Below are 288,358 nucleotides of genomic sequence, written 5' to 3' on the forward strand. Positions count from 1 at the left end.
GTTGCCACTGTATCACCAAGAACAAAGCCTTTGAAGTCATCCCCCCCTCCCCTCCATAAAAACACCTATTGTCCTCTTGCCCCTGGCATTCAAACCCTATAGCTTGTTTCAAAGCTTATACACCTTGGCTTTAATCTACCTTTTGTGTCATGGATTCTGCTTTACTTTCACATTCTCCATATACATTCCAGATTCCGGTAGCCTGCTACGATCATATGTCTTTCATGTAATCTTGTACTTTCATGAGTCTGTATACATTTTTTTTTTTAAATTTACAAACTGTATGGCCATTTGTTCAAGCTTATTACTGACTAGCTCTTACACTTAAATTAACCCATAATTCTTATTTATGTTTAGCCACATGGCTTGGTACCTTTTCCTAGTTCTGCCTTCACATCTTGCTTCTCATGGCGGCAGCAGCTGGCAGCGTCTCCTCACTCAGCCTTCCACTTCCCAGCATTCTCCTTTCTCTTTGTCCCGCCTATACTTCCTGTCTGGCTACTGGCCAATCAGCACTTGTTTATTAACCAATCAGAGCAACACATTCACAGCATACAGATATCCACAGCAACATTCCAGTGATATCTACAAAATATTTCCTTAAATTGTGCCTTTAATTCCAGTCATTTGCAAGGCTGGAGCCGGCAGACCACAAGTTTAAGTAACTTGGAACTTATCTCTAAAATATTTAAATGTGGGGCTGGAGATAGCTCAGAAGTTAAAAGTGTGCACTGCTTTCCTGAGGACTTGGGTTCATTTCCCCAGGCCTACTCCAGCAGACCTGATGCCACTGGCCTCGTTGGACATCTGTACTGACATGCATATGCTCCCACACATTGTTCGGGGCTGTGGTAGTTGTTGTTCTTAGGGCTTCACCATGGAGCACATGCTAGTCTCAATATCACAAACCTCCTAGCACTGCCTCCTGCATGGTGTGACTTTAGATAGTCTCACTGCAGTTTTGTGTGGTCTGCTCTCATATCAAAACAATAAGATGGGAAGTTTAGCACACACATGAACAGAGTGTCTCATGTTTATGTGTTCTCAGAACTTTGCAATGAGTCGGATGCTGTGGTCTGTGTCCTGTGTTAGTTATAAATGGTTTACAGCCAATAAATGCATAAGCTAAAGTGTTTATTCTGAGTAGCTGCATATGAGGAGTGGAGGGGAAAGATCTAAAAAATCTAAAGCATTCAATTTTATTTTATTTTTGATCTATATATATTTTTAAAAAGCCATTTCATTCTCTTTTCTCCATCTTCATTTTCTGGAATTCCCACATTTACTCAAACCAAGTTTAAGCACCATCTCCTCCATGAAGCCTTGCTGTATTTTTCCCAGGCTATGAGGCATTCAATTCCTTTTGTTCCATGTTTTATAGCTGCTACAGCTTTTACAGTATACTTATGTTTTATTCATATGTTTGTATTGAACAGTAGACAGTAAGCATTTGGTTACTCTTGGGACAAACCAAGAAATATTGGTAAATGAGTACAATGTTGTTTTCCTCCCCAAATGCTTTGTTTCACTCTCTTCCTGTCTTCCTACTACAACCTTAAAGTACAATCCATTCTAACTCCATGGCTTCTAGATTGATTATCCAGAACAATACTTTTCAATAAGGTAGCCATTATTCATCTGTGATTGTTGAGCATTTGAAGTTTGGTTATAGGAATGAGCTGCCAATATAAAAAATACATAATACATGTTGTATTATTGATGACAATGTGAAAACAAGGATTAAAACATCTCTATAATTTTCTGTAGTTCTTACATGTTGAAATGATATTTTGGATACATTGATGTTAGAATGTGCTGTTAAAATGAATACCTGAATATCAGGGTTAATTTTTTCCTTCTATTTTTAGATGTAGCTACAGAAACATTTAACACCGTGTATGCAGTATGAATTTTATATCCATCGGCCCCTTCAGTCCATCCTATGGTGCTGCTCTCTAAACTGTAGATTCAATTGCCAACTGTGTTGACATAGGATTGTTTGCCTGACTGCCCAAGTCTTCCATAATCTTACTGAACTTGACTTATCCAACCTTGTCTCCCGCTCCACCCTTCATGGTGCCCCTGTGCTCCTCTGTGTTTCCCAAGCTACTGGAGTTTTTGTGTATGCATCTCTTCTTCAATGCTTCCCTCCCTAGGAACCGGAGTCACTTTTCATTCTGTTTATTGGAACACTCTGAGGCCCATCTTGTTATTTTTTTCAGAACTGTGCAGCTTAAGATTTGATTTGCTTAAATGCTGAGCATCTTTGTTACAGGTCGTTAAGATCTGGGAAGGATCTTTCCAGGTTCTTGGCCTCTTATTCAAGAATTGAGTAAAAGCCTACAGAAAAATTGTAAAAGTAGCAATGAAATTTAAAAGCCGAACAACAGAAAAGACCAAATACAGAACAAGAGAGCAGCAGGCTGTGTGAGTGAGTGAGGATACTCTAATTAGTATTTGGGACTTTCTTTTATGGGGTTTGAGAAGAGGATGAGTTTGGTTACTAGGAATGTAGTTTATGTAGCCATTTATTAACTGCATGTGTCCCTACCCATAATGCATCTAATTTTAATAATATGTATGCCCAATTATGCACAGGCATAAGATGATAAATAAGAGGGTCTTCCTAAAAGTTCACTTGGGGACACATTTTGCCTTATTACACATGCACACAAAATTTGTTCAGCCTGGATGGCCCCCTGCCCATACCCAGACATAAATGGGAAATTACTTGAACAGAAACTGTCCAAATCTGATGGTTGTCTGGGGAGGAGCAACTTCTCCTTTGATCAGTGTGGGGTGTGTTCTCAGCTTGATGCAGGTGGGCAGGGTCCCTAGGTTGCTCATAGGTTATTGAGTTCACTGTTCAGAGAGGGATGAGTGCATATTATGTTGAGGTAAGACTCCTAGGCTGCCTTTTAGAAGAGGGACATACATAAATAGGACATTCACATCACACTCTCTCTCTGAAAGGCTCAAGAACTATTATGAAAGGTTGTGAAAGGACTGTAAGAGGCAGAAATAGGAGAGGACCAGAGCAAAACACTGGGCATGATGGGACCTGTAGTGGGTAGCTATTCCAGCTTTGATCTGGAAGTTCCAACCCCCATTGAGGCTTCGGTAACTGTCACGCCTACAAGGCGGGGCCAAGAGAGGACACTGAAGATGCCAGATCCGGATGTGCTACCTCTCTTGGTTCCTGGACCCTGGACGCTGGAGGTAGACTGAGGAGAGTTCTCCAGAGAACACCGCTGGACTGCGCTACGTCTTTCCCAGACCCTGCAACCTACCTATCCCTTCATTTGTAAGTTACGCCACTAAATAAACCTCCCTTTTAACTATGTGGAGTGACCTAAATAATTTCACCAATAGGGACCAATACACCCACAAACTCAGAGCAGCTGTGGTTGCCTGCAAAAAGCCAGCCAATAGTCCAGCATGGTGGGTGGGAGGGGCTTGTGGACCCTGCCCCTACCTGATTAGCTACTGACAGTTGATAGCTGCTGAAGAATGGAGAATTAGTTTTCATTAAGGATGTGGTCCCTGGTAGGTCCACCATGCTCTAGTGGATAGCTCCACAGCCATGAGTATACGGGAAGTATGAAAAAAAAAAAAGATTTTGGTGAGTTTTACAAAAACAAAACAAAACACACACACACACACACACACACACACACACACACACCCCACACACACCCAAAAAACCAGAGGGCAGTGAGTTAGAGGTTGATCTGAGAGGAGTTAGAAGAGGAGTAGGGGCAAATATGATAAAAATACGTTGTCTATATGAAATTCTTAAAAATTATTAACTTTTTTTTTTTTTTTTTTAAAGAGGATATACATATAGCCTGAGTCACGTGGAGTCCCAGACTGCTGAACTACATTCCCTGTGTTGCCTGGCTCATCTTGTTGCCAGATTGTGGTGGCTTGAATGAGAATGTCTCCCACAGGCTCAGATGTCTAAATAATTGGTCCCCAGTTAGTGACACTGTTTGGGTAAATTTAGGAGGCGTGGCCTTGCTCAAGGAAGTATGTCCCTTGGGCTAGGTTTTGAGTTTTAAAAGCGTCTATAAGTTCCCAGTGTGCTCTTCTGCTTCCTGGTTGCACTCCCAAGATGTGAGCCCTCGGCTTCTGCTCCACATGTCAAGTCTGCTGCCTGCTGCCACAATTGACTCCTATCCCTCTGGAATCTTAAGCCCAAGAGGGTTAGGGAGAGTGTAACACCGAGAATCCTGCTTATTGCCAGTTTTAGCATCTCTCCTACCCCAGGCCAAGGCTATGTTTTATTCTGCTTACATAAGTCCAATATAGTATTGCTAATATTAATCCACAGCAAGCCAAATCATTCCAACTGTTTCACTGAGTTCAAACCCAGTGAACCCGATGGCTTGTAATCAGACTATCTTCTCTTTCAGCGGTCTTTTCTTTTCTTTTTTCTTTTTGTTTTTTCTGTGGCAGGGTTTCTCCGTGCAGTTTTGCAGCCTCTCCTGAAACTCTCTCTGTAGACCAAGCTGGCCTCGAACTCACAAAGACTCATCTGGCTCTGCCTCCCGAGTGCTGGGATTAAAAAGGCGAAGAATGCCACCACCGCCCAGCTCAGCTCCTGTTGACTCTTTATCATAGTAGGAGGGGAAAGGGAGGGCTCTGGGATCCTTATCAGAATATTCAACCACCCCTCAATCATTTATATGCGATTCTGCCCTACTTGCAGCTGGTCTTGGGGAGGGCCTAGAGGATATAGGTATGGGGAAATGAAAGGAGGCAGTTCCATGCTAGGCTGCCGTGGAGAATCCATCATCCGTGCTGGGTGAAGATCTCCCTGTGTGGCTACTCTGAGGTCAACTATGCTCCCATAGCCCTTACATTACTCTGTAAGTTTAAGTCTAACAAGCTCACTGGTTCCCCTGGGTGAACTTTGGTGGCATTTGTACCCGAGTTTGTCTTTGGGACCTTAGGAGAAGAAATAGACTTGACATAAGTTTCGCCCAGGGAAGGAATCCTAACAGCACACAGTTTCTTGCTGAAGTGACAGCCCTTTAATATTTCGCCTCTTGATCACTTTTCCTCTTCCTAGATGGGTTTATTGCCTGGTTTTAACTCTCCCATTGGTAGCATATCCACGTGACTTGACTCTTTTGTCTCATCTATCTGTATATGACGCTATCAATACCACTGAATGTGTTCGGGGTTAAATGAGCGAATAGTTAATGCCAGAGTAACCATCCAGCCCCAGCATGTCACTTACTAGGTTACTACTTTTCCCTGAAAGGTAAGACGCCCCATTTCATTCCAAGCGTATCTCTGGGTTCTAGAACACCGTTTCCAAACCTGCCGATGCACAAACATGGGATCCATCTATGCATATACCCAACAGTACTTTAATTTGAGCATTTCCGGTGTTGTGTAGGCAAAAGCAAAGGCCGGGAAACAAATGATTAAGTCGCCTCCTGGCAGAAAGGCTTCCATTTCCAGGTTTTCCAGCGACAATCACGCCTCAAGAGTGAGGAGGAACCTCGCCCAGGCTAGCGCCAGACGGCTTCTGGAAATCACCTTGGGACAGAGGCCGCTCCGCCCCACCCCACGCCCAACCCCCGCCGCACGCAGGCAGCTCCGCGCATGCGCAGCGCCCGCCGCTCCGTCCTCCCGGAAGTCGCGGCTCTTTCCGCCCCGCCCCTTGCCGGCTGGGGCGGAGCGTGCGGCGGGCCGGGCGAGGAGGCGGGACACGTCGGCGCTGCCACGGCCGCCGCCGCCCCTCCTCCGGTTCCAGCCGCCGCCGCCGCCGCCGCCACCACCGCTTCCTGGGCCGAGTCCGTCCCGCGGCCCCAGCGGCGCCAGGTGCCTTCGCCCGCCCGGGCTCCGCCAGCGCCGTCTCCGCCCGCGTCCCGGCCCGGCCCGGCCGCCGCGCCGCCGCCGCCGACATGGCGACCCGCTCCTGCCGGGAGAAGGCTCAGAAGCTGAACGAGCAGCACCAGCTCATCCTGTCCAAACTGCTGCGGGAGGAGGACAACAAGTACTGCGCCGACTGCGAGGCCAAAGGTAGCGCGCGGCTTGGTGGCCGCTCGGCCCCGGGGGCCTCCCGCGGCCGTGACCTTCCCACCCTCCGCGGCGGCGGCGCCTCCTTCTCCTCCTCCGCGCCGGCCCTGACCGGAGGGCGAGCGGCCGCTTTTTCGAGCCTCCGGCTCGGACGGAGGTCGCGCCGGCGGCGGCCTCAGCCAGCCTCCGGCTTCCCGAGCCGGCGGCGTCGCCGCGATGCTTGCCACCGCCTCGGGGCGCCGGCTGGGTGGTGGTGCTGCTGCTGCTGAGGGCTGGGGGAGCCCTCCTGCCTCAGCCTCAGCTGCTCCGTGGGGTGGAGCCGCCCTGAGGTCCCTGTCCCCTTCGCGACCCTCCCGCGTGACTACGGCCTTCCTTTCTCCCAGGTGGAGCCCTACCTGCCTGCCCACCTGACAGCTTTTGCACAGGGCGTTTGCTTCTTCTTTTTTTTTGGGGGGGGGGCGGAGAGAAAAAAAAGGACGGTGTCTGGAAATTTCACTGTCCAACCTAATCGGGAAAGGCTCTCCATTATCTGTATGTATTATGTGTAACATAGACACACATCTGTTTACTCTGGATGTTACAGTGAAGAGGAGTTGGATTGCTTGTGTCGCGTGGAAAGTGGGCTGTGTTCATGAAGAGAGTTGAGTCGTTAGATCCTCCCAGACGACCCATTGGAGACTATGTGGACGCTGGTCTGTCTGCTTTGTAAACGGGGAAGGTGCATTTTAACGATACAGAGATGAGGAAAAAACAACAAAACAAAAACCACCACCAACACTAATTTTAGTTCAGTTGGAGGGCTTCTGCTCGAGCCTTTGAAATAGATACACTATTTTTAGCGGATATGTTTTGTTTGGAGATGTGATTTATTTTTAATGTCTTGTAAGTAATATCGTGGAGAGGCATGTTGCAGATTAAAAAAGCTAAGCCTCATATGTAGTTAGGAAACTATTATAAGTACATTTATTTGATTATTCTCTGTGAAATAGGTAGTTGCTCGAAGCAGAGATTGTCTTTGGGAATGCTGCTTAAGATTTCTGCATTATTCAACATACTTTTCTTGAGGTTTTACAGTTTTCTCTCAACACTGCAAGAGAGTCCATTGTAGGCTGGGTGGCGGTTGAGTAAATTGAGTCTCATAGCGTCAACATTATCTCTCTGTCATAAAAGCTACTGGCTTACTGGAAGAGAATCACTTATACCTACTTTAATTAGAAATTTTATGAAGCACTTTTCAATATTATAGTAACTTGACTGAGTCAGCTGTATAGTTATCCTATGTAATCGTTAGGCAAGACATTTAAAAGAAAAGGCATGCCTGATTTTTGTGGTAACATTGCTTGCTTGATGATACTTGGTTCTGAATATGATTATTTGGAAACACTGTTCTGTATTGAAGCTCAGTTACTTACTTGTCTTTTTACTCCTAAAACACTCAAAAGTGGGTTTTCAGAAACTAAAAAAAAGAAAAAAAGAAAGGGGCTAGAGTTAGTGTACATTTTATCATCTTGAGTCAGAGCATAGTTAAGATGCTGGTAAACGTGAAAGCTGTTCTTAAAGTAAGTGATTCAGGGCTGGAGAGAGGGCTGTTAGTTAAGAACACTGGCTGCTCTTCCAGAGGACCTGGGTTGGATTCCCATTGCCCACATGGCAGCTCACTCTGTAACTCCAGTTACAGGGGATCCTGTGCCCTCTTCTGGTCCCTGTAGCCAGCAGGCATGCAGGTGGTGCACAGACACATGAAGACCCATACTCATTTTTAAAAAAATTAACTAAGTCAGTAATTTCCTTTTGTATATAGGAGTAATTTCAAAATTTCTAAGTTCTTTCTTCAAAACAGTATTGCAGAAAATCAGATTTTCACTAAATGTTTTTCATTTACTGTTTTTGCGAGGTGGAAGGAAAACAGTCATATTCTTTAATTAGGTTAAGAAGTTTTGCTTCTGAAGAGTAGGCAACATTTGTTTTTATCATTGTTGAGTAACTACTGAAGTCAATCCATATATGTTAAATGAACAGCTTTATATTTTGGTCTTGTTTCATTACACACACACACACACACACACACACACACACACACGCACACTCTTTTTTCGTGAGAAGTGGAGAAAGTGGGATAGACTTGTATCAAGAGCTCAAGGGTGCAACTTGAAGGTCATGAAATCTGTTGTCATGATTTAGAAAGATTATTATTTTTTTCTACTAAATCTAGAATAATGCCAAAACATTTTCGTAAATTATTTCATTGTTTTATCTTGATAGTTCAGGAAATATTCATAGGTACAGCCATTTCTTATCTTAATTAGGCTCGATATTATAGGTGTGTGTGTGTGTGTGTGTGTGTGTGTGCATGTGCGTGCGCGCGCTGATGGGTGCACTGTAGGATCAGACACCAGTGATTTCTACATGGTAGGCAAGTATTTTACCACTGCTACATCTCTGGCTCCCCCCCTCCCCTTTTTGTAATGGGTTATATGTAGTCCTGGTTGACCTGAGTCTCATGATTTTCCTGTCTGCCTCCTGAGAATGCATTGCTACACACCATGTAACTTTAAATATATTTTTGTAAAGTTTTTGTGCCTTTGTTATGGGTGAGTTAATTATGGCATATTCTTATAGTAGAATTCTTGGCTTTTTGTATGATTTTTGAATCTGTTGTTATATATGCCAATAACTATAATAAATGTAGGTTGTTAAGTTCTGATTAAGTGTACTCATGAAAGACATGAGGATCTTATAGATCAGTTAGGTTCCATTCTGTATATCTGTATTTTGTATCGATGTTCCCCTCACTGAATAGTAATTGCATTGAACTTTTACTCTGTCTTAAAACTATTTCCTAGTTAATTCTGCTTTCTTATTTTTAAAGACCTTTCCCCATTATTCTTTGAGAACATGTACCTAAACTAAAGCTTAGGGTTAATGGTTGCCCTGTTCTGTTGCCTCCTGATAATTAGCAGAGGCATTTGGATTTTGACATTTTGTTAGTCACTAGCTTGTATTTCCTGTACTGACAGTATTGGTAAGGCAGGAGAACATGATGGCGCAGGTGCTGGCCTGCCCTTCGTTCCTGCTCTTGACTGTTCTTCAATGCATTGTACAACTGGCGAGTAAGAACTGCCAGGTGGAGCTGCACATTTCTGGCTGTCTTTGTGACTCTGTAGGAGTTTAAAAGCTGTTCTCCTGGTTAGTAATTGATGGCAGTATGGGGCAGTGGGGATCTGAAGTTCCCTTTGTCATCTTAAATTTAGTTTCAGAATTTAAAACTTCATCCATAAGTAATACTGGTTTTTGATTTTTTTAAAATACATTAAAATTGGAATGAAAGTTATTCTCTTGCTCAGTAGAAAGTTAGAGGGCAGTCAAGAGGCTCAGGCTTTTGAACCCTGTAGTTTTGTTCAGACTTTGTAGTATCCAGAGGGTAAACTACTTGTGTAGATCAAACACTTCTTTATCTCACATGTCTTAAGGACAGGTAAGCACTGGAGGTTTGGGGGCAGAAACATTTGTAAGACTGAAAAGAGTGTGTTTAATGGAGACTGCATATTCAAAAATGAATAATTCTGAAAGTGTGCTAAGTGTAAGACTAGCAGCTTAGAAATAACTGTTTTCTTTTCTAGCTCTTTCCCTGGGCCTTGACGTTTGCACATTGGCTCTTCATGACTCCTAGAGTGTTGCCTTCATGCCTTTGCACATACTAGTCCTGGTCCTGGCCCTGATCCACCTCTGAGCCTTCTGCCTTTTTTTTTTCTTTCCCTTGCTCAGCTTCTACTCATCTTTACATTTTGCTTAAATGTCCTTTCCAGGGAAACAGTTCCCCTTCATCCTCCCAGACTGAGTTATGCTTTCATTTATACATTTGAGACGTTGCTCTGAATCTTCCTTACCACAATTATAATTAGAACAATTCTGAAGTAATGATCGGGCACTCCATATTTCTGTTGAATTATAGCTTTGAAGGAGAAGAGATCTTGTTTGTCTTGCTCAGAGTAGTTTCTTCAGCCCTAAGCGCAGTGAATGACATTTGGTAGGTAAATGGTACTTGGCAAATACCTTTTGGTTGTATGAATGAATAGAAGAATGAACATGGAGTCAGTGGCAGGAAACTGGGTGTCTGAATGAGAGTACATCTGTAAAAGGGAGTGGCATTTGTGGTAACCCTGCTAATCACAGGAATCTTGTGAGTTAAGGTACAGCGTGCTTTCACTAGGTAGAGCAGGACTTAGAGGACACATCTATGTGTATACGAAGGGTACGGTATATGAAAGGTTGAAGTGGTTCCTGTATGTCATTTTATTTTGGTGAGCTGTCTTTAAATATGACCATATTTGATAGTGGCAAATCAGGAAGAATCAGGATGATAGAAACGGTCGGGGTGATGTTTACTGAGTGGTGATGTTTACTAATAGGCAAAGGACGAGGGTAAGGGCAGTTCATGTAATGCCAGTGGAGGAGCCAGGGTGTGGAGCAGGAAACAGAGCCACTGTATCTACTTTTTGTCAGGGCCTTAAGAAATCATTGGAAAAACTGCAGGAAGTCAAACTCAGGAGTCATTTCTGGACTTTCACTTGCAAGACCACACATCTGCCAGTGTTGCTGTTGCCTGGTTGCCGGGGCTGCTTTTCCCTGTCACAGCTGGTGATAGGCGGGAGGACTGAGACACTGTCTGTTAGACATTTGTCAGTTGTCTCTGATGTGGGGTATGGCTGTGCTGCACTGGTGCTTTTCATGTGCATGGACTTGGCAGAATCTAATCTGTACCGACACCTTGCCTTTTGGGGAGTCTTTTCTCTTTCTAATCTCTTCAGAAAGTAGAAACAGCTGAGCTTGTTTGCTTCCAAGAGCCAGTCCCAAGAGTTAATGGAGGGGGGTGCAGTTAGAGAACATGTTTTTGTGTATTTGTTATTTTATACTTATTGGAGAAAACTCTTCTAGAGGAATTTTACTGAAAAGTAAAATTTACCCTGAGGAGCTGATGTTTATGCTTACAGAATTAGTTTATATACACAGAGGTGTGTGATTATAATTCACTTAAAAAAGTTGTCAACCTGAAAGTGTCCTCTTAGTTGATCTGTTGTCCTTAGTGTTCTGCTGATCCTGAGGCTCTCTCCGATGATCATGTGCAGATCCCTCCCTCATCCCAGAGCTGGAGTGGAAACCACTGTTCTCTCTCTGACATATTATTTTAAAATTTGAACTGTATTTTTTGTCTCTTAAAATTTATTTACAATATTCTTTTTTTAAAATTTTTTAATTTTTTTTTGATTTTTCGAGACAGGGTTTCTTTGTGTAGCTTTGCACCTTTCCTGGAACTCATTTGGTAGCCCAGGCTGGCCTCGAACTCACAGAAATCCACCTGGCTCTGCCTCCCGAGTGCCGGGATTAAAGGTGTGCGCCACCACCACCCGGCTTGCAATATTCTTTATTGTTAGACTTCATCAATGGAGAATTACATTCTGGTAGTTCTGTAAAACGCACACATATATACTATCATAAATATTTATTTACATACACATTCTCTCACAAAGACACTCTAACATTCTTACATACACACTTTCTCACACACACTCACACATTCTCGCATTCTTAAACAATACTTCTCTCACATACACACTTACACGAATTCTCTCATTTACATACAGTCTTACAGAATCACATTCTCTCTCTCCCCTGGAGGATTTGAGCCCTTCACAAACACCAGTATAATTCAGTCCGGTTCAAAGAATTGGAGCCCTAGTTGTCCCTAAGGCTGTAGCATTTGGTGTTCTAATTATGTAAGTCACACACTCAGGCTTGCTCCCCTTTCTGTGAATGGTACCTCTACTAGTGATATTTTGCTGAATAGAATCCAGCCATTTTTTTTCTTAGTTTTCAGTTTTCCCAGTGATGACCAAAGTAATTTAGAGGGTGTTTTATTTAAGTGGTAATTATCAGAAAAGTTGACTACAGGGCAGTAAAAGTAATCACTGTAAAGAGTTTATTTAACAGATACAAGTTTGCTGGTAGGTCAGGTAAGTGTTTTCTGAGCTATATTACTATATTCTGCTGCAGTCACCAAATATTTGAGGTTTGATACTTTAAAGAAAAGAGTACATAGCTTGAGAGGCTGTGGGGAGGGCCCCCTTATCTGTATCAAGTGTGTATGAGATATGTAGGGCGAGATCACCTAGACAGGAAGCCAGAGAGTGGGAGGATTTAGGTTTGCTTTTATTATAACAACTCAGGCTTACAGGAACTAATAAGAGCTGGTGAGAACTGCCTTTGAAGTGGAGTACTCCGAGTGAACTAATCACCTACTATAAGGGTTCATTTCTCTTGTGTGTGTGCATGAGTATGGGGCAGCCAGAGGTCAACCTCGGGTGTCATTCTTCAGGAGCCATCTGCTTTGTTTTTTTGAGACTGAGATCTGGGGCTTGCAGATTTGGATAGGCAAAGTGAGCTGTAGGGATTCACCTGTCTGCACCTCCTTGGTGCTAAATAAGCACACACCACTATACTAGCTTTTACATGTGTGCTTGAGATTAAATTCAGGTTATTGTGTTTGTGTGGGTGAGCTACCTCCACAGCTCAGAGGGTTCATGTCTTAAAGGGTTCACCATCTCTCACATCATTACACTGAGGACTAAGCTTTCAGAACGAATTCTTGATGGTCCTACTACATCCAAACTGTAGCACGCCATTATGGAGATTAAGCACCATACTAAATACTGCTGTTCCTGCAAAAAAATTTTTTTAAGTGTGGTCCATAAGCTAGTTAAAGATGTTAGTAGTCATGAAACTCTTATGTCAACTATGATAGACAGGCAGATTCATGAAATGTTTAGAGGTGAGTTAGTTCCAGTGTAAAGTTTAAAAAATTGCATATATATTGTACTAATTGGAGATACTGTATATATTTTAGTTATATTACTTAATTCTCAAATCTGCCTTTTGAGGTGCTCCTTTCATCCTATTTACTGATGAGGAAATAGTCTAGATCCTAAATAGCTTTACCAATACTGTATAGCCAAGAAGTGGCAGAGCCAGGGAAGGGACTTTTTGTTGTTGTTATTAAAAAAGGTTTAGGTGACTACTATATTTCATATCCTTTTTTACAATCTGGGAATCAAAGTAGGGAGTAGGTGCATGGAGCTCTAAAGGATCTACTAATCTGCTGGTATGCAGAAAAGTTGCCTGATTGCAAAACCTGGATTTGGGGATGGTCTCACTATGTGAAGTAGAGTCTTGCATTGCTCCCAAAATGTTTGCATAAAAACATGACTTTTGCTGAGTGCCCCCTCCCCCCCCGTAGTTTTTTATTTGCATATGTAAAGAGAGTGTCTCCTTGGCTAGATCTGGTGATGTCTAGTGAGTAAGTCTGATAGGCAGTAGTTCTCACGTGTTTTTAGAACCCACGGTTACAAACAATAATTGTGTCCAGAGTAATCCCAGTGGAAGAAAACTCCTTGTTTCTGATTGCCTGTGTAGTTTTTCCTTAAATGCCCTTTGCTGATTGTGCTAGCCATCCTTTTTCTGTAATAAATCATAGCAGCATCAAATAGAACTCAGTGTTGAACTCTAGCAAATTGCCAAATCTGAGGGTGATCTTAGAGACCTCTCAACATAATTGGTAATGTATGCGTTCCAGTATATATCATACAAGACGTGTTGAAATCTTGGCATATCGTGTCTGGCTCTAGAGACAGGTTTGTTAGGAAGAGTACAGTCCGAAGGCTCAGGATAGTAGAAATGTGAACAACAGTCAGGATTTAGACCCAGGAGACAGGCCCTCATGTCTGTGCTCTTAACCTTGTAAGTGATGGAATGATGGATAAACCACACTTTTGTTGTTGAAAATTTGTAGGAGATGTAAGAGATTATTGAAATGACTGTCATCATCAGAAATTATTTCTCCGATTATTGCCAAAGTAGAAAATGTCTTCATTTTCATGTTTATCTTCCTACTTAGTAGTAGAACTGCCATAACTTTAAAATAGAAGTTTAGCCAACTTGGCCTTTTGTTTGATCGTGGTCTTTACTTTATAAATTGTTTTAACTGGTAGACAAATGCCTGTCTCCTTTTTTGTTGTCCTTATGACTTGTTTTTGCAGTTATGTTTTTCAGTTAAGTACTTGTCATGTCCCTGGACTTTGTATCCTTACAGTGTGATAGAGTTGAAAGAGCACTTGTCTAAGTTAAATTGGCAAAGCTAGATTTGAATTCAGACTTTGCCTTTGTCTTCGTAGTGACCACTTGTCCTGTCCTCTTTTATCCTCATGGAGAATACTTACTTCTGCTCCTCTGTGGTCTCCGTTCTTCCCTGAAACTACACCTTGTGTAATTAAAACATTCTTGAAGGCTTACATTAATTAAAGTTGAAGCCATGACCAAACTTTTGTACTTAAAAAAAAGACAGGGTCTCATGTTGCCCAGATTAGAGCTAACTTAGTCTGTGTCTTTATACTGTGTGAGTGTGGGGGTGTGTGAGTGTGCATGTGGGTGCGGCCGTGTATGCATGTGTGTACACGCACTTGAGAGTGAGAGACAGGGAGGATGGGGGGTGGAGGGTGATGAGGCCAGACAGAGGTGGATATCTTCTGTCTTCTTTAATAGCTTTTCATCTAGTTTTTGGGGCAGGGTATCTCTGAATCTGGGGCTTGCCAGGTGGTTAGACTAGCTGGCTGGCTCAAGCCACAGAGACACTCTAGTCTACCTCCCCAGCACTGGAATCTCAGGCAGCTCTGCCCTGGCTTCTACCTCCCCAGGACTGGAATCTCAGGCAGCTCTGCCCTGGCTTTTTATGTGGCTGTTGGGGATCTGAACTCATCATTCGAGCATGGCAAGCACTTTCTCTGACTGAGCCACCTCTCTAGCCCTATGTGTAAAACTTAATTTTCACTGAAAATTTGGGTTTTGCTGAGTAAACTTACCTTGTATTAAATCATTTAAAGCTGTATCATAAAACTTGCAGGGATATTATAAATTGAAGAGTTTCACCGCCCCCACCCTGCGCCCCCCCTTTTGAAACCATTTTACTATAATGCTTTCTTGGAGTGGTTAGGGTTCAACAGTCTCCACTTCTTTCAATTGTCTAATAAATCCAACCCCTTTCCTTTAAAATTTTTTAATTAAAAAAATTTTTTTTCCTTGGTTTTTCGAAATAGGGTTTCTCCTGTGAAACAGCTCTGACTGTCCCGGAACTCACGTTGTAGACCAGGCTGGCCTTGAACTCACAGAGATCTGCCTGCCTCTGCTTCCCAAGTGCTAGGACTAAAGGCATGCGTCACCATGCCTGGCTAAACAAAAATGTTTTAAGTGATTGTTTTTACTTTTTGTATATGAATTCTTTGCCTACATGTAAGTGCACCACATGCACACAGTGTTTATAGAGGTCAGAAGAGGAGGTCAGCTCTGCTGAACTTGGAGTTATAGACAGTTGTGAGCTATATGGGTGCTAGGAACTGAACCCAGTCTTCTGCAGGAGTACCAAGTGTATTTGAGCCATCTCTCTAGTTCCTTAATTATTATTTTAATGGCACAAACTTAGTCTGAAGGTATACATTTAGATGAAAAGGTAACTATTTTTGTTTCTTTATGTAGGTGTGTGTGGTGTATGTATGTTAAATGTGCAGGTATCTGCATCTGTGTGGACACAGAAGCCACTTGAGACAGGGTTTCTCACTGAACTGGAGGCTTGCTATTTATATTTAGGCTGGGCTGGTTGGCCAGCAGGGTTCCGGGATCTGTTTGTTTGTCCTGAAGTTTCAAGCATACAGCTATGCCCAGCTTTTTATGTGGGTGCTGGGCTTTTGAGCTCAGGTCCCCTTGTTTGCCAAGCAAGAATCCTTACTGAGCCATCTTCCTAGGCTCCTGAAAAACACCCCCTTTAAAATTAGTATTGTGTTGTGTGTGTATGTACCTGTGTACGCATGTGCTGTGGCAGTGTGTTGTGCGGAGGTCAGAGGATGTTGTTTCTCCTTCCACTGCCTGTGTCTTGAAATTGAACTCAGGTCATTGACTTTGGTGGCTAGTGCCTTTGTTCTCTGAGTCATCTTTCTGGCCTTGCAAGACCTCTTTTTACTCTTCAATTTAAAGAAAGCATCTATAGGTTAATGTGTATTTATCAATATCAATATTTTCTTCTTGAAATATTCGAGCTCTGTTTAACTATCATAGCATTTAGCTGCAATATTAGAGAATTTATTTAGAATTTAATTTCATTTACGCTTTAAAATATTATTTCACATAAACTTTAAAAAAGCTGTTTGAATCTTGTGCTAGCATTATGTTCACATATGTTGAATGGTAAATGTGAGGATTTTGAGAGCTGCAAGGGAAGAGAATTACAAACTTTGTAGCAAACTTCCATAGTCTGTTCTTTCTACCCACTCATCTAATTTTTAGTCTCCATTTTACAAGAGATCCAGGTGGTTGCTTTAGGGGTGATTGATGACAGAACTTCAGAGGTCTGATCTTGATCTTCTGCAGAGTGCATAATTCAAAGACCAGTGATGAGCTCAGATCCCAGATTAAAAAGAAACAAGGATTCTGTGGGAAATCATACTCAGGATAATTTTTTCTTCTGATACAGGAAAATCCATAAAAATTAGAGTTTAGTTTTGATGTGTTTAGTTCATATATTTGTGCTCCTGAAAATTACTTGTGGTTGTATCAGAAAACTAGCAGAGCACGTTTATTGATATAAAGTGGTCACTGATATACCCATTTCCTATTAGTTATAGAAAATATTTCTACAAATTATGGGGCTTGAAGCAATGTAGTGTATCCTGTTATAGTTCTGAAGGTCAAGTCTAAATTAAAAGCAAGTGTTGGTGGCCCTTTGTTCTATCTGGAAGATTTAGGAGAAATTCTAAAAATTAATTTCCTTTTTCTTGCTTTTTTGGCACATGGCCTCTCCCACCTTCAAAGACATCAGCAGCCATCTTCAATCCCCTCCTTCATTTTCTTACATCGTTACACCTTTTAGAACCCTTATGATTATATTTGGCTTATGTAGATAATCCAGGATAATACTGTCATCACAGTGTCCTTAAGTCATTAACAGGGATGATAGAGATTAGTACATGGGCATCTTTGCAGGTCATTATTTTGGCCCAAACAAATGGATTAATGGTAAAAAAAAAAAAAAAAATGTATACTGAACTTAATTTTTTAAATTTACTTTTTGATCTGGGGATTTTGTTCTGTTGCCAAGGTTGGATTTGAATTTGTGGTCATTCTTCCTTCAGGTCTTCCAATTATTGTATTACAGGCATATACCATGGCACCTGCTTTTGGACTTAGATTTTATAAAGGTTCTCCTTTAAATGTATGTAAAATGGCACAGGACAGTGATGAATAAAGTTAAAACCAATCATTCTTACCACAATCACTTAAAAAGTATATGCATTGAGAAAGTTATTTCACACTATCTTTGCAGTGTGCATATTTATGTAGAAACCCCAAAGAATTTATCAAAAAAAGAACCATTAGAACCAAGAATTGAGTTTATTCAAGTTGTAAGAATCAAAATGAATAGAGAGAAATTAATTGTATATACTAGCAACACATATTTTGAAGTTGAAAAATTTCTGTTGATGGTGATATAAAGGATAAAAATCTCAGGATGTATTTAATACAATATGTTCAAGGCTTGTACTCTGAAAATGTAAGGGGTTGTTGAGGAAGAATAAACAGATACACACCATGTACATGGGTTAGAAAACTTGTGTTTTGAGAATGACAGTTCTAATCTCTAGAGCCAACATGATCATCCTACTCAAAAAATCATAGTCTTTTTTTCCCTTTGTTTTAGGATTTAACAAATTAATTCTAAAAACATTTAATGAAATATAAATAACCCTCCTCATAAATACCAAAAAATATTTTGGAAGTAAAAAACTCTTGGAGGTCTGACCTCCTAGGTGTTATCAAGATGAGATATTGGTGTCAGGCTAGACATAGGTAAGTGATAATCTGGAAGTATACTTACTGTGCTCTGTTAACAGAAATGACAAGGTAACTCAGTGGGGAAAAAGATAATCTTTTCACATACTAGCAACAGAATGTACTTTGACCTTTATAACATAATAAAATTTAAAATGGATCATAAAACAAAATTTGAGACCCAAAACTACAAAACTTTTAGAAGTGAATATAAGAGAAAATCTTTGGGACCTTAATATAAGCAAAGATACTTTGAATAGGATACAAACATATGTTCTATAAAGACAAAAGTGTGAAAATGGATTTCATTAAAATTAAAAACTTGCCAGGCGGTGGTGGCGCACGCCTTTAATCCCAGCATTTGGGAGGCAGAGGCAGGTGGATCTCTGTGAGTTTGAGGCCAGCCTGGGCTACAGAATGAGTTCCAGGAAAGGTGCAAAGCTATACAGAGAAACCCTGTATTAACCCTCTCCCCCCCAAAAAAAATTAAAAACTTTTTCAAAAGAAAAAAAGGCAAGGCAGACCTGGAGAAAACATAGTATCTGATAAGAATTTTTGCTTTGAATATGTAAAGAAATACTGCAACTTATTAAGAAGAAGTAAAAATTTGAAAAATTTATAGAAGTTTTATCATAATAGCGAACCACTAGAAGTAATTCAGATGTCCATTATTTGTTGAATGGATAAAGAAAACACCATGGGGCCAGGCATAGGCATGGCTTTGGTTCTAGTACCAGGAGGCAGAGACAGGTAGATCTTTGTGAGTTTGAGGTCAGCCTGGTAACATAGTGAGATTCAGTCGCAAAACAAAACAAAACCCCACAACTACCACCACACCACCACTAGCACCAGCAACCATCAGGAAACCTGAGAAAAACACACAAACAAAAAAGAAAATGCTGTATCCATAAAATGGAATAGTACTTTGCACTACAAAGAAATGACCAGTCATCCAACCAGTCCTAAAACCATTATGCTTAGTGAAGGAATCCTTAAACAAAGAACTTCAAAATAATGTATGGTTTCAATTCTGTAGCACTCTAAAATTTTAGAACACACACAAAGTAGATCAATGGAGGCCAGGCATTTTAAAAACTAAAATACATGTATATATACATTTTTTTCCATTTGGTGATGTTAGTAGTTATTAAAGATTTTACAGCAATTTCTTAAGTACTTTGTGAATTTGTAATCTATATTATACTCCTAAAATGGTTTTGTTTGTTCATGTAAATGAATCTGATGAGTAAAGATTTTGCAAATTGTTCTTGTTCCTGTTTTTTCTTATTGTTAAAATTTTGCATGTATGGGTGTTTTTTGCCTGCATGTATGTTTGTGCACCACATGTGTGCAGTACCTGCAAAAGCCAGAGGAGGGCATTGGATCCCCTGGAACTGGAGTTACCTGTACTGTGGTGTACTGGGAATCTAACCAGTGCTCTTTCTTAACTGCTGAGCCATCTCTTCAGCACCTAACCTGGAAAAGTCCTTGATTGGTCCCCCCCATCAATTAAAATATTAATGAGTATTAAACAAGCAAACCAAAAACACATGGAAAGCAGTGGTTTAACTTTTTTTTTGCTTTTAGGCAGGGTCTCTTGTAGCCCAGGTTGCCCTTGAGCTTTCCACAGAGTTGAGGATGCCTTTGAGCTCTTTATTCTCCTGCTTCAGCTTCCCAAGTGTCGTGGGATTAAAGGTGTGTGTATATCACTGTGTCTGACTTGTTTTTCTTGGAGGGTTGTGTTATTCACCACATACAGCTCTTAATTTGATTATAGCATCTTTGTGTAATATGATTTTTTTTTGTGTGCTCTAGTTGTGTTTTGTTAGGCGGTATGATGATATATGTGACGGCAAAAGTACAGCCTATAGGTAAGATTGTCCTTATTAATGAAAAGACACTATTTACATACTGTCAACTCCAAGGGGCCATGGATCTGTACAACTTTTTGATTCTGTGTTACTAGAATTTTTGGTGTGAGTTGAAGGCTGACTTCCCAGGACTTAGAAATCACTATTTTCCAGAAATTCGAAACATGAGAAGTCAACCTGGTACTTTAGTGTAGAGTCCTGCATCTTTGAGCTTCTCTTCTGGATTAGTATGCTGCTTGAAGACAGGACTATTCTTATTTTTATCCTTGACTGTTCTGGAAAGCAGATCATGTGTTTCATAACCATGTACTTTCTATAGCCTGTTTAATATACCAGTGTCTTAGGGAGTTTGAAAAACAAAATTAGTTCGTAATGTGTTGTATATGCAAAGAATCCTTCTATTGTAGATTTGTAAAGATTCCTTTATTTTCATGGCTATTTTGCCAAAGTGAATTATTGCTTTGTTAATAGGCAACTGGGCATTGGATCAAAGGCTTTCCCTTTGATTTGTGACTATCTTAACTCTAATGTGGCTGAGTAATAAGGCTGTTTTTGAAAACCAGCTGTGTTTAAACCCTTCAGAGGAATGAGATCTTGGGGCAAATTGTTTTGCTCCTGACTTGGTTAGAGGAGGATGATACAGAGACTCATAGTTCACTGGGGTAGATATATCTCAGAGCAGCAACTAGCTGTAAAAGAACTAAATAGTAAATAACTAAGTGTGTGTGTGTGTGTGTGTGTGTGTGTATGTATATATATACATATATGTGTGTGTATATTAATATTATGATATAAAATACTTGTTTTGAATCATTCTCACCTAGCTGAGCTTTAGTTTTTTTGTAGATCATGAATATTCACATTCAGACTATATTTATAATTCATACCAAATAAGGATCATGAGATGCACAGCATATCAGTGGCATTTTTATAAATATGTGCCCCCTGAGAGTATTTTAAAGGCAGATTGTAATTATTCTTTATATTAAACCCAGATAATTGGAATTAAAACTTCTCAAGGGACCCGTTCATAGAAGGTGGCTTTCAAATTTTGTGAGGTTTACCTCTCCCTCCGTATCCGCCTCTCACTCTTGTAGTGTCACCACCCTCTCAAAGCTAAAAAAGAATACAAATAAGATAAAAAATAAACAAAAGGGGGAAAAAACCCCCTCAAGTTTGCTCTTCCGTCTTTCCTGCCTCTCCATTGCCTCTTCATCTTAGTGGCATTGGGAACTGCTGTGTATCATGCAGTAGACCCTTTCGTCCAAACAGCTTTACTTGCAAATGTTCATTGTGTTATTAGTTGTTGATCAGGTTCAAGGCCTCTGTGTTGCTGTGCCATCAATACTGCACCCCCACTGATATTCCTCTCTGATATCCTGCTGTTGCCCTGTTGTCATGGAGATCCTGTGGCTATGGTTCCTCAGGATCAGTGCCTTCACACACTCCAGCAGGTCATAGATTGGGTAGATGTTGGGGGAGTGCTATCTCCACTACCTGGATGTGTGCTTGAGTGGTAGCTGATTGGTCTGGGTCTCTGGGACCACTCCTCTCAGGTGAGGGGCAGAGTCAGTTCTCTCAGGCTCATGGTGAGGAGTGGGGCGAACTTTACCCAGCACTCCTATTAGGGGCAGGGCCAGCGTTCTCGTGCGGTCCGGGTGGGACCCCAGGCATCTGTATTCCTGCGGTGGGGCTCAGTCAAATTCTTAAAGGAATGCAGGAGAAACTTCTCATGCCTCCTGCAGAAGCCGGGGAAAAGGAACCATTCTGAAGTTATGTACTCCAGAACACTCAGTTCTTGATGTTTGTTTTTAGGAGAAACTTTTAACCGAACCTAAATTAATTGTACTGAGGAAAAAAAAAATTCCAACTCCACCCTTGTAACCATACCGGTCTCACCACTGATGGGGTGTGGAAACCCCGCAGAGTACTTGTGAAGTACACAGTGGAGAGACAGACAGACAGACAGCTTGAAGGACTGAGACAGTCATAAGACTGGAGTTCCCTCTTCCCCCACACCACATTACCAAAGACCTATTTTCAGCAATTCTTTGTACCAGTCATTAAAAAAAGTGAAATGAGAAAAGAAGTTGAGGTACTTGGAAAATGTAGTAATATTACAGGTGTTTGTGAATATAATATTTATACAATATTTCAAGCGAATATGCTTAAAACACATGTATAACTTAACACACAAAGGACTGAATTATAGTGGTCAAGTGGAATAAACTTATCCAATATGTACTAAATTCTTTTACTTTAAAAAGGTCTTACAGAAGAGGATATCAGTCCCAGTTAATACCATAACCAAGTGTGTCTTGGTTTTATTTTTGACATGCTGGAGAATGAACCTAGGACTTTTGCTCATGGTAAGCGGGGGCACTGAGCTATACTCCGAGCTCAGGAACTGAATTTTTAAGGTCACTCCCATTTAGTTGAAGGTTAATTTTTGGTGGCCCTTGACTGTCATATTAAGGATATTTTTCTAATTTAATTTAACTATATATATATTTTGGATAAAGGATCTCACTATGCAATCTTGGCTGGTCTAGAACTTCCTATGTAGACCAGGCTGTCCTTGAAGTCTTAGATATCACCTACCCTTACCCCCTGGACCCTGGGATCAAAGGCATATGCCAACACACCCAGCAGGCTGCTTTTAGAGTGACTACTTCATTTGATTAGTGACATAAATGTGCATGCCCTCTGAAAATATTTAAGGGAGGTTTTAATTGCTCTTTTTTAAGCCTAGGGTTAGGATTGCTTTATCAAGTCAAATGATATGAAAAAAGTTGAGAGGTTGTACTCGTCAACATTCAGAAAGATGTAGAGACACACCAGGTACATGAGATACACTTTTGAGGATAGAGTGTGTGTGTGTGTGTGTGTGTGTGTGTGTGTGTGTGTGTGTGTGTGTGTTTAAACAAAGCACAATTAGGGGAAATAGAATATGTGCTGAGTGTTAGATTACACTGAAATGTTTTGTTATGTGTGTTCTCTTGGTTTGCCTTAACTGTTGACTTGACTGTGGTGGTTGGTCTTTGTCAACTTGGCACAAATCTAGACATATCTAGGAAGAGCGCATTTTAACTGAGAAAACACCTCCATCAGATAGCCTGTAGGCAAGTCTATAGGGTATTTTCCTGATTAATGTTTGAGGTGGGAAGGTCCAACTCACTGGGGGTGGTGCCACCCCTGGGCATATGGTCCTAGGTTGTATAAGAAAGCTGAATGGGGAGCAAGCCAGTAAGCAGTGTTCCTCCAAAGCTTCTGCTTAATTGGTGCTTTGAGTGCCTATCCTGACTTCCTTCAGTGACAGACTGTGAAGTGCAAGTGTAAGATGAAATAGATGCTATTTTCCCCCAAGTTGCTCTTGATCATGGTGTTTTATCATAGCAATAGAAACCCTAATTCAGACATTGACACAGCTTACAGTAATTGAAATAAATCTTCAATTGAGAAATTAGCTTTATCAGATTGGTCTGTAGACATGTCTGTGTGGGATTATCTTGATTGCCTTAATTAATATAAAAGGGTTCAGCCCACCTTGGGTGGTGCCATTTCCTGGGTGGTACCAGGTGGTCCTGGGCTCGATAAGAAATGTAGCTAAACCTGAGGCTGTGATCGAGCCAGCAAGCAGCATTTCTCCGTGGTTTCTGCTTGAAGTCTTGACTTGATTTCCCTCAGTGATGTACTGTGATCTGGAAATGTTAAGCCAAATAAATCTTCCCCTTCCCTAAGATGTTTTTAGTCAGCGTGTTTTATCATAGCACCAGAAAGAAAACTACAACAGGTAGTAGTGACATTTTGGTCTCTTTTTAGAGATTTATAAAATGCAAGGGATTCTTGATATCTGAGATTAAGATATTTCATATGAGATGAAGAAAATGTAAGAAAATTATTGTTGAGCCAAGGCAGTAGATATGTGGGTGTTCAACTATACTGTATATGTAATATATGAACTTTTATATGTCTTGTGCTGAATCACTTTGTAAATATAGATCAACCATTCTGAACATATTGAGAGTGTAAACATGAAACTCAAAATTTTAAGATACCATTAATTGATTGATAAGAATATGCCTAAGGAGTAATTAATGTTTGCTTTTTGACTCTGTTAAGCCCTAATCATTTTAGGATGCGGTGTTAGGAAAAGTATTATTAGGAAGTACTCTGGTGTTTGTCAGAACACTTTAAATTGTAGTAATTGGTGTTCTTCTAATTTTATTTTGCCATCATCCTCTTTTCAAAGAAGATAACAAAGAGTGTATCATGAAAGTAAACCAGAGCCTCTGTGGCTTATCGCTACTGTGGATTTTGTTCAGGGTTACTTAGAGAAGAACAGCTTTACTTCCTTACCTGTAGATTTTGCATCCATGGGTCTAACCAACTGCAGATAAGATATTTTTTTTAAATGATATGCTAAACATGTATAGACTTTAATTTTCATTATTAGTCTGTAAGCAATGCAGTACAATAAATAACTCTGTGGATGACTTTGTATGTTATGGTGTGTAAGTAATTTAGAAATAATTTGAAGGATACAGGAGACTATGAGAACTGTGTGCAAATACTATGCCATTGCCATTCATAGATTGTAACATCTACTGTGGGGAAGAAGGGAAGTTTAGGATCAGACCCAGGTGGATACATTTCACAGATACTTTCTGAACACTTACTATTAATTATGTAGGGTAGGAGGACTGATGGCTGTGCGAATTGAAGTTGTGTAAGTTAGGTGAATTCTGAGTTCATGACTGTATTTAGAGCTTTACAATAGGCATTTGCTTGCACTCTTTACCACCCCCCCCCACTCCCTCTCCTCTTTCACACTCCTCCTCCTCTTCTTTTTTGGACAGTCTCTTTACATAAACCAGGCTGGGGCTTGAAACTTTCACTGTCCCTGCCTCTGTCTCTCAAGTGATGGTATTACATGAGTGTGTCACCATGCATTTTTTTTCTTTTTTTAATTAGAAGGCGAGAGTCTTGGCCCACTTGATTTCAGTATTTGAACATCTTTTTTCTGTATGCATTCTCTCCCATCTCAATCTCATCTAGTGTCTTGGTTTTGGCTGTCATGCTTGCCTTCAGCCTGTGACTCCCAGGAATGCACCTGTAGGCAACAAGACCCCTCCAGAAACTCTGAGTTGCTGCCTACTGGCTTCCTCCCCATGACTTTCTCAGCCTGCTTTCTTGTAGCGCCTAGGATTACCACCACCCAGGGGTGACAACACTCACAATGGGCTGAGCGCTCCTACATCAGTCACTAATTAAGGAAATATCTTACATGCTTGTCTGCAGCCTGACCTTTTGGGGGCATTTTCTCAGTTGAGGTTCCCTCTTCTCAGATGACTCTAGCTTTTGCCAAGTTGACATAAAAATAACTAGTACAGAGTTCTTAACTATGGAGGAACCAAATGGAGTTTTTAGGTTTCTCTCCGTCTTCCAGATACAGAACGCACATCAGCAGTAGAATGCAGTAGAGACTCAAGCAGACCAGCAGTATTGTTCATGGCATTTGCCTTAGTAGTTGCATCACAATGAGTGGAACACTCACAGCTTGGCCTGGAAAGAACATTCCTTAGAGAGCTGTTTAAAAATGAAGCCTCCTCTGTTATCAGATGAAAAAGATGAATCAGTTTGTGAGGAATCCGACTGTTCTGAAATATGAGGGAACAATTAGGAGATGATGTCATTAGCTGAGAAAAAGGCATACTGTAGGAAATTTAAGGTTATTCTCTGCACTGAATATTTGCTATTGGTAAGTATTTTCAAATACTCTAAAGGTTTTTTAGGTAATCTGTCCCTGACTTCTGGGTGTTTCCTTTTTAACTTTTATGCTTATAAACATCCATGATATCAAAAGCTTTATGTGTATGCCTAAGTATTTTTAGAGAATAAAATCTAAAGTGTATGTTAATGTGTAACACATTTAAAACTTTGATCTGTATTGGCTTGAGTGATGGGACCAGCTAATATTCCCATCACTAGTATGTCAGCTGGCCTGCACCCAGTCTATTACAAGGTTTTCATATTTTTAATAAGATTCTTTGATTTGATTGTGGAAATGATTATTTTGCTAATATTTTCATCATAGTTTTATGATTGAAAATTTTAGTATGCTTACTGGTCATTTCTGTTCTGTTATGATCTGTCCTTCAGTTTGGTAGGGAGAGGGCTTCATAACTCTGTTCATAATTTTGTCTTGGTTATTCAGTCAAACCAAGAGAATATAAAACTCTAGACAGCATTTGTTTCTCTGGGCATGGTAGACTAACCATCCAGCCCTGCATTCTACCCGTTTTAGGCTATGAGTGGGAAGCAGTGGTGTATTGGAAACGTGTTTGGTGACTGATCTCTATTATAGTTATGGAATTGGATGACGTTTAGAGTTAGAGGAACCTGTGGCGGTATCTAGTCCGGTGTCTTCATCTTAGATAGATGAAGAGATTTACTTTTGCTGGCTTGCTCCAAACTGTGGAGTAGTGAGGCTACATGGGAGCTAACTCAAACATCAGGTGAGCTTTTGTTAGGTCACAGATTAACATGCTCCATGTAGCCCTTGTAGAAAAGTTAAATCAGCTTGAAGAGGTTTTTCATTTTCTTTAGATCTATTTAGGTTCTTCAGTGTTCATTGAACACAGTGAGAAAGGGGGTAAATTTTAAGTTGATATCCCAATCAAACTACATTTAAATAATGGCAGCATTTGAAAATGGCAGTCATTTTGTTAAAATATGAATCTGACAATAATGGAAAATCTTTCAAAATTTGATTCCTGTTTGCTGATGGCTGCACTGTCAACAAAGCAGATAGTTAGCTCATGAAATAAACTTGTAAATAGTGGAGAACATAAAAGAATTTAGGAGTGGGCATTTAGCTCAGTGATAGAGCACTATTTGCCTAGCATGCACAAAGACCTGGGCTCAATCCTCAGAAATAAACAAACCCCCAAAACAACAGAAAAGGAAACGTATTCATAAACTCTGTATGATCAAGAGAGAAATTTTACAAAAAGTGGTAGAACACTGTGAAGGGGTAAAGAAAAAAAAAAGACTGCAATGTACTTGCTTTCACACTTGAAGTTTTTCAAATTGTTTTTTTTAAGTTAACATATGAAGTAATAGATTTCATTATGACCTTTCCACACACTTAAGTCATTACACCTTTTCCCCGCCTCATTAATTCCTTTCCCATATCTTCATCACACCTGCCCTCTTAATAGGTCCCTTTCTCTTCCTGAATCACATGAATTCTATTATCCCCAAAACCTTCCATCACTCATTGAGGGTTTCCTTTTGTTTTTCAAGACCTACATGTAGACAGACAGGCACATATACATACATACACATGTAGACACACACTCACATACTTAGTATATGGTAGAAAGCATGCATTTGTGTTTCTGAGCCTGAATTACTTTGCTTAACATAATCTCTGGTTCTATTCATTTTCCTACAAGTCATGATTTCATTTTTGTTATGGCAAAAACATTTACATTGTGTCTCTGTAAAACATTTTCTTTATCCATTCATTGCTGGTGAGCATCTAGACTTTTTGCAGTTCTTATGTGAATAGTGCAGCATTAAGTATGGATGTACACACATTTCTGAGGTATACTGACCTAGAGTCTTTGAGTATGTACACAGGACTATAACTGGGTCATATGGTACTTCAATTTGACTTCAATAGTGGCTATGCCAGTTTATGTTTTCTCTATGTTCTAGACCACTTTGAGGAATATTGGTATTAGCTCTTCCTTAATGGTTTGGTAGAATTAGGCAATGAATTCATCTAGTTTGGAGTCTTTGTAGGGAGATATTTAAAATTACTCCTTCAAACTTATTGCTTGTTAAGAATCTGTCTTTTATTTAATAAATATTCTGTTTATTAATATGTATGTGTTATTTCACATGTATGTGTATGTATTATGTGTTTAAGTCAGAGGATAACTGTAGGGATCAGGTCTCTTCTTCTACCATATGGATTTTAGGAACTGTACTCAGGTAGCCATGAGCAAACAGACACCTTTACCTGCCAAGCCATTCTGCCAGTCCTTGATTTAATTTTGATTTTAAATCTAGGTCTTATGTCTAGAAATGTATATTCTGTATTTTTGGGTTTTTGGAATTTAGGTCTTCTTCATTTTTTTTTATGAGACAGGGTTTCATAGTATAATCCTGGCTCTCTTGGAACTCTATATGTAGACCAGACTGGCTTTGAACTCATGGAGTGTTCTACCTTGGCTTCCTAAGTATTGGGACTAACCAGAATGTAAGTTTAAAAGTATTTCATAATGGTCATATTGATTTAATTGGAATCTTTTTGATATCTCTATTTTTTGATTCTAATTTTATTAGTTCGCATCTTTTCGTTAATTTGGCAAGGGGCTTAACTTTATTAATTTTTTCAAAGGAGTAATTTTGATTAGTGTGTATTCTTTTAGCTCTCCATTAAATTATTTTCTGTCTTGATCATTATTATTTCTTGTTATCTACTGTTTTTGACAGTAGATATGAAATGAAAAACATTTTCTCGGTTTTTCTAAGACCTTGAAGAGCATCACTAGGTTAGTTATTTGAGTTTTTTTCTCTTTTTTTAAAAATGTAAGCTGTCAGAGCTATCACCTTTCCTCTTACAACTGTATTAGCTGTAGCTTAGGTTCTGGTAAGTTGTGACTTCATTTTCATTCCACATTGTCCTGGCTTTGGGGGTTGCTGATGAGAAAAATCTGATGAATTATTTTTGTAGGTGAGCTGGTGTTTTTCTTTCAGTCATATGTGTGTTTATTTTAAAAGGCAAGGTCTCATGTAGTCTCGGGCTGTCCTGGAAATCACTGTATAGACTAGGCTAGTTTCTGCTTCTTTCTCTGCCTCCCTGAATGTTGGGATTAAAGGTGGGTACCATCACACCTGGCTCTTAACAGTTTTGCAGTATTGTTTTCTTTATATTTTTGACATGTTGACTATAATATGCTTTTCGGAAACTCTTGAGCGCTGCCTAACACTGAACAAAAACAAATTATAGGTTTGATAAGGTTTAAATTTTAAGATAGTCAGGTGAAACAGTTATTTCCTTTTTTAAAACTAGGGCTAGTCTTGCGAACTAAGCTTAATTTCATTTTTCTCTTATACCAACACAGTGATGGCAAAATTCCTTAAATTCTCACTGTAGCTTAACTTCCTTGTAACTGAAAATTTTCCTGTGTTCCACCTGGAACAGATCTCTCTCACCTGCCAGTTCCGCAGCCACTCGGACCCAAATAAACACACACAGGCTTATATTATTTTTAAACTATGGCCATGGCAGGCTTCTTGCCAGCTAGTTCTTATATCTTAAATTAACCTATTTCTATAAACCTATAAGTTGCCATGTAGTCGTGGCTTACTGGTCTGCTGGCATGTTGTTCCTTTGGTGGCGGCTGGCATCTCTCCCTGCCTTCTTCCTATGTCTGTTTTGGATTTCCTGCCTGCTTCTAAGCTGACTTGCCATAGGCCAAGTGGCTTTATTTATCAGCAAATCAGAGCAACACATATTCACAGCATACAGAAAGACATCACTTATCACTTCTTTGCTAAAGCAAACTAACTTAATTAGCTGTAGGAGAATTTGGTATTTGTAGATTCCATTAGTTCACAAAGAACCTTTCACTTAATTTTTCCAATTTTTAAAAATATTTTGAACTTTTATGCATTTATTCCTTCAAAAATTTAAGGAATAGCTATAAAAATCATAGTTCTGAAGTCATCTTTCTATCTACAGTGTTCTTCAGTTGACTGTGGATTGATAGTCCAGGCTCTGTTACCGTTGAGAGGCAGGTTCATTTAATGGTGAAAACTCTAGGTTCAAAGTCTCGGCTCTCCTGCTTTTGGCTCTGATTGTTTTTTCTGCCTTCATATTCTTTTTCTTTTCTGTTCTCCCTTCATTTTCCTATTTCTCCCTTCTTTGGCATATGTTTAAACTCTGAGCTTTAATGACATTTTATCTGTAATGAGTCCTGTATTACAGGGTTTGGAGGAGCTTCTGAAGTAATGTCTGCAAAGAGTTTTGATAGAAGAGTGTTTGGCAAATATAAAAGTAATAAAATGGCCACACACACACACACACACACACACACACACACACACACACACACACACGGTCATTTTATTACTTTATAGGAAGCATTTATGAATTATGTTTGGTTTGGTAAATAATACAGTGGGACAGATTCTAGGGTTAGGCCAGTGCAAGAATACTTTATGGAAGTCTCAAAAAAGGGTACTTAATCATTTTACAAAGTAAAAAGTATCTTTCTGTTCTTGAGAGTAGATATTGTTGGTAAGAGATAATACAGCAGAAGCCTTGCTGTGGTGGTGTGAATGAGAATCTTCCCCCACCCCACTCCCATAGGCTCATATGTTTGAATACTTGGTCTCCAGTTGGTGGAAATGTTTGGGAAGGACTAGGAGGGATATCGGCGTGAGCTGTGAGGTTTCAAAAGCCTACACCATTCCCAGTTAGCACTCTATCTCCCTGCCTGGTTGTTGCCTCAAGATGTACACTTTCAACTACTGCTCCAGCACCTTATTAAAGAAACAGGCAGGCAGGGCATAAATAGAGTGTAGTCTGGCTACATGTGGGGAAAGTGTTGTACAAGCATGACATGTTACAGAAGTACAGAGAAAGTAAAAATCACCAAGATTAGATGTTGGGAGAGGGCTTTTAATTGAAAAGGTGTTTTTTACTTTATTTTTTGAAGAGAGAGAGAATCAGACTTGAATGATAATGGGGCAGAATTATTGCAGGAAGGGAAAGCTCTGGAAAAGATGCATGTTCTTCCAGAGGCAGGTCTGGGTCCCTGGTAGAAATTCACGGGAGAGGATTGACAGAGACTTGTTGCTTCTGGAGAATTATTAGCATAGATGAATTTGCCAAAGCCATAATGACTCGATTAAGCATCTAACTTAATGCTTAATAAATGCTTGTCTAACTTAGAGGCTGAATGGCCAGGATTTAGCAAGGAGGAAATAGAATCATGGAAGGACCTTAAGGAAGCATCAGGAAGAGAGGAATCTAAAACAGAAGGCTCAAGAAAAAGGGAATCTAAAGTGGAGATCTTGTCAGGAAAACCAAATAGATGAGGTAAAGGGGACCATGGTGGTGCATATCCAAGCCAGAAGCTGGTGGTATGCTAGCAGTGTTTCAAATTGTTAAATACACTTTTCCATTTTTTAGCACCTTTTGAAAATTTCATTTTATTTTGGAATTCAGATAATATATGCTCTATGTGGAAAATGATTTGTAATTTATTTTTAAGCTGAGGAAATATTGTTAATATATATGTAAGTAGCCCTTGAAATATGAATTGACATTTGTTAGTTGTTTTGTTTAAGGGATGATAGTTAACTAGAATAAATGCATAAAGTGAACAAAACCAGGTTTCTAGGGAGATCTAACAATTGTCAATACATTTTAAACAAAATGTACATTCCTTTTCAGCACAAAGTACAATCCCTTTTGTGTAAGGGAATATATTGATGACTTTGATTTCCTACACTAGAACTTCTTAAACATTTAAATTCAGTATGTTGTGGTGTTATATCTGCCCTCTGCTGGTTAAAATATATTATTGCTGTTAAACAAAATCACTAGTAATTTCTTTGAATGAAATAATACTTTGTAACTTAAGAGTGCTATAAAATAGAGTTTTGGAAAAATGTCCTTATTTAAAAGGAATATATTCTTTTTGCTATAGTCCTATACAGTAAATTGTTCTGTTTAAAATGTCAGTAGTGCCCTGGTTGAGAAGTACGTATTACACTAATGATTGATACTGCATTGTGGCTGTGTGTGTGTGTGTGTGTGTGTGTAGTTGTATTGTTGATTGAATTTTTCTGTGAATTCTAGATCTGCTGTATTCACTGTGGAAGCTCCTAGTTATGTGTGTCTATTTAACTGAATTTAAACATTCAGTTTGTTTCATTAGCTACATTTCAAGGTTTAATAGTCATGTTTAGCCAAGAGCTGTGGTATTGGACAGTGCAGACTGTATAACCTGTTTTTAATATCACAGAAATCTCAATTAATAAGTATGTTAACATTTAAAAAATTTATAGTTTACTAAGGCAAGGTCTCATGGAGGCATGGCTGGCCATAATGAACTCATCATGTAGCTGAATCTGGCCTTGAACTTCTGATCCATTTTTCTACCTCCTTACTATTGCTTTTATTATGCCTCCAGTGTTTCCCAGCTTTCACAGTTGAAATAAGGGTTATAATTTTCATGAAATAACCACTGTTCTTAAATTTGTAATACATTTGTTTTTTTTTTTTTTTTTTTTTTTTTTTTTTTGCCATGTATCCTTTTTACATAGAACACTTTCTCCGTGAATAATTAACTGAAGGATATTTTTGGTAGGATAGAAGATGGTTAGGATTTTATTGTACTATGTAATTTACTTCAGCTCCCATATATTTACTGCCAAATGATTAGTTTTCTCAGTGTAGGGTATTGAGTATTTCTGGCATTTTCATTCTTGGTTATGAGTATTTGAGTTAGAAAGTAACTAAAGATCACAGTTGAGGTAAAAGCTACTTTTCCTTGTTGGTGGGTTTGGAGTGGAAAGAAACGTGAGTCAGTACATAGAGATTCTAAGCCTTTTGACAGTGTGAGTGATCGTATTGTCCGTGTTAGTTGGTTACGAGATTTAGACAGGTGATCCAGTTTCTGGTAATGGTAACATTTTATAAAACTGTAGACTATCACAACCAGGATATGGACATTGATATAATTCACCAATGGTTGGTTTTACTTACTACACTTAAGTGTGTGTGTGTGTGTGTGTGTGTAAATAAATAAATAGATATATTTATATAGCTGTATGCATCTTTCCACATGTGTAGATTCAAAAATGTGCATCTCAAATCAAGATATGGGAGAGTTACATCACCGTAAAGACCTCTTAATTGCCCTCTCATAAATGTACACACCTGTTTTTGCTTTCACATGCCTAATTTTGGGAGCCTTGGATTTCTTTTCCACTTTCCTTCCTTCCTTCCTTCCTTCCTTCCTTCCTTCCTTCCTTCCTTCCTTCCTTCCTTCCTTCCTTCCTTCCTTCCTTCCTTCCTTCCCTCTCCTTCCCTCCCTCCCTCCCTCCTTCTTTCTCTCTCTCTCCCCTCCCTCCCTCCCTCCCTCCCTCCTCCCTCCCTCCCTTCCTTCTTTCTTTCTTTTTTGTACTTTTGAGACAAGATCTTGTTATGTAGCGTGGCTTGGCCTGAGTTTATCTTTGTGCCATAGCCTAGATAGTTTTCCTAGAAGTAAACTGAGTTTATTGTAGGGCACTTACCTAGTTTTATTTGCCATTTCTTGATAACTAATTTCTTTAGGAATGCTCTTTTATGTATTTTGTTTGCCTTTTAAGTTGTTTTAGTCATTATATTTACATATTTGGCTAGAAGTGGAGTTCAGTGTGCTGTTTTAGTAGTGACAGACATGGAAAGAAAATTACTTTTAAATGTTTTTCAATTGAAATTTGCGTGTCTCCCAAGTTTGTTGAAGATGATAGTTATATTCAGGTTTATTTAGAGCATGTGTCCTCATGCAGCTCTTAATAACTCGGAGAAAATGACAGAATCATTGATGTTGCTGCTACTCCTATGTTCCAGTGAAAGACTGTCATTGCTGACCAAATGATGCAGATGATTTGCATTAATCTTGTACTCTCTGAAGACTGAATCACCACGTAGAGGAACTTTCTTCAGACAGGATCTTCATTTTTAAGTTTTATTTTACTTTGCTCTACACTGATAGCACATACTATTCAAGCCAAATGGAAACATTTGGTGTTATTCTGTACCATGTTATTAAAACTGCTTTGTGTATCATCTCACTCACTTTTATACTTTTGAAAACATCTGTTTGCATAATTATAGTTTGCTATTCTTAATGTAAAAATTGGTCTTCATTTTTGTATTCCTTGTGCTAAAAATAAAAGCAAAGCCAATTTACTCTATAGTTGTGTTTGTTAAATTTTTGATTCATCAGTGTTATTATATGTTATTTCAAAGCCATTAAATGGTATTAGTCAACCATCTATTATTTGTGAACTTGGTAAAAGAGTAGTTAGACTTTACAGTTAATTCAGAGTGTTGTTTTATCGAATATTTCTGCTTTTCCTTATATGAACCTTTTTTTAAACATCAGTTCTTTCAGTTCTTATACAGAGAGACATTAATTATCAAAATTATTTTCTTCATGACAGGACCTTTATGGGTCTGCACCAGATCCTCTGTGTATATATTATAGCTTTCAGTTTAGTATTTTATGGAACTCCTAAGTGTGTGAATGAGTGGGTCTCTGAGTCTTGTGACTTCTCTTGGGGCCTTTTCCTTCTGTTGGTTTGCCTTCTCCAACTTTGATGTGATGGTTGTGGTTTTAGCTTATTATATTTTATTTTGCTATGTTTTGTTGTTATCTCTTAGAAGCCTGTTCTTTTTTTAATGAAAGACTGAAAGAGAGTGGATCCAGTGGGAGGGGAGGTGGGGAAGAATTGGGAGGAGTAGAGGGAGGGGAAACTGTAATCAGGATATAGTGTACCAGAAAAGAATATGTCTTTAATAAAACGGGGCGGGGAACCTTAGACAAATGGGAAGGAGAATGGATTTGGCTAAGAATTCATGCTGCTGTGAGAAGATGATCAGTGGTGGATAGTAACAAAATGAAGAGACTGTCCCACAACAGCTGTACCTAAGAAATGAGGCTGTCAGGTTCACTGAAGTTTGGACAAACAAGCGCCTAATGACCATCTCAGAGGCACACACCCCCTTTTTCTTGTTACAAGAAAATGGTTAGCATTCTGGCCTTCCCCCGTGTCCACTCTCTCCTCTCTTTTAAAAGTTTCAGTCACCATATTGCTGGTGTTGAAGTTAAATGGAAATTGAGCATGGGGTATTTTTAATTTTATGAGAAGTAAAAGCTAGTAATTTAAAACTACAGTAAGTTTTCAGAAATCCATTTTCCTTGACTGAAGTGTTCTTTCTTCTTTGTCAGTCACTTCTTCCTCCCACCCCAAATCCCATCCCAGTCTGTGGCAGGACTAGTCCGTACATGCTCCTGTGAAAAAATAAGTATTCAGAGAAGGGAAAAAAGAAACAGTGACACTTACATACAGTGGGGTGCTACAGAGTCCAACAGTGTCCACTCCTCCTTTCGGCTCCAGGCCCCCATCTGTGCAGACCCATGCAGGCAGGCCCTGGGCGTGCTGCCCCAGTCTCGGTGAGTTCATATTGTATTGGTCCTGCTGTTTCCAAGGTCTTGTTTCTTTGGTATCCTCTGTCCCCTCTGGCTCTTAGACTCTTTCTGACTGCTCTTCCATAGGATTCCCCTGAGCCCTGAGGGGGAAGGATTTGATGGAGATGCCCCTTTTTAGTGTTTTGAAGTCTCTCACTCTCTGCATGTTGTCTGGCTGTGAGTCTCTGTATTTGTTTCCATCTGCTGGATGAGGAAGCTTCTCTGATGATGGCTGAGCAAATCCCTAATCTAAGAGCAAATCAGAATGTCTGTAGGGGTCATTTTACTGCTATGTTCCTTTTGGAGAACAGTAATTTTTGGTTTTCCCTTAGGTGGCTGGTCTCAGGTTCTTGATAACCCAAGCAGTATTGGGTATGGGTTCCATCTCATGGAGTGGGCCTTAAAGCAGATCAGAATATCACTCTTTCTTTCCTGCTGATGGACTGACACTCAAGTTGGTTCCATGTCTTGACTGGTATATGGTGGCTGTGACTAAAAGAGACTTTGTTGTGGCTTGAATGGTGTCCCTCATAGTTGTGTTGTCAGTACTTGGAAGGAAGTCTCTTGGAGGGCTCTGCTCTTGGGAAGTCTCCCATGTGTTGGTAGCTGGACTGAGGAAAGTATTCCTACAGCCATAGCATTTCTCTGTACAGCTCCAGAAATCTCCAAGAACATGGCTGGCTGATTGGAAGCTCCCCCAGTTTTGCAGAATGGCGTGGCTGAAGTTGTGGTTGCTGCCAACGGGGTACACCTTCAGGCATGGTAGCAGTATCATGCAGAGTCCCACTGTACTTAGGATCCACAGAGACAACAGAGGTGGCTCATTTCTGGTTCCCATCTGTGCCCTATCTGGTATAGTTACTTGGTTTTGTTCCCCACAGCTTCGAAAGGGACAGGGAAAGGATTTGGCAGGTTTGAGTCAACCAGCTCAACAATTCATGCCTTAGTAACTTTAGTTAGTAACTTAGTCATTTCAATAGGAAAACCAATAAGAGCTGCTTACCCTATAGATTTAACATGAAATCAACATTCTTCAGTGAGCTTTATCTAACAATGCTGAACCCTTTGCCAAATACCTGTTTAGAAGGTTGGGTCCTCCAGATCTATCTAAATAAATAAATATGTGTAAGAAATATGTATGTAGTAGTCAGTATAAGGCTTTGTGTCTGTCTTAGAACACATTTCTTGTGGCTTGGCAGAATTGTATGCAATTATTGTGTACTGAATGTTTGAATTGAAGACTCAAGAATAATCTATAGAGTTTTGCTTTTCAAAAATGTGGTCAGTGGATGGCAGATTGGGCATTTTGGGAACTCACTAGAAAGACAGAATTCTTGGTGTCAGTCCAGGAACTCCAGAATTAGAGCTGGTGTTGTCACAATATCCCAGGTGAAATGGACAGTAAGCTGAGATGCCAGCATTTCTTTAACCTTTTGTGGTTTGAGACTTGTAAATTTATTAAACTACTTACTTATCTACTTTAACCTATTTTAGATTTCTGTGTAAGTTTCAAACTGTGATGTATTGTTATGTAATAAATTGTGAGAAATGGTTAGGGGTAGCTGAAGGAGGCAACTGTGTCTGGATTTGTTGTGGAAGTCCAAAATGTGTCTCGGTTTGTAGATGCCAGTTCCTAGACCTATAGTGGAATATTCAGATGTAGAGGGGCGTGTGTGTGTGTGTGTGTGTGTGTGTGTGTGTGTGTGTGTGTGTGTTTGTTTTCTCTTCCTTGGGGAGGAGGGATCTGTAGGTGTGTGTTTAATTTTTACTATTTTGTAATAACTGGCTTCAATGTGGTTTTGTAGAATAACCGTCACCTATAGATGAAAGTATACACTTAAAAGAGCTTGCAGTTTTTAAAAAGCTTAATACCTATTTATGACTCTTATGTAGCTAATTCTTCATGATCAGATAATTTTTAGAAATCCAGAAATGTTTTCCAGAAGCTTTCTAGAAACTTAATTTTTTCCACTTAAAAATTCTACAAGCAATATGTGAAAATAATCCTGAGAAAACTTAAAATAATGCACAGAAAGAAGGTATTTAAAGTATGAAGAGTAACAGAGTCAGGGCTTGTGTTTTTATATTCATGTTAGTGTCTGCAGTGTTCTCCGGAATTTCTTGACCATGACTGAAATAAATGCCATTTAGAGAACGTCAGTTTTTATATGCGTATGAAGTTAGTAAGACAAACACTTGTCTTCTTACCACCTGTCTTCAGAAGCAGAGTAACCAGTGCCCTCTAGGCCTGCTGCCTGCATACCATTCCCAGACATTTTTCTCTGACCACATTCTCATTTCTCAGTACCAGACCCTGCCTCAGTTCCATGACAGATGTGGAAGCTTTTAGTGGATATGTGTTAATATTCATGTTTTCAACTTTATACGTGGCTTATTCCTTTTAAAACATTGTTAAAATCTGATACTTTTGAGATTTATCATTGGATATGTGGCTTTTTGAGGCAGTCTTGTTTTCCTTATTGCAGATATCCTTTTCCACTGTATTAGAGCACAGTTGAGGCCTTTGTAGTTTAAAGAACATTTTGAGAGTATACATGTTTTCATGTTTCTTGGACAAACAATTTTTTCTTTCAAGTACCCACTTGTTTTTATCTGCTCATTTTTTTCGGTTTACCCTTTCTTATTGATACCCCCCCCCCATTTTTTTAGATATACTCTTGCTATTTACCATAGACTGACCCTGAACTCATAACCCTCCTGCCTGAGCCTCCAAAGTTTTGGGATTATAGGCCTGCATACCATTCACAGAAATATTTACTTTTTTTGTTTGTTTTTTTTTTTTTTTTTGTATTTTGTTTTTTGTTTTTTGAGACAGGGTTTCTCTGTGTAGCTTTGCGCCTTTCCTGGAACTCACTTGGTAGCCCAGGCAGGGATCATTTCTATAGTTCGTTACTTTTTTTTTGTTTTTTAATGAGCCTTCTGCACTTGGAATCTTAGCTACTCAAGATGCTGCAGGACAGTCACAAGTTTGAGGCCAGCCAGGGCTGTTTAATGAGACCCTGTCTTACAAATAAAATTCTTAGCCGGGCTGCAGTGACTCATCCAGCACTCAGGGGGAAGAGCCAGGCAAATCTCTGAGTTCTAGGCCAGCCTAGGTTACAGAGTAAGATCCAGGACAGGCACCAAAACTACATAGAGAAACCCTGTCTCAAAAAACAAAAACTTCTTTATTTGGTTTATTATTAACATTTTAATTATTATCTTATTTACTTAATAAAGAACTTTTCGTTGAGGTATATATTGCTGCTGTTCAAATATGCATAGTGAAAACTGTTGGAATTAATTAGTTTTAAAGTCTTGAAGTTAGGGAAACATTGCCAGGAAAGCAAGACCAGTAGAATGACTAAGGTTCTTTTCTCTCTGTGTGTGTGATGTATGCAATAAACACGAGTGTGCAGGCTCTTGTGTGCTTATGTGGCGGCCAGAGCAGGATGTTGTCTGGTATTTTTTCTATGGATCCCTGTTTGCCATGTTGTCTTGACAGGATTTCTCACTGAACCTGAAGCTCACAGTCTTGGCTAGGGTGCTGGCTGTCCAGGGATCTTCCAGCTCGGCCCTCCAATGCTGGGGTTATAGGCATGCATTGGTGTGCTTGGATTTTTACATGGATGCTGGGGATTTGAACTCAGATCCACGTGCATGGATAGCAAATGCTCTTACTCACTGATCCATCTTCCCAGTCCTGACTAAGGTTCTTAAAGATTGATTTATAACCTTTCAGTGCATGTATGGCATGGCATTCTCTGAAACTATTGCCAGTACCATTTGAAAAAAACTTGAGCATGTGATTTCTGTAAGCTTCTATCAACAATTAAGAGTTAGAATACAACTAGTATATAGTCAGGATGTTCTAGTTTCTAATACTTGCCTTCCCTTGTTTCTTTCCTTCATTAGGTCCCCGATGGGCTTCCTGGAATATTGGTGTGTTTATTTGCATCAGATGTGCTGGAATTCATAGAAATCTTGGGGTTCATATATCCAGGGTCAAGTCAGTCAATCTAGACCAATGGACACCAGAACAGATACAGGTAAACATCACTGAACAAGAAATTATTAAAAATGTATTTTAAATAACTTTAAAATACTTAGTCTATCTTGTATCTAAGGATTAATATTAAAATACATGCTGAAATGGCATATGCCAATTTGAATGTTATTTCATTTATTAATTCACTTATACTAAATTCTTGTTGAGTCTGTGGTAGCCAGTTTTAAATCTATTTTTCTTTCGTCTAAAATGTTGATTCCACAGTACTTAAAAATGTTTTATTTGGTTGGTGAAATTTGCCACTATTAGTTCCAGAGTTTAATATTCCTACCAGTAGAGGGAGTCTGGGTAAAGATAAAGGGAAAAAAAATCATCTCTTGGCCTGAAAACTGACTTGAAGGCTTTCTCTTCTGTATAGAGAAGTGTTCTTGGCGTTCGGAGAGAGGCTAGCAGTGGATGATAGTCCAGTGAGAAAATGTTGTTTTGTCCAGTTTGGGTTTGTGTAGAGTAGTTAGCTTTGTCACAGATGACTTTATAATTGTAAGGGTTTGCTGTTTTCCAGGGTGACAGTTTTAAATGTTTAAAATCTTACTTATTAATCCTTCAGGTGAGCTGCCTATGTAAAAACAATTACGTTTATTGGTCTTACTGTGTAATTCACAGTAAAATCACACTGATTTTATTATGCCTTTTGAAATTGCCATTAAAAATTCTAAATATATTAGCATATAGCTATCTTTGGTGTCACAAAAGATTACTTCCAGGATGACTGCTAGATACCCAAACCCATTGATGCTCAGGTGCTTCTAACAGATGGAATCACATTTGCATGTATCTATTCATACTCATTTTTGCACATGCCTTACATCATTCCTAGTTACTTACAGTACTGGATACCATTTAGATGCCATGCAAGTAGCTTTTAGACTATTTTGTTTAAGAATAACGACAAGAAAATAATGTAGAAAGACATACGCACGCGCGCGCACACACACACACACACACACACGTGCAGTAATATATATATATATATATATATATATATATATATATATATATTCAGTACAGATGTGAGTTTTTCCCTCCTGTTTTCAGTCTGGAGTTGTTAAGAGGCTATAGATGCAGAGCTCAGAGATACAGAGGGCAACAGTATGTGGTTGAACTTCAGTGATACACACAGACATACCTCAGAATCAGAAAAAATACACCTACATGGTTGTGGTAAGTTAACAGAATTAGTAAAGATCTTCAGACTATAAAGTCAAGTATAGTTGATTTAGTTCTATCTTAAAATTAGCTTCTGAGATTATTGCTGGTTAAGGCCATACAAGGAAATATTATCTTTTGAGTATTTTCAAAATTCCGGAGGAGAAACCATACAGATTAGATCAGTAAAGGAGAACTTTTGAACACTTTATATGAGATAGTGTTCCTATTACCATCTCTGTAGCAGATGTGGTAACTAAATGACATCTTTCTCAGGAAAAGATGATGAGTAGATTAAAATATTTAAGTTGTATTTGTAAAGTCTTACAGAGGATAAAATATTGAAGACAAAAGGGGGTGTACTTTTTAATGACTCATTCTAAACCAAGGACAAGACACAGACTTATTAGACATTCTAGATCCTTGGAAATACTTTAAAAAGACCATTGAGAGAATTTGAATAACAGATTATTTGAGGCAGGTAGCTGTACAGTTTAGAGTATAATTTTCCCATCAGAATTGTAGTTAACTGATTTTTGTGAAATAGATAATAGGTATGTGGCAAGGTACTGACTTTAAGAAACCAGGGATTTTAAAAACAAATAATGTACAATATTTGAAACATATTTGAACATAAATTTGGTGTTACCTGTCGACTTCGTGAAGTAAGAATTATTATGGAATGTAAGACTTTATAATTGTTTGTCACCAGTGATACTCTGCCTGGGCCATAGCCCACAGAGCTCTTCTTCCCACTGTGCCATGATGAGAAGTAAGGCTAGAATGTCCTCAAGAATCCAGTGATAATCATTTGTTTTACTTTAAAACATAAAAACATAAACTGCAGATAGGTGGGCCATCTAGCATTTTGTGGTGGGCCCTGTGAGTACTTGTAAGCCATGCAAATTAGTTACTATTGTTTTTAAAAAGATGTTCTGAGATGACCAATTAAAACAAGTAAGTGTTTGTTGATAATGCTGAGTTTTCCAGGCTATGTTTTGTTCAATCTATATTTTGGCTTAGAACATTTCAAGGCAAGTGATTCCAGTAAGGCAGTAGAACAAAGTCATCAAGACAGACTGCCAAAATTAGACTAATTAGACTTGTATGATTTCCCAGGGTATTTGGTCTTAGGAGGCATTCATGTTTTATTTTGATGTCTTTTATTTTGATGTTTTACTTGCAGAATAAGAAGGGAGAATCATATAAGTTAGAATGGGTGAAACATGAGCTAGTCTAGTATCTGACACATTTTAAACAATAAATGCTAATATGTTAATTAATAGTATTGGTTCATTTCTCCATTATATAAAACCCTCAGGATTGTTGCCCTGAAATATCTTAAAATAAGCAATTTAGCTTCTTTCTGGTAATCTGTTGTGATGAATTAGTTTCTAAATTTACTGCTGAGGGTCAGTTGTTCTGTATTATTGAATATTACGAATTTCTTTTTGAGAGCACTAGCCAAAAATAGTAATTTCATCTATAATGGTTAATCTTGATTGTCAGCTTTACTAGGATTTAAAATTACCGTGGTAACACAACTCTGGGCATGTCTTTGAGGGATTATCTAGATTAGGTTAATTGAGGTAGAAAGGCTCACCCTAAATGTGGGTCGCATCATTCCATGGATTGGGGTCTCTTTCTGAATAAACAGGAGAAAGTGAGCTGAGCACACCTTTAAGTCAAGAATCTCTTGACTCTTGACTGGCTGTAGGGTGACCAACTGCCCCCTGTTCTTGCTACCATGCCTTCCCTGAATATATCCCCTAGAACCATAAACCAGGATAATCCTGCCTTTCCTTAAGTTGTTTTTGCCCAACATTTTGTCACAGCAAGGAGACATGTACTGATACAGATGGCAAGGCATTTTGATATGCCAGGCATGAGCAACCATGGTTGACAACTTCCCTTTCCTTTTTAGGTAGCCTTGTTCTTTTATTTTATACACCTCTCTCCTCAGTGAACTTCATGTAATATTTAAAAACAAGATTCTGTGCTTTCTGAGACTTTCTTGTCCTGCCTCTCTCACTTTGACTTCCCCCCTGTATATCTGTTATTCCTGCCTTGCAGAATTTTGAGCCATTTCCTAGGAATACCCTCTCCAGTCCTGTGGAACCCTGTCCTGGAAGAGCAAAGGTGGTTGTGTGAAGGAGTTTATTCAGTGGCTGGACTCTTTTCTCTTAGTCTAAACTTAAGGACCCCTTTGCACTTTTTACTGGCTGGCTTATTACTGAAACTCCTTTTCAATAATAAGTGCTTTTTTCTACTATTTCAGTGTGGTTTACAGGTCATAGTTTTCCCTGTTTTGTTTTGATTTAACATCTATTAGTTGTAGGCATCAAGCAGATCTAGTGGTTGTTAGGGGTTTGTCCCTACTGGATTGAGTTTGAGTTTTATGGAGATAAACAATTACCTAATTTTGCCGTAAATATTACCCATAGACTTTTCAGATTTATGTTTTGTATTGGGGTGTCTGTGTCTTTGTAGTTGTGCCTATGTGTTTAGAGACCAAAGGAAAACTCTGGATGTCCTTCAGCTCCAAGACAGGCAACCCATTCCTAGCGCTGACCTTTTTATTTGTTAGCCCATGGTATCTAGTTAGGGGCATTGCCAGCCCATTATGTAAATTTAAACTCTTTTTATGTGTGTGTGTGTGTGTGTGTGTGTGTGTGTGTGTGTGTGTATTTTAGGAAGCTTGAACAGGAGTAGAGTTTTTGAGGGTCTTTAGTGTTAGTTATCTGTCTTTACCAGGCTACCCACGACCCAATTTAACCCTTTGTGTTCCATTATTCTCCTTTGTTCCTTTAGTCTACTGTGTTCTATCTCTCTTCTCTTAAAAAATCCCCTCTCCACACCGTGGCTCTTTACTGATTTTATGACCTCTATGAAATACACATATGGAGATGAGTTAACATCCCAAAGTGAATGAAAGCATGTGATATTTGTTGTTCTGGGTCAAGGTTACCTCACTCAGGATGATTGTTTGTAGCTTTATCCATTTACCTGTGTATTTCATTTTTCATAACAGCTGAATAATATCCCATTGTGTGCCATATATTTGTCATCCATTCATCAGGTGATAGACATCTAGGCCACTCCTGTTTCCTGGCTATTGTGACTAGAGCAGTAATGCAATGGATGGGCAGGTGTCTCTGGTAGGATATAGGGTCCTTTGAGTGTACGTGCAGGAGTGGTATGGTGGTACATGTGGTGGATCTGTATCTGGTTTTTGAGAAACCAACAACCCTGATTTCCATGCTGGCTACACCATTTGTACTCCTACCAGCAGTGACTAAATGTCACCCTGCACACTTCCAAACATAGGTTATTGTTGATGTTCTCCAGAACTTGATGCTGAAGATACCACATAGAACATTGAGAAATCCTGGAAGCTTCATCCTGCTGTCTAGCTTTCATAGTGCTAGAAGGTAGTCTGTGTGCTCCTGGAGGAGAAAAATAGTCATCAGCTTTATCCACCTGTGAATCCTGAGAGCTACAAGAACAACCAGCCTCTCAAGACATGCTCACCAGTGCCTGGGAGAAATCTAACTTTCTGGTTGGATTTAAAGCCTGCTTCACAAGATGAAACTGAAATCTGACATCATGAGTTAAAGAACCTGTAGCTAGGCCTTAAGGGGAAACCAACTGTGGGAGACCAGCTCCCACATTTATTTACCCCAGGGACTCTTGAGGAGAGAGCGATAAGAGATTTAGATAGAAGTGTAGAGAGGGGAGAAAAACAATAGAAACACAGGATAGCCTTGGGAAGGCCTGGATCCTTATCCACTGGTCCTTACTGTCTCTTCTAAAGGGCTATTTGTAGGAATGCCAAGGAGTGGAGCAAAGACCTTCCCCTAGCACAGCCAAGTGCAGACCCTTCTAATCACCTAGAGACCACGCACATGGTCAAGCAATCCTCTGATGCAGCCCTTCTGGATGAAGCAAACTCAGATCTCACTAGGAACCTTTGTGGGCCTCCACAACCTACTACTGTTATTCTGCTAAGTGGATATAATATTAAAACAGATCTTAATGACATTGTTATACACATAGATTAGTGTACCTCTTGGCTCTCTTCAGAGATGCTTCTTTTTGCAGTGGACAGTGATTAATAAAGAGATCAGTAAGTGGCCGATGTGCAGAGAATAAGAGACTTTTGAATGTTTTGCCCTAAAATGGGACATCTCTATCACATGCTTGCCTTTCAAGACTTGGGTTGTGGAAGGGGGGAGGGGAGGAAAGAGTGTAAGAGCCGGGGTGGTGGATGATTACAGTGAAACTGCAGGGCAGTTGTATATGTGAACAGTGGTTGTGACAGATTGTGTGAGACCTGCAAGAGTTCAAGCCATACCAAGTCCCAGAAAGAAGGACGTGCGGTAGTAGGTGGGCTGTAGACATGAAGTTCCACCTCTAGCTGAAGAGTTATTGGCCGTTGATAGTTGATGGGAAGGGGAAAGTCACCCTTTCTTTAAGGGTGTGGCAGCCACACTCCAGTGGAGGCCATACAGACAAGAGTGTATGAGCAACACAAATTGCAATTGTTGGGTTAGAAAAAAAAAGAAGACAAGAAAAAAAAAAGAAGACACAAAGTTTGGGTATATAAGGTGTAGGAAGTATGGATTTGACAGGAGTTAGGGGAGGGAGTTGAATCAAATATAATTATTATACAGAATTCTCAAAGATTACTCATAGTCAAACCCTTAGTTACTGTTCTTCAGGAAGCTGTTAATCTTGTTTGAGTCAGAGTCTCTCACTGTGACCTATGGTTTGTCAAGTAGGCTAGGCTGGCTGGCCAGGGAGTCTCAGGGATCTGGTCTCTACCTCTCCAGTGCTAGGGGAAGAAGCTTGCAGCATCAAACCTGGCGTTTTACATGGGTGCTGGTGATTGAACTCTGAGGCTCTCATGCATGCATAGCCATCTCCCCAGTCCAGCTGTCTACCTTCTCTTCACACCTTCACACCTCTCCTGAGAAGATTCTAGAAACGTCAAAAACTGTTTCTGCCGTTACATAATTCCTGTGACAGTTAACACTTAATAGAGCAAAATTATAGGCTTTTTGAAGTAAATTTGGAGAGCTCCATGATTAAGCAATATTTTACCTATGTGTGTTAGCACATTAATTTCTTAAGCTTTTGCTCCTTAGATAAACATTCACAGTGTCTTATAGAACTAGGAACATAATAAACTGTCAGCGCACAATTCTATACATTTATTCAAGAAAATCTGAGATAAAAACAGGTTGTTTTTTATGGGAACATTGCTCATTATAACCCCATCAAGCTGGAAAAAAAAAATGTCTGAATTATGGCCTCATGTGAATGCTTTTTAAGTTGATTGGTAGTCTGTTCATGCTGAATTCTTACCAGGCTCTTTAAATGGATTTCCAAAGATTAGCAGAGAATGGGAATAGCGTACAGCATTGAGTTTATTATGTACATGTGAAGAGATGTAAGACATTACATAAAATACTGTTTTATAATAAAGCTATAAGAGACCTTTTAAAGCAAATCCATTTGGGGAAAAGTCACATAAATTTTGAATTTGAATGTGCAGGATTGTGCCCTCAACTTTCGTTTTCCTTTTGATTATATATATATACATGTGTGTGTGTGTGTGTGTGTGTGTGTGTGTGTATATATATATATTCCCTCTTGGTATATATATATATATATATACATATATATATATATATACACATATATATATATAACATAGGTATACAGTCATATTTTTAAGTTAAAATTTTAATGGGAACAGTAGTAATTTTTTTTAATGTATATATTTTAGAATTCTCCATGCCTAATGATGGCTGTGGTTCTTGGCTCAGAGTAGTGAACAAAATTGCAAGATGGTTCTTAAAAGAAATTCTTAATTCTGTTAAACTCACAGTGCCTAACCCAGGTAGACTTGAGATAGCATAACCAAAGCCACACCAAGTTTTTTAAAGATAAGAACTTAAGTCCCCACATAGAGTACTATATTTGGTAGCAGATTGTTAGACTTATTGAATGTATACCTGTGTGAGGGGATAGTCTCTAAGTAGTTCTTACGAGTTTCATTGCACATCACATTTAGACTAACATTCTTTCTTTGCTGTATGTGTGGACATAATAATGATAGAGGGCAGGAGAACTATAGACCTAGATTCTTGTTCTAGCTCTGTTAACTACATGATGAGTGCTCTTCAGCATACCACTAACTTAGCAGTGGCTCTTTTTTTCCCTCCATATATTAGTCATTGTTAAGTTTTAGCATTAAATCTCATTCTTTTCATAGTAAGCTTTGCTTATGAAATGCTTAAAGCAGAGAATGGGCAGAGAAGATTGTGGCAGAACAATGGAAAATACATTGTGTTTGAAAAAGTAAGGTGTGTTTTATATGTGCCACAGGTGATGAAGATGAATGTTATAGCTAGGATTGGTTTGATGTAGATCTTGTGACTCTTAGGGGTTGGAGGCAGGAACACAATAAGAAGCTCTTAAAATATCCCAAGTCGAAAAGTAACATGTTGTGTTTAAGGAAATTAGTCTGATGGACATGTTCCTGTAAAAGCTCAGGAACTTAGTGGCTAGATGTTGAGCTATGGTAATGACAATGGGTATGATACATGGGAGAAGCCTTCAAGAAATATAGAGAAGACAGAGTCTAGGATAACTCCTGAGTATGGCCTTAAGCATGTAGGATGAAAGTAATTGCTTACTTTTGAATTTGAAATGGTGTAAATTTCATAGTATAGATGACATGAGTTTTGTTATAACAATATTTAATTTAGTTGCCCTTTCTTTTAAAAAAGAATACATACTCTCAGTATATTATATATTATTATATTAATTAATAAATGCTGCAGCAGATAAATCAGGGTTTCAGAATATTGTGAAATTGTAAAAAGGTCTCCTCTAATCCTATACCATCAGTAAAAGATTGTATATTTTAGGGGCTGGAGAGATGGCTCAGTGGTTAAGAGCACTGGCTGTTCTTCCAGAAGACATGGGTTCAATTCCCAGTACCCACATGGCAGCTCACAACTCTCTATAAGTCCAGTTCTAGGGAATCCGGCATCCTCACACAGACATACATGCAGGAAAAATTCCAATGCACATAAAATAAAAATTAACTATTTAAAAAAAAAGATTATGTATTTTATGTTTTTAAACACTAATTAAAAGACATCAGCCTCTTTCCCTCAAACAGTTTCATGAAGCTGAAGGAATGGATTCTGTATTTAAACATTTCAAAGAGTTCCCGAGACGAAAAATGGTGGGCCTTTCTTTCCAGTGGCTGGATTGCAGAAGCTCTTGAAACCATCCAGAAAGGCTTGCTCATATGTCAGGAATCCTGATGCTGTTGAGAAGGAAATGGACAATTGTTGTGGAAAATTTCAAGTAATAGTAGAGATGAGTCTCTTGACATGAAGACTTTCTTTAGGAACTACAAGAATTCATTTCTCTTTTAATAATAATTTATTCTTAAAACAATCATATACATTAGTTTAGGTCATTGAAAATCTTCCTCTGTATCTTTAAGGATCTTTGATGATAGGGAATAATAGAGCAAGCTGCTTCCCTTTCCTATAAAATACATTAAACTTTTAAGATCCTCAGCAGCCATAGTGTTTCTTTTAAGATGATCTTATTGAGGAAAGATGATAAATGCCATGAATATGCTTTGAACCCATTTTTGAGTGTAAGATCTACTTGGATGAGATTCTTTTGAAATTTATATCATTAGTTGGTTCATAACCTTTTGATCCATTAAAAGACTTTATTCTTAGTTGAAGGATCAAGTCTTCCACTATGGTTCAGGGCCTTTTGTACATTAGCTAAGTTCCCTCGAGATCCTGGCTTCTTAAGCTAAGATTTATTTTTATGTGTGTTTCTGTACACACTCACACACGTGTGCACATTCTTAGGTGGTCAGAAAAGGGCATCAGATCCTTTGTAGCTGGAGTTACAGGTAGTTGTGAGCCTTTGGATGCATGTACTGGAACTGAACTTGGGTCCTCTGCAAGAATAGCAAGTGTTCTTTACTGCTGAGTCCTCTCTCTAGCCCCCTTCTAAAGCTTTTTTCTACTTGTGACCTGTTTGTGTGTGAAATATTTACATAAATTGGGTTTATAGGTATATAAAATGGCATACAAACCAGACATTTATTGATAATAAATAAGAATATTTATTTTAAAGGAATTCTTTAGCATATATTTGAACATACTGTTTATGATGTTAAAGATGAAAGGAAATTTGCATACAAGTGAGATGGATGTCCTTGTTGATGGTTACATAAAGAGTTTAATCTTAGCTGAATATTTGATATTACAGGTTAGAGAGTATCTTCAGCAGAGTTGTTTGGTATTTTGATTTTATAAACATCAATGCTAAGAGTGCCGCTTTGTATAAATAAATAGCACAAAATGGTATAAGTATGATTAAGGTCATTGCAGAAATTTTTGGAAAATTGGTTCTAATCCTAAGCCAGAATTTATTTTATGCTTTATATGGAATTCATATCAGCAACTTAAATAACAGTTCTTCAAACCAAACCTTGTAACACAGTAAAGGAATGATGGTAGGAACATATTAGAAGTCTTTGTTTTTTGTGATTCTACCATTATGTCCACTCAAGGAAAGGACACTTTGTATGTGCAGTAAAAACACTGATTTATAACATACTGTATTCATCTTGAGTCCTAGGCTAGGTGTTTCAGACAGTATTCATTGGCACTAAATGGTGTGGGAGCATTCACAGTTCAAAATGTACACGTTATGTGTTCAAAGTCTAGGCTGCAGTGAAGTCCTGAGAATCCCAGAAGCAGATTGGACTACTATACATTTGACTTTGAATACATTTTCAATCTTTACATGTTGAGAAACCTTTTTATTCGTGCCACATTTTTTATGCCTCTCCCCATTCAGTTCCATGCTAGTAGTAGTAGTAGTAGCAGCAGCAGCAGCTGTTGTATTTTAGGGAAAATGTAGAATTAATATCCCTTCTCAATTTTATTCAGTTTGGGGGAATAGGAAATATATGGGCAGTGAGCAGACCTCTAAGATTAAGCATTGTGAAATGAAGACTCTTAATTCTCCCATCAGACATCTAGTTTTCATACAAACAGCATGTTCATAAGTTTCTTGTGTGTCATTCCTGAAGTGCTTTATGTGTAAATACACAAACATTTAGATGGTATATGTTTTTATATCATTATACAAGAATGTTTTGACCCGGCCATCAGATTCTTCTTTCTTGCAATCTATTCCTCAGAAAATTAGGTAGAAGTTTTAAATAGTGTGTGCTTCTTTGGAGGCTAGAGGTTGATGTTGGGTGTCTTCCTTAGTCACCTCCGCCCCCTTTTTGAGAGGCATGGTCTCACTGTGTAGACATAACTAATCTGGAACTTCTTGCTATGTGATACCCATCTTCCTCTGCCTCTGCCTCCCAAATGTTGGGACTAAAGAAATGTGACACACGTTCTGGTTTTTTTTTTTTTTTTTTTTTTTTTGAGACATGCTTTTTCACTGAACCTTATGTTTACTGACTGGTTTGGCTGGTTGGTCAGTGAGCTTCAGGAATCGGTATGTATGTGTTGTACCATGCCTAGCTCTTTACGTGAGTGCTGGGGATCCCAGCTCAAGTCCTCCTGCTCTTCAGCAAGTGTCTACAGACTGAGACATTTCTCCAGCCCTAGTTTAAATAGTTCTGCTTTTCTTCTAGATTTATCAGAGATATGCTGCATCCTTCTATAAACGTTCTTCTGTAAACACTAATGTCTACTTAAGATTTTATTATTATCTCACATTTGTACCATTGGGGACTTAGAGGGCATTATTATATTCCAGTCATTCACAATAGCTGCTTTCTGTTATTTTTCAACTCATTGTATCTCATTTTTAAAAAGCAAGCAGAGGAGTGTTGAGATGGCCCAGCGAGTGCTTACAGCATATGTGTGAGCTGGGTTTAGATGTCCTGGCATTGCAGAGTGGAGGAGATGGGCAGATCTGAGTGCTCATTAGTCAGTATAGCAGTATAGCCTAAGCAGCAAGCTCCCGTTCAGTGAGACTGCCTCAAAGGGTGCAGGACTGAGGAAGCCTTCCCATATGCATGTACAAATGAGTGTACCTCTGCACACATACATATAACTCTCTCCCCATATGCTCTCCCTGAATAAAAGCCACCAGTAAACCTCAAAAGACAAGTAGAAAAAAATTAGTGAAGACTATGCAAGTGACTTCCTGATATAACACATTAATACAAAACTTAGTTTTACTCTTAATGTCTGTTGAGCAGGTTCATCTTAGCATCTCAGTGATGAAATGTCAGGAACATCCTACGGATAGACAGGAGGAGCATACTCAGGAAAAGGGAAGATGGGGCAAGGAACCCAGAGCCACCTTACACAGAGCTGCTGAACCTGAAAGAACTACCTTTCCAGTTTACTCTGTAGGGTAGGCAAATAGACATTTTCCTCTCAACTCCGCTGTTCAGGAGTTTGGAATGTTAACACAAAGAAAAAAGTCAACAGGTTTCATTCTCAGGAAAAGGATCATTAACTTGGGGTTTCAGTTGTGGTTTTGATTGGTCTTGCCTTTTTTTTTAAGCTTCTTTCCTGAGACTGACAGTGACTTAAGCTTGGACACCTGTGTTTCTGTCTGGCTTTAGCACCCTCCCTCCCCCCTCCCTCCCTCCCTCCCTCCCTCCTCCTCCCTCCCTCTCTCTTCTCTCTCTGTATATATACACAAGTGCATTTGTTTGTAGAGACCACAGAGCAATCTTGGATAGTGCTTCTCAAGTGCTACTTTAAAAGACAGTCTCTTACTGGCTTAGTGGCCTGGAATTAGTTGGCCAGTGAACCTCAGGAATCTTCCCTTCTCTGCCTCAAGTACATGCCACAATGCTTGGCTTATTTATTTCTATTATTTTTATGTGTGTGTGTGTGTGTGTGTGTGTATGCCAGGAGAGGGCATCAGGTCCCCTGGAGCTGGAGTGCCAGGAGGATGTAAGGTACCTGTTATGGTGATGGGAACTCCGTCCCCTGGAAGGACAGTAAGCATTCTTACCATGGAGCCATCTCTCCATGGCTTTTGTACACAGGTTCTAGGGTACAACACTCGGGTCTTCGTGCTTACATAGCAAAGCACTTTTTATAGTTGAGCTATCTCCCCCGTTAGCTTTTATCTTTACACATTTAGTTTTGTTTTAGGTGAAATGTTTTATGTGCTGCTTCATTATTATTAGATCATTAAATGTTCCATTGACCTGAAACTGATTTTTAAAACCAAATACAGCACTCCTATGTAAGTTAAATAAAATTCCCTTTTACTTTGCCCCTTTATCCTGCTTGTTTTCTTCTATCTATTCCTACTCTTAAATTTTTTGAAATTATAACTTCATGCTCTCATTCCCTTCCTGCCCTTCAAATTCTCCCATGTAATCCACCCTTTCTCTCTTAAATTTGTGGACTGTTGTGTTTTTCTTTTGGTGGTTGTAATGTGCATGCATGCACGCGTGTTAACTATCTAGGTACTACCTGCTCGGCCTGCATGCTCCTTGTAAGTGTTGTATGTTTTCAGGGTTGATCTTTGGGATTGGATAGCCGTTTGCTGTGCTCTTCCTGGGGAAGAAGACGTTTCTCCCACTCTCAGCCGTCCATAGTTGTCCGCAGTCTGCGTGTAAGGTCGAAGTCTCTTGAGCTTTCCCCTTAGCGTGGCCAGTGGTGTAGTCCTTGTTGAGCCTGCGTTTTTTCTTAGTTTGCTAATTTTGCTTATTTTTGTTTTAGCTAATTAGATAGACAAATTTGGTAACAAATGCAGATCCAAACTTTAAATTGACAACCTCCATTCTTTTCAGGCTCTAAAACTTTCAAAACAGAATTATTGAATATGGGTTTTGTTTTTCATGCTAAATTAAGATGAAGTGTTTTGTACTTAGGGAGCTTCAGAAATAGAAGAGCTTTATCTATATTACATTGTAACAGCGGTATGTGAGCATAGATGCTTTTTGGGTATTTAGCTAAGACAGTATATTTTGAAGTTGATACTCAGTTATGGTTGTATTTTTTTGAAATTGAATCTGAAGTAATATCTGGATTTCTGCTGGTGGTGTTGTATGTACTAAGTTATGGGTTACGCTGCAAAACTAAAACTAAATTATGGACTAAAAACGGTAAAAAAACCTTTTAGTAGCAGGTTATGGGATTCTTAAGTGTTGTTTATTATACTATAAATGGGTACAGTGTGAATTTAAGATGGTAGTAGGATTTGAACCTAGAGCCCAACAAGCTTGGCTAGTGTTTCTCATTGAGTTTATATCCCTAAGAACAGATTGAATCTAATGGCAAAAGTAAATAGTGTTAACTTTAAATTATGTTCTCTCTAGCTGGCATATCACAACTATGAAATACATAGTTCCTTTAGAACCTCAATATACTGTTATGTTATTGTAAGTATAAATGGCTTTGTATTCTCTGTGATCTTGTAGTCTTTTGTTAACATTCTTTAGAATCAGTACATTTTCTATTTACCAAATGCTTGATTTTTGTGTGTTTTTAAAGTCTTAATTTTGAAATGAACTTGTTTCTTAAGTTAATGTCTTAAAAATATTTTTAAGAGTCTTAATAGAAATATTGACTTATAATCCATACATCTCTGTTCTTCACATTTGAAGTCTGGGTGAAATAGAAAAAGGTATTGACAGGTAGTGATATAACCTTACTAAAACAAGATAATATTAAAAATTCTTAATATATTTGAATTTTTGATGGCTTGAGTACAAGCATTTCTCCTCCTAGAGAAGTGGAAAATAGGTTTTAAAAGTGTGTTTTTCAGGGGCATGGGGAAAATGTGTTTTTCAGAATGATGTCTAGTACTTATGGTCTGGCTTGATTCCCAGAAACTAGATGATAAAAGTGAAGAAAGCTCATTTATAAGTCCAGCTTACATTTCTTCCTGGTTACAAATAATTAAAGGTATAATGCTTACTTTTTCTTTTAAAAGATTTTTTTCTATTTATTTGTTGGGGGTAGAATGGGCACAAGGTACCACAACGTGTGTGTGGAGGTGGGAGGACAAATTTGCAGGAGTTGGTTTTCTCCTTCCACCATCGGGGTTTGGGGATGTATCTCAAGTTACTTAGACTTAGTGTCCTTTAGATTGAAAGGACCAAATGATAAAGATCTTTAATTCTTCATCTGTTTATCATTCCTTTTACACTGTTGCCACATGCATCCCTTCACTTTGTCATCATCTCAAGAGAAATAGAAATCTTGTTTACCTGAGGGCCAGGTGGGATAGTTACTCAGATTTGAGAGTGAACCTCAGACACCAGCAAGCCTTCAGTTGTGAGACTTTATGGCTATTTTTACTTAAAGGGAAATACTTGTGTCTTCTTTAGAGCTTCAAGATTAATATCAAGATATTTCTTAAACCTAGATTGTTGCCGGGTGGTAGTGGCACACACCTTTAATCCCAGCACTTGGGAGGCAGAGGCAGGCGGATCTCTGTGAGTTCAAGGCTAGCCTGGGCTACAGAGTGAGTTCTAGGACAGGCTCCAAAGCTACACAGAGAAACCCTGCCTCTAAAAACCAAAACCAAAAAAAAAAACCTAGATTGTTTTCTCAGGAGTGTAGGGTCTGTTTGTGGGAAATCAGGACAAAGAAACTACATCATAAAAACTGAATCTTTTTGCTAATTAAAATAGTTAAGGAATGTAAGTTGTCTGTAAATTATATATTAAAATGTTTTGTCAGTAATTTTATATTTAGCCTGTAATGTAGTAAAATATCAAGGAAATAGCTATTTGCCTAGTTACCACTTGTAACTTTAAAAAATCTTAAGGTTATACAATTATTTTACATTTTCTGAATTCTTAGATTTTAGGGAAGAGGGGTGTTACTAGTTTTGTGTATAAAAGCATTATTTAGCTTTCACTTCGGAAGGTTCCAGTCCAAGATTGGGCCTTACTGCTTTTGGCTATTTTGAAGCCACTGGATGGCAATGGTGGGGGTGCATGGTGAAGTCAGCTGTCATATCATGAGCCAGGAGAGGCCCTCATGACCTCCCACTGGGATCCACTTATAGGTCCCACTGTCTCCCAATGGTGCCACTTTGGGGAGTGGACCGAGAACAAGTAGGCCTTTGGGGGAGCACTCCTTTAAACTACAGCAGCATTCTGTGCACTGCTGAACTTGAGTGTAAAATTGAGCCATTAGGACACAAAGGTGGTTTTGCCGTGTTTGAGGAAAGCCTTCAGTCGACTCTGAGTGGTTCATTCCACAGCAGCGAATCTACTTTGTGGAAGCTTAGGTCAGCACTCCCTCTTTACCAGGCTTCGCTTGTAATCTTCTTGGCTGTAAATTAGGAAAATCCTAGGGTAAACTCTGTAGTAAATTTGATCTTAAGTTGTTAGTCCTGGAAATGGCAATACTGTTTAAATGTTTCATTTTTGTAAATATTAGAACCACCCACAAAATGCCAGGAATTTCAGTTTTAGGAAGTAGTGAGTACAAAGAAAGTTAGGGTTGCTTTCAGAGAAAAAGACATTTGAGAAATCGTGGAGTCACATGTGTGTATAAGATAAAGGATTGAATATGATGCCTCTGTTTGGAACTTGAAAAATTAACCTTATAGTTAGGATTTTAAATTGTTATCTTAAGGAGAAGAATATATGTCAGAAATAGTAACTGTTATGTTGGATTCATATATATGTGTGTACCAGAATTACTTTTGTTCATGTGAATAATGAAAAGACCTGACACCTTTTTTTTTTTAATTACAGTGCATGCAAGATATGGGAAATACTAAAGCAAGACTACTTTATGAAGCCAATCTTCCAGAGAACTTTCGAAGACCACAGACAGATCAGTATCCTTTAAATTTTGTATATTTAAAAAGAGTTAGCATACTTTTATCATTAACCTTTTACATTGGTATTTAGGAAGATGTGAAGTATATTATAGTAGCATTAATTAAAGATGGAAATTACCTGCGTGGTGGTAATTATTCCCACCAATGCTTAGGAGGTAGAGCTATAAGGTCCTAAAAGTTATATGCCAACTTGTAGGTTTGCTACATAGTGAGAACCTGTTTCATGAAAACCAGGAGTGGGGAATGTAGCCCATGTAGATTGGTTTGCTTAGTGTGTATAAGGTCCTGGGTTTGATCTCCAACTCCTAAAAGGAAAAAAAAAAAAAAGAAAGAAAGATGAAAATTGATTTGCCCTAACTGCTTTGATATGTAAAGATAATATTTATGGTTTGAAAATGAAGTGTAGTTTCTTACCAGTTTGTATGGTAAAATAGTTTGTGTGACCATTGTGGAAAAATTATCTTTGTTCACACAAGAATACAAGTTATATGTTTATTTTCATATTTAGACCGAAGCCTTTTAAGTTACAGTTGAAAAGTTAGTAATTGGCCGTAGTTGAAGTTTTTCTGTGTCCCACCTGGCATGCGGTCGGGACAAACCTCTTAACACACAGTCCCTGCAGCCTTTTATACAATAATCACACAGAGGCTTAATATTATTTATAACTGCTTGGCCATTAGATCAGGCCTACCATTGACTAACTCTTGCATTTAAACTCAGCCCCTTTCTATTAATCTATATGTCACCATGTGTTCCGTGGCTTTACCTGTGTGCCATTACATGCTGTTCCCTGGACAGCGGGCTGGCGTCTACTGACTCAGCCTTCTTCTCCCAGAATTCTCCTCTCTGTTTATCCTGCCTATACTTCCTGCCTGGCTACTGGCCAATCAGCATTTTATTTATCAACCAATCAGAGCAACACATTCATAGCATACAGAGCAACACCACCCATCAATTGGCATTTAGCCTTTAATGTCTCTGTTCTCCCACGCTCTTCTGATAAATCTAGCAGTCCGAGAGGCAATGCCACTTTTGTCATAGAAGGGTCCTCAGTTAACTGGGTGACACCTTTCTCCTGTAAAGGCTGTGAGAGCAAAGTGGCCAGGTGTGAGGAACGTGTGCCCCATTAAGCTTGTAAAATGACAAAATTTCAGTTTGTGGGACAGATGGCAGCAGGGGCTTTGAAAGGGCATGGGTTCATATTAAAGGAATTGAGTATCATGTTTGTACTTCCTTTGGTTGTCCCAAGAGATTGAAGATTTGAAAAACCCGTGGAGGCGCGCGAAGCAGGAGAAATAGTAGAGCTACAGTAACTTGTACTACAAGGAGAAAGGAGGGAGGAGACCCTGGAGGCAGAGGCCATGGAAAACACCAGAACAATAGCATTGAGAGTGGGCGGGAGGGAACTTGAGAGTGCCTGAACAGTTGGACTGATGGAGACTGGCTTGGATTCTGGAGAAGGCACTGCAGTGATGCCTACATTTCTATCTTTGATGAGTTTAAACTTTTTTTTGGAAAGAAGAAATTTATTTACAGATGGAGGTTTAAGGTTGAAAATGAAAGAAAATGAACTGTAGTCCATTATTTGGGAAGAATCAGATGCTGGTTAGATATGTACATGGCATTACCTTTTTATACCTGGAAATTCTAGTCTGGACTCAAGAAGACAAAGGAGATGCAGGTGGAGAGTCAGTGATACACACTCTACGGGGTTGTGTCATTTGTGTTGAGACTCTGGGGTGTTCTTTCCTTCTTGAAAGGAAAGGCCTACGCAAACCCTGAAGAATAGCACATATTAGAAGAAGAAATGTAGTCAGGTAAACACACGAGAATCTGACATAGCTGTAGCCAGAGATACTCAGTGATATTTCAGAGTCAATACCACTTTGCCAAAGCATTTACTGAATTGGATCATATTAATAGGAGGTATTGATCTTTTACTGTTTACAAAAATATAGTCTAATAGTTGTTGGAAAGTGTTTAGAGAGGGACATTGTCTAAGCGTATGTGAGAGATGATTACTGAAGTTTCAAATATAAGATGACAGTCCATGAGCTTAGCTACCATGTGGCTTTATAGCCTAAAGAGAAAGGCCAGGTACTGTAGTTACAGTGACTCAGGAGGCTGCAATGTGGGATTAACTTGAGCCTGAACTACATAAGGAGATCTATCTCAGAAACATTTGTCATCATGTCATCATCTATCTCTGAAACACTGATTTAGAGCAGTGGTTCCCAACCTTCCCAATGCTGCGACCCTTTAATACAGTTCCTCATGTTGTGGGAACCCCAACATAAAATCATTTTCATTGCTACTGTATAACTGTAATTGTAATGTCAGTATCTGTGTTTTCTGATGGTCTTAGGCCACCCCGTGAAAGAGTCATTTAACCCCCAAAAGGGGTGGCAACCTTCAGGTTGAGAACCACCAATTTAGAGAGATTAATAAGAAAATCAGTTTTGCCTTTCTTCTGTCTAAAGCTTAAGTGTCTTTGAAAAACTTAACATCAGGATGGGAATTACAGCTCAGAAAGTGTTTATCTGGTAGCATGCCTAAGGCCCTGGATTGGAGTCCCAGGGAAAGAAAAAGAAAAGAGAAAAGAAAAGAAGGGAAAGGGAAAAAGGGAAAGGGGGAGGGAGGGAGGGAGGGAGGGAGGGAGAGAGAAGAGAAGAGAAGAGAAGAGAAAAAGAAAAGAAAAAAGAGAGAGAGAGAGAGCCAGGCTAGAGAGATGACTCAGCAGTTAAGTGGACCTGGTTCAGTCCCCAGCACCCACATGGCAGTTTACAACTATCTATCTCTAACTCCTTTGAAAAGCACAGAAGAGAACTGCTGATGAGTTCTGGTGTACAACAGAGCTCATGAAACCAAAGTAATTGAAATATTTAAATAAGACAAAATATCCTAACAATGTAAAGCTTTATCTTTTGCCATACACTAGTACATGCAGCCTACAATTAACCACATCTCACATGAGAAATGGCAGTTATGGAATCATTTGTACAACCTTTGTAAATTGTAAAACTTTGAAAAAGCAACAAATCTTGTTAAGAATGTAATGAGGCCCCTGTTATATGAATTTAACTCAGCTTGGTTCCATTTGCCTAGGGTTATATATAACTCCATCCCCTGATGGTATCAGGGGATCTGATACCATCTCCTGGACTCCATGGATACAAGGCAGGCAAGTAGTGCACAGACATGCAGGCAGGCAGAATACCCCTACATTAAAAAAGAAGAAGCCAAGAAAAGTAGCCCCAGAAGACCAGACCAGCAGCAGCTCACTGTGTCAAGGCTCTGATAATGCTTGACATACCCAAGGCTGACTTTGGTTATTAAAAAGCCTCACATTTCTTTACCTTTATAGATGTAAATAGAATTTTATAAGAGAAGTAAGAAAAAAAATCAGTCTTTCTTCCTTCCCAGCCGTCCGTCCACCTGTCTGTCCGTCTGTCCATCCATCCATCCATCCATCCATCCATCCATCCATCCATCCATCCTCCATTTTTCCACTTATCTTTGTAAAGCTCATGGCTCTTTGAACAAAGTCTAATATCTCTGCACTTTTGTAGATGTAAATATATAACCCTAGGCAAATGGAACCAAGCTGAGTTAAATTCTTATAACAGGGGCCTCATTACATTCTTAACAAGATTTGTTGCTTTTTCAAAGTTTTACAATTTACAAAGGTTGTACAAATGATTCCATAACTGCCATTTCTCATGTGAGATGTGGTTAATTATAGGCTGCATGTACTAGTGTATGGCAAAAGATAAAGCTTTACATTGTTAGGATATTTTGTCTTATTTAAATATTTCAATTACTTTGGTTTCATGAGCTCTGTTGTACACCAGAACTCATCAGCAGTTCTCTTTTGTGCTTTTCAAAGTTTTACAGCTGTTAGTAGTGTGTGGAACTGGAAGATCTTGTTCTTGCAAACAGATATGAATTTAATTTTTCTTTCAAATGATATTTTTAAAGAAGGGGGATCTAAGAATACATATTTATCTTTATTTTTTTATTTACTAAATTGCAAACAGCTACTTAAACTTGACTTGTAAGTAACATATTCTTTACTTTGGTTCTCTGAAAATACTGTTGTTGTATTTCCATTGTCGTTCATTTACATCAGTGTGCCTAGGGCCTCATGTCTCAGTATCAAGAGACAGAAAAAGGAGTAATGTTTCCTGATCTCCAAATTTATTGGCTTTGTGGCCATTTCTCATTTGTTTAAACTTGATTATTAGCCAACACTTTTACAGTAGTTGCTATTTCCTCCTCTACTGTAGATTCTGTCTTTTAAAAACATTCCCTATCACAATATTTTTCTACTAGTTTCGAACTAAATTTTAAAATGGCACTGTTCGTTCTTACTTTGTACTTCACAGAGACTGACATTTAATTCCTAAAATAATTCAATAAATATTATTTACATTTTAAAGCTGATGAAACTGAGGGACAGAATTACATAAAAATGAAAACTAACTTTATTTATTGATTGTTTAAATATTTATATGTATTCTCAAAACTCTGAACAACCTATGATGCCAGCATTCTCATCTCTTTTTAAAAAATACTAAGTATTTATTTAATAATTAGCTAGCTTGAAAGTTTAGGAAATTGCCAGTTAAGTACTACAAATGTGGTTTTATATTGGAAACTATTTTTGGGAGTTAGCCATTAGCATCAGTAGACGTTTCATGGAAATTTCTTTTGCAAATGCCGAGAATGACAGTTTCTGGACAGTTCCTTCTTTAAACATGTTACAATGCTTTATTTATTCATTGAGTATCTGTGTCCACGTGTGCAGTAGGTGCAGGTGAAGGTCAGAGCACAGCCTGCTGGGATTGCTCTTTCCTTCTACAACCTGGGTTCCTGGCAGTGAACTCAGGTTGTTGGGTTAGTGGCAAGCATTCTTACCTGCCAAGTCATGTTGCCAGCCCTTTACATCCATCTGGGTTGTACTTTGTTCAGATCATTACAATAGAATTCACGAGTGACTATAAACCTTTGAACCAAGGATCTGTTTCTACATAGGAACTTCAGTTAGAATCCAGCCATACCTACTAGTTACAATTTTCTGTGACTACATGGAAGCTTTTAGATGTAGTGTTGAGTAGTTAATACCTGCTCCTTAAAATGTACATATCCCTTGAGTTATTTACTTTAGGTAAATATTATTTACTTTAGGTAGAATTAATAATGAAAAATTGGCTTGCATACATATATTATCTATCTATCTTTCTCTCTCTCTCCCTCCCCTCCCCCTTCTCCCCCTCTCCTTCCTTCCTTCCTCCCTCCCTCCCTCCCTCCGTCCCTCCCTCCCTCCCTCCCTCCCTTTTTCCTCTTTCTCTCTCTCTCTCTTTTTTTTTTGGTTTTTCGAGACAGGGTTTCTCTGTGTAGTTTTGATGCCTATCCAGGTTCTTGCTCTGTAGACCAGGCTGGCCTCCAACTCATAGAGATCCTCCTGACTCTGCCTCCTGAGTGCTGGGATTAAAGGTGTGCAGGCCCCCCCCCCAGTTCTTTCTCTCTTTCTGAGTGTTTTTGCTTTAAGGGTTCATAGGCACTGAAAGCTGGCAAAGCTGGCATAGCCCTTCTTTAAGTGATTTCCTTGGAATTGAAAAATATTTTTTTCTGAATAGTTTTCTGTTGATAAATAAGAAGGTCTTAATAATTTCACCAGTCTTAGTCCTTTATTTTGATAAAATAGTATGTAATTTTTTTTTATTCCTTACTACTTAAATAATTTCTGAAAAGCTTTCTTGTTATAAGTGGAAACCTTAGTTTTAGCTACTAAACTTCTTCATTCCTCACCTTTGAAAGGAAAAAAATGGCCACTATTTTAATAAATAGGAAATTCTAAGTTTCACCCATTCATGATATAGCTGGTAAGGTAGGAAAAATAATCATGTTGGAATCAGCTACTTAACCTTTCTGGGTTACTAATTGTTCGTTTGTGTTGTGAAAATAGCCATAAGTCCATTAGCTGGGTTTTGGGAGGAATGAAAAGAATCATTGTACAGCATGCAGCATGCACTGTTAGGTATATTCTGAGTACTGCATGGATGCTAGTTTATTGCGAGATGAACCTAAGCTAAATTGAGAGCTGGGTGGTAGAAGTGGCGGTGGAGTTGGAATTAAGAGTTATACATCTTTACTGTTGTTTCTCGTTTCAAGTTGGGATGCTTTGTTTGTTTGCTGTTTTTGAATGAGTTTACCTGAATGAAATGCACTTTCAGTGAGGGGAAAGGAAAAGTATGGTATAGACCATGTACCGAGTGGGGTGAGAAAATGGAGATTGGGGAATAGAAAAATTAGTGTGGGCCATTTGGAGAGGAATGAATAAAGGGAAATGTACATGTGACTGAACTCACTTTTTTCCTTAAGTTATCTGTTTTCAGAGCAGTAGAATTTTTCATCAGAGATAAATACGAAAAGAAGAAATACTATGATAAAAATGCTATAGCTATTACAAATGTAAGTAAAACCTTCATCTTTTACCAATTGATATTTTTAAGTAGATTTCATATGTTTAACATACAGCTCATTTTGTTTATTGTAAAACATATTAGTTGCATATGCTTGGCTATTTAAATATTGGGATTTTTTTAATTGCATAATGTTGAGAACTTGTAAAGTAGAGTGGGTTCAGCTTATTTGACCTTTCATTGAAGCAATTAATTCTGTAATTAAAAAGAAGACAAAGCCACCAGTTGAAGAAAAAAAGAGGAGGACATAAAAATTACCTTGCAAATTCTAGAAATGAATGCTAAAGAAAACTTGTAGTCTGTTTCCTGCTAGAATTTTGTTGGGTCTGTTGAAACATGAAGAGTATCCCAATAGTATATGAATGCTGGGCACTCCCTCTGATTATTAACAAGCATATTTAGTTGTTACTTTACTATCGCAATAAAATATAATCAACTGCTTCTATCTAGTTTTTATTTCAGATTAAAATGTTCCTTCTCAGTTAATTATGGAAGGCTAGTTGCCTTTATAGTTGAAATCAATTTTTGGCCTTTGATTTCTTATTTAATAAGCAAGCATTAAAGCGGTTAATCTTGTGAAGTCATTTATCAGGCAGTTTGGAGACAGCAGTTTCCATCTCATTTTGCATGTAAACCAGCCTTTTCTTTTGGTTCTGTTCAGTTACTTCTCTTTAAAGTGGTTAATCTTGTGAAGTCATTTATCAGGCAGTTCGTATGTGATGACTATTAATGTTTATATTAATATAAACATTATAGGCACTGATACTATATTTTTCTTATTTTTTTTGTAGGCTTGGAATTAAAATATTTTAAAGTAAAAGATTATATACTCCCGAGTTTGTATTACTATTGAAGTGAAAATCCAGAAACGTTTATGAAGGTTATTTACACGTAACCCATGCTCAAAGTCAACTAGAATACTCAGACGAGGTTATACCAGATTTTAAACATCTGAGACAAAATATGAGTGCCTTCTATCTAAGTTATTTCTGAAGGAAGTGGGACCATTTGGACACTAGTTATATTAGTTGTGCTCTGATCAAGAGCTATCTTGGTGACTGTTGAGTTTTATGTGGCTGTAATTCCTGTGTTAAATAGCTCTAATTTGTTTTAATGTCTTATTTTTATAATTTTATCTGTCTCCTGTTTCAGATGTTATTTCAAGTGTTGTCAGGGTGTGCTGCTGCTTTTGATTTGTTTCTTATTTTAAGAGTGATCCTGTTTCCCCATGTAAGGCAGTTTCAAAATGAAGTACCGATTTACTCTTGACTTTCTGGAACGTATTTCCAAATATGACAGAGACAAAGCAGTGAAATGCAGTGAAACAGTAGTAGTGAGCTTCGTTGTTTTCTAAAGCAGGCTCAGTGTACCTGTGCACATCATTATAGTGAGACTGAGAGAAGCTAGCGTGGAGTCGGCTTCATTGCAGGGATGCTTAATTTTCAGTTGTAAGGAATGCCTTCAATAGGCTGCCTTGGTGGTGCTGACTGACCTATAATCTTAGTCTAAAGCAGTGGTTCTCAACCTTCCTAAATCTGTGACCCTTTAACAGTTCCTCACGACCTCTGTGAAAGGGCTGTTCAAGCCCCAAGGGGTCACAACCCACAGGTTAAGAACAGCTGGTCTAGAGGCTGAGGCAGAAGGATCCCAAGGTCAAGGCTTGCCTGGGCTACAGAGTGAGTTCAAGGCCAACCTGGGCCATATATAAAACCCAGTCAATAAGAATCAATGAATACTTGGATTCCTAGAAAAAACCATGTCAGATCAAAAGGAAAGAACTAATAAAAGTGTGGGCATTTCACCTTGTGGGACTAAGAAGAGCAAAGGCTCCTAAAGTCAGTAGAGGTGACTAGAGACCTGAGACTGGGAGGAGTTGAGGTGACTAGACAGCAGAGTGTAGGCAGAGCCGGGAAGGAAAGGCAGTAGGATGGGGGATCCAGCCAGGGGATTTGGACTTTGTCCCTGTGTAATCTGTAAATCAGCCCAGACCAGATTTGCATGTGAGAATAACTTAGTGTAGAGAAAGGATTTGGGGAAGTGGGGACTATCCCAGGAGACCGTGGCACTCTCTTACTGTAGGGTAGTTAGTGAGCTATGAGAAATAGATGGCTTTGAGAGATGTACAACTTTAAAGAGTACCCAGTTTGTTTCTTTTGTCCCTTCTTACACCTCCTGAAGAGGAAAACAACCACTTTTATAGTAAATTGTCTTTTTGTTTCTTGATGTTCTAAGTACCACTCTCACCTTTTATATTTCTGTGTTCTGCTTTTTATTCAAGTTTGTACAAAGAAGTTTTGTGATACAAGTTACTTTATTAAGTGGTGTTATGTTTTATCCCATTTTACATGAAAGTTTCAATAACTATCTCCAGGAACAACCAGCTTTAAGTGGGGCTCTTAGGTACAGTTTGACCAGATTCTCTCTCTCTTTTTTAGACAAGGTCTCCTTAGGTAGCTCTGTCTGGACTGGAATTCACAAAAATCGAGCTGCCTTAGGTCCTGAGTGCTGGGTATGCCATCACTCCTGGCTAGCTTGACATTTTCTTAATGGAAAATCTACCTTTGCATGTGCTGTGCATTGTCTTGTATGGGAGGCTTGCTTTAATGTTAAGTAAATGTTTAGTTTACGTAGTTACAGCAGAAACACTGTACAAGGGCAAACAAGCGTCCCAAGTGACTCAAGAACACAGTCATGGTTAGCCAGCAGGTTGAAGGAGTTCTTTTGACACTGCAGCAGCCCATCTAGAAGAGCAACTCGAAATCCCCATGGGCACCACCAGTAAGACAGGGAAACAGAGATGCCAGCTTTGTGGCTCCAAAGATCTGGCATACATTTTATAAATACTCAGTCACGTTTTTTGTGGTAAAGAGAGCAGCAGTAAGACAATGCTTTGTTGAAGTGATCATCCATGCATGCATGCATGTAGAAACTGGATAGGAAGATGTGTGTAAAGCTTTCCGGTGAATTTCATTTTTGTGTGTAAATGGCCACCGTGTGTGTGTGTTTGTGTGTGTGTGTGTGTGTATGTTATATATATATATATATTTAAGTATGCCAGTGCTTTGGGGTAGCCCAGCAAGTGCAGCCCTGGGACCTGTGTTTGCATGCCCATCCTCATGGAGGACATGCATAAATTACTTTGTAATAGCTCTGTGACTACGCAGCTCTTCCATTAACCCAGCCTTTTTCTTAGTCTTTGTTTCTGCTTTCTTAAACAGCAAGTTAAAAATTGAATTAACTTTTACCATTTCCTCTGCTTTATTTTCCATCTTAAAGTTATTATCAGCAAAAACAAATTTTTTATTCTTCTACTTCCATAAAACTTTTTCTTGCTCCAGTGTACTTGAGTTTCAGTGGTAACCCTGACTAAAAATGAATTATCAGAGAAAATTACAATTCAGATAGTTTTGCTATGTCGTTTCTAAATAGAGTTTAAATTTTATACACTATTAAAATCTATTTTTTATACATACATATATATTATTCTTTACTGTGTTTTTTAAGTATTTCACATAGACATTGTTTTTAAAACATACTTATTCTTGATGGCAGTATTTTACTTTGTTAAAAGTCTTTAAACTACTTTTATCAGAAGTACGTGACTGTTTTCTTTCTGGTGTTTGTCGGTTTTGATTACCACCTTCTCTTCTTTTTTCCCTCCTAACTTCGTGTCTGCACATCTAGATTTCCTCCTCTGACGCCCCTCTTCAGCCTTTGGTAGCCTCTCCTTCTCTGCAAGCTGCTGTCGATAAAAACAAATTAGAGGTATAGTAATGTTTTCCACATGTGCATTTGTAGTGTTCATTGATAGGTGGGTTCTCACAAGGTTGTGATTTAGGAAGACCGGGAGAAAACATGTTTTGAATGATATGCAGAATGAAAAAATGTCGAATATTTTAATTTACTAAATCTTGTCCTATGCTGTTGGCACGAGTAAAGAGTTTCATTATTTATTGAATTTCAGAGTGACTGATTTTGGAGCTATTACTATATGTAGCCATTAAGCAAATTTTTGTTGTCATATTTATTATTATCTCATAGGAACTAGCTTTAAGCTAGATGAAATTTAAAGATACATTGTTATTGAATTCTCTGATCTCTAGGTCTTTGGTCAAAAATCTTTTCTGACTGTGATGCTGTTATTATAAGCACTTGAAAACTGATGTCAAATTTTTTTTGAAGTAATATCAACTGTCATAGAAGAAAATGTGTATTTTATGGGATTGCGAATTTAGAACTGTCAGTGATGATTTTTAGAGTATATTCTGAGTAGAGGTAGTAAGATAAGTATTCTTTTTGTTTGTCTGTTTGTTTTCGAGACGAGGTTTCTCTGTGTAGCTTTGGAGCCTGTCCTGGAACTCGCTCTATAGACCAGGCTGGCCTTGAACTCAGAGATCCGTCTGCCTCTGCTTCCCGAGTGCTGGGATTAAAGGTGTGCACCATCAACCACCCGGCAAGATAAGTATTCTTATGTCTTGTATTATGTATTCTTCAAGTCTTGTGTGCACATATTTGAGAGTTTTAATTTTCTTTGAATTCTACCTTTTCTTGTGTCTACTTCTTGATAACTGGCATGCTAGACTTATGGGACACAAAGACAAATAAGATACACCTGTGCCCTTGTGGACTTTATGATCTAAAGGGGGGAAATAGGTAACTATACAGTTATTTATAATGCGGTCTGTTTATGCTGTGACTGAGATAGCTTTGCTACTACTAATATAGATGGTTTTATACTCTTGGGTTTTTGTTTTTTTTTTTTTTTTTTTTCTGAGACAGGGTTTTTCTGTGTAGCTTTGTGCCTTTGCTGGGCCTCGATCTGTAGACCAGGCTGGCCTTGAACTCACAAAGATCCGCCCTGGTTTTATACTCTTGAATAGGCATTAGCTATAAGGATCAGGAGGTATTCCAGGTAGAGAAAGCAGCTTGTGAAAAAAGTATGGTTGGAGTACTATGTTTAAGGACTGACAGGTTGAATGGTGGGAGGAAATAGGAAAGAGGAGGGGAGAAGTGTGGGGGGAGGCCTTAAGAATCCACTGAAGGAGATTGGTCTGTCTTCTGAAGGCTGTGTTACTTTAGTGATGAGTTTTAAGGGAAAGAGGAAAGGATCAGATTTTCATTTTTTAACACTGTTCTGGCTCCTGGGGAAGTGAATTTTGTGGTAATGAGTGGAGAAAAAGGCATAAGAACCAGGCTTAATCCAGGAATAAAATGACAGAGACATCTGCTAAAGTGGGACAGAGAAAAGAAGAGTGTAGTTTTGGAGATTGTAAGGTAGACTCTCTGGTGTTTAATAACTGGTGAGATGTGGGGGTGCTTTGGAAGCCTCTTCCTTCCATTTCCGACTTCATCACCTCCATGTAGATAAGGATCTGATTTGAAGAGAAACATGGAAAAGGAGCTGAGTTCAAAGTTGGGCATGTTAAGTATGAGGCTACAGATGCCTAGTAGATATTTGTCTTGGAGATTTACAGCTCCGAGATACAGAGGTAGGAGAGGTGGACTCTCAGATCTGAATAGTGTGCTGAACCACCAGAGAAAGCCATTTCCATGAGAATAGCTGAGAGTTTTCAGCACTAGAGGAGTTCATGATGAGACTGAGGTAATTGTAGAGCACACAGTGCAGGGTTAAAAATGAACAGGCTCTGGTGAGTCAGTGTTCAATTTAAGTTCGGGAGGGCCTCTGTTCTTTTCTCTGTTTTCCCTCCTTTTTTCCACCTTCCTTTCCCTTTTTTGACACAGGGTTTCAGTGTAGTTCATGGTGACTTTGAACTCCTGATCCTCTTGGAGTTTTGGGATTACAGGTGTGTGACACCATGCTTGACTCTTGTCTGTGGGTAAGAGTCACCTCTGGGTCAGACTCTGGGATCCTAGTTCAGAGCCCACGCCGTTAATGTTGCTTCCAGTCCTGGGTCATTGTGCCCTAACTGGAGTCAGCTGTATTTCATTGGCTGAAATTCTCATAGTAAAGGGAGTCAAGTCATACTGCTTTCCCCTATTAAATGTAACTAAGTACATTTGTTTTGGGTGATTTCATATGTGCCCACCAATCATAGTGATTGAATTATGAGCCTTTTTCATTAGTGATGTTTTCCTTGAAAAGTAACTTTGTTTCTGTAGGCTGCTGTATCAAAATATCATGTGTTGTGTAGCTTATGAACAACAGTAATCTATTTCTCACAGTTCTGGAGGCTGTAAAGTTCAAGACCAAGGCCTGTGCCTTGTGTGGGCCCACTTGCTTATTCATAGGATGACACCTTGCTGTGATCTCACTTGGTGGAAATGGGTAAGACTCACTCAGGGGCCTGTTTTACAGGAACACTAATCCCAGTCATAGGGGTTCCACTCTTGTGACTTCATCACCTCCCAAAGGCCCTCAACTCTTAATACTGGCTCTCAGTGTTGGGGTTTTAGTCTCTACACATGGATTTGGAAGTGGCCACAATCATTCCAACCATAGCAATAACTAGCAGCTCTAAGAAGTTAAGGAGCAACTTACTTAGCTTATTAACATGAGTCAGCTTTTCTCACTAAACCTTACTAATTATATCTAGAAGATATTTTATAATTTATAAAGGATTTTTGCTCATTTTATTTTTCTTATAAAGTAGAGATAATTACTCACTTCATAAAGTTGTGAGGATGAAATGAGTTCAGAACAGTGTCTACATAGCATGTAAAGGTTCAGTAAATATCTGCTATAACCTAAGGAATAATAACAGGTAAAGCTCTGCTTGTACTTCAGTGAGCAGTAAGACTTGAATGCTTGGGGTCTGCGGTCCATCAGCACAAAGGGATACCGAGTAGTTGTTGGATTTTGAGTATTACTTTCCTAGGTTTTTGTTTCTTCATTTGCAAGAAAATAGTCATGACTGTAGTTGCTTTGGACAGTTTTTGCAAAGATTAAATTAGACACTAAGGAAGAAGTATGTATTTTAGAAGTGAATGTTTGGTTTGGGTTATGGTTGAGTCAGATATAGATGATGCTTCTAGTTGACCCCCAAGAGCTTAAATTTTACTTCTAATCTGAAGTTCTAAGTAGTTGGGCAGATATAAAAGCATTCTGAGAAATAACCTACTTCCTAGATGGTCTTCTGTTTTCTAGACCATTTTGATATATGCTCATTTGGTAATTAAAATCAATTGCTCTTTTTGCTTTTGCACTATAGGTATTCAGAAAGTACAACTTTATGTTACATTTACTTTGTTCTTGAAAAGCATGATGGAAACAAATGGTTTGAGAGAATTGTTGTCCTAAGAAGCCTTAAATATAAATTTTCTATCTAGATTGTTCTAATTTGCTTTTCCATTGCTATTATAAATAACCATGACCAAGAGCAACCTAGGGAGGAAAGGATTGATTTTAGTTTACACTTCTAGGTAACAGTTCACTATCGAGGGAAGTTGGAGCAGGAACTGAAGTAGGAACTCCAAGCAGAACCCCTAGAGGATGCTGCTTGCTTTCTAGGTTGCTGACTATCTGTGCTTTCTCCTGTAACCTGGCCCACCTGTAGGGATGGTACCCTCACAGTGGGCTAAGCCCTCCCACATTAGTCAAGACAATCTCTCATAGACATGGCCACAGACCAACTTACTGTTACTCTCACCGTTTGCCAGTAAAAGGAAATGTTAGCAGAAGTGCTTTAGAATTTTGCTGCCATTCTTAAGCTTATAATTGAAGGCCCTGCTGTTTATGCCATAAAGATATTTGCTATGTTTTTTTTTTTTTTTTAAATTTGGGACCAATGCTGAGTGTTTCTTTTTCCTCTTTTATATTTTGCTGCAAGTGCTGAAATTGAAAATAAATTTCTCATATTGGTGTCCTGCTTTATACTTTACAGTAGTCTGAGGTTTTTAATATCTTTTAAAAATAAATGTACATTAAATTTATGTTGACTGAATACTTATAAGCAACCACTGTGTATATATGTATATGTGTCATCTATCACTATGTAAACTGAGTGTTAATTGTCACTTCAAAAGCTCCCATCTTACTCTCTTTTAATCACTTCATTCTTTCTGTTTAGAGGTAATTAGCATCCTGATTTTCTACTTATCATCATCAATTTTGTGTTTTTGTACATGTATGTGCTTTAAATTATTTTTATAATTTTATACTCGTATTCATACCTTCAAACAATATATTTTTTGTCTTTTGAACTTCATATGAATGAATAAGCCCATTGAAGTTCTTAGTTCACACTACAGCCTAGGAATTACCACTGTTCTCTTTACTGATTTATATGTGGCAGCTACAGATTTGGTCTTTAGGTATTTTGACAAAGTTTAATATATACATCCTTTTATCTTCCTGTCTGTCTCTCTCTCTAGCTCTCTTACATCTCTCTCTCTTTTTCTTCCCCCTTCCCCCTTCCCTCCCTCACCTCATCTCTCCCCTCCCTCCCCCTTCCCTCCCCCCTTCTCTCCTTTTGTGACCTTTAAGATTTGTTGTTACTGTTTTTAATTCTCCTTGGAGTACAAGTGATGAACACCATAACACCATTATTATAATTTACCCCAACTACTTACACCAGTCATTTGGCTCAGGCCCCATGTACTGTCCTTAGTCCCATCCTGTCCCGTCCCGTCCCTTGTGTCCTCCCCCCCCCCCCACTGGAGCTGAGGACCGAACCCAGGGCCTTGTACTTGCTAGGCAAGCGCTCTGCCACTGAGCTAAATCCCCAACCCCTGTCCTTAGTATTTTTAATGAGAAAATCTTTATACTTGTTTTTAAATAAATAAAACTATGATAGTGGCCTGAAAATATTTTGTGGTTACTTTTGAAATTAAGATGATTTTAACTCTTGTGTTTTTCTGATATGGTGTTACGATAAATATCACAAAGTCAGTCCTGCTGGGTGTGTGTTGAACACCTTTAATCCCAGCACTTGAGAGGCAGAGGCAGGCAGATCTCTTGAGTAACAAGGCAGCCTGGTCTATACGTTGAGTTCTAGTATCCAGGGCTACATAGTAAGACACTGTCTCAAAAAGAAAATAGAAATCCACTTTTGAGGTTTTGAATAATCCTCTGTATTGTCTTTAGCATGTAACCTCAATGAAAAAATGAAATTGCTTTTGACTTTCAGATTTCAGTAGCATATGGTAATGCAAGCACTTGATACTTCTGTCGTTCTCAAGTGGTGATTTAAACTAAAAAAATGTACCAAAAGTTTCTGTTTTAAAAAGTAAACTTATGAAAACTTTGGACTATGTTTTAGAAAGAAAAGGAAAAAAAAAAGGAAGAGAAAAAGAGAGAAAAGGAGCCAGAAAAGCCTGCCAAACCACTAACAACTGAAAAGGTAAAATTTCTTTTTAAAAAATAATCTAAGATTGCCATCTTTTTATATGGCTATATTAAAGACTTTCTGGATATTATGAAATGCCAGTTATTAGCTTTTCAGCGAGTAATTTATGCAGTTAATCCTCCATACTGAGCATAACCTTTTGAACTCTTTTACATGATTTCTAGTCAGTTATAAATGTGGGTTTACATCATTTGAGATCCTCGTGAAACAACTATTCTCTGCCTGACCCTGAGAAGGGTGATTTTAGCTGCCATGTAGAGTGAGACTGGAGTAAGTTACAAAATGAAGAGGTCACACGTGATAGTTTAGAGAGGATTCCATTGCTTCATAACATATGAGCTAGATCTTGACCCATGAGCAGTTTTAATGTGGAAGGAAAGATGTTAGACTAAAAAGGCAGCCTCAAGGTGGTCTTGGAAACCATAAATAAACTGTGAGTTTGGACAAATTTGTGTGTGTATATGAGGAGTAGTGAAAAGTAAGGCCAGAACGGTCGTTTGAATTCACATCATAGGTATTTACATATTCTTCTGGTTGAGGAGTGGCTCTGGAATACACTTTGTTGTTGATTTCTCTCTTTCCCTGTCCCTCCCTTCTATATCTCAGATCAGCTCAAGGTCCTTTCTTAAGTTTTGAATTACATTTGAGTTGATGTGTTATGTGTGTGCGCTCTAGCAAGTGTACGTGTTTGCACCGGGGTGTGTGGAGGTCAGCAGACAACTGCTGAGGTTGGTTCCCTGCTTCCACCATGTGGGTTCTGGGGATCGAACTCAGGTCAAACGGACTGGGAAACAGACAACAATGGACATTTTTACTGTGTTAATTCTATCTATCCAAGAGCATGGGAGATCTTTCCATTTTCTGATATCTTCTTCACTTTCTTTCTTCAATGAGTTAAAGTTCTTGTTATACAGGACTTTCACTTGTTTGGTTAGATTTACCCCAAGATATTTTGTTATTTATGGCTATTATAAAGGGTGTTGTTTCTCTGATTTCTTTCTCAGCCCATTTATCATTTGTATATAGGAGGGCTACTGAGTTTTTTGAGTTAATTTTGTATTCCTCCACATCACTGAAGGAGTTTATCAGCTGTAGGAATTCCCTGGTATAATTTTTGGGGTCACTTGTGTCTACTATCATATCATCTGCAAATAGTGAAAGTTTGACTTCTTCCTTTCCAATTTATATCCCCTTGATCTCCTTTTGTTGTCTTAATGCTCTAGTTAGAGCTTCAAGTACTAGATTGAATAAATATGGGGAGAGTGGACAGCCTTGTCTTGTTCCTGATTTTAGTGGAATCACTTTCAGTTTCTCTCCATTTAATTTGATGTTGGCTGTTGGCTTGATGTATATTGCTTTTATTATGTTTAGGTATGTTCCTTGTATCCCTGATCTCTCTAAGATCTTTACCATGAAGGGGTGTTGGATTTTGTTAAAAGCTTTTTCAGCATCTAATGAGATGATCATGTGGGTTTTTTTTTCCTATCAGTTTGTTTATATGGTGGATTACATTGACAGATTTTTCATATCTTGAACCATCCTTGCATTTCTGGGATGAAGCCTACTTGATCATGGTGGATGATTTTTTTTTTAATGTATTCTTAGATTCAGTTTGCCAGTATTTTATTATTTTTGCATCAATGTTTGTGAGGGAGATTGGTCTGTAATTCTCTTTCTTTGTTGCATCTTTGTGTGGTTTGGGTATCAGGGTGACTGTAGCCTCATAAAAAGAGTTTGGCAATGTTTCTTCTGTTTCTATTGTGTGGAACAATTTGAGGAGTATTGGTAATAGTTCTATGAAATTCAAATAGAATTCTGTAGAGAAACCATCTGTTCCTAGGTTTTTTGGTTGGGAGACTTTTGATGGCTGTTTCTATTTCTTTAGGAGTTATTGGTCTATTTAAATTGTTTATCTGATCTTGATTTAACTTTGGTATGTGGTACCTATCCAGAAAACTGTCCATTTCTTTTAGATTTTCCAATTTTGTGGAGTACAGGTTTTTGAAGTATGACCTGATGATTCTCTGGATTTCCTCATTGTCAGTTGTTTTGTCTCTCTTCTTACTTCTGATTTTGCTAATTTGGATGCTGTCTCTCTGTCTTTTGGTTAGTTTGGATAAGGGCTTGTCTATCTTATTGATTATCTCAAAGAACCAACTCTTTGTTTCGTTGGTTCTTTGTATTGTTCTCTCTATTTCTATATTATTGATTTCAGCTCTCAATTTGATTTTTTCCTGGCATCTAATCCTTCTGGGTGACTTTGCTTCTTCTTGTTCTAGAGCTTTCAGGTGTACTGTTAAGTAACTACTATGAGATTTCTTCAACTTCTTTTTTTTTTTTTTTTTTTTCTTTTTGGTTTTTCGAGACAGGGTTTCTCTGTGTAGCTTTGCGCCTTTCCTGGAGCTCACTTGGTAGCCCAGGCTGGCCTCGAACTCACAGAGATCCGCCTGGCTCTGCCTCCCGAGTGCTGGGATTAAAGGCGTGCGCCACCACCGCCCGGCTCTTCAACTTCTTTATATGGGCATTTAGTGCTATGAATTTTCCTCTTAGCACTGCTTCCATAGTGTCCCATGAGTTTGGATGTGTTGTGCATTCATTATCATTGAATTCTAGGAAGTCTTTAATTTCTTTATTTCTTTCTTGACCCAGTGGTGATTCAGTTGAGCATTGTTCAGTTTCCATGAGTTTGTAGGCTTTCTGTAATTTGTGTTGTTGTTGAATTCTAACTTAAACCATGGTGATCCGATAAGATATAGGGGGTTATTCCAACTTTTTTGTATCTGTTGAGATTTGCTTTGTGACCGAGTATGTGGTCAAATTTAGAGGTTTCCTGAGGTGTTGAGAAGACGGTATATTATTTTGTGTTTGGATGAAATGTTGTGTAGGTATCTGTTAAGTCCATTTGAGTCAAAACATCTGTTAGTTCCCTTATTTCTCTGTTAAGTTTGTGTCTGGCAGACCTGTCCATTGTTAAGAATGGGGAGTTGTAGTCTTCCACTATTAATGTGTGGAGTTTGATGTGTGAATTAAGCTTTAGTAATGTTTCTTTTACGTATGTGGGTGCCCTTGTATTTGGGGCATAAATGTTCAGAATTGAGACTTCATCTTGATAGATTTTTCCTGTGATGAATATTAAATGTCCTTCTCTGTCTCATTTAGTTAATTTTAGTTTGGAGTCTATTTTGTTAAATAAGAGGATAGCTACACCAGCTTGCTTCTTAGGTTCATTTGATTGGAAAATCTTTTCCCAACCCTTTACTCTGAGGTAATGTCTGTCTTTGAAGCTGAGGTATGTTTCTTATATACAGCAGAAGGATGGATCCTATTTTCCTATCAATCCTGTTAGCCTGTGTCTTTTTATAGGTGAATTGAATCCATTGATATTAAGAGATATTAATGACCAGTGACTCTTAATTTCTATTTTTTTTTTTTTTGGTTTCTTTGTTGTTGTTGGTAGTGTGTGTGTGTTTCCCTTCTTTGTGATTTGCAGGTGTGAGATTATCTATTGCCTATGTCTTCATGCTTGCAGCTAGCTTCCTTGGGTTGGAGTTTTCCTTGTAGTACTTTCCATAGGGGTAGATTTGTCGATAGGTATTGTTAAATCTGGTTTTGTCCTGGAATATCTTGTTTTCTCTGTCCTATGGTGATTGAAAGTTTTGCTGGGTATAGTAGTCTAGGCTGACATCCGTGGTTTCTTAGTATCTGTAAAACGTCTGTCCAGGACCTTCTGGCTTTCAGAGTTGAATGTAATTCTGATAAGGCCTGCCTTTATATATTACTTGGCCTTTTACCTTTGCAGCCCTTAATATTTTTTCTTTATTTCTGTATGTTTAGTGTTTTGATTATTATGTGGCAAGGGAACTTTTTCTTGTGGTCCACCACACTTGGTGTACTGTAAGCTTCTTGTATCTTCATACCCATTTCCTTCTTTAGGTTGTCCTTTGAGCTGAAATCCAACTCCTCCTATCTGATCTTTTCTTTTTTTTCTTTTTCTTTTTTTTTTTTTTTTGGTATTTTTCAAGACAGGGTTTCTCTGTGTAGCTTTGTGCCTTTCCTGGAACTCACTTGGTAGCCCAGGCTGGCCTCGAACTCACAGAGATCTGCCTGCCTCTGCCTCCCAAGTGCTGGGATTAAAGGCGTGCGCCACCACCGCCCGGGTTATCTGATCTTTTCATGGTGTCCCAGATTTCCTAGATGTTTTGTGTTAAGAATTTGTTGGATTTAGCTGAGCGGTGGTGGTGCACACCTTTAATCCTAGCACTCAGGAGGCAGAGCCAGGTGGATCTTTGTGAGTTGGAGGCCAGCCTGGTCTACAGAGTGAGATCCAGGAAAGGCACAAAGCTACTCAGAGAAACCCTGTCTCGAACCCCCCCCCCCAAAAAAAAAAGAAAGAAAGAATTTGTTGGATTTAACATTTTTTTTGACCAGTGAATCTATTTCCTCTATTGTATCTTCACCACCCGAGTCTCACTTTCATCTCTTGTATTCTGTTGGTTATGTTTGCCTCTGTAGTTCCTGTTCATTTATCCAGATTTTCTAGTTTAGAATTCCATTGGTTTGTTTTCTTTATTGCCTCTATTTCAATTTTCAGGTCTTTAACTGTTTCCTTCACCTGTTTTATTGTGTTGTTGTTGTTTAATTTTTTTTTTTTGCTTGTTTTTTGTTTTGGCTTGGCTTTCTTGGCTTTAAGGTATTTACTGATTTCAATTTTTGTCTTTTCCTTGATGTCTTTAAGGGAATTTTTCATTTCTTCTTTAAGGGCCTCTATTATTTTCATGAAGTTATTTTTAAGGTCATTTTCTTCTGCTTGATCTGTGTTGGGATGTTCAGGTCTTGCTGTTGTAGAACCACTAGGTTCTGGTAGTGCCATAGTATTCTTTATGTTGTTGAATGTATTCTTACACTGCCATTTACCCATCTAGGTTTGGAATATTTATAGGTACAGGTGTTGATTCTTGGGATGTCTCTGTTGGGTTTGTCTTTTATTCCTTTATTGTTTGTTTCCTTTATTGTCTTTTGGCCTGAATGGCCAAGGGTTTTGGTGACTGGCTGGTTGTCAGGTCAAGTATGGTTGTCTCAGCTGAGGTTTGTGGGGGTCTGGGTATCTACGTCCAGCATATCATTCAGTTCTTCTGGCTGGTGTGTGCTTTACTTGTGCCTATGGGGTCTGTTATTCCAACTGATGTGGGTTGTGTCTGTGCTTGTTCTTCCAATTGGTGTGGGTAGCGCTTGTGCCTATAGGGTCTGCTGGTGTTGCTGGAGAAGGCTGTTGATGGAGAGGATGCTGGGTAGATGGGGTTGGGCATCAGAATGAGTCTGTTCTTCCAACTGGTGTAGGTGGTGCTTGTACCTATAGGGGCTGCTGTTCTTCTAACTGCTGTAGGTGGAGCTTGTGCCTCTAGAGGCTGTTGATGTTAAGGGGGATGGTTGGTCAGGGGGAGGATGATGGGTTTGGTGGGTTTGGGTGGCAGAGTGGGTCTTGTAGGTTATATTGTCCAACGAATGGCATTGGTGGTGCCGGCAGGACTCTTAGCTCCTGACAGGCTGCTGGGACTGAGATGGGAGGGGAAGCTGCACAGGATGTGCCCTGGGGCTTAGGACCTAGAGACTGGGGCGGTTTAGTTGGGAGACCAGTCACTCACTTCTTCTAGGTGGTGTAGGTGGTGCTCGTTCCTCTAGGCGGTGTTGTTTGTTTGTTTTTTTTACTCTTTTTGGGGGAGACCTGCCAGCCAGCTCCCAAACAAATCATACATGGAGGCTTATTATTACTTATGAATGTCTGGCCTTAGCTTGGCTTGTTGCTAGCCAACTTTCCTTATCTTAAATTATCCCATCTACCTTTTGCCTCTGGGCTTTCCCTGTTCTCTAACTTCTGTAAATCTTACTCTTACTCCATGGCTTGCTGTGTAGCTGGGTGACTGGCCCCTAGAGTCCTCCTCCTTCTCTGGCTCCTAGATCTTAGCTCTCTTTTCCTAGAAATCCAGATTTCTCCTTCTATTTATACTTTCTGCCTGCCACCCCTGCCTATCTTTCTCCTGCCTTGCTATTGGCCAGTTCTTTATTAGACCAACAGGTGTTTTAGACAGGCACAGTAATACAGCTTCACAGAGTTAAACAAATGCAACACAAACAAAGTAATACACCGTAGAATATCCTACTACATTCCCCCTTTTTGTCTAAATAAAAATAAAGGTTTTAACTTTAACATAGTATAACTACATACAACCAAAACAGTTACCTAGTAAGAATTAATTTACAGTATTTAGTCCATTTGTAGTTAGCATATTTAAAGAAAATAATGCATTATCTATCCTATCTTAGTGAATCAATAAATTTACACCTAATTTACTATCTATCATAACTAAGGAAAACTGAAGCTGTAGCTGTTTAGTCTTCAACACCATCAAAGACCCAGAAGAATGTAATATTATCTAAAAACAAGATATTTGGCTGCCTGGCCAGTCACCCAAAGTTCCTCTGCAATATTGAGGTCCCCATCTTCAGCCTACAGGCCTAGAGTATCTGGCAGACATTTTTATGGAGTAAGAATTTTGAACTGTCCTGCCTTGTTTTGGCAAAGTTCATCAGTCATTTTCCTGTGTCCTGAAGAATGTCTGGCAAACCCTTAAGTGAAGTCGGAATTTTGAAGACTTGTCCTGCCTTGTTTTGGCAAAGTTCAACAGTTATTTTTCCTGTATGTCCTGTATGTCTAGTCTGCATAGCACATTGTTAGCAAAGGCAAGAACAGTTTCTTTGCCTAGTAGCTAACTTTGCCACAATGAAAGCAAACTCCACAAAGAGTTTCTTCAGTGCCCATCATTCTCTCTGAAGTAAATTGGTGCTGCAAGGAGCAGATGTGTCTCATTGTCATGAAAAGCCCTAAGTTAACGAAACATTTTAAATGCCATATTCTGTACATCTTTGAAAGGTTTGAAGACCATCCATCTATCTAAAATATATCTATTTAACCTAGAAAACATACATAACATATCTACAATTTTGATTGTTATAAATGACTAGCTAGTAACCTATGTTTCCTGATTATCCTATATTGTTTATAATAATAGCTTTCAAAAACTAGAACTTCATTCTACATTTCCAAATGAACTGCATAGGCACAATACTTTAAACTAAAATAGAAACATACATACAATATGTTGTAACAAAAATAACCTTAAATTTTTATCAATATACAAAAATCTTTAAACGAGTAGAAACATATATACAGTGTAACAAAAATAACTTTAAATTTGTATCAATATTCTATATCCCCCTAAATGATAACAAACATCCATAACCTACCAAATAACCAAAAACCAACCCACCCCCTAACTCTTGGGAATGTGGGCGTAGTTTTCTTCATACTGCTTCCTGCTGTCTGTGGGTCCCAGAGAGAAAATTTTGAGATAATTAACAAGGCCTGTGAAAGACCACTAGTAACTTTTGCTGGTAGATATCACTTGTCAAGTTTCAGGAGGTCTCACCTGATCAAACCTGACACATACTAACCCTGAAGGAATACACAGCCTCTCATCTCCTGTGTGAACAAAACTCCAAAGCATTTTTGATTTCCATTTGACAAATATATTTTTTGACTTTTTAAAAGGTAAGGCTTTCCTAAAGTATATAGACTGATTTATTTCAATAGTCCCTCTTTCAATTCCAGGTCTCTTTGCAGCTGTCTTTTGCTTTTCAACAATCAAAAAATTGTTGAACAATAACATACAGGATCCAGACTACCAATGTATTTCCCATCTTACGTGGCTTTGTTCTTTTACTCTGTCTTTAGAGACTTTATTTTATAAACTATTCTTTTTTTTTTTTATTTTTTTTTTAATGACTATACCCTTTTCCTTTTCTTAAGCCTGCGCACATTGTCTTGGTCCAATATTTGGGTTCTGAATGCCAGGCCAGATGTGAAACTCGAGGCCAGTTGGAGGTTTGTCTGACCAGGAACCACATTCAACCTTCCTAGAGCTCTATAATGCTGATGCTTAATTTTTTGTTCTTTTTTAATGTACTAACTGCTCAAGGACTTGCTGATTGGCAGAAGCAGTCCGGCTAAAAGTCTTAAAAGGAGCCGATTTTTTTTTTTTTTTTTTTTTTTAAAACTCTGCTTTCTTAAGACTTGCATGGAAATAAGGGCCCATGTTGGAAAGCCAAAATGTTGTTGGGGGTTTTTACCTTTTTACTCTTTCGGGGGACCGGACATCCACCTCCCATATAAATACACAGAGGCTTTTCCCCCCCCACTTATAAATGCCTGACCTTAGCTTGGCTTATTTTCTAGTCAGCTTTTCTTAACGTAAATTATCCTGTCTACCTTTTGTTTCTGGGCCTTTCCTATTCTCTGACTTCTGTAACTCTTACTCTTAACCCCTGGCTTGCTGTGTAGCTGGGTCCGGCCTATCCTTTCTCCTGCCTTGCTATTGGCCAGTTCTTTATTAGACCAGCTGGTGTTTTACACAGGCACAGTAACACAGCTTCACAGAGTTAAACAAATGCAACGTAAACAAAAGTAACACCTTAAAATATTCTACTACATCTAGGTGTAGGCGAATTTCTAAGTGGTCTTATTAAATAAAAACACAGAGGCAAATATAGGGTGAAAGCCTTAGAGGATCAGGGAAATAGTGAGAGCCACCAACCAACCTTACCTCACCAGCTCTGCAACTTCCAAAATGCCACCACTTCCTGTCTACCCAGGCTTTTATTGCCTTGCTGTTCTGCCCTCTCATTGGCTCCTAGCCCAGCAACCTCACTTCCTTGTCAACGCCTGTCTGTACAGACCTCCAGGTCTCTATGGTTGGTACTAGGATTAAAGGTGTGTGCCACCACGCTTGGCTCTGTTACCCAGTGTGGCTTGAACACACAGAGACCCTACCTGCCAAGTGATGGGATTAAGGGCGTGTACTAGCTATCACTGCCTGACTTTTGTGTTAACTTAAAACGGCTTGCTATTTCCTCTGATCTCCAGGCAAACTTTATTTATTAAGATACAAATGAAATATCACTACATCTAGGGGCTGCTTCATTGTTGGCTAGGGATGGTTGGCTGGGGGCGGGAAGTGAGGGGAGAATGGCGGGTTCAGTGGGTTTGGGCATCAGAGTGGGTCTTGTAGATTACAGAGTCCAGTGAGTGGGGGCTGAGATAGCATTTTCCTTTCCTCAAAGTTGTGCTAATGTTGCTATGCATTTGATTTTAGTATTTTTATCATGTATTATTCAATTCTATAACTAGATAGCAGATTCATAAATATTTTGTTTTCTAAAATCATGTATTGGGTAGGATTATACCTTAACATTTTTTTTTTTTTTGGTTTTTCGAGACAGGGTTTCTCTGTGTAGCTTTGTGCCTTTTCCTGGAACTCACTTGGTAGCCCAGGCTGGCCTTGAACTCACAGAGATCCGCCTGGCTCTGCCTCCCAAGTGCTGGGATTAAAGGCGTGCGCCACCACCACCCGGCTAATATTTTTTAATATATCTTTTTTGTGATGCATTGGGTAAATACATGTAAAATGATAGTTTTCATCTCAGAATTTCTGTTAGCATTGTGATTCCAAGGTTACTGAGAAAGATTGCTAAATAACTTACTCTGTGCTAAATCCTATGACTAGCCTGCTATGTGGAATTATTTTATTTTTTCAAAATGCTTTTAAATTTTCTTTGTTACTTTAAAATGTTATTTTAGTGACACTGCTAAATTATATCTTATAGATTAGATTTTCTTGCTAAAGATTTTAATACTTCCTTGAAGGAATAATTAAATTGGTGATTATAACCTGAAAACTAGTTTTAAGTCATTTCTTTCAATTTAATAAACATCAGTGAGAAGCTATGAATGAAATCTATTTTAATTTCTTATTTTGTTAAAAAGGAATTTTCAGCCGGGCGGTGGTGGCGCACGCCTTTAATCCCAGCACTCGGGAGGCAGAGTCAGGCGAATCTCTGTGAGTTCGAGGCCAGCCTGGGCTACCAAGTGACTTCCAGGAAAGGCGCAAAGCTACGTAGAGAAACCCTGTCTCGAAAAACAAAAAAAAACAAAAAAAAAAAAAAAAGGAATTTTCAGATCACTGCCAAGTTTTATGTTTTGTTTAAAAATATTGGAAATGTTGAGATGATTATATAATACCTTATTGTTGTGCTTACCAAGATGCAACCTTGATCATGTTTAAAAATATGTTTTCCCCCTTTAAAAAGATAACTCACGATTAATATGGAATACACATTTGTTAGTGACTCAATATTTTGTGGTCTTGCACACAAATCCATTCTGTTGTTTGCTGTTAAAATGAGAGACAGCAGTTACTTCTGAATGATGTCACTGTATAGGGATCCTGAGAGAACTTAGTGTGAATAGTGAGTAATCTACCTGTAGCAGGCTTTCTGGGACCTCTAGCCCCCAAATCATGACATAGAAAATTATTACCAGTTATCAGTGCTTAGCCTTAGTTTAGGCTTGTCCCACTAGCTCTTATAATTTATTTTTACCTATTTCTCTTCATCTACATTTTGCCTTGGGTCTTCTTACCTTTCTTTCATTCCTCATTTCCTACTTTCCTGCATCCTCTATGTCTGTCTGTCTGGCAGCTGCCTGGCTAGCTGACCCCTGGTGTCTCCCTTCCTTCTCCCTTTTTCTCTCCTTAACCTAAATTCCCTCTCCTACTTATTCTCTTTGTCCACCAGCCCCACCTATTCCTCTACTGCATATCTATTGGTCGTTCAGCTTTTTATTAGACCAATCAGGTACCTTAGACAGGCGAGGTAAAACAAATGCAACACATCTTTATAGCTAAACAATTATTCTGGAACAGAAACAGATGTAACACATCTTTACTTATTTAAACAAATATTCTATTCCACAACATCTACTGCTTCTATTTATTGCTCCCTTTCAACCTATATGTTTTATTACACTCACTTCAGATCTCATTATTGTTACTCAACCTGCAGAGGTTCAGGACTCCTGAGGCTGACAGTGAGGGCATTGCTGAGAGAAAAATTACACAAAAGGCAAAACTATGAGTTCCTATGATATAGCTGAAAAGATGATAAAAGCCTCAGTAGAGAAACTGGAAGTGTAGCAGGACAGGCCCATAGGGTCGAGGAAATTGGCTCAGACCAGTAGCCAAGGCATGCACATTATGTACTCCTTAAGAGCCAACCTGGAGTCTGCCTGAGGACCTAGCAACAATCGCTGTCAGAATTCCTGATCATGCCCAGCCAATGAGGGAAGACCACACAGACTGGGTGCTGGGAGGAGGGTATATAAGGCCTACCTTGTTTTAAATAAATGAGTTCGTTATTTGCTTTCAATGGACTCCCAGTGTCTGTGTCGTTGAGGCTGTGCCTTCTCATCCCTATCCCTGAGGGAGCTGTTAGGATCCAACATGGAAGAACTTAACACAATAGAAGAAGCTTTGCCTCACAAGTAGGCATTTTTTTCATCATATTCTCCCTGAGCTGGTATTTTCTATATGACAGTTAAGATCCACCGAGGAGAAATAGGTGTAATTGTAGTAAAGATAGTAACAGGAGTAGTCAAAATAACACCATCATTGTTTGTTCATTTTATTGACAAAATTCTCTATGCATAGAACTATGCCTGGGTTTTAACATACAGTGTATATATGCATGAAAACTTAAATTTATATGCAAAATTACCAACTATATACCATCACTGAAGGTAGGAAATAGAACAAGGCCAGTAACTCAAGAACTATATATCCACTACTCTTTCCAAAGAAAAATGTCTACTCCTCCAGAAGGTAACCATTTTGTTGTATCTTTTTGTTTTTCTTGTGATGGTGGTTATTGAACCTAGGGATATGTAAGTACTAAACATAGGCTGTATCACTGAGTTACATCCCCGACCTTAATTGCATCTTAAAAATACCTTTACCATGTCTTCATGAATCTGTGAATAGTATGGCTTAATGATTTCTGTTATGAATGAAATGACACTGTGAATATTCTTGTCTGTTTTGCTTGTCTGTAAGAGTCAGCCATGTGCAATTATAATTTATCTATGCTCACTATTTTATATTCCACTTTACCTACCACATATACACACACATACACAGAGAGACAGAAACAGAGAGAGTACACATCTAATTTCATGCTCTAGCCCATGCTGGCCTTGGACTCTGGCAGTCCTCTTCCCGCAGCCTCCTAAGTGCTCGCATTGCAGGTGTCTCCACCATGGCTGGGAAGAAGCATCAGACCTTTTGTAAATGTGTGTGTGACTGGGAAGGTGGCCCCATGAGTAAATCACTTGCTGAACAAGCGTGAAGACCATGTCAAAGCCAGGTCAGTGTGGCGGCCTGCCTGTAGGTCCAGAGCACAGGAGGCAGATTTCTAGGAGCAAGCCGGCTAGCCAGACTAACTGAAATGGGCAAGCTCTAGACTCAGTGAGAGACTCTGCCTCAGTATATAAGGGAGAGAATGACCAGGGAACATACCCAGTGCCAACTTTGGGCATCCACGTGTACACACAGATATGTGAGCATACATGCGCACTACACCCCAAAAAATTGTAATTGATATAAATATTTGTCTAAAAGTAACATTTTATAACTAGAGGTTTTATTTTACAAGTAAAAATAGAATTCAAAAATGCATTTTCACTGGTTTATGACATGTGACTCCTGCGTGAGCCTGGTGAAATCAATGTTCAGTCTCCACACTTGTACAAGCAGTGCACGGTCAGCACTCTGCTCTAGCTAGCGCTTCTTCTCTCTGTCCTTAGGCACTGTTCAGATCCTATCAATGCAGGTGAGCTTTGTCTTTCCAGTTGTGTGTGCAGTGGAACCAGACATGCTACTCTTACTGTGCGGAATTTCTTCTGCTTATTAGTCCTTGTCTTGGAGGCTCATTCCTCTTGCTACATCATCATTCCTTACTGCTGAGCGTTACTCTATAGCCCATATAAGCCATACTTTATTTTCCATTCTGCTTTAAGTAGTATCTGACTTAGGGCATTGATGGATAATAATAAATGTTGGTATGAACATTCCTGTAGTATTTAGTGAATACAAACACACACACACGTGCACACACACACACACACACACACACACACAGAGGGAGAGAGAGCAAGAGCGAGAGAGAGAGCGCTATATCTTCTAGTTATATGTCTTTTGGATATCTCCAATTTGAGCCTTTCTGCTAGAATTTTCCAGAATGACTGTACCACCTTATATTCTCTTGAATACTGGAAGACAGTAACAGCTGTTTTGAATGGTCATCAGACAGTATTGTCACACATACATACATTAAAAACAAACCACCATGCCCTGAACAACCATGCTATGTATAGAAATCAACACATTTGGCTGATACTAATAAGTACAGCTAAGATGGTCTGCTGTGCTTTTACTGTTTTAGATGGTTTAAACCAGAATCATTGAGTAGCGAAAATAAATTAGTCTTATGGAAAGCAATACAAGATATAGTAATAGTTAAATAACTGTATACTTAAATACCCTGAAGTCTAGCATGAGGAACCCACTAAAGTTGTAATAGCTTTTTAATACTTAGTTACTATTAAAATAACCGAAACAATAAAGAATATATATACATTATGGTAGAAAGTCATATTTTAGGTATGTTACAGGCTTTGTCGTAAATTTGAAACATTTTTCCCATGGAATTTCTGAAATGTTTTTAAAGTCTTTTAAAGTTTTATTGCAAGTGAAGCAATAAAGTAAAGAAGAAATCCAATTACTTTATGTGCAAAGCTTTCATTTTCTACTTAATGAAAGAAAGACTTTGGCTCAATAAGCATGCAAGCACACAATCCTTTTTTGTAAATTAGAAATTTTCTTAAATAGAAAGTAAGGAAATACCTTCTCAGTAAATGCTTTGAGAGAAAGTAGTTTTACTGAGTTAAAGCCTCCAGTTAAGTGCATCTTGCAAGGTATAAGGCTCAACAATGAAATTAGATGTGTTGTTGAAAAGAATGAAACCATCTAGACTTTACTGAGTGCCCAATGTAGTGCAGACATCATTTTGAAGCCTTTCAGTATATTATTTCATAGTCGTCATGGTGCCTTGAGTTTGGTATGATTGTTCTTTTCATTCATTGCATGAACCTGAAAGATAGAGCCTTGGCAGTTTATTCCTGGTCACACAGCTGTTAAGTAGTGGCTAAGCTGAGCATCCACTAAGCATCCCGCCTTCCCAGCATGTACTGTGAACAATAATATACTGTGTGCACTGTCAGTGTATTCTCTACCATCCAAAAGGGGATTAAGAAAGGAGGGGGACATTACTTATCTGGCATGTGGCATGTGGCTGCAAGGGATGGGAAAAGACCTCCCTGCATCCGCACCCATCAACGCCTGAGGTAGATGGGAGAGCTGGCCCCATTACTCCTCTGTCATGTGGCCGAATGGGCAGGGGAGAGACCCTCTTACCCCTACACCCCTCAGGTGGGAGAGCTGGCCCTAAGATCCTAAGAGCAGGAGAGCTGGTCCTTCCCCTCATCAGCTGTAGCACTCAGGAGAGTGGCCCCTGTGCAACACAGAGCTGGCCCTGAAGGTGTAGGTGTGGGAAAACCGACCCTGAGGATGTGAAAGCTGGAGAACTGACCCCACCCCTTGTTCATTTCTGCAAGGGGTGAACTAGAAAGGGCAATGCTGGAGAGCTCACCCTGGTGACAGGAGATAGCTGTCAGGCTGACCAACCCTGCAACAACTACCCAGGCTCAGAACCAGGGTTAAGTGTTGACCCACCCCAACATCCACCCCATCTGTGGTCTGTGAGCACAGGGTTGGGGGTGTGGGAGGGTGTGGGTGGGAGAGGTTCTGCAGATCCAGGGCTACAGGATCTCCACGACACAGAGCAGCAATGGGATGTCCAGAAGAGTCCCAGTGAGGACCCAGTGTTATAGTGCAGTAGAGACCAGGGATCTCAAACTAAACCAGTGATTCTTTGCAACGAACACCTGCTTGTAAAGATGTATGGGTAAAGGGGTTTACTGCGTGACTCACTGCAGCTTCCATGATGAGATATTCCCTTTCTCCCCTTTTCTTTTTTTCCTTTTTTATCTAAAATTTTATTTTGTTTTATGGGGGGGGGGTTGCAGGAGCAGAGAGCGGATGCAAGGGGATGGGAGATGGGTGGGATCAGAATACATGATGTGAAAGACACAAAAATAAAAGCTTTAAAGAAAGGAGAAGGAACAGGAGGCAAAGAATCAGCTCTTGTTTCTACTAAGTGTTGTTCACTGTGCTAATAAGCATTTTGTGTGTGCTACTTAGGGATGGCAGTAATCCTGGGAAGTTTCAGTACAGTTATTATGCAAATTTAATATGAATGAATGCAAAGGAGAAAGAAAATTCATAAGGAAAAGTTGGCTTAAGGTCACATATAATAATTGGTGGAGCTCATCTTTCTAGAGGGTGGTTTCTGGGAAGGAGCTTATTATTGCCTTACTGTATTTTAGTTACTGTTCTTGTTGCTGTGAACAAAAGAAGCTACTTAAGAAGGGCTTATTTTGGCAACATGATATAATAAAAGGAATATGGACTTTGGAGTCAGGAAGAACTCAGTGATTATGATTAAAGCTTAATTTTAACTGAGTGTGATAATATACATCTGTAATGCCAGCACCCAGAATGGGGAAGCAGGAATTTGAGGCCAGCCTGGGCTACATAGTGAGACACTGTCAAAAATAATCTATAACAAAACAGACAAAATAAACCTGTAAAATTTGTAAGTATTCTTATAGTAGTCTGCCTTATGCCTAAAACTGAAGACAGCTAATATGTAACACATACACACAGTGTGTGACAGAATGTAATAGGTTCTTGGAACATAGCAATGAAGAGTCCCTGCCCTGCCACACCCATCCTGAAATCCTCAGTTTTTAATCTCACATACATGTCCACCCTGGCTTGCAGCAGCAATGTTTCAGTTATAGTTGAAAATTTCCTCCCTGTTTTTGTTCCCATACATTGTACTTCTATGTGTCTGCCTATCTTCTGGTTTGGGAGCAATATAGCTTGCCTTAAGATCTCATTTCTCTAATGAATCCAAAAGATGTCTAGTTTTTATCCCCACCCTTTCTACTTGTGAAATTCAGCAGCTTACAGATTCCTTATGTGCTGCTATCTGCATTAACTAGCCAGCTAAGGAACAGTGTTATCTCATTCTTGAGGATCAGCTATTACACCTGTTACTTAAAGGAACAGGAAATGTCAAAATATGACAGCTGAAAAGTAAGCTTTTATTTAGTTTTAGTCTGTGGAGAGCATTGTAAATTACCCAAAGACTGGGCAGTGGGGCGTCTACTAATAAAACTGTAATAATTTGAATGGGACTTCTACTGATTGGGAATCTCCATAGAGTTTATAAAATTGCTTTATCTGAATAGACTTAATAATGTATGTGCTTGTTGAAAAATTTTGCTTAGTAAATTATAGGTCTACCACACATTATCCCTACATAGTTGACTCAGTTTTTCTAATAAGTGGTTCTCAACCTTCCTAATGCTGTGACCCTTTAACACAGTTCCTCATGTTGTGGTGACCCCCAACCATAACATTATTTTTGTTGCTACTTCATAACTGTAATTTTACTAATATCAAGAACAGTGATGAAAAATCTGTGTTTTCCTCATGGTCTTAGGGCAACCCCTGTGCAAGGCTTGTTTAACCCCCAGATTGACACCGCTGCCTTATTACAAGGCAGATTCTCTGTGTGATGTCTATAGAAGCTGAATAAGTTAAATTACAGCAACTCTACATGTACTGTTTTCCACTTCTGAGCTGAATGTAAACTGTCAGAAGGGTAATAGTGAAATGAAGATGTGGTTGTCAAAATATTTTGATATTTACCTGTGCTCAATTTCTTTTCCTCCAATCTCAGCTAGCAAGAGTTGATAGTAGCTAGGAAATAATATGTGACCCAATTCTTCAAAAGTGTAACTTGCTGGTGGGATGACTCACAGTAAAGACACTTGCTGCCAAGCCTGAACTGAATGTTATCCCTGGACTCACAGGGTAGAAGGAGAGAACTGACTCTTCAAAGAAGTTTCCCTCTGAACTCCCCGCGTGTCATGGTATGCACACACCCATACATAGTCACACAAAATGAACAAATCAATAAAAATACAAAGAATCTGTGTCTGGTGATGCAGTCCTGTGGTCTCTGCTACTTGGGAGGTTGAGGACTACAAGTTGAAGGCTTACCTGGGTAACTTAGTGAGACTTTGACTCAAAATAAAGAGTAAAGAAGGAGGAGTTAGGAAAGTAGCTCAGCGATACCATTTTTCTATCATGGATTAGGTGACAGATTCAATCCCCAGTCCTAAGGGGAAAAGGTGTAATTTCATTTAGAGTTAAATATCTGTGTTCACTATTCAGTGGGCTCATTGTGTAAGAATTACCATCGTAAGTTCAAAAACCATGTTTACCTGTTTTAAAAAAATAATAAATGCTCTCAGATTCCTTATACTAACTTCACGAAAATTATGCATAAGTGAAACTGAAGATTTGTTTGATTAATAAAATAACCACTTAATCTAATGATTTACTCCAAAGGTGCAGAAGAAAGAAGATCAACAGCTCGAGCCTAAGAAAAGCACCAGCCCGAAAAATGCTGCAGAGCCCACTGTTGATCTGTTAGGACTTGGTAAGTAATGGAGATGCAAAACAATTGAAAACCTACTCAAAATGAACATACCATCCATTGCTTCAGCATTATTTCAAAGATGTGGTTTGAAATGGTCTGATAAGTGTGCTGAGCTCTAACAGAAAAGGCACATTTTAATAAGAAAAGCCAGGGTCTGTCAGCTCTGTTCTTTTCTGAAATAAAAGTAATGAATTCCTTGGGGGAAAAGATATCAAAGTAACCTTCAAAAGCTTGGTAGATGTGGCATTTCAACATTTAAGTAAACAAAGAGTCATGCCCCTCTTCCTCCTAGCCCCACTCAATTAAAAAAGGGGGGGATTCCCACCTCCTTAGTAAAATAATTCTGGATAACCTTATTAGCAAATATATAGATTCAAATTTAAATTTAATTATAGCTTAAGCAATGCATTTAAAATTTTGTTTTGCATATATTGTGCATAATAATGGGTTTCATTGTGGCATTTTCATATACACAATGTATTCTGACCGTACTCACCTCTCCTTTACCCTCTCTTATCCCCTTCCACTGCTTCTCAGCCCCTTCTTTTTCTCAGTGAGTCCCCCTTCTACTTCCATGTCTTACCTGTTTATGGGGTGTTCTGGATGACCCAGTGAGTTTAATTGGGGTTAGTACAAGGAGTATGGATGAGGGATTCTTTATAAGATGTGAGCAACTCACCAGTGGCTTCACCACTGAAGAAAATGTCTATCCTCCCATAACAATCATTAAATGCCCATAACTCTTGAGAGAGGGGCAAGGTCTCATGAACCCCTCATGTTCCACGATGAAATATTGAGGCCCAATTTTGTGTAGGTAAACTACAGCTTCTGAGTGTTCAAGAGTGCATTGGATGTATCATTCCTGTAAGACAGCATTCCACAACATCCCATCCCTTTCCTTTGCCTCTTACATTCTTTCACCCCCTCTTCTGTGATATTCCATGAGCCCTGGAGTGGATGACATTGATACCTCATTTGTAACTGAGCATTCAGTAGTCACTCATCCTCAGACTTTGACCTATCAAGTTTTTACATTAATCACTACTCACTGCAAACTGAAGCCTCCCTGACCAGCAGCACAAATGTATGTGCATAAACAGAAATATTTAGAAGATAATTTCTTAGACACATCACATTGATTTTATAAACAAACATCCCAATAGTACCTTCCTTCCTTATTAGGGCTTCTGACTTTCCTAGCCATGAACTTTTGAACAAGTTTGCAGTATCACATATGAATTCTCTTCTGTGAACTGTTGTAAGCATTGGAGCTCAGATGGAAAGGTATCCTGGTGGTTGGGAGCCAAGGAACACAACAAAGTCACTGTAAGACTAGCAGCTTACAGCCCTGCTCCAAGAAACGTTTCCCTAATGCAAGTGTAACAGTTCTGCTCCCACACAACAAACCTCATTCAAGAGATTTATTGGGAGGGATGAATCCAGGAGGGTGGCTTCCTTTAGCATGAGAAGCAGCAACAAACTGAACAGAGTAGAGAGCTAATACAGGGTTTAGGGGCTGGGGTCAAGTCAGGGTCAGGTTGCTTTTCTTTGGCCCAGGTCTCGGGTCAAATCAGGGGCAGAGTGTTTGTTCTTTCCTTGGCCTTTTTTTGCCCTACATGGACTGAGCCTCAAATCCAGTCAGAAAGTTGTTGGTCACCTCTATAGTCATGTTACTGTTGTATCAGTATCATGTCTATTAATTTGGTAGTACAGTGTGCAGATTCAATGAGTCACAATTCTTTCCTAGAAGCTTCCATAGTGCTTTCTGGAACTAACCAGCAGAGAAGAAACTTCTACTTCAGTACTTGCTTGATTTCTGTAAGTTCTATAACCAAAGGATGTAGTGTGTTCAGCAGTGGAATCTTGTCTTATAATCCTGGTAGGAAATGGCATACATCATCATTGGGGCCTTCCTGGCCAACAGCTCGTATGGAATTAGAACACCCTTGGCACTCTTTCCTTGAATAACTTATGGCTTCTGAGCACAGCTTTATCCACCTTTGCAGGGCACCTCTGTTCAAAGTCTGTCTTACTCTTTTTTGTTGTTGTTTAGTTTTTAGTTATCAAGTATCGGGTGTCCTCGTGGCTTTTCCCATACACACTTAGTTTTGCTTGGCCTCTTGCCCCATACTACTTAAACCTTTTTTATCTCCACTATCTCCTCTTCTCCTTTCATATTATATATCTTCTACTCCCCCACCCTAACTTAAAGCCTCTTTCTCTCGTGGGACCTTTGGTTTTCTGACTGCTAGCTAGATTTGAGATAGGTTTGGTGGAATTTGTTGACTAATTAATTAAATGTGAGAAATATGAGAAAAGGGAGAACTAAAGGAGGCCCTAACTATGTTTTAGACTGGACAGTCAGAAGAATAGAGTTTTCTGTAGAGGTGGGAAAGTCTGCAGGAATCTGGATGGAAGAATAGGAGTTTTGTTTGACTATAGTTAATTGGAAATATTTATTGTACTAAAAAAATTATTTTAATAGAAGGAAGTCTTAATTAGGTAGCTAGATGACGTAGGAGTTTAAAGAGAGGTCTAGATGAGGAATACAAAATTATATGTTCCCTGCTTGTAATTATTCATAATTAGGAAATTAGACCGGATCATTAACAAAGTGAGAATAGAGAGGTTTAAGAGGAAAAGAGCTTTAAGTTCTGTGCCCTGTGGTACTCAGTTATTTAGAGGCCAGCAAGTAAAACAAAAGACCTAGAAGGTGACCATGGAGGGATGAGTATAACGTAGGACATTGTAACACCCCATGTAAAGTAATGAAGCAAGAATGGGATGAGTTACACCCTGGTGACAAATTTCCTCAGAGTACTGGTGGAACATAGGGACAAAAAGGTTTATTTCTCATGCATGTTATGTCCATCAGAAGCTAGCTGATACTCTGCTCTGCCTTCTCTTCTCTTCAGCACCCAGGATGACAGCAGCCTCCCTCCTTCTGTCTCAAACAAGAATTGGCCAAATGTCTATACAAACAAAATGTAAATATTTTAACTTTGTTGGCCATAAAAATCTCTTGTAATAACTACTTAGCCATAAATAAATGCCTGAATGAATAGACTATGTTCTATTAAAACTTTATTTGTAGAAAAGGCAGAGGACCAAATGTTGCTGGAGGGCTTCTCTCCAGGTTCCCCAAGCCCCACAGTCCCACAATCCACTTATAAAATAATCACTCAGACACTTATATCACTTATAAACTGTATGGCCGTGGCAGGCTTCTTGCTAACTGTTCTTTTATCTTAAATTAACCCAGTTTTTATAAATCTATACCTTGCCACATGGCTGGTGGCTTACCGGTGTCTTCACATGCTGCTTGTCCTGGCAGTGGCTGCAGTCTCTCCCTCCTCAGCCTTCCACTTCCCAGAATTCTCCTCTCTCCTTGTCCCACCTACTTCCTGCCTGGCAACCTGCTTCCTGCCTGGTCACTGGCCATCAGTGTTTTATTTATATAGAGCAATATCCACAGCAGACCAAATGTAGCCTACAAACCATGGGTCCCATTCACTGCTGTGAATTATGGCAAAGGGATAGGAATGTATAGCAGGTCACATGCAGTCTCCTGAAGGTTATGTCTTTGGATTATTACTTGAATTTCAGTGGCAACATGGCCATTCAAGTGCCATTAAATATGTAGATAAAGTAAGGAAGAGAGGAAAGAGTAAACAGTTGTCACGTGTTTCTGGCGAATGAAGCAGAATGAAGGCTGAGAAAGCAGTACATCCAACACAAGTAATTAGAGTAACTTCAAGATGGTGGGAATGTGAAGATGATCGGTGGAATCTAAAAGACTGGAAGGCAAAAAAGAAACACATATCTATGATCCTTTAGAGGCACTGTCCATAAAGGTCTGGGGGCAGGGGAATGGAGGATATGGACAGGAAGGAAACAGTTCTTTCATGGTGACATTACAAGATGTTTACTGTTAGAAGTAGACATACAGGCTAGCCAGATCTGATTCCAGGACAAGGACAAACTGCTGTAACAGTTTCTTCTAATAACCTGGGGAGATGAGATCTAGTAGAAAACTGAAATAACTGGCCTCTGAGACATTCAGTAAACTACTAGGCTGAAAACAGATCAAATGAGGTTGTAGCTGAGCTACCACAGTTGATCCACAGACCTGAACACAAAAGAGTAAGTGGTTGTTAGCTGGTGCAGTCATGGGGTTAGTTACTATGCAGCATTATTGCAGGAGTTGAGAATTTGGTTGATAGCTCTGCTGTTATCATTTGTACAATAGTTAACTACTGTCACCCATACAAACAACTATAGGATATCAAGTAGCTTCTACTAGCTAACCTTTCTTACACACTTGAGCCTGTAGGCTACAACCGCACTCTTTGAGACAGTGAAAGGGCTTTAGGAAACTTTTCAGGGGAGAACCAAGGGTTTTTGGGAGGTTGTAATAAGGGTAAGGAAATGTTTGAAGAGTAAAGGAATATGTAGTGGATTTTACTGGTGATGACATTGGGCAGCAGGTTTAGACCATGCTCTAGAGTTCCAAAGAATGGGAAGGATAAGAGAAGGGCAGAAAAAGAGCTTCTTGCTGATAGAGCTTTAGAATGGGGAGTGGGAAGATTCTTATTCTAATCACATTCACACTTTCGGGTTATTGGTATTCCTAGATTCATTTAAAAATACTAAAAATACTAAAAAACAACAACAACAAAAAACCTGTAAGGATTTAATGAGCTCACAAACGCTCATGAGACTACAGAGAATCCAAGAAGCCTTTTACAGGCGAAGAGATGAGGCTAAGCAGTTAATGTGCTACCACTCACTGCTCTTGCATAGACTCCATGTTCGGTTCCCAGCAGTCATATCAGGAGGCTCCCAAGCACCCATAACCCCCAGGCCTCATGCACATTACCCCCCTGCCCCAACACACAAACACACACACAGTCAAAAATAAATCTTCAATTCTTTAATTTAAAAAGACCCCACTTAGCCTAGAGAAAACAGTGATCCTACGTCTGGATCATATGGTGTTTGCCTTGGGCAACAGACAAATTTTCTGCATAGGAGCATGCTCTCCTCTCCAATAAGATTGCTCCCCTACTTTTTATGAGGAGGGGAGTTAGAAGGTATCCTTCCAGGTGAGGATGTGCTTTAGGTGAAAGGCTTGAGAAGAAGCCTAACTCATTGGTGTGAAACATTACCTTCCTGGTTTCAGTTCAGCCTTTTATAAACAGTTCCTACAGTGCTTTTGTTTTGTGGCCATGTGTATACTGCATGCACGCTGCAGAGCAACCTGGCCCCTTCACCCGAACATTGACCAGCAGTCCTGCTTGTTTGTGCTCTCTTGTGTTCCCCCTCCCCTGTGTGTGCGCGTCCGCGCACATGCGCACACCTTTGAATTGCTGAGGGTGTCTGAGAGCATCATGTGTCCTTTGTACCCAGAAACTATTTCATGAGAAATCAATTATTATTTAGCTTAGGAGAGTAGACAGTTTCTATCTTTAATAAAGTTTTTGTTTTTTTTTTTTTGCCTTAATCTTAGCATAATCTGGTAAATTTCTACCAAACCATTTCATGTTTGCAATACATGAACTATTTATCTTTGGTCTGTGGAGAACTTTTGGAAATTAATTTGTTTTATATGATTTGACTTCATATTGAAGGGATATCTTGTTTTTTTGAGGATATATATAAAATGGTACAGGTATATGTAGATACTAGCAATCAGTTCTACTAAGACATTGGGTAAGCCACATCTAAGCAGTCTCATATGACAGCTGTCAGTGTGTGTGCCTCCTGAAAGATTGTCAGGGCTTCCTTCTGCACAGCATTGTAGTATCTGTTCATGAGGGCATACCCAACTTAAAGCTGGCCAGGTTTTAGGACAGTACAGTGTCTTCCCCCCGGCATAGTAGACTGGCAGCTCGGCACAGGACAGGACAGACAGTGCAAGAGAGCAAAAATTACCTTTTAAGGGCACCTCAGTTTTTTTTGTTTGTTTGTTTGTTTGGGTTTTTTTGGCAAGTTAGCCGAAACACCATATATTTAGCAGTAATAAAGAGTAAAAAATAACTAGCTAGTACTAGTTAGCTTTCAGACACTTTTTAAACCAAATTAGGAAACAATTTAAAGCTTGGAGTTTTTAAGTGCTTCGGTGACTGGTGACTTGAATTTAAAAATTAATTCACATGGGGCTTATTTTACCCCATAAAGCAAGGAATATATTTTAATACAGAGGGATTCCAAAAAAATTTCTATTAAGAGAAAAAGTTTTAAATGACTTCTTGACTAAAGAACCAATATGAACATTTAGAAAGCTTCAAGAACTTTACTACTACAAAGAGTGTGTCTGCGACTCATGGAGGCAGCCTCCTTGACTTGATCAACACTGGCTCTACATCCAGCCCATCCATTCTGTGATTGGGCTTGCTGGCTCAGTAGGTAACTGAGGAATTGGACTTGGCAGCTTTCATTGTGATAGGGTATCCTAAAGGCTAAATGTTCATGCTCCTCTGTCAAAAATGGTAATGAAAAATACAACATCCATTTGCTTATCAACTTCTTACCTGCCTTATACTAGATTGGTGATGCATAAAAGTTCATGTTGCTCTTTGGCATCATTTCATCATGTGTGCAAATAGATTATGACCACCTAATGACTCTGACATTGAAGTCAAAGATGAATGCAGTTAGTATTTAATGAGTACCAGCAGAGTTTGTTGATCACTAGTAAATATCAGAAAAGGAATCTAGGGGTATTTACAGTTGTGCATATAGAAAATAGAGTTGCATTTTTAAAGAAAGAAAAATGTGGCTAAGGGAATTGCTTCTGGGGACTTAGTTTGAAATCTGGATTAATGCTAATGTTTAAATTTCAAGTTCCATTTTCTTTAATTTCATCAGTTAGTTTTCTTGCTGGTGTTGCTGCTAATTAAAGAAAACAGCTTGCACTGTGTATACTTAATTTCAGGTAAAATTTAATGGCTTATAACAGCCTCCTTGGCAGTGACAACTCAGTTAGAAGCAACTCTCCAGATCAAGACAGCTGTTAGTGCTGTCTCTGTCTCTGTCTCTGTCTCTCTCTCTGTCTCTGTCTCTGCCTCTCTCTCTCTCTCTCTCTCACACACACACACACATTCATCTTTTTAGAGCATTTTATGAACTATAATCTGTTTGCATTTCATTGAGCAGGCAGCTCTGGAGGGTCTATCAGGTGATGTGCTAGGACAATTGGAACTGTAGTTCTGTAGGAGAATGAGATGCATATCCGGCTAGCAGGGCAGTTGGTGTAGGCTTCTCTGTTCTTGAGTTGTTTTGTGTGATACTCTGAAAACAGTGATAGGTTGAACTATGGCAGTGATTTGGAAACATATTCCTGATTAGGAGAACTCCAGCCTCTTTCATAAGTGAACTGGAAAGGAAAAGCCCTGGTGTTAGGAAGCACTTGTAACACAAATGGATAGTAGTGTGCAAGTTTGTGAGCAAGGAGGACTTAGCCAAGGATGCTGGCAGCTGAGTGTCTCAGGTGCACCAGTTTGTTAACCTTTCTTGAAATCCTTCACTTATTATTATAAACCTTTGAGGTGATAAAAGAACTAGATGGAGATTAGAGAAATATTAGAATTCAAATATGTGTTATTAAAGTACAAAGTAGTCTTAGTCCTTATTAGCTTATAAATTCTCACTTAACGTAGGTGCTTGGATCACAGACGGGCACTAAGCAGTGTTTGTTTACCAGGGCTTCATTTGGATTATTGGAATCAGATGAGCCCTAGTATAGCCAAGGCTAATTAGAATTGACAAGCTCACTCATAGTAATCATGAATGTTTCTTGATGATAGAGGGTGGTGTTAAAGTCTGTCATATTTGAAATGTTACCTTCTTTCTAATCATCTCTCAACATTATAATGCTGGGCATGATTGTATTTCATGTGAACAGAAGTGTTTAACCTTTTGACATTGTGGCAATTGTAGAATATTATTTTAAGGTGAGTTACTTTTTTTTGTTGCATTTAACTCTGTGAAGCTGTATTACTGTGTCTGTTAAAACACCTGATAGTCTAATAAAGAATTGAATGGCCAACAGTGAGGCAAGAGAAAGAATAGGTAGGGCTGGCAGGCACAGAGTACAAATAGGAGAAATCTGGGAGGAAAGAAGTAGCCAGAGAAGGAGGAGGACTCCAGGGGCCAGCCACTCAGCTATACAGCAAGCATGGAGTAAGAGTAAGGTTTACAGAAGTAAGAGGATGGGAAAAGCCCAGGGGTGAAAGACAGATGGGCTAAGTTTAAGAAAACCTGGCTAGCAACAAGCCAAGCTAAGGCTGAGCATTTATAATTAAGTATAAGTCTCCATGTGTGATTTATTTGGGAGTTTGGTGGCGGGTCCCCCCCCCCCAAAAAAAAAAGAGCAAAATCAACAACTACAGACAATGATGTTAACAAACATGTTGGGCATGGTGCAGCATCATGGGCCACAGGTTGGACATCCCTGACACATGATGTCACACCAGTTTAACACTTTTTAGTTGAAAATATTTCAACCTTAGTTTTTTATTTTGGTCAATTTCTGTTATATGTGTAGTTAAAAAAATGTATCAATCAACTTAGTTCACAAAATACTAGCCTGAATTAAGATAATGTAGAAAGAAAATAGTTACCCACAAGTCACTAACTGTAGGTCTGGTTTTGCCTTTAAGATTGAAAGCCGTTCTTTATTTTACTACATTGTTCTAAATTCTTCTGTTTGTCCATTGCTTTTGCAAGGGTCCTCTGTGCTTCACTGTTCTCTTTTATGGTGTCCCCAGCTAAATTTTTTCCATTTGCTATAGGCTTTTCTTATTTTTGCATCTCCCATTATTGTTGTTATTCACCAACTACTGTTTCCACGTAATGATTAGAGGAGCTGCTGCCACCACCATTCTGTAGCTGAGCAAGGACTATACAGCAAGGTGCATGCATGTTTATGGTGAATTCTGATTACCTATGTGCACAGATATCCCCTTATCTTGTAGAAGGGGCTGGGCTGTGTGGTTAGAAGAGGAAGCTTCTAATTATCTAGATGTTTGCCTGTGCATATAAATGCACAAGCAATACACAACTTACCCTGATCTATGTATTGTTTTTAGTTAGGATGATTCACCATGTTTAATTTAATAACTAAATTTAAAAAATTGTTTTCAACATTTTGGTGTTCCTTTTTTAAAAAATTATTTATTTATTATGTATACAGTGTTCTATCTGCATGCATGCCTACACACCAGAAGAAGGCATGAGATCTCATTATAGATGGTTCTAAGCCACCATGTAGTTGCTGGGAATTGAACTCAGGACCTCTGGAAGAACAGGCAGTGCTTTTAACCTCTGAGCCCTCTCTTAGCCCCCCATTTTGGTGTTCTATGGGCTTTTATCCCATCAGTAAAGAACATGCTATAGTGATCCTTTGGTCAGGAGAATGTATTTAACACCTAGTACTTTGCAATACTGTTCATTAGTTGAGGGCTGATCATATCCCAGTTTCTTTGTTGATGACCACATCCATCTGTATTCCTCCCTTTAAACTACACACAGAACTGAACTTTGTACAAGGACAGTGGAATGGAAAGGTAATGAATCAGTATTTGATTTTGAAATGTTTTCTTCCTTTGTTTGAAACTTAGTGCAAATAATTATTAAGTATTTGAAGATTGGTTCTTAATTTTCAGAATTTTAAGTGATCCTTTGTAGTTAGGTGTATTTCTAATTATGTGGCTTCCTTTTTTTAGTATTATCAATTATATAAAATAATGGGTTTCAAGGTGACATTTTTTGTATGTTTTGGTCATATTTCCTGTTGTTACTATCCTTTCTTTTCCCATGACCCTATCTATCTATGGCTGTTGTAGAAGTGTGGATCTGTCTAAAGACAGGCCACTCACCTAGGGATCAGAAGACTCTGCTGTAGCATGAACCTTGGTACTTAACTGGATGGCTGCACCGTGGAAGCCCTGCAGTTTCTCTGCCTTAGTACCTGAGAGAGGGAAAGTATCCTCTTTCATGGGACAAATTGACAAGATGGGAAAATCCTTGAAAAACATCCAGGACAATGTGATGTTAATAATGGTGATAACAAATCCTTATCTGTCCTTTTTAAATACTGAAAATTAGAAACAGTGACCTTCAAAATGAATTGAAACAAAAATTTCAACGAATCATTCTGAAGGTAGTAAACAAAGACAGTATATTTTTAAACCCATTGGGAACTTGTGTTTATTATATATGTAGCTTTTGTAGTAATAAGGAATATTTATGGGAGTAATATCCAAAGCATATCATTTAAATATCATATAATAAGTCTGGGATAGAGAGAAAGTAGATCTGGTATGTTTATGTTTGTCTGTTGGAGGTAGGTAAAAATTATTAGTGATTAAATAAAAAGTCTCCTGTAGATGTAATTCTAAATGGTCTTATTAGAGAGCCAAATAAAGAGTTAAAAGCCCAGAGATCGAGCAGCAGCTAAGTGCTCAGACCACCTTATCTTACCACTCACTGTCGTTGCTTCCCCTGAGAGACCTTCTTCCTGTGTCCTGTCCTTTTATTGCCTTTCTGTTTTGTCTTCTCATTGGCTGTAAACCCAACCACATGACTTCCTCGTCACTGCCTGTCTATACAGACCTCCAGGTCTCTATGGTTGGTACTGAGATTAAAGGCATGTGTCTCCATGCTGCCCGTGTCCTTGAACACACAGAGATTCTGCCTGTGTGTGATTGGATTAAGGCATGTGCTACCACTACCAGACTTCTGCTTAATGGCCTGCTCTTAGCCCTGACCCCCAGGTAACTTCATTAACATACATATAAAATCACATTTCAGCACAAATAAAATATCACCATAGTCTCCAGAATATTGTGAGTAGTATGAGATCATTTGTTTAGAAGAGGTTGCAGTTATGCATGGAAACCAGTGGAAAGCTGTTTCTGGGAGAGCAAACAAAACTGAAGTGTTTTCTTTGGGATAGAGGGTAGGTTCTAGGGTAGAAAGGAACACAACAGTGTTTGGGGTGCAGGGTAGATACTAGGGTAGAAAGGAACACAACAGTGTTTGGGGTGCAGGGTAGATACTAGGGTAGAAAGAAACCACACAGTGTTTGGGGTGGAGGGTAGGTTCTAGGGTAGAAAGGAACACAGAGTTTTCTTCTAAATTGTTTTTATTAAAAAAAAAAAAAACATTATTATTTTTTTTTTAAATAGCACCCTGTTTCATGTAATTTAAGAGCTTCTATATTGACAAAAAGCTATATTTCTTTCAGATGGTCCTGCTGAGGCACCAGTGACCAATGGGAACACAACCACAGTGCCACCCCTGAATGATGATCTGGACATTTTTGGACCAATGATCTCTAATCCTTTACCTGCCACTGTCATGCCTCCAGCTCAGGTAGGCAGTGAACTGTGCTTCTATGTGACCACCACTTCGTTTTGAAAAGCTGCAGAAACTTAGCTTTGAAATCATTGTCCCTGAGCAGTCGCTGATTGAAAACCTGTTCTTTAGGCCAGGGCTTAGCAAACTAATCTTGCAGTTTTGTTTTGTTTAAACAGATAAAGTTTTATTCAAACACAGTCACTCGCGTTGATTTATGGTTTTCACCTACTTTGGTGCTAAGTAGCAGAGATAGAGACTGTTATGACACAGACAGAGATTTCACCATCCTTACAACAGTATTTAGAATGCCTTATGTGGGGTGGGCTGAGACAACCTCAACCTGACCTTAAATCACAAGCGGGTGTTACTAACATTGTCTTTACTTTTACATTTTGGCTTAAATCCTAGAAAATTAAATGTTTGTATTTCTCTGAAGGTAAATTAGTTTTAAGTTAGCCTTAAAATGAATCTTGCTATTTTTGAATGATTAAATAAAAATTGTAATAAGATTTTTAAAGTACTAATGATGAAGAAATTCTGATTTTTTTTTTATTTTTATTTTTATTTTTTTTTTTGGTTTTTTGAGACAAGGTTTCTCTGTGTAGCTTTGCACCTTTTCCTGGTACTCACTTGGTAGTCCAGGCTGGCCTCGAACTCACAGAGATCCGCCTAGCTCTGCCTCCCGAGTGCTGGGATCTGAATTTGTGTGTGTGTGTGTGTGTGTGTGTGTGTGTGTGTGTGTGTGTGTGTGTGACATTATATAGAATTTTTTTCAGGTGAAACATTAAGGCCACTTGCAAAGCCTTCATGCAAAACTATCATTCCCTCCTACATTGGAACACTACAAATAAACAGTAGGTTTTTTGAAAAGTACTTGAGATGCAATTCTCCTTTTCTGTAGGAATATGTAAAGGTTTTAATAACAAGTCTATGTCTCACGGAGACTAATAATGATTTATTATACATATTTTTGTTATGAAAGTTATTGTGTACTTGCCTTGAATTTAACAAGTAAATTTCTTGGAAGTTAATTAGCTAAAATGAGTCATTATCAACTTTGAGAATATAGCAGTAGTGCATGTCTTGGTGGCTTTGGCCCTTTCAGTCCCTACTGCAACCCGTGTCAAACAGAGTCTGAGGGCCTGGAAGATGGTTCATTCAGTCAAATGCTTGCCGTGCATGCGTGAGGTCATGACTTGAGATCCCCAGCACCCACATAGGAAGATGGGCACAGCAGCATGTGCCTGTAACCTCAGCACTAGGGGTGTTAGGGAGACAGGTGATTCCTGAAACCTGGTTGACTGGTCAGCTCCAAGTTCTAACCTTTATGCTTTGTGCATTCTGATGAGTATATCATGGATGGTAAAGGTTTTCTCTTTTTAAGATGTATCATCTGTTCTGAGTGTGTGTGTGTGTGTGTGCGTGCATGCGTGTGCGCGTGCGCGCGCGCACACACGAACTGAAGGAGGCTGATAGAGAACATTAGATTCTCCCAGAACTGGAGTTACAGGGGTTTGTGAGCCACCATGTAGGTTTTCCATAAGAGCAATAAATGCTCTTAACCGTTGACTTGCCTCTCCAGCCCTATATGGTTCGTTTTTAAAATCACATCTTAATTCTTTTCTTGAACACTGCTTATGAACCAAAATAATGCTAGTTGTATTGAGCCCTATAAAATATTTGATTAAAAGAATTGCCTTTTATCCAAACTGCATGATAAGATTAATTCCAAGTACATTTTCAAAATATTGCCTTTGCCAGTAAAATGTATCTTACATGTATGTGTTCATATGAAAGCTGAAACTATGAAGGCTGCTAATTCTGGTGGGCTTTTAGTATATGAAATTGAGCTGTAATTGGGCTTAAGTACCAAGATCATGAGTTACTCTGAACCCTTGGTGTTTTCTAAACATGTGTAAATTCTAATCAAAGATTGGCCCATACATAAATATGGAATAGCCTGGATTTGCCATCAACCTGGAAATAGCTGACGAGAGTGTACATGTATGGAGGGTGGGAAGAGATGGACACAGCACCCCTTTGCTGTCTACATACACACGGGACAGGGGAGACATACCATGAATATGAGAGATTGAATATGTAGACATGCACAAGTGCTGGATGCACAATCCTGCCCTGGATTTCCAAAAGGCGGAAAGCCTGAATTACAAACAACAGCAAACATGGTTTTCTTTCCCCCTGGTGCTGAAATGATGGCAAGTGCAGCCCCAGGAGATCAGCACCTTCAGGTGCTCGCCAGCGCTGCTGCTTAGAATGCCAGTCTTAGCCAGTGTCTGTGTTGTGGCAGATGTTCATATTTACTTACCTGGTATTTAGTCGTGAGATTGTTCATCAGACTGCTCTACTATGAGACCAGAATTAGTGTTTCCCCAACCGTTTGGGATTTTTTTCGTGATATCTCATTCATCAAGAAATGGAAGCCAAGGGGTTGAATAGATTCCTGTGTTGCACAGAGGTGAAGTGTGATGAAAGGATCATGTAGTGATGTCATTTTGTTATCAGTGTTAATAATAAATATTGAGTAGTTAACCCTTTCTTGTGCAAAGCCTTGTGGGTCCAAAGCCTGTCCTCATTTCATAGGAAAGAAGTCAAGTGACTCAGGGGGAGGGGTCCAGTCCATCCGGGAACCATTGTGCTGGCCTCTGGTCCTGTGCTTCTTCAGGAACCATTATGCCAGCCTCCATGGTCCTATGCTTTTTTGGGAACCATTCTGCCAGCCTCTGTGGTCCTAATGCTTCTTCATTGGTAACTAAGATATAGTCAGAGTAAAAGACACTATAGTTTTGGTATTCTATCGTGTCTAATTTTTTACACATTTTAGAGCTTTTGCAAAATAAGACAGCCTTTTCGATGTCTCTCATAAGTCTTGCTAAATTAGTCATAATAGATTCAAAATATGGTTCTGCTTAAATAAGTTTGAATAAAATGCTTTGACAGTAATTTACTGCATAATGTTCTATCCAGGACAGTAAATGTATGAATTTAACTTCTATTGCTACTCAGCTCAATCTGTAGTTTCAGAAGAATGTGAGCCAGCATTTACTAGTCTTCAGGGAATCTTTAATTTTTTTTCATACTTAAAACAAATCAGTAAGGAAGACTGTCAGTTGTGATTATGCAATCATATCTTTGTGTTAGTAGATAAAGGGGAAACTTGTATTAAATATCTAAATTACTTGTGTTGATTTGCTTCAAAATAGCATGCAGGCTGAATATTTTCACTTCTGGATTTGAAGCATTTTAGTGTTGTTAAAGTAGACCTAGAATAGGTGCATAAATGTTTTATGGTGTAGCATTTTGAAAAGTTAAAAGCATTTAATCTACCATTATAGAACCTTTTGCTTCTGCAAGTTATAACATCCTTTATTACAAGTGACACTAGTTCTTGAGAGAAGTGGTGGCAGTCTTCAGACTGTACCTGCATATTGTCAGACCCATTGTGTTCAAGATGTGATGAGCAAAACCTGCTTTGCTCCAGCTGCTAAATATGGCTAGGAAAGAGCTTCAGTCTCCTTGGTTTATGCTAACAGGTCACATTGTGAAACACTGCACCTTCATTCTAGATGCTCTTGGATGGGCTCAAAAATGATCTTTATAGATGTTACTATTTTACCCCTTATAATTTACTCCCAATTTTATATGAATTTTAAGTAATAAATAAGCTGTGCTAGCTAGAAATTAACAGTTTATGTTGACGTTTTACCTAGGGGACAACCTCTGTACCAGCAGCTGCTAGCCTGTCTACCGTAACATCTGGGGATCTGGATCTGTTCACTGAGCAAACTACAAAGTCAGAAGAGGTAGCAAAGAAACAACTCTCCAAAGACTCCATCTTATCTCTATATGGTACCGGAACACAGCAAAGCACTCCTGGTAATTAATGTTAACTCCGCTTCCAGTGAAGACCGTGGTATTATAGAGTACATCCTTTGAAATTGTAATATCAGTTGCATTTTCCTATGGTAGTAAGTAGTGGATGCTTCTCTGCAGTCTATATAACTGAAATGAATGAAGCATTAAACAGTGTAGGATTCACAAAACTTTATTCATTTGAGACTTGACAGGTTGTTCACAAATCACTTAATATTGTTCTACAAGTTTATAGGACATGAATTATCTTTGAAGAATTATTGGAATTTGATTTACATGAAGTTTGACTTTGTGTACACTTTATTTCCTCTTTAGGCAAACAAATAAACAAAAGCAGTCAGAATTATACATACATACATATATATGTGTGTGTGTATATTCATATATATATACACACACACATATATATAATTATATAAAATTATGGAAATGCCTTATCATTATAGTGAAATATAAGCATACAATTCATTCAGTTTTAATCCATCAGACCCTTTTCTCCAAAATAATTTCATCTCATATATAGACTGAAACTGTGTGGCCACTTACCTACTTCCTCATAAAAGCAAATAACCACCTCTCTTCCTGCCTGGTTGGTTTGTGAGAGAGCAGTGGTGTGAGTCAGCAGGAGCAGCATGCAGTCTCAGGCTGTGCATTTGGCTTTCACAATAGATGTCCAACTGTCTGCATTATGGAACTAACAGGCTCTGAAGGTTGAGGTGTGGGTTGTTTTATGACCCCTTTTCTGTATCTAGAGATGAGTGCAGCCATATACAAGAGCCTCTTCTTGATCGGTTTTGTTTTGTTTTTCGGTTTGTTGGTTTGTTTTAATTCATGGTTCTTACAATACAGGTGTGTTTATGGGACCCACAAATATACCATTTACCTCACAAGCAGCAACTGCATTTCAAGGTTTTCCTTCCATGGGCGTACCAGTGCCTGCGGCTCCCGGTCTTATAGGAAATATGATGGGACAGAATACAAGCATGATGGTGGGCATGCCCATGCCCAATGGGTTTATGGGAAATGCACAGACTGGAGTGATGCCACTTCCTCAGAATGTTGTTGGCCCTCAAGGAGGAATGGTGGGACAAATGGGTGCACCACAGAGTAAGTTTGGCCTGCCGCAAGCTCAGCAGCCTCAGTGGAACCTCTCACAGGTAGGGCTCATGAACTGTCTTTCATCTCAAAATCCAAGAAACTATGTGTATATCATGAGTAGTTTGTTTTGAAATCTAATGATGTAGCAAAAGAATTGAATAGAGATAAGTTTGATCAGATCCAAGTGTTTATAGATGTCAAATGAGGTTTTATCAGCTAGATAAATGACTTGTTACTCTCCTTATTTTAAGAGTATTCTGTAAATAAATGTTAGGATATTCCTTTTCCCATTTCAGCCTGTAATAAAGTTGTAATCGTGTACGTGCCTAATCTACCTGTACTAGCTAGAAGTTATCTTTCGCAGCATATGAGAGACATCACATCCTCTTCTGCTACCTGTAAGGCTTACTCAGCTCCTGGGTGGGGTCTTTTAGAAGTCCACTTAGACCAGTCTGTCTCCACTAGTAAGCTTGGATCTTTTTTGCTTAACTCTTACCAATGAGAAAGAAATCCAGCTTCATATTCTCAAAGCACAGTTTAATGAGGGATCAAGGCTGTCTCTGTCATATGGTTACTGCCTGTGATTTTATGAGGAGCATCCATTAGCTCAAGAGTCCCTATGTTATCATAGGGACTGCTTACCTCAGGTAGTCACTGATAAATTCCATGTCTATCTGGGTTAGTTTTAAGCCGAATAGTAACATTTCCATATTAAATGCTGTTCTGACTTTTGTAGCTCTACAGACAAAGGCTTTTGAATTAATGTCCGTGTTAGCATTCCCTTTCCTGAATCATAATGGTCTTGGTTTCTGTCAGACCAGTAGTTTTACCTTCATTGATTTCTAACAAACATTAGCAAAATCACCAAATAGCTTATAATTGTGGTTTATTGGAATACATGAACCACATGTGTATGCACTGGAAACCTCAGAAATTATAAGAGTCAGATGTTAGTAACAGCTTTTCTGTGGCAAAGATGCTGAAGCTCACTCAGCTCAGGTTAATTACAGATGAGCCAGTGAAGAACCACAGTGCTGTCAGCAAGGCCACGAGAGTATCTGTGAGCAAAAGGAAAGATGTGATCTGCCTGCCTTTAGACACATTGGAGTGCTGACATGGTTATTGTGTCGTACAAAAACCCTGCAAAAAGAACACCCTTAACACTGATCGTAGGCTTGGAACTATATTATGGTAAATCCTGCCTTTCCTGTTCCATCATCAACCTTGGTAGTAAGAGAACCACTGGGTTAGCTAAGAGGCTGATAAATATACTGGACTGTAGCCTGAAAGAAAAATACATTAATCTTTTATTTTATAGTGTATAATGAAATTTAATTTTAGCTGTTAAAACATATGCTATATGACCTTTTTAATGTTGTAAAAGTATACTACAGCCATTTAGGATGTTAGTAGAGAATTTCAGGTATTTTGTAAAATGTTAGGGTAATTTTAGGATGTTTTAAATTTTTAAAATTTCTCAGTACAAGAAATACCCTCATGTAGTTGAAAGAGTGATGGACTCATATGCTCACATACAAATTCAAAGATTACTGTGGTGTTTTTTCAATTGTGGTTAATCTTTGGGATAAAAATTTGAGTATAGAAAGTGAATTAAGTATGGGTTACTTCCTAAGTAGTGCTAAACACAGGGAAAAACAAGGAACAAAGCGATTTGATTCAATAGAGATACTTAGGCGTGGTCTACTCCCATCGCTGCTCTGACTCCTTTTCATATTAATGATGAAATGTCTGTCTATAGCTAAGAATCCAGAATGAAGAGTGAACAATCCTCGTAAACTAAGCCTTTTATGTGTTTCACAGATGAATCAGCAGATGGCTGGCATGAGTCTCAGTAGTGCAAACCCTACCCCAGGTTTTGGCCAGCCCCCCAGCACAACAGCAGGGTGGTCTGGAAGCTCGTCTGGGCAGACTCTGAGCACACAGCTGTGGAAGTGAAAAGCTGCAGCAGAGTTCCATCCAAAACCAACACCCGACATTCCTCACTACAACGGCATCTAGTTCCCGTTTCTTCATGTACATATGTGTTTTCTTTTCCCCCATTGTTCACATTAAGAATTACCTGATTGACCGTGTTGGTCTGTGCTGATTAAATTAGATGTGAAAGCAGGTTGAGAAACCATCTTCTGTGGAGGGCAGCTTTGCTCATATTTCCCATGATGTCATAAGCCACATTGAGAAGCTGCTCAGTTAACTTGCATAATCGGTTTTATTCTCAAAATTATAGCTCTAATGTTTGCATATAAGGGAAGTAGTTATCATGTTAGTAATACTTCTAACAGTATAAACCCCAACCCCAAATTAGCCAGTAATCCTGTAGGAAGGTACTGTATGATCCAATGTTTAATCATATAAATAGAATGTAAATGTATCACTGAGCACTGTTTTCTAGTGTATCAAATTCTTTTCTTCATCACTCACTTCACTGTGCTGTTGTTATGATGTGCTTAACAGGGAATGTGGTTAGTGAAAGGAAGATAAACCTGGATGTTACTGTCAAACTTAATGAATGTTTCAAGAATTCAAATTTTTGCTGCCTCTTGTAATTTGGACCTCTTCTCATGTACATAGTGCTATTACGAAGACCTTTTTTCTGCACTATATGCACACAGGGTAACTAAAACAAAGCCACTTTTAATCCTTGAAGGTATGTCCAGGTTTATGACAGTAATTGTGTTTACATTTTATGGTGCCTAGTATTGACAAAATGTTATTTCCCTATATTAAACAGATGAATCCACACACCTTTTTTATTTGTGGGTTTTATTTTCTACAGTGTACACTGCCACCACCTTTCCAAATATTTCATGTTGTGGAGCGAAGAACCGGGACTGTTTAGTTGACAAAGTGCTCATCATCAGGTTCTAAAGCCTATTCCATCACTTATGAGATGGCTGGAGGGAGGGAGCAGCAATACATGAGATACTCAGGTTTTTTTTTTTTTTTTTTCCGTGTCATATAGTTCATTGTACGAAAATCTTCCCAGTTACGTTTTTGAGAACACATGCAGAACAAATGAAGACAACACATTTTGTAGCATCCAGTTAGCTGTTTTAACAGATGTCCATCGGCTGCCAGGAAAGACTGAAGAAAAAGGAACAATACCTGAATGAGCTGCAGCCTAAACTCCAGACTTCCCCTTCTACACCTGCTGGTCTTGGCGGCTACACCTCAATGTTCACTGTGTCCAGGTGGGACTTGGGCTCGTTGGCTAGATTGACCTTCTCTGTCCGAGTGTGCCACACGAGAACCTACGGAGGAGGGCAATAGTTTAAGCAGCCGCACTGTCAACACTTAAGGTCCAGCAGCGTGAGGGAGATGAATAAATACCTACCTTGGTGCAGTTACTAGCTTTTGGTTCCAGTTCTTCAACTGTTGTTATCTGCTTTAGAAAGTCAGATTCTTGCATCCCTGGCTGGGATCCACGGCGCTTAAATACAGCTTTAGGATTGGACAAGATGACTTGCAGACTCACAGCAAAGCCTTTGTATGAAATAAAGAAAAAGAATTATTGGTGTACTTTTTCCCTTTGTAATTGTGGCCACATCATAAAGTACAAATAACTACTATGTGGTTAGATTTTGACATTCAAACATGAATAGGAGCATTGCCTGCATACAGTCTCAAAGAAAAATTAGTCACTGTGATTTTGTACTCTGAGGATATCTAACACAATATGAAGTCAAGTCTGTTGATAATAGAAGGTGAGTTTTAAAAGCTACTAGCTCAGAGAGGTCACCACAGCACCACATTTGATACTCTGAATTATTGCAGCTGAGGAGCGTCAGACGGGATGCCTTAACTATCCTTGTGGTATTGGAGTGCTAACCTAGCCTTCCTGACTGCTTTTGGCATCATTAATGTGTGCTTTATCATCAAGGTCAGCACTGTTCCAAATGACTTGACATTGAGAAGATTGTAGTAAAGGTACTGTGACCATATGAAAAATAAATATTACCTAGTTTAGAATCATTAATTTCACTCTTTAAGCATGAAGGAAAGGAACTTAGAAATCAGTGCAAGCAATATTAATTCATTTGATAAATTTGTTTTTTGTCTTGAGTGTTTAAAATACAAAGGATATCGCTTAGTGGTAGAGCACTGGCCTTGCATGTGTTGAGGCCCCGAGTTCAACCTTCAGCACTGCAAAGACAAGGAAGAATGAGCTCCCTCCAGTGATTTGTTTATATCACAGAACTGTCGCTGTTTAACCTGCTGAAATACATCCCTAATGCATTCCACAGCCAACTCCACATGTGACTGTTTTAGAAGTCTGAAGCCTGAGCCTTTGGTCCTGACAATATGACACTAAATTCAGGCCCTCCAGGGGCTGATGGGTTTAGAGCCAAGCCCCAGGAACTTCCCCATGTGTGTCCTCTGATTGGCAGTGGATTTCTGCTGCTTTTTGGAGAAATTTAACATCAGACAGTAATAGATGAGCTGTGAGAAGACCACATCATCACTCCCATCACCTCCAGATGCCAGACTGGTCAGTCATGTGCCCTGGACCTTGCTGCCTCTTGGAAAAAGTTAACAATTAGCTATGTTCAAAAGTGCTGAGTGAAGCAAAATTAAAAAACAGAACCCACAAAATGGCCTTCACACTCCAGTGTCCTCCACCAATGCTTTATGGAAGCCCACTGTGCATTCTAGTAAGCAACACTACATTTTATGACCAGCCTTTTGGTTTTGACTAGGGCCTTGCATTTGGACACTGGCCAAGTCATTTCACCTTTGTTAACTCTATAATGTCCCCATTTCTTAATCTGCAATGGAAGCAAGAAAACAACCCTGGTATTTAATGTAATTTAATCTAAAGATTCTTCTGAAGCAGAGCACTGTGCAGAAGACTGCAATATGCAAATAAAAATGCCACTGTGTAAACAGTACCAAGGGTTGAGTAGTACCAGCCACCATTCACAGCTGCAAAAATCCTAGTAGACAGGTAAAGGGCTTGTGAAAGTTCTTGGGGGCAGAGCCAGGCCACATGCATGTCACATGACTGATAAGATCTGATGTTTTCATCAGACACAGCTAGGTCAGCACAAGACTTCATTCAGCAGCATAACCAAAGCTTGACATTAATAAAGTGCCTTTTCTCATGAGAGCAAATCAGATTAATGTTAATGATTTCTTGCTTTCTTTCGTGTGTTTCATCCTTTATTTAAGTGGAAGTGTGTCCTCAGTCATACTGGCGCTTCTGGCATATTCTTAACTGGCTTCAAGGCACTGATTTTTATATCCCTATTTTCATATGCACACACAATGATCCAAATTATGCATAAGTAATTCTGAAAATATGAAACCTTCATTGTCCCCTAAGATGTTAAACTCATCATCTGCAGCCACTGAAGGATTCAAATTAGATGAATATTTTCTCCATCTCCCTGGTTCTGGAATATCTCATAGTAAGGTGGAGCTCTTTGGTAAAATGAAGCCCAGACCACAGCCAGTCCTGAAGCTACCATTGTTTTTGTTGGATGCCCTCCCCTCTTGTTCTCACTGGAGAAAGATAGGCACCTGAACATCAGTGCCCTCAAAGACCTCAGGGAGTGGCTTATTCTAGGAGCAAAGCAACCTACTTTCTAACAAAGGGACCAGGAGGAGGGAGGACATAATCCAGATGTTCCTCATTTACCTTAGCTAGCTCTGCCCATTCTCTGTTCAGGAAGCAGGTCAGCAGCCAGCAAGCAGGCATCATAAGGTAAGTAGGTCAAACTGGGTTGCTTTGGGGGAAATCCTCTGTCCTCATGAGATGCCAGGGAGAGCTAAAACAGTCTCTCTTGGAAGCAGGCAGAATTTTTAGCTCCTGACCATTGATTTCCAATCTGCTATGGGTGTCTTGGGTTTTCTTCAGTTTTACAAGTATCTGTGCCTCAAGCATTATATCTTCAGTGACTGATTTAGCTTTAAAGGTACTGCTGTGTCTTTTGAGGTATTAAGATCCTGACAAAAACCATAGGAGTAGGGTTTTCTGTCTGGGTAAGTTAGAGGGAAAATGTGCTATGCCAGTGAAAAGTGACTGTTTGATGTGAAGGCTGGGCTTCCTTAACATCTAACAACGGGGAGGGAGAACTTATTGTCTAATAGGCAGAGGGAAGGGCTTGCCTCAATATACTACATCCTTACTGAGTGCCGGCCAGAAACAAGGTGGGACAGAAGTATCCAACAATCCATTTAATTTCTGGACAAGATAAAACCCCAGGGGAATTGGAGGAGAAATGGTTCTTTGGCTAAGTTTGCTCTTTTAGAGGGCCCAAATTCAGTTGCCAGCACTCATGTGGTATCTCACAATTATCTATAAGTCCGTTCCAAGGCTTCCATCACCCTCTGATTACTGTGGGCACCAGGCATGCACGTGTGTACAAGCAGAGAAAATACTTAAAAAATAAAAGCCAAATGATTATATAAACAAAGCGGTGGTGGTGGTGGTGGTGGTGGTGGTGGTGGTGGTGGTGGTGGTGGTGGTGGTGGTGGTGGTGGTGGTGGTGGTGGTGGTGGTGCTGCTGCTGCTGCTGGTGCTGGTGGTGCTGGTGGTGGTGCTGGTGGTGGTGCTGGTGGTGCCGGCGGCGCAGACCTTTAATCCCAGCACTTGGGAGGCAGAGCCAGGAGGATCTCTATGAGTTTGAGGCCAGCCTGGTCTACAGAGCGAGATCCAGGACAGGCACCAAAACTACACAGAGAAACCCTGTCTCGAAAAACAAAAAACAAACAAAAAAAGTGTTCAGACTTTACAATAGAACTCTCCGAGAATAGATAAATGTCAGCCCTAAAGCTGTCAGAGCTTCTCTGAAGAGGCCACTCCATGGGCAAAGCCACCCCCCATACAAACTCTACAGTCTCTTTTAGTTGACAACTGATCTTGAGGAAGCCATAGCAAGAATCTGCAGAGCAAAAAGCTCTGCTGGTGGGTAGAAGGTCACAAGCCTTCAGTGTGATCAGCTGATGCCTTCAGAAGTCCCAGGGCCAAGTAGAGAACTAAAAAGGAGCAAGTGAATTAATTAGTTACATGACTCAGCTGGGGAGCATTCACATTCTCATCAGCAGGAACACAGCAACCTAATAGTAGCTGCAGGACCTGCATGGAACTTGGAATATGGCTGGCTAGTATAGGGTCAGATCAGCAAGCTTAGATGCTCCTGCCTAAATTTAAAAACAAGCCTTGAAAAGATAAAAGTGCCTCCAAATAACTTGGTTGTGTCCCAGTACAAAGCTCAAAAAAAATTACACATTTATAATGCAGCATATGTTATGTTTGTGTGTTCATATTACATATACATGCATATCAATCAGTACTCAACAGTTTAAAATTCTAAATGTCTCAACCAAAACTGTCTGGTATACAAAGAAGCAGGAAAATAAAATGGCATAACAAAGAAACAAATCCAGAAATGATGTAGATGACAGAATTGTAGAGTATAATGAATATACTCATTAGAGTGTAAATGTTTCATATTCAAGAATACTGAAGAGATGTGAGTGTGCTGTGAGATAAGAAAGCGGCAAAGTCATCTCAATGATAGAAATACAAGGAGATGTAAATTGTCCTGGGTAGAATTAACACGAGACATTAAAGAATAAAAAAGATCAGTAAAGATGAACAAGTGAAACTACTAACATGAAATAAAAACAAGACTAGTGCCAGAGAATTGGAATGAAGCATGAGAGGAAGAAAAAAATATGAAGAAGTCATGACAAAGTTTCCAGCCATCATTCAGTGACGATATATAAAGCCTGAGTAGCCCTGTCAGCCAGCATAACCTAAATGAAGATCACTCTAACCATAATAGCACCTTATCCAATCCTCACACATGATTGGAATGTTATCAGACAAACCGTAGTAGAAGTCATAAACCAATTCCTCCCAAAACTTAAAATAATTCAAATTCTACAAAATATGCTGCCTCTAATGTGGTAGAATTTAAAAGATTCAATAACAGATTAAAAAGTTTCAAATATTTGGGAACAGTAAATTACAGGTTAAATCAAGGGAAGTGAGAAAGTGGTTAGCTGAATACAAGTGAAAACGACATGAAAGTCAGTCTAATGTACTTGGAAAATTATTATTGCAGTATACATGTGTGTGTGCAAGTATTTGTGGGCGATATAACTGTGCACAGGGGTAGAATCCAGAGAAAAACGTGGGGTGTTCTTTCACTCTCCACCCTATTTGGGGCATGGTCACTGAATCTGGAGCCAATCAACTGGCTAAACTGGCCGGCTGCAAACCTATCAGATCCTCCGTCTTCAACCCCCACCCATGCTGGAGTTACAGGCATGTGCCACCACGCCCATCTGTCTACATGGGTGCCAAGGATCCGAACTTGAGCTCTCCTGCCTGAGTAGCAAGCACATAACTCATGGAGCCATCTCCCCAATTCCAAAAATCACTTTTTAAATGCGAGGTGTCTCTATGTTGTCCAGATGCTCCAGTAGACAGGCTTGAGACCTCCTGCCTTAACCTCCTAAGTAGCTGAGACTATATAAAGCAGTATACCAAACATGGCAAAAATAGTTTTCAAAAATATCTTTAAATGCTAAACTAGAAAGATGTCTCACTTTCATAAACTAGAAAACCAAACCCAAGTACTAAAGTACTATCAAACATAAGAGCAGAAATCACTGAATAGAAACAGGAAAGGGATAGAGAGTGTACAATAAAGTCTGTTTCTTTGGAAGAAGAAAATTGACTGAGGTAGTGTGAATGGGAAATGTCTCATGGGCTCAGATATTTGAACTCAGACCCCACTGGCACTGCTTGGGAAGGATTGGGAGGCGAGGCCTTGCTGGAGGAAATATGTCACTAGGGCAGGCTTTTTAGAGTGCACAGCCTTACCCTCCTTATGTAGTTTTCCTGACTTAGAAGATGTGAGCTCTCAGCTTCCTGCTTCTGCCGCCGATCCTGTTGCTTGCTCCTTACCACAGGGGACTCTTGCTCCTCTGGAACTGTAAGACTGAATACACTCTTCTCTAAGTTGCTTCTGGTCATGATGTTTTTTCTTTGTCACAGCAACAGAAAAGTAACTAATACACTAATAAACATCTTCCCATAACTTCTTGAGAAGTAGAATGCAAAAAACCACCAATACTGAAAGAATAAGCTCTAGTAACATGAATAACAAAAAATACTAACTTTATGACAGAGATTCAGACACCTGAGAATATAATAGACATATTGAGAGACAAACTACCAAAGCCACAGCGAACCTAGAATAGCCTAATAAATAAAGTTCACAGTTAAGCCACCTTGCGATACTACTTTATAGGACCAGACAGCCTCCCTGGTGAATCCCAGCAGTCATTTAAATAACAAATAATAGAGGTTCCATACTAATTTCTATTTTTAATGAAAAGGAAGGACTGCTTCTCAAATTATCCTGAAAGCCAGCCTTGCCCTGATACCCAATACTATGCAAACCATTACAAGAAAACTGCAAAGCTCATGAAGAAAGGCAGAAAACCTCCTCAAGCTTCTTCACGTCCACTCCAGCCTTTAAAAGGGCAATAAGCCATGACCATGTATGTTAATCTCAAGATCACAAGGTCATGTTCTGAGCTGTATAATTCACTATTAGAAAATACAAAAGGAAAAGCTGTGTTGATAGATGGTCAATACTCATTTGACAAAACCCAATATCTTCATAACTAAAGGGAGGGTGGTGGCTCTTATTGAACCAATAATGAAGGTGAGCTTTCTCAACTTGATGGGCATCCAAAGGAAAGAAAAAAAGGAGAGAGAAAGAAAAATGGAAGACATTTTACTTCCGGATGCAAAGACTGACTCAAACTCCTGTAGGGTGGAATGAGACACAGACAGTACTCCTTTTATTCAGCAATGCAGTGGAGATCCTTGCCATTGAAATAAGCACACACACACACACACACACACACACACACACACACACACACACACATTTGTTTTTTAACATAAAGTTTGCACAGATGGGTACAAAGTACATTCAATAAAAAGCAAGGCTTCGCTTTCTCACCCAGCAAGTAGCATCAACAGCAGTTGCCACTGTTTTCCTGCTGGACAGCCACCAACTTGGTCTCACCTCCATGTACCTGACCTGCTAACACACTTTGTTCTCTCTCTCTGTGTAGACAGGTCTTGTGTAGATTAAGTCCACTCCTGCTTCCTGCAGCATGGTTTCTGGCAGCAAGGCCTTTATAATCCGATCACAACATATTAATCATTGGCCAGTGGTAATAGACTATCACAACATATTAATCACTGGCCAGTGGTACTGGACTCGACATACATGCTTTTTTAAAATTTATTTTATGTGCATAAGTGTCTTGCTTGCATGTATATCTGTGCACCCCATGCATGCCTGGTGCTTGCAGAGGCCATAAGATGACACTGGATCCCCTGAAACTGGAGTTATAGATGATTGTGAGTCCTGTGGGTATTGGGAGTCGAACCTGGGTCTTTTGGAAGAATTTAACTTCTCTTAACCACAAAGCAATCTCTCTAGCCTCTAGACATGCTCTTTCAATGCTACTGATAGCAATTTCAAAAATCTCTCCATCCACTTAAAAAGAAAAATGATTATTTCAAGTCAAAAATCACACACGCACACGCACACATACACACACTCTAGTCATAGAACTTGTTGGGGAAAAGGAAGATACATGTGGTACTTCTGCCTCTCATAGCTCTTCCTATCAAAGCATACACTGCTCTTGGAATATTGCATATGTAAATTTCAATACTGCTCCTGGTTAAAAAATACACACACACACACACACACACACACACATATACACTATATGTGTACATATGTATGTATGAATCATACACCAGCACACACACACACACACACACACACACACACACACACACACACACACACATACGGCCATTAAAATCGTGTCTTAGTCACTGGGCGCCAATCTTTAAAAGAACTATTCTTTGCCATTGGCTTCTTCTAGACTCTGTAGCATAATCATTTGACCTATAAACATAAGAATTTATTTCTTGGTTGCCAATTATATTTCATTAATCTGTATACTTAACATATGCTAGTACATGTGTGTGTGTGTGTGTGTGTAGGTGCATGTATATATGTGAGTGCATATGTGTGCATGTGCCAGTGGAAGCCAGAGGTCACCATCTTGTTTTTTAAGGGAAAGTCTCACGGTTTAGGAGAACCTGGAGCTTGCTGGTTACACCAGACTGGGTCATCAGCAAGTACCAGAGATCCATCTGTCTCCATCTTCCCAGCCCTGAGGTTTCAAAATGAATGCCACCATGCTTACACAGTTGACATGGCACTGAGGGTCAACCTCAGATCCTGTGTTTGTGAGGCAAGTACTTTATGGACTGAGCCACCTCTCCAGGCCCTAGAATGGCAGAGCTTAACCTGTAGGTAGAAACCCCTTTGGGGTTTGAATGGCCCTTTCCCAGGCATCACATATCAGATATCCTATATATCAGATATTTATATTATAATTCATAACAGTAGCAAAATTACAGTCATGAAGTAGCAACAAAATAATTTTGTGGTTGGGGGTCAGCACAACATGAGGAACTGTATTAAAGGGTCACAGCATTGGGAAGGTTGAGAACCACTGTCCTACAGTGAGTGTCTTTATTACTAAAGACATAAATTACATTTTCAAGTTGGGATATATAACTCCTCTAGCTTTGCAACCTCCCCTGCCCTCAACCAAGATTGTTTTAGCCATTCTGAACTTCTTGCTTTTCTTTGTGAACTGATGGCTCTCTCAATTTCTACAAAACACACAACCACAATTTTGACCGATAATTCTGCAACTATGGATTAGTGTGAAGACTATCACAAACTTCTCTGTATTAGGCCTTTTTTCTTTTCTTTTTCTTTTTTTGAGACAGGGTTTCTTTGTGTAGTTCTGGTGCCTGTCCTGGATCTCGCTCTGTAGACTAGGCTGACCTTGAACTCACAGAGATCTGCCTGGCTCTGCCTTCTGAGTGCCACCCTGTATTAGGTCTTCTAATCCATTAACATGAAGTCATTCCATTCAACTCTTTAGTCTCATTGATTTTAGTTTCCATTGTACAGGGATCTCATACTTCATTTTTTACTATCTTATTATCCTTAACATAACTGAATGAAAAATAACAATGAAAATTTCGTATTTTTGTCTTCTGACTGTTGTATTTCATCTTCACTGTCAGTGTTTCTAAATATAACTGATGGCTTATTTGTTTTAATTTTTGAGATAGGGTCCTTGATAGCTTGCTATAAAGACCAGGCTAGCCTGAAATTCACAGAGATTTGCCTGCCTCTGGCTCCCAGATGTTTGGATTAAAGGTGGCTCCACATGCCCAGCTGATGTCCGTACTCTTGTGTCCCACAACATTGGTGAGCTCATTTGGTACCCCAGGATTTTCTCAAGCGAAACTCCATCACTGATAATTTTACTTCTCCCTTTCCTGTCTTCACCCAACTCGGTTGCTTTTCCCTTCCTTTTCCGTGCCTAATTGCTTTGGCAACATGGTGAAAACAGATGAGTAAGACTTTTATCCTTGATCCCCGAGGAAAAAACTTGGAGGCTTCGGCGGCTAAGAATGTTTTCTCTGAGTTCTTCATAGACGGACACCATCAAATAGAGGCAGTTTCCTTCTACTCCTAGTCTGTTTTTTTAGATTTATTTTTGTTTATGTGTCTGTGTTTAGATATATGAAACATGTATGCAGGTACCCACAGAGGCTGGAGTTACAGATGGTTGTGAGTCACCCAACATGGGTGCTGGGAGCCAAATTTGGATCCTCTGATGAGCTATCTCTCCAGCCCCCTGGCTAGTGTTTTTATCATAAAAAAATATTTAAATTTTGTCAACTGCTTTTTGAATTTTGCATCTATTAACATGATCATATGGCTTTCCCCCCTTATATTCACGTGACATATCAACATTGACCTTTGTATCTGAGCTTGCATTCCAGGGATAATCCTATATGGTCATGTCTGAATGGCCACGACAAGAAGTTTTTAGATTATATTAGTATCTATCTATCTATCTATCTATCTATCTATCTATCTATCTATCTATCTGTCTGTCTGTCTGTCTGTCTGTCTGTCTGTCTGTCTATCTACCCGTCTGTCTGTCTGCCTGCCTGCCTGCCTGTCTACCTACCTATCTAGGAATTTTGCATCTATATATAAAAGGAAGACAAGCTTATAATTATTTCCTTAAGTTACATTTTTGGTATCAGAGTGATACTGGTCTGCAAGATGACTCAAAAATATTTCCTCTCTATAATTTGGAAGTGTCTGTGAAGGATTATTAATTTTTCTTTAAATATTTAACAGAATTCACAAAGTCACCTGCACTGGACTTTGGCTGGCTACTGATTTACTCACTGTTTATTTACAGGTTGGCTCTGATTTTGTTTCTTCTTGAGTCAGTTTTAATAGTTTGATCATGAATTCATTTTCACCTAGGTTCCTTAATTTGAGATACAATTTTTCATAATTCTCTGAATTTTTACAAAGTTTCTCTAAGGTTGGTAGTAATGCTCATTTTATTCCTGAGTTTAGTAATGAGGCTTCTCCTTTTTCTGCTGGAAAGTCCATCAAAAAGTTTTGTGTGTGTGTGCATGTGCATGTGTATGCATGTATGTGTGTGCATGCGTGTGCTCAGAAGATGTTGGTGTCTTTCCCTTGCTTTCCACCTAGTTCCCTTGAAGCAGGGTCTCTCACTAAGCATGAGTCTGGACATTTTCGCCAGCAAGCTCCTGGGATCTCTCTGTCCCTGTCCCCCACACTGGTTACAGGAATTCACAAACATGCTCAAATTTTGCATGAGTTCTGGGCATTTGAACTCAGGTCCTCATGCTGCATAGCAAGTTCTCTTACCTCCCAAGCTGTCAGGGCACCTGCACCCACTTTTTCCCCCAGGGTACTCTTGAGTAAGGAGAAGCAAGAAATATTTAGATAGAAATATAGAGAGGAGAGAGACAGATAGAAACACAGGATAGCCTCCGGAGGGCCTGGATCATTATCCACAGGCCCCTTCTGTCTCTTCTAAAGGGCTGTTTATAGAAATGCCAAGGGGTGGAGCAAAGACCTTCCCCTAGCACAGCCAAGTGCAGACCCTTCCAAACACCTGGTAACCACATGCATGGTCAATTCATCACCTTATGCAGTCTTGCTGTGTAAAGCAAGCTCAGATCTCACTAGGAAACCTTTGTGGGCTCCCACACCAAGCCAGCTCCCTTTGTTTATATTTCAAAAGAATGGTTTGAGTTTCTAGCTTTTTTTTTTTTTTTTTTAGTTTTTCTAGTCTGCATATGGTTTATTCTATTTATTTGGTATTCAATCATTTCCAAATCACCTTGTGTTTAGTTTATCTTTTCCTAGTGTCTTATGGTATAAGGTTATAGTATTAACTTGAGTCCCCTGCCCCCCACAGGCATTTAAAGACCTTTAATCATTCTATTAGCTGCACCCATAGGTCTTAGTATGCTACAGTTCTATTTTCATTCATTTAAAAATACTTTCCAAGTGAATTCATCTTTCACTAACTGGTTACTTAGGAACCAGTTGTCTAATTTCTTATAGGCATGAATTTCACAAACTCCTTGTGGTGTGTGTGCTGATATTTAACTTCATTTCCTGCTTGGTTCCCTTTCTGTTGCTATAACAAAATAACTGGGACTGAATGACTTATAAACAAGTGAAGTTTATTTAGAATGGAGGGTCTAAGGACACAGTGGTGGCAAGGGCATGGTCACATGGCAGAAGGGCAAACAGCAAGCAGGCACACGTGGAAGATACAAACAAGGGATGGCCTTGCTTTGTGACAACCCACTCTGGTAGCAGCTAATCCAGTTTTGAGAGAGCAAGAACTTGTATGTTTTCTATGTCTCCGTAGTTCTAAACCTACCCATCCACATACCACTGCACGACAAAGACATACCATGATACAGGTTCCCCATGATCTGCCATGCCCGGCAAGCAAACAGAACTGCTACCATATTTCCTTCTCATCCACTTTAGAACCCTTTTCTTCTCCTGAAGAGGAATGAAGAGGCACAGTGAACCACAGTGTGGTTGTGGAGGTCCATTCCTCTGCTCTCGAATCCTGACTGGGACCTTATGCTTGCTTCAGGGCATCCCTGACCCTGTCTTTAATTACTGTCTACTTTCTTTCAACTTCTCAAAAACCACTTAGCGATCATTGTTCTCTGTGGGGGAAACCTACAGTACTTCCAAGAAGAACTTTTAAAACTCTAGTCTGAAGACAACAAAAGATGCAATCTTCTAAAGCAACTGTGGGGATGAACATGGATGGAAAACTCAGTCCTGAGTGCCCACTGTGAATTACAGAGCTTTAACTAACTGAATTCTGCAAATACCCATCCATGTTTTCTGAGCAGGAATGCCTTTGAAGTTTAGAGAGGAAGGGACTCCCCTGGTTCAGAAATCTGCGGACACAGAACCTGTGCCACCCTGTGAAGGGCAGAAGCATTGGGCGTGCATGTCAGCCCCACCATTTCATGCTTTCAGGCACTCTTGTTAGGTATTTCTAACTGGCAGTAAAAAAACAAACTGTACATTTAGTTGGGAGAAATCAGGGATTTACATTCTCCATCGCATTGTTAAAATGGCTCACACTAAACCACTCTAAGCCAATCCAGAAAAATAGAGCAGAAAAAAGACAAAGGAATCTGTGTCTAGTTCCAACCCCGGGGTAACGGCAATGAAATCATTCCTAATTTCTTGAGGGGTTCAGGGGCAAAGCATCATGTGTCGTTTTCTAGTGCTCAGTGGGAGCCTCACTGGCTCTGGATTTTAGACTGTAAGGAATTTCCTAATGACCTACTTTAACGATAATCACTTCGGGAGAACTTTTAATTCAATACTCTTGGGTTCAAATCTCACCCCTACCACTTATTATTATTATTATTATTATTATTATTATTATTATTATTATTTGGTTTTTCGAGACAGGGTTTTTCTGTGTAGCTTTGCGCCTTTCCTGGGACTCACTTGGTAGTCCAGACTGGCCTCGAACTCACAGAGATCCACCTGGCTTTACCTCCCGAGTGCTGGGATTAAAGGCGTGTGCCACCACTACCCGGCTTTCTACCACTTATTTAAAGTGACTTTTGGAAGTACTGTTAGTGTGCTGGGCCTCACTCTCTCCCAGTGTAAAATGGAGATGGTTATTTTTGCTCTTCAGTGAGTAGTTAAGCACACACATTGCTGAAGCCGAGGAATGACCAGAATAAAAGGCCTTTCTTTATCCCCTAAACCAGTTCTGAATTACTCATTGCCAAGATTATACTAAATAACATCTTTCAATTTTTAATTTCTTTGGGTCAATTCATTCATTCCAGAAAACCTTTCCAGGTATGGTGGCACATGCCTCTAATCTCAGCACTTGTGGTGGAGGCAGGAGGACCAGGAGGGCGAGGTTACCCTTGGCTACACAGCAAGTTCTAAACAAGGAGCCTTTATGAGTCCAGTGCTTGCTTGTCTCGGCACGGATGGTGGGTGACACTGTGGAGGACACAGTCTTAGCCCTCTGGTAACTCTTAGTTCCCTTAGGAAAACTGAGACGAACAGGGCCACGTCTTCACTGCGGCAGAAGAGGTCGCTGCAAATCCTGTGGACACAGAACAGGGAGATGCAAGGGTCTGGCTGCAGTGAGGGAGGTCTCGGAGAGGGAAATCTGAGGTGGCTCTTGGAGCAGTCTTCACCACCCACGCAGAAGAAGCAGGGAGGCTTGAGCCATGCACTAGCTTGGGCAACTGTGATGGGAGACAAGGCTTTGTCCACCTACGGCAGACCGCCAGTCCTAGGACCTTTCTTGCTCTACAGCAGGTGCTAGTGCCTTGGTGGCTGGTAATCTGTGGTGGTATTGTGTTCCCCGAAATAATGTGCACCCTAATAAACTTATCTGGGGTCAGAGAACAGAACAGCCACTAGACAGACATAGAGGCCAGAAAATGGTTACACTCACATCTTTAATCCTATCACTTGGGAGGCAGAGATCCACCTGGACCTCTGTGAGTTCAAAGCCACACTGGAAACAGCCAGGCATGGTGACTCATGCCTTTAATCCCAGGAAGTGATGGCAGAAAGCAGAAAGGTATATGAGACGAGAGGACCAGGAACTAGAAGCTTTTGGCTGGTTAAGCTTTAAGGCTTTTGAGTGGCAGATCAGCTGAGATTCATTCTGGATGAGGACTCAGAGGCTTCCAGTCTGAGGAAACAGGATCAGCTGGGGAACTGGCAAGAAGAGGTGGCTGTGGCTTGTTTTGCTTCTCTGATCTTCCAGCGTTCACCCCAATACCTGGCTCAGGTTTGTTTTTTATTAATAAGAACTTTTAAGATCCGTGCTACAATAATCAGTCAGCTTTAGAGAAATTCCTGTGGCCACAGCATAGAGACAGCATGCAGTGGAGAGCTCGGTGTGCGGCAGCTACACCAGGTGGTCTGGGGAAGAGGCAGATGGGAGCGAGCGCACTGGCTGGGGTGTTTAGCATAGGTATGGCATAGGCAGAATAAAGATATGGCTGTGGGGCTTGCGCACTGCGGGCAATGAGCACCTCAAACCATAGACCTGGAAGGCCTTTTAGACTCACTAGAAAAAAGCAGGATGGACAGAGCTGACCCCTACCCAGGCAGGTCTAGGGCTCCCCTTGGACATTTCCCACAGGCCTTCTTGTTACTTGTCTTGGGCATCTAAGTCAACTTGCATTTTGCTCTGTGAAAATGCTTTTCCCATCCTCCTCTTTAAGGTCTCTAACAGCCTCAGGGTTACTGTGTGCAAAATCCCACGGCTCAAATCCTTCTTTATCTTAACCTGGGAGAGCCTGAAGACTTGTAGCCAAAGGAGGTTTGGCATGGATGCCAGGAGCCTCCTCAAGGCATTTGTGCCCTAAGAATATCTCCATTTCTCTGTTTCTGCCTCAGCCCCAGCCAACCCCGTACACTGAGATATTCTGATTAATGTGGACTGAGTAGTGAGCCTCCCTCCCAGGACCGCAGGGGATACCTGCCAGGCAGCATGGGCAGACATTCTCCATCCTGCACTTCTACGAGCACCTGAGGTCTCTGTACCCCATGGTCTTCTCTGGACTAGCTGAGCTAGAGCTCAGGATGACAACTTAAGTCTCTCCAGCTCCGTCACCACTGACTCCTCACTCCCTCTTCACCAGGACGAACGCCTACCTTGTTATTTACTAGTTCCTAATATGCATTTTTGAACGTGTGCCAGCTTTCTCTGAGTGTGTCTGTGTGGTGTGTACACCCGGAGGTGAGGTACGTGTACCTCTGCACATATGGATGCCAGAAGAGACTGTTGGTACCCCACTCTGCTGCTCTCTGCCTTCCTTTGAGACAGGGTCTCTCACTATTCCCGGGCTAGACTGGTGGCCATCAATCCTCAGGGACCCTTTTCTAAGTGTGTCCTTTTAGAAGAACAACAGTTCTGGACCCAAGAGATGGCTCAGTACTTACGAGCAGGTACTACCTGTGCAGGGGACACACTTGGTTTCTAGCACCCCTTTCACCAGTAACTCCAGCTCCTGGGGGATCCAGTGCCTCTGGCCTCCTCAAGGCAGCTGCGCTCATGTGCACATACCCACACACGGACACGCAGACATACTCATCATTTAAAATAATCTTTGGAAAAACAATTTTGTTGCTGTGCTTGACCTTGGAGCAATTCGGCCTCTTCACACTTGCTCTGCGCATGTTTTATCTTAAAACGAATCTTATTATAAAACTTCCCCTTCTTATGACTTTGACTCCCTTGTCTTTTGTTCCTTCCTCGAATACAAAAACATATATGTCTTTTCATTGACTGTATTACATTATAAAATCCTTACTGTCTCTTTAAATGTTTAAGGCACAAAGAGTTGACATGTCTTTCTCATCCTGAATTTAATCATCTAATCTATAATCAGCTCTACACCCCCCTCTGAAGGAATGCACACATGTAGTGTTTACTGCCTTCTGCTCCCCCACAACAGGTGCTCTTACTTACACAGGCTCACATTTTAATCTAAAACTTCATTTTCACACCACTTCTCTTTCTAGATTCTAACTGTTAGCTTTTTGCAGCTTGGACAGAAATGCCCGAGAAAGACTACTTAATGAGGGGTTTTCCTGGGCTCCTGGCGGCGGAGGGCTCCGCCCATGGTTGCTCAGCCCTGCTGCTTTGAGCCTGAGGCCGAACATCATGGCAGGGGATGTGTGGTGGAGGTAAAAATGCTCTTCTCGGGGAGCCTGGCAAGGCAAGCCGACTTACCAATGTCTCCCTCTTAGAGGTGGCAGAGCTCAAATTCAAGCTGGTGATGAGGCACTTGTAGGGCACAAGTGTTAAAGGAAAAGGTGTTCTATTTCTCTCTCTCTCTCTCTTTTTTAAACTCACATCTATTTTATTTCCTGACCGTGAACTCTTACTGAACCTATTGGATTGGTACTAACCGGTTTCTCCCACAGCCTTCTCTGTCCTTTGGCCGCCATTCTGTGAACCCCCAGCAGGACCATTCCATGCACTCTCTATGTGGCGCCCCTCCCAGCAGCCCCAGGCCTGGAGCCGCTGTGCTATGGCTGCCTTCAGACTTAGTGCTGTTGACTTACAAAGTCCCTTGCCTTTGGCTGACCTGGAGAGGCCTTGGGTTGGGCACTCAGCACCCAGGGGCAGAGCATCCTTGCCTAGTCTCCAGGACTATTTCCTCATAGCTGCCAGCTCTTGTTGTCTGATTCCACAGTCTCAAGAATCCCAGTGAAGACACATGAGCAGAGAGCAGAGTGTGACTTTTAGAGCTGGAAGTGGAGGAGAGGAAGAGACAGGGAGAGGTTGGTTAACGGTCACAAAGTTTCTGTCAGGATGAGTGAGTCCAGCTGTTGTATATAGCACAGGAAGGTGGCTCTGGCTGACAGTACTGTAGTGTACATTCCCAACAGCTTCCAGGGAACTTCTGACTATCCCTCCATTGCTGTGATAAAACATGGTGACCAAGGCAGTCTGTAGAAGAAAGAGTTTATTTAGGCTTACGGTTCCAGAGGGTGAGTATCCATCATGGCAGGGAATTACAGCAGCAGGTGGTAGGCATGGCAACAGAACCAGAGCGCTCATATCTTGAACCACAAGTAGGAAGCACAGAGGCACACTGGGAATGGTACTCAGCTTTGAAACCTCCAAGCGTACTGCCAGTGACACACTTCCTGTAACTAAAGCCGCATCTCCTATTCCTCCCCAGATAGAGCCGTCAGCTGGAAACCAATTGTCCAAATGTCTGAGACCACGGGTGTCATCTCCTTCAGACCATCATAACCCCACCACAGATGATCATCCAAGGAACATGCTAAGGCTGTGACAAATTTGACATATATACCAACCATCCCATTTTACCCCACAGATACCCACAGCTCTGTGTCAATGAAAAATCATATATATTTCAAATAGACCCACCTGTATTGTCAGTGGAGGCAGGCAATCTCCACTTAGGCGGTTAGCTGTGCTTTTCAGTAATTAGGGTAAAAATTCTCTCCCTCTCTTGTGCCTCCGCTCTTCTTTTTCTTTTCCAACGAAGAGAAATTTATATAAATAACCCCATTGTGCACCCCAGGATTGGTAATGAGGCCATCCTGACTGAGACCTCCAGAAGTGACTCAGGGCAGGGCCTGGGCAGGGTCCCGGTGGGGCTGTGACCTGGGACAACTTGTGAACTAAGGAGAAGTACAGTTATAGCTTCTGGCCACCTACACAGCCCATTCTTATCCCTGGTGGCATCCCATAACTACACAAGACAATAAAACACAAACACCAGTCCCTGTGCCAGGACCAGGCCTGTCCTAGATGTTTGGTCTATCCAATCATATGCAGGTATCTTGGAATTTGATGTGTAGCCCAACGCGGACCCGAGTATCGGACTCTTCTGTGTGCTCTGCAGTCCAGCCCAGCATCTGTCCTGTTTAAATGTCCTTGTTAGGAAATAACGACAGTGTTGTCTCAGAACCAATAACAGGGCATTAACTTTTCATTTTGATGAAGTCCTTAGAGTGGAAGAGGGAGACGCGTTAAAATGAGTGAATTCAGCAAACACTTTCAGGGAGTGGAGACCAGAGCCCTCTCCTAATGGCATTCCCTGGCTGAGGTCTGGCGAACAGGGGCACGGGCGCCACCTTGTGGGCACATGAATAAGTGTGGGATTCCAGGGAGAACAGGTGAGGAGGAGGTCTTCCCCGGGTGGAGGATCAGGAACGATCTCCCAGAGAAAGCCATTACTTGTACAGGGACTAAAAACTGGCTGCCAAACACAGGGAGGCAGGGAGACACTATACACTCGGGCTGAAGGTAGCACATGCCACTCTGGATGAGGCAGCAGAGGGCAGTGATGCAGGTTGACTAGTAGTTGTTGGTGGTTACAGCATTTAGAGTGGATAACTAGAGTGTCAGCCAGAACTTGAGTGGTTCTGGCTGCTCCGGGAACCCAGAGAGAGAGCACTACCTAAGTTTAACTTCTGAAGCCAGTGCAGAGAGGTGTGGTAGCCACAGCAACCAATCCACAAGCCCAAGAAAAACTGGCATCCGTGCCAGCCAGCTAGCCGTTGGTTTAACCAGACAGAGCAAAGACCTTCTTTCGAGACAGGGTTTCTCTGTGTACCCGCACTGACTGGCTGTCCTGGAACTCACTCTGTAGACCAGGCTGGCCTTGAACTCACAGAGATCCGCCTGCCTCTGCCTCCCAAGTGCTGGGATTAAAGGTGTGTGCCACCACCACCTGGCCGGAACGAAGATCTTAATTCTAACCATTTCCATGAATAAATGCTATACCTCTTTAACGGATCTGAGACATAAGTTGTATCTGCAGATGTCCTCTGGATAATGAGGGTGCTGAGAAAGAATGACATGTCTCCCCATGACTCGAGGAAAAAAAGGGGGGATTCTTTGAACTCCTGAGTGCGCCCAACAACCAAATGCATGCCTGCATTGCATGGACCCCTGCATTCACGGGGGGGGGGGGGGGGGGCGGCCAGCATCAGACAAACAGATTTAAGTGTTATAAATGGCCTTTGCTTTTGCAAGCTTGCATGCCTTTTGTTTGTTTGGTTTTTCAGCTGGGAGATTATAAAAATGAGCACATACCTGCTTCTGAACAACTCTTTAATGATCTTTTTTATGGTTCTGTTCTCCTATTGATCACTCTCTTCTTGGGGGTATTTAATCTAAAGCCGGGGCCAACATTTATCTCAACATGCCAGCCTGCATACTGAGCCTCTCGCAGAATGATAATGAGCATAGAGCTCGCAGAGAAATGAAGTCCATGGGTCCAGAGTGGAGCTGGTGAGCTCTGAAGTTAGCAACTTTGGACTGAACTGAAGCAGGCAAATGCAGGCATAGAATCCGACACCAGCAGGCACATCTGTGTGTGTGTTCCCATCTGGATCCACCACCAGCCAGAGGGCAGGAGGTGCGACCCTCATCCATAGATCAGGAAACAGGTCATGTTCTGAGTTAGATCTCTACCATGTGCAGCCTCCTGATGCCCAAGTAGGTCCTGGGGGTCAGTGACCTGCCTACCCACAGCTCCCTGCATGGATCTGCCTGCTGAAATAATCAAAGGGCTAACCTGATTCATCTAAACAAATCAGTTGACCTCTGAGTCACCTTCATTGTGTTTCTCGGTGAAGACACATAACATTGACGGGGTATTTATGGTGTTCTGCTAGGTGCTTTTCTGCTACATCTTAAGAAGAATTTCATTTTCTCTGCAGAGAAAAAAAAATAGAGGCTCAGAGATCAAAGACGAGGGTCCATTGGCTGAAAGTGGAGATGTGGGATTTGAAGCAAAGTGGGAAGCCTGCCTCTGTACCCACAAGGACATAACCGATTCCCTGCTCTTAATCACTTAATCCCCATACAAGTTACCGATTGCGTCTAGTATTAGGTTTATATGTTGAAATGAGGAAGATGAAACTCGCAAAATGTTGAGTGAATTAAATGGGAAAGCACACAGAGCGCCTGAGAATGCCTGCTAAATGCTCAGCAAATAACATGTAATTATTGAGCTGGCTGGATTTCAAAGACATAAGGAAAATATAGGTTTCCCATATTCTTACTTCTGAATAAATGACTTATTGGATTGATACCCTCAAGGAATATTCTATTATATAAACAGAGCAGCTGGAGTTGAAGTGATATGTGCCCTGGAACCTGCCCCTCCACCTCCAGTCCCATGGATCCTCCCGCTTTACCACTGTCTTGCCCCGCCCCCTCACCAGCTGCACCAGAGTTAGTTCCCGGATTGTGAGCACCCAGATGTGCATAGCTGCTGGCCCATTTCCACTTCACACAGCCATGGCTGAGGTAATTTGTGAGCTGAGGTGCCCTGTGTGCATCTCTATAAAGCACCTTGCTCGGCAAATGGGTAACAAGTGAGCAGCAGGCTGCCATTTGACATACCACTTTGCCTGTAACACCGCCCTGCCCACAACAGCTGAAGTTCTCTCCTAGAGACACACACGTACCTCCAGTGACAGTCACATTACATCAACCCAAGACTGAAGCCCTAAGTTGGTTTCTCAACCCTGGGCTAGCAGACACCACGAGACACATGGATCCACTCTGAGAGCATTCCAGGACTTTCTACATCATACAGAGCTTGCATGCATGGAAAAGAGCCTGCTTGGATGACAGATGGCTCCAAAGGAGCAAGGAGGTCATTCTACTTTCTTATAACATTTCCACTCGGGAAGCAAGTAAATGTCTTGGTGTTGCCTGCTGCATTGGCTTTGGTGACCATTTGATTCAAGATGTCTCCCAGTTTTTTAGAGTGCTACCTACCAACAAAGGGTTTATCAAACCAATTAGCCCAAGAGGAATTCCTTACTGACAAGTAACAAGATGAAGCAGAGAGCCTACCCACAGGAGGAGAGCTCCAGGGAACTGCCCAGGGTCACCCCTTGGTCTCAGCTCTTACCATGTCCATGGCCATCATGTGCAAAAGCTTCCTAAAAGGCTCACCCAGCCGTGGGCAGGCAGGGGGCCCTCTGAGACAGGATAGCCCTCAGCCACTCTTATGTCAGGGACCAGGCGTTACAGTTTCTGTCCACATAGAGGCTGCCTTCCTGTCATGGGAAGGCAATGGAGGGAGTTTGAGTCACAGCAAGAAGTGTCCTCTGGCTGTGATGTGCAGGAACTTAGCAGTATGGCCAGTTATGCTGGAGACCAGGCTAGCTTAAGCTAGGGGGTTAATGAAGGTGTCTCTGCGAAGATGGCCTGCGTGCAGAGATCAGATGGATGGGGGGGGGGGGACAGGACACACAGCCTTTCCGATAGCAGCATTGGTGGGTCTGTGAGGTGAGGTCAGGCTGTGGTGGGGGGACTGAAGGAAATAGGACCCTGAGATCTAGCAGAGAGGGCAAGGCTAATAAAACAGGAAGTAGCAGGCAGGTGAGACCCTGCCAGTGGAGGCAAGAGTGGCCTCTGAATACCTGTGAGCAAAGGGTCACCAAGAATCCAGTTTTAAGGATCACTTCTGCTTCTGCTCTGGGGTAAAGGAGGGACCACGGAGGGCCAAAGCCTTCTGAGATGGGGCAGGAAGCCTGAGCAGGCGCTATGACTGACTTCTTCACTGCCAGTCACTCCAGACTCCACAGCCCTCCACCAGGACAGTGTCCCCACCATGCACCCACTCAGACCCGTCAGTCAGGTCACGGCATTCTCCCCTCCACTGTGCACACTCCCAAGCCTGCACAGCTGGTCTTCTGGCTAACGGGCAGCTCTAACTACCCACAGGGGACCTGTTTTCTAAATGTAAATTACAACGCAAAGGATAATACAAACTACATCAGTTAAAGCCAAACCAAACTTAGATTTAACACGTCGGTTAGCACATCACACAACAGAAAAGGCGTTACCATCTAAATGTCTGCTGACTTATGACCACAAAATGAAATGGCTCCTTCAAATGTTACGTCCCTGATGACTGTGGTATTTAAGGCCACCTCTCACCTCCTAACTTCCCACCCTGCTTCACCTCCCCAGATGGCCGCAGAGGCCCAGTCTCAGCTACCATTTACATTGTACCTGCAGACATACTTCTAATCACACTAGTCACCTATGTGAAATATGCCAGACTCTCCACAAACCACGGAGGATCGGACCCATCACCACTCAGTCCTGACAATGTGACCCCGGCCCTTCCCCTAAGGATGACTCATGTGCCATCTATTGTTCCCAAAATGTGCCCCATTGAGATTGATCCCTGTTTGCGCTGGGCTAGCGGAAGAAGGTGACTGTCAAGTGTCCCCTCTTCCTCTACACCTGTCCTGAGTCTGGCCCAACAGCCATTCTGTGTACTCTAAACTTAACTCCAAACATACTTGCTTTTCTTTGTTTTTTTTTTTCAGCCCTTGTAATTAAGTTGTCCATTCATTCATTCATTCATTCATTCACTCATTCACTTACTTATTTATTTACTTATTATTTTAACTAATGCCATCTTTCACCCAGAAGTAAGAGGTGATCCTGCCAGGAGAACTGGTCCATCGACTCCTAGTACGCTCACCCCAATTCCCTCGCCTTTAGACTTTCAAAACCTTCCCTTCCCTCCTCCTCTCACTCCTCCTGTACCCTCGCCCCCAGCCCCCAACCCCGCTGTTTGAGACAGTATCTCCTACAGTTCAGACTAGCCTCAAACTTGCTACATAGTCAAAGTTGGCCTTGAACTTCTGAGCCTCCTGACTCCATCTCCCAAGTGATGGGATTACATGCATGTTCTACCATGCCTAACTGAGAGAGAGAGAGAGAGCGTGCACAAGACACACACACACACACACACACACACACACACACACACACACACACACGGTGGGGGAGGAAGAGGGAAAGAAACGATATTTTCCTGCTCTCGAAACTGCCACCACCGTTCCAGCCCCACACCCATTCCCCACCCACTTCCCCTAAAGGTCTAGGATGGGCCTCAGAGTCCAGGAACTCTGTCACCTAGGAAGATAAGCCCAATGGTCAGAAAAAGTTAAGTGTCCATGGAAACTACAGTGCGAACAAACTCAATTCCTAAAACCAGAACTTGCCCTAAGTAACATGACCGGAGTTGAAAGGACCTCAGGGGTCATCCTATTCTTGTGTCTCCCAGTGACATCTCATCTAGACCTTCTTGGCTCCACACACCCACAACACCTGATACCCCTGTCCTGCCCAAACCTCTCCACTTCTTTCACAGACCAAACATTGCTGTCTGCTCTACTGGAAGCCAACTTTCCTCTACGCTGCTGACAGTTCATTCTTACCGAGTTTAGCCCCTTTATACTGTTTGTGTTCCTGGCTCTCAAGCTCAAAATTCATCATCAACCACAACATGAAGTGTTTAACTGCCAGAAGCACCATTTATTTCCCCGTCCTTTCTCTCAGCCACCACGTTCACGGGTGCACCCCAGGACCTTCATCTTCTCTGGTCCTGTCTCCCAGGATGCAATCCCAGGCAGCTGTCACTCTCCCTTAATGAACCTCTCCTTTCTAAGGATTTCCACATACCCATGGTCATTGGACTCCAGGGAATTCAGAGAACTTGCAGATATCTACGAAGCCATTCCTATAAGTCATGCGTGAGGAAACACTCCATGGTTACATCTCACTTGTGTCAGTCACGAAACATCTAAAACATCAGTAGTGAACCTGGGATATCACTTCATGGACCTCCGCTTTTGTGTACAAACACATTCATGCAGTAGACTCAGGAGCCACACTTGGCCTGGGAATCCCCAAAGTGTGGCTTGTGTCTGTCTCAAACCCTCAAACTTGTGGAATGTACACCAACTTCAGCTGATGAGCGCCAGAATTGTAGCACATGCTGGTGGGTTTTTACCAGAATAGTGTCCACTGCATCCCAGTCACTCACCTAGGAACTGTACCTGGCGTTATTAACTGAGCACAGTGCCCTGCTTGCAGCCTCTTAGAGTTATTGCTGTGGGATGGTCTGTATGTCAAATTACTCTGACTGGTCAATAAATAAAACACTGATTGGCCAGTGGCTAGGCAGGAAGTATAGGTGGGACTAACAGAGAAGAGAACTGAGAGAACAGGAAGGTGGAAGGAGACACTGCCAGCCACCGCCAGGACAAGCAGCATGTAAAGATACCGGTAAGCCACAAGCCACGTGGCAAGGTATAGATTTATAGAAATGGATCAATTTAAGATATAAGAACAGTTAACAAGAAGCCTGCCACGGCCATACAGTTTATAAGTAATATAAGTGTCTGAGTGATTATTTTATGCGTGGGTTGTGGGACTGCAGGGCTTGGTGGGACCTGGAGAGAAAACTCCAGCTACAAGTTATTGCTAAAGTACATGCAAACATTAAGAATTTAGCATAAATATGATAAAAATATATTTATGAAAAATTGTTAATATAAAAAGGACATGTAAACAAGTGTATGTAAAAAAATAATTCAGTGTAAGGCTCTCAGCATCAAGTTCTGACATTAAGCAAATCTGGACCCCTGGCTGGGCTTCAAATCACCTTCAGCTCAGCTCTTTCAGGCTATGTTTGTTGCTGACATTTCTGTGGAAGTGGCCAACATGAGACTGTCACTTGAAAGTAATTCCCTGCCCACAAAGCAGGGCTAAAAACGTGGCCTGGGCTGCCTCTCTTTGAGTCAGTTGTCAGATGCCAGAGTTATTCTGGGAATAGAAGCCGGAGGCACAGCCCAGTAGAAATACTCCAGGGTTGCCTGTGGGCTTGGCAGAGCACTGGACACCTGAAACCAACAGCAAGCCACAGCGGAGTTTCCTCCAGTGCCTTCCCTCCATCTCCTCGGGATGTTAACTTAAGGAGTGATGATTAGGAAGTTTTGGGAAATGCCCTCATGGATCAAATCCATTTTTTTTTTCCAGAGTTGAGGGCCAAACCCAGGGCCTTGCACTTGCTAGGCAAGTGCTCTACCACTGAGCTAAATCCCTCACCCTGCCAAATCCAATCCTTACATCTCTCATTAACATTGTGCACTCAATGATAACTTCAAAGCAGTGTCTCGTGTTATCTGACAGCAGCTTTTTAGCATCGGGAAAGTCCAGTATAACAATAAAAAGGGAGTCCAAATGCTGTATAAATGACACCAGGCAGAAGCACCGCTCTTTTGTGTCTGGAACTCACATGAACTTCAGTGATGGGCTTCACAGAAACACCAACAGGTTGGGTTCTGAGGACTGCTGCCTAGCATGTTCTAACCCCCAAAGCAAGACTGTACACAACTGTTACATGTTTTACGTTTTTTTGTTTTTGTTGTTTTTGGTTTTTCGAGACAGGGTTTCTCTGTGTAGCTTTGCTATTTTCCTGGAATTCACTTGGTAGCCCAGGCTGGCCTCAAACTCACAGAGATCTGCCTGGCTCTGCCTCCAGAGTGCTGGGATTAAAGGAGTGCACTACCGCCCACCCGGGGATTCACATTTTCTTAACTGGCTTTATAAATATTAGAGAGACCCAAACTCTCACATTCCACCATCACAGAGCCATTTGAACACAATGCGCTGCAGGATGTGCCCTTTGGCTTTCTTCTCTCACTCCAGATATTCTCATTCACACATATTTATTCACTCACTCGCATATCCATTCTCTCCTCTCCCTTCATTTCTGTCTCTCCCTCCCCTCCCCCACCACCTCTCTCCTCCCACCCCTTCACCCTTTCTCTCCATGCTAATGTAAAATCGAGGGGGGACGCACCACATGGATCCAAGGGCCTGAGAATTCTGCTCCCTGTACCCGTGGAGACTACATAATCAAACTCTAATCCAAGATGAGCATTTTGAAGTTTCAGAATGAGGGCAGACTTCTTCAGATCTAGATGCATTATCTTACCAACCAGATCACCTGCAGTTCTGGGCTTCCCAAAATACCAATCATGCACTGAAAACCAAGATGCAAAGCAAATGCAAATGGGGAGTGAAGCTTTTTTGAGGGTGACATGTTGTTGTTGGTTTTACTCTTTTGGGGGACCCACCACCCAGCTCCCAAATAAATCACCCACGGAGTCTTATTCTTACTTATGAATGCCCGGCCTTAGCTTGGCTTAGCTTCTAGACAGCTTTTCTTAAATTATTTCATTTACCTTTTGCCTCTGGGCTTTACCCTTTTCTTCTATTATCTTACTTTCACTCTTACTCCGAGCTGGCTGTGTAGCTGGGTGGCTGGCCCCTTGTGTCCTCCTCTTTCTCTCCCTCTTTCTCCTTTTTCTCCCAGATTTCTCCTTCTATTTATCCTCTCTGCCTACCAGCCCCACCTATCCTTTCTCCTGCCTAGCTATTGGCCGTTCAGTTCTTTATTAGACCAATCAGGCATTTTAGACAGGCACAGTAACACAGCTTCACAGAGTTAAACAAATGCAACATTAAAAAAAAAGTAACACACCTTAAAATAATATTCTACAACATTGACACTGCATTCCTATTTTAAAGTAAGACTACCAAGAAAACAACTAGATCATACTTTGTTATGATATGCATGTTTCATTGTGACTTGAAAATGTATTGAGATGTGCAGAAAAATCCAAATAATGACTATGTCATAGAGAAAAAAACAATCCCCATAGTATTCAGCAGTGAGAACATCTCTCAGGTCTTGCAATGAGAGCCCACTACGCACAAACCCATATGCCTTCCTTGAATTTCAGAAATATCAATTTGGAAACAAATGCTAGGAATTATCCAAGCTGCTCCTGCCTTGACACTGATCATACAAGACAATGTGTATCCTGAAAACTTTCTGGGGAGTGGCCCTGAAACAGGCTCCAGGGAAGTTCAGAGCCAAAGGTCTGTTAGCTGGCTTCTGTAGCAATCCTGGGTCCTCACTTGGGTGTCCAGCGCCGCCTCCTCTCCTTTTGTTTACCAAGGTGTGACACTGGGGGAAGGCAGGCAGTGGCCTTTCTCACCACAGGAGGACACTGCATCCCAAACAAGTAGAAGGACAAATGTTCTGCTCTAGCTTATATCATAGTCAACAAAGATGCTCAATTTCCAAACATGCATGATGTTTAGCCTTGTAGTTTCAGAGCCATGGATGGGACTGGATGGGAAAGGACTCTTCTATGAACCCTCAGGATCAAGTAACTGACTGTGGATGCCCAACCCCAAATGATATATCTGCAGTGCAACCCGACACCTAAGAGAAAATTGCAGAAGAAGGGGCAAAGAAAAGATAGCCAGAGCCAAAGGCCCGGATTGCCTGCTATTAGAGTTTTCCCTGGACATGGCGGGGAAAATGGACCTGTGAACTCTCAACAATATAGTTGCCTGAACAAGACCAACAATGATGATAACACCAGCTGACATGACAATGTAGATGGAAGAATTCCATGTGGCTCCACACCAAAGTTTCCTCATTGATTGTCCAAACCCTGATCCTCAGTCCAGGGCATATGTACATACAGGCAATGCTAAATGGACTTGGTATGTTGTATATTCATGTCTGCATATATGTGCATATGTATATACATGTAACGAAAATTAAAGAAGTGGTCATGAATTGGGGGCCACTGGAGGAGCTGGAGGGGACAAAGGAAGTTGGGGGCCACTGGAGGAGCTGGAGGGGACAAAGGAAGGGGAGGGAATGACATGGATGAAGTTCTCAAAAATTTTATGTCACACACAAAGGAAGGAAGAATCCTCAGGCTCACCCAAGTATGGCTCTCCTGCTTCCTAATTGCTCCAGGTAAATGCTTTAGCTGAAGTGCCAGCATAGTTTTGGGGCTTTAAGAACTAAACCCAAGGTTATGGAGAGATCAAGGCATGGAGAGTAGATCTGAGCCACGGGGCAGGAACAAGGGATCTAGACTAGCTGAGGGGTCAGAGACCACAGAAAATATCCTCAAATTTATGCTCTTTTGTAGCATGTAAAATACGGACCAAAAGTCATTTTCTTTTCCCATGATGCCTTGTGACAGATACACCATGCAGCCATCTGTGAGATCATCCTCAATTTCTAATACTCTTTACAATCTTATTCCCTCAAAAATTTTTAGTAGCAGAATAAAAGCAGCAAGTCCAGTTTAGAGCAGAGTATTTGTACCAACAGAAATTTTGAGCACAGAGGTTCTGACTGTGGGTGGGAAATACACACGAAAGAACTGGGAGAGCCCCGGCTGACCGACAGTGCTGGGAAAGGACGCGATCAATTCTGAATCTTTCCGACTTTCATCTGGTCAGTTGTAGATGGCAGTGACTGCCTTCCATCTAAGCCTCATGCTCCGAACCCCATCCCAGCATGAGTCCCTTCGTGATAAAGCAATATTTGAAAACTTATGGTTTACACAGCTCTAATTTGACTCGGTTGGTTGGCCAGCATATAAAACCTTTAAAATACAGTTCTATTCAACCAGCAATGCATATGTAGAAAACCAGAATCCAATTTTAGGTTTTAGCTATTTATTAATAAACCACTAAATTTGCCAATAAACTTTAAAATGACTTGTCAACTTTAATTCATTACTAAATTTATCAATAAACATGATATATTGTAACACATCAACCAGCCTTCTAGATAGAGGCACCAAAAGGTTTTAGCTGAGAGACTCGAGAGAGGTAGGAGCCATGACTCCATTATTCTAAATCCTTCATGCCCAACTCAATACTGATACAGGAACGTTTTTCAGATAAAAGGATAGAAAGGGATGACTATTTTCTAACCATGTCCAAAATCAATTTCAACTTAAACTGTCAAAGAGCCTAGTTTGAATATTCAAATATGTCCTCTGATGAATGAGGTACATTCCAGAGCTTTATGCAACTTGGTCCTTTAAAGCTTCCCTCTAGGAGCATCCTAAGTCTCACCCAACAGGATCAAACGCCCCATGCATACTGCTCACCTGCCATGTCAATGGCAAAAGGCCTGTCTTCTCTCCACCCGGTGTACCAGCCGACAACTTTGCCATTTTTCACCAATGGACGTTCATAGCGTCGCCCGCCAACTAGGCCCACAGGCCAGACGGAGACCTTGCGGGTGGTCCTCATCTGCAAAAGGGGAAAGAGATCTGCGTGAGTTTTGTTCATGTGTCATGACCTACGTTCGAGGAATGGAGCTACCATGGTTTCAGAACTTTAAGGTTTCCAAACAGAATCTCCTACCCTAGTTCACTGTCATTGGCCCAAGGCCTAAGGGAAAAGAACTCACTGGGTGTAGTGGAACATGCTTTTCATCCCAGTACTTGAGAGGCAGAGACTGGTGGACCTCTGTGAGTTCGAGACCAAGCAGAGCTACATAGACCCTGTCCCAAAAGAAAAAAAGAAACTATAAACTAGGTGCCAATGCCCAAATATCACATATTTGAAATCTACCTGGGATAATTAAATGTTTTCCATTTGTCTCAAAATTGAATCTTTAAACTTCCTGTCTTCTAAAATGAGTCACTTTATTCCCAGAAAACTTGATGATTCAATAAGTGATGTCACTCAGAATGACTTTCTCCAAAGTTTTCATTTCTGTAGACACATACCTTGCCTGGGAGGTAGAGGAAGGCAGATCTCTGGGAGTTCAAGGCAAGCCTGGTCTAAGTAAAGGGCAACATAGTGAAACCATGTAAAAAAAAAAACTGCAAAAGAAAAATGCCAACTCACCAACAGAGGCAAATTTATCTTGATAACAATAGACTTCCTGGCAGAAACCCTGACTGCTCCAGAAGCATGCCATGATGTAGGTCAGGCCTTGAAAATAGACATACTTGACAACTAAGATTATGCCCAGCAAAATTATCTTTTTAAAGTGATGAGGAAATAAAGACCTTCTAAGACAAGCACAAACTAAAAAATAAATAAAGGTGGCAGCACACTGCAGAATAAACTTAGAGGAATTGTGTACAAAGGGAAATAAGATACTAACAAGGGACAGAATAAATTTCATGAGGAAAAGATAAACAAATAAAAGCCTGTAACAAATTAATCATCATTTTGGCAGACCAGAAAAACTTTATGATAGATAACAGAAGATGAACAAATTACATTTGAACCAATTGAAAAGGACACTAGTACAAGAATCAGCAAGTTCTGCTCAATAACAGCCTAATGTAAATACATTTAACTTTCCCCCTTAAAAGATGAAGATTAGCTGGTTGGTTAAAAAACAACAATAACAAAAAGAAAACCAACAAACAAGAGCTGACTCATGGGTAATGATGAACTGAAAGGAAAGGGTTGGAAAATTATGTTCCAGACAAAGGGAAACTAAACACAAGTCAGAAGGTGACACCTGACAACAAACCATACTCATGTCTAACAGAGTAAGCTTGAAGGGAAAATTTGTCAGACAAGATAAAGAAGCAATAATCCATAAAAGACATAACAATTACAAATATACATACCAAACATTGACATATTGAATTTTGCAATACATGCAATTGCACATAAGGGCCAGATGAGTCCAGATGTCCATAATCATCAGTGACTGAATAACTGTCTCCAAATAGGTCATTCGGAAAACAAGCAACTTTGGGGTTAATTGCACCGTAGATGAAATGGACTTCAGAGACATCTACTGAACATTCTGTCAGAGTGCAAACTATAGGTTTTTTTTTTTTTTTTTTCCAGCATCCCATGGGACTTTCTCTAAACAGAAGATGGTTTAGGCCATAACACAATCTTAGTTACTTTATCATTTCTGTGATCAAATGAGCTGACAAAAGCGACTTAAGAGAGAAAGGCTTTACTTTTATTTTGGCTTACAGTTCCAGGGAGTTGTAGTCTACCATGACACTAAGAATAACTGGCGTCAGGCAGGGGAGGCAGTGTGGTAGGCGCAGGAAGTACGTCCACACTTGGGAAGCAGAGGGAATCAGGAAGTAAGGCTGGGTCATAAGACCTCAAGGTAGTTCTCAATAAGTCACGGCAAGGCTCCACCTCTTAAAGATTCTAAGATCTTCCCAAACAATGCCACCAGCTAGGGACCAAGTGTTCACATACATGAGCCTATGCGGGACATTTTACGTGTCAACTGTAAAAGTCAGTCTTAAATTCCTAAGAATGAAACTCACTTCTTTTGTATTATCAGATAATATTAGACTAAAACTAGGAATAAATAGCAAGAGAAACTATAACAAAATGTGGAGATTGAACAATATGCTCTTGAATGATCAGTGAGTAGATCATTGGGAAATCAGGGAGGCAATTACAGCTTCTTAGACTGAAATTAAAATGGAAACAAACCAATTCCAACCTTTGGGACAAGCAAAGAGATTTTTTTTGTGAAGAGATTTCTAAGAAGAAATTTTGCAACTATGAATGCTTACACGACAAACAGCAACGATACAGACAGATAACTTAATGATTCACCTAACGCTGTAGCAAAACAAGAATAGACCAAACACCACATGAGTAAATGGAAAGAAATAATAAACATCAGGGTAGAAATGAATCAAATGGAGACTAAAAGGACAACATAAGGAATCAATGAAACAAAGAGTTGGTTCTCTGAAAACATGAACGAAATTGTCCAACATAAGCCAAGGGAAGACCCAAATGCTTATAGATTTTGAAAGGGAACATTAGAGTAGATACCAATGAAACCCAGAGGATCATTAGGGAACACTTCAAAAAACATGTTCCAAAAACATGGAAAAACTAAAAGGAACAGATGAATTCCTAGTCCTATATGATCTATCAAAACTAAATCAAGAGGATGCAAACAATTTACACAGCTATGTAATGAGCAATGAGATTGAAGCCATAAGTTTCTCAAGAAGATAAAGCCATGGTCAGGCCAATTCATTACTCATTCTACCAGACCTTTGACAAATTCCAACATCTCTTCATGATAAAATTCCAGAAGAAAAAGTAATAGAAGGAGAATATTTTAATATTATAAATGAAAACCTTACAGCATCATTACACTGAGTGAGGAAAACCTTCAAGTATTTCCTCTAAAATCAGGACTGAGACAAAATATCTACCTTCTCCCCCTTTAATCAATAAGTTGATTATTGTTCTAACTTTTAGAACAGTAAGGCAATGGAAAGAGGTGAAATAGGAAAATAGGAAAGGAAGGACTCAATATTCCTATTTGGAAAAGGCTTAAAAGATACTAAAGGCCTCTCCAAAAAACTCTTAGTTTAAGAGTTTTAATACTTTTACCTAAGTACCAAAATACAAAATTCTTGGTTAGGGTTACTATTGCTGTGATGAAACACCATGACCAAAAGCAAGTTGGGGAGAAAAGGGTTTATTTGGCTTATGCTTCCACATCACTGTTCATCATTGAAGGAAGTCAGGGCAGAAACTGGAACAGGGCAGGAATCTGAAGGCAGGAACTGACGCAGAGGCCATGAAAGAGTGCTGCTTACTGGCTTGTTCCTCACAGCTTGCTCAGCCTGCTTTCTTATAGAACCCAGGACCACCCACAATAGTCTGGGCCCTCCCAAAATAATTAAGAAAATGTCCTACAGGCTTGCCTACAGTCCAATCTTATGTAGGTATTTTCTTAATTGAGATCCCTTTTTCTCAGATGATTTTAACTTGTGTCAAGTTGACACAAAACTGTCTAGCACAAAAATCAACATATTAAAAATTAGTAGCTTTTCTATATAATAATAATGAACTTGCTAGGAAAGAAACCAGGACACAATCACATTCACAATAGACCCCCCCAAAATAAAAATAAATCTAGGAGGTGAAATATCTATAAGAAAAGTTTAAGACACTGAAGGAAGAAATTGGAGAAAACTCTAGAAGAGGTAAAGACTTTTAATGCTTGAAGATTGGGAGACTTTTTATTATGAACATAGCTATATGACTGAAAAGCAATCTACAGACTCAATACAATTCTTATCAAAATGATGACATTATTCATAGAAATACAGAAACAAAATTCTTAAATTCATATGGAGGCACAGAAGACTATGAATAAGAAAAGCAATCCAATTTAAAAGGAAAATTGTGGCTGGTGCCGTAATCCTAGACCTCAAATTACACTACAGAGAGACAGGGACAGCACAATTTGGGCACCAAAACAAGACATGTGGACCAGTGGAAAAGAGAACCCAGCAGCAAGTTCACCAAGCCTCAGTCACGAATATTTGACAAAGATGTAAAGTACATTGTGCTGTGGGATGTTCTGTATGGCAAATGTGTTGTTCTGATTGGTTAATAAATAAAACACTGATTGGCCAGTAGCCAGGCAGGAAGTATAGGCAGGACAAGGAAAGAGGAGAATTCTGGGAAGTGGAAGGCTGAGGCAGAGAGACACTGCCAGCCTCCGCCATGACAAGCAACATGTAAAGATACCGGTAGGCCACGAGCCATGTGGCAACTTATAGATTAATATAAATGGGTTAATTTAAGATATAAGAACAGTTAGCAAGAAGCCTGAGCCATTAGGCCAGTTTAAATAATATAAGCGTCTGTGTGTTTATTTTATAAGTGGGCTGTGGGACTGCCGGGGTTTGGTGGGAGCTGGAGAGAAAACTCCAGCTACAACATTGAAAGAGAGAGGCAGTTCCTTCCAGAAATGGGGTTAGAGAGATGTCTCAGTGGTTAAGGGTGCAACTACATCCTCCTGAAATTCCACCCCCAGGAAGATCCCACTGCCTCCACAGGCAACTGCACTCACATGCGTGTACTGTTCCCACCGCCCCTTACAGACACGTAACTGAAAAAATCAGAAAAATCAATTAAAGAAAGAATCAGTGCTGGATATCCAATTGCAGAAGAACAACACTAGTTCCATATAGTTCACTCTGCACCAAAATTCAAAATGGATCAAAGACCTTAATACAAGAGAGAGAGAGAGAGAGAGAGAGAGAGAGAGAGGGAGGGAGGGAGGGAGGGAGGGAGGGAGGGAGGGAGAGAGAGAGAGAGAGAGAGAGAGAGAGAGAGAGAGAGAGAGAGAGAGAGAGAGAGAGAGAGAGAGGGAGAAACACTGGAACTGTTAGATTAAAACATTGGGAAAACACTTTATAATGCATGCACAGGCAAAGAGTTTCGGAAAAGGAAACAACAGCAAGAATTGACAAATGGGACCACATGAAATCAAAAACTTCTGCACAGAGAAAGACACATGCAGCAGGACAAAGAGACAGCCTCCAGGACGGGAGAGAAATCTTCGTCAACTAAACGTCTGACAAGGGATTAATATCTGTAAAGACCTAAATAAAATTAAACATCAAAACAAATCATCCAATCAATAAATGGGAAAATGGAACTGGCAATTCTCAAAAGCAGAAACAATTAATACATGAGATAAATGTTTAACATCCTTAACCAGGGGGGAAATGAAAAATCAGAACCAAACTGAGAGCCAGGCATGGTGGCACAGGCCTTTAATCCCAGTACTTGGGAGGCAGAAGCAGGTGAGTTTGAGGACAGTATAGTTTAAAGAATGAGTCCCAGACTTGCTAAGGCTACATAGTAAGATCATGTCTTAAAATAAATAAATGAATAAAAATTAAAAACTACACTGAGATTATATTTCACAATAGTTATGATGACTACAAACGGGGGAAATGCTAGCAAGAATGTGTGTGTGGGGGAAACAAGAGCCTCATTTACTGCTAGTGAGGATTTAAATTAATCCAGCAACTGGAGAAATCAGTATGAGGATTCCTCAAAACATTAAAAATGTATCTACACTATGGTCCAGCGATACAGCCCCTGGGCATATACCTGAAGGAATTGGGGTCAGCACACCACACATATACTTGTCCAACCACATCGACTGTAGCACTGTTCACAGTACCAAGACATGCAGTCAGTCCAGGTGTGTATCAACAGATAAATGGACAAAGAACTGTGAGATAGACAGACACACAGTGTAGTTCTATTCATCCATCAAAAATATAATTTTTATGTCATTCCCAGGAAAAGGGGTGAAGCTAGAAATCATCCTGTCAAGTTCAATAAGCCAGACTCAAAACTCCAAATAGCATGTGTTTTTCTCATAGGTGAGCTCTAGATTTAAAAATATATTAAAAATGCATGGATGGAGAACAATTGTAAAGACCCTAAAAGTCCCTGTATAGAGTATGAGAAAGCTGGAGTTGGAAGAGGCTGGTGGGGCAGGGATCCATAGCATGTCTAGGATGTTATTCAGAACCAGAAGACATAACAAACTCTGATGCTCTACAATGACAATATTCGCAATAACATGGCCTGATTGTCTATGTGACAGGATATATAAGGGTTCTCAACCTGTGGGTCACGACCCCCCAAAGGTATTATATACTTCCTGGCTTGGTTCGACTGTACTCTGCAACTAGGAACCACAGCCATCGCATCCTGTCTTAAGGACATTTTGTCTTGTACTTTATGTAAGTAATGAGGAAACTAACAATATAGATACATAACTAAATGCCCCTCAAACACGCGCGCGCACACACACACACACACACACACACACACACACACATGAAAGGACATAAAAGAACAGGGACTATCTGTGGGGCATAAGGGCACCAGTGGGAGGATATAACAAACAAGGAAGGATAATGAGATACGAATAGATTGGAAGTACAGAGATACACATGATTGACAATGTCATTTGAAACTCATTATTATGTATGCTAATTTTTAAAAAATTATAAAAAGTGACAATAAAATGATTATAAGTTGAGAAATTTTTTTTTATGAAAAGAAAGGAGAATGATTTACTAGGGGAGTTTTTCCAACGCAATTGGAATGCAAGTCATGGCATGAGAGTGAAGTAATTAGATCTCCCATTAGCCCAGCATTCCAATTCTATTTATTATTAACAACCCACCTTGTTCTAAAAAGATTTAAGGGCGTGAAGCATCCCAGGCAATGAAAGTCTCATTGCATTGTTCTCCCTCAAATGTGAAATGACTATTTTTATAGTTTCTGTTACTTTTATACTAAATCATTTACAATTACCTTGTGCTAGCTCATATCAACTTTTATGGTAATTTTTAAAAAAAGTTCCACTGAGTTTTAACTCTAAGTGCAGCAAAGTGTACAGGCCATCCTTTTGGGAATCACTGCACAGTTAGGGTCCGTTTTCAGCTCCCCTTGATACAGGGCTGAGCATCTGTATGGCTGCTTTGATATGACTTATTAAGTTCTTCCCCTTTCTCCTGCTGTCTATGGACATCTATTTGCTGTAAAAAGTACCTAATTGCTATGGTACAGGTGAAATCATCTTTGAACTTTTGCCAGAAAAAAAGTTGGTTGTGCACATCTGTGTGGGCTTGCTTCTAGAAGCTCTGATGCACTGTTTGTCCGTGCATTAATGTGGGGAGCCAAAGTCGTGTGGTTCTGGTCAATCACAGCTTTGTAAGTCCCTGACCAGGTTGTGTGGGTCCCCTGACAGTTTCCTTCACTTCTGAAGTTATTTCCATAGTCCCGTGTCCTCTGCATTTCCATGTGAAGTTCACACTTTGCCAGTTTCAGCACCGACTGCTCCAGCATGGAGCTGACACATGGATTTGGCAAGAACAGTGCCTTCACCATAATGACCTTCCCCAGGCGCATGGCTACTCTCTCTCCCTTCATTGGGCTCTTTCTGGACTCGGCTCTTGATTGGACTTCAGGAATGTTTCAGTGATCTAAGTCCTGGATCAGTCATAATGAATCCCAGGCAATCTATTTAATATATGTGCATGCCTGGTCTTCTCTGTACTTTGGTCAAAAAAAAAAAAAAAAAACGGAGACCATTTACCAAAGTTTTCACATCGTAACCCAATTTACTACACATTCAAGTTCTTCCTCACATACTTCGGGCAGTGAAAAATATGTCCTTGTCTTCCAAGCACACAGAGAACCCAGTTCAATTTGGCACACGTGTTATTTTCATTAACAGAATGGCTTATATCTTTAAGACACTAAAAATAGCACCTCATGTTTTTGTGTGTATGTGTGTGGGGGGGGAGGGTGCAATATTTAATCTCTTACCCTTCCCTTCCACCCCCAGAGCACTAAAGTTTTAAATCTGTGACAGATTAGTGAGCAGACCAACCGCAGATTTCTGTCTTTCAATGTTTTCTTTTAAAATTTTATTCCTGTGTGTGTGTGTGTGTGTGTGTGTGTGTGTGTGTGTGTGATACACACAGTACATGCAGCATATGAGTGCAGGTGTCTGTGGGGGCCAAAAGAAGGAGCTAGGTTCTTTGGAACTAACCTTCCAGGCCACTGAGAGCATCCCGATATGGGTGCGGGGGATTGAACTCGGGTCCTTGGGAGTAAGAGCTGCATGTGCTCCTACTCTCTGGGCCATCACGTTAGCTCCTCTGTGTCCTCTTGGTAGTGCATGAAGTTGTGCTCTGCATTCAACATCCCAAACAATGCTTGTCAAGCTTGGACACGCCACGGACCCACTTAACTGTGGGCCCAACAAGTTGTGCTGGGGATATAGAGGAGGTGCAGTCGCAATCAAAGAGGAAGGATAAGAACAGAAGGCAAGACTATTCGAAGGTGCTGGTGAGAGAGAAGGCTCAGGGGTCTGAGGTACAGGCCTGACCACCTGAACTCGATCCTCAGATCCCACAAGGTGGCAGGAGAGGGAAGACTCCTAAGAGCTGTCTTCTGACTTCCATATAGATACACTACACTACACACACACACACACACACACACACACACACACACACACACACACTGGCAGTTGCAATGGCTACAAAGACATACAATAAATACGACTGATAAGCAAAAATGTTTCTAAAACATAAAAAGAGAAACTGTCATTGACAAAATAAGCTAGGGCTAGGGAGATGACACAGTTGCTGAATAAGCGTAAGGACCGGAGTTTGGATCCCCAGAATCCACGCAGAGCTAATGAAGGCGGCACATGTCTGCAGACACAGTGCTTTTGTTGCAAGATGGAGACAGAATCCCCAGAAGACTGTTAGGCTCTTAACAAATAAGAGACCCTGTGTCAAATAATATGAAAGGCAAGGGCTAGCATCCATGGTTGTCCTCTGATACACACACACACACACACACACACACACACACACACACACACACGGGGGTGGGGTGGGGTGGAGAACAGCCCACAACTATAGGTCAGCTAAGAATGGGACGATTAAGCCTGGCCATAGAATTTAAGCTGGATTAGTGTAGGCTTTTCATTTAAACTAGGCCATGAAAGTCGCACAGGATTCTGCCCACAGACTAAAGATGGACCTGTGAGCAGATCGGGCTAACGTCAGCTGGTATTTCACTTTTGCCGAGGGCAGGGTGCTGAGATGATGGGCAGGACCATAGGAAGCCAGGCGATGCTACAGGGTGACGTTTGCAAGTGTGATAATTTTTGTTCTTTTTACGAGATTGTCATTTAAATAGCTAAACCGTTGACTAGGTCCTGCAGCCCTTGCCTTCTGGCAGAGCATTGGGATTCAATGGGGGAAGGCATTGACACCGAATCAGATACTCAGTGCTTCCATACAGGACCACTGTCCTCTAAAGAGCAGGGACATTTCAAAGGAAAATAGCACAGCTATTTACAGGGCTTCTTCCTTCCCCCTGGGATGTCACCTTTGCTCTGTCCTTTCACTCAGCCTACGTGCCCTAAGGAGTCCTTGGCTGCAGCTGGGCTCCGAAGGGGGAAAATGTGACAGCAGATTACGACTGCCAGTACGAGCTCCCTCTAACAACTGAAACATTCTCCACCTTTTAAAGCTTTGTCGCTTTCCTAATGCAAGATATGTTATAAAAAATGTAAAATAGCATTTACATAACAGTCGCAACTTCAGGTACCTGATGTGAGTCCCAATCTAAAAATAGGAATAAATCGAGGAGCATGAAGGAGAAGGAGTTACAATATTATGAACAGGTCTGACCCCGAAAGGCACTGTCTTCCTATTTACTCAATACCAGTGCAATATTCCGTCAGCTAATCCTCCTGCCACAGCTTTCAATTAAATGGACAGGGTGGGCAGGGCTTGAATAGCAATGTTAAGCAGCTAAATTCACATCACCACAGCCTCAATGTTACAAAGGACACACAAGATTCAGTTAGTATTTCCTCACGTTTTTTTCTCCAAGCAATTATAATAATTTACTATAAGAAAAGTTACACGGATATGGTAGCCATCTTAAAATATTTTTATTCATTGCATTTTTGTTCTTTCTTTCATTGAAAATGATTTTTTTTTCATACACTATATCCTGATTACATTTCCCCCTCCCTCTTCTTCTCCCAGTTCCTCTCCAGCTCCCCTCCCATCCAGATCCATCCCCTTTCTTGCTCTCATTAGAAAACAAACAGGCAGCTAAGAGATAATAACAAAATAATAGTATGAAAGAAATTCCAGGCAAATGGCATGCAAATCACAACTAGCCAGTAATACTTTTTATTGAGTCAACATCTCCTTTAGCTGCATGATGGTTAGCTCTTACCAATATCCATCTCCTATATCATGAGTCATTTGTCTTTCTGCAGCTTTAAACTGTGATTTTTTTGAGGCGGGGAGGTCCCTCCCGGGGCAATGGTTAACAGGAACCTTCAAGGACCGGCACACTTCAACTAGTTGCTGTTCATTTCAATGCAATTATTCCACATGGTGTCCTCTGCATGACTTTATGAATCTTGGATTTTTTTTTTTTGCCTATTTTTAATTTCAATACTGTGCCATTTCCACATTGTGAACTTTGGAGGTGCATAAGCAAATTATTCTGAGAACCTAAAAATGCCAGAAAGCAGAACTGTCCTTAAGACTACATTCTCAGCCTTTCTCCTGTCTCACTGGGTAGAAGACAGAGTCTACGTTGCCAATAACTCCTTATTATTTACCACACAAGGTCTTCACCTCACAAAGCCAAAATTCTAAGAGAGAAAAAGCAACGATATATGCAAAAATTAGTCATGTATGTTTTTCCTGGGTAAGGTTAGAAAGGAAACGTTGTTATGAGAGAGCACTGTAGAAAGCTGACCTGATGCATGGACTGTTGCGGCTTCCTCAAAGACATCAGCCAGAGCTGAATCTGAAGCGAGAACAGCACAAATCACCAAGAATGTTCTAGGAATTCTGCAAGAGACATTCACCGTGTTCCCACCGTATGCTTTCACGACAGAATGGCTGCAGATGATGGCTTTGGGGACTCCAACTCTCACAGCTGGAGTGAAAATTCAAAGATTGGCAAGTTGGAGGCTCGAATGTTCCATATGGTAATGGAGGAGGGCGGCAGGCATCGTTTTGAACTTCATGTAGTTTTAGGAAGATGGCGATTGGCAAATGAATCCATGCCAGTTAGTGTACACATGTTTCCTTGTGGTATAAGCTGAGGGTTTAGAAGCAACGACATCTTGGTAGCAATGGGTACAACTCGAACACAGATCTTGTTCTTGTATCATCTTCAAATAAAAGGAACCAGGCTGACTTAAATAAATAGCTGGTTTTAGGCCTAGGTATGAGATATACAAGATTTTTCAGAGTTATCCTGTAAGGCCGGAAAGCAGGGAAGTGCTCAGAAATAAAACAAAATCCTGGATCTCCCAGCTGTGAGTGAGGCCATATTAAAAGGCATACAGAAGTCAACTGAAAAATCTCACCTGGCAAATCCAGGATAATGTGAATAGAGAAACTGATCACAACCCAAAGTGTAAAAAAATAAAAAAATAAAAAAACAACTACCAATCTACATTAACATAGCAAATGGAGGAAGAGTCACATCTTGCATGGGGAATTCCAAATAACTTATATTGGTAACCCTGAGAAAGCAGAGCAGACTTCTTAGGTGTGCACTGTGTCTCAGGATGTCTTTCCAAAGAGTCCAGTATGGAGGAGGGGAGAGGGGAGTACTTCCACGGTGAAGGAGCCTGCTGAGTCCTGTCTTGGCTAGATGGTCCAGGCCAACATCATCACTGATGAAGCACACTGATCTTCTGTGCCCTTTATAGGCTATGGCGAGGCTGGCCCTTACGGCTGGGGTAGTTTCTGTTGTAGAAGGAACCACAAATCCCCGAATTCAGCGACTCTAGGCTTGTGGTGGGAACTACTCTAGATGAACCTGGTGCAGCAGCCTGCAGGGCCAGAAGGTATGGCGAACATTCCACGATCAACCAAATAAAAACCTTAGGTGAACCCACGATAACTGAAACCTAACGGCTGATGGCACAACAATGGGACAACAAAATGTACGGTGTCGCAATCCTGACACGTCGTGGCAATGGTGCTCTGCCCTGTGGTTTGCTTCTCCAGAAACCTCAATTCCAATCTAATTGTTCCAACAGAAGGGCATCCATCGAGATGCCGACCAATGCTCAAAACTGTGAAAATCGCCAAAAACATAGAAAATCTATAACGTCATGGCCAAGGGGAGCCAAAGGGGACAGGGCAATAAACACAAGGAGGCATCGTGGACAGGATCCTGGAATAGAAAAGTACCCCGGGGCATCAGAATGGAGAACAGACTATAGTTAATACTAGCTTATTAAATATCCCACAGGTACATCACTAGTGTGAGTAATGAGCAAACTGAGTATGGAGCACATGGAAACTCGGTGATACATAATTTTTTTTTTTAAAAAAATTCAAAACCTGTTTTAAAAGTAACACCACGTGTTTTCACTCATCTGTGGATCCTAAGCTGTGAATTTTAAGATTTGTGTGTTTAACTTGGCGTGTCTGTAGAGGCCGGAATGCCAGAAAGGAGAGATGAAATGGAAGGGAAACAGCCTCAAGACGGGGGGATGGTGATATAAGATGGGGAGACCGGGAAGAGCAGGGGTGAGGGCAGCAGCAGCCAAAAGGAAGGATGTTTGAAAAGCCATATGGAAACCTGCTACTTTGTAAGCTAATTAAAAACATGTCATTAAGATAGAGTTTGAACAAAAAGACTCAGAGTGGTGAATGGGCTCATGGGTCAATTAAACAAACACCCCAGCTGAGTACGGGATGCCTCCCTATGGGTTGTTGGCCAGGGATGTAAGTGGTTAGCACCAGTCAGAACTAGATGGTCAGACTATTGCTGAAGATACCACACACTTGGTGCGGGACAGAGAGATACCAAGCTGCACCTGGACTGGAGGCCTCTCCTCCCTGCTGGAAGCTTCCATGGTGCTGGAAGGTGCTGTGGGAGAGCTGGGAGAGAAAAGCCCTCTACAGTCTTACTTAGCTGTGAGCTCCTGGAGCTGTTGTACCAATCTGCCAGGCAAGAGATCCCCACTGGTGTGAGGGCAGCCTGATATGGGGTACCCAGCCACTTTCTGATTGAATTTCAGGTCTGCTCCACAGGAGGGAACTCATGCCTGGAACTTTGTAAACCTGGTCAAAAGCCCATGGCTGTTGAGGTCATAGGCCCTCACGGGGAACCTAATTACTGCTGTATTTGCCAAATGGCTGAAATGTTTATGTTTATCCCCATTGATTTCTGCTGCTTCCAATCTTGGCCAGAGAAGCTTCTTTTTGTAGTGGGCAGTGGGCAGCGCAGAGACTTATAACTGGCCAAGGCAGAAGAATAAGTGACTCTTGAATGCTCAGTCCAAAGCGGGGTATCCGTATCATCACCTCTGAGGCTCTGAGAACATCTTGGAAAAGGGGCTAAAAAGACCCAAAGAGCCAGAGGATACAGAAGAGTGTTGTGACATGACATGGCTGTTTTACTCATAAACTCACAGCAGCTGTAACTGCCTGCCCAAGATCTTCACAAGACTGGGCCCACCAATGTCACCATTAACTGGGGAGGGGCTCATGAGGTCCCGTCTCCCTGAGGAGCTATCAATAGCTGATGATAGCTGGAGGGAAGAAAGGGAGCCATTTTCTTTTTCTTTCTTTCTTTTTTTTTTAAAAAAATAATTTATTTAACTTTATTTTATGTGCATTTGTGTGGAACTGCAGTTACAGACAGTTGTGAGCTGTCATGTGGGTGCTGGGAATTGAACCTGGGTTCTCTGGAAGCGCAGCCAGTGCTCTTAACTGCTGAGCCATCTCTCCAAACCCCTCCCCTTTCTTTCTTTCTTTCTTTCTTCCTTCCTTCCTTCCTTCCTTCCTTCCTTCCTTCCTTCCTTTTTTTTTTTTTTCGAAACAGGGTTTCTCTGTGTAGTTTTGGTGCCTGTCCTGGATCTTGCTCTGTTGACCAGGCTGGCTTTGAACTCACAGAGACCCACCTGGCTCTGCCTCCCGAGTGCTGGGATTAAAGGCGTGCGCCACCACTGCCCGGGAGCAGTTTTCTTCAGGGCTGTAGCCACTGGTAAATTGCCTATGCTCTAGTAACTAACCTCAAACCTGTGAACATGCAAGAAGCCCCAGTTAAACTCAGTTAGGGGACACACACACACACACACACACACACACACACACAATGGATGTGAAGGTAGGAAGATGTTTTAAGAAGGAATTCAGTATGAGTGGGAAGGGAATTAAAAAGGGTAATGGGGGTGAACATGATCAAAATATACTAGGTACATGTATGAAATTATTAAAGAATAAAGAATATTTTAAAAGTCTATATAGTTTTTAAACACCCACTTTATAAGGACTCACTGAGCTTACTCATCAAGTATGACTTAATATGTTTTCCAGAGTTGATTTTTTCACTTACTTCCGATGCTTGTGCAGACTGGCTTTGCAAGCTGGATCACATAGCCACGCATGACCCTACAGGGAAGTTTGATTTGGCCTATTTGTTTTGTTTTAAGCTGAGATTTGTTGCCTGAAGCCATGGTGTATGCCTATATCCTAGCACTCTGGAGACTGAGGCAGGAGGATCATGGATTGAATGCCAGCCTGGTTTATATAGCAGAACCCTGGACCAAGTGCAGGGGAATGGAAGAAAGAGATTTGAGATGTATTAAAATTCAAAATGTCAGGCTTCTGAAAATTTGGCAAACTGGGCTAGCCGTTCATCTGGCAATAGTGGCAGGGAGTGTCAAAGTCCCTTTCTTGTCAGAGCCCCATTCTCTATCACAGCCCCAACACTGAGTCTCTGTGCCAGTCCGCATTCACTACCGCCTATGCTATTGAAAGGGACACACCCCTCTCTAAAGTGGGAAATGGGAAGACAGACTGAATGAGCTATGTTTGAAGAAAGCAGGAAGGCAATACTGTTGGATATATGAAAGTGAGGGATGTTCTTATGCATTTAACATATATAGTGTATGTAGAAAAGATAGAATTAGACATTAACCAGAATATGAACCATGAGAAACATGTGAGTAGGGGACATGATTAACAACTTTAATAAAGGAAAATACAGGTTGCAATTTCAGTTTTGAGTTTTAAAATGAAGGGAACTGTTTATACATGAACAGTTTCTCTTAATTATATTAATTACTTAAGATGCATGAATCTGTAAGCCCTGGTATGGATGACTTGGGAGGGGGCTGGCTGGGACTCTGTTTATTATAAAGCTTCAGTAATCAAGACAGTGTGGAATCAGTGTAAAGAGAAATATACAAATAAACAGAGGAAACTGGAGAATCTAGAAACAGTTCTGCCCACTGGTGGTCAGTTGACTTTTGAAACGTCAGCAGGGCAAACAAGGAAAGGGAGAGTGTTTTCAGTATCCAAGACTGGAACAAACAGACATCTGTGCTAGAAAAAGACTGATACAGAGGCAAGGCGAAGACTCGCTGCTGGTCGAGGGGAATGTAAATCAGCGCAGCCATTATGGAAAACAGTGTGGAGACGCCTCAAAAAAGTAAAATCAGAACCACCATTACCCAGCAATCACACCACTCTGTGTGTATCCACAGGATGAGAAATTGGTGTGTTTAAGGAAATTCACAGGATTGGAGATCAGCCTAGGGGAGAATGCTTGCTTGGCATATGCAAGGGTTGGAGCCTTGGCATGGCAGAAACACAATATTTTCAAAATACAAAAGGTTTTCACGTTTATCTTAGTATTAGTCAAGACTTGAAACCAACCTCAGTGTCCGACAATGGGTAACTGGCCAAGAAGACTCTATGGACAATAAACCAAGAGATGAATAAGTAAAGTAGGTCCAGTCATTTGAGACATTACTGATGCTGGAGAGCCACATGGGCACAGAAAGAAAAATACCACATAATCTCACTTACATGTGGAGTTAAAATGACAAACCACACAGAAGCAGGGAGTGGAAGGGTGGTGACCAGTGCCTGGGGCAGAAAGGGATGGTGGAGCAAAGAACAAGTAATTTTAGTTAGATGGTAGGAGCAAGGCCAAGGGACCTACTGTTCATTCTAGTGACTACAGTTGATAAAAACACACATTTAAAACTGCTAAGAGCATGGAATTGGAAGTGCTCCTACCACAGGAACGAATATGTATTAATATATGAGTAAATTCACTTGATCTAGCCATTCCACAACACATATACATCTATCAGAACGTGTTACATGCTATGAAGATACCGAAGTTTTCTTTTAAAAACCTTGCTTTAGATTTATTTTTATGTCTGAGTGTTTGGGCTGCATGTGTGCGTAGGCCCCAGACCCAGGTCCTCTGGAAGCGCAGCTCGTGCTAACTGGTGAGCCAACCCTCCGGCCCTGCAGAGTTTTCTTCTGTCTGTTAAAACAGGTGAAAAAAAGAGCCTTCTCCCTTTTATTTCCACCTCCATAAGAATTACGTCGAAGGGGGATCATCAACAAAAGTACAAAGGCTGATGTTCATAGAGTTCACAAACTAATGAAAGTCAACATAGGAGAATAGTTATGAGATCTAAGGATCTGCAAAAATCCTTTAGGTCATACAAAACAATACGAACCCTAAAACTTCCACAAATTGGATTTCACCAAAGTAAAAAATTTGCTATTCTCCAAAAAATTTTGTTAAAAAGAACCCCAGACCTGAAAACCAATTCAAAGATCAAAGATAACACCTCGACATATATATCTGACAAAACCCTAGTGTTTGGAACATATACAACCCTATAGTTCAATGCTTTAAAAATGTATTTCTTTTTTCTCCTTTTATTTTATTTTATTTTACAATACCATTCAGTTCTACATAACAGCCACAGATTCCCTGTTCTCCCCCTTCCTGCCCCCTCCCCTTCCCCCCACTCCACCCCCATTCCTACCTCCTCCAGGGCAAAGCCTCCCCCGAGGACTGAGGACTGAGATCGACCTGGTAGACTCAGTCCAGGCAGGTCCAGTCCCCTCCTCCCAGATTGAGCCAAGCGTCCCTGCATAAGTCCCAGGTTTCAAACAGCTATCTCATGCAGCGAGCCCAGGACCTGGTACCACTGCCTAGATGCCTCCCAAACAGATCAAGCCAATCAAATGTCTCACCTATTCAGAGGGTCTGATCCAGTTGGGGGCCCCTCAGCCTTTGGTTCATAGTTCATGTGTTTCCATTCATTTGGCTATTTGTCCCTGTGCTTTATCCAACCTTGGTTTCAACAATTCTCGCTCATTTAAATCCTCCTCTTTCTCGCTAATTAGACTCCCAGAGCTCCACCCTGGGCCTAGCCGTGGATGTCTGCATCCAGATTCCTCAGTCCTTGGATGGGGTTTCTGGCACAACTATTAGGGTGTTTGGCCATCCCATCACCAAAAAGAAAGCATCTCCAACAAAAAGTGTTGGCATAACTGGATATTAACGTATAGAAGGCTGCAAATAGATCCATGTCTATCACCATGCACAAAACTTAAGTCCAAGTGGATCAAAGACCTCAACATAAATCCAGCTACTCTGAACCTGCTAGAAGAGAAAGTAGGAAGGAGTCTTGAACACATTGGCATAGGAGATCACTTCCTAAATATAACACCAGTAGCACAGACACTGAGAGAAACAATCAATCAATGGGACCTCTTGAAACTGAGAAGCTTTTGTAGAGCAAAGGATACGGTCAACAAGGCAAAGCGACAGCCTACAGAATGGGAAAAGATCTTCACCAACCCCACATCTGACAGAGGACTGATATCCAGAATATATAAGGAACTCAAGAAATTAGACATCAAAACGAACAACAGTCCAATTGAGAAATGGGCTTTAGAATTAAACAGAGAATTCTCAACAGAGGAAACTCAAATGGCTGAAAGACATTTAAGGAATTGCTCAGCATCCCTAATCATCAGGGAAATGCAAATCAAAACAACTCTGAGATATCACCTTATGCTTGTCAGAATGGCTAAGATCGAAAACACTGAAGACACTTTATGCTGGAGAGGATGTGGAACTAGGGGAACTCTCCTCCACTGCTGGTGGGAATGCAAGCTTGTACAACCACTTTGGAAATCAATATGGCGCTTTCTTAGAAAATTGGGAATCAATCTCCCCTAAGATCCAGCTATACCACTCTTGGGCATATACCCAAGAAATGCTCAATCATACCACAAGAGCACTTGCTCAGCTATGTTCATATCAGCATTGTTTGTAATAGCCAAAACCTGGAAACAACCTAGATGCCTTTCAACTGAAGAATGGATAAATAAATTGTGGCACATATACACAATGGAATACTACTCAGCAGAGGAAAACAATGACATCATGAGGTTTGCAGGCAAATGGATGGAAGTAGAAAAAATCATCCTGAGTGAGGTAACCCAGACTCAGAAAGACAAATATGGTATGTCCTCACTCATAGGAGGATACTAGAGGTGGAACAAGGATGACTGGGCTGCTACTCATATCACCAGTGAGGCTACCTGGAAAACAGGACCCCAGGAAAGACACGAGGATCGCCCAATGACAGAGAAATGGCTGAGATCTACATGAACAACCTGGACATGAGTGGGAACAATGAAGGGCGAGGGTCGAGGGAAAGAGAGCAGGAGATCCCAGCTGGATCAAGAAAAGAGAGGGAGAACAAGGAATAGGAGACCATGGTAAATGAAGACCACATGAGAAAAGGAAGAAACAAAGTGCTAAAGAGGCCCACAAAAATGTATTTCTTAATCACCATCATTGATGTGTTCGTGCACACACAATTGCATGCATGCACCATGATGGGCTTGTGGAGGTCAGAGGGCAAATTTGTGGCATCATTCTTCTCCTTCTACCTTTGGTGGGATCTGAGGGTAGCACTCAGATCATCCAGAGCAAGCATGGCACTACTGAGCCCTGACACCAGCCCTGGAACTTGTTTTTTTTTTTTTTTTTTTTTTTTTTTTAAAAGGCAAGTAGCCAAGCCTAGTGGCACACACCTATAATGACAGCACTCAGATACTCGTGTGTCTCAGGCGGGAAAAATACAGAAAGTAGAGAGGGAGCTGTGCTCCAGAACAAGTTCCAACATCTTAAAGGAAACAAACTCCAAACAGGAGACAAATTTGAACAGACGTATAAAGGACCGACTACCATCCAAACCCGTGCTGCTCGCCATCAGTTATTACGGAAGTGCAAATTGAAACCACAGTAAAACCATTACTGACCCACCAGGAAGACCGAAGTGAGAAGACTTAAAAAGAACACTTGTCCTCTGATACATCTCCAGGAAAGAAAATCATGAAAAGTATGTGTCTGTACAAACCTTGTACCCAAGTGGTCACAGCAGCTCTTTTCCTGACAGCCCCAATTGGGAAACAGCCCAAATGCATATCAATTAGCAAACAGGTAAAACCAACTGTGATACACACACACACACACACACACACACACACACACACATCACACTCCTATCTCAGTAACAGATGGACATACAATGTATGAAGAAAGTGAGATAAACGATGCTGTTTACATACTCACATGCTGCTCTAAAAGAAATTTAAATGTCTTGAGAAAAAGTTCTAAATGGGGAGATTGCAAAAGGTCCAACGATGGGTTTCAGAGGTTCATGGATTTGCTAAAATACAGCAAGCAATACATTTAAAATGAATATACTTTATTTTAGGTACATTGTACCTCAATGTAATTTAAAACAAAAGCAAAGTAAGCAGGGGGCTTCCTTTTTACATTTTTACTTATTTTGTATGTATGGGTGTGTGTGTGTGTGTGTGTGTGTGTGTGTGTGTGTGTGTGTGTGTGGTGGGGGATGGGAGTGGGAGTGGGGAGGGGGGGGCATGTTCATGCCACAGCATACATTTGGAAGTCAGAGCACATTTGCAGGAATCAGTTCCCTCCTTCCATCACATGGGTTCTGGGGATTGAGCTGAGGTGGTCATATCTGGCTGCACACACCTTTGCCCACTGAGTCATGTTGCTGGCCCAGGTAGCAGGCTTCAGTATGAACCTGTGATAGCAAGCCCTAGAAAAATGATTATTTCAGTGGCAATAGGATACTTAACATCCAGATACTAGCTTATAAGTAGCAAAATTTCTACCAAAAGAAACCATGACTCGTGTGAAAAGGGGATGATTCCAGGTTTGGCACAGGGAGAGCTCAAGATGAACCTAGAATAGAGCCCTCCTGCCTGGTGTGAAAACTCCCATTCTCTCCCATTCTCTCCCATTCTCTCCCATTCTCTCCCATTCTCTCTCTCTCTCTCTCTCTCTCTCTCTCTCTCTCTCTCTCTCTCTCTCTCTCTCCACTCCTTTTCTGTCTCTCTCTCCCTCCATGTCATCTCCAATATGGTGTTATTTTATTTGTACTGAAATGTGATTTTAATTGTATGTTAATAAAGTTGCCTGGGGGTCAGAGCTATTAGAGCCATAGCAAGAGCGTGGCGGTGGTGGTGCACACCTTTAATCCCAGCGCTTGGTAGACAGAGCTAGGTAGATCTCTGTGTGTTCAGGGATACAGCCAGCATTGGAGACACACACCTTTAAGGCCTGGAGGGCTGTACTTACAGGCAGTGACAAGGCAGTCATGTGTTTGGGTTTACAACCAATGAGAAGGCAGAACAGAAAGACTATATTAAAGACAAACACACAGGAAGTAGCTCTCTTTCGGAGAGGTAGGAGCACCGCAGGAGGAAGGGTAAGGTTTTAGCTCTGAGCTCTGACCTCTTGGCTTTCTCTTTTACATTGGTTCTGTGTTTCTTATTTAATGAGACAGTTGGTTACATCTACACTTCCTCCTCCCCCAACCCTTCTCATTCCTTAGAGACAGGGTCTTACTATAATTTGTAGCCCTGGCTGGCCTAGAATTTAATATGTAGAAAGTAATCCTCCTGCCTCCTAACATGTGCCCTAACAGCTGGCAACATACATTCCTTCTTTAAAAAATAAATCAAGTTAAGTGAAATGTATCTACTTCATGAATCCCTGCAATGGCCTCTATGCTGCAGTAAGTTTGGCGTTTATTGAAAATATTAATACAAATATTAATAATTACTTTTTTATTCTTCAAGTGGATATCAAAAAAGAAAAATATAGTTAAATTATATTTAGTGTTTCAGAAAACTTCTATAAACTAGCAAGTGTTGCATGTTCTAACGTGCCAAACTGTTGTTCTATTTAACTATGATTCTTTGCTACACACTCTTGGTTCTCTCATGACAGAGAGCTTGTTGGTGCTGGCAATGTGTTCAGCATGTTAACAGCAGTTGTTTGTCCAAATGCATCTGGCGCTCCACTGGCATAGGTTTTTGTTTTGTTTTGTTTTTTTGTAGAGCAATATCCTCCAAATTGAAGCATTTCTACCCTGGAGTGCTTGAGAAAGTTCAACTTGAAACATTGTAACTTAGACCAGGCCCGTTACCATTCAAGGAGTAAATAGCTCACGAGTCTCAGGAAGTCCCTGAAATTCACAAGACCCACAAAGCCCTTCTGCCTCCAAATTATACAAGCAATATAGACGGCTGGGAAGAAAAGAAGTTCTCTGACCTGCCAAGCTGCCTCAGGGCTGCAGGTTCTGTGAGTTGTCACCCATATAGGGGTGGGTTTTTTTTTTTTTTAGCAATGCAGCTGTCTTCAAGTCTTCCATGTTCCTATAAGTAACCCCAATAAACACATTGGTTTTCCAAGTTGGATTTTGCTAGAACTGTTTCTTTGGTTGGTCTGTTACTGGTGAACTGTTACTGATTATTTAGAAGGAATGGATATGTGTTCATCCCCTCCCCAGGGAAAGTCATTCATTGCCATATCAGATGGCTGCCCTCATTAATTCACAGACATTTTCATGCTCTAGGCACTCATGTACAAAACAGCCAAATGATACTTCAAAATTACAATAGCACTAATTTGAAAGCATAATTATGCTTTCTTTTTAATGCCTTTTCTTTTTAAAATAATTCCTGTGTTGCTGCATGAGGAGGATGGAGAAGGACAGAGGCATCTATGTGGATGTTCCTTTTATTACTACATAAGAAATGGCACGGTTCAGCTGGGCAATGGTGGCACACACCTTTAATCCCAGCACTCGAGAGGCAGAGGCAGGTGGATCTCTGTGAATTCGGGACCAGCCTGGGCTACAGAGTGAGTTCCAGGAAAGGCGCAAAGCTACACAGAGAAACCCTGTCTCGAAAAACCAAAAACAACAACCACCAACCAACCAACCAACCAAACAAACAAACAAAAACCATCACCACCACCACCACCAACAAAAGGAAATGGCACAGTTAACGACAAGATCAGATACCCCAGCCATCCTCCATCTATTCTCTTGGGCTAACACTGATCCAAGGACTGCTGTGCATAGAGTGGAACTGTGTGAGGAGACTCTCACTGTGTTTCTATTTAGCTTCTTCATATAAAGTCCACTACACATCTCTTATTCTTCTCAGAGAAAAGGAAGGAAAGAGCTCTCTATGGTCCTAAGATATCCTTAAATGTTGTGTATTAATCACGTATTTCATCTTCAACCCATGTGAAGTACTCTCTCGAAACAAATTTTGAGAAGACACAGAATCCCACTTCGTCCTCAGGCAACCAGCTGCTCTGCTCCCTTCACAGAAATGAAACAATATTCTCTGGCCCTCTTATTTTCCAGGCCCACCTCTTCCCATTTAAGATCATTCTACCTCTGGGTTTCTTTTCCAGTATTTAATTAACATCTACTATTGCTCAAAGAAGGATTTAATGCAGTTTACTCAGACACACAGATAAAAGAAAATTGAACAGAGGTGACTGGAAAAATCAATAGCTTTCCCGTAGGCACACAAATGTAAAGGAAAGTGGGTTTAACACCAACAGCAAATGTGCAAGGCTAGACACAAACTCACCAAGAACAGTACAAGAAGCGCATGGAGAAAATCACAAACCTTATTACAGAAACTAAATGGCCCCAGATAGTGCCTAGCTGTGACAGAGACTTCAGGATGGCTTGCTCAGCATCTCTCCTCCCTTCCTTATTCCCTTATCAGCTTGACTCATATGCAGACTGGACCATCCTCCAAATGACTGAGAAAAGGATGCCTCTCCCCAAATGCCAGAGCTAGAGATCACTAGGGATTGGTCAGTGGTTAGTTTGGGTTTTAACAGTTCTGGTCATTGCATGTGAAAAGGGCTTTGGGAAAGGTCCTTCATTCCTTAGGATGGCCTTTTTCGTTCGGCACATTGCCACATCGGGCTGTGATGGTTGGGACCACTGCAGTCATCTCTTAACCAAGGAGTGAACCAGCCTGAGGATACAGCTGACATGGTGAAGATGGCAGAGTGAAAAGAGATGGGAGGAAACCAGGACCCAGATGCGAGAACTCGCCACTAAGCCAGCCAGCCTTCACGACAGACTTCCTGCCACGTGGCTTCCTCCTCACCCCATCTCTTCTTCCTACCTCCCAGTACTACTCCAGGTCTTAGTATCCAATTGGAAAGCGTCGGATGAGTTGAACATAGGCGCAAGAACTCATAAAGCAGTTCCAAGTCTGGTCCTTAGCAACAGCCTGTATGATCCATCTGCCCTCTTCCTATGCTAAAGCAACTTTATGAAATACACGTCACAAATGATGTAGTAACCAGTGGAAGCACTTCGGGATCTGCCTCTCTTCGCTCTACCAAGCAAATGTGGGACCAGGCAACAAGCTTCTACTGCACTAAGCTCCTGGGTTTGTCTACAGCAGCCACTAAAATGCTAGTTATTCTGCGGATGCAGTGGTAACACATGCTTATCGTTCGAGGGGGATTCAAGTTGGGGGTTTTATAATTTGAAACCCGAGACTTCCTATTTGTCATGTCTGTCATTGGTCTGGAGGACCAGAAGTCTCAACAATATATAGTAGTTTTCATAGTAAGCCCAAAAGGAGGGTTGTTGTTAATAGCTTCCTGAACAGAGCTATTCTGGACTATTAGTTAGGGACTAGGCCATAAAAGCTTTAGACGGTTACACGAGGGAATATGTGGCGTGAATTTATAAAGATCAGCCTAAGTCATCTAAAAAAGGTGAGTAGCTACAGGGACAAGGGGCAGGGGTGGCAGGCACAGTCCCCAGGGAGGTCATTCTGGAAGCTGAAGGTCATTCACACTTTCCCGATTCACAAGGAAGAGGCCGTTTTCCATTGCAGTGGCTGTTGACTAAGCAGTCTCTTTGAACAGCAGGACTGGAGTTTCATTTTTTCTTTTTTCTCACCGATTAGTAAACCACAAGAGTACTGTGGCATTGAATACAGAGAGGCACCTTGTGGCAAATTCTAATTTCCCAAATAAATAGAGCATTCATGAGAGGTCCAATTTGAAAAAAAAAAGAGTTTCACCGTTAGAAGTAGCACACTAGAGGGCCACAAAAATAGACTTTTAAGACAAGGCATGGTGCGGAAAAATAGGAAAAGCCTATTTTGGCATTATGCGCCTTTAAAAAAGCATGGTATGCTTCAGGAGGCTGTGTACAAATCAGGACAGATACCCAAAGATAAGGATAGAAGGAAGTCAACAGAACAGGGAGGATGCTTGCCTAGGATAAAATAATAGTCGCAGGTGGAACTGCGAAGAGTGGCATGCTCTGTCTCTAGACTTGAAATCAAAAGGAAAGAAAAACAGCTCTCAGGTTTGTCTGGCAGGAAATGTATTCAGATCATGTGACCAATGAATTACAGAACAAACTGGGTAGAGTTGCTAGGGTGACAGATACAAGTTAGGTTGGTAGGGTGTCTGTCTTCTAGAGAGATACGTAAACGTAGGGTTTTAGTAAAAAGTTATTTCCAGGGCTAGAAGGATGGCTCAGTGGTTAAGAGTGTGTACTGCTCTTCCAGAAGGTCTGAGTTTGCATCCCAGCATCAGCATTGGGAGGCTCACAGTCACCTACATTTCCTACTCCAGAGGATCTGACACTCTCTTTTGGTATCTGTGGCTACCTGTACTCATGCACACATGCCCAATACACACACATACATACATACATAAAAAAATAAATCTAGCCGGGCGGCGATGGTGCATGCCTTTAATCTCAGCACTTAGGAGGCAGATCCAGGTGGACCACTGTGAGTTCGAGGCCAGCCTGGTCTACAGAGTGAGATCCAGGACGGGCCCCAAAACTACAGAGAAACCATGTCTTGAAAAAAACCAAAAATAAAAATAAAAAAATCTTTTTTTTCAAAAGTTACTTTCAATGCTAGAATGACCCATCTATACTCAGGCAAAAAAAAATAAATAAATAAAAAATAAAAATATAAATGGATGTTGAAAGAAAATCTAAGGCAGAACGTGCAATTATCAACCCGAGAGTGTTGGGGCTGTTTATTCGGTTTGAGCTTCACAGCAGGGTTTATTGAAATAAGTGTTTGTTTACAGATGATTACCTTCTTAATTGGGAGAAGAGTATTAGAAAAGCAGAATGGATAAAGAAACAAGAGCTAACTATGTACTATTTACAGCTGACACGTCCAAGTATAAGAACGAAGGGGGAGTTAGCAAAGGATGAGAAATGAAATAACAGACAAGCAAGCCTGTGAAAACTATTATAGCTATATTAATACAATACATCAATGAAGGGGCTTCCAAAACAGAAGACTACAAGAAAATCAGGGATACTTTATAATGAAAGAGGGGGTCAATTCATCAGGCAGAAAGTACTGAGTCTAAACGTATATGCACCAAGAATATAGATTCAAAGAACCCAGACGCACAAACAGGAGAAGGAATTAACACCCACAGTCAGAACTTGACTATTCATTTTGTCTTGGTAGAGCAAACAAACCAAGTAACAGCAGGGATAACAATATGTGAACATCATTCAGCTTCCCTGACACATACAGAACACAGTATCTAAATACACACATTGTATGTTCTTCTGAGTGCACCCAAAACATAGTGCATTATCACCAGCACGCTGGATTATAATTCAAATACACTTCAACTGAGTGGAAGCCAGTGCTGCTCACACGCCACAGATCAACTGCAAATCGAAAGACACGTCAGTGTTTGGAAGTTAACAAATCTTGCATTTCCTAGTAAAATTAAGACTGGATGAGTAACTTAGGAGAAATGAGAAACTATTTGAGGAGAGATATGGAGACACAGCCTTCTAGTGTATGGATGCAGGGTAATGGCACATCAGAGGCTGCCCTTGAGTGGTACCATGAATGAGAAGAGTTAGGGTAACTAAGTTAGACTATTCCCAAAAGAGAAGAAGGAAAAGCATCAAAATCACAAAAGATGTGACTGGACAAGCTGAAGGGCCCTGAAAAACAAAAGCTGGCCACAGTCCACTCAAACTGCCAGCTCCCTGGTGGAGGAGAGGAAGCCAATGCTACAGCGAGCCAGGAGCACCCAATACAAAGAGAATTGGGAGGCAAAGCTACATGAAAAGGCCTCAGATTCCACAAACCCTGAGTCCAGTTGAGGGATATAATGTGACCATGACACCTTCTACGTTCAAGTCAATATCAGAGAAGGAATCCTTTTTGTCAGGTTTCACATCTCAGACAGCTCTCCCCAAGGGCTATCTTGACAGGGAGCCTCTAATCTGAACTGAGTTGCTCTGGAATCCTATAAAAACAAGGACAAGTCACACATCAGAGGACCTGGGGTACCCTGCTATAATCTCTGGGTCAGAGATGGCCCCACAAGTTGGCTGTGGAGAAGGAAAGGGTAGTACATGGACACATTGAGATGCTGAAGACTGAAAGACCCTAGCCCTTCAGGCTTACACCCCCAAGCCTCAGGAAAGGAGAAATTTCAAGCACTAGGAAATGAGAAACGAAAAATCTAGTTCCAAGGGCAACCTGACTTAGCCATTGTTCAATCTCCCCTACAACCATGTAACAATGTAAAAAGATTTCTGTTAAGAGATGTGCTCAACTGTGACTGTGATAGTTGTAGGTGTTCCAGGAAGGACCACTGTGACCTTTGTGTAAACTCCACTCCTGCCCTGATATCCCACTTTGAGGTTTCAGGAAGAATGTACCTGTTGACGTAACTGTACCCCCTCTGTGATCAGACCATGATCTTGTGAAACAAAACTGTATGGGAATTGTAATCTTGTGGGTTTTTCCTTTATAAGCCCTTGTGGGGCTGCAGTAAGATGCAGCTCTTGCTCTTAGGAGCAGAGTTTGCCCTTCTATATAGAAGTTTAAATAAAAACCTCTTGCTATTGCATCAACTAGATTGGAGTCTGGGTTCTTGGGGTGCCCAGTCGAGACCCCCAGATTTTGGGGTCCAACAAAGACAACTCTGGCTGTGAACAGCAAGGTGGCTAGTGACCCTGCCTTCTGTGGGAAGGAACAAACTACATCACCTGGGGAGCTTGAGGGCCTGGAGGCCTGCTCTAGATGGCTACAGCATCTGGAGCTACCTCTCTACCACATGGTTTTCAGCAGGACTGAAAATTCTGAAGCTCAGTTAAAATAGAGTACTTCACCTCCATGGTCTTCCCCATACCACAGAGTGCTCAATGCTGGGCAGAATGTGAAAGCATGGTGATGGGGCCTGTTTTCTCCCCTGTCTGTTGAGAAACACCCTTGGCTTAGACACTAACCAGTTCTATTGGTACGGTTCTCATCACCTTGACCAAATAAATATCTGACTAAAAGCAACTAAAGGGAGGGAGGGTTGATTGTGACTCATGGTTGGAGAGCACAGTTCATTGGAGGCATGGACAAGAGGCTGGTCACAATGCAGCCACAATCTGGTGCCACCCACACTCAGGATCTTCTCCTCTCACTTAAGCATATCTAGAAGAACCCTCAAAGACATGCCCAGAGGTGTGTCTCCTAGGCAACTCCAAAACCAGTAGCCAAATTTCTAAATGCTCTTAATGAATAAAAAACACAGAGCCAGAAATTTGGGTTAAAGCCCGAGAGAAAGATCAGGAGAACAGGACAAACCATGAGCTAACATCACCTCACCAATTCCGCAGCTTCCAAAGAGAGCTTCTTCCTGTATACTCACATTTATACACCTTTTCTGTTCTGTCCTCTCATTGGCTCTTTTTTTTTTTTTTTTTTTTTTTTTTGTTTTGTTTTTCGAGTCAGGGTTTCTCTGTGTAGCTTTGTGCCTTTCCTGGAGCTCACTTGGTAGCCCAGGCTGGCCTCGAACTCACAGAGATCCGCCTGGCTCTGCCTCCCGAGTGCTGGGATTAAAGGCGTGCATCAAGTCTCATTGGCTCTTAGCCCAGTTACATCGCCTCCTCTTCGTACACAGCTCTGTCATTTTCTGCATGTCTATACAGACCTCAAGACCTTTATGACTGGTACTGGGATTAAAAGCATGTGTCACCATGCTTGGCTTTGTTCCCTAGTGTGGCCTTGAACACACAGAGATCCTGCCTGCTAAGTGATAGGATTAAGGGTGTGTGCTACCACTACCTGACTTCTTTGTTTACTTATAATGGCTGGCCTTTTTCCTCTGATCTCCAGGCAAGCTTTATTTATTAAAGTATAAAATAAAATATCACCACAAAAAACAATCATGTTGATGATGAAGTTGGATGCTAAGTTTACAAACTGGGAAGTCTCCAGAGCAAGTGAGGACCTACCTAAGCCAGCAGAGGCTCCTGGTGCATAAGAAGGGAGGCTCTTATGGTGAATGTAGCCTCAGGAGACAACTGATCCCTGATAGGTCTGAGCTTAGCACCAGCCTCAACAGTAAGAAAAACAAGGAACTCCAACTCCATCATCCATTCTGCCTGGCAAATCAATAGTAGATGACCCAGAAAAAGAATTGATCCTTACTTTGCCTTTAAATTTTTTTTGTTCTTTGTTTTTGTCTGCTTTATTGTATGTTTAGTGTTGTTTTACACTTATTTTAGTTTTTAAATCTTTCTTTTTTTATTATTAATCTCTTTCCATTTTTCAGGTATTCTGCTTTTATTGTGCAATTAGATTTATGTTATCTTTCTCTGTTTACTCTCTCAATTTCAAACTTTTCTGGATTTCTTTTATTTAACTTTGTGTCTTCTTTTGTTTTTCCTCTTTCTCTGTCCCATTCATTGCAGTCACTAATTATTTCCTTTTTACATTAACTTGTAGCTTCATAGACAATATTATTGTTATTATTTCTGTTCTATTTTTAAGGTCATTGATAGCAGAGAAGATGATTTTAATAGCTTCTTATGTATTTCTATATCTGGTTGGTGGTATTGCTTTTATGATTCCCCTCTCGTTGAGTATTAATAAAGATTGAGCTCTCAGGAAAGGAGGCTCACTAGCAGAAGATCTGCACATAAAACTAGGAGAAATATCCAATCCAATGCATGAACCAATTGCAATACAGAAATATAAGAAACATGAAAAGGCAATGTAACATGATTCCTCCAAAAAATAATAACCTCTCAGTAACTGAAACCAAAGACACTTAACATTTGAAATGCCAGAAACAGAATTCAAAACCTTAGGAGTAAAAATGATTGATGATTTCAGAGAGGACAAGAGTAAGCTGCTGAAAGTACAATAGATACAAGTGAAATACGAAACATCAGAGAATATGTCAAAACCCTACTGAAGACACTGGAAAATCTAGTACAACAACAACAACAACAAAACCCTCCAAGTTCCAAGACACGTGCAGCCTATCAAAGTTAAATCAAGACCTATCCATTTTTAAGTATATAATGAGCCATGAGATTGAGTAGAGTCTTGCAGCAAAGAAAAGCAAAGGACCAGAGCAATTCACTTAATTCTATCAGGCCTTTAAAGAAGAAATACCATCAATGCTCTGTTGTGGAATATTACTTTAACTGTGTAAAGATGTGCTACATTTGTTTATGCTGCATTTGTTTAACTATGTAAAGATGTACTGCTGTTTTACCTTGCCTGCCTAAAGCATCTGATTGATCTAATAAAAAGCTGAATGGTCAATAGCTAGGCAGTGGAGGGATAGGCAGGGCTGGTGGGCAGAGAAAATAAGTAGGAGGCGGAATCTAGGCTTGAGAAAATGAGAGATGAGAATGAGGGAGAAAGAGAAGGAGTCACTCGGAGCCAGGGAGCTGCCAGCCAGCTAGACACAGAGTAGCTACAGAATGACATACAGAATGAAAGAAAGGTATAAAGCTCTAAAGCAAAACATAGACAAAGAGAAACAGGTTAAATTATGTTATAAGAACTAGCAAGAAGCCTAAGCTAAGGCCAAATGTTCATAACTAATAATAAATCTCTGTATCATGATTTGGGAGCTTGTTACAATGCTTCTCAAAATGTTTAATTAAACAAAAAGAGAAATGGTGCAAAGAACTTGTTGAATAAGCCAATTTTATCCTGATACCATAACCAGATAAAGACACAAGAAGACTACAGATCATATACCACAATCAAGCTGATTTCATTCTAGAGATGCAAGGATGGTTCAACATACACAAGTCAATTAATACAAACACATCAATGGCCAGGGCAGAAATCATATCTGTAACATGAATGTTAAATCGGTCTCTCTCTCTCTTTTTTTTTTTTTTTTGGTTTTTTGAGACAGGGTTTCTCTGTGTAGCTTTGCTCCTTTCCTAGATCTCACTTTGTAGACCAGGCTGGCCTCAAACTCACAGAGATCCGCCTGCCTCTGCCTCCCGAGTGCTGGGATTAAAGGCGTGTGCCACCACCGCCCGGCTAAATCGGTCTTTTAATAAAAAAAACCCAGTACCATATATGGGGGTAAATACTGAAAGATCAGAGAGACAAAGGAATAAGCCACTGCCACATCTTACCTCTAGGACTCCTCTGCCTGAAAAAGCCTCTAGTTCCCGTCTCCTCACATCTTATACACCTTTCTCTGCCCAGTCATCACTTCCTGGGATTAATGGCGTGTGTGCTTCCCAAGCAAAGGCATGAGATCTCACTGTGCTTAGGATTAAAGCCATGTGATTCCCAAGTACTGGGATTAAAGGTGTGTGCCACCACCACCTGGCTGTTTCTCTCCTAGACTGAGTCAAACTCATGTAGCCCAGGGTGGCTTTAAACTCACAGAGATTCAGATGGATCTCTGCCTCTTGAGTGCTAGGATTTCGATGTGTGCCACCACTGTCTGGCCTCTGTGTTTAATCTAGTGGCTTGTTCTGTTCTCTGATCTTCAGGCAAATTTTATTAGGGTACACAGTATGTCACCACACATATCTTAATAGATGCAGAAGGGCTCTAACAAAGTTCTATATCCCTTTATCATAAAATTCCTAAAAGGAGTTAAAAGCAGAAAGACTATATCTCAACATAATAGAGGCTTCATGTAATAGACTTACAGCCAACATTATAGTGAGTGTAGAAAACTGAAAGTATTTACTGCCAAATCAGGAATAAGACAAAAATGTCTACCATATGCAGTCTTACTCTATACAGTGCTTTCTAAAAAACAAAACAAAACAAAACATTCAATCACCTAATGGACAAATGAACTGAAGAAGCAGTTCTCAGAAGATAGCAAACAAGTGGGTGAAAATATATAAAAACAATGTTCAGTGTCCTTAGCAATCAGGGGAAATGCAAATTAAAACTACATTTAGCTTCCACCAGAGTGGCTGCCATGAAGAAGGTGAATGACAGGTGATGGCAACGAAGTTTAAAAGAGGCATCCTTCATATCCAAAAAAAAAATAAAAAAATAAAAAAAAATAAAAAAAATCCTTCTACACGACTGGTAGGAATGGAAACCTCTGTGTTCACTATGGCAATCACAATGAAGGTTCCTCAAAAACAAACTCAACCTCCACCAACAACAAAAATTGAAAAACAGAGCTGGAGACAGAGAGACAGAGAAAAAGGATCTTAAAAACTAAAGATCTAGGTTTTTCATTTCAAGACATTAAAAAATGAAAAGCAAATTAAACTAAACACAAAGAAAAGAAAAAAAACCCAACAAATTGGATTTTTAAAGAAAGCTTATTGAGAAGTCACCCCCACCCAATGTGATTACCAGCAATCACCTCCCAGCTTGGGGTGCTCATCAGCAGTGTGACCTGAGGCAAAGCCAGCGAAGCCCTCTGTCCTCTGGAGCCTGCTTTGATGCACCATTGGGTGCTACATCCAAGCAGCACCTCTGGGATTAAAGGAGGTACACTACACAAAACAGTGTTGTGGAAAGTCTGCTGTGGCCCCTGTAATTAGTATTTTTCACCACCACCAACAGCAGCACATGTAGACCGTGGGACCTGTTACCAGGGTAAAAGTGAAGCCCTTTCCTGGTAAAGGGAGTGAGGGAGCAAGCGAGGGAGCACTCACCTGTGAGGCTTAAGGCCAATGACAGACAACAGGGGTCTCCCTCCATTGTTTTCCACCTTATAGCTTGACATGAAGTCTCTCATTGAACTTGGAGCTCATTGCTTTGGCTAAGATGGCTGGCCAATGAACCCCAGAGATCCCCTGTCTCTGTTCCTCCCCATCTCTGATTACAGATGGAAACCTAGCTTCTATATAATAACTATGATTATAATATTAATATTATATATAATATATTGTATATAATTGTAATTTTGTATAAGAAATAATATAATTTTATTATATAATTATTTTTAGTGTGTGTATGTGTGTATGTGTGTGTAAAGGCATATATGCACCATGAGGTACCTGTGGTGGTTAGAGGACAACATTTAGGAGCTGGGTTTTCCCTTCCACTGTGAGCTCCAGGTATTAAACTCCAGGTATCAGGGTTAGATTAGCAAGTGCTTTTACCTGATGAGCCATTCTCCAGGCCCAAACCCTTTAAAAATGTTCAATAAAAATATTCACATTTCTAGAAAAAAAGTTGCATCAAATAAATTTTATAGACTTAGATCCAGGATGGAGCCCTTCCCTCTGTTTCTGAATTTAGAAGTTAATCTCTGATTTCTGTCTGAGGTCAGCCCTGCAGAGGAGCATCACTTTGAATCCAGTGATTTACAACCATGCTTAGAAACATCTTACCAGAGGCCACCGTTCTCCAGAACAGAATTCAGATGCCCTGAATTGCTATGAGTGACCTGTGAAATGTGTGACCCTCTATTTCTTGTCTTAGTACAAAATGGCAGTGTGCAAGGCATTTTTCCATTTGTCTGTGCTGTACCACATTTTAATTGGCTTATGTTGTACATGCTTCAGTCACGGAGATTTTCGTTCTTAAAAAACAAACTTGAGACACTTATCTATGTGTATTTTTATGTATGTGCACCAGAGAGTGGACACCTGAAGAGGCCAGAAATGAGCATTGGCTCTCTTGGGGCTGTAGTTACAAAGGCATGCAAGCTGCCCATCATGGGTACTGATAATTGAACTTACATCCTCTGGAAGAGCAGAGATCACTCCTAAGCACTGACTCATCTCTCCAGCCTGTAGAGCTCTATTAGCAAAATATGATTATATTTTTCAGATACTGGACTGAGAGCCAAACCAAATTATAAATCATCAGGGATTATAAATGTTTGGAATAAAATATTTCCAAACGAAGTGAAGTGGGGACGGGGAATGAAAAAAGAAAAAAACCAAACACTGCTGAAAGACATTGAAAATGGAACCACATCCCATATTCATAGCTAAGAAGACTTAATATTGTGCCAATGTAATTCTACCCAAAATTTTCTGTGGATCCACTGGAATCCTTGGAAACCAAAAAAACCCCAATGTGTCCTTAAGAAATAGACTAATAATTCATAAAGAATTGCAAGCCCCCTAGAGCAGGCAGGACAATGTTGAAAAAGAACAAAATTGTGGGGCCCACACTTCCTGACTCAAACTTACTACAAAGCTACATTAATCAGAACTGTACAAACAGCACAAAAGTAAACCTTCATGCCTATGATGTTTTGACAGGGTCAATTATTTTCAGTATATAAGCCAAAGAGTAAAGAATAAATCTTTTTGGTTGATGGTACTGTGAAGAAAGATATTCATTCATACGCAAAAAGACAGAGCTGGACTCTTATATCCTACCCTATACCTATGACCTAAAAAATACACAACTCTAGGAAGGAAAGATACATGACAGATTTGCCTGTTTCCACGAATCCTCAGACTGAGAGCCTCTGAGTCCTCACCCGGAAGGGATCTCAGCTGCACTGATGCTAAAGAGCCTAAAAGCTTAAAAGCCTCCAGTTCCTTGTCCTCACACCTAATATACCTTTCTGCTTCCTACCATCACTTCCTGGGATTAAAGGCATGAGTCACCATGCCTGGTTGTTTCCAGTGTGGCCTTGAACTCACAGAGATCTGGATGGATCTCTGCCTCCCAAGTGATAGGATTAAAGGTGTGTGTGTGTGTGCCATCATTTTCTAGCCTCTATGTCTATCTAGTGGCTGTTCTGTTCTCTGATCCCAGATAAGTTTATTAGGGTGCACAATACATTGGGGGACACAATATCACACTTGCCCTGACTCATCAAATATGATATAGAAGTATAAAAAGAAAAAATGAATTTCAAAATTAAAAGCTCCTATCCACTAAAGGCATCACTAACGTCATAAAAAGGCAACCATTTGTAGGAGAAGATACTTGCAAACACCTCTCTGACATAGGGTTGATATCTGGAATATGGGAATAATTCCTAAACCTTAACAATAAAAACAATCCAATTCAAAACCAGGTAAAAAGACTGGAATAGACAACATCTGTCCAAATGGCCAAGTCATGCATGAAGAGATGTCCAACTCATTAAACACCAGGGAAATGCAAAGCCACTTTGAAACTGCATTGCATACATCTCATCTCAGGAGAAAGAGATTTTATGACATATATTTTTTTTGACTGACACCTTCCCAAAAGCCAGTGTTGTCTGGGGTGTGGAGACATCACCTTGTTCCTTGTCCGTGGGAGTGGAAGTTGCTAGAATACAGTACAGCAGTGTTAGAAATGATACACATTGGGACTTAATTCTAGCATTTGGGAGACAGAGGCGGGAGGATCTCTGTGAGTTCAAGGCCAGCCTGGTTCTACAGAGTGAGTTCCATGACAGCCAGGACTACACAGGGAGACCCTGTCTTATAAAACAAACAACGGTCTATAAATAATTCTCCTTATACCCAAAGATAAGTGGAGTCTTCACCCTTCATCAAGGAAACTTCTCTTCGTAACAGATGGAGACCACTATAGAAAACATTAGCAAATCAAAATGCAGAGCTGTAGAGCCCAGCCCCAGTGGCTTCATGTACAAAACACTCCAGAGCCTAAGACTCAGGCAACATTGGAGAAGAAAGAGGAGGTGGGAAGATGGTAAGATCAGAGAGTTTGCTGTGAGATTGTGTCTGTCTTCTAGTAAGGTCGGAAGCTACACCTCCAGTCTCACCAACAAGACTGCACACACAAGGGCTGAACTAGGAGGACACCAACAGACATGCCAAAGTGGGTGGGGCAAAGCTCACAAGGTCTCAACCCTACACAAAGAAGTACAGGCAACTGAGGAAGGCTGGGAGAGGGAGAGGTGATCCTCCCCAGGGAAAAGCACACCATTGATGGTCCAGTGTCAGATGGTCAGCCCCAGAGAATATGCATACAAGCAACATCATATGGACTGAATAGGTTATATTTAGCAATACATGTATATATACAAATACAGTAACAATAAGTGAAAGGAGAGGCCATGAATTTGAAGGAGAGTAGAGAGGGGTATACCAGAAGGTCTGGAGGGAAGAAAGGGAAGGAAGAAATATAGTAATTAAATTATAATCTCAAAAATAAACAAAAAATAAAATAGTTCTTGTACCAGATAAACATTATACATAGAACTATTGCAAACTTTAGTTAACATTTCTAATTCTGTGTTTGTTCCCCAAACAATTTAGAACAGGATTCTAGCAGGTATTTGCACACCAATAATCAGACCTATAATCCATAGTAATAGCAAAATCCAGAAATCACATTTCATAAGAGCAAAATTGTGAAAACCTCTCCAGTGTCTAAGAGTGAATGAACTGGTACACAATGTGTAATAGAGGCACAAGATGGAAATGTATGCTGCTTTGGAAAGGAATGAAATCATGACACATAATATCATATAAATGAACTAGGAAGACATGTGCTAATTGAAATTAAGTAAAAGCAAAAGTCTAAATATTGTATGACTCAGAGAAGTCCAATTCAAAGAGACAGTATATTAGAGGTCATATACCAGGTTATAAATACACCAGGTGAAATAAGTAATGATAAACACACATTTTACCATACCAGAACGTTACCAAGGTAAAACATATTTGCAAAATCCATAATAACAGAAAAACGAAATTTTCTCTGTCCCTGCTGCCCTTCATGTTTAGAGAGAGAAAAAAAGACAGACAATCCTTCCATGACAGGGTGTCAACAATCCTTTGCAGATCTTGTGCAGGAACTCACAACTGCTGCGAGTGTGAATGCATCATCTGTGTCACACCCAAAAGACAGCATTCCATACCTCACTCCTTCTGCCTTCTGGCTCTTACATTTACTCTTTCTTCCACAATGTTCCCTGAGTCTTGGTGGGGTAGGATGGTACAGATGTCCCATGTATGGCTGGGCATTTAAAAGTCACTTATCTCAGTACTGAGACCAGTTATAAGTCTCTGGACTCACTGCTGATCACTGCAAAGAGGAGAAAAGCCTCTTGGACCAAAGCTGACAAGGTCACTATTCGATGGTCAGGAGCACAGCTATTTAGAAGGCAGGCTGACAGGTCCATCATGTTCATTTACCAAAACGGCAGCAATAACTTCTCTTCTAGGGCCCTTGGCCTCCCCAACCACGGGCTTTGACCAGGCTTACAGTATCAGGAGTGAGCATCAAATCCAATCAGACAATGGTGCTAACCTATCAAAGCCATGCTACTTTTATAGCAGGAGTCTCATCTTGCCTGGCTGGATGGGATTATTGCACATGGGGTCCACAGCTGTATAGGACTGTTTGATCATAATCCTCCCCACAAAGGCTGCACAGCACCTTCTGGTACTCTGTGGGCTAGCCATCAGGGAGGAAGCGTCTATCCCTGATACAGTTTGATTTCTCTATGTCCGAAGGCCTCACCATGTCATGTCTTCAACAACAAGCTATCACCTCATCCCCACGGCATCTAACAGCAGTGGCAATTGCCCGCACTGTTTTGGGAACATCTGTGGCCTCCCTCACCAACAACTTATTTGGTGGTATCCCTATTTCTAGGACTGGGGTTTTCATTTAATAACCTATGACTTCTAGGTGCAGCTTAATCCACCCAGATGGTACCTCTGTCCAAACGCTTTGTTTAATAAGCGATCTTGATCAGCTTATCAAGTGTCAGATTTCCTTAAGGATCTTCCATACGTCATTAGTTTTGGTTGATTTCCCCCCCCCCTCCTAGGGTCCCTCCCCACTTAAGCTTTCCACCCCCAGTGGTTCTCCCTTCTCTATTTTCATATCACGTGTAAATTTCTACAACCTCTCTCTCTCTCTTAAAGAATCTCCCCCTCTCTCATGGGTCCCTTTCTACATTTCTGGGTTCTCCACACACTCCCATGGAAATGCCGTGTATAAAGTTAGAAGCTGGGGTCCACACGAGGGAGAACATGCATGTCAGAAACAAGCATATTACCTCAGCATCTTAACAGTTTTGCTGCTGCTTCTTAAACCCTAAAACCAGGAGAGAGGAGACCCACAGAGATGAAAACCAGGAGACCTGCGCTGAGCTCTGTCCAGCAGCAGAAAACAGTATCGGGGGAAAGAGTTAAGTGCCCTGATGAAACAAAAAGAGATTTTCATTAAAGAAAGTAGAAAATCATGAGCAGCCTGGACAGGGTCTCCAGCTCTCTGATGGCTCCTGTCACACTGCTCACTGTAAGGCAGGACCGTAACTCCTGGGAAGGCAGAAACGTCATGAACATTCCTGCAAGTGTAAGCAGATGCAGCTGGGGAACTCTGTAGAGTAACCGAAATGTCCCCAAACTGTCACCCAACCTTTAAAAATGACACTGGCATTTTCATCTCTCCACGCCAAGTTTATTTAGCACAACAGGTCCACAGATGGAGTGGACTGATACGCTCATTTCCAGCACCCACAGGGCAGCACCCCGGGGCCACTGAGAAAGTCGGATTGCTTCTGCTGTAGCGCTGAGGTGGATCTGTGATGGCTTCTCTGCAGGAGCCTCTCCACAGCTCCTGGAGTCCCTGATTTCTGGGGAGGAGATGCCCAACAGGGTAGGGAAGTTGTCCTGTTTACCCAGCATGCCTCATCTCCCTAACTCACTTACCCAGCATGCCTCACGTCACTAATTCTCACAGCACCCTGCACAACTCTGTCAGCCCTGTGAGGAAGCCTAATGTTAGGGCTTCACACAACCTCAGGGACACCATGAAAATTAAACAGCAGCACACACTGACTGTCTAGGGTGGAACCTAGCACATGGCTGCAGACATGCCTATATACATACACACAAGCATACTCCTTGTATGTTCCTCTGAGGTTGGGGGAGTGGAGTACCTGGGTCAGCCAGACCTGGAGGCCACATCTGCTTCTTCACCCAGTGTCCTTCCACCAGCCCTTCAGGTTTTAAGGCCTGGGACGTGGTCCTTGACTATGTACAAAGACTGTCCACGGATGAATCAGGCTCCAGGAAGGGAGTAAACCAACTCCCAGCCTTCAGCAAGCCTCGGTGCTCCCTCAGGCCGACCCACTGGATTTGGGCAGGTTGTGCCCCTCCTCCCAGCCTTCACTTCACTGTGGGGTGCTGTTCTCACCTACCCTGAATGCTACTAAATGCACTGTCTCTTGTAATTACAACCTCTCGGGCCCCAGACGGAGGTAATTAGAAATATTGCTGTCTTTATTAAGAAAGTCGATGTCTCTAATGAATGGGCAATAAATCCTTTAGGGAGACAAGAAGTTTCTAATTATTCATTCAACTCAATTGAAGGAGATCTAGCCATCAATACATCACGGCACAGGGGTCACCATGTGCGATTTTTGGTGTAAAGCTGAAGAATTCAAAAACTCTAGGAATAATTTTCCCATGTAACTTTGTGTCAAAGAGGCTGACTAAAAGAAGCATAATTTATACTGGATTCAAGCCTTAGCACCAAACAAACAAAAAACAAAAACAAAAATCCAAACAAACAAACAAAAAACCCATCTCCGAATTTTATTAAAGCTATATTTACTAAATGAATGTTTGGATTATCACACTATTACAGGGTTGAAGACTATATTTTATAAATACAAGTTTCATGCACAAATGTCAGTACATTACACTGGAGATCACATATTTTATAACTAATTTTAAATAGTTTTTAAGACTTACATGTTAGGCGTTACATAATTTTTACAAAATCCTTTAGGAAGTTCTTGCTAGCAGAAAACATTGAGGACTACATCAGTGGCCATATTCTTGCCACAGGGACTCTAGGGACACAGGGATGGCTGAAAGAGAGGGGCAGTCCCTTGCATTCATAGGCTGGGAGGCCACCAGGAAACCCGTGGACAAGCCTCTCTCCACCAGCTGCTGCCAGACTGTCTTTACTCCGGCAGGAGAGAAGCTGTCAAATCTAATAGTTGGAAAAGGGAAGCAAGGGACCACCCAACCCTGCTACTCAGTAAGCTCTGTGGGAGACCAGAGGTTCAGTGTCCTGGTTAAGACCTTGGTGGGGACAGGCTGTGGCAAAGCTAGCCATTGGGAATCTTAACACTTCCTCCCACAGGGGTTAGAACGTGAACACTCAACATGAATGGTCTTAAGCATCAAATAACTGCTTCTAATCAGGTGGGCTAGAAACCTCTTTCCTCCCTTTATGAGACACTACTCTTCAATTCACTCACCCAGGCCAGACATTAGCAGTCTATCATTTGGTGAGTATGCCCTGGGTCCATGCCTGGTGCTAAGACTACATAGAAACAAAAGGAAGCTAAGCATCCTACTTCTGTACAAACCAGTGTCTTGGCTTTCTCTCAGCTGAAGTCACATCCACCCTCCTAACCAAAACAAGAACACTCTTCCCTTACTTCTCAACCCAAATGTCCCTCTACTCTCTGTGCTGGCTAGTTTTACATCAACTTGACACAAGCTAGAGTCATTTTGGAAGTGAGAACCTCAGTTGAGAAAATGGCCCCACCTGACTGGCCCATGGGCAAGCTTATGGTACATTTTCCTGATTGGTGATTGATGTGGGAGGGCCCAACCGTTATGGATGGTACCAACTCTCAGTCCAGAGTCCTGGGGAGTATAAGAAAGCAGGCTGAGGAAGCTGTGGGGAGCCAGCCAAAAGGCAGTGCTCCTCCGTGGTCTCTGTATCAGTTCCTGTCTCCAGGTTCCTACCTTGAGCTCCTGCCCTGACTTCTCTGGATGATGGACAACAGGATGTAAGATGGAATAAATCCTTTCCTCCCCCAGTTCATTTTGGCCATGCTATGTCATCATAGCAAGTAAGAAACTGTCCCACATCTCATTTTCTCCCAGGATCTTTGTAGAGAAGCCTCTTGTCCCTCTCTTTATTCTGATACCACCCAAGGATGTAATTAGGAGGCTGGCTAATGCAGTTTCACCTGGGTCTAGACTAACCTGTCTCCTCCTTTCACAAGATATTTAGAAGCACAGTTCAGGCATCAGGAGCTGGTGCTTGGAAACATCTAACCCATGGACACAGCAAGTCTTCTGGCATCCTCTTCAATGACTCCCCCACAGGGGAAAGATGGGGGAAGGATTGATGTTTACAGCTTGTGGGTTCATCATTCACAGCAGTCATCTTGAGTGAGCCCTCACTGACATAATGCAACCACTAAGTGGTGAACCTGGACTTGAACCAGGGGCTGTGGGTTCTCCAAAGCCTGTCTGTGCTCCCTATTTACATCCAGCCTCACAGGTGTGGAAGCCCAACACTCAACTGGCTCTTAGCTACATTGACAAACCTTCCACTTTCATGACTATTAATATGGATGCCTTCCTAACACATCAATATTCATAGACCTTCTGTAGCATGAAAGTTAAGTTACTACTTAAGGAATTCAATTCAATCTTAACACAGACTTTCAAACCTGAATGCCATTTTGGGTGCAGGACTTTTTTTTTCTGGTATCAAATTATTTCTGTAGTAATAAATTCTTTCAGCTTCTAAGTCTCCTATAATCCATTCAGTAAATATTTAATGAGCATTTGCTATATGCTATCACTGCTCTGAACACTGGAGTTACAGAAGTAAATAAAAGAAAACCCTTACCTTTGTATTTTAGGCAGAGAAGCAGCCACAATACGTTTTTATCTTCTTATTTAAGGTAATGTTAAGAGTGGATTACTGCTTTCTTGGTATTACTAGATATACAAACACTAGCCTATCAACTGGGAGTAGAGGCTTACACCAGTAACCTTCCAGCACTGGGATACCAGGTAGGGCGATAGAATTCAGGGCCAGCCTGGGCTACATATCAAGATCCAATATTAAAAGTAACAACGACTTGTCACACGTGGAAATATATACTTATAAATATGCTGATATATATTTATTTATCAATCTACTCTCTATCTTAAACAAGCTCTGCTGGAAAAGTTCATTTTCCTAGCGGGCATTCTGAAACAAGATGCAAAACAAAAACTGAACAGAAAGCCAAGCATGCCCTCTGCACTCTGTGCATATTTTCAAGTTCCAGTGCCCAGGAAAAAGAATATAACTGGCATGATTTAAATACCACTTGCAAACACTGACTCACTGAAGACTCCTCTTTGCAGGACAGGTTTGGGCATAGATGCTGAATCTCACCCCAAAGAGAAGGACCGTGCCTGGACATGCAGGAGATGGAAACGTGGCTCCTAATCTTGCACTTGACCTCTCATCACGCCAGCCCTGGACAGTACCAGAGCATCTTTACGGTCTCTGAATATCCCACATCTTATTTCCTCAGGTTCCCAAATGTGGCTCCATCTCCAGACAGCTCTTTCTCCCTATGCCATTGTCCACAAGGTCCTTCATGCTTCCGTTCTCAGATAATTGTTACTTCCTCAACTGCTCATCACTAACAACTCCACCCAGGACACTTGCAGTTCTCCCAACACACGTGCAGAGTGTGGCACATTTAGTCTAGACACGGACTCAGGGAGTCTCTTCTCTGGGTATAGTGCCTAGTGTTATGGCCCACACTATATTCACATGTGTCACGTTGCAGAGAAGGCAAATAGACTTCTCATACTCAAATGTCATCTGACTGTGATGATGTTTAAGGTCAGGAACATAGGAGGATCTGTAGAGTGCTACGCAGTTACTGCTGAGACATGACTTGCTTAGATACCAAGTCTCAGTACATGGAGAATGGCCAGCATTTAACACTTTGTTTTCATTAGAGAGATGGAGATATACTTCAGTCGACCACAGACACCATTCGTGAGGAGGTCCCAGGAGATTATAACAGGGCTGAAAATCCCTGTTGCCCATCAACATCTACCAAGTGTGGCCGCGTAGCCCATTCCTTATGTGTTTGTGGTACCACAGACGTAAGTGACCCCACTGTAGATGAAATGCTAAATGGTCTTATTCAATAAAAACCCGGAGCCAGAAATAGGGGTGAAAACCTGAGAGATCAGGAAAATAGGAAAAGCCACACGCTAACCTCACCTCGCCGACACCTCAGTCTCCAAAGAGAGCTATTTCCTGTCTACCCACGCCTATATGCCCTTCTGTTCTGTTCTCTGATTTGCTCTCTCAGCCCATCTATGTCACTTCCTCTTTTTTCTTTTCCTTTTCTTCCTTTTAAACAAGAACCTTAAATCTAATCTCCTTTGTTTATCCTTTTTCCTGACCGTTAACAAAGACAACTTGTAACCAACCATCTTAAACAATGACAATTATCCAAAACCCACTGAAAGACCAAAAACCACCCACCCCAACCTCTTGGGAATGTGGGTGTCATGCTCTTAATAGCTCAAGTTGGTAGAGCATGAGACGCTTAATCTCAGGGTCGTGGGGTCGTGCCCCACATTGGGCACCAATTGTAGATGAATTGCTAAATGGTCTTATTAAATAAAAACCTGCAGTCAGATATAGGAGTGAAAACCTGAGAGATCAGGGAAATAGGAAAAGCTGCAAGCTAACCTCACCAACACCCCACCATGCAGCCGGTACTATAGCAATACAGTACTGTAATAGCATGTTCAATTCTGCACCCTTCCCAATGGTAGTAAATGACTTCATTATTGGTTTGTGTATTTACTGCATTTTTTATTGTTATGCTAGAATGAAGTGTACTCAAAAGAAGGCAGGAAAACATACTGCCCTTGTGTTAGATGAGCTCATGCTCACTGTGTCCTTGATTTATATCAAGAGGTCACATAGGTCTGTGACATATGGGCCCATGTTAGTTCCCTCTATGACATTCGCACAATGACAGAGCTGCGCACCAACTCAGTTATCTGGATGTGTCCCTACAATTAGGGCTGACAGGACAATGGTAGTCTTCAGTTCAAAGGGACTATACATCACATTTAAAGTTCTTTTTTTCTATTAATGGAGGAGACTGATATTTAAAAAGAAAGGAAGAAAACTACTGAGTTTATTATTTGTGAGGAAGGACCAGTCTGACATTGGTGGAGAACATGATTTCTCCTTTCAGAAAAGCCATCTCGGAGCTTCTGGCTTTTCTTTTCTTTTCCTTTTCTTTTCTTTCAAGCATATAAGAAGACTCAACTAGTGATTCATTAATTTTGCTTTTAATCTAGGGATAGTCCTAATTCCAGAAGAACATGAATAAACCTACCAGCAAGTGAGTAAGTAGGTGGGTCTGACCGAGCTGGCTGTCAGCAGCCCACGGCAGGCCACTAGGCACAGGCTGCTGTGCACTGAAAGTCTCTACAAGTGCATCTGTGTGCCCCCAAGTGAGGGGACAGGAACAGGTATCTGCCACCCACATATCCAGCTCAGGGCCCACTTCCTCTCCTGTGCCATCAGGAAACCAATATCTCTAACTTGAAACAATTCAATTGTCACCCAGGCTATGCCCTCCCTGAAAGGTCCTTGCATCCAATGCTGTCTATACTGATAAAGACAGAAGCCCAGGAGATCAAGTTCTTGGTGTGTACACACCTTACTATTGATCTTCAGAAGTGTGTGTGTGTGTGTGTGTGTGTGTGTGTGTGTGTGTGTGTGTATTTAGTCCATAGGATAACCTCAGGTGTCATCTATCTTGTTTTTGGAGATAAATCTCACACTGAACTGAAACTCATAAGGAGGCTAGGCTGGCTGGACAGTGAAGCCGGGGATGTGGGATTACAAACCCACCACACTGGGTATTTTTTAAAACATGGATTGTGGGGACCACACTCAGGTCTGTGTCCTTCTAAGACAAGCAGTTTACTGACTGAGCTATCTCCCCAATTCTGGAGAGTCTGAACTGTTCACAAGAACACATGATTTTAGAAATTATGACTATGGTTTATATACTAACCTAGCAAATTTCAACTGACTTGAAAAAAAAATCTCCAAAATCAAATGGTCCACAAGTTAGAGACAGTGAGGGAGAATATGAAATCATTCTAAGATCAGATGGGAGGGTAGTGGGAGCTAGGGATTTGTTGGCTGAAATAGGTAACATTTCAGTTAGTTGAGAAAATTCAGAGCATATATAGTATAACATGGTAAGTACAGATAGTGACATTATATATTTTCAAATTGTAGAGTATGTTAAACATTGTTACTATAAATATGTGAGGTGACTGCTAGTTAACCTCATCCAGTCTTTCTAAAGTATATGCTATGTCAAGACACAATGCTGTACACATGTCTACAATTCTTGTCAATTTAAAATAAAGAGGGAAAGAGAGGGGCAAAGCGGGGCTGGAGTTAGAGCTCGGGGTAAAACACCTTCCTGGGACGAATGAGGAACTGAATTTAGCCCCCAGTGCCGCACCATATAGTCCAAAAGACACAACTAAAGAGTTGATGTCGTCAAGGAGGACCAAGCATGGCGGAGACAGCCAGCAGCTCAGGAGACTCTGCTGATCCAAGGGTCTCCTTCCTTCCATGACATGAGTCACACAACTGTGCACATGACATGGGAGCTTCTGAGTAGCCAGTGGTTCAGGCTAGACCAGGGTACTTGGATTCATATTCTTATCTCTGCGTCTACCAGCTAGATGATGCTTTCAAGGTATTTTGGGCACTTTCTCTAAAATGAAAATACTGTTTATAACAACAGGTGGAAAACACGAAACCATAGTGAAATCGCATTAGTTTAAATTCCCTTTACTCGTCAAAAGACGGCGTTGCTATTTAAACACAGAGCTGGGGGTCGGTGCTAGCTCAGCAGGGAAGGTGAGCCTGGGTTACTGTAAGTAAAACTCCAAGGATGGGGTCAGTGAGATGGCTCAGCGAGTCAAGAGCTTGTGGTCAAAGCTGGTAACCTGACTTTGATCCCTGGTGGGAGGAGAAAACTGGCTCTGATCATGGCTGTAGCTTCTGACATTTCTAGGAGACACAGCCTCACAGCTAACTCCTGGTTCCTCTGGCTCTCACAATGTTTCTGCTTCTACCGTCAGCAACGATCCCTGAGCCTTAGGTACAAGAGTCATACTGTCGATGTATCGCTTGGGACCAGGCTCCACAACTCTGCGTTTTGTTGGTTGTGGTTTTTCCATAATGGTCTAGAGAATATTCTAGACATTTATTTAAAACTGTATCAAAAATAGCAAGCATGGCTGAAAACACAATTACGGTTTTGCTTCTGCAAATTGGAAAAGCATTCTATGGGCTGTTGTAACATTTTTACTTATGTTTTAGGAGAAAAATCTGAGAACCATACGAAACCTGAATTTCATGCTTCAATACCCTTGTGAATCAAACATACAATAATGTGCTTCCTTATCGGCCTGCAAAATATCCCAGAGTCCAAAAGGTTCCAATAGCTATAGCTCGGCAGTGCTGAATCCCATGACACACGCGCTCACACACCTTGAACGCCACCTGCGGTGGGTAAATGAGACTGCTGACTTCTGCTCTATTTGCTTTTTTCAGCATGTCTTAAAAGCAATTACTATTCTATTACTGTTCACACAAGAGAAAATTTACCGGCTTGTAATTTAGAGGCAAGTGGAACAGACAGAGGAAAATGCAGCCACCTCCTCTGGTTTCCACCTCAACGTTTCGAAGACACATATCCGTCACACCAAATGATACTCTGGGCATGTCTTCATGCCTATTCATGAGGGACTCATCAGTGAAAAGTAGGCTGAGAGAAGAATAATGATAGAAAAACACAATGGGAAGAGGCAGGTCGGCAATGTCTTTTAAACCCAAATTGTTATTTCTGGCCCATTAAAACCTCAAAATCCAAGTGGAAGCCGCTGGTCTCTGAGGAAAACTATCAAAGCAGAACCATAATTCAAGTAATATACATCCACAGAGCATAAAGAGAACCTATAGATCTAACATTCAGAAAACTGGCTGCAGTTTTACAGTCACTAAAGAAAATAAAACAATAAAAAAATCATGTGTTAGCAGTCCTATGGCCTATTACTACACTCTCAGAGGGGAAGACATAACATTCAAGGGGTGTGCTCTGGGTCGTCTTTCCAGGCTACACCTGTGAGAAGCTTCTAGGCCTCTTTACGAAGAGTTCCCCCAAGCTAGGCAACTAGGTCAGGACAAAAGAAAGAGAAAATCAGGCTTCCTCTCAGGATGCACTTAGTGCCTATTGGGAGGGGTTGCCAAGCACTGTAAACCCAAATGCCTTTTGGGTTCTGGTTCCAGCAGGCAGCTTGCAGAAGGGGAACATGGGAATGCTTTAGGAAAGCAGCAAGGCCATGGAATTAAATGCTGTTGCTTTGTCTGCCCAGCATGCGAATAGGTTAATAGCACCCAGAAAGAAATCCCAACCAGGGGCCTCTTCCCCACTTTGTCCATCCTTTCAAAAAACCTTCCACACTGTCTCATTGACCAATCCATGTGCCACTTAAATCTCTTAGTGGGTTTTGTCTTTCTGTCTCAGCTCACTGAAGTTAAATTTTTTAAGTTTTTGGGTTTTTGCTATGTGTTTTTAAAGTGCTATTTTTATTTTAAACCTTTCAATTCAATTGATCTCCAAAGGTGAAACTGCCATCAGCTGAAAAGCATCCCTTTAAGCTTGGGAAAGCCTTGAAGAACAGACATCTGATCGATAGTGCTATTGAAAATATGACCAGATATAAAGTCCCATTTATCTGTACTTGGGGCTTTTATTAAAGCAGCCTAAATCCTTTGCAAATAAGCTTTTCCAGAAAGCTTGATCAATGTAGACAGGCAGGCAGGATTACCAGTGACCCATCATGCAAAACAAACCCCACTCGTGTCCACTGGGAGAGCTGTGGTAGTTGAGGTGCTTGAAATGGGCGAAGACCCCACGACTTCCTCCTCGGTTAGACAGCTTCCGAGGAGGCTATGGCTCACACTCAGCTTCATTTGCGGATGGATTTGGCTGTTCACACAAGATCGTTCAGTGCAAATATTCCTTCCTTGGCATCAAGGATCAGTTGAAAAGGAAAGCTGAAAATTAGCCACACAGGAGGAAAAAAAAAAAAACAAAAACCACATGGTATTCCAGTTACCAGGGAGGAATAATTGAATGCAGATTGCGTCTTTAATTTAATTTGGAGGCCTTTCATCCTTTCCTTTCCTTCATTCGCAGCCAATACTTAGTGAGCTAATTTGTACCTGGTTCATTTTCCTCCTTTTATCTTATCTTTTTTTTTTTTTTTTAGCACCAACCGTGGAGATTAGAAGCTCTCTATGAACAGAAAGGATGAAGCCTGACTTGGGACATTTTTTTCTCTTACATTCTAAGGTTTACTTGAATTTGTGCATGTGCTTAATATAAAGGGTTGAGATACAGGCCTCCACTCTGAGCTTCTCTTCCTCTTCTCCCGAGGAGCTACAGTGTTGAGTAGTTTATAGACTTCTCCATTTTCTCCAGGGGAGCAGTGTCTAGACTGTAGTCCACATAGAATCACTAATTCCAGAGGGGGTGCAGAGTGAATCACCCCATCAACAAAACCAAAAGCTTAAAGGAACATCGACGTCAGTGTCTAGAAAGTACACAAGAGGATGCATGAGCCTCACTAATCAAGTGGAGTGTCGTGAGAGGAAAAAAGAAAGAAGAAAAATGAAATATGCAACTCACATTCCTAACAAAGAAGAGCCTCATCTGTAAAAAAAAAAAAAAAGGGGGGGTGGGGGTATAGCTGGGAGGAGGGAACTGGGCAGTGCCGGAGAGAGGTGCTTGTTATAAACTGCAGTCTGAGAGAGAGGTTCAGGAGATACAGTGTGCCCTGCATCTTACACTGAAAAAAAAGCCCGCCATATACCTGTGCACAAAAAGTTATACATGGTCTGAAAATATTTATTCCGAGTATTTCACTATTTCTAATTGTATGAAATGTTAATGCCTTAAAAGTTTCACTTTTTTTTTAAAAAAAAATGATTTTCTCTTTGCCAATACACTTTTTCTTCCTCCCGGGTCCTCTTCCTCTTCTCATTCCCCAATCCCCCTCCCCAGACCGATTTTTCTTCTGCTCTTTAGTACCCTCCACACAAGCCCTCCTTTCAGCGGGGAGAGTCTCAAAGGAAGACTGTATCCGAATTGTTTCCCGGCCTGTGTGTGCCAACTTCTCTACTCCTCCAGCGCCTGGTGCCAGCAGGCTGAACACTGGGATAAAGGCAGACCTTCCCCTTCCCAGTTTAGCCCCCTCACATGGTAATTCCCAGCAATGTGCACTATTTTTCTTAAACAAGACCACTCATCGTAGGTGAAGCAACTTCAGAGCTGGGCGACAAAGACGACTTGGCTCAAAAATAAACAAGCATTCAGAGTTAGAGGTCTGTACTTCAAAACCCAAGCCCTCCTGGTAGAGGAAAGAACAAACAACTCAACTCGAAAATAAAAGCCCAACTTTAAAACGCTCATTTGGTAAACTCTAATCATGGGTCTAATAAAAGCCATGCTATACACTACACCCAGCTTATTTCTCCGGGGAGACATGAAAAGCGAGTCCCATGGAATGAGAGAATGGAGAGCCATTTCTGCTTCTTTTAGTCACGGAGAGGGCAGACACGAAGGTGGCAACCAACTTTTAAAAAACAGATGTTTGAAAACCGCGTAGACAAAAAAAAAAAAAAAAAAAAAAAAAAAAAAAAAAAAAAAAAAAAAACAACAGGCCAAGAAAGCAACCTGACATTGGGTGACAGCATGGAGGTTGGGGACACGTAGGGTAAGGGACACACAGATTGTTTTATGAACTCAGTATCCTGCGCAGGCAGTATTTCCCGAACGTCCAATTTCCTAGGGGAATAGGGGCAGCTGGGGGGAGCCTTTCGGAGGCTGGATGCACAGGAATTTCAGGTGGAGAATTACAGTCCCACAGGGCAAAGATTTCCTTCAGCTGTAACTAAGTGCTGGGAAGGAAAGAAAAAAAAAAAAACAACAACAGATAAAACCACTAACCCAATCTCCTTTACAGACCCACAGCATCATCATAGAAGATCAGCGTCAAGAAAGGCCACCTGCTCTATCCATGCTGCCTGCTGCTGTGCACAGGCAGGTGGCCTTCCAGGGAACACTGGCCACTTCAGCAGCAGGCGGCAGGGTGGTGCTCAGGATCTATCTCAGAGAACGCTAGGCAGCATTCGCTCCAAGCAAGAGTGGCCTGACAAACTCCAGGCCATAGAGGTCTCAGAGAATGATCCAGAAAAGGGGCCAGGCAGGCCACCCGGACGATGCCTGGGGCAGTAGAAGCCTTAAGGATGGAGCAGAACAATTCTAACTCACTTGCCAAAGCGTTAGGAAAAGATGGCAGGACCTCCCCCCAACCCCATATGTCAGTGTTTGCACCAAGGGCTAATTTAGCATCATGGGCTGTCTGTACCAGAAGAGATTGGTCCCTAAGTTGAGTTGTTAGTATCCCCCTTTCTACACACTTCTCCAATCATAATCACCTGTAGGCACTGATAAAGCCTCCTAGTAAATCAAGCCCAGCTCCAAGTTTGGGTCCCATCCAGTTGGGCAAAATCATCTGTGCTATTTAATGAGCCCAATCTCGGACAGGGCAAGAAATCCCAAGGCGGACTCTTCCCACCCTTGACCACACAAGTCCCCTCAACGCCCCTTCTCCACCCACAACAGTCAGGGGAGGAGGCTGGGGACTGCCCATCCGTGGCTGCTCCACGCTGAGTCCGAGACTGTGCGCGCGGAGGAGGACTGAGAACTCAAAAGTGCCCAAGAAGCACAAAAAGGATGCGGGCCCTCCGGAGCCCCACCGCCCCTGTCCCCTAGAGGGGGCCGGGCCACTACCTCCTGGAAGAGCTCCAGACTGTAGGTGTTGTCGTCGTCGGCGAAGAAGAGCACCCCGGGTTGCGCGCTCTGGTGCTGGTGCCTCTGGCGCAGCCAGGCGAGGCCCGCGTTGCGCTGCTCGGTGGCGCGCGGCAGCCACGGCCGCTTGTAGCGCCGCGGTGTGGGCACGTGCAGGTGCGTGTTGGGCAGCCCGGCCCGCGCCAGGAAGCTGCTCACCAGCTCGCTGCGTGTGGCTCGATCCTCCACCAGGATCCAGTGCAGCTGCGCCACCTGGCGGAACGTGTTAGCCAGGCGGGTCAGCTCGGCTTTCTGCACCGGGCGGCTGTAGGTGGGCGTGATGGCATAGATGGTGGGCAACCGCGGCTCCGGCTGCAACGGAGGCCGGGACTCGTTGCGCTTCTCGGCAGCGTCACGCCCTAGGCTGCCCCGCCGGAGCGGGACTCGGGAGCCCCCGCAGCCCACTGTGTGGGGAGAGAAGTAGGGGCGCGAAGTGAGTTGGGGCGCGGGCCTGCGGGGATCCACGTCCAGCATGATGATGACGATCAGGATCCAGGGCAGGAGGATGAAGAAGCGGCTGCACAGCGCCGACTTCATGGTGCGCGCTCCCCCACGTCTCGGGCACCCCCCACCCTCCAGCAAGAACTAGCCTGGGGTGGGAGACCTCGGTGTGCAGCTCGGACGGCGGCGGCGGCGTCAGCTGTCAGGGATCAGCTGCAGGCGCGCTCTCCATCCGGCCCAGGGCGTTGCGGGGACCTGGGCGTGCGGGTTGGCGCAGATTCCGGGCGATCTGGAACTCCAGGCGGTGCAGAGGGACTGGCTGGAGCGGCGGGTCACTCTGGTTGAAGTCGGCGGGAATCGGGACGCAGTCCAGCCGCGCTCTGCTGGCCTCGGAGTTGTGCCGACTGCGAGCCAGGCGGTGGTCCCCGCTGCGCTCTTTCCAGAGTGCGAGCCTGGAACCCGCGAGCCGGTGTGCCTCGCCGCTCCCGTCCCGCACCGCTGCTGGTAAAGAGGCTCTGGCTGCCGGCCTCGGCGAGCGCTCTGGGACCCCTTTGAAGGCGGCGGCAGATGATGCGAGGGGCTTTCCTCCGTCACATGTCGGCCAGTGCAGCTGCCAGCCCGGGTGGACGCTGAGGATGCTGCGCCCCCAGCTCCGCTCGCGCGCCGCGGCAGAAACCTGCGCTCGCACCCCTCGCTCTCTCCTTCTCGGAACCTCTCCCGGCTCCAGACAGCAAGATCCCAAAGCAGGGAAAGAAAGAAAAAGCGAGGGGGCGGGGGCGCTGCAGACTCCAGCGTCCTCCCAGTGCTCCTGTGGGAAGATAGCAGCGCTGCTACTGGCGGAGAGGGGTTGCGGGGCGGAGGCGGGAAGGGCCCCGGCTCCCTGCGGGGTCTGAGCCTGGTGTTCCCCGCGGCCAGAGGCGGCAGGAGGGAGGATGGTCCCTGTGGGGCCGCGCGACCTCTGCCTGTGGGGGATGCTGTTCTCAGATCGCCGAGAGGGCTCAGCTCTCTGAAATGCTGCAGGGTCTTTGGAGATCAGCCAAAGAAAGCCATTCACGTGCGGACAACTCCAGAGACCTAGAGAGGGGAGAAGGAGAAGAGAGGCGGAGGGGGTAAAAAAACAAAAAACAAAAAAACAAAAAACCGGTCCCTTCCCTGGCTCCCGGCTTGTGGGGTTGGTGTACAGAATCTCCGCAACCAAAACTGCTTCCTCATGAAAGGGAGAAATCAATAGAAGCCCACGGAGGTGGAGGGGGTGCCGCACATAGGTGTTTGGCATGGGTGGCAGCCCTTTTCAAAGAATCAATTCGAACTGGCGCTGCCCGGCCACAGTTGGATCTCTGGGGAAGAAATTTCTGAAAACTCCAGCTGAGTAGGTTTAACTTATTTTTTTCTTCGTGTTGGAGCCCTCTGGGTTTGCAGTCTTAGGAATTATTCCTCGTGACCCTCCCTGGGATCCTTTCAAAGAGGCCTTGGAAGTGGAGTCACCTTCATTTTCTGCATGAGGGAGTGGAAGATGGAGACTTAAAAAGGGTTCCCGGGGTCAGTGGTAACTGGCAGAGTGGAAATAGAACGCGGGTGTCCTGGATATAACCTACCATTTCCTCACTGCACACCCTATCAGCACAGCCTGGCTGCAAGTGACTGGTCTTCCTCGATGTAAGATGGTACCATCAAATCAAGCTGGCCAGAGGATGACAAACAGAGCCATAGCAAAACTCTCAGTTGTTGAGGATCTACTAGCTGAACCCCAGGCTGATCTTAGGAGGGGGCTATGCTGCTAGCCACACCCCCGGGAGCCTCAGGGAAGCTCCCCCTACCCTATCCCACCCCCGCCCCAGATGAATCATTTCTGAGCCGACCTTCCTCCACAATCTGACCTTCCCAATCTTAAACCTTGGAAAATCCTTCTGACTACATTTGTGGGTAGCAAGCAGAGCGCTAGGGTAGATAGATGCTCCAGCCCCATCTCTCCGCTTCACATAGCTCTACCCTTCGCTTCGGGGCCCAGGGTCTGGCACTGTGTGGCTGATGCTGAAAACTAAGAGTGAATCTTCAACCATTTCTCCTTCCATCACAATCCGAGTAAGCCCAGCCCTTCCGTCCCACCTTCCCTGGGTCACCCAGAGTCCAAAGCTGTGCAGAGTGGTGAGTTTGAAAACTACCTCATTCTGCATTCTACCTCAGGGCATGACGTGCATGCCAGCATCCTGAGGGGGAGAGAAGGGAGGAAGTTGGTACAAGCTTTCCTTAAATTTGCGAAAGTCACACACAAATCTGTCCCCATTCCTCCCTTTACCAAAGTCGTTACTGAAACCTCCTTTATTCTTTTGAACATTTTAAATTTGGTCGAAGAGAGATGCCTTGTGACAGTGTGAGTGAGACTCAGTGGTTAGTGAGTCACACTGGGAGCACCCCTAACCTTTGTTAGCAGGGATATCTTCGTTAGTCCCGTTACACCATAAAACCTGTTCAGAATTGTGTGTGTGTGTTTTCTCCAGAACAGGGCTAGTCAAAGACAAGGCACGTTGGTAACCAATCAAACATGAAATTTAACTTGAGATGGTAGGCAGCACATAGAATTCACCGATCTCAAGCAATTCCTAAGACACATTCAAGGACTCTTGCTCTATCCCTTCCCACTGTGCTTGTCTTAGGGTTACTATTGCTGGGGTGGACCACTCTGATCAAGAGGCAAGCTGGAGGAAAGTGGCTTACACTTCCACATCAGTCCATCATTGAACAGGAACTCAAACTGGGCAGGACCCGGGAGGCAGGAACTGAAGCTGAGGCCATGGAGGGGTGCTGCTTACTGGCTTGCTCCTTATGGCTTGCTCAGCTTGCTTTATAGACTCCAGAGATGCCACCACCCGCAATGGACTGTGCCCTCCCCCACCAATCACTCATTAAGAAAATGCCCTTCAGCTTTGCCTGTGGCCCAATCTTATGGAGGCATTTTCTTAATTGAGGTCCCTTCCTCTCAAATAACTTTAGCGTGTCAAGTTGGCACAAAACTATCCAGCACAGTCCTCACCCTGTGCTCAGTTTCCTCTGCTCTCTTGGGGATTGTGTTGGTTCCTGGGTTTGGTTGTCTATTACTTTCTCATTGTATAAATTGAGAGAGTCAATGAGCCTCTGAAAGTCTGCTTAATTTTAATTATTTTTTATTTCTTGGTGTTTTGAACGAGAAAGCCTCTGCTAGGTTCATGGATTTAAACACTCCAGTTGGTCTTCAGCTGGTGGTGCTGTTTGGGAAGGCTTGGGAGGTGTGGCCTTGCTGGAGCAGGTGTGTCCTGGGGGGTGGGCTCTGAGAGGGAAATGACTGGCCTGGGTCTAGTGTGCTTTCTGAGTAGCTACTTGTTTGTTGAGATGTGAGGTCATAGCTTCCTGTTCCTGAAAACCCCCTTTGCTCCCCATCCACAACCTCTGAAAACATAAGCCCCAATAAACTGTTCTGTAAGCTGCTATGGTCATGGTGTTTTTATCATAGCAACAGATGAGTCGGCAATACATACACAAAGTCATGGGTTCCCTCATGCCTTCTTCATGCATATCATTAGGCTTTGTTATTATTCATTCCTCTCCCTCATGGTACCCCTTCCCCACTCCTTGTCACCCCTACTCAGGCTCAGTTTCCTTATCTGGAAAATGGGGAAGTAATGTATAATATACCCTATAGGGTCTTGAAAGGATTAAAAGGGATTAAAAGGATTGAAAGGATTAAAACTACCCTGGAGATCTCTGTGAATCATAATTGTCATGAGGATAAAATGAAAGGTATTTTCTGAGCAAGACTGGCAATCACGGCCCCACATGTAGGGGAGGGGATTCCAGGTGGTATGGTGTGGTCTCTTCATAAGTGTGTACAGGGAGACGTGGAAAGGTGAAGTTAGTTTACCCCCAAATAAAGCATATGCAGTAAAGATAATATGATTCCAAGTGACATTTATTTCAAATGGCAGAATATGCCATACTGCTTTACATTCGGTGGCAAAAAAATGTCACCCCAAATCATCCATGATCAAATCTAAGTAAAGATACAACGTTACTAAGAATGTCCATCAGAAGAACCGAAAACCCTAGACTTGAACACTCTCCAGTGCAAAAATGCATCACATTTAAAATATGTCGAGTTTACCAGGTGCTGAAATAGAAACCACTATAGATAGGAGCTTAAAGACAATGTCAGGCTTTTGAAGTATCATCACTGGGTAGCTACTCTGCCTTTCCATGTAGCTCATGCTCACGATATTCTTACATAAAACAATTGAAATTTGATCTGTGGTTGATAATGAAGGTTGGTGGAAGTCACTAGAGTAATTAAAATAATTACCTAACTTCAGAGCCTCCGCACAGCCTCTCAGTGTTTATTTTCATTTAATCTCTCTAATTATTTGTGTAGCAAAGTGAGCGTTGCTTCTCCTGTACTAATGAAGCCTTGGATTGCTAGCATTTCTGCATTCACTTGTTCTCAAATACACGAAGGTTAAAAAAAAAAATCCCATCTAGGGAGTTCACAGAAAGCATGTATAAGGGCTAAACACTTGCCTCTGCTGTGATGAGGAATCTGCCTCAATGACTCCTGCAGCAGGGACATGGCTGTACGATTAGCCCACCCTGTTGACCTGATCCTTTTTGACATTTGAGCCTGGGGTTTTGCTAGTGTGACTAAATCAACCTTCAAGTGAGCACTGGGGACATCCTTGGTATTTTTAGTCAAGTAAGAAAGAGATCAAGGAAAGAAAATCCTTATACAGTTAAGTATTTTTAAATATGTAGATGATGAGAATGTGGTTATGCAAATCAGTTGATAGACTCATAGCTAATTCGTGTGTGAGTGATGATCTAATATGAAAGTGTTGATGATGAGTTAACTCATACTCACATGCACATGAACACAAGTGCTTTCTGTCCCAATACCAGGCACAGCTATGTGAAAAAATTATGTCAAGTAATTCTAGCAACACATTTCAGGGACACCACCAGTATTATTGATTATTGTCAGAAACATGACATTCAGATCACATAATAAATGGCTCATTTCTTTATTTTATTTTCATGCATTTGAACTCTCTATAAATACCATGTTACCCTAGAAGTGTTTGAAATTAGACTACTTTCTTAAAATTTCAGATATTTGAGGCTGTGAACAAAATGCCATTTGCTCAGTAAAATCTTTCTTGTTTTTTTTAAAATATTTTTCATGTGTATGAATGTTTAGCTTGCATGTATACATGTATCCCTGTGTTCCACATGCCTGGTGCCCTTGGAGATCTGAAGAGGGTATCAGTTCCTCTGGGGAGCGATGGCTGTTATTCACTATATGGGTGCTGAGAACCAAACCTGGATTCTCTGAAAGACTATCAAGTGCTCTTAAACACTGAGCCATCTCTCCAGTCCCACTACAGTCTCATTTATATAGAAGAGACCATGATGGAGGTTATTTAGCACTCACATTTTCTAGAAAACTAGAAATTGACATTACCCAGTACTTTTTTGGTAAAGCTTTATTTTCGTTATTTTAAATTATGTATATGTGTGGGTATGTGGGTATGAATGTATATATATGCCACAGAGACTAGAGAGGTATTTGGACCCTTTGGAGCTGGAGTTACAAGTGGTTGTGAGCCATCTGACATGGGTGCTGGGAACCAAGCTCTGGGCCTCTGGAAGGGCAGAATTCTACTCTTAACCACTGAGTCATTGCTCCAGCTCTGACCCTAAAACTTATCTAAAACGTAATAGTTTTGATTTGAATGAGAGAAAAAAAATCTATGTGTTATTTTGGTGCCTGTCCTGGATCTCATTCTGTAGATCAGGCTGGCCTCGAACTCACAGAGATCTGCCTGGCTCTGCCTCCCGAGTGCTGGGATTAAAGGCGTGTGCCACCGCTGCTCCAAGAGAGAGAGAAATCTATACAACTTGCGAGTATTGTCCTTTTCCATTTACTAATAAGATGCATTAAAAAACCTGATAAAATGTTGATAAAGACACATTGGCATTTAAAATTCCACTTCCCAATTATTCTCTTAAAAATGGGCATGTATATTAAAATAGTAATTTGTTAGGATTCTCATCTAAAACCATATAACCTATTTTTTATAGCTGTTATAAGAACCAAAGGAAACAATGAAAATGGAAGTATTTTAATGTCCAATCATTGTACACATAAAATAGAAGTGTTGAATGAAACAAGATTAACTATGAGTTGATAGTTATTAAAACTAGAAGATGAGACCATGTGGGTTCACTACTTTGTTGGGATCTATTTTTGCATATTTCAAAATTTTTAAATAAAAAGTTAAAAGGCACAAACTAGATTACTATATGCTACAATTCATTTGGCAAGATAATATTGCTGACCAACTGCCCTTGCCTTTTAAAAAACTATTTTATTTGTTATTTGAAGGTTTCATGCAGGTATACAATGTTTTATGATCATAACACTCCCTACCTCCTTTAACTCCAAAAACTCTCCCTGCACATTTCCCTTCCAATTTCCGGTCCTCTATTTTTAAAAACCTCACTATGTCTCATTAACGTTACTTATGTGCATGGGTATGGGTTCATCACTGGAGCATGGACCATCAACAGTAGCCATAACCCCCTGCCCCCCCCAAATTACTCTCTCTTGCCAGCTACCATCAACTGTCAACAATGCTTACTTAGTGAGGGGTGGGGGCTTGTGAGCCCCTCCACTGTCCATGCTGGGATTTTGACCTATTTGATTTTGGGCAGGCCTTATGCAGGTGACCACAGCTGCTGTGAATTAATGTGTGCAACAGACATGCCCTGTCCTGAAGATAGCATTTCGGAGCATCCGACCTGTCCACTGGCTCTTGCCTTCCTCTTCCCCCTCTTCCTCTCTTGTTTAGTTTTGGTATTTTTTCTTTTATTTATTTTTGTTTGTTTCTTTGTTTTTGTTGTTGTTTGTTTTCTTTTTGGCATTTTTCTCTTACTGGTTTTTTGTTTGTTTTGATTTTCATTTTTTTAGAGAGATAACAAAGTTGAGTGGATAGGAATGGGATAGGATCTGAGAGGAGTTTGGGGAGGGAAAACATGATCAAAATAGATCATATGAAAGAAATTTTAAATAAAAACAATCTTAAATTTGTGTTTTGTGCAAAAGACTATGGTAAGTGCTATGGACTGAGCCCCACCTTGCTTCCCGATTCATATGTTGAAGTCCTTACCCTCAGCACTTCAGAGTGATCTTTTTGGAAATCAGGCCATTGTAGAAGTATCTAGTTAAGATCAAACCTAAGTAGCTGGATCCCTGATCCAATATGACTGGTGTCCTGATGGTGCCTAGACAGAGCAGTGTGCATGTAGGGAGAAGGCATACGGGCACCGCAGCTGTATTTCACAAGTATGAGAATGTGGTGGCGCACGCCTTTAATCCCAGCATTCGGGAGGCAGAAGCAGGTAGATCTCTGTGAGTTCGAGGCCAGCCTGGGCTACAGAGTGAGTTCAAGGAAAAGGCGCAAACCTACCCTGTCTTGAAAAACCAGAGAGAGAGAGAGAGAGAGAGAGAGAGAGAGAGAGAGAGAGAGAGAGAGAGAGAGAAAATGATTGAACTTGCTGAATGAGTACCAGACTGTAGGAAAGGGACAGATCCACCTTAGTGACTTTGGACTGGGCACTGCCCTGCTGACCTCATGATCCAAAACTTTAGCCTCAGTGAGACAAACCATTTCTGTTGTTTAAGTCTCACAGCTTGTGGTGCAGTGGCGCTAACAAAGTAAAATAGGTCAGAAATAATGTGAGATTACACTGTAACCTGTGGGTAATGATGTGAAGCATCCACACTTAAAAAAAAAAAAAAGCCAGAAATAGCCATGAGTGAATTTTAATCAATTCCCATCACACTGAAAACAAAGAAGCACAACTTCTAAATTCCGAGTGTTTCCTTATGAAGATGATTTTTAAAGAGCAAATTAAAAAAAACTTATAAACAAGGCCTACTTCTAAGCTTTATGTTTATTCAGATAAAGATGTTTCCAATGGTTGTGGAGATGGCGTCTTTTTATAGCTATTTCAGTGTTGAGAACAGACATTATGCTCCGGGGAATGGGCATCAAGCAGAGACGAGAGAGTTCCAGCCACTGCCCTGCCCTTGAATAAGTCTCGTATCTTGGGGTCTCATTTTCTCATGCATTAAAGAGAATAGGTGCAGAGAATGTTGCTAAAATTCCATACAAATTCACCTTGAATTTTTTTCCAGGTTGATAGGTTTGCATTAAATTGTTGTTGTTGTTTTTGAGAAGGGGTCTCTCTCTATGGCCCTGGCTGCCCGGAACTTGCTATGTAGAGCAGGCTGTCCTAGAACTCGTGAAGATACGCTTGCCTCCACCTCCACAGCACAGAGACCCAAGGCATGCACTGCTACTCCTGACAGTATTCAGCTGTCTCTAATTCCGAACTTTTTATTTTTATTTTTGATATACTTATGTCACCCCCTCTCCCTTTCCTCACTCCAACCTCTCCTATGTACCTCCCCCCCTCTCTCTATCCCTAAATAGACAAATACAGCCTGCTAAGTCTGTGTAATGTTACTTGCATGTATGTTGTCAGGGCTGACCATTTGGTATTGGATAACCAATTTGTATGCTCTTCCCGGGGGAAGACTATTTCCCTTGCTCCCAGCATCCTTTACTTACATGTAGTTCTTTGTCTAGGGTAGAGGTCTCCCTGTGAGGTTTCCCCCTTCTACATTATTATGTCTATTGGTGCCATCCTTATTCAGGTCTGTATTAAACTTTCAATATCTATTCTCTTCTTATTATGACCAGTTTGTGTGTGCATGTATGTATATATGTATGTGTGTGTGGTAGATGTAGATAGGATAATGTTTTAGTGTCTTCTTAAAGAAGACAGTTCTTTCAATTCATTGTCTCATAAGCAAATCTAGTCCCTGTGCACAAATACACATTCTATCAACAGCCCACGCACCAACCTCAGAACTAGAACAAGGGAATATGGTCTATATTTTAAGTTTAATTTCTTCCAATGTGGTATTTCTCTGGCTTGAAATAGTTTGTTTTCATTATTTTTATAATATTCATCTATGAGCCTGCAGTTAGACAATTGAAATGCCATCATTGATTACTTTCTGTTTCTTCAGAGCCAAATTAAGTATGATGTGGTCTGGACATGTGTTTGGTGTCTAAGTGAATCCCTCAGAATGAAGACAGGATTGTTTTTCTTATTCCTCTGCCCATTGGTTTATAGCCAGGGTCTTCTTGGTGAAGATCTTTTAGCCACAGAGACCTCATTGGCAAAGGAGCCTAGTAAGAGAGTGTGATTTTAAAGTAGAAGTAGTATACAGGGTGTGAAATTGAGTCTAGTTGTTTTTCAAGAGAAATGCCTCAGAAATCTATTCAAACAGAAAGCAAGCAAGTCCACAAAGCCATCACTCACAAACTACAGCCTCATTGCTGAGAGTCATACTTCACCTAGCACAACTTGAAAGCCCTCTCACTCTAAATGAAGGGCATGCTCTAATCTACTCTCCAGTGGCTAGGTCTCAGGGCTATTATGGTTGAGGTTCCCTCACTGTTCAGGATCTGGGCACTTGATTTGTTTGAAATTGGTCACAGTAAAGCACACAAACTAAATGTGTGAACAGTGCCTGATCTGCACAACTCGCGAAGCATTTAGAGATTGCTTGCAACTCACGTGAAACTCTTGAGTTGCAACATGAAACCTAGGGAAGAGTGCTACCTCAAGATCAGGGGTCCCAAACTCATCTGAGATGCCCTACCCCTCCTTAGTCACACCTGTCGAATCTTGTCTCTACGCTTGATAAATGAATGTGATAACAGAACTGTCTCTTGTTGCCCCTAAAACCAAGAGATGCTTTATAAGAACAGTCATGGAATAGGTTCTGTTTGATGCACTAAACACACTTTAAGACAATACTGCCAAGTTAAGAACAGTGCTGCTTTTCTCTTCAGCCCAAAGCCCACATTTCCTTAACTACTTTTACAACTATCCCTGGCAGAATGGATAATTGATCTGTAAATGGAAGTTGTTCAGCATTTGAACTTGTGATTAAATGAGTTGAGACATAGATAACCCTTGGAACAATAATATAGTAAGTATTCAGCCAGAATTGACTGCTATTATTATCGTCATCATCCTGAAAGGTACCCACCCATCTGGTCAATCATCAGCCAGTGAATTGGTGACAATTCAAACAGGACTGATTGCTTGCATTTTTAAATAATCAAGTAGTCATTGTAATGCAAAAGCACAAATTAGCGGTGAAGAGGCCTGGATTCTCGGACAAAAGATTAGGGTCCCATTTCTGGCCCATCCCATTTTGTCCTTTCTAACAAGAAGAACCAGGAGGAACAGGGCAATGTTTCCTGAGGATTAACTTCCACAGTATGTGAGTGAGCCTCCTCTTTTCATAGGAACAACACTACAAAAAACGCTCATCCATGTTTGAGGAGAGGATTCTCTTTCGAGTCTGAGGATTTATCGGTACTTCGTGTTTCCTCTTTGCTGTCTGTGTCAGAGCTGGGGTCATTGGAGACAAAGGGGCATTTATGGTCCATCTGCAGGTGATGTAAAATGGGAGACAAACTGCAGATTCCCAGGAATGGGTCCATGTCTATCTTTCAGCGTGTCCTTTAACAAAGGCTGTTGCCAACCAGGAGAAAGATGAATCCTCAGTGATAGAAACGGTACAGCTTCACTCAGTGTATCCTCTTAGTAGACATGCTTCAAGCACACAGCCATTCTTTAATTTCCTTCTCACTGTTATTTTGTTTTTCTCTTCCCCCTCATCCCCAGGACCAGCTTCCACTCCACTTATTTCATTCCAAATAACATAGGCACCAGAATTTGCCATTGTTCTAGTGATGCAGAATTATTTATTTTTTCCTATTTCTAAGAAAATACTCAGCAGTATTTATGTACCAGTCTTTTCACACTTGTGACAGATAATCTTGATTGTCAACTTGATTGGAGAAGGGATGCCTGGGAGATTATTAAAACACTTTTCCTGGTGTGCCTGCTAGGGTGTTTCCAGAGATAACCGGCCCGTGGAACTGACTAGAATGACCCATTTTGAGCACAGACAACATCCTGCACTACTCTGGGCACTTAAGTGGAACAGAAGCTGAAGGGAGGGAGGAAGCCCGTTAGTGCCTGCTCACTCTCCACCATTTTTTCAGTAGCTTGATTGCAGGTTAGTTACTTACTCTGGTGATAAAGCAATAATCGATGACCTGGGCATGTGGCTCCCTCAGTTTCGCGATTGAGAGAAATTGGCTTGAGCAGGGGTTAAAGCTGAGCGTTCTTTCGCTGTGTTTTCTTTCTTTCTTTCTTTCTTTCTTCCTTTCTTTTTTTCTTTCTTTCTTTCTTTCTTTCTTTCTTTCTTTCTTTCTTTCTTTCTTTCTTTCTTTCTTTCTTTCTTTCTTTCTTTCTAATGAATTAAGATCTAGTCTAGGCTTCCCAAGTCTTCTCAGAACCTGAGAGTAGAAAGAAATGAAAAGGAACATCTAACACCTGGGCCTTTACTCTTGATTGTAAATGACAAAATTTAGAATCTCCACAGAAACAAGGCCCTAGGCATGTCTGTTAGTAAGTTTCTAGATTTGGGAAGACACATTCTAAATGTGGGCAGTAGCATTTGATGGACTGGGGTCCTGGAGAGAATAAGGAGGAAGAAGTCAAATGAGTACTAATGTTTATCTCTATTTATTAACCTTGTATGCCGCCATGGCTTCCCTGCCTTGAGGAACCATGGTCCCTGAAACTATAAGCTCAAATCAACACGTTTATCCTTAAGTTGCTCTCATGTTGCATCTTAGCTAATATAATTACATATAGTAATATAGTTACATATAATTAATATATAGTTACATATAATATATAGTTAGCTAATACAAGGCCTTTCAGGAGAAGCATTGGGGTGCTGTAAAGTATCCGTGCTTGGACTTCTGTCCTTTGGGAATTCTGGAGAGAATGGGAGAAAGAAATCCAGTCCCTTCAAAACTGAGACCCACTCTCTGATCTAGGCTTTGCCCTTCCAACAGATGTATGAATCCTGTTACAGGTCTTGGCGTCTCTGGGCTCCATCTGGTCATCTTGCTTGACCTAGTTGTTTTGACCTTCCATCCGGCCTCAGAAAATCCATGAATTATGACCGAGGAACTCACTCCTGGCCCACTTCCATATTATTTTTCCTATAATCCTTGATAATCATTACTATTTTCCAGGTTCACCTGAGTGCCATTGATTATGATTTACAAGTCAATAAGGGGTTGACTAAACAAGACCGGAACACCTAGGATACCAATGGAGATACTAACACAGAAGCGGGCAAGCTTGTGAGGCCACAACCCTGGACAAAGAACTACAGGCAATGGGGGAAGGCTGGGAGTAGGAGAAATAGTCTTCTCCAGGGAAGAGCACACCAAACGCTTATCCAATACCAAGTGGTCAGCCCCTCGGATCATATACATATGGGTAACATTTTACAAACTGAGATGCTTGCATCTATGCATTTATATATTGTACACATATACATATATAGATGTATTTATAAGAGCAATTAAAGAAAAACACTTCGTGAGTTTGAGAGAAAGGCAAGGGGTGTGTGTCAGAGAGGTTGAAGAGAGGAAAGGGGGAAATACTATAATTATAATTTTAAAAATAAGAAAATTATTATTATTATTATCTAAAGTCAATAGGTGGAAATCTAGTTCAGTGGTAGAGGGCCTGACTAGCTTATATGAGGTCCTGGGTTCAGTGGTCTATGATAGGCATGTACTCTACCGGAAGAAAATGTCTACCTATGATAGGCACGTACTCTACCAGGGCCTTCACTAACTCTCAATTTGTAAAAAAGCTGCCATTATTCCAGTAAATTCGTGAAGTACCAGTTGAAAAGGAAGGAGTAGAAACTGCCTGTTACTCCCTTCCTTCCCCGTCCCCAGCACTGTTACGACATTTGAATTATACCTGAGAGTGCAGCCTCTCGCCATCACAACCTACCTGGGCACAGGGTCAGAGAGCTGTGAATGGGAACCGCACCCCTGTTCCTTCCCATGCTTGCTTTTACCGCTCTGCCCTTCGCACGCAGTCCCTCCAAATGTCGCTAGGGTGATACCCCGAAACTGTAGTGCACAGATACTGTGAGGGATACTGTCCTTAGATCACACTGTTCTCCCCATCAGAGCCCAGGAGAGAAAATCTTCTCTGGTCCGCGGGATTTGTTTTGTCTCGAGGTTTGTTTGGTGTCCTGATAAATGACCTTAAAACTTTCCATGGAAAAAGATCATTTATTTTTGGTCATGAAATCTCTGCTCCAGGAATTCCAAGAAGAAACTGCGGGGTGGCTTGTCTCTGCTCCATGATGTTCTCAGGCTCACTCGGAAGCCTCCAATATAGGAATTCCATGTGTGGTGGATGGTTCTTTATATGTAGTGGTTGGATCCCAAATCTGAGGGAAGAGGGGAGGGGAGGAAGAGAGAACATGGAGAGGGACAAGGAGAGTGAGAGAGAATGCTAAGTAGAAGCTGAATTGTATTTTGTGACTGGGCTGTGGAAATCTCATACTATCATTTCTCCCTACCTGTTGAGGCAGCCCCCAAATTATTCCCCAAGTTCAAGGAGAAGGGAGTCCATCTCTAGAGGAAGAGTATAAGGGACTAGAAATACTTCTGTGTTCAGTTCTGAGAATCAGGATTTCCTGTAAGACCTCTCTGATATACAGTGTGCTCTGCATAATAATTTCTTAGGAATCCTAGAAAAAAAATTGAGACTTCCACCGTAAGGCTGTGAGGAGTGTAAGACTTCATACTACACGTCAGTGTGCAAAGCTTACTCAGGCTTCACAGTACTCCCTTCCCCTTCCAACTTATCGTCCTCATCAACTTGTGTGTGTGAATGTATACCTGTGTGAGTGTACATGTTTGTATGTGTGTGTGAGTGTAGATGTGAGTGTGTGTATGTGTCTGAGTGTGTATGTGTATGAATGTGTTATGTATGTGTGAGCAAATGTATGTGTATATGTATGTGTGTGTTTATGTGAGAATGTGTGTGTATGTGTATGAGAGTGTGAGTGTGTGTTTATGTGTGTGAGCATGTGTTTATGTGTATGTGAGTGTGTAAGTGTGTGGGAATGTGTGTTTACGTGTGTGTATGTGAGAATGTGTGTGTTTATGTGTGTGAGTGTGTATGTATGTGAGAATGTGAGTGTGTGTTTATGTATGTGTATTTACGTGTGTTTATGTATGTGTGAGTGTGTATGTATGTGAGAATGTGAGTATGTGCTTATATGTGTGTGAGTGTGTGTTTATGTGTATGTGTTTATGTGTGTGTGTTTATGTGTATGTGTTTATGTGTGTGAGTGTATATTCATGTGTGTTTATGTGTGTGTGAGTGTGTGTGTGTACATGTACATGCCATGGTTGGGGAGCAGAGATCAGAGAACAAGCTCAGATGTCAGTCCTTGCCTTTCCTTTCCTTCTTAGCAGAGTCTGAGACTCTGTAAGTCAGGTCGTCTGGTCCCTGAGGTTCTGGGGAAACCCTGCCTCTGCCTCCCATTTCCCTCTGGCACACTGGGATTCCAGATGCTTATGCTGCAGCATCTGCTTGTACAGAGGTTCCGGGGATCAGAACTTGGGTCTCCAGGCTTGAACAGCAAGCACATTCACTCACTGAGCCAGCCTTCCTCATCAGTTTTTACTTTATTTTATATTTTATATAGAATTCTAAATTACTATAAATAATTGTGTGTGTGTGGGGGGGGAACTGGGATATAAATAACTAAAATAGAACTCCAGGAAAACAATTATGTCTGTGTACTAAATTCATTTCAAAATGAAGAATAAGAACAAGCAATTCCAGAATCAAATCTCAACGAATACTCCGACATACAAATTCTAATATTAATTTATACTAGTTTGGAGTAGAGATGCAGAATAATACTTTATCTTCCAAACAGAATTTCTGATTTGTGCAATGACATGGTTTTGATCTATCATCTTGGAATGTATCTAGAATAAGTGAATTTTACTTTGTAATTATAGTTTGGAAATGTGAATTTTAAATAGTTCTGATAGACTTATTTTATCTACTTAAAATATTTTGTATTATAGCACTTAACAATAATATACTTTTTTGGGAAAGCTAGACTAAAAATTTATTCAGATTCTGGGCATGGCTTTTTATAAAAAACATAATACTATTTAATTTTTCAATGAAGTAATTATGTAGTCATCTTCCTATCTTTTCCACTAAAGATGAGCTATTATGTAATTTCCCCATGATGTAATTAACATTTTATTTGACACATCCATGTCAGGGATTCCTTATCTATGAAGAGCAATGAGCTTTATTAACTATGCCATCTACCACATTAGATTTATTATAATCAAATTTCATTTCGCTTCATTTGTTTAGCACATTACTTCTGGGCTGCAAAACCAATTTATCCCTCTGTGTATGAATCGATTATTTCATGAAAAGGTAGCCACTATAAGTATTAGATATAAAAATTACCATAGTGCAGCTTGCAATCACCAAGCTGAAATGTGATCATCCAGGAAGAGGGGTTAATTTAATGGTTTGTGGTCATTTCTCACGGACGTTCAGCAGAGTGCTGCAAAGTCAGAACACTTGCTGTAGATGAATGTTCTTACATGCCCCGTGACTATCTATTTGAGTCTTTGTGTTCTTACTATAAAAATTAGAATTATTACTTAAGGTTTTATCACTATTTTATTAAGCTTTAAGGCAACTGATTAAGTTATTTAAAAAAGAAGTTCATTAGCATGGCAGACGTGTGGCCCTCCAATAGCTATGACTGTGGGTATAACATGATATATTGGGTCACTGTTCTCTTGACACACTTCACAGTTATGGTGTAAATCTCTGTGCCTCTCCTCCATTCCAGTTGAAACAATCTTGACTGCGGTGGCAGGAAGGGGTGAAGCATTTGGGGAGGTGATTCTGTCATGAGGATCGATGTCCTTATAAACGGTCCAGCCCTTCTTTCCTTTCTGCCTGTAGGGTCAGCCTTAGGTACCTGCCCCCACCGCCCGATCTGCCATCCGAAGATGCAGGAAGAAGGCGTTACATCAAAGAACAGCCTCCAGCAACCTGTCAGTGCCTTGTTCGAGGACTTCCCAGCCTCTGATACGCTACACAAAGAAATCGTTCCCTCACTCAGTATGCACAGACTAGGACTCGGATCTTTCTTTGTCAGCCTGCCTTGACATGCTCTGCTCTGTCTCTCTGGACCCTTCTGTCAAGAGTCCTACCTAAATCCCAAAGCCTAGATCTGAATGAGAGATCTGTGATTTCTTATTCCTCCCAGGTAGAACCTTTATTCAGCTTTGCACGTCGGTCACAGTGTTTATTAGTATCTCCTCACCATAGCATTCTGCAGGTATTTCTCATCTTCCTCCAGCTTCCTTCCCAACCCTTTGCTGTTGTTTAGGTTCCTGATGGGAAGAATATTTTAAAAATTACTCAACATGCTTGCTACAGATGGTGAATCGAGGCTGGAAGTGCAGCCTGGTGAGAGAACACCTGTTTGCCTAGTGTGCCTGACATCCTGGGTTCAATCCCTAGCACCGGGAGAAAAAAAAGAGACCAGAAAAGATAGTGACAGATTTTATTCATATGAACAGAGTACTGAGGGCATCCATATGTAATACTGATCACTATCAGTTCTGATCCGGTTCCTAACCCCCCACCATCCGGGATGTCTGATCATCTAGATGGGTCTTGAGGAAGGATCATGTAGGTTAGGTGAGGGAAAATATTGAAAAACTCTGAATATGGGCAGGCAATTAGGAGTTTATAACCAAGGAGGAGGCTGGGGTCATGGGAGGGGCAACTGGTCAGAGGAAATAGGACAGCTACTTTTGGTTGTCAACTCAACACTCTAGGGAGGAGGGAATCTCAGCTGAGGAACTGCCTCCATCAGATTGGCCTGTGGGGCATTTTCTTGATTGCTAATTGACATAAGAGAGCCCAGTCCGCTGTAGACAGTATACAAAGGCTAGCTGAGCAAGCCAAAAGGAGCAAGGCAGTAAGTAGTTAGTTGTATAAAGAAAAGCTAGCTCAGTCTGGGTGTGGTAGTGCATTCAGTTTAATCCTAGCAGTCAGAAATCAGAGGCAGGTGAATCCCAGTAGTCTGGTTTACAAAGTAAGTTCCAGGTCAGCCAGGGAGACCCTGTCTAAACAAAGCAATACACACACACACACACACACACACACACACACACACACACACAGAGAGAGAGAGAGAGAGAGAGAGAGAGAGAGAGAGAGAGAGAGAGAGAGAGAGAGAGAGAGGCAGGCAGGCAGAGAGACAGACAGAGAGAGACAGAGAGACAGAGAGAATGATAGAGATAGAGAGCTGATCAGTATTTTCTGCTTCTAGCTCCTTCCTACCTTGAGTTTCTGCCCTGGCTTCTCTGTATGATGGACTGTAACCCGTAAGGTGAAATGAACCTTTCCTCATCTAGTTGCTTTGTTTATTATAGCAACAGAGAGCAACTCAAACAAGAAACATCAGGACCCGGGTAGATTCTTCTTCACCCAACCTACAAGATCCTTCCTCAACACCCATCTAGGTGATCGGACATCCCGGATGGTGGGGGATTAGGAACCGGATCAGAACTGACGGTGATCAGTATTACATATGGAGGCTCTTGCTATGTTGACTTAGGAGGTTCTTTGCTAGGATTGTGTTTTACAAGAAAAGACACAGATAGGCCTGGGCAAAGGTGTGGGGGCCCAGCTGAAGTTCGACATCTCTCAGAAGTTCTGCATCTTAGGACTTTGTCTCCTCCACAGGCTATGCACATAGAAGATCCTCCAACATACTGAGCAAGAGTTCAATTGTAACTCCAACTCTGCATGCCAATGAAGTGTGTGTAAAATACACAATCACACTCTATGAGGTGATAGAGAGCTGCAATGGTGTATGCCCGCTCTGGCTGTTGTGTGTGGTGTTGGGTTTGCACAGAATTTGTATATTGTTCTTTTACTTATCATACTGATGTGAATCTGAGCCATTAGAATGATCCTATATCTCAACAATTCTTCTCCCCTCTCTTAAAATATGTATAAAAGCAAAAATTGACTCAGAGTAACCAGATATGTTGGACAGATAGGTACAGTTTCACCCAGAGAGAATAAATCCTTCACAGGATTCTCCCATCTCATACAGTTCATATTCTCCTTCAATTTTCTAAACAAATTACCATGGATTTTATTTCAACTGAAAAGGAAACTGATAATAGAAGCCATTTCACAGTAATTCCAAACACAAAAACCCTCAAACCTAAACTACATCCATACAATTTGTGGGATGGCAGATAATAATCCTTTAGCTCCCCAATTTCTGAAGGAGTGAATGGAGGCCAGTAAGCTTTAGAGTCAAGGTCACCCCACTCATCAACAATACAGTTTAAAATAAACTTAGCTGACATATTCAACTCCCCTATCAAATCCTTTTACAAAATGTGTGTATGTGTGTGTTCATTTGTGTATGTGTGTGAGTGTGTGTGTGTGTGTGTGTGTGTGTGTGTGTGAGAGAGAGAGAGAGAGAGAGAGAGAGAGAGAGAGAGAGAGAGAGAGAGAGAGAGAGAGAGAGAATATATGTGGAACTCAGAGGACAAACTCTGGGTGCTGTTCCTCAGGAGCATCATCTACTTCCTCTGAGACAGAGCCTCTTATTGGTCTGATGCTTATGGACACCAGTGATCCTCATGTCTCCTCATTGCCAGGATTACAATTGTGCACCATCATGCTAGGCATCATTATGTAGGGTCTGAGGATTGAACACAATCCTCACGCTTGGGAGACACACACTTTCCTGACTGAGCTATCTTTTCACCCCCTAAAGAATTTTTTTATTATCTGTTAACTACCACAGTCAAAAATGCAAGTTGGAGCATAGCTAAATCACTGGCTCTTCATGAAGATTTTTGCTGTGTTGATCTATGTGGATACTTTATATTTTCCTTGTTTATTTTATTGCTCCCAAATGCCTCATTCAAAGGTACTATGTCATATATTTTCATTTGTTGAGATGTAAAAGATTTCAAAAATTTCCATGTTCCCAACATGGGAAAATGTCATAGAATATTATTTTAAGATGTGTTTCATTTGTTTATGCTGTGGAACATTTGCTTAATGATGAAAAGATGTATTGCATTCCTTTATGTTGTATTTGTTTAACTCTGTGAAGCTGTGTTACTTTGCCTGTCTAAAACACCTGATGTTCTAATAAAGAGCTGAATGGCCAATTGTGAGGCAGGAGAAAAGATAGGTGGGGCTGGCAGGCAGAGAGAATAAATAGAAGGAGAAATCTGGGAGGAAAGGAAGAAGGGCAAGAGGGATCAAAAAGGAGGACATCAGGGGCCAGCCACTCAGCCAGCCATGGAGAAAGACTGAAAGTAAGATGTACAGAAGTAAGAAAAGGAAAAAGTCCAGAGGCAAAAGGTAGATGGGATAATTTAGATTAAGAAAAGCTGGCCAGAAACAAGCCAAAGCTAAGGCCAGGCATTTATAATTAAGAATAAGCCTCTGTGTGTGATTTATCTGGGAGCTGGGTGGTGGGCCCCCCAAAAGAGCAAAACCCATCAGCTACATTTTTGCATTCCAATGTGGGGCTAGAGTATAGAACAACAACAAGAAAACAGCTAAATAACACCTCCTCCTCCCCCAGTTTCATTTATGCTTATAATATCCTTTGCCTTGTTAATTACAGCAGTAGCATTCTCCTTGATATTATACTCTGAAATTTGACAACAATTTATTGACAATACAACAAAGTTCTCTTCTAAGGACTCACATGCCCACTCTTTCATTAAGCACCTGAGGAAATTGCACCTGTCATAGCCAAAGGGAAACTGCCACTTGCCTGGCTTGTTTTCTCTGCATCTCCTGTATTAGCTAAATTAGGAGATGTTTTCAACAGAACCCTCCTCTCCCTGTGTACCCAGACATAGACTCAGGCTAAGATTATCTTCCTCTGATGGAGGGGGTCTGTACAACCTCCATGACCAGCAAAGGAATGATCCATGGAAGGCAGGAAAGCAGTTCAGTTTCACATGAATAAGTATCTGGTATTGGTTCAAATTTAGGTATATTTAAGCATAGCACAATTTGGTCAAAACTTCTGGTGATAATAACTCAATCCCGTGTGCACAACAAAGCATACATAAATCTCCTACTGGGACAAAGTAAGCTAAATAAAGATCAGATGTGACTACACTGGAACTCTCTGTGAAGTACATGACACCTTTCATAAAGATGGGTTTTATAGATTGACCGAGAGAAACACGCTTAGGATAAAGGTCTGGGGGAGGGTCTGGTGTGGCCACACAGAGAATGCAAAGGTCACCAGGCTAGAATGCAAGTCTGTTTCCAGTCTTCTGGGTAGATAACAGGTTATGCATTCCTTCCTTTGAAGGAACAACCCTGGGTGCTAACATCCTAGGTTTTCTCAGGGCTTCTCTGTGACTACAAGGACCTCTGTGCCTCCTACATTCTAAGCGTTATGACCCTGCAATATGAGAAGATCAGTATCCGTTATCCAGCCTCTTCCTGGACATAGAAGAACATATCTAGAGGGCTAGTGACAGCTCTGTAGGAAACCCTTCTGCAGCATGGCCAGATGGCATGGGGTGGTCTTTGAAGTGTTAAAAATGTATGTGGATATGAGCTACACAATATTTGGTATGTATTAAAATCACCACGGGACAAGTGGACATGGCTGCATTTTGAGCTTCATGGCAGTCAGACATGTTAGCTCCCTTCAGATGCTCTCACCTGGCTGACAACAATGGCTTCCGGGGGAAACAATCTGTTGTTTAAAGGCTTTAGCTCTGCACTCAGTTCTGTTGCCTGACTGTGCGCTTTGCCTCTTTTGGTTTCTGTTGTTTAAGAAAGTGGATTTTGGGCAGTCTGCCAAGGTCTAACCTGCCCTTTCTTAGGAAGGCCCCTTTGGGTGGTCAGGGTGAAACCCTGCCCTGCTGCCCTCCAGATGCACTGATTCCTTTTTTCTCAGGGGAGGAAACCTCAATGTTTATATTTTAAATGAAAGTAAAAATTTATACACGGGCCTTATTTTTACTGTTAATTTGTATTTGGCTTTTGCTAGCCAGGCTTTTACATTAAGAACAAGATATATTATTAATTTATGTGTGTGTATGTGTGTGTGTGTGTGTGTGTGTGTGTGTGTGTGTGTGTGTGTGTGTGTGAGTACACATGAGTGCAAGCATCCTTGGAGGTCAGAAGAGGGCATCAGATTCCCTGGAGCTAGCATTTGTAAGCTGACCAATGTTCTGGGAACAGAATTCTGGTCCTCCACAAGAGCAATGAGTTTTGATTGGTGAGCCACCTCTCTGGCCCATGGGAGTTTATCCTTGCTGGTTTTGGACTTAAGAAACACAGATGAGGGCTGGGCTGTGGTGGTGGTGCACACCTTTAATCCCAGCACTTGGGAGGCAGAGGCAGGCAGATCTCTGTGAGTTCGAGGCCAGCCTGGGCTACAGAGTGAGTTCCAGGAAAGGCGCAAAGCTACACAGAGAAACCCTGTCTTGAAACACCCCCCCCCAAAAAAAAAAAAGAAAGAAAGAAAAAAAGAAACACAGATGAGATACACTCCTCTACACTGAGGCTGATCTGCAGTAAATGGTGCAGAAGGCACATACAGTGTGCCTTAGGTTTTGAAGACCTGTAGCTGTCTGGCTTCGGGAGCCTTGAGTCTCCTGTATCTAGCTCCTACTGTGCTCTTCAGCATTTTACGATCTGTAGACATCGGTGGGAAGTTTCTGTGAAGTGAAGAATTATAGAGCAAAGATATGCTTGCTAAAAGGAACAAGGACAAGACCATAGTTTCCACTTCCTCACCTGGAGGATTTTAATAGTCTGCATTCCAGTGCTTCCTTTACTCATGGTGTGCAGTTTCCTACTTCAGGTAATCTATTTCTTGTGTTTTTAACCTATTTTAAGTTGGTTTCTATCTTCTTTGAGGTGCTTGAATTTTCAAATCAGTCAAATGTTTCCCGGCACCAGGTAGGATGTAGCAGCATGTCTTAGAAATCCACAGTATAGCAGGTCTTAACATTTGAGATCCATGTGAGATATTTGAAAGAAGAAATAAACACACGATAAAGTTGCTCTGGTAGAGACTGATCAAGAAGAAGGTTGGGTTGGCTGGACTCTGAGGTCAGCACAGAGTTAATCAAAGGTGGCTGTGGTTCAGCTATTGTTGAGAACTATCCTGCAGTTTTATTGCTGTTGTTATACTCCAGTAGATGGAAGGCACAGAACATAATTGATTTTTTCTTAGGTGACGGAGGCTCTTGATGGCTGAAGGCTATCATTGTGCACATCAGTTTGAACCGCAACATAATTGGATATATAGAAGGTTCCCGAGATGAGGCTGACTTTTCATTGAACCAGGACCACATTTTTTAAGTTGATCTAGAAAAATTAAATCTCTTTTCATATATATTTGTTATGGTGGTAGTGGCTTGTAGTAAACAAAATCCCCCGACTACTCCCACACAAAGAGAGACAGGTATTTTATTAGGGACTTCTTGTTAAGTTCAGTTTATCTGACTAATTATTTGTTGATTGAGACTTCATTATTTACAGTTCTGGGGGTCTGTCACTCCAGTCAGGAGTGTGTGATTTCCTCCTAACCTGGAAAGAGAATTTGGATAACTCTCACATCGAATTTGTTTATGAAAACTCAGTAAAATATGGATGAAAAAAATTTAAAATAAACAAATCATTCAATTACTTTTGGTAGAAAGAATACATTAAAATGGTGTGAAAGGAAATAAAGAAAGAATGGAAGGAGAGCCAGTGTGTGTGTGTGTGTGAGAGAGAGAGAGAGAGAGAGAGAGAGAGAGAGAGTTCATTTGCCAATTTACAGAATGACTGAGCCTAGTGAGAATATGAAATTTTAATAAAAATGATCTTTCAACAGATTTACTGGGTGGAGGTATGAAAATCAGTATAGCCACAGTTTCAGAAGACAGGTAATACGATGTAAATGAGGAAGAAGCTGGAGGGGTGTGTGTGGTGTGTGTGTGTGTGTGTGTGTGTGTGTGTGTGTGTGGTTTTGAGCGTGCAATCATGAAGTGAGGGCAGTGAGCAAAGGTGTTCAGGGCCTCACTGGGAAGCCAGCACGTTGAGAAGTGACCGCCATCGTGACAGAGAAATTCATGGACTCCCAATTATTATAAATATGGGGAATGCATTTACATTTTTGTTACCACTAACGGTCATGACTGGAAATCTAAATGCCGTGTACTGAAACGAATGTCCATCATGACAACACTTCTTTTAAAGGACAGTACTTCCTTTAAAAAGTCAGAAGCATCATCCGGTTTAGACGGATTTCTTTCGAAAATGGCAAGACCTGTATGTCTACTTGAGCTTCGTCACTTGTCGTGGCTTCTTTTCCTGTTGCTGTGATAAAAATACTGTGACAACAGCCACTTCATGGAGAAAAGGCTTATTTTAACTCTCAGTTCATGCTGGGGAGGTCAAGGCAGCAGGTGCTTGAAGCAGCTGCTCACATGATGCCCACAGTCAGAAGACAGCAAGATTGTAAGTATACTAGTGCCCAATTAGTGGTCTCCATTTTACACAGACCAGAACACCCTGCCTGGGAAATGGCTCCACCCACAATTATGAAAGATCTACCCACACCAACGAGTAGCATCAAGATAATCCCCACAGGCATGCCTAGAGGCCTAGAATCCCAGGGGAGTCTAGGTTCTGTCAGATAGACAACACCCACCATCACAACACCTCAGGTACAATCTCTGTTCTTCCGAAAATTTTGTATGCCAAATTTTAACTTTTCTAGTGAAAAATAAATGCATGGAATTGATGCATTTGCCAAGGTGAACACCACACAGGTGTTATCTGTGTGCATATATGTTGAGATGACATAGACGATACATATTCTCTCTTATATGCGCAAAACATGAGTAGAGCGCGTGTCAGAAACGGCCCCTGAAAGGAATGCTCTTTCCTATTTTAATGTTTAAGAAGAAGCATTGTATGCATCCCATGGGTAACTACCCTGCCTTGCCTCTTTTTGCTGCAAATCTTGCCTAGCCATGCTAAAAACCTTTCCCCAGCTTCCCGCTTAAAGATGTTGCTGTGTTTATGTGTGTACAGATAGCAAGCCAAGAAATCACTGTAGAACCACTACTGCCAGGCACAATTTAATCTTTTATACTGAACATTTGCCTTGAATTTGGGGAGCTGCTGTAGTCTCCAGGGAAAATTTCTCTTTGCTCCTTTCCAGGTGAGCTATTGAAAAGGCCACCGAGAGGGTTAACAACATGGACTTGAGCTGAGCTGGTGAGTAACGTTCATTTAATCAGAATGTACTCTTTGTTCTCCCAGCCCTCTGCCTTTGTTCAGGTTCTCCATTCTGCCTGATAAACACGGTGTGCCCTACTTCCTTTTGCAAAGGCTACTACCCTAAAAGGCATTTGATATTTTCCTTTCATGTCATGAAACATTGATAATGGCAGAGGAAAACAAGGCCTCCCTTTTCCTTCACCCACCAGAAAGCTAATTGGATAAAGTACCGTGTGAACTCAGAAGTCAGTGGTGCCTGCTTGTACGTAGGCTATAATTTTGGGCAGTTGAGCATTTTTTTCTTGGTGAGTTTGTGTGTGTGTGTGTGTGTGTGTGTGTGTATACATACATGTATGTTTGTGTATGTAGGTCAGAGATCCTCAATTGCTTGCCACCCTATTTTTTTAAGATTTTGTTTTATTTTGTATTATGTCTCTCTCTCTCTCTCTCTCTCTCTCTCTCTCTCTCTCTCTCTCTCTCTCTCTGTGTGTATGTGTGTGTATGTACATGTATGTTTGTGTATGTAGGTCAGAGATCCTCAATTGCTTGCCACCCTATTTTTTTAAGATTTTGTTTTATTTTGTATTATGTGTATCTGTGTGTGTGTGTGTGTGTGTATGCATTCGAGTGCAAGTGTTGGCAGAGGTCAGAAGAGGTGTGAGAGCCTCTGCAGCTGGGGTTCCAGACAGTTATGATCTACATGTGGATTCTGGGGACTGAATTCGAGTTCTCTGCAATAGCAGCAAGCCCTCTTATTGGAGCATATATCCAGCCTGACCTCATTTATTTTTTTGTGTGTTTTATTTTTTTTTTCAACATGGTCTCTCACTGAATCTGGCATGTACCTATTTGGCTATTCTGACTGGGCAATAAGTTCCAGGATGCTCCTGTCCCTACCTCCCCAACACTGGATTGCAGGCTTTTTAATTTGGGTGTTGGGACCCAAACTCAGCTCTCGGGTGGGTGAGACACTCACTTTCCTGACAGCCATCTCCCCAGCCCCAATGCTTTTATTTTGGTGAACTGTGTTCGGATTACAATCACGAAGCACCACTTTAATTTTGCTGTTAATTAATTGAGATAAAAGGGTACAAACGACATTTTATGAGATGTATAAGATAAATGGAGACCAAAGATATTTGTATGAAAAGAAGAAATGAAATTGAAGTATATCTACACCAATGTCCCTACAAGTATGACATATCTAAAATATGATGTATGAATATAGTGTAATTTAATTCATTTCCACATATACATAACTTAGACCTTATATTAGTTTGCTTTTCTATTCCTGTGATAAAACACCATGACCAAGGCAGCTTCCAGAAGGAAGCGTTTATTTGGCCTTCCAGTTCTAGAGGGATAGGCATCCATCGCCTTCACAGAAGGGGAGCATGGTAGCCAGCAGTCATGGCTACTGGAGAAGCTGAGGTTCCTATCTCAAACCATAAACAGGAAGCAGAGAGTGAACTGAGAAGGGTGTGTGGCTTTTGAAACCTCAAAGCCCAACTCCAGTGACATACTTCTTTCACAAGCCACACCTCCTAAACTCACCCAAAAGCATGACCCACTGGGACCAGGGTTTACAAATGCCCAAGACTATAGGGGATGGGACATCTCACTCAAACCACCATATACTCCCTTAATAAGCTTTATTACCTTCAGACAGGCATCGGTGTGGGCAAAAGAATATTGTCTTATAAACTCAAATGGCTAGGCCAGGATGTCCCCAACTCCTTCACAACCAAGGCACCAAATCTACCTGGACTTCAGCTTATTTTATTCAAAAATTACATAGTAGTAATAATAGGGGCTTGAGAGCTGAGAGAAACACACTCATGAGCACTCTTTGATATTCAACAAATAAGAACACTCGAGGGGCTGAAGACTCAGCAGTCAGAGCAATGGCTACTCTTCCAGAGGACCTGGGTTCAAGTCTCAGCACTCATATGGCAACTCACAACGATCTGTAACTCCTTTTCCAGGGGCTCTGACACCTGTGGCTGCTACAGGTCCCTGTGCTCATGTGCATATACCCATATGGAGATATGCACACCTATACATAGTTAAAAATAATAAAATAAATCTAAAATAATAAACAAATAGAATTGAAAAATCTTGCTTAAAAGAAAAAAAGAACATTCTATTCTCTTTCTGAATGGGAACAGGTTGGCTCAGAGTACTTGAGAGCAAGTGAGGGGGAGAGTAATAGAGAACAAGAGAAATGATTTTGTACCTGTCTCAAGAGGCTGGATTACAATAGTTTCATTTCAATAACCCCATTTGAACACTTAGCACCTGCTGAATTCATCGTTTTTGAATATCAAAGTTGTATTTTTAAGGGTAGATTTGAATTTTTGCTACTTCCAAGACTACCTAGAGTAAGTTTGTCTCTATATTGTCTAGAATCAAGCTTGAGAAAAATCTGTCTTGGTGACATCATAGAGTGTTTGCAAGCATACACAAATCATATTCACAGTCTGACCATAGTAAGGCAAATCTGTGTGTCTTTCAAATGACTTCTTCAGTTATTTCCAAAAACAGCTGCTTGTTCTTCCCCTGATGCTGACTTTGAAGGACCTGCATTTAATTGCAAGCATACCTTCCGGTTTACAGAGAACTAGCCAATCTATGCTTCTTGTTAACATCTATGGCTTACCTTGAAGAACATTCTGAGCTTATGTTGATGATACCATGGAAGACTCAAAGGCGCTAGTTAATGTAGTAGGCTCATCCTGGCTAATTAATCTTCATTGTTGTAATCAAGTTTCTGTGGGTAATTGGGGCTGATGCTGTAATGCAGTATAAATAAGAAAAGAATGAATCTTCGCATCTTGCCATAACACAGCGGGAGATCAAATTGTGTGAGCATTTCACTTTTGTAAGGGATAGTATGGGAGACTTTGAATGAGAAACAGGAAACTTAAATAGCTCTGGGCTGTCCATTACTCTCTAGGACACAGCTTGCTGACACGTCTCTGAATACTTCTTTTTAATATTCTGCTATTGCCCTCCAACATGCACCTGCTAATGTGGAGCCTTAAGTGTTTATAATTGTCAGGTAGTCCAGTGAAATCCTTGGTTGTAGAGAAGCTAATTTATCTTAGGGCCTGACTGAAATTGCATCTGCATCTCAATGGTATAGAGTGCCACAGAATGAAAGCAGCACTTAAAAAAAAAAAAAAAAAACAACGCAACACATTCTTCAGAGTAGCATGGTCAGGTCTCATTTTTTTAGAAGTGAAGCTTTGTAGGAGGGACATGACAGTGGCTTCTCGAGCAGTTCTTTGTACGTGAGATGGTGGTGATGACCTGGGGCCTATCTCAAAAGTTCACTAATGGACTTGTAAATGGTTGTAAATGAGTGAAATGCAAAGTGCTCTAAGGTTTGAAAAGAGTGGGCCAGAAATGATTTGGTATGTTCATAATGTCAGCTCTGACCTAACTATGATTACATAACCCAGACAATTAACTTGAAGAGGAAGAAGATTTGTTTAGCTCACGGATCCAGAGGCTCTTGTCCAATGTTAGGTGGACTTGTCTCCTTGGACCCCTCCTGGAGGTGCTGAATAACAAGTGTGTAGCAACTCTCACATTATAAACCAGAAAACAGAGAGAACAAGAGAAAGGGGCTGGAGAGACCGCTGTAGCTGTGAGCAGGTACTGCTGCAACAGAGGACCTGGGTTCAGCTCTCAGCACCACATCAGGTAGTTCACAACTGCCTGGAACTCCATCTCTAGGGGATAAGATGCCCTCTTCTGGCCTCCATGAACACTGCACTCATATGCACATACAGGCACACAGACTTTTTTTTTTAAGAAGAGACCAAGGTTGGGCGTGGTGGCATATACCTGCAAACCCAGCACTTAGGAGGCAGAGGCAGGAGGATTGATGAGGGCTCCAGATCAGCCTGAGCTACAGAGTAAGAGCCAATGTCAAAAACAAAACATAACGAACAAGGGAGCTGATGAGATGACATGGCTCAGGCAGAGGGCTTGCCGAGTGAGTCTGAGGATCTGAGTTTGGATCCTTAGCACCCACCTAAAAAAGAGGACATCTGTGAGCCAGAAATCCTGATACTGGGGAGGCAGAGACAGGAGGGTCTCTGGAACTCAGTGACCAGCTGAAGACATTGGTAAAGTCTAGGTACAGCAAAAGCCCATGAGAAGTCACTTTGTTTTGCCACCCATAAACACGTGAGGCCAACTTTGTGTTACCCTGTGCACCTATACTTTCCAAAGTCAGCTCCCAAACCCTCAGGCCAGCCTCAGATTCAATGAAATCCTTATGTTTTGTTTAATTAAATAACGATGACTTTGAAGTCGATGGAAACCATGACTTCAGGTAAAGTTGAGCACCAATTAGCTGTCAATAAATAGAAGACATCCATTTGGTTGTTATAATTCTCCAGTCATCACAAGTGTGTTCTAAAGATTTGTTTTTATTTTTTATTTATATGTCTGTGACTGTATGCTTTCTGACTCTTACTGAACCTAGAAATGGCTGTTTCAGATAGATTGCCTGGCAAACAAGCCCCTCGAAATCAACCATCCCAAGTTTCCTTCTTAAAGGTACTCTATCTCACCCCATGAGGCTTGGCAATGAGGCTTCCATTTTCATTGGTGATTTATTCTGTGGTGTATTGGTTGTTTGGGAGCATGTTCTTTTGTGAACCTTTCAAAATTTCTCCCATTACTGCTGTTCTTAGTTATTAGTTTTCTATCATTGTGTTCTGAAGTAGCATTAGATGTGAGTTCAATGTGCTTAGGGTTTGTAGGGTTTAAGACAATAAAAGACTTGTTTTGTGGTAAACACCTGTTTTTTTGTAGACATTGTTCCCTATGCACTGGACAAAATGTGCATATTCTGCTGCTGTTGGGTGGAAAGTTCAGTCTATGTTTGTTGGGTCTATTTGGTCAAAATTTAATGCAGCCTGGCATTTGTGAATTTCTGACTGATTGGTACATACATTGTTAGACGTGAGGTATTGAACTCACTCTATCACTTGTAACTTGAATTCTAATAGGTCTTTAAATAAAAAAACCTGGAGCCAGATATTGGGGTAAATGCTGAAAGATCAAAGAGACTAAAAAAGAATGAGTCACTGCCACATCTTAGCTCTAGGACTGAAAAGGCTTCAGTTCCTGTCTCCTCACACCTTATATACCTTTCTCCACCCAGTCATCACTTCCTTCTTAGTGTGTTTCCCAAGCAAAGGCATGAGATCTCAAGTGCTGGGATTAAAGGTGTGTGCCACCACTGCCTGGCTCTATTTCTCTCCTAGACTGAATCAATCTCATGTAGTCCAGGGTGGCTTTGAACTCATAGAGATCCAGACATATCTCTTCCTTCCAAGTGCTAGGATTAAAGGTGTGTGCCACCACTGCCTGACCTCTGTGTTTAATCTAGTGGCTTGTTCTGTTCTGATCTTCAGGCAAATTTTATTTGGGTACACAATACATCACCACACGCTGTCTCTCATTTGTGTTCACTAGTCTTTGTTTTATCCATTTAGGTGTGCAGCCTTAGGTAATATGTATTTCTGATAGTTACATCCTCTTGTATAATCAATCTTTTTAGTCTCAGGCAATCTTCTCTGGCTCTTGTAAAGTTTCTGAGCTGAAGTTTATCCGGGCAGGTATAATGCACTCCTTTTCCTCTTTTGGTTGTCTCTTGTCTGGGATGTTTCTTCCATTCTTTCACCTTCAGCCCATGTCTCTGGTCAGACAGCTTACAGTGGGATCTTGTTTTTAATTCATTCAGCCAGTGAGTTTTAGTTGGGGAATTTAATCCTTTCAACATTATTATTAGTAGATAAGGACTTACTATTGTCATTTGCTTCTTTGTCACTTTTCCTTTGGGGTTTGCTAGTGGTCTGTAATGCTAACTTTAAAAAAAATTTATTTCTCACTGAGCATGGTGACACAGGCCTTTAATCCCAGCACTCGGGAGGCAGAGGTAGGTGGATCTCTGTGAATTCTAGGCCAAGCTGGTCTACAAAGTGAGGTCCAGGACAGCTAGGGCTACACAGGGAAACCCCGTCTGGAAAAACAAAACAAAAAAATTATTTCTCTTCCTATTTGGCTCTGTTGTCCTTTTTGTTTAGTGTTTATATAATGTTTATGTAAAACATCCCATACTTAGTTTACCGCCAATGCTGGTAATTCCTATTACAGTTATGTTCCTCTGTATATTATGGATACTTTAATCAATCATTACAGCTTTAGTTATTCTTACTGCTTTGACTTTTAGCCTTCATACTACAAGCACGTATGATTTGGGGACCACCATCATTGTAATGGAATAGTTTGGATTTGTACCAGTGGGTTTCTTGCATTTATATATATCCATGATAGTAATTGTCATTCCTCACCTCTTGAAGAATTCTGAAGTATTTCTTGCAAGGGACTTCTAGTGGCAATCAAAGATTTTCCTCAGTGCCCTGCCCCCATTGTTTGAAAGGTTTTGTCTTTCATTTTGGAAGTATAGCTTTTCTGGGTATAGTATTCTTGGCTGATATCATTGTTGTTGTTGTTAATTCTTAAGCTTGTTGGATATGCTATCGAGTCTTCCCTGATTTACAATGTCTTCTGAAAAATTCAGTAAATGCTATTGAGATTCCCTTTTCTTTTCCTCCTTTTAAAATTCTTCTTGTCACTTAGCTGTTAATTTTTAAAAAGTGTATAAGTGCTTTGCTTGTACGTATGTATGTACACCATGCATCTGATGCTTGTGGAGTTTGTAAGAGGGTGTTGGATCCCTTGGAACTGGAGCTACCGATGATTGTAAGCTATTGTGTGGGTACTGGGAATAAAACCTGGGACCTCTGCAAGAGCAACAGATGCTCTTAACTACTGAGCCATCTTCCCAGTCCCTTAAGAGTTTAGTTTTAGTGTGCTTTGGGGATGACATCTCTGGGCTAACTCTATTTGGGAGAACTGCCCTTCTCATGGATTTGGATGTTTATGCTCTTCACTAGACACAGAGAAATTTCAGGAATTATTTTTATTAAGTAAGCTTTCTATCCTTTTCTCCATTTTTCTTCTTCTGTCAATCCCATAATGCAAAGCTTTGTTCACTGACCAGTACCCGTAATTCCATAGGCTGTCTTTACTCCTTTTTCCTCTTTTTCTTTCCCCTACTCTGAGTTATTTTGAAATACTTAGATTCAGATTCACAGATTTGTTTTTCTTTTGTTTGATCCTCTCTGGGGGATGCCATGTACATTATACTGATAAAGTGTCATGTGCTATTTGAGTTCTCTGTGAGAAGCTGGGTGGGGTGTAGAAACAGGACCACACCCCATCTCATTTCAGACCCAAGCATATTTGTCCGCAAGTATATCCCGAGACCTTCTGTTGGTGGCTGGGCTGGCCTCCCCAGAGCAGCTCAAGAGTAAAAGCCTTGTGCCCTTGAGGATAGCTACAAAGGGAATGTTTCCAACAGACCCCCAGTTCCTTTTGTTTATCCCATGATATAAAATGTGCCTCCAGTGGGGAGAAGCTGGAAGTCCAGCCATGTGCTGCTGAGCCATGGAGTGAAAACTCAATCAGAAATTTCAGCTGGTTGCCTCAGTTTCTCTAGCTGGTTTGTGCTGGATGTTCTGAGCGCTTGATTAGATGATGTTCTCTTCAACTGTTGCTCTTTGTTCTTTTACTTGGAAGTCTCACTCCTCTGCCCTAGACTGTATCTGTTGGGAACTCCAGCCAGCTGCCTTTAGGGACTTCCTCTGTGATTTCTGCTGGCTGTTTTAAGCAACTGTCTTGATGATGTTTATCTATCTATATCTATCTATCCATCCATCTATCTATCTATCTATCTATCTATCTATCTATCTATCTACCATCTATCTGCCTGTCATCTCTATATATTATTCTATCATCCATCTCTCATCCATCAGTCATTTTTTATACTTATTATTTTATTTCATTTTATTAGATACTTAACAGACTCACTCATTCAAAATAGAAAACACAGCCATCACAAATCACTCTCTAGCCCATTCAGAACGTTACCAAAGCTCTCATTTGCCTTTTAAAATTTTCTTGATTAAGATTTCAGCTCCAAGACTTCTGTTTGGTTCTTGTTAATGATCACTGTCTGTGGAATTTCTCACACAAATTGTGAATTGTTTCTTGGTTTCATTAAATTAGTTATTTGTACTCTCTTATATCTTTCCAAGTTTCCTCAAGAGCACTATTTGAAATTCCTTTTTAGGTAAAGTGTGAATTCCATGTGTTGCTGAATTATTGTTTTTCTTAATTGGTATCTTGTTTCTTTGCTTTTTCATGACTTTTGTGGCTCTGTGTTTCTGCTGGCTGTCTACATACTAGGGCTACCATTTCCAAATCTAACAATATGAATTTCACAGGAAGAAACATACACCTGTGTATGGGTCTGTGGGTGCTGGTTTGCAGACTGCAATAGCTCAGGTTGGGTGTGAGTGCCATCATGCATGTATAGACTTGTACACTGTCTTCATGTGTGAATAGTAGTGATGGACTATCAGTGATCTAGGCTGCATGAATCTGTGGCAGTGGTGGTCAGTACAATGTGGTGACTACATAGACTTTTAGGGGCATGTTTGCTTCTGTCTTCTTGCAATGGGGCGTAGCAGCTGAGGGTGTCTCTTCTGGTGTAGCTCACACAGCATCACAGCAGCATTGCAATCTGTGGCATAGTTTGCTCAGAGTGGATTTGGAGCCAGACACCTGTGAGTTACAAAACTCTTGCAGTTCTTGGAAGTTGAAGTACAGTCTCTTGCTTTAAGGTACATAATGGATCCAGTGTTCCAACAAAGTTAAAGTTTTTTTTTTCCCCTCTGAGGCATCCTTTAATAGCTCAGATACAAGGAGCTGAGATGTAGCTGTAATTTTAGATACAAGATATATCAACAATTTGGGACCTGGAATCAGAAGGATAGAGTGGCACCACAAACTCTGGGATATGAGGACCCAATCATTGGTGGCCTTGGACACTTAAATGGTATGGCATAGTGGTAACCCAAGCTCTGTGGTACCAGGTATAGCAGCATCAAGGAACCAGGATGGCAAGATGCCTCTGTGACATGGTACCCAGGATGTGGGGAATAACACAACGGTATTGTAGAAATGCTTTGCCCTGGGAGGCATAAACAAATGTCTACCCCATCCTTATAAGGTTCCAACAACAAACCACAGTGTATTCCTCCAAATTCCAACTCGGGCAACCCAATAAAAACCTTACTAACAGAGTACAGGTATGGGGCTACTTACAGGAGTGTGGGTGACTCCAAAACAGTCATACCACAAAATTCTTATCCAAGCATGGATGACCATTTCCTCATAGCTGCATAATCAAAGTCCCCTCTTCAATTAACCTTCCACAGCTTGTATATTGTAGCACCTTCAAGACTGTGAGGCCACATACAATTCAGACAGAATTACATACACTAGCCAGGAGATATAGAAAAGAATAGCCAGAGCCTCAGGTGAATGTCCAATGACATTTCCTACACCCTCCTCCTATCAGCCATCCCTAGAGGAGCTGATGCTCTGTGCCACCTTCCGTGGCCCATGGTGTTACCATGGTAAACCATGCGATACTGAAACCTTCTTAGAGACACACTATTCCACTCCTCTAGCACCTCTGCCTACCTTCAGGGATCCAGAGACCCCCAACCTTTCCAGTTGCATTTTCTGGGTAGTGCAGGCATGATGCTTCATTCACAAGGAATCAGAACTTTGAACTGTATGCTCCACTCCCAAGACAGAGCAGGCATAGTGCCCCACCTGTCTGGAACTGGCCCGGTCCCACAGTCTCAGTTGCTAAGGTGTTCTGTCTCTCTGGGTAGTGGGTTAATCATTTGATGCACAGCAGAATCCACAGGGCACAGCAACATCATCTTCAGCAGATCTGCTGTGAGTACCTGCAGAAGACCCTCAGTGTCAGGCTTCTCTACTCTAGGGATGGCTCAGCAGGGAGGACTTTAGATGGTTTCAGAGTCAGAGGACCACTGGTCTTCTAATTACAAAGGCTGTGGGGACCAATGCTTTTGATGGGGACGATTCTGGGGGTTCTCTTGTTCAAAGCTTCCTAAATGTTCGTTTGTTTTACTCCTTAGCCATATAGACACAAAATACTATACAAATCAAATATTTGCTGATAATACGTCATAAAGAAGTTTATTTTAGAACAATTTTTGTCCTATCTGTAATTTCCCTATTCATTAGAGATGAAAGCAAAGCTGCACCCCAATGAAAAGTATGTTCTTGTTGATTTTTACACACAGAATTAAACCCTGGCTGAGTATTTGACACTGTGAGACACATGTGAGCATCTTCAATGCATTTTGGAGTTGGTTGATATCTTGGCTTTATAATAGTCAATGCTGAGAATACTGCCTGCTATAAGGATGTAATATGGAATTGCAGTATAGTTAAAGCTATTTCAGAAGTTGTTGGAAATTATGACCTAGTCCCAAGTCAAAATTCATTTAAAAAGGAAACTCATCAACTCAACCAGCAACTTTTAAAACTCAAACATTCTAATATAATCCAAAATATGCTAATTTGATACTTACATGATGAGGAATGACAATAGGAAAATATGTCTTTGTATTTCGTAGTTAAATCATCCAGTGTCCATCACAGCAGACATGATTATGTGCAGTAAAAACACTGAAATTTATAGCCTGTGACAGTCTGGAATCTGAGCTGAGGTGTAGGCTGCAGGGGGCGATAGTGTGCACATGCTGTGTGCTCAGAGCAAGGCTGCAGTGAAGCCTTGGGATCCAACACGGGCGAGTGCTGCCGGAAATATCTTGAATTCATTATGCATTTGATTTTGACTTAGTCATTGCAGGGGTCCGAAACCTGTTATTATTATCAAAGTCTCCATGGCCCCATTTCTTCAACAACTCCATCTGAAGTCATGAACTACCATCTAAGAAGGTCAGTTTTTCTTTCTCTCTTCCTCATAGCGAGATGTGTTTTTCCTGCTTTCCCAGTGTGTCTGGCTGGAGGATGACAAGATGGGGTGTGTGTGGGGGTATGTGTGGGGGTGCACAGACATTTCCCTCCCTGGCTATGCAGCAATCCAGCTGCTTGGGCTCTCTAGTAGTTCTGCATTGTCAGCTTTCTGGTGCTCTACCATTACTGTATCAAAATTCAGTTGTTTGGGGATTTAAGGAAGGGATGATGCTAGAAGTTTGTCAACAATCTTGCTGAACTCTGAATCTGCAGGCTCCATGGTGCTCTGATTTCTATGAATTCAAAGACAGTTGAAACAAAACAGTATCAGTTTGTTTCAGCTAGAGATGGGCCAAAGACTTGTGCTGTGAGCCTTCTGACTGAGGCCCATAGTCCCCGGTTCTCCACTTTCCTGGGCTGAGAGGCAGCAGCTGAGGAAGCTGAGAATTGAGAGTCAGTAACCTCACCGAGTGTGGCACACACTTTAACTCTCTATAGAGTTATCAGCTCCTTTCCCCTTCCTTGTCTGTCAGACATACAATACACACAGAGACATGTGCACAAACACAGACACACACCACACATGTAAACAGATACACACCCACACAGAGATACACTACACACACAGACACAGGGCACACACTCACACACAGACACACACAGACATATGCACATACACAGACACACACCACACATATAAACAGATACACACCCACGCAGAGATACACTACACACACACACAAGACAACACACACACACACACACACACACACACACACACACGACACCACACACACACACACTGTCTTCTTCTGGGGTACCAGAGAATGCTATATCAAAAGCAGGAGGCTGACTTCTGGCTCAGCTATCTCTGGGTCACTCCTGCCTGCTCCTCAAGTGTGTGGTTTTCTCAGGTGCCCTGTTAATCCCTGCTTCCTGGCCTTCCTCTCTCTTCCCTTTTCCCTGATGTGAAAACATCCCAGAACATTTGCATATTTGGCTGTAGTCAGGGGTTTTGGACAGGCTTTAGTGACTGACGACTGACGGCGGCGTTGGAATCATTCTTTCCCCCTTCTTACTAATCCCACAGCCAGGGCCTGCCAGTGGGGGTGGGGTGGAATTTCACCAGTGCCCCCGAGAGGGAGCGAATCGATAGCTCTGTCGCCGTTTCCATCTGTCAGGGTGACATGCCAACTGGCTAATGCTGAATTATTGATACTCCTTCCCAAAGCGAGTTAACCAAACAATCCAAAAATCAGTGAAAAGGGGGTGGTCAGTCGCAAATGAGGTTAAATCCATTTTGTCACAGGAACAAGGGGCTGATGGCTGCCTCCGAGGCAAATCTGCTTGATTTATGTTGTTGCTGAGAGGCCCTCGGTGCCACAAAGGGAAACAAAACACAGCACAACAGAACAACAAAATTAGCCTTTCTGTCAAAGAGGCTTCACATCGCGCGTCGTGGGGGCCACCTGGCACCTTCCCTTGGACCCCCAGCAGTGAGATTCCTATGGAAATAATTAGAAAGGAAGTTCCGTCATAGTAAGGAGCATTAAGGTTCCTTGTATGGCTAGGATTCTTCTTTGACTTTGACCTTCGATTTTGAAGGTTATGGCTGGGAATAGAACGCCTCAGTGGCAAAATTCCCACTCTAGATTTCCTGTTGGGTGTTGGGATTGTAGTACAATTAATGAATCTTGAGACATGACAAGCTGCTGATCTTACTGAGTGGTTTCTTGGGAGATCACGGGCTTAGTCAGTCTCGTAAAGTCTACCCATCGGGGAGCATATTATTGTTATTCACTGGATAAACAGCTGCTTTAATTTAAAACATAGAGGTACCAAGAGGGCCTTGTCCTGAAATCACGGATGCTCCAGGCTGCCAGGGGCAGTAATTAGATGGGAAAGCTGTACATTCTCACTAATTTGGATGGACCTTTTATTCAAGTGCCTGCTAAGATGTGTGCACAGAGCAGAATGGGTAAAGGGTTGACTTTCACAAATTTTAAGGATTCCACCGCATCCCACCTGCCGATCTTTTTCCATCCATCTTTCCCCAAACCCAGTGAAGTGTTAAAACATGGGTCTGCAGCACCATCTAGTGGACAGGAGAGGGGGGGCAATGCAGACATGACTGGCTCTCATGCTTGAAAGCGAAATTTGGGGCATGGCCCAACCCTCTTGCTCACTGTGGGGTATGCTGGACCCATTCTGGACAAAAAGAAGCATGCATCTGATACAGGAACTGCTGCTGTGGTGTGTGGCCAGAGCATCCATTACTGGAGCAGGCAGAGTCGAGAGACTGACTCTACAGGAGCGATCATCGATCAGCGCGTTTTGATCAGTGGGGAAATCAGTTATTAATCAACAAAGAGCTATTGATTTCCCGGTGCCATCTCAGCCAGAAAGCAGAGTGTCCGCTCTTACGATTAACAACCAGTGTACTGGGAAGTTAACCACCAGCAACCATGTCCCTGGCTTCAGCAAGCAGATCATTAGAAGTGGGAGACCCTGAGCTCTCAGAGGGATGGCTAGATGAGACCAAGGAATTTTAAACAACGCATGGAACTCATTTGCATTCTGCAGCTCAAAATGAGGGTAGTCATTAATTCTCTTTTCATAAGAAACATCTGAAAGCTGCATACTTATATACCATGAGAGTTCTTTTGTTTAAGTAGAAATGTAATTATTGAAGCCGAGAGGGAAATCAATAATTGACGAATGTTTATCAAGTGATTTCGAGAGCCAGGCACTCCTCAAGGGGGGCAGACATTCAGTTGCTGTCCTTTGGTTTGTAGGAGATGCTTGGTGTCATCTGGTATTGAAACCCGGAACCAAAGTTTATCTAATTATATAAATACATGTTAACGTTACATTAAAATACAGTAAGGCCTGAAGAATGTTTCCGAAGAGAGACATACTACCCAAACATACTCAGTTTAGTTGTTGGCTTCCTTGTCCCATTTTGTTTTAATGGGATTATTTTTACTGATGTCATTAATTATGTGGACCTTCAGTGTGATTTTCTTATGAGAAGTGTCCTTGAACCCAGCAATTTTAGAATAATGACTATACAGTCCTTTAGGACTTGAACCGAGGCCAGGTTTCTAAAAGCTTATTCCATGAGGTCCAGTCAAGGGTGGAAATGATGTTGAATGATGCCTTCCTAGATTTTATACTCTATTCATTCAAGATTGGCTATTCAACCAATTGGCTCTAGAAAAAGGTTGACATCTTTTGGGAAACTGGCGAATTGGGGGAAGAAGGAAAAAAAAATAGTCCCGCCCCTTATGGCAGAGACTTGAATCCAGGCTCTTCCCATAGCTATGCTCCTTAAATGCTTCATCACTGAGGTACATGCCAAGCCCTAACTTTGTTTACCTAGTGTATCCGTAGGGCTACGAAAAAACAAACAAGCAAATAAACACCGAGTAACAACAACTCTAAACATTTAAATTTTCTTATTATAAAATCTTCCTACTTCTGTGCAGCTTTCAAATGAAACACACATATCTGAGGATTCAAAGTTACTATTATTCAAAAAACAACATCTACATATGAGAGATGTCCTGGCTAGTTTCATGTCAACTTGACACAATCTAGAGTCATCTTTGAGGAAGGAACTTCAATTGAGAAAATGCTCCCATAAGATAGGGCTATAGTCAGGCCTTGCAGGGCATTTTCCTAGTTAGTGATTGATGGGTGGTACCCACTGTGGGTGGGTACACCCCAGAGCTAGTGGTCCTGAGTTCTATTGGAAAGCCGGCTGAGCAAACCACGACCAACAAGTCAGTGAACAGCATCCCTTCATGGGTTCTGCATCAGCTCCTGCCTCCAGATTCCTGCCTGGTTTGAATGCCTGCCATAGCCTCCCTCAATGGGTTGTGATTCAGGATATGTAAGCCAAATAGAACTTTTCCTACCCAAGTTGCTTTTGATCGCCGTCCTATGCAGACCTGTCTGGGAGACCTGGGATTTGAGGATCTTAAAGAATGGGACGGACTACAGTCTAATGCTGTAGACAACCTTACTTCAGGTTCAGTGTACTTCTTTACATGAATGTAACAGAGAAAGCAACGATCCAAGGTATCTTGGATCTGAGTTAAGAAAAACATGATCAGAAGAACATGTAAATAAATGCCAGTAAGCACATACTAAATATTGACAGAGTAGCCCCTTCCCACAACTTTCCCAAGATGGACCAGTTCAAACACAATTACCTGGCATGCACTATAGATTATATCTGGGAGAACATGAAAGTGAAGCAGGAGGCTGTATCCAGGCTCAGGGCACACTGACCAGATTGGGTTCTATAGCTGTGTTCTGACATCCAACAAGAGTAAACATGTCTCATAAATTGAATGTGAATGTTTAACACAAGAAGCATGGAATCACGTCCAAGAACAATCCAGGGCACAGAATGCACCTGAGGTAAAAGGCAAAGCCTCTGCCTTTTTCCCCGGAGCCTCTCTCCCAGTTTCCCAAGGCATTGTTCACATCATTCTTTTGACTGTGTTTCAAAGCAGTCGTTGACTCCCATAACAGTTACGCCATTATTGCACCAATGGGTACCTCTCACCTGTGAGGTTCTTATCATAGTCCACAGCTGTGTAAGATGATTGACAGCTTTTCTCCCCGGCAGGGCAGTGTGCATAGCATCTTCTGGCACTGGGAAGGCTGGGCTGTAGGAAGGAAGCAGCAAGCACCCCTCAATCCTGATTTGCCTTTGAAATTACACTTGTATCAAGCTCTCGAGTGACACTAAGCGGTGCTGGCCTCTGCCACACTGAGTTGCAAGCTGCTAAAGTCTCTTTCCATCCCATGGTTGAAGTAATGGAAGCCAGACAGAGACTACTGCCTCTGTCAGTTGTTACAGAGTTAGTTGACTGCTCTGTCTTTACTTACAGTTTCTAATGATCATCACTTGGACCACTAGAGTACCATCCTGATTGCTTTAAATCTTTTAAGTTTCTTTTATGATAATGCTGTGCTGATGAGGCCAATGGTGCCACTGTGCATTATGACATCCTGGCCCTGCATGACAGCTTTTCTAGTCAGAGGAGACTTCAGGGGCTACTTGGGTCTTGAGAGTAACCAATTTGACTAAAATTACAAATGTAAACATTTTCCGTCATTGGGTGATCTCCGTGTCTTTCTTGGGGTCCTGTTTTCCAGGTAGCCTCACTGGTGGGTGATGGGGAGGAGGGGACTGGACCTGCCTGGACTGAGTCTATCAGGTCGATCTCAGTCCTCGAGGGAGACCTTGATCTGGAGGAGGTGGGAATGGGGGTGGGCTGGGGGGAAGGGGAGGGGGCAGGAAGGGGGAGAACAAGGAAATCTGTGGCTGTTATGTAGAACTGAATAGTATTGTAAAATAAAATAAAATAAAATAAAACAAATGTAAACATTTTCCAATCCTGACTCTGAACACTGAACCTTCTATTCCATGTTGTCAGCCTGTTCATCTGTATTTAGACTAATATCACAGTGTGAGATTACTGTGGCTTTATACTGGATTTACAGGTTAGTAGTTCTTCAGTCTTATTTTTTTCAGGATTATTTGGCTATCCTCTACTGCTGAAACTCTCTGGACCTGAACCTTTCTTTGTGGAAGGGGCTTAAATTTTAAATTTAGTTTGTTTAAAAGATAAAAGGATATTCATATTTTATCACTTAATATAATTTTAATTTTTAGGATTTTAAAAAACCTTTTATTGATTTTTTTCTTACAATATTTCGATCATGTTCTTCCACTCTCCTAATTCCTCCCAGATTCCCCCCTACCTCTTGAGACATGATGTTACTATATAGTTCAGGCTGGCCTTGAACTTGGGGTAACCCCTCAATTTTTGGATTGCTGGGGTTAAAAGCATGCACAGTTATACCTGGCTTTCATATTTTAAAAATAAGCTTTTCTTGAAATTCGGTAATTTGTCTAATTTAATGCCACAGTTATTTATTGTACCCCCTTATCCTTTTCTTAGCAATCCATTGCTTCAGTGAACAGTCTGTGGCTGTAATTTTGGGGGCTGGTAATTTATATTTTCTTTATGGATCGACCTTACTAGGCATCTATACATTTTGCTAATCTAAAAGGAATGTCATTTTCTGCACTAATGTAGTCTTTTTACACTGTTGTTTATGTATTGGTACCTGCTTTCTGTTTACTTATTTCCTTCTGTTCGCTTTGTGTTTAATATGCGTTTCTTCTTCTAGGTTTTTAGGGTGAAAGCTGAGATTACTAACTCTAATAAGACATTTTATGTTTTGGATATAAGCAAATGAAGCTATAAATTCTTCTCTCAGGACTGCCTTGACTGTATCCCATGCATTTTTATATATGCTGTTTTCATATTTGTTCAGGCCAAAAAAAAAAAAAAACCTTTCCAAATTTATCTTCTTATTTCTCACATTGATGTGTTACTTATTAATTCATTTAATTTCTCTCCCTTTGGGCTCTGAACTTTGCTCCACTAGGCAATCTTGGTAAGCCTCGTGCACTTGTGATGTTTTATGCATTTACTTAGGGGAAAAAATGTCTAAGCTAATACTTTGGGGATAATTATAAAGATGCTTGTTCAGTTTAAATGAGGTACTGTAGATGGAGAAGTTGCTGTATATTCAATATCATGATCTATTTAACAAGTAGTTTCTCAGACTAGCCTCACTGGTAGAGGTGAAAGGGCTGTTCCTGCTAATTTTACTATAAAATGTTGTCAGCTGGGCGGTGGTGGCGCTCGCCTTTAATCCCAGCACTCGGGAGGCAGAGCCAGGTGGATCTCTGTGAGTTTGAGGCCAACCTGGGCTACCAAGTGAGTTCCAGGAAAGACGCAAAGCTGCACAGAGAAACCCTGTCTCGAAAAATCAAAAAAAAAAAAAAAAAAATGTTGTCAAAATGCTAGGGCTTACATTGCACGGTACTCTTGAAAAGTGTTTTTGTTGTGGAATATTTGTTTAACTAAGCAAAGATGTGTTGCTGTTTTACCTTGCCTGCCTAAGGCACCTGATTGGTCTAATAAAATGCTGAATGGCCAATTGTGAGGGAGGAGGTATAGGTGGGACTTCTGGGCAGGGAGAAGAAGTAGGAGGAGGAATTTAGGCTTGGGAGAAAAGAAGAAAGAAAAAGAGACTCCAGAGAGATGCCAGGGGCCAGCCAGCCAGACACGGAGGAAGCAGGAGAGTAGGACATACAGAATGAAAGAAAGGTAAAAAGCCCTGAGGCAAAACATAGATGAAGAGAAACAGGTTTAAATTAAGTTAAAAGAGCTAGTGGGACCATGTTCCACTTAGGCTTTTTTTTTTTTAATTGTTGTGAAGAGACATCATGACCACAGCAACTCTTACAAAGAAAACATTTAAATGAGGTGGCTCGCTTACAGTTTCAGAGGTTCAGTCTATTATCACCACTATGGGGAGCATGGCAGCATGCAGGCAGATGTGGTGCTGGCTATATCTTAACAAGAAGGTAGCAGGAAGTAGACTGTCACACTGACTGTCTACTGACTGAATCTTGAGAAAAGAGACCTCAGAGCCTGCCTCCATAGTGACACACTTCCTCCAACAAGACCACATCCACTCCAACAAGGCCATGCCTCCTAATAGTGTCACTCTCTTTGGCGGCCATTTTCTTTCAAACCACCACAGACCAGCCTAAGCTAAGGCTGAGCATTCATAATTAATAATAAGTCTCCATGTCTTTATTTAGAAGCTGGTTGGCTGCCCAAAGAAAATTCCATATAGAGGTTTTTGTGGTTCAAATCATGGGCATGCTACCAATTTTAGCACTGTTTTATAAAGACATGGGGACACATATTCTAGTAACTTGGGAGATTTAGGCTTTAACTTCCTTCTTCCAATAAAAAGAAATCCTGGTATGATTAGGACAAACCAGAGTCCTGATGACCTGTGATGTCCAGTCCAATAAGAAGAATAGCTCCAATGCAGCCTATGTTCTGGGGAAAGGACACGCAGCTTGAATAAGCTTCTCAAATTGCCCATTTTGTGAACCTTCTGATAATTTGAAGAGGCAGTTATCTAAAGCGGAGATGCCTAGTAGGGGATGTCTGAAGGCCTTGCCTGGAGGAGTCTCCTTTAAATGTGTCTACTGGGATTCTGGGGAAAAAAAAGTAAGGATGACTGACAAGGAGTGTGTGAGTTACCTTGAAGTTTACCAAGCAACCAAAACAACAGCTAATCTGGACAATGACTAACATTTATTGAGCAGTTTCTGTGCATTAGGAGAAGTCTGTCTTGCCTTTTGTATTTAAATCACACAAAGGCCATATGCTAAATACTTTTTAACCAACCCTCTACACTTGCCTCAACTCACTCCCAAGGACATATTTGTACTCCAAAGAGCTTATCAAACACAGGGAAACTTGACTTTCCATTGTGAGCATCTAGTGGCTTTCAGTAATAGAGCCAACTTTACACTGTCGGCGACTGGAAGTCAAATGCATTTTGAAAAGCTCTCAGTGGACACATCACAATGATTGAAACACGTTCTTCCCATCATGTGCTCTCTAGTACTCCACAAAACAAATGATGCAGAGAAACCCAGACATTTTGACAAGCTTCATTTTGACAATGGGAGCCAACAGCACTCCCAAATCCCCTCTGTTTTTCCACCGAATGCTAATCCCAGAATTTATCAGTTTGAATAGATTCCCTGAAGAGTAACTCTCCACTTAAGCATTCACTCTCAATTCTTCAGGGGAAATTTCCATGGCCTGCGTTAATAATCATAAGAATCCAGAAGCAGTGTTACTCAGAGCAGGCAGAAGACTGTCCTGTTCGCTCACACAGAGACAAGTTGTTAACGAACTGATAAGTAGGACCTTGAAACATAATCAAAATTTACAACATACTCCTTGTTTTTTAGACATGTTTTCAACGGATGACTCTAATAATGTCCCCAGAAGCATTTACTGTGATACTAAGGGACAAGAAAAATACTGGTGAGGAATAAGTGGCTATGCAGAGTTTCTCCTTTAATAGTGGGCTGGATGCAGGGCAGGCTTCTTGGACATGTGACATGCGCAGGAGCACAGGGCCTATGCTCAGATGGGCCCCACGATAGATTTAAAGTGTGCCTGTCATCCACACGAACCCTTGATAATTTTATTGTTTAACTTGCTTTTTGTAAATTAAGATTGAGGAAATGAAAGAAGCGTGCAGCTGAGCCGAGATAATGAGCATGTCACCGTTCCTTTCCATCTATTTCCATGTAGTGTTTACGATGGGCCCTAGGCATTGGATTTTAGTGGATTGGCATACCTGGGGTTTTCTCAAGGTAATGAAAGTAAGAATCTCTCTTCTGTCTCTCTCTGTCTCTGTGTATCTACCTACCTATAACCTATCTTATTTATCATATTTATGTATGCATCATATCAATTAGCTCTATCATCTATCTATCTATCTATCTATCTATCTATCTATCTATCTATCTACTTATCTATCCATCCATCTATTCACCTTTAAGTGTCCAGAGTCATTGGGAAAACACTGAATAAGAATGAACAATGAATCAAAAAAGTATCAGTACTAACGCTCCTAAAAAGCCATGTTTTCCATTTGAACCATTGTATGTGTGAGTGGTGGGGAGGGCAGTGGCTTTCTTAGCGATATGAATGAACAAGGATCCCAGACATGTTATTTCTCATTCATGCCACTTTTCTGTATTCATCAACCACTTAGAGATATTAACGAAATAAAGAAAGGGAGAAGCAGGGCAGTCCACATTTCCTTTTCCTTTCAGCCTGTCTTTCCTTGTCAATAAGCTGAAGGCAAAGAGTGTTGGCAAAAATGAGAGCATATTAGAAAGTGAAATGAAACAGTCAATTCTGTGTGGTATTTCCATCATCCTGGATAGAATAAAATATATTTGTGTGCATGGGCTTAAAAATATGAATTGTATAGTATCACAATTTTTGTGAGTTAAATGCATTTAATATGCAATACAGAGATGAGTTTTAAAATTTATGCTGATAATTTAAAATCGGAATATTTCTCTACTTAGACTGCCGTTCCACAGCAAATGTAAATCAGGACAAGTTGTGGGAGCTGCAGAGGACAGAGCTGTGCTTCTTTACATATCTTTCCTATGGGCCCTGTATTTTGACCAAGGGACCTTGGTATTCTTGCATTGGGTCCAATGAATTGAGTAACAGGCCCAGATGGTGTAAACCAGATCTGTTCACTCAGCTAGCAATGGTCAAGCTTCTTTCTTTGCTTTTCTTTCCACCCTGCTACTCCAGGTTTTTCTGTTTGACCACACTTAGCTGTGAGGTTGCCTCTGCCTTAATCTGGAAGCAAAGGCGAGCTTTCTGATGATGACAGAAGTGATTGATGCTCGTGTGCAGGGTCAAACCACCCTGTTTCCACTTTTCACCTTTTTTGAGTAAGAGCATCCAGCCCTCCTGGACCCTTCTAGTTACAGACCTAATGTCCACAGTCACATGTGTGTGTGATATTTCTTACAACCCTCCTGCCTGTCTTTGAGAAGCAATATAAACTGTGATTCTCTACTGACCCCTGATTTTAGGGTTTTGGGTTTACCATAAGCAATGATTGCTTTATTTGTGAAATATTACTTTAAAAACAGGTCATATACCCACATGTACAAAATTAACAAAAGACACAAAAGAGTTTAGAATGAAAAGTAAAACTAGCCCTTGCCTATAGTTCCCTTTTACTCATCCCTGTAGGAAGTTGAACGTACATGATCTCCAGCAGCACTCTGAGAGTAGAATGGTAACTTCACAAACAACCCCAATGGATGATTGATGGCATCATGAGATGAATAGTCAGCCCCCAAACAAATGCCCCTTAAACTCCCACGCTTCAGGAACTAAGGAACCAAACACAGTGTGGCCTCCACTAGGTTATTGGTTACTGCAGGGAGTGAGTGAAGACCTGAGTGAGTGTGTGTTGTTGACATGGGCACAGCACACCCAGGACTCCAACACCTCAGACCCGTAGGAGTGACAAAGCCTTCCTGGGCGAGGCTCAGAGGGATGGCACAGCCTTCTTCTAGTCCCTGTCCAGATCTTAATAGCGTGTGAAGAAAATATTCACCACAGCTACCCACCCACCCCCATCCCCTACAGAGACGTGGTTAGCTATGGAGGCTAGCTAACCCTGCCTCCTTGTTCAGCTGTCTGAATAACCCCATGTTGCATGAATCCTAAATGATCTTATAATAAAACCTAGAGCCAGATATTGGGGTAAATGCTGACAGATCAGAGAAACAAAGGAACAGGCTACAGCCACTTCTCACCTCACCAACTCCTCAGCTGCCTCTGTCTCCACAAATCCTCAGACTGAATGTTCCTGAGTCCTCAGTCGAAAAGGCTTATATGCCTTTCTCTGCCCAACCATTTCACTTCCCATTTTAGCCTTCCTAGTGCTGGGATTAGTGGCATGTGTGCTTCCTGAATACTGAGGTTAAAGGTGTGTGCCACCACTGCCTGACTCTGTTTCTCTCCTAGACTGGATCAATCTCATGCAGCCCAGTGTGGCCTTGAACTCGCAGAGATCCAGATGGATCTCTGCCTCCCAAGTGCTTGGATTAAAGGTGTGTGCTACCACTGCCTGACCTCTATGTTCAATTCTGTAACTGGCTCTGTCCTCTGATCTTCAGCAAGCTTTATTTCTTAGATTACAAATATCACCACAACCCTGCTTCCCCATTCATCTGTAAATGATAAACGTGTTGAACTTCAGGGACGCTGAGGCTTCTCTATCCAAGGCCTAGCCCACCCAAACCCAGCTCTTCTTTGTAGCCATGTGTTGCCGGATATTTGATCACACTGTGAACCCCGAGATTGCTTTAACTAAATAAAATCAACCGTGGGCCAAGGGGCAGAGCCAGAAACTAATTGACAGGAAGTAGCCATAGAGAGTTAGAGGGAGTCCAGAAAGTGGATCGAGAAATGCAGAAGCAATAGTGAGGAGGGACTTTTGAGTTTGGAGGCTGTTTTGGTTTGGGAATGGAGAAGGGAAGGAAGCTCTCTTTCTGGGTCGCTGGCTAAGGAGAAAGGTCAACTGGTTGCCTCTTGGCTTCTCTGAGCTAGCAGGTTTTCACCCCAGTCTCTGACTCCCGAGTCTTTATTGGTAAAATAGAAGGATGGAGACTTAGTTAAAGACTACATTTGGCTGCAGAGGCAGAGGCGGGACCGGGCAGAAGTCCCGGCAGGCCTTGGCCTGAGCCGCGGGGCAGTGAGTGCAGGGCCAAAGTCAGCAGCTGATGCAGCAGTGGATTCAGGTGCAGCCGCTGTATGTACAGATGATAAAACAACATTCACGTGTTTGCCGTTTCTTCATTCCCTTGATGCCCCACTTAGGTCACTCTCTGAAGCTGTGCAGAGTGACGTAGATGGTGATAAGAGGACTAGGGATTAGTTGAGGACAACAGAGGAATAGTAGAGGAAGGAAAGCAAGTAGAAGGTGGAGAACTGAGATTCTTTTAGGGTCATTAGGGCTTAAAGATTAGGAAAGTTATTGAGAATTGTGAAGTATATGGGGGTGCTGGAGATGTGGCTCAGTGGTTTCCCTAGCTAGGCTTTTATGTCAACTTGACACAAGCCCAAGTCAGTCATCTGGGTCCTTGAAACTTAAGGCCTGCTGGTTGTCTGAGTGGGGGTGATCAGCTGACTCTGGGTATCTTGCTTGTGGTCTATGCTGGTGCTGAGCCCTTCTTGGGCAAGTGTCTGATGCCTACCAGAGCGGCCGCACTTTCGCAGCTGCCCTTCTTGTGTACCAGGGGCCTCTGCTGGCCAAAGTTAGCATTGCAGTCTCTCAGCCGGACCAGTTTTCTCACCTCCCCAACTCCTCCAGTGTGGCTGGGAGTGTAGGAAGAAACCACAGCACTGAGAACTGTCTAGGCAGGGAGGGAGCCTGGCACTGTATTTTTTAACATATATTCTTAGGCTATAATATAATTGCGTCATTTTCTCTTTCTTTCCTCCAAACCCTTTCATGCACCCCCTTGCTCTCTTTCAAACCCATTCTTTTTCCCCTTAATTGTTGTTACATATGTATGCATGTGTGTATTTCTACATATGTACAACCTGCCCAGTCTGTATAATGCTACCTGTATGTATATGTATAAGGCTGACCATTCTTACTGGATAATCAAACCACCGCCACTTCGATAAACAGTCTTAGAATCACTAACTGCATTCTCAATATTTGTCTTTATGCCCACAGAGAAGCGTAATCCTCACCCTCATCAAGGACACTTCTCTTTGAAATGAATTTAACCTCAGAAAAACCACACCCACTCAAAATGCAGAGCTGGGGAGTCTGATCCCAATTGTATACACCTGTAACACAGCTCTTATACCTAAGGCCCAGGGATCATCGTGGAAGAAGGGAGGAGAAAAACTGTAAGAGAAGCAGCGACAGGAAGTTTGCTGTGGGACCGTGTCTCCTAGACATGGAAGAAGCTACACCCATGACGTCTTACCAACCTGACTGCCTAAACATGACCTAAATAGGGACCACGCATGTGGACGGGGGCAGTTCACAAGGCCTCCAGTCTACACAGAGAACCCCAGGCACCCAAGGAATGCTGAGAGCTGACACTGCGTTTTTAAGATCTCCTGAGAATGAATCACATGCTGAGGGGATGCACCTGTGGGGGTGCAGTCGCCCATTCCGTGTGTTCTGCTCTAGAACAGTGAGTGGCAGATGGGCAGCTCCAGAGGTTGACCCACCTGCTGACCTCAGGCTCGTGGCTGTCAAACCCAGGGTTATTCTCAGTTGATGAGATCTGCACCCAGCCATGACAGCATGTCCTCTGGCATGTCACTATCTGAGCTGAGACCTCTGCTCTCTGCACTTTCTCATTGGTCAATATTCTGTCCACCTGCTTTCCACCACGGCCTCGGGGGATGCTTCCCATCCTAGGATTGTGGGGGGTTAAATTCAGGCCCCCTGGACTTGTGGCTGTTTCCTGATTTTAGTTCCTCTGTGCATCTCAGTTCTAAACCATAGGTTCCCTTCAGAATGGCGCTTTACCCAACTCCCTCTGAGTCATACAGAGCACCAAAGCAGGATTCTTCCCCACGGAAATCCTTCTGCTAGAGGAAGAGCTGTCTTCAAATCAACAACAAACAACATCACACACAAAACCAAACACCTGCCTCCTGGCAATCAGATTTGAGGGTTGTTGATCTGGGCTTACTCTGGGGACAGGACCCTCAGTCTCTCCTCACTAAGACCACCCTCCTTGTGTTTCAGGTGAGGCACCTGCTTGCCCCTCCTCCACAGCCAAGCCGCAGGGGTAGGGCTCATCACATTTGCCCTGTGTTCAGCCTGGCTGGCGCACTCCTCTTCATCTGCCTTTTTCTCCGCAGCTTGCAGGAATCCTGTTGTTACCTTTGAGAATCCCCAAAGTCCGGACTCTCTTCGGAATACAGCCCATCTTTCTTTTATTGCAACTTCCCCTTTAATGGGTCTGTGGAGGCAATTTCTTGTTAGCCATCTCATTTGGGATTTGGGTTTTCATTTTTTAAGGTAGAAGGAATGTCCTCACTGTACTCTTGTGGATTGTTTATACTGCTGGCATCCTTTCCAGCTGTATGGCTTCATCTTTCCACTGCCATTGTGGTTATTTTCTGCAGATGGTGCTTAATTTTAAATTTGTCTAATACACCAGACTTGAACTTTGTACCTGTTGTGGTTACTTCTGAAATCCCATCCCTGCCCAGATATAAAAGGCAGAGTCTCCCTTTACTTTCTCAAATCTTTCTAAAATGGGATTTATAGTTCTGCCTTCTGTGTATTTAATCTGATTGGAATTGCATTTTCATATAAAATGGGGAAGGAATCCAATGTCATGTGTGTTTTATGGATGACTAATTGGCCCATTACTTCTTTACTGTGCAGTTTATTAAACATTTTCTCCTGTCCCCACTGATCTGGCATTCTGTTTCTGTGGTGAGTCCAGTTGTCTCATACATGTCTGCTCTAGGCTCTCAGTTCCCTCTAGTGACCAACTTGTCTGTACTTGCTCCAATTCTATCCCTTCTTAACTTTAGCCTAATTAATATTATTTCATAATGAATCTTCATATCTTGTGGAACTAATTCCCCCAACCATTCTTCTTTTAAAGGTTTGATTTTCCATATAAATTTGAGGGTTGTCTAAGTCTTAGGCAAATGCTAGTTAGAGTGTGATCCTAATTGAAATTTGGCAATTGGTAAAGAAGACTTAAAAATATTGTCTTCCTATGTAAATCCTTTATGATTTGAAATAAAATTATATAATTTCCTTCCCAGTGGCCTTTTGCCTGTTTAGGTTTTATGTATACAATTTTATCTTTGTTGCTATTAAAAATGATGTCATTAGAAAGCATTTCTATTATTGTCCATGAAGTGAAAAGCTATGGACTTTTTAATATTGCCTTAGAGCTTTGTATGTTACATTTTTCTGTGTTTTTTTGTGAAGAGAATGGTACTATTTAGAAGAAATGATAAATTTGTTTCTTTCCAGTGTCTCTCATAAATGTTGAATGAAAGGATGACAATGAGTGTCCATGTCTTCCTCCTTCTTTCTCCCTACTTTCTTTCTTTCTTTCTTTCCTTTCTTTCTTTCTCTCTTTCTTTCTTTCTTTCTTTCTTTCTTTCTTTCTTTCTTTCTTTCTTTCTTCCTTCCTTCCTTCCTTCCTTCCTTCCTTCCTTCCTTCCTTCCTTCCTTCCTTTCTCTCCTCTTCTCTCTCTCCTCCTCCTCCTCCTCCTCCTCCTCCTCCTTCTTCTCTCTTTCTTTCTCAAGAGTGGTATCTCAGGCTGTCCTTAAACTCACTATTTAGTTAAACATGACCTTGAACTTCAGATCCTTCTGCCTCTATCACCAGAGTGAGGAGATTACAGGCATGCACCACCATGTTTAGTTTATGTAGTGCTAGGACTAGAACCCAGGTCTTCATCCATACTATGTCAGCTAAGCTACAACTCCTTGTTCTCAAACCTAAAGATAATTATTTCAATATTCCAGGACAAAGTTTCCTTTTGTGTATTATAGGAATAGACATGTTTAGCTTTGACGCTATGACTAAATATTGGAAATAAATCTGCTTTAAAAGGAGGAGAGCTTTACCTTACCTTCTCATTTCTAAAACATTTCCAGGTCAGTTGTTTACATCATTTTGGACCTGTGGTGAAGCAGACCATGATGTTAGGGAGTGTGCTGTAGCGGAGAGTGCTCTCTCATGTCAGCTGCAAGCAGAGGAGGCAGAATGGGGCCAGAACACCCATGCTGCCTCTTTTAAGACTTATTTTTATTTTTATGTATGTGTGTGTGTCTGTGTGAATCTATGCCATATGTATTCAGGTGCCAACAGAGGCTAGAAGAAGGTGTCAGGTCCTCTGGAGTGGCTGGGTACTGGGAACTGAACTCACATTCTCTGGCATAGTGGTCATTGCTCACAATCACCATGTAACCCTCCAGGACCCGCATGTCCCCTTTAAAGGCAGGCGTTCAGAGGAGATCCTATTCCTCGGCTGGGCCTCATTTGGTAAAGGTTCTGTTTCTTCCTACTAGCACCACAGACTGTGGCCATGACTTTGGTATGTGTTTTCTATTATTTTGTCAAAACAAACCTATATATTAATCTTCCCTATCTCCAATCATCTCCATTCTTTCCTTTTTATATCTCCTACTGTTGTTGACCTTACATTGTGTACACCTTTACATATATTACTAACTGTATAACTATGCTTACTAATTCAATATGCTGTTTTCATTCTGACCCGTAAAAGATCAGGTGTTCCCTGTGCTATAAGCTCTCCCATCATTTCTTGCTCTTTTCCTCCTCAATTTTATTTATTGCATCATGAAAACTGTGTATATTTCAGCATTTGAAGTCTCTTCCTCATGGTCTCTGTTTTGTTTTAGGTTCGCTCTGAGAAATGAGCTTAAGGCTTTCAGCCAGCCTGTCCTTTGGAGCCTGGGCATCAGCTCTGGTGAGCCCAAGTGTGTCTTGTAGTAGCTTTTTCACTTGAACAATTATTTGAGGGGTATGAACTCTTGGAACCATGTACTCTCAATCCTATTTCATGAGCAGACTTATACATACATTTATGGCTTATCTGCAGGATTCTTTATCCATAACCACATTCTGGAATTTTCTTTGTGCCAAGTATGGTTGAAGTAATCTCCTGAAACCACCTCTTTTCTGTATCCTTCCTCTTATTCTGACCAAGGGACCAGGGACTGTGGATTTTGCCTCTTGGAGAGTGCCGTTTACTTCAGAGAATTGTGTCTGTCTCTGGATTGAGCCTGTTAGCATCTTCCAGCCTCACTGCCCCTGACAGCGCTTCCTTGAAAACTACAGATAGAGTTTGTATTCCTGTCTCTCATACTCCTTATTGCCTTCAAATGATATTTTGGAGGAGAGGGAAGAGCTGCCATTTCTACTACTTGGTCATTTAAAAGCTTTGTAACGGGCCTTTCATTTGTCATTGGGATGATTAGATCCTGGGCCTACCTTCTACTCCATCCACTCTCCGGGCTTGTCTTCACTGTTCTAGGTCAAGAGCAGTAGTATCCCTGCCTAGGCTGCCAACACTTCCTGCTGGATGGAACAAGGAGTACTGGCAAGTGACGAAAAGAAAAGAAAATGCACCAGTACTTTTATATACCCTTGGGAGAGCCCAGCTAGTCACTGTAATATTCCCGTGGGATTGAAATTACCATACTTTTGTATCTAGCAGCAGAGTTTGCTGCTTTATGTTGGAGAGCTGTGCATCGCTCCCCACCCCAGTTCCTACCTTCTGTCACCTAGAAACTCACTCTCCAGTAATTTCCTACATTCAGTGTCACATCCTAGTTGCAACCTTTATAATAGATTCTCTAGTCATTTTCTCATGTGGGTGTCTGTGGATTCTTTTGTGAACTGATATTGGCACATTCGAGTCTATTTCTTCTGGATGTAACCACAGTCTACATTTACAAGGATAGCCATGGGTTGCCCAGCTCTAGAAGCCAGCTCGGGGCAATAACAAGGTCACTGGCCAGGCTGGTGGGAGACTAGGCCATGTTTATACATACATGGACTTCGAATACAAGCTTTTATTTCTGCTGTTTATGTGTGTTAAGGCAGACTAAGAAAGGAAGGAACACAGGGTATGTTTCTCACATGAATGAGTGCCGAGACATAGTGCTGATGAACACAGGCTCTGGGACCAAATGTCTGAGTCAAACCAACTAAAATATGGTCTTGAGCAAGTTCTTAATTCCCATGTGCCTTGTTTTTTTCTCCCAATGTTCTTCTGATTGAGCTATGCAGGCATTCCTGGTTTCTTTCTCTGTTAGAAGGGAAGAGAAACTAATATAACCACCTCCTAAAGTCTTTTTGAGGAATGTAGCCATACATAAAGTACTTGATAAAATACATATTGCTGTTATTATAGGGTTAAATATCATATTTTTGAATGAAACATTAATGAGGCAGGTCCAGTTCTTGGTATGGAGACTCAAGGACCTTGCCTGGGTGGGATACATATACAAATTTTGTTACATAGATATAAGGACAGAGCAGCTTTTGTGGCTGATGGGCTACGAGGAGGGGATCACAGCTCCAGGTGACTTTTCCTTGCCAGCCAGTCTCTGAAGGTATGGACAGCCTACAAAGAAAGCTGGACTTGCTTCCGTGATTGGCGGGACTCTTGCCTTTCACATCTGATTTCCACTCATTTTCCTCACTGTCCTTTTTAATCCTATGAGAGGTGCTTCAGCATTATCATTCCACAAATGTGACTTCTGCAGCAAAGCAGCTTTGCCATGGCTGTGCTGCTTGTAAGTCATGGAAACCGGGCTCAGACCCAAATTTTCCCTCAGTTCTGTGTCCATTTTACTGAAGTGGAGTGATAGGGAGGTTGTTCACCCCAGTCTCTAAGACATGCTGGGTGTTTCTCAAATGTCAGCGTCTGTAACGCTAACTCCCGGAAGCAGAGACTCCCAGACCCAGAGCTTCTAAGGCTTGGAAAAGAGGCAAAGAATTGGCAACTCTCCTAGGATTCCTGTCTGAGAGCCTCACTGCTTTTGGCCGCTGTTCCTTTAAGGTGTCTTGTGTCATGATCTCACTTCTGTTTCATCCTGTCAGGTGATTCAGTTAGATAGCCCAGGGAACTTCACTTTTGTGGAACCCAGAATCAGCAAAACAATCCCTGTCCCTATGGAGTTCATAGACAGAAGTGAGATGTGGACAGTTTCATGGCCAGTTCCACACAGGGGGAAAAGATTGTCATTGATCTGGAGAACACCCCATCTCAGTCCTGTCTTCCTATGTTTCTGTTTGTATTGAGTTTGGCACAAACTTGTCATGAGCACAATCTAGAGATGGCTTTTCTATTATGCTCTTGAAGATCTCAGATTAGACCCAGGAATAGATTACATATAAATCCCATAAACTCGGCCCAGAAACTACATGTCTACATTTGCAATATTTATTCCTTCCTTGGCATATGCCCACACTCTTCCTTTACTACCATAAAGAAAACTAAGTTTTCCCACAGTCATTTCATATGATAATAAGATATGCTCAAGTCAGTGACTTGTTGAAGCTGGAGAGACAACTCACTGGTTATGAGCCCTCCCTGTGCAGTTCCCTGACTTGAGTTCAGTTCCCAGCACCTACACAGAGCAGCTCACAACCACCTGTAACTCTAGCTCTTGGGATCTGATGCTTCTGGACTTACATGTATATCACCCCCCCCCCAATAATTAAAAATAATACAAATATACCTTAAAAATACTGGTGACTTGTTACCTACTGGGTGCATTTGCTCACCTGTATCACTTAGTTCTCAATGCGACTAAGTGATGTAAGTCTAGAATCTTTGCCCGATTTGTGGAGTGGAGGCAGAGGTTCAGGGACATTCCGGGGTGACCATTCCAACCCATCTGGTGGGAAGCAAGTCCCATCATCCTCTGACCCCCATTCTAGTTCTTTCTGCAGCACTGCTCAGCAGCACAAACCACCAAAGTCTGGGCAAAGCTGTAAAGGCGGAAATGCCTGGTTAGGGCTGCCGCCACACAAATATGAGAATCCAGCTGTATTTTTTGTGGCATCACTGATCAATGACCTGCTCTGCCCAGTCCTTTAAAACTGTGTTTTGAATATTGATGGCGGTGAGCTAAGCAAATTACAGGGCAGAGAGCAGCCAATACGCTGGGCCCATTAACCATGAACAAAATGACGGCTATTGAAATCTGTTTACGGGTCTTGCAGAGGCACACGCAGATGGAGAAAAGGAGACCAATACCAGCAACTTACGTTAGCCATCCATCAAGAAAACTCACCTCAGGCAGACTGTGGTTTCTACCAGGGAGAGATTAAATGTCAGTGCCTCTTCTATCATTTTTTTTTTCCCTTTTCTTACCCGTTTTGACCTCCTTTTCATAGCATGGTAGTTAGTAGTTATTTGTGGCTTTAAAAAAGCAAGTGAATTTTTTCTCGTTTTATATGCTCATTTTTATTTGGATACATAAAGTATGCATGCTAGGTTTATGGGAGCTATGTGGAAATGCTAGAGATAAAGCAAGATGTTGTGAACTGATTTGCAACGCAGTTACTCAGTGGGAAGATTCTTTGGTGTATTTACTTACTTAGATTTTTATTACACTTATTGTGTGCATGAGCGTTTTTTACACACATAGGTGTGTGCCACACTGCGCACATGGAGGTCAGGGAAGAGCTTGCAGGAGCCAGTTCCCTTCTTCCCACCATGTAGGAGCCAGGGCTTGAACTCAGGTCATCAACACCTTTATTCCTTGTTGGCTGAGCCATCTCACCAACCTTCTTTGGAGTACTTAAAGGTACAGTCAGCCCTCAGCCAGATGTGGTGGTACTCATCTTTAATCCTAGCACTCTGGCAGCAGAGCCAGGTGGATCTTTGAGTTAGAAGCCAGCCTGGGCTACAAAGTGAGTTCTGAGACAGCCAGGGCTATACAGAGACACCCTGTCTCAGCAAACTGATCAGATAGATAGATAGATAGATAGATAGATAGATAGATAGATAGGTAAAATAAAGATACAGTCCCAGTTGGTTGTGGTGGTTCATGCCTTTAGTCCCAGCACTGAGGAAGCAGAGGCAGGCAAATCTCTGTGGGTTGGAGGCCATCTTGATGTACATAGCAAGTTCCAGGCCGGGCAAGGCTACATAGTGAGACCCTGTCTCCCCCCCCCAAACAAAACAAAACAAAATAAATCAACAAACAATAAAAATAAGACACAGCCCTAGAGTAAATGTTGTCCAGATCATGGCCTCAGCTGTATCTAAATATTCACATTGCCCACCAACTGGCTAGAGATGGAGAGTGAGTGATTCTCTGGCTTTGTATAAAGTAGCTTTACAAAAATCAATAGAGTGATTATAATTATCAAGTGTATTACTGCAACAATATTAAGGACCATAAATCAAATGTGTCAGCTGAAAAATAATGATGATATTATGTACAAACAAGAAAGCCTGATATCATCTGAGGAAGTGGTCAGATTCTATTCTCAGGCTTTCTAAGTGCTGAAAATAAGTGGTTTCTCTCTGTGTTTTAGCATTACCCTTACAGCAGTTTGTCACAAGCCTTACAAAGCAAAACACACAATTTTGTAATCACTGACAGACAGTTGGAAGGGAGAAAAAAAAATCCAATCATGCTGAAAGATTTGGCTGGAATTGTCTCTACCGAAAAGCCTGGAGTTCATTTGTCAAGGCTGTATACTCCCACACAACACAAAAGAGCTGGGATGTTCCAGAACAGCTAAGGGCCTGCTATGCTAATTAATTTGTGTCTTAGAATGATAGAGTTGGATAGTCTACAGAAAGCACTGATTGCTCATGGGCTACCCACACTCTTCTCCCATCTCCCGTGAGGCCTGCATGTTCAGGCCCATGAAGCTTTCTCTCCTGGAGTTGCACATTCTACTCAGAGGCCAATTTTGATAGGTAGATCAGTTTTGTTACAGCCAGAAGGCATGGTGTCTGAATATTGCCTTCTTGTAGATAATACCTACATCTTCTCTTTTCCAAAGTACATGTCATTAGCTGTCTTTCCTATTTCACAATTCCCAGCCCCTTGCTTTATGGTCTGGGCTTCAGCAGACATGTGCCAGCATCCATCCCTTCCTTGAAGAGTAGTGCCTGCCCATGGAAGTGATCAGTGCAAGATGCAAATGAGCCAACATCTCCATAATTCCTAGTATTCCATATTGTGTGACTAATTAGTGTCCCTAGCTCCCATACCCTATTCCATTAATTTATTCATCCAGTGCTTACTGACATGTAGGTGCCAGGTACTGTACTGTGTAGAAGCTGTGGTTTATATAACCAGATGGTCATTGCAGACTAGTGCTTCCCTTTTCATAGGTGGAGGCTTCAGTCAAATAATACAAGTCTGATCTAGTCATGTGATGGCTCTTTGTTTTGCAAACCTACAGAACAAATAATAATGTCCTAGGGTTTTTTTTTTTTACAATAGACATTTGTATTAGTGACTTGTCTTGGTGCTATGACATAATTCCTCAAAAAATCAAAAAGCAACTTGAGGAAGGAAAGGCTTCGTTGGCTTACAGTGCCAGGGCATAGTCCAGCATGGTGAGGAAGTCACGGCACCAAGAGCTTGAGGCAGCTAATCATACGGTGTGTACCCATAACCAGGAAGCAGAGAATGATGAATGCTGGCCCTGTTTGCTTTCTCCTTTTTTATTTAGTACTAATGAAATGTTACTCCGCACATTTAGGGCACGTCTTCCTACTTTAACTAACCGAGTCAAGAAAATCCCTCACAGACGTGGTTCCTTTCTTAGGTGATTCTAAGTCTTGTCAAATGGACCATCAGTGTAAGCATTGCACGGCTGTAAACAAGTGAGATGATGCTTCTTGTGATTTTGATTTGGTTCCTCCGATGTTTAGTGAGACTGAGCATTATTTCATGTGTTTCTGCCATTCCCATGTCCATTACACTACTCTTTACAGTAACTAAAATATGGAATCATCCCAGTGGGTGGATAGATACAGAAAATATAGTGTGTTTACACAATGGAATACTACTCAGTCACAAAGCAATGAGATCTCCTGTGATCCTTCCTGTAGTGGGTAGCTGTTCCAGCTTTGATCTGGAGCCCTTAAGACCTGAGATCTGGATTTGCTGGTGCTCTTGGTTCCTGGATCCTGAACATTGGAGGTAGATTGAGCAGAGTTCTCCAGAGAACACTGCTGGACTGCGCTACACCTTCCCCAGACCCTGTAACCTCTCCCTTTACTTGTAAGTTACCCCACAAAATAAACCTCCCTTTTAACTATGTGAGTTGCCTTAATACTACAACCAATACCTTCCTATCTTAAAAATGATTTGCATCTGTTTTTTCCTGCTGTCTGATAATTCTCTAATATTCTTTCAGGCCCCAAATAAAAGCCACTCATCTGTGTGTTGGGGGTTGGGGGGGACAGAATGAAATCCTGTTATTTGACTCAATATGGTTGGAACTGCAGAAGATTATGCCAGATAATAAGCCATGCTAAAAAGACAGCTATCGTACATCATAGCTCACTTATGGAAACCCATAAGTCAGTGCCCATGGTTTAGAACCACACTTGCAGGAAGACAAGGGGATGAGGGACAGCAAACAATCAGAAGGACTCCTTGGGATATGGATAGTGTTACGAATAGAAAGATAGATGGACATGGTCAATGAATTGTATATGAATGTTTAGAAATAGAGTAAGACCCATGTGTGTACTATTAATGCTTTGATAATTCTAATAAAATACAACAAAAAGGGATTTTAAAAAACCATTGTTTTGGATATTCTTGCCACCAATACTTTGCCCATGTGATGATTTGAGGAAGAATGACCCCCAGAGGCTCATTACATTTGGATGCTCAGGGGTTGCAGTGGGTAGGACTGTTTGGGAAGGATTGAGAGATGTGGCCTTATTGGAGGAGGTGTGCCACTAGGGGTGGGCTTTGAGGTTTCCAAAGATTTGTGCCATTCTAGCTGTGCATCAGGATGTGAACTCATAGCTACTCCCATGCCATGCCTTTGCTCCACCATCACGGACTCTAACCCTCTGAAACCGGAAGCCCAATTAAATTCTTTATTTTGTAGGTTGCCTTGGCGGTGGTGTTTTATCACAGCCATAGAGAAGTAACTAAGACAACCTTCTTCCAGCTCCAGATGTCACACAATGGACAGCCTAGAGAGAGTACAAACTCTGGGCTCCTCTTGTGGATCACCAAACTCATAGTCATCAAAGAAAACTAGAGCTGAAATGGGATAAGAGAGGTATAGAGGAGAGAGGGGGGCTTTGAAAGAGTAACCAAATGTGTTAACATAGTCAAAGTACATTATATATGCATTAAAAGTCATAACGAGACTCCTGACACTATACTATTAGTGTATCCTAAAAAAGCTGTAAATGCACACTTTACCTAATTACTGTTGGGGGGTGTCAGTTGAGTTAAATAAGGAGTTGGGGATCTGTTCTCAGCGCTGAGCTTCTGTGTGTCATGTATTTGTCCTGTAGAATTAAAGCAATTACTGGCAGTATGGAATCAATTTGTAAACTCACAGGAGGACTTTTCTAATCCACAACAGTCCTCCAAACTGATATTTTTCATGTTTTTCCTTTGTTACTGACATTGCTACAAGCAGTGAGATTGTATTTCTACCATTCACTGTTGCTCCCCTGTGTACAAGTGTATCATGAGAAGCTTTGCCAAGGGTTCCTCAGGTTGAGTTGAAGTAATGAGGACACCTAAAGTCTATTAAGAACCTTACATGGATTGTGCTCTTTGATCCTCTACATGGCCTGACTAGGGAGGTAGTTTTAGTGTCTCCATCCTATGACTGAAAAAGAAACAAAGCTTAAAGGGGATACGTAAGTTTGGAAAAGCCATAGCAAGGAAGGAGAGGAGATACTAGGGATTCAGTCCCAGGTAGAAACACTTCAGGAACTTGTCACTCACTCAGCTGAATAGCTCTGAATTCCCCAGAGGGGCTGACATGAGAATGTGTGGGTCTTTATAACATCTGCATCTGTTTTCCCTGACGCCCAAGGATACTCCATCAGAACATCACTGCCTGGTTGCTAACTGATGTACCCAGGCCTCCTCAGCAGCTGTGTAGCCCTTGCAGCTGCCTCCTGTGTTTTTTTACTGGCATCTTTCTCTACAGTGTGGTCAGCATCCCAAGCACTGTGTGCCCTAAGACCAGGGCGTGGTGACTGGCATTCCCATTCTGGAAGATACCAGAACATCTCCTCTCAGCTGGGAGAGTGGAGCTCACCACTGAGTAGAGGGCTCAGAAGCAGTATAATCTCTCTCCTCCAAGGGGAGATATTCTTTTTCTCCTTTTCCAATTCTTGGGATTTCTTTTCATGCCCTTTTCAGCCAATGCCTCTCCCAGCTTCCCTGCATTCCTCTTTCCCTTGTATTTGCTTCTTTACCCCAGCTTCCTCATCTAGTTACACCACCCTTCTCTCCAAGGACCATTGCTGTTACACAGATCCAAGATTTGTGTTGTATCTGCTCATCACTCTAGCTACCCAGCACACACAGAAAATGCAGCCCTCCAGTCAACACGTACTCTCAGTGGAAATATATCTGCTCCCTAGTGGTTCAGGCTTTCTTTCCTCGGCCTCCTCAAACCATCCTTTTCAGAATAAATCTTAGATTCTTTCTACAATTTATCAGGGATGCTAGTTTATAGTGTTTCTAGTTTTGACAAGAAGAAGAACAGCATTTGTCCATGTCCAAGCCTTCTGCCTGAGAGATGGACCAGGGACCTCACCCATAGGCTCTTGCTATGGTCTGGTGTGCAATTCAGCAAGACACAAGGCTTAACCCCATTTACAGTGGAAAAGGCTATTCAGCAACCACTGCTGTGTTCTCAAGCTCCCAGGCTTGTTTATTTATTTATTTATTTATTTATTTATTTATTTATTTACTTCTTGAAACATCTGCAGACCATTCCAAGGATGAAGGATTCAAGAGTGTGGAGGGCCAGGCACTGTACCATTTAGCAGTATTACCTTTTGTACTTGAGATGGATGATCAGGTAGGTGACCCCTAAGGCCATCTAAATTTATTCTTTCCATTTTCATCTGGAAGTAGTTTGTAGGAACCAGAACTGAAAGCCAGCTTTCTGTCTGTCTTTAATATTTGAATCATAGTTTACTAGCATGCTATAAAATCGAATAAGGATAGATTAAACACTCTATATTCATGACTTGAGACATTAAAAGTACTTTCTAGTTTGTCTTAGTTACTTTTCTATTGCTTATTGTAAAACACCATGGCCAAGACAACATATAAAATAAAGAATTTAATTTGGGACTTATGGTTTCTGAGGGTTAGAATCCATGACCATCATTGTGGGGAGTATGGCAGCAGGAAGGCGTGGTTCTCTAGCAGTCTTAGTTAAGAGCCACATCTTGATCCATAAGTGGGAATTAGAAAGAATATTGAAAATGGCACAAATCTTTTGAAGCTTCAAAGCCCACCCCTAGTGACACACCTCCAACAAGACCACACCTCCTAATCCTTCCTAAACAGTTCCACCAACTGGAGATCAAATATTCAAACATATGAGCCTATGGGAGCCACCCTCATTCAAATTACCACAGTTCTTTCTTATTTGAAATGCTTTGTTTAGCACACTGTATAAGTTATGTCAAAGTCAATGTCATATGGTTTGAGCTTATAAAGTAAATGGGTAATATAGCCCTTAGTATGTGTGTTTGCTTCTGACACATTTCCATGTTAAAATCCTAGCACTCAGGGTTATGGTATTAGAAGACCAGGCCTTTTAGAAGAAACATTCCTGAATGAATGGCCTGATCAAAGAGGTTTCAAAGAGTTTCTTCATTCTTCTTCCCAGTGTGAGCACAGCTAGGAGGCATCATGTATACACTAAGTCTTTCAGTGACTTGACCTTGGGTTTTTCCACCTTTCAGAAATGTAGAAAACAAATGTCAGTTGTTTATAAATCAACCAAACTATGCAGTATTTTACTGTGTCAGCCTCAAACCCACACTCTATCCTTGAAAATCACTTGAAATAACAAGCATAGCTAAATATAGATATAATAACTATTTTATTTTAAAATCATGCACTTTAAAAATGGATCATCCAAGCTGGGCAGTGGTGGCACATACCTTTAGTCTCAGCACTTGAGAGGCAGAGGCAGGAGGATCTCTGTGAGTTGGAGGCCAGCCTGGTCTACAGAGCAAGTACCAGGGAAGGCTCCAAAGCTATACAGAGAAACCCTGTCTCAAAAAAACCAAAAAGAAAAAAAGGATCATTCACAAAACACCCTTCTCAAAAACAGGAGTGGGAAAGGTTGTCTCAGTGGGATTGCTTTAGAAATCACAGAGAAGGTAGAGGACAGACAGGAGATGAGGGCTGATGGGTTCCTAGCCCAGGTCTTTCACAAAGGTCCACTGAGACTCACAGGAAGCTGAGCATTGTGTGGGAGGGTCAGAGGACTTACGTAGAGGTAGGAAGAAGAAATTTGAATTCTAGCAGATGCTGAATACAGTGGGCCATGCCCATCATGCACCAATCAAATCAGAGCTTTATTAAATCTACCTCTTCATGGGTAAAAAGTTTCATTTTCGTTGAATTTCTTTTCTTCAGAATTTACTGGCTTTTCAAATAATGGGCTAGAGCAGTGGAGTAGATTACAAAAATAAGTGAAAAATCCATTGAATTTGGACTGCTGCAGGAGGTGGAATTTTCAGATGGTCCCCACCATCTCCCATCCCTTCTGTGATTACACTACATTACCTGGCAAAAGGGATGTTTCAGATGCAATTAAGGTTACCAATCAGCCAACCTTAGAAAGGATTACCCAGGTAGGCCTGACCTAATTACATGTGCTCTCTAAAGGCAGAGCTTTATCTGGCTGGCAGCAGAAGTCAGAGAGGTTTGAAACCCAAAAGGAATGAGGTGGGGGATGTTCTGTCTTGTGGAGTGGGAAGGGCCACACAGCTCAGCACCTGAAAAAGCTGTTGTCACTTAATACAGGCAGAGACTTTAGTTCCACAGTCTAGGAAAATGAATTCTGCCAGTACCTTGAGCAGGGCTGGATGAGAACTTTTCTTAGCAGGGAGATGGGGGTAGAATGAGCAGCATCTTAATTGCAATGGTATGTGACACTGAGCAGAAGATACAGCTACAAATCTTCCTAGGCTGACTCCTGGAAAAACAGTCATTCCTCAAGCATCTGTAGGATGGGTCCAGGACCCTGCAGGGACAAGCGCATAGATGCTCAAGTCTCTTATATAAAGTGGTATAGACTTTCCATGGCATCTGTAGGATGATTCCAGGACCCCACAAAAACAACAAGTGTGTGGATGCTCAAGTCTCTTATATAAAGTGGTACAGACTTTCCATGTAGTTTACCTCCTCTTTGGAATGCTTTACTTCAGACATGCTCTGCCTTGTGGTCTAGCCCATGGGCTACAAGTGTCCAGAACAGCTATGAATGTAGATGGAAACATCTTTCCTCAGTGTCAAAGGTGTGGAAACATCTTTAGTCAACTATGGATTACTTCACATAATACAGTGGTTCTCAGCCTTCCTAATGCTGAGACCCTTTAATACAGTTCCTCATGTTGTGGGGACCACCAACTATAAAATTATTTTCGTTGCTACTTTGTAACTGTAATTTTGCTACTGTTATGAATTGTAATGTAAATACCTGATATGCAGGATATCTGATAGGCGACCCCTGTGAAAGGGTCCTTCGACCCCCCCCCCCACAAAAGTCAAACAATTATCACAGTGTAAATATAAATACAGTGTAAATGTTCTGAATGCAACTGCCATGTTGTTTTGTTTAGTTAATAATGACAAGACAGACGTCTGTATGAGTTTAGTGCAGATGAAGTGGCATTTGGGATACTTTCAATTTGTAAGTGGGTGAATCGGAGGACAAGGAGCCCATGGGTACAGAAAGAGGACTGTGCTGTAGCAATCAGGAAGCTGCTAAGTTCGTGAAGATTTGTTATGTATAAGTAGAAAACAAAAATAAATATGTTCTGGGATCGCCTCTAAAATGAGTTGGAACTTTCGCAGGCCATTTTACACTTCTTTGGCTCTACTGGAAGGATGAGGCAGCCTTAAAGGCTTGACTCAATGGCAGCTTGGGTCTTAGGGTTCGCAGGAAACCTACACAGCACACTGACTATCACTACCAGAACGCACTGATTGTGACCAAGTCTCCTGGGATCCGGACCCCCCCGCTTGGCTGCCTGGAGACAATGGTTAGGTTACTCCAGTAGTATTAACAACTGGGACCCATATAGGCACTTTGACGATTGGTGCAATTTTAGTGGAATGCAAAGTCCTTAGTACTGTGCCTAGCACACAACAAATGCTTAATGAACAGTCGCTATTGGCACTCTTTAAAACAGGAAGACAGGTGTTAAAGGACCACGAAAGCAGGGAGACAAGGGGTTGTGTGGCAGGGGAAACAAAGTGGAAAGAGAAGAAAAACGTGTCTAAACGGAAGCCTGTGCTGTGGGTCCCACAGCTATTGCCGGCACTCAGCAGCCAAATTTTATTCATGGGAAAGCCTCCAAAGCACCTGCAGATACAGCAAGCAGCATTTTTTTTTCTTTCTGTGAAATAGATTGCGTCCTCGGGCTGTGTGTCAGTCACCCAAGGCCCGTTCAGTCTCTGCTCCTGTTTTGAATTTAATGTTCTGCCTAGCTCACTGAACCCAAGGCCACTCCAAAAGTGAAGCTGGGACTGCCTAAGATCAGAAGTGAAAGGCAGGGGAGAAAATGAAAGGGAGTCACGCGATCCATCTTTCGAACCTGACTTCCCTGGCGGTTCTTTTGGGCTTGGAAGAATGGCTGGCTCCCTTATGCAAGGCTCGTGTGTCCTCGGCAACGGTGCAAGCATGTCTGCTTGTTTATAGGAAACATGCCAAGGGAGAGGGAAGAAATCAAATCTCTCTGTTGAGATGATTTCCCCCTTAATAGACTTTAGGAAACACAGACGCAGGTAACAAGACAGTTGACGTCATTTATACTTTATGCCTATATGTTCCTAGATATAATTTGATTATAAAATGGAAGTGACCCAATGAGATTTAGGGGGTTTGTTGTTAGATTCCCAAATAGAATGTGAGTTGCATCTGTATGTGTGTATTCTCTTTTAAAATCTTGTGTTATATGGGCTCCATAGGTTCGTGTGTTTGAACACGTGGTCCCCAGGTGGGACCACACTTGGGAAGCTGTGGAGTCTTTAGGAGGTGGAGGACCCCTAAAGGAAGGGAGTAATTGGGCTACCCTGAGATTTGCTAGCTGGCCTCACTTCCTGTTCGCTGTGCTTCCTGTTCCACCAAGACTGAAGCAAGGAGTCCCAGCTGTATATTCCTTCCTCCGCGGAGGAGCCATGCTTTGTTCTGTGATGGACTGTTTTCTCCTCCAATTGCAAGACAAAATGAGCCCTTCCTCCTTGGAGTTGCTTCCCATTGGGTATTTGGTCGCATACAACAAGATAAATAAATACACTCTCTGTAAGATGTTAAATTGCTATTTTCTAGTTTTCAAACACTTTTCTTTCTAAAAAGGGGTATCTATACTGTGGATGGTAGACATAGCAATATTCACATATTTTTCTCAAAGGTCAACAAAGGCAGGAAAGAGAACTATACCTTTAGCATTTTCATCTTATATAAGTTTAATTTTTCACTTGGTATCATTCTTTAAATAATAAAAAGGCACCAGGAGCCATGGTTTGGTTCTTCCTTAGTTATCTTGAGCATCTGTGGATTTGTTGTCCTTGTGGGGACATCTCATGGATGCTGGGGAATGACTGTATCTCCAGGGGTCAACCTGGAAAGATTTGTAACTGTGCCTTTTCCTCAGCGTCTCAGAGGGCTGAAATCACGGTGCACTACTTCCATCCCCAGCTTGAGCTTTGTTTAGGAGCAGACATAGTAGTGTCCCATAAACACTTGGGGAAGAGATGAAATATTTCTGACTCTTACCTGAGAAGCGACTGGCCTGATGGAAGGGGAACCAGAATTCAACTCAAAGTCCAGGTACCACCACTTCCTGCTCCAGCAGAGGCACTTTTCTCGTGGGCTGATGTTCCCTGTGTGAAAAACAGGAGGACCGGTCTATTCCCTTCCTGTTCTCCCAAGTGTGATTGGAGTGAGTCAAGAGGACACTGGAGCAGGTCAGCAATGCTCTGATGAATGGACAGCTACACAACAAGGTGGATTTTTAGTGCATGCGTGGGTATGTGTGTGTGTGTGTGTGTGTGTGTGTGTGTGTGTGTGTGTGTGTGTGTTCCAGGCTGACTCCTTACATTTTTGACTAACTTTGTTTCCCCTATGTGGAAAAGCTATCAAAAGCACTCCATTAAACAAACAAGCAAAAGTCTCTCTTCTATTTCTTGAAAAGTCGATCTTTATCCACCAAGAATTATTTTAGAGGTAATTGCTACTCTAGGAACATGCATTGGTGTGAACATGTATGAATATTTGTGGATGTGCGATCAGCCCTCTATTTGTGTGAAAACTATGACCAAGAGAATAATCGGCTATTGAACAGAACAGTCGTGGGGCCTTCCTCTTTTGTGTTTTATATCTGAGAAGGAGGGCTGTGTGAGGTAGAACTGCCTCCGATTTCCAGCTGCTTTTGTCCTCGGGTATAAAGCAGGACAGACTTCAAGAGCAAAGGAGGAATGTGAAGGGTGAGAGTGAAAAGAATAACTCTTTGAAAACTAATGGCAAGTGATGAAAATAAGTTACCAAAAGACGGAGCACCTTTTGATACGGAGCAAGCTTTGATTCTGACAGCGCTGACTCTTGCTGGAGCAAGCACAGAGAGCTGAGAGCCTTGGCTATTTCAGTCCTTACATCCCTGCCCAGAAAACCCTGTTGGAACCAATTACCAGGCATTCTACAAATCTCTGCCATAGGCTCTGCCAAAGATGCCATCTGTTTCTACCCATACAGCTTTGGTCTACTGGTTTACTGACCTGTACAGGTACTGGTAGGATTCAGGAGTCTGACCCAGCCCACGTGCTTACACTCTATGCCTCAGGTTTATCCTAAAATGAGATGGTTTAGATAGCTAATGGCCTAGACGGATTGCAGTACATCCTGAAAATGAGGTCATGCAAGTTGTCAGCTCTCCAGTCTCTCCTGGGTAATGAGCTGCTGGGAAATGCATTGGATGGGTCTACCATCAAAGAAAACACAGGCAAATATATCATCTATTTACATCTGTGGCTTGTACCGGACCAGGGAGAAAAGCTATCAAAATGAAAAATTACAAAACATGATACTGTGAAACAGGGACGACGATGCTCCTGTCGTTTGGAATCAGGTCACTGGAGAGGGAGCCCAAGCTGCTTCTTCGACAAATCGCTTGAAGGTAAGGGGGAGTTACAAGCTTGGATATTCTAGTTTCAGATCATTTCTCAAATGCAATACATCAGTTCTCGTAAAACCTTTTGTTTGCTGAGGAAGATGAGACCGTCTCCCTTAAGGAACTGTCTGGGGGCGGACAAGATGGCTCAGTGGGTAGATCACTTGCCTTTTAAGCCAGGACCCTCATAAAGATGAAAGAGAAGGCCAGCCTCACAGTATATCATGCAAGGGCTTGGCGGGACCTGGAGAGAAACTTTTCAGCTACAAATGGCACAATGGCTGGGCAATTTTAATTAATATAAGCTGCTGAGTGATTATTTTATAAGTGGGCTGTGGGACTGTGGGGGGGGGGCTTGGTGGACCTGGAGAGAAACTTTTCAGCTACAATATTGTCTTTTGACCTCCATTCTTGTGTTGGTGGTGTGTGTCCACACATACATCACACATGGATTCATAACTTTTTTTTTTTTTTTTTTTGCTACTCACTTTGTAGCTCGGGCTGGCCTCGAACTCAAGGAGATCCACTTGGCTCTGTCTCCTGAGTGCTGGGATTAAAGGCATGTGCCACCACCACCCTGCCAATAACAAATTTTAAACAAAATAAATTATCTGGAAGGGGCTAAAGAAAAGATTGGAGATAAAACAAGGAAAGACGTGGGTAAGTCTACTGATCCACCTGCTCCCAGACCAGTCACTTGCTGTTACCGTCTTAATATCTATATATCCTTACCTATGAAAAATGTGAAGGCACATTTCCCTATGAAACGTCTCTATGGTCTACACCACAGTTTTGGAAATTGAAGAGGTAAGATTTGTAAAGATTTTTGAGCATCCTTCCTCACATGCCTGATAAACACACTGTGAGTCCTGCAGAGTCCGGTGGTCTGTTGTAATTACTCCATTTGTGGATTGCCAATGAAGGACTCATCTTTGAAACAATATCCAGACTCTAAAAACATTAGCATTCCGCGAGATGGCATCGACATTAATGGAAGTCCAGATCAAACAAAGGCATGCTTTTGCCTCCTTCCACGCCTCCCAGCTTCTGAGACTTACACTCTCTTGAGCCCTGTTTGGGGGCATTCATTATACCTCCTGGTATTCAGAGGGTATTTACAGTTTTTCCTTCAAATATCCACATTTCATACAGTCACCTTGAAAAACTTAGCTGGCAAATATTCTCTTCAACCCCACCAGTTATTTTAGGTTCCCCCTAAAATCCTTTTAATGATTTTTTTTTAAATTACAATCTCTGGTCTCATTATACATTTGTAAGACAAAATTACTCACCTAACTTCCTAGGACCACATTGGAGTATTAAAAATATGCATTTCAAATAGGAAGAGAATGGAATATGTAGTGGTATACTAAAAATATTTTTGAGACATGAAACCTTTACAAAACACTTAGATCTCTGTGAACTCAATTAAGAGTTTTCACATGTAGATCTCATCTATTTCTCCTTCACAGGGTTATCCATGTGTCCCTCCTAGGGTCTTTCCCTGTTAGTTAGCCTCTCTGGAGTTGTGGGTTGCAGTCTGGCCATCCCTTCCCTCACACTTATGAGTGAGTACATACTATGTCCTTCTGAGTCTGGGTTACCTCACTCAAGATGATATTTGCTAGATCCATCCATTTGCCTGCAAATTTCATGATATCATTGTTTTTTTTTACTGCAGAGTAGTACTCCATTGTGTATATGTGTCATATTTTCTTTATCCATTCTTCAGTTGAGGGGCATCTAGGTTGTTTCCAGGTTCTTGCTATTATGAATAATGCTGATATGAACATAGTTGAGCATGTGTTCTTGTGGTAAGATTGAGCATTCCTTGGGTATATGCCCAAGAGTGGTATAACTGGGTCTTGAGGAAGACTTATTCCCAATTTTCTGAGAAACCACCATACTGATTTCCAGAGTGACTGTACAAGTTTGCATTCCCACCAACAGTGGAGGAGTGTTCCCTTTCTTCACATCCTCTCCAACATAAGCTGTCTTCAGTGTTTTTTGATCTTAGCCATTCTGACAGGTGTAAGGTGGTATCTCAGAGTTATTTTGATTTGCATTTCCCTGATGACTAAGGATGTTGAGCAATTCCTTAAATGCCTTTCAGCCATTTGAGATTCTTCTGTTGAGAATTCTTGGCTAAGCTCTGTGGCCCATTTTTAAATTGGATTATTTAGTATTTTGATGTCTAGCTTTTTGAGTTCTTTATATAATTTGGAGACCAGCTGGGGGGGATGGCAGAGGGCGAGTAGTGGGGGATGAGAACATAGGGAAATGGGAGGGTCAAGCTGGAAGAGGGACAGAGTGGGAGGACAGGGAGGAAGATACCATGATAGATGAGGACATCATGGGAATAGGAAGAGGCAGGGTGCTGGGGAGGCTCTCAGGAATCCACAAGGTTGACCCCACCTTGGTCTGCTGGCAGTGGTCCAGAGGGTGCCTGGACCAGTCCACTCTGGTGACCAGCCTAGCAAATAACCTAGCTGTTATCATAGAGCCTTTGTCTAGTGACTGATGGAGGCAGATACAGACATCCATGGCCAGGCACCAGGCTGAGCTTCGGGAATCCAATTGATGAGAGAGAGGAGAAATACTGCAGGCAAGGGACGTCAAGATCATGATGGGAGGACATGCAGAGATGACTGGCCACAATAGTGGAAGCCCATGAACTGTGGACTGGTGGCTGTGGAGCCCCCATGGGACTGGACTAGGCTCTCTGGATACAGAAGACGGTTGATTGGCTCGAACTATTTGGGGGGCACCAAGGCAAGGCGATCAGGATCTGTCCCTGGTCTATGGGTAGGCTTCTGGAATCCAGTGCCTGTGGTGTGACACCTTGCACAGCTTTGGTGCAGTGGGAAGGGGCTTGGACCTGCCTAGGCTCAGTGTGCTGGGCTTTGCTGACTCCCCATGGGAGACCTCGATTTGGGGGATGTGGGGATGTGGAGTGGCTTGGGAAAGAGGGCTGGGGGACGAGAGGAGGGAGGAGGGAGGAGGGGGGGTCTGTGGATAGCATGTGGAGTGAGTAGAAAATTTCTTAATAAAGGAAAAAAAAAAAAAGAGTTTTCACATGGCTGACTCAGACCCTAAGTGAAGAAATTTGGCTAGAAACAGTGAGTACATTAAAAGTCCGAGCAGAGTTTGAAGACTTTAAGATTCGGGTGACAGAAAACCCAAACTGCAACTGTTTTGAGAAAATAATTTTCTTGAAAATAAAATTGTGTTTTTTTTCAGTAGCAACTGAAAACAAGGCTTACCTTTGGAAGATATAGAGTAAGGATGCATCACCTCACAGCCGTGAGCTTAGAAATATATGCCAGGATAATTGTTGCTTTTGTGTTATTATAGAGTCTTAGGTTGGGTATAATCAACATTTGTTTTATACACACTTGGTGGCTTTAATTGCTTACTGGAGTCACTCCCCACAGAATAAGCAGTGGATCTTCTGTATTATTAAAGTGGCTAATCTACATCACAGCTTTATCATCCTTTCTTGCCAATATGCTTAATGCCATTTCTCCCAAAAGAAACATTTGCATACTCTGAGTATGAAATGCAAGCCTTGGCCTATGAAGCTACAGTTGAGAAAAACTATGACTTTGCTCTTCTCCTTTGGAAGGCCCCGTTTGGAAGGAGCTTTGTTTTTTTTCTAGAATTACCCCCAGTTGTCCTCTGTGCCATCTGGAAAGTGGGAAGCTCTACTTACCAATGTGTTTGCTGATAGATGTAGAGTCCTGGAAATGATCAGCCTGAGATAATTGTGCAATCCTCTTTTGGTCCCTTTTCTCATCTAAAAGAGTAGAGTTTAGTTATAGCTTCTAGGACCCAAGCATCCCTTCAACACTCAAAAGCACGTGTGACCTGGCCCCTGTGCACAGCAAAGGCAGAATAGTGTCCTAGAGACAGGAAATGAGGAGTCAGAGTTATGGAAGGAGGCATGTCTGCTTTCCCGGCCTGTGCTGGTAACAAGGCCATAACCAATAAGAAGGAAAGTTATCTAGACTGAGAACTGGAGAGCTCGAGATAAACATCATAAACTTCAATGTTTATTTCTTTTTCATTGAGGCAACTGAGGCTGGTAACAAGGCCATAACCAATAAGAAGGAAAGTTATCTAGACTGAGAACTGGAGAGCTCGAGATAAACATCATAAACTTCAATGTTTATTTCTTTTTCATTGAGGCGACTGAGGCCCAAAGAAGTTAGGTGAAGTATTTGAAGCCTGCTAAGGGCATCTAGCATTGGTGATCCTTTTATTTTAAAATTTTTCATAATAAATGGCTTACATCATCTGTCTTGAAAGCTTTATTTATGAGTTACTATGAGAGTAGGAAAGTATTCTATTTGCAACTCACCAGCTAACCAAACAACCTAAATCTTGGTGGATGTGTGAGCATAGTACAATGTATCTATGGCCTCCTTTTGGCTTAGAGATGGGAGAGGCTCTGCCTAAGGATCTGGGTGCATCATCAGCATCATGTAGAGTCTTGTGCTTCCCATGAAGTGTATTTACTGCTTCATCAGAATCACTGAGCAGAGGGTAAGCACAGACAGCTGGAAGAGTATGCATCCTCACCATCATGGAATTAGCAATGTCTATGCATAGCTCTCGTCCATGCCTGTGCATCATCGTTCTTCACATTTACAGAAAGTTGTATGTTCTCATACCTCAACTGGGTCTCATTTCTTATAAAAGGGCCTATGAGACTCAGACAACCTGTCTAAGAAGTTGTCTTATTGGGTTAAAACTATATACATATTCACTGCCCTGAGTTAGAAAGTCCTGAAATAATTTTTCTTATGATTCAAGACATACCCCAAACTGTCTAGTAAGAAGAAGTGCCATGAACACTTTTGTGAATACTGTAGCAGAGGCATCATCAATTCTGAAGTATTGACTGGTAGGGATTCATACATAATTCATATACTATGGAGAAAGCCTTAGGGAAAAGGCTCTGCTCCCTCCTCTGCCTCATTTTCTCCCTCCCCCATTTCTGTCTGTATGTATATATTTAGATCAAAAGTTAAACCATCACAGGAGAGAAAATATGGATAAGAGAATTTGATTTGATTTACTATATTCTTGTTTCAGAGTGATTAATTTTTGAAGAACTCCATAAAGCCACAATAGCCCGTCTTGAACAGCTGTCTGAGCAGATGGGAGAATGTGAGAGAACACTCTGCTGGTGGCTGAGGGCTGAAGCGAGAGAGGCAGGCTCATCCTAGAAGGAATTTATAACTCATTAATTCCAATAGGAATTCTGCAATTCTCCCTTAGGCACCTCCCATTTCCTCAAAGTAAACAACTCTTTTCTTCTTTCTTTCCTTGAATGAGAATCTTCACTGTGCTAATGCTGTCTCATTGAACTCTGTGTAAAGGCAGCTCACAGTGTAGTTTCCTGTGATGTTAAGACCCGAGACTGGAAGGAGGCTTTGCTGCTCATTGCTCCGTTATCATCAGAGCTTCTTTGTTTTCGTTTAAGAAGAAATGCTTCAGGCTGAAGAGATGTCAGTGCAGGGGTGGGGATGATAATGAGTGTTACGGTTTAGTGTTCCTTTCTAGCCTACTGAGTGTGATAGGGTTGAACTTCTCCGGATGCTGAGAGCCTCCTCTCACTCAGACAGTCCATGGGAGGAAAGATGTGTGGCTGCCACGAGGGGAGGAAAGGAAGGAGGGAGATAAACAGACGTACTCTCAAGAATTATGGTGGAAAATAGATTCACTCAGGAGGTTTGGCTTTATCTACACTGCTTAAAATTATCGACCTCCAGGTATTAGAAAGTAAAATAGCTAGTCAATTTTCCTCAGCTTGAATCTTAATCTTTCATATGACATTACGTTGTGATAAATGGCTATTGGAAGGACTGAACTTTGTGTCTGGCTTATTGTATATTTATTACTTCTAAATAATTGGTGAACTGTACTCCCGCCCCTCAACTGAAACACACTAAATATTTTATGTATTCTGCATTTGAAAATGGAAGGGCTCACATGAGTTCTAAGAAAACAAAACCCTGGATCATTTCCTAAAGTTGATAATAACAACAATATTATGTGATCATTATAGTCATTTGTAAATATAAGCATGATAAATGCAGCAGCTGCCCGCATGACCTGAGGGGACTGCTGCATTTTTATTAATGAGGCAAATGGCTCACTGCAGCACTTGTGATAATGTAAGCTCTGCCTGGTCATGACCTGTTAATTGATCAGAAAACGTAAGCAGAGTAAATATAAATAAGATCTTCCCCCGCTATAACTTAAGAACTACTTGATTGCCTCTCCTATGAGGTTATTGGTTATTGACTCCAGTGCAGAAATGGATGTTCATCTGGAAACTTCATTCTCAGAAGAGAACTTTGATGCCCCAGGTACCACAGTACACTTCCAAATGATGCTCAGACCGTTTCTTTCTTGCAACTTCTGTTTCGTGACTTATTTTAGTCTATTCATTCATACAAGCCTACCATTATTCATGGCATGACGACAGAAAACTTAATGTAGTTATTTGGCTGAGCCTTGTTGCATCTTGCATGTAACTATATAACTTCTTTCACATTATGCTGCAGTAAAAATGTAGACACTGCATTTTAGCTAAATGAAAATCAATAGAAAATATGAGGCTGGATTTTGTGGGTATCGGAAGACTCCAGAAAAGAGAGTTTTCTGTAGTCTGCCAGAGAGTTCCAAATGCGGACAGTAGTATTCTGAAGTGCTAACAACTGCAGAGCACTGGGAGTCCTGAGGGCAGGTTTCCCTTGTACCTGCACTCAGATGAGGAGGGAGAGATGGGAAATTTCCTCCTGGAGCACCTAGGTCCTTTTTCTCCCTCTTCCTCCCAAATTGGAAGTTGTCTGCAGCCCTCTCTGAGATAGTTCTTTTCATGGTCTGTGTGCTGAGGTAAGTGACGGGTTCAGTGGTGCTCTGTGTCATCATTGGGCTAGGGCTCCCACTCTGCAATTCAAGCAAGAGCTGTGAGAATGCACCCACAATGGAGAAAACAATGCTGCTTGAAGCAAGTTAATGTTTTTTCTTTAAGTCAGATATTATGAACAAAACTGGCTTTTTCTTTTCTTTTCTTTTTTTTCTTTTCTTTTCTCTTGTCTCTTTGCCCTTTGGGGACCCACCACCCAGCTCTCAAAAGAAATACATAGAGACTTATTCTTGCTTATGAATGCCCAGCCTTAGCTTGGCTTATTTCTAGCCAGCTTTTCTTACCTTAAATTATCCCATCTACATTTTGCCTCTGGGCTTTTAGCTTTCTCTATTCTATATTCCTTTCATTCCTACTTACTCTGTGGCTGGTTGTGTGGCTGGGTGGCTGGCCCCTGGAGTCCTCTCTCCTCCTTTTCTCATTCTGCTCTCTCTTTCTATTTCTTCTCTCTGCCTGCCAGCCCCAGCTATTTTTCTCTCCTTCCTAGCTATTGGCTGTTCAGACCAATCAGGTGTTTTAGACAGGCAAAGTAACACAGCTTTACAGAGTTAAACAAATGCAACATACAATAATACAACACATCTTTGCATCATTAAACAAATATTCCACAGCATAAATGAATGTAACACAACTTTAAACTGATATTCCACAACACAAAACTGCATCCATTCATGGAAATGGGAAATGTGTTGTCTACTGACTCTGTGCTGGTTACTTTTTGTCCACTTTACCCAAACTAGTCACCTGGGAAGAGGGAAACGCAGTTGAGGAATTGCCTCCACCGGATTGGCTCATAGGTGTGTCCGTGGAACATTTTCTTGAGTGATTATTGACACAGAAGGTCCCAGCTCACTGTGGGTGGTGCCAGCCTTGGGCAAACGGTTCTGGGTTGTGTACAGGAAAGGTAGCTGAGCAAGCCATGGAGAGCAAGCATGCAAGAAGTATTTTTATGCAGTCTGTGCTTCGGTCAGGTCTGTGTCCTGACTTCCCTCCATGATGGACTGTGACATGGAAGTACAAGTCAAATTAACCCTTTCCTCCCCCCAGCTTGGTTTTAGTCCTGGTGTTTGTCACAACAACATAGAGAAAATCAGGAGAGAAGCAAGTAAGCAGAAGCACCCACCTCTTCAGTCCTGAAGTCCCCTTTATTCTGGCTGTGCCACCTTTCCCTGCCAAGCTGGCGATGGGCCCTGCTGAATACAGAATGTTTATTATGTCTTCCAGTGTGAAAATGCTCTCCTAAGTGTGGTGTGCACACTGCTGATTGAATCCTAATAGCAACTGATCAAGACGCATTATCCCATAATACATGTGAGAAAACAGGCCAAGGAGCACCATCATCTGTCAAAGGAAAAACAGCCAGTAGGAATTAAAGTCAGGTCTTCCACTCCCAGCAGTTCGGAGCCTAAATTCCTCAATATATTATAAAGCCTCTCTTGTACCATGTTAGTCCTACAAGATTAAAAACAACCATCAAAGGCTTCAAACACGAGGCATGCGAGAGAACTGATGTCCACTACACTCTGATACTGAATTTATAAGGTTACTAAGAAAGATGTAGGCTGGTCTGAGAATGTCTCTCAACAATCCTTAGAGCCCATATGAGCTTTGAGAGGGAGGTGCCTAGTGCATCTGGTCAGTTTCAGAGACTTCCTGTGTGGGAGCCCACAGTGACCCCGGTTTGTGGCTTGATTTCATCTTGACTCAAGGTCAGAGACTTCAAGCTTGTCCTTGCTCTTTAAGGCTGGATAATGAGATGTTTGGCCAAAGGTGTGGTTACCAGATGTCTTACTCTTCGAGGCCAAATAACAAGATGTTTGGCCAAAGGTGTGCTTATCAGATGTCTTGAGAATTAAGGAGGTGTTTACACTTGTTTGTTCCTTGAACCATGGTGTCCTTGAGAGGGGTCTTTTGCCCCTCTTACTTTGGGTATAAAAAGGCTGTGAGAAATAAACTTGGGGATGCTGTGTTTTGATTCAGAACCCTCCCAAATCTATCCTGTGTCCCTGGCTCTGTTTTTCACTAGCTGTTTTTTTTCTCAATCCTCACTTCCCTATTCAGGACTGTTCGACAGATCAGGCAGGATGTGACATTCCTGAAGCTTTTAAGCTGTTTACTTCTTGAGTTTTAACAACCTGTCCAACAGGGCAGGATATTTCACCTTCCTTTAGAATATCCTATGATGAACAAGCTTCCATGCAAAATGGAATGTTTCATCTCAAAGGAAATTGCCACAAAACAGATGCCCAACCAGAAACCTTATTTCAGATACTTGGTGCTGGAGATGTCTTTCTTTATGCTGTGAATGTGTGATAAATAAAACACTGATTGGCCAGTAGCCAGGCAGGAAGTATAGTATAGGCAGGATAAGCAGAGAGGAGAATGTTGGGAACAGGAAGGCTGAGTCAGGAGACTCCAACCTGCTATCCAGGGAGCAGCATGTAATGGCACAAGGTAAAGCCACAGAACACTTGGCAACACATAGATTAACAGAAATGGGCTGAGTTTAAATGTAAGAGCTAGTCAGTGGTAGGCCTGAGCTAATGGCCGAGCAGTTTTAATTAATATAAGCTTCTGAGTGATTATTTTATAATTGACCACAGGGTCTATGGGGCTGGGCAGGACCAGAGAAAACTTCAGCTATCACTTGGTGTGTTCCAACTTAAACCTCCAACCTCTAATCTTATCATAAAGAAACACGGGGTGGCTTCGTAGGGGTTTCTCTGTCTGTCTCTAGCTCCTTCTTCTGAATTTGTTCTCACAAGGCAGTTACTCCGACCCAAGGTGTGTTCATTCATTTGCCAGCTAAATGGCATAAGAAGAAAGTAAGCTGTGTGCAAGCACTCATCTCTTTCTGCTTCTTGATACAATGGGACCTTATATCCCTCCTGCCATGTCTTCTCTAGTGTGATGGGTGTACCCTCAGACTGGGAGCCCAAACACTCTTTCTCTAAATTACTTTTCTTAGATACTTGTCATAGCAACAAGAAAGCAATAACATACTATCTTAGAGTCATAGCTAAGGGGCCTATAATAAAAGGAGGTTAATGAAAGAAAACCATACATGTTTACTTAGCAAAATTTTTACATGCTGTAGGAGCCTTCTTAAGGAAATGAAGATATGTGGAATTGGGAAGAAGGGTCAGCAGTTAAAAGTATGTACTGCTCTTCCAGAGGGTCTACCTTCAGTTCCCAGAACCCACATTGGGTAGCTCACAACCACATGTAACTTCAGCAGCTACAGGGGATCTGACATCTTCATCTGACCCTGTAGACTCCTGCACTCATGCAAAACTACCCACAAATAAACATACACACATCATTAAAAATAAAAGTAAATAAGCCGGGCATTGGTGGTGCACGCCTTTAATCCCAGCACTCAGGAGGCAGAGCCAGGCGGATCTCTGTGAGTTCGAGGCCAGCCTGGGCTACCAAGTGAGCTCCAGGAAAGGCGCAAAGCTATACAAAGAAACCCCGTCTTGAAAAAAACCAAAAAAAAAAAAAGTAATTAAAAAAAGAAAAAGAAAAGAAATGAAGACCCACCTGGATATGGTAGCATGTGACTATAATGCCAGCATTTGGGAGGAAGAGGCAGGAGGATCTCAAGCCTGAGGTTTTCCTGACTACACAGCAAACCCTATCTAGAATGAATGAATGAATAAGCAAATAAATAAATAAATACTCAAAGAAAGCATCAGATAAACCTGAGCCTCATCTTTAAGGGGGTTCAATGGAGAGTGGACAGTTCTACAGAAACCAGTCAGGACAGAACATGTCTGAGCTAAAAATAAGCGACTAGGGAAAGCTTTGTATTGGAGAAAAGGATGACCGTTTGCTTCCAGGTAGACAAACTCTCAGGTGGAAATCAGCGATTTTTCCCAGGATTTATAGTTGGCTTCAGCACAGAAGGACAGGAGGAAGGTCTGGTTTTGTTGTTTCCTCAAATTCCTTCAGCTCAAAAATATTCTGCCAGTGTGCTGTCCTTTCAGGGGAAGGATGTCCTAGGCCATCAATGTCCATACCGTTTGCACCAGTCCCGGTGTCCATGGCTGACAGTGTGTGGTGACAGCGTCCCTGGGCTCCATCATGCAGGTTATATCCTTTAACTCTTACACTTTTGACAGGCGCTAAGATAAAATTTGATACATCAAGGAAGCTTGCCTGTCTCTTCATGTTAAGAGCTATTTGCATTTTTCTTTTTGTGAACAGTCAGTTCAGATTCTTTGCCCATTTTTTCTACTAGACTGGTTTTCCTCCCTTAATTTGGGAGAATTCTGAATATAATAGGAAAATTATGTTATTTTTGTCAGCTTATGTAAAGGACAAATATATTGCCTCTCTTTGTCTTTGTAGGTGGTGTATGCAGGTGCAGGTCACATGTGAGACCAGAGACTGACATTGAAATGTCCTTCTTTTTCACTCTTCCCTTTATTTTCTGACAGTCTCTCGCTGCAACTGGAGCTCACCATCTCATCTAGACTGGCTGGCCAGTGAGTCCCCAGGGTTCACTTGTTTATGTCACTCAGCTCTGGGGTTACAGGTATCACCACACCGTGCTGAGTCTTTTTGTTTGTTTTGTTTTGCATTTTTGAGAAAACATCTCGCTTTGTAGCTCATCTTTTGACATGGGTGCTGGGGATTGAAACTCAGGTTCTCAAGTCACACAGCAAATGCCACCTACCATTGAGCCACCTCCCCCAAACTCTGGTTTACCTTTTTATATTTTTTTCTTTTTATTTTCTTTTGATAGGCAGATATATCTTTTGAGGAGTATGTAAAATATATATTTGCCTTTTAAATTTTTTATTTTGAACCAGGACTTTACTATGTAGCTCTAATTGTCCTGGAAATCTTCATATAGACCAGGCTGGCCTTGAACTCACGGAGATCTGCCTCCCTCTGCTCCCTGAGTGCTGGGATTAAAGCTGTGTGCCACTATGACCTGACTACTCTTTTTGTTTGTTTTGTTTGCATTTTTGAGACAACATCTTACTTTGTAGCTCAGGCTGGCCCCTAGAACTCACTATCTAGGTCACATTGGCTCTGAATACCTAGCAATCCTTGTACCTCACCCTGGAGGCTGGGATTACAGTGTGGGTCACCACACCTGACCTGTATTAGTCTTTAATTCAGAGCACTATGGCCTTTCTTAAATGCAAAGTTTGAAATTGTTGGGGGGAAAGCCAAAAAACCTGGACAGAGTTCACATAAAATTTGTGGATTTTAACCTGTTCTAGTGTGTGATATATTTTCCCTAAAGAAATTGATTTCCGCACAGTATGGTACCTGAGACTGCCAAGGTTAGTGGCCTGGACCTGGCTACACAGTAGGATTTAAGCCTGTGGGGTTGTATAGCCAAAGGATATTTATCACAGATCTTGGGAAGGTGCCCCCTCGCCTTGGGAGCCATTCTGCATTCTGGCTAAGCTTTCAGCCAAATGTTCATTCTGGGGAGCAAGAGATGAAAAAGGGAAAAAAAACACTTGACTTAAAGAGAACTCTGCCAGCAAAAGAGGAATCCTATTTTCTCTAAGAAAAGCCTTTGCAAGAGGTTTCAAACAAGTTGGTTTTATTGTTAAAAACCCAGAATTCCCCTCCGAGATTGTAATCATCACAATAATGATAAAATGCTTCACATACATTTAAAATTAAACCCCTGCAACACCCTTGTAAGCTAGATATTATCAAAATTTCATTCTGTAGCCCTTGTGAGGCTTGGAAATGCACAGCAACTTACCCGGGATGATGGAGATGAAGGGATATGGTAGCAAGTCAGTCAATCCCTTCTGAGTTTTAGGACCAGGCCTTTTTACAGCCATAGCCACCTCTTGAGTTATAAAGAGGCTTGTTTAGTTTTTGCAAAATCTAGTTGCCTTAACCAAGCAATTTAGCTTTGAGCAGAAAACATTTGTGTTTCTGTGCCCACCGATGTTGTCAAAAAACCCTGGGTGTTTTTTGTGTTGGTTTAGAAATAGAAATAAGCAAGTCACTCTGGATGTTTTCTGTCCACATTTGAGTCACACCAAGATGAGTCTGTGTCCCTCCATGCTTAGTAAAACATAAGGCATAGACAGACAGCCTTCATAAACTCAGCTTCCACATCTAGACCTGACAAGGTCATTTTATTTTTGTTTGTTTTTTTTAAAGAGGGAGGCATAAAGTTGGGTGGGTAGGGAGGTGAGGAGGAGCTAGGAGGAATCAAGGAAGAGGAAAACATCATCAAAATATATTGTATGGAAACATTTTTTTTCTCATTAAAAACACCTACATGAAAAAATTCCTTTGTACTAAACATTGTAGATTTTTATTCTTGTTATTATTCCCCAAATAACACACCATAACAATATTAATGTGGTATTTCTACTATATTAGATATTATGCACTATCTAGAAAGGTTTTACAGCATCTGTATAAGTTATGAATGAATGTTATGTCATCTTACACAGGGCTTGAACATCCATGGATTTTAATAATTATGGGGTCCTTGAATCTGTTCCCTCGCATATAGGGGTGATGCTAGAGTAATAGGAATATAGATGTCTGTCTAACATACAATTATCATTTCCTTTGGTTATAAACCCAGTAGAGAGACTGCGGGATTATACCACATTGCAGTTACAAGTTGCTTTTCTGAGGAAATTTCATGCTCTTTTCTGTAAGGGCTGGATTAATTTACATTCAAGTATTTCCTTCCCCCATCCTTGCCTGAACTTCTTAACTTCAGACTTTTAGGAGGGTATATTGAGACATCAACATGCCTTTGTTTCTTACTCACTATATGTTGATTTTTTTTCATGTATCTGTTGATCATTCAGATGTCCTCTGTGGTGGTTTGAAAGAAAATGGCTCCCAAAGAGAATGGCAGTATTAGAAGGTATGGCTTTGTTGGCATAGGTATGGTCTTGTTGGAGGAAGTGTGTCACTGTAGAGGTGGGCTTTGAGGTCTCATATATGCTCAAGCCATACTCAGTGAGACAGACTACCTCCTGTTGCCCATGCAAGATACAGAACTCTCAGATACCTCTCCAGCACCATGTCTGTCTGCCTGCTGCCTGTTCCACCATGATGATAATGGACTAAACCCCTGAAAATGTAAGCTGCCACCTCAATTAAATGTTTTCCTTTATAAGAGTTGCCATGGTCGTGGTGTCTCTTCACAGCAATAGAAACCCTAACTAAAACAGAAGTTGGTTATTAGGAGTGGGGTATTGCTGTGACAGGCCAGACCATGTTTTTGTTTGAAGGAATATGGATCTTGGGACAGTGGATTAGAAAAGCAGTTGAGCTCTTCAAGTGAAGCTTAATGGTACATCCTAGTAGAAGCATGGAAGACATAGTTGCTGAGGAGGTTTGAACTGTGAGGGGCTGGCTCAAGATGTTTCAGAGGATAAGAATATTAATGGGTGGCCTAGAGATCATTCTTGTGAAATTTTGGTGAAGAATGTGACTGCTTTTTACCCTTGTCCAAAGAGTCTACCCTAGGCTAAAGTGAAGAGTTCTGGATTAATTCCATTGGAAGAGGAAATCTCAAAACAGCCTAGTATTGACTCTGTTGTGTGGTTATTACTAGTCACTCTTATACAGATTTAAAATGAAAAGGAGCAAGAAAATGTAAAATTTGAGGAGAAAAGGAGCACTAGGAAGTGGAATGGAGCTAAGTCCTGAGTTCAAGGAGATAAACAGATTATGAAATAGAATAATGGGAGTGATGACCTCAGGGCAAGATCCCACCCAGCTAAGTTTCCAATTTGTGAAAAGGAATTAAAGAAAGGCTTAGGCAGGGTGGTGGTCATGCATGCCTTTAATCCCAGCACTGGGAAGTCAGAGGCTGGTGTATCTCTGGGTTTGAGGCCATCCTAGTCTACAGATACATAGTTTCAGGACAGCCAAGCTTAGGCAGTGAAGGAAATCATTGAAAACAGAAAGCTGGTAAAGATGTTATTGAATGAGAAAACCATATTCCTGCCCCAGTAAGCAGCAGAACTTGGCAGCTTGAGCTACATGGTTCTGGAGCTAAGGATAGAAAAAAGGGACTATGGAATTTGCCTTTGTCACTAAGGAAAGTCACTGAGGCATGTGTCAGGGTTTCCCTGAATGGAAGCCTAGAGAGGCCATTTCATGAAGCTGTGAAGTTGAAGCCTGGATTACCTTGAAGACCCCAAGATTTTGGAGATGCCAGATGCCTGTGGGATACCTGCCAAGGAAAGCTGCTAACAGGGAATGGAACCAGCCCAAGAGGAAGAAGTATGTTGCAGCCAACAAAGCTGAATGGAGTTGGAGATCTAAAGAGGATTTTGGCATCAGAGCTTGGAGTTTGCCCAGCTGATTTTTGGTCTTGCTTTGGTCTGGTATTTCTTCACTATGCGTCCTTTCCTACTTTTTGGTAATGTGTATCCTGTTCTCTGTTGGCAGTTTGTGATCTGCTTTTAGATTTTGATTTTTACAAGGAGATTACAGTTAAGAGACTGTATGTATCTCAGAAGAGACTTTGAACTTTAGACTTTTAAATAAGTTTGAGACTGTTATAGACTATGTGGACTTTTGAAGTTGGAATGAATGCCTTTTTTTGGCATTATGATATAGCTGCAAGCTTTTGGGGTCAGGGAATTATTGTTTTAACTTTGGGATGTGGCTGCACCTTAATCTACTGCTATTTCAATCAGCAATTGTGACTCTGCAGTTACCGACCTACTTCTCTGGCCACTCAGGACACAGCCTGGTAGGAATTCTGTTCTGGCACTGGCTCTGCTGCTGCTGCTCAAGGTGGTTTTAACTAAATCTCTATCATTCTATTTATAGTGAAACTCGAGATTCAAAAGCTGGGGTGAAAACCTGCTAGCTCAGAGAGGTTGAGTAGCACCTAGCTGACCTTCTTTCTTTGCTAGTATCTCCAAAAGAGAGTGTCCTTTTGCTCTGCCAAACAATAAAAGCCATGCCACTCCAAATCCCCCCCGCCTTCTGGTGCATCTGATGCCCTCTGATGCTTTATGATTACTTTCTGTTAACTAGTTGCTAACTCAGCCTCCTGACCCAAAGTTAATTTTATTTAATTAGCACAAATACCAACTTGGGGCTCACAGTGTGACCGAATATCCTCCAACATTTCCTCCTTTTTGTTTAAATAAAAAGGAAAGATTTTAACTCTAACATAGTAAAACTATGGAAAATAAGAAAAACTATCAAGTAAGGATCTCATTCACAATGTCCAGTCTATTTGTATTTGGCAAATTCAAAGAAACTGCTCTATTACCTATCCTATCTTGGTGAGTTCAAGTTTGGTACCTATTTCTCTTTCTATCCTAACTTGTCTTACCAACTCAAAACTATCATCTTTTTAGATCTCCAAAACATTTTCTTTGATAAATAATTTAAGCTTATACACTCTCTCAACCTTATACCTTTTATATCTCTTTCATAAGTTTCTTTTCTGAATTCGGTAACAAGGAAAACTGTAACTATAACTATCTCATCTTCAACTCCATCAGAGGCCTGAGAAGGGTATAATGTTACCTAAATAAACAGTAAGTGCAGAACAAACAACTTCCAACACTAGAGAAATGACAGAGACAGCTGGCTGCCTAGATAGTCGCCCTATGTTCATCTGCAACACTGAGGCATCCATATTCAGCCTGCAGGTCTAGAATATCTGACAAACTTTTCTGTGAAGCATGAATTTTGAAGGACTGTTCTACCTTGTCTTGACAAGGCTTGGCAGTCGCCCTCTTTTGTGTCCAAATTCCGCCCTCACTAATTTGGACAGCATACTGTCAGCAGCTGAGGCAAGGGCAATTTCCTGTTATGGCTAACTTTGCCATAACAAAAGCAAACTCCATCTTTAATGCACATCATCCTTTTTTGAAGTAAATTAGTGCTGCCAAGAGCATACGCATCTCACTGTCATGAAAAGCCTTAGGTTATTGAAACATTTTGAATGCCATATTCTGTAGGTCTTTGAAGTGTTTGATAGAAGTCTGTCTAAAATATATCTCTGTTTAACCTTGAAACATACCTAATATAACTACAAGTTTGATTATTATAGATGAATAACTACTAACCTATATTTCTTAATTACACATTACCTTTTAAAATGAACTACATAGGTACAATACTTTAAACAAGAGTAGAAATATATACAATATAACAAAAATAACTTTAAATTTGTATCAATATTCAAACATATCTTAAAAAGAGTCAGAACATATATAGAGTATGTTCTAACAAATATAACCTTAAATTTGTATCAATATACAAAAATCCATACCAATATAAAATATTTGAGATTAATAGTTGCTTTTTAAAGTAGGCTCAATAATCTACCCTTTTATCTTATCATTTCCATATCCCACCACTTTTTTCTTTCCTTTTTTTTTTTGGAAAGAGATCCTTAAATCCAACCTTCCTTGCTTAATTTCCTCCCTTACCATGACCAGTAACAATTTATAACCAACCCTCCTAAATGATGACAAACTTTCATAACCCACCAAATGACCAAAAACCACACATCCCACCTCTTGGGAATATGGATATCATATTCTTAAAATTACTTTTGGCTGTCTTGGGACAACAGCATCTTTAGGGGACCCCCCAAAATTGAGATAATGTTCAATTCTTGGGAAAACTAGCTGTAACATTGGTTGTCCAGTCTGTGTGTAATGGGAAAGTGCAGGGCTTATCTGAAGTACTGGATGGAGTGATCTGTGAGGCTGGATCATCTCAGCTAACAACCTTGAAATTTTCCTGAGCAGTTTGTAGTTCAAAGCTGATCTTTAGATGGTATTTGCCAACTTAATGGTGTTGCCACAATCCAGGTGGAATTGTCACTGTGGGGCCCCATCATCCTTTTGGAGACTTCGAAGGTAGCTGTTTGGAATGGTCATGGTTCACTGCAGAAAACTTAAACATTTAAAATGTCATATGCAGCAGATCTCAGAATGATTAAAGGAGCATAATCTATTAAGTATATCCAGGGTAAACAAACTTAATTTCTAGTTACCTACTTCAGACTCAAGCCCAGCATCATGTACAGGAAGCTAGATGAAGCCTATTTCTAGAATTAGTACTCTATTTGGTCATTTATACAATGACAGAAAATTTAAAGACACACACACACACACACACACACACACACACACACACACACATCTTATAAATTTAGAGGTAATATTTATATCCTAAGAAAAGTTTTAAAGAGTCAAAATAAAACCAAAGAATTATGAGATTAGTGACAATAGAATAGTCCCTTAATTTTGAATTCTGGTTTTCTTCTGTCTGAAATCAGGTGGTTCTTCTGACATGAGACAGAGATTATGGAATTTCCTTTAACAAGCATGCTTGGGTTTAGAGAAAGAAAGAATCACACTCCAACTCCAAAGCCAGCTTTGATTTTTAATTCTATTAGGACCACAAAAAGACCATTTGCCTTTTCTGTTTGTAGAGAGCAGCAAAAACAAATATTTGGGAAAATTTATGAGGTTTTTATCCTGTTGGAAATGTGCTATATCATTAGGACAATTTTACTCTTTTCTCTGGGACACTTTATCTGGATGATTTGTCCTTTTTCTTCAGATGTTTCCTTTGTCTACTGATCTTCAGATTCCTTAGGTGGAAGCTTTTGTTCTCCTGGAAAGACAAAACCAAAACCCTTCCCCAACCCTAACTTTGGGGAGTTCCCTTTTTGTCAGGTTATACCTTTGTTAAGAAAAAATGTTTTTTGTTTGTTTGGTTTTTTTTTGGGGGGGGGCAACAGAAAAAGTATTATCTTTTAATAATAAAAATTATCATTTTTTCATACCTGATCAAATGAAAGGCATTTGTTAGTCTTCTAAGTTAGTTTGAATTGAATGACCAAGCTGTTTGATGAACTATCACTTCTCCTAATCAAAAGGGGCTCCAGAAATTGACGTTCCCCTTATTATATAAGGAAGAATCCAACTATTTCTTTTTATAAACTGAAGTCTTTTGCTTTTGGGGTATTTGTTGCTAATCTCCCAAAGAAATTACTATAAACTCTTTGCTGGTGTTCATTTTCTGCCCATAATGAGGCAATTTTAGCATTAGTAAAGATACCACAATTTCTGCTAGGTCTATTCCTGCTAATTGATGAAGTCTCAATTTCCTTTCAGAATCAATTCAAAAACCTTTTCTACATAGGTCTTTAATTTTTTTACTCTGTTTATGTGGTAAAAATACCCATTCTGAGATATTATTTTGTCTTTACACAAGAATTCCTATAGGAGAATGAGTAGAAGGTAAAATGACCAGAATACAATCAAGCTCTGGATCTAAGCAATCCTCATATGAATTCTGTAATTTTCTTTCTACCAAAGCCAATTATCTCTCAGACTCAGCTGATAGTTTTCTTAGCCTATTTAAGTCTTTATTATCTCACAAGGTTTGAAATAAATTGCTTAGTTCTTTAATTGTTAATCCAATTGTGGGCCATAGCCAGTTAATATTTCCCAGCAATTTTTGAAAATCATCATGAGTTCATAATTGATTTCTCCTGATTTGTACTTTCTGTGTTTAAATTTTCTGTAAACCTATTCTCCTCTCTGTGTTTATTTTCAGGAACAATTTGCAGTTCCCAACAAGGCAAAATTCTTTTGACTTCATCAAACACTTTTCTAAAGCATCCATGTCAGCCAATAAGATATTATCCATGTAATGGGAAATTACTGATTGAAAAAAACTAATTATGAATTAGTTTTAATGGCTGTTATACAAATTATTGACACAAGATGGGGATATTTAACATTCCTTGTGGAAGAATTTTCCACTGATACCTTCTAACAGGCTGGGAATTATAAGTAGGCATAGTGAAGGCAGATTTTTCTCTATCTTGTTCTTATAAAGATAAAGTGAAAAAGCAGTCTTTCAAATCCATCACTATAATAGACCATCCCTTATGTAATAAAGAAGGCAATGGAATTCTAGAATGTAAATAGCCCATTGGCTGAATCACCTTACTTATGGCTCTTAAATATGTTAACATTTTCCATTTTCCAGATTTCTTTTTAATAACAAATATAGGAGAATTCCAAGGACAGGTCAACTCTCCAATATATTTCACATTTAGCTGTTTCTGGACCAACTGTTCTAATGCCTGTAATTTTCTGCTATCAAAGGCCATTGTTCCAACAAAACAGGCTTTTCAGTTAACCATTTTAAGGTAAGGCTGTTAGTACCTTTGAAAGATCAGCAGCTGTTATGCCCTATTCATGTACAGACTGAACAGTTAGTGACTGTTCTTAATAATGCCCTTTAATATTTTTCTCAGAAGCATATGTTAGTTTATGGTTTGTTTCTGAGATTGGAAGAATGTTAATCTGATTTTTCCATTATGGTAACAAAACATGTCCCCATAAATTCATTGCTATGTTAGCCACATGTGGTTTTAATTTTCCTATCTGTCCTTCTGGCCCTATACACGCTATCCATCTTGCACTTTGTTTTACCTCAGATAAAGTTCCAATCCTTAGATGCTGAAAATTTACCTCTTGAAGAGGCCACTCTGGATGCCAAGATTTTGGTGAAATTATTGTTACATCTGCACCTGTGTCCATCAAACCCTCAATTTCAATGCCATTTATTTGTATTTTCAGCTTTGGTCTTTGATCATTTATAGAAGTTTGCAAAAATACTTGTTTTATTGTCTCTCCTGAAAGTTTTGTTTTGTCTGCTGAAGCTGTTCTGTCATCCAGAGCAGTATGGTTTTAAACAACAGGCATAAAGTCTTTTAATTGCTCTGTTGATGAATTTCCTCAATGCTAACAGGGGATGATTGAACCAAATTTGACATTGGGGTCAGAAAGAGGCTCCCTAAGGCATTTCCCTTACCTGTCCCATATTGATCTGAATTCATTAGTTCAGTCTGGCCTTTGCCATACCTTCTGCATATTCCAGAAGGCTAGGCCTTCTGTTGAATTCTCTCTAGAAAAAACATTGTTTCTTGGAATGCTTTGCCTACGATCCCTTTTCAGATGATCTAGTTTACCATATTTAAAACATCTGACATTTTGGCTTTTCTAAAAACTTGTAGAAATTATTTCTACTATCAAAGTATCATCATAATCATGAGATCCAATATCAGCTGTATTTCAGATCCATTCATCTATGGGTGCTGATCTTGCCTTTAAAGGCCTAATCACCCCTTTGCATTCTGAATTAGTATTTTTCAAAAGCTATAGATTCAATTAATATTTGTCTTTAAAGGCCTAATCACCCCTTTGCATTCTGAATTAGTATTTTTCAAAAGCTCTAGATTCATTTAATATTTGTCTAACTTCTGGATCTGATATTCTATTTATAGCTGAAGTTCATCTTTGTAAAAAAAATCAGTGAAGGCTTCTTTTGGGCCTTGAATAATTTTAGTAAGTGACTCAGTCTTCTTTCCTGATTCTTCAACCCTGTCCCAAGCATTCAAAGCTGCTATATGGCATAGAACCAAGATGTTGTCATGAAATACAGACCATCTTTGCAAATCAGCATACTGGCCTTTACTGAGAAGAAGCTGGTCTTGGGAAATTTCATTATCTCTAGCCCTATTTAGTTGTTCTATGATCCTAGCTTCGTCTCTCCACCATGTTTTCCATTGTGACTGAGTACCAGCATTCAATATTGCTGTAACTAAATTTTTCCAGTCTTGAGGAATAATTCTGTTCCTAGTTGCCCATGAATTTAACATCTGCTTTACAAAGTATGAATGCATACTATATGAAATGACTGCTTAAATCTCTTCAAATCTAAACATTTCTACAGGATTCCAATTAACTTCTGCATAGCATTGGGGGTGCCTATCGTCTGGTGGTCATTCTTGTATGGTAATTGGATAAAGTTGGTGTTCTAATAACCTTAGGCCTCTCCTCTTCAATTTCATAGTGCAATGGTGTGATAGGTTCTGTCTATGTCTGAGTATTTTTTTTCATTAGTACATCTTTATGAAGCTTGTATCTTATCAGTGGTAAGTTCTTCTAAGACTCATCTCTTATCAGTCAAATTTTTCTTATTTTCATTAGGTAAGTCTTTCTAAGGCTTGTGTCTTATCAGTCAAATTATCATATTTGGCGCAGTTATCAAATGACTTTTTTTAAAGATAAAATACTAATTAATGAACTGATAGTAATTACAATCGACATTATGTTAATCCCAGCTAAGTCATTTATCCCCTCATTTAAATTTTCCATTTTCAAACCATCCACAGCAGCACCATACAAGGTCCTGGCACCTTCATTGTGATGTTCTCTCTCCTAAAGGACTTCCCAGGAATCTCAGCAAATCTGCTGACTTTTCAGGTTGTCTGTGGTGTCAGCAGCAAATTCAATCCCCTCCCACAATTTCCAAGAGTAAGCCTGTGGCAGCTGACTGCTGTAAATGCTTGCATGGAGAGGCCCAGACAGCAACTGTGGAAGAGCCAGCTGGCATGACTCCTCTGTCTGTGTGGCTGTGCAATGCGTTGGAGCACCAAATCTTAACTTCAGCACAGTGGCTGTGCCTTAATCTACTGCTATTCCAACCAGCAGTGGCAACTCCGCAGTTACTGGCCGGCATCTTTGTTAAAATTTGGCTACGGATATGTGCATTCAGCCATAGGCTCCATGGTCTGTTCTACCTGCCCATATGTTTGTTTTTTTAAATTAAGAGAGCTTTGTGGCGTGTTCTGGTGTCAGGTCATGCAATGTCTCTGGCTTTGTTTTGTAAAAGATGACCATGTGGGTCAGTCTTTACACCACTGTGACAACACATCCAACACAAACAAACTAATTGAGAAAGGACTCATGTTTCAGTCTATGGTCTGGCTCCACTGCTTCTGGGCCTGTGCTGAGGTCAAATATTATGATGCTTATTATGGGTAGCTCCCATGCAAACTTTTCACAAATTGGAATCACCTGAATAGGGAGCCTCACCTGAAGTACTGTCCTGATTGCCTTCATTGATGTGGACAGACCTCCCAGAGTTGTGGGTGGCACCTTCTGGTAGCAGCCCAGATAATCAAGATATGGCAAAAGGAAGATTACTAGTTGTCTTAGTTAGGGTTTCTATTGCTGTGAAGAGACACCATGACTATGGCAACTCTTATAAAGGAAAACATTTAATTGGGGGCTGGCTTACAGTTTCAGAGGTTCAGTCATTATCATCGTGGTGGGAAGCATGGTGGCATATATAGGCAGACATGGTGCTGGAGAGGCAGCTGAGAGTTCTACATCTGGCTCGGCAGATAATAGGAAGAGAGCGTGAGGCACTGGGCCTGGCTTGAGCAGCTGAAAGCTCAAAGCCCACCCACTCCAGCCAACAAAGCCACACCTACTCCAATAAGAACACACCTCCCAATGGTGCCAGTCTCTGGGAACCTAGGGGGCCATTTTCTTTTTTCTTTTTTTTTTTTTTGGTTTTTCAAGACAGGGTTTCTCTATGTAGCTTTGTGCCTTTCCTGGAACTCACTTGGTAGCCCAGGCTGGCCTCGAACTCACAGAGATCCGCCTGGCTCTGCCTCCCAAGTGCTGGGATTAAAGGCGTGCACCACCAACGCCCGGCTGGGGGCCATTTTCATTCAAACCACCACACTTGTCTTTTGCTCTCTTGGCCATTCCTCTTGCTGCAGAACTGATTTACTCTGTTGCTGATTCCCTCGCTGACATCAGAACCAGCATTTCCAAACTTCCATCATGGACTAAGGACCAGTGGCTCCTAGGATCCTTCTAGATTTTTAGCACCAGGTTGGGACTGCTGAGGCAGCCCAGCCTTAAGGACTGAGCAAATGAACAGGTTCTCAGCTTCTCAGGTATGATTCAACTGTTGTGGCTATTTTAAGGTAAACTGATTTAATAAACACACACACACACACACACACACACACACACACACCACTGCTTCTATTCCTTCCTCATATCCTCTCCAGTATTTGTTATGTCTTAATTTGCATTTCCCTGATGACTTGGGATAATGAATGCTTTAAAAAAATACTTATTGACCATTTGTGACTTTTTCGTTTTTTGATAATTGTCTATTCACAGCCTGTGTGTATCTTTTGAGCCCATGAGTTCTTTGGTGTGTTTGATTTATCCTGCTTTTAATGCCTTCTCCCATGCTTTGAATTTTGTTGAGTGTCTTTTTCAGCTCAGTGATATGTTTGGTTTTAATATCTGTTTTCATCTCTTGGTTAAGTTTCTCTGGTCTGATATTAGAAACTTTGTTTCCTTCAAGTTCCTTCTTTTTTTTTTAAACAGCTGAGTCAAATTCTGTTAGTGTTCTCCCCAGCTTCCTGCCTAGTCAGTTCTGGCACCTTATTTTGATTATGGAGTCCTGATTTCCTGAAAGAGTTTGATTCTCATTGGCAGTTAATATCATCTTGGCATTGAAGGGTTATATTTTTCTCAGTCTTCCTAATCTAGATTAGTTTGTACTTATCTTTCCAATAATTCTAAGAAGACTCCTTGGTTTTCCTAAGGCAGTGGTAAATTCCAGTCTGTCAGCAATGGATGGGGCCCAGGTCCTAATTTGCTGGGAGCCCAATATAGAAATATTGTCACTGTTTCAGTACTAGATGGCAAGCCAAGTCCATGTTTGTAACAAATACATTGTTATTATGATGTTCAGAAAGAACAGGATAATATATATATATATATATATATATATATATATATATATATATATATATATATAATTAGTAGTGTGTCCTCACAAACCTCTTCCTCAGAACAGAGTAGGCCCAGACACCTCACCAACAGTTATCGGTCTATGGTCAGACACCAAGGAGGTTTGCCCAGTCCTGGGCAGAGTTACCATCAATATGCTAGCTCCAGGCTCATATGTCACATTTATGCCGACCATTTCTATCAAGCTATGTCACATCCCAAGACACGCTGAACACTTGATGGGGACCAAGAGCAGTACTGCTCTGGGCTGCCTATTTCTGAGGTGGCCTTGTGGCTCAGGACCATTGCAGTCAGTCATGGTGATGCTGGGTGAGGTAGAACTTTATAGACTGGTCCTCTGTGTTTCTCTAGCATCTCAGCTGCTTCAGAGGCTCTGTCTACAGGTGGACCTGGGGATGAGGTTGCACTGTGACTTGCCAAATGTGCTTCACCAGCTTAACACAACATTCCAGGGCAAAGTCCTCATTACCAAGCTGTATTACCCTCAATAAATGGGATTGTATATCATACTATATTGCCTGAGGTTGGCGTTAGCATTAGTTAAGGGATCTTGGCCACCTAGGCTTATGCTAAACTTAGGTTGAACCTGACCCTCAGTGTGTGTGTGTGTGTGTGTCTGTGTCTGTGTCTTTATGTGTATGCCCTGTGAATGTGCATCTGTGTATGTTTTTACCCACATGTACATACTTTTGATATATTTAATGTATTTTACATTACCATTAGAGTCAGTCAATTCTCAGTCCATCAATTTTCAGGTTGCTTGTTTTAAGACTAGAATTAAATCCATCCTTATATAGTTGAGAAAAGTGCCTGGGTTGTGGGAATTTAAACACAATTGTAGAAATATAGTCTTAAAGTGGGTAGACCAGGTAGGCAGCAGCCTGGGAAAATTTAGTCTGAGGGCAGTAGAGTCCTGTCTGGGCATGCCATGCCTGAGCCAGCCAATTCCAAGGTCCTGTCTGGTAAGACTTCTCTTGTAAGTTTTCAGCTTCAATAAATCGAAACTACTACATTCAACAAAAAGAGTAAGGCGCAGTTCTTACTGGAAGTCAACATGTGGAGAATACCCACGCAGTAAATCCACAAGAAGAATGTGGAAGTTAATTGCTCTCAATCTCCCAGCCATTGTCCCCAGTCCCCTTGGAGTGTTGTGGTTGGTGATTTATCCCTCTGTCACATTAGATTGTTAGCATTCTAGTGAAGGCTGGGACGCCGTAGGCCTTACAAAGTGTCTGGCACACAGTAAATGCCCACCAAGTATTTGTTGATTACATTTCTGTGTTTTAAATGAATAGCAGCGTGAAGTGGAGGAGTGGGCATCTCTGCAGGGACCCTGAGCACATGGCGGTCTTTCCACCGTGCCCTTTGCTTCCTGTCCTCTGGTTCTTTTGAAATGAGATGCTTTGGGGGCTGCTGGGTGACTGCTTGAAACTAATTCAATCTGCTCCAATTACATCTGGCAGGTCAATGTTTCAGAGGAACAGAGTAATCACATGACCACCATGCCTGGCAATCCAGACCCTAAGCACATCATCCCCTTCATGGTTTCCCACTCTCAGTCCCCTGCCTTACCCACAGTTCCACTTTCCTTCGGGTCCAGTCCTCCATGGTTCAGTGTGATCTGAAAGTGCTCAATGGAAAGATTCCAGAAATAATTTACAGCTTTTTAATATACTTTATTTAATAGCTTGTGCTGCTATTTGTTGATTACTGTTCTTAATTTATGGCTTAATCTTTTCCAGCAACGTATGTTCAGAAACAAACAAACAAACAAATCCATAGTATCTGCAGGGTTAAAAAAAACCCATAGTATCTCCAGGGTTCAGTACTACCTGAATTTCAGGCATCCCTTGAGGTCTTGGAACATATCTGCAACATAAATGGCTAAACGGTCTTATTAATAAAAAAAAAACAAAAAACAAAAAAAACTGGAGCCAGGTGTTGGGGTGAACGCTGAAAGATCAGAGAAACAAGCCACAGCCAACCTCACCTCACCAACTCCTCAGCCGATCCTGTTTCCTCAGACTGAAAGCCTCTGAGTCCTCACCCCTGAGGGTCTGCCGCTGCCACTACTCACCTCTGGGAAACCCTCAGTCTAAAGAGTGAGTGTTCCTGTTTCCTCACAGCTTATCTACCTTTTTTTCTGCCCTGCCTTACTTACTTTACTTACATTAAAGGCGTGTGTGCTTCCCAAGCAAAGGCATGAGATCTCAAGTGTTGGGATTAAAGGCGTGTGCTACCATGCCTGGCTCTGTTCCCAGCGTGGCCTTGAACTCACAGAGATCCAGGTGGAACTCTGCCTCCTGAGTGATAGGATTAAGGGTGTGTGCCATCACTCTCCGGCCTCTATGTCTAATCTAGTGGCTGGCTCAGTACTCTGGTCCCCAGATATGTTTACTACACAATATAGTGGGGGACACAATATATCACCACACATCTCCCCTGTGGAAAAAGGGGCTGCTCCACATGTCAGAATTGTATTCTGTAGTTGCATTAGGCTGGGCATTTCCCAAGCAAACATCCCACTGTCCTCATCCACACCTGCTGCTCTCTGTACTTGCTTAGTGAAACCCCAGAGTCTCTGCCACCTGGAATCCATAAATCCATAACCCCATGTGGGATGTCTTTCTTCTCTGTTTGACATCATGTCTTTTCATCTCTGAATTCCCACTCTGAGGTCACTGGATGAGAGGGTCTGAGCTTTGCTCATCTCTCTATATTCCACAGCAGTGCCTTTCAATTTACCTGGAGTTAGGAATGGCAAGGGTCAGGTGTGGTGATGCACGCCTTTAATCCCAGCACTTGGGAGGCAAAGGCAAGTCGATCTTTGTGAGTTCGAGGCCAGCCTGGGCTATAAAGTGAGTTCCTGGACAGCTAAGGCTGTTACACAGAGGAACTCTGTCTCAAAAAATACAAACAAACAAAATACCCCACAACCAACCAACCAACCAAACAAACAAACAAAACCAAAGGTCTTTGTTACTAAGAAATTTTTGATTCAGATAGGCCTTGAGTGTTTTATTCTGGTATTAAAAAACTGTTTTGTTGATATTTGTTTCTCCCTTCCCTCCCCCATCACCTGAACTCCCCCAGGACCCCTGCACACACTCCCCACAGCCTCCTTCCATGTCTACATCATTTGCCCCCTTCCTCATCACATCTTCCCTATTCTCATGGCCGCCTTTCTACCTCTATAACCCATACCTTTGCTCACATCCATGTATTTATTATTTGCTGAGAACGTATTTTTTTCCTTTCTGAGTTACCTCATTTAATATAATACTTACAACTCCATCCTCTATTTATTTTTCTTTACAGTGGAGGGAAATTAACACACACACACACACACACACACACACACACACACACACAGAGAGAGAGAGAGAGAGAGAGAGAGAGAGAGAGAGAGAGAGAGAGAGAGAGAGATTTATATGACATATTCAACTCTTGGTGGACATTGGGGTGAATATTAGCATCATACAAGTTTGTAGAAGTTCTATGACATTAAGTATAGCACCTTGCACATGTGAACGCTCAAGACAATTTGTTAAGGAAATCCAGCTCACTGTGTGAGAATCTGTAGGTGGAAAGGGGAGCCAGTGTCCCCTTTTGGCTAAGGAAGTGGAATCAGGCTTCCGTGTGACTTTAGCACCCAGTTACAGTGCAGGGATTGTTCAGTGAGGCTCAGAAAGAAGATGGTGACTTGAACGTGGGCCCAATGAGTCTGTTTTAAGAAGCATCTTTATCCTGTGTAGCATATGGTCATAGTCATAGAAACCTGAGCAGGTACAACACACTCTATTTTAACTTCTAGCCACTCACAAGTGTTCCAAGAAAGTTAGGTTTTCCCCTGGTGATGGAAATAGACAGACTGCTCATTTTCCAAGGGGAAGTTTTAAGTCCATGTAATTGGCCCGGCTCTATCTTACCACTCTACAGTCTTAATTTAAAAAGCACAAACGATTTGTCACGTGGAGGGGCCAGTTGATGGTGTGTCAGAAGGAATGGAGGACAGAACTGAGTGGAAGATTCACCTGACACAGGGCCATTTCATTTTGCTCTGTCCAATTTCACTCATCCTCCTGCGCATCCCTGACATTTCCTTTCCTTTGGGAATCTTTTCCTTAGAGCAAGACCCTGCTTGTTGCTTCTCTCCTTTATATGCCATGCTTGCTCCTTACCCTACCAACTGTTTAACGCAAAGGCTTGTGAGAGGCTCTTTGCTTGTCCATCCATCCACTCTCCATTTTATTTCCTTTAAAATTTATTTAGGGAGAACTTTTCTGCTGTTACCTAGTTTGGAGTGTATGAGGAAACTTTAGACAAGCTTCCCTGTATTATTTACTTTGCACTGAACATCTTGATCTAGGCATGTGGCTTGTAGCAGCATTACCTATGGGTCAGGTGTCCAAAATTCCATTCTCATTCTCAAGGACATGTAGGGGAACAGTTAGAAGGCTACTTAGGGAGAGGGCCTTGACTACTCTGGGATGTCTCTCTACTATATTCTATGAGTCTTTATTTCTCAGACATCTTCTTGCATCTGACCCCAGCTTCATTCTGCTGACTTGTAACATCTAGCTGATAGCCTCCACAGGCTTTCAGCTTAGTTTTTGGGGATCCTTTCCATGCCTCTTCACTCCCATAGCACCCACATCTGCTGTCTCCATTTTGAACATGCAAATTTGGGTGCAAGGTTCCATCCTTTCCTCCCCTTTCTTCGGGCAAGAAACTCTAAAGCCATTCTTAATGATTCTAAATACTTGATAAATCTTGTTAATTCTTCCAAGAACCTAATAGCTACATGTAGAGACCAAATCAGGGTATTGTTGATGGATCTCCCCCTCTCATCTTTGATGTAACTAGGACTTTTCTTCTCTGCTTTTTCACATTCCTTATATGTGGCTTGTCTGATTCATGCTGGTATAATAAGAATAACCGAAGCTGGATATTTTATGACTGATAGAAATGTATTTTCTCATTGTTCTAGAGGCTCTCCGAGAAAATCAGAGAGGAGTCCAAAGTCAAGGTATTGGCATTGTCTCGCTGAGTCATTCTGTTGAAAAAGGGAGATAAGAGTAAGATCAAGAGAGGAGGAAGCTTCTTCCTCTGCTAAGGAATTCGTCCATGACAACAGCTTCAAAGCACAAATGAAGGCAGAGCCCTGATGGCCCAGTCACACATTGAAGAGCACGCATCTTTAATACTATTCCTTTAGCAATTAAATTTCAACATGCACACGGACGAGGTCTTACTCAAACTGCAGCATTTAGAGCCAGCTTGGGAGCTCTCACATGAGAGGTGGGATCTGGGATCAGTTTCAGGGTTGCAGGGTTGGTCAAAGCGTTCTATTCCCAGTAAAGTCATCTTCAGCTGGTATTGGAGGATGGCATAACCAGCTGTTAATAGGCCAGAGGAAACAACAAGCATGATTCAACATGACAGAATAGCAATGGTACAGTAAAATGAGCAAATGAGGAATGCTAAGCATCCGTGGCTGACACTATCAATGAGGCCTGAGTTATGAAGGTACTAAGCACATTGGGAAGAAGGGACACGTTTTGTCATTCTGTCTTTCTCTCAACCAGACAGACTTTCTTCCCTTGTAACCTTTAAAAACCTTTCTCTTATTCATAAAAATAAAAGTTTTTTCATAAGCTAAAATTGATAAATTATTTCTTTTTTGGAATTAAAATATAATTATACCATTTCCCCCTTCCCTTTCTTTTATCTGACCCCTCCCATGTATCCCCCTTGATATTTCTCGAATTCATGGCCTGTTTTGCTTTGTTTATACACACACACACACACACACACACACACACACACACACACACACATCTAAATATATAAATATAACTTGCTCAGTCTGAAGGATATTACTTGTATGGTTATGATTTCAGGGCTGACTACTTGGTATTGGATGAGTAATTGAGGGTTATCTATCCTGGAGTTGACTATTAGCCTACTCTTAGAATTCTTTAGTTGCCTATAATTCTTTGTCTAGAGTTAGGGCCCTGTGACCTTTCTTACTTCCACGTTAACCTGTCTATTAGCATTGCCCTACTTCAGGTCATGTTTAGGAAGCCATGTTGATGGACTTCATGGGTGTAGTTTCTCTGACATTTCTAGGAGATACAATCTCCCAGTAAATCTCTTGTTCTTCTGGCTCTTACAGTCTTTCTGCCCACTGTTCCACTATTATCCCTGAGCCTTTGGTACAGCTGTGCTGCAGATGTCTCAGTTGAGGCTGGGCATCTCATAATCACTTGTTCTCTGAAATTTGATCCAGTTTTTTTTTTGTTATTGCCTTTGTTGCAAAGAGAATTTTTTGTTTTTTGGTTTTTTTTTTTTTTGGATGAGAGGTGAGGACTACACTTATCTGTGTGTATAAGGGTAAGTATTTAGAATGCGGTTAGAGATTATGCTGGTTTAGTAAAGTGAGGCCTGACTTTACTATCCCTGGCAAGTTTGTTGGTTTTTCAGTACCAGGCATGGTTTCATTCTTGTTGAGTGGGTCTTAGTCCAATTTGAGAGCTGTGGATTACTGCCAAGGAATGTGTATCACTGTTGTACCCTTGGGGATATCATGTCGGGCTGGCTATTGCTATAGTTTATTGGCATCATAGCTAGATGGGACTATTGGTTGCTTCCTCCTCTTGGAAGCTTGCATGATACCAATAAATAACTTCTTATATTATAACCCAGGTAGACATTTTATATTACTAGGATAGTGAATTTATATAGGTATTGAAATGCTATACAATTCAGGCATCAAGAAAGATTTGTTCTAGAAATATAAATTGAGTAGAACTGGTAACAGATGGCCTACCATCAGAAGAAGGGATTGAATGCATATTTAATTGAATTGGTATTAAATACCTCCCTTGGAGCTGGAGAGATGGCTCAGCAGTTAAGAGCACTTGCTGATTCTGTAGAGGCCCTTGGTTCTGTTCCCAGCACCCACATGGCAGTTCACACCACCTGTAACTCCAGTTCCAGGGGATCCAGCATCCTCTTCTGGCCTCCAAGGGCACCAGATATGCAAGTGGTGCATGGGCACACTTGCATGAAGACAATCACATAAACAAAATGCAATAACCCCATCTTCCTCTTTTGCAGGGAGTCAAAGAGAAAAGATATCCACAGACACTGAAATGACTCAGTGCTTTGAGCATGATTGCTGTGCATTTTTGTTCATTGAGATGACATTTTCCTCATCACTGAATATCTACTAAATTATATCGGAATCTGAAAGAAGAATATGAGCCCAAACCTGGGCATGGACCTTTTTTCTCATCTTTCTGCCACAGATAGTGTGATTGTAAGGTCTAATCTGCCCCCTGAGGGAGTCATGAGTTTACCAAAGCACAGATGCAACACCTAGAACAGATACCCATAGATCAGTGCCTTGCTCAACCTTCATCAGAAAGCTGCTTCTTGCAGTGGATGGGAACTGACACAGAGACCCACATAGGACAATGTGCAGAGAGTGGGAGACTTTGGAGCACTCAGCTGTAAATGGGATGTCTTCATCAAATCCTTTCCATCAAGGCTCAAGGATCTATGCAGAAGAGGAGGCAGGAGGATTATAAGAGTGAGAGGTAGTGGATGAGGCCACGGAAACAGCATCTTTCAGATGCAATGGGACTGATGCCCATATGAAGTTAGAGAGACGGTGCCAGCATGCACAGTGCCTGTACAGGTCCAAACCAGACAGGATCAAAGCATTGAAAGGGGAATGTGGACATGGCCTCCCCCTCACCAAGAAGCTATTTGCAAGTGTTAGCTTCTGGGAAGGTGAAAATCAGTTTCCTCCAATGGAGTGTCACATGTCACTGTGTATATCAACCACACTCCAGGGCAGGCCCCATGGCCAGATTTAATTGACCAACACAGAATAAACTCCATGGATCTGTGTGTTGTTTTCTCTTTATCTCTTTCTCTTTTGTGTGTGAGGTTTCTTTCATTTTGTTTTGTTTTGGCATTTTTTTATTGGCTTTTGTTTGTTTTGAATTTTTTTAAAGGAAGGGAGTGGGGGTGTGGAGACACAGAGAAAGAGGAGGGATGAGAGAGGTGTTGTGCATATATAAAGATCTGGGTAAAGATGGGAGAGGGGAAAACTTGATCAAAATATATTTTATGAAAACAGCACGAAACCCTGGAGCAGACAGAGCAAGTATATTGACCAAAGAACAAATACAAGCCGCGATACAAAACTTTGTCCTTAGACAGTAATGATCATGAGTAATAAAACTCAGAAAAGATTCAATGTAATTAACAAATTCAATTGTGGAAGCAGAGTTCCAGCCTTGTTGTGACATGTCAAGATAAGAACAATAGGTTTGGGGTTTTAGCTGCAAAATGTTCAAAAGTACTTTATGACTATAAGTTTGATAACAAGT

The 288,358-nt window shown here is 41.3% G+C and overlaps 2 protein-coding genes across 8 annotated transcripts; one reads left to right on the forward strand and one right to left on the reverse strand.

Moving 5' to 3' along the window:
* The first annotated feature begins 5,694 nt into the window (after positions 1-5,694).
* Positions 5,695-107,711, forward strand: Smap1 (small ArfGAP 1). Of its 7 annotated transcripts, none has more exons than XM_028867999.2 (11): positions 5,695-6,036; positions 39,014-39,147; positions 55,081-55,166; positions 61,568-61,643; positions 65,339-65,419; positions 70,873-70,953; positions 88,506-88,596; positions 99,848-99,975; positions 103,689-103,854; positions 104,701-105,008; positions 106,771-107,711. In XM_028867999.2, exons 1-11 carry the CDS (start codon positions 5,919-5,921, stop codon positions 106,903-106,905), a joined length of 1,404 nt encoding a protein of 467 aa, XP_028723832.1. In that variant the 5' UTR covers positions 5,695-5,918; the 3' UTR covers positions 106,906-107,711. The 7 variants fall into 7 exon arrangements, with proteins under 7 accessions (XP_028723832.1, XP_037055533.1, XP_037055534.1 ...); XM_037199640.1 differs by lacking the exon at positions 5,695-6,036 and adding an exon at positions 25,168-25,590; XM_028868000.2 differs by lacking the exon at positions 5,695-6,036 and adding an exon at positions 34,954-35,083.
* Positions 107,712-107,918: 207 nt separating this feature from the next.
* B3gat2 (beta-1,3-glucuronyltransferase 2) lies at positions 107,919-188,357 on the reverse strand. The gene is made up of 4 exons (XM_028868001.2): positions 187,147-188,357; positions 136,794-136,938; positions 108,302-108,450; positions 107,919-108,218 (listed from the first exon to the last, which is right to left on the reverse strand). The coding sequence occupies exons 1-4, from the start codon at positions 187,738-187,740 to the stop codon at positions 108,132-108,134; spliced, it is 975 nt and encodes a 324-aa protein (XP_028723834.1). The 5' UTR covers positions 187,741-188,357; the 3' UTR covers positions 107,919-108,131.
* Between the last annotated feature and the right edge of the window lie 100,001 nt (positions 188,358-288,358).

Source organism: Peromyscus leucopus, chromosome 16_21 (genome assembly GCF_004664715.2).
Source record: "Peromyscus leucopus breed LL Stock chromosome 16_21, UCI_PerLeu_2.1, whole genome shotgun sequence".
In the NCBI taxonomy this organism is placed as follows: Eukaryota; Metazoa; Chordata; class Mammalia; order Rodentia; family Cricetidae; genus Peromyscus; species Peromyscus leucopus.

Excerpts from the sequence above, each read along its gene's own strand:
- Smap1 (XM_028867999.2), top strand. The coding sequence starts at position 5,919 with ATGGCGACCCGCTCCTGCCGGGAGAAGGCTCAGAAGCTGAACGAGCAG. Across the intron at positions 61,644-65,338 it reads ATGCTATAGCTATTACAAAT|ATTTCCTCCTCTGACGCCCC; the intron begins GTAAGTAAAACC and ends CTGCACATCTAG. Across the intron at positions 70,954-88,505 it reads AACCACTAACAACTGAAAAG|GTGCAGAAGAAAGAAGATCA; the intron begins GTAAAATTTCTT and ends TTTACTCCAAAG.
- B3gat2 (XM_028868001.2), bottom strand. The coding sequence starts at position 187,740 with ATGAAGTCGGCGCTGTGCAGCCGCTTCTTCATCCTCCTGCCCTGGATC. Across the intron at positions 108,451-136,793 it reads TTTTGCCATTGACATGGCAG|GCTTTGCTGTGAGTCTGCAA; the intron begins GTGAGCAGTATG and ends TTTCATACAAAG. Across the intron at positions 108,219-108,301 it reads AAGCTAGTAACTGCACCAAG|GTTCTCGTGTGGCACACTCG; the intron begins GTAGGTATTTAT and ends CCTCCTCCGTAG.